Source organism: Pongo abelii, chromosome 19 (genome assembly GCF_028885655.2).
Source record: "Pongo abelii isolate AG06213 chromosome 19, NHGRI_mPonAbe1-v2.0_pri, whole genome shotgun sequence".
Taxonomy (NCBI): domain Eukaryota; kingdom Metazoa; phylum Chordata; class Mammalia; order Primates; family Hominidae; genus Pongo; species Pongo abelii.
In genome coordinates, this window is record NC_072004.2 from 29,570,965 (window position 1) to 29,855,735 (window position 284,771).

At 51.4% G+C, this 284,771-nt stretch overlaps 1 protein-coding gene and 1 long non-coding RNA gene across 31 annotated transcripts; one reads left to right on the forward strand and one right to left on the reverse strand.

Moving 5' to 3' along the window:
• Window positions 1–7,656: 7,656 nt before the first annotated feature.
• LOC134760536 (uncharacterized) lies at window positions 7,657–31,779 on the reverse strand. Its single transcript, XR_010138182.1, has 6 exons — window positions 31,137–31,779; window positions 24,592–24,705; window positions 24,067–24,206; window positions 19,465–19,503; window positions 13,283–13,411; window positions 7,657–8,361 (listed from the first exon to the last, which is right to left on the reverse strand). It is a non-coding gene; the product is annotated as an uncharacterized LOC134760536 (long non-coding RNA).
• On the forward strand, window positions 31,749–183,276 carry LOC129051300 (tensin-3-like). Of its 30 annotated transcripts, none has more exons than XR_010138167.1 (19): window positions 31,749–33,062; window positions 47,525–47,636; window positions 69,452–69,489; window positions 95,189–95,227; window positions 123,285–123,337; window positions 125,675–125,846; window positions 128,002–128,052; window positions 129,909–130,031; window positions 136,919–136,983; window positions 141,158–141,241; window positions 150,173–150,285; window positions 151,383–151,443; window positions 153,568–153,643; window positions 164,439–164,568; window positions 164,896–164,961; window positions 168,439–168,543; window positions 169,480–170,196; window positions 171,268–171,347; window positions 171,734–173,420. XR_010138167.1 is itself a non-coding variant. In XM_063718508.1 (18 exons), the coding sequence occupies exons 1-18, from the start codon at window positions 32,664–32,666 to the stop codon at window positions 171,279–171,281; spliced, it is 1,791 nt and encodes a 596-aa protein (XP_063574578.1). In that variant the 5' UTR covers window positions 31,749–32,663; the 3' UTR covers window positions 171,282–171,412. The 30 variants fall into 30 exon arrangements, 18 of the variants coding, with proteins under 18 accessions (XP_063574578.1, XP_063574576.1, XP_063574579.1 ...); XR_010138168.1 differs by having other exon boundaries at window positions 169,480–169,569; window positions 171,622–173,420; XR_010138169.1 differs by having other exon boundaries at window positions 169,480–169,569.
• Window positions 183,277–284,771: the final 101,495 nt, after the last annotated feature.

Sequence of the window (284,771 nt, forward strand, 5' to 3'; positions counted from 1 at the left end):
TTATTTCGGTAACTGGGGAGCTCCTGTCCAGCGCACGCCCCCGTGAAGGCCTAATGTGCGCTCTCCCGCAAAGTCTTCTTTGGTCTGAGAACCACTTGTTTCTTACATCCCTGTGCTAATCTCACCATCTGCTCCTACATACCCCAGGCATTTGCCACATGCTGGTCCTCTCTTTCCTGACAGGCGGGCCATGTGTCCAGCTTCTGTGAGGACAGTTCAAATTATGGAGGAGGGGGCAGGTGCCCGGCAGCAGTGCTGAGGGGAGTACCGGGCAGTTGGGGGAGCAGGGGCTCATTTTTCTTTGTAGCTCAGATTCCTAAGCCTGTGACTTTGAGTATCGGTGTCTTCCTTGCAATGTTTCAATCTGAGGCTCTTGGGGAGAGTGCAGAATTGGAGCCCGATGGAAGCCTGGTGGGGAGAGGGGTGGGTGGAGGGAACATGGAGAATGTGTCAGGTGGTGTCTATTCCTGGCACCTTACTTTGCCTGCTGGAGTTTCCCAGTCTGTTCCAGATGCACTCTCTCGACCCTGAAGGGATCTGAGGGGGGATGTTGGTCGCCAGTTTGTGCTCCCCTGGACTCAATTGGAATTGGTCCCACAAAGTGTTATTTATTTATTTATTTATTTGGAGGGAGTTTTGCTGTCACCCAGGCTGGAGTGCAGTGGGGCAATCTTAGCTCACTGCCACCTCTGATTCCCAGGTTCAAGTGATTCTCCTGCTTCAGCCTCCCTAGTAGCTAGGACTACAGGTGTCGACCACCACATCTTGCTAAATTTTTTATTTTTAGTAGAGACAGGGTTTCACAATGTTGGTCAGGCTGGTCTTGAACTCCTGACCAGGTGATCGACCCACCTTGGCCTCTCAAAGTGCTGGGATTACAGGCGGGAGCCATCACACCCTGCCAATCCCACAAATTTAGGCATTATGGTACATTGCTACTTTTGAATCACTTATTTTTTACTTGTGTTTTGCCACCTCCTTTTATTGATTGATTGACACAGAGTCTCGCTGTGTCACCCAGGCTGAACTGCAGTGGCACAATCTCAGTTCATTGCAACCTCTGCCTCCCGGGTTCAAGCGATTCTCCCGCCTCAACCTTCCAAGTAGCTGGGATTACAGGTGCATGCCATCATGCCTGGCTAATTTTTGTATTTTCAGTAGAGACAGGGTTTCACCATGTTGGCTAAACTGGTCTCGAACTTCTGACCCCAAGTGATCCACCTGCCATGGCTTCTCAAAGTGCTGACATAGGCATAAGCCTCCTTGCCCGGACTTCCCTCCTTTTACTTCAGGTATTTTAAACGTTTTCTTTCCTCCATCTATTTAATTATATGTGATTGCCTTGAGGATTTCAGCTTGAATTAAAATTACATATATTTACCTCTCTTTACTAATATTTAAACATATTAAAATAATGCATGTTCATAATGAAAATGAAACATTACAAATAAATACACAAGAAAGGCAGTATTCCCCCTCCAGTTCCACTCTTGAAATAACCAGTTAACAAGATGATGAGTATCTTTCCATGATGTTCTCCAAGATTCATATAAGTATTGGCCAGCAAACAACAGAATATATAGGCCAGGTGTGGTGGCTCATGCCTGTAATCCCAACACTTTGGGAGACTGGAACGGGTGGATCTTTTGAGGTTAGGAGTTCGAGACTAACCTGGCCAATATGGTGAAACCCCATCACTATAAAAAGTACAAAAATTATTTGGGCACGGTGGCGAGCACCTTAATCCCAGCTACTTGGGAGGCAGAGGCACGAGAATCTCTTGAACCCAGGAGGAGAAGGCTGCAGTGAGCCAATATCACATTACTGCACTCCAACCTGGGTGACAGACTGAGATTCCATCTCAATAAATAAGTAAATACATAAAATAAAGAGAAAAAAAGAAAGATGAAAGAAAGAAAAAGAAAGAAAGAAGAAAGAAAGAAAGAAAGAGGAAGGGAGGAAGAAAGAAAGAAAAAGAGAGAAGTCATGTGCTCAGGTTGCTAAGATCAATGGTAAGAACAAATCCTCTGACGGTGAAAATGTAAGAAAGAAAAATAAATTTCTGTTAGTATTGTTTGTTGCAACCCAAGCTCTAAAAAGTACAGCCATGTGTGTGATAAGTGCTTAGTTAAGATGAAAAAGGCATTAAATTTGTGCTTGGAAATCATAAACAGAAATGTGTTCTGATTGACAGCAATTGGGTCAATGCTACCCAAGTTTCAGGCATCCACTGCGGGTCTTAGAACACATCTCCTGCAGATAAGGGAGGGCTACTATATAACGTTTCTTTCTTTTTTCTTTAATTATAAAGCGTTCTCCTTTTTTAATATAACAATTGCCCACATATATCACTTTAGGTATAAAGATATTAGGATACCTTTATAGTAGATAAAAAGCTAACTCATTCTTTGTAAGAGTTAAAGTATCTTTCATTATATGAGCATTTTAAGATATTAAAGTACTTTTGCCACCAACAATAGCGCTTCTGTAAATATTCTTCTACTTATATCTTTATTAATTTTTACTTCTGCTGAAACAAATTGCATGAGGAAACAAGTGTATGTGTATAAAGTGTAATATAAGTATATATATTTAATATGTGTATATACAACTTAATATATACACATACATACAATAACATACAATTTTTTTGTTTTGTTTTTTTGAGATGGAGTTTTGCTCTCTCATCCAGGCTGGAGTGCAGTGGTGTGATCGGCTCACTGCAACTTCCACTGTTTGGTTCAAGTGATTCTCCTGCCTCAGCCTCCTGAGTAGCTGGGAATACAGGCATCTTCCACCATGTCCAGCTAACTTCGTTTTTTTAGTGGAGATAGGTTTTCACCATGTTGGCCAGGCTGCTCTCAAACTCCTGACCTCAAGTGATCAGCCCACCTTGGCCTCCCAAAATGCTGGAATTACAGGCATGAGCCACCGTGCCCGGCCTAACATATACAATTTAATGTATATACAAATATAGGTTGGGTGCAGTGGCTCACTCCTGTAATCCTAGCTCTTTGGGGAGCTGAGGTAGGGGATTGTTTGAACCCAGGAGTTTGAAATCAGCCTGGGCATCATGGTGAAACCCTATCTGTACAAAAAACACAAAAATTAGCTGGGTGTACTTGCAGGTGCCTGTGGTCCCAGCTACTCAGGAGACTGAGGTGGGAGGATAGCTGGAGCCTGGGAGGTCGAGGCTGCAGTGAGTTGTGATCATGCCACAGCACCCCAGTGTGGGTGACAGAGTGAGACCCTGTCTCAGACAAAAACAAAAACAAACCAAATATAATGTTTATGTGCTACACACTTGATTTCTTTCCAAAGGGTTATATAACACTGTACTTTCACCAGCAATATATGCGAGTAATCATTTCCTACATACTATCACTTGTGTGCAGTCAAGGAAACTTAGTAGGCCTGAATTGCCCAAACCTGGCACACTCCAAAGAAAGGTTTGGCTCTAATCTAGCTCCCGGGAAATAACGTCTAAGTCCTTGGAATCTTCTGCCTATCTGGGAGTTAACAACGTGATTTATGATGGAGACCTTGGACCATGCAGTGTCAGCTTGACCTTGGGAAGGGTGGAGACAGAGAAACTAAGGTCATCCAAGTGGGTGCTCTTGTCCATGTGACCAACCTCCAGTAAAATGCTCAACCCCAAGGCTCAGGTAAGCTTCTTGTTGGGGAGTATTTTCTGTACTTTTTGCCACATATCGCTGGGTGAATTAAGCACTGTCCACACGATGTCACTGGGAGAGGACAACTGGAAGCTTGTGTTTTGTCTCTCCTGGACTCTGCCTTGTGCACCTTTTTTTGCTGCTGATTTTAATCTGTATCTTTTTGTTGTAATAAACTATGAATATAACAGCTTCACTCGGTTTTGTGAGTCTTTCTAATTAATCACTAAACATTTGGGACCTCAGAACACAATGTTGTTTCTTCTTTAATTGAATTTTCCATGTTATGTAAGAAACCTATGTGCATAATTGAAAAATCACAAACTAAGAAAGAGGTTTCCATGCAGTCTACTCCACCACCCTGTTTCTCCAATGCTCCCGGGTCTACTTCCTGAATAATCAAATGTTTAAATTTCCTAAACTATTTCTAATCTATATATCTGAGTGCTTATCTCTGTATTATATAATAGGCAGATCCTCCTTCTCAATATATCAACTTGATATATTACTTGATGTCTTCCTGTTCTGACAGCTGATGACTTGGCTGACACTCACCCCTTACCCCAGTGCCTGGACCACTTTTTAAACATGGTGCTGTCACCATTTTCTTTTTCTTTTCTTTTCTTTTCTTTTTTTTTTTTTTTTTTTGAGGCAGAATATTGCTCTGTCACCCAGGCTAGAGTGCAGTGGCATCATCTGGGCTGACTGCAACCTCAACCTCCCATATTCAAGTGATTCTCCTGCCTCAGCCTCTGGAGTAGCTGGGATTACAGGGGCACACCACCACGCCTGGCTAATTTTTGCATTTTTTGTAGAGACGGGGTTTCACACTCTCAGCCAGGCTGGTCTTGAACGCCTGACCTCATGATCCACCCATCTCAGCCTCCCAAAGTGCTGGGACCGCACCCGGCCACTCTCACTATTTTCAATGGCTCTCTTGGTCACCTGTCACTCGGGAGAGTAGCTGAGGCAGGAGAATCACTTGAACCCGGGAGGTGGAGGTTGCAGTGAGCTGAGATGGTGCCATTGCACTGCAGCCTGGGCAACAAGAATGAAACTCTGTCTAAAAAATAAATAAATAAATAAATAAATAAAACAGAAAAGGAAAGAAAAGTAGCTCTTCCTCCATATACCTGTAAGGATCTTTGTCTTAATTTTCTTCATGTCTTAATATCATTCTTGTCTTGTCAGAAATCATCCTATCTGAAATTGAAACTATTTACTGCTTCCCTTTTTTTCTATAGCACTTAAATTTTTTTTTTTTTTTTTTTTTTTTTTTTGAGATGGAGTCTCGCTCTGTCACCCAGGCTGGAGTGCATTGGTGTGATCTTGGCTCACTGCAACCTCCGCCTCCCAGGTTCAAGTGATATCCTGCCTCAGCCTCCCAAGTAGCTGGGATTACAGGCATCAGCCACCATGCCTGGTTAACATTTTTTTTTTTTTGTATTTTAGTAGAGACACAGTTTCATCATGTTGGCCAGGCTGGTCTTGAACCCCTTACCTCAGGTGATCCAAACCACCTCGGACTCCCAAAGTGTTGGGATTACAGGGGTGAGCCACCACACCCAGCCCTGGCTAATTTTTGTATTTTTAGTGGAGACAGGGTTTCACCATATTGGCCAGGCTGATCTCGAACTCCTGACCTCAAGTGATCTCCCTGCCTTGGCCTCCCAAAGTGTTGGGATTACATGCATGAGCCACTGTGCCTGGACTGATTTTTGACAAATCATCTCTGTTCTTCTATTATGTCCACTAGAATGTAAACTTGATGAGAGCAGGAGATATTGTCAGTTTTGTTCAACGCTATTTGTCCCTAGAGCATAGAACTGTACCATGCACATGGTAAGGAGACAAATATTTGTTGAATGAATATATTGAGCAGCTGTTCTCAGACTTTTTGGTCTCAGAAATTCTTTACTCTCTGTTTCTTTACTCCCGACGTCAGGTGATCTGCCCACCTTGGCCTCCCAAAGTGCTAGGATTATAGGAGTGAGCCACCACGCCAAGCCGCCCAACTAATTTTTGTATGGTAGTAGGCACCGGGTTTTGCCATGTTGGGCAGGCTGATCTTGAACTCCTGACCTCAAGTGATCACCAACCTCAGCCTCCTAAAGTGCTGAGATTACAGGCATGAGCCACCGCACACGACTAAATAAACCAAAAACTTTAGATAAGTGAATTTGGAGGAAATATTTATAACAGATAAAATGGACTAACAGATAATTCTAATTTACTGTCTCTCTGACTTAATAAAATATTAGTCAATACCCTAAGAAGAAAGGAACAAAATCTAAAAATTCACCCTTCACAAACACAAATAGTCGGAAAACAAAGTCAAAACCTAAGAACTTGTTGACCACTTATCTCTCCGTTGAAAACAGCTCTTGAATGTTTTGAACTAGGATGGAATTCAGATTAGGAAATTTTTAAAATATTTTTTAAAGTTTCACTTTTTGGAATTTAAAATTAATCCAAATTATGTAATATACAACATTTGGAATTTACCAATCAGTACTCTATCATTTTATTTTTCACTCTTCAAATAATTTCTTGTTCAAGAGTTTAAAATGCTTTTAAAATTAATAGCTTCTGCAGGCTATAGTCTGTAGAGACTGTCTCTACAAAAAATAAAAATATATATACTTTTAAATATATATAAATTATATATTTATTTAAATGTATATGTTTTAAGTATATAAAATATATTTTTAAAATTTCATTTTTTTGCCAGATCGTATGGTAAGCATATGTTTAGACTGGCAGGAACTTGCAAAACTGCCTTCCACAATGGCTGTCCCACTTTGCATTCTCAGCAGAAATAGAGATGAGTTCCTGTCACTCCATATCTTCACCAGCATTTGGTGTTGGTATTTGCATTCAAGCCAGTCTAAGAGATGTGTAATGGTATCACATCGTTGTTTTAATTTGAATCCCCTTGTGATATATGGTGTTGAGCATCTTTTCAGAGGTCTAAGAAATGTGCTGGGCATGGTGGCACATGCCTGTGGTCCCAGCTACTCAAGAGGCTGAGGCGGGAGGGTTACTTGAGCCCTGGAGGTTGGGGCTGCATTGAGCCATGATTGCACCACTGCACTCCAGCCTGAGTGACAGAGATAAAACCTGTCTCAAAAAGATAAATAAGGCCAGGTGTGGTGACTTATGTCTGTAATCCAAGCACTTTGGAAGGCCAAGGTGGATGGATCACGAGGTCAGCAGATCAAGACCATCCTGGCTGACACAGTGAATCCCCATCTCAACTAAAAATACAAAAAATTAGCCAGGTATGGTGGCTGGTGCCCGTAATCCCAACTACTCAGGAGGCTGAGGCAGAAGAATCGCTTGAACCCGGGAAGCAGAGGTTGCCATGAGCCGAGATCAGGCCATTGCACTCCAGCCTGGGTGACAGAGTGAGACTCCATCTCAATAAATAAAAATAAATAAATAAATAAATGACTTAATTTTTAGAACAGTTGTAGGTGTGCAGAAAAATAGAGCAGAAGGCATATTGAGCTCTAATAGCTACCTCACACCATAGTACACACACTTCCTCTATTATCGTCTTGTTAGTGTGGTAATTTGTTATGCTTGATGAGCCAATATCGATATTATTAAGTTCATGGCCAATATTAAGATTCACTCTCTGTGTTCTACCATTTATGGGCTTTGACAAATGCTTAAGAACATATATCCACCATTATAGCATCACACAGAAAAGTTTCACTGCCCTAAAAATCTTCTGTGCTCCACCTATTCATCCTTCCCTCTGCTCAAGCCTCTGGCGACCACTGAACTTTTTATAATACCATCTGCCTGGTTTTGCCTTTTCTAGTATTCCATATAATTGGAACTCTATACTACGTGGCCTTTCTGTATTGGCTTATTTCACTTAGAAATATGTGTTTAAGATTCCTCCATGTCTTTTCATGCCTTGGTAGTTCATTTCTTTTTATTCATGAAGAATATTCCATTGTACGAACGTTTCAGAGTTAGTTTATCCATTCCTCTATTGTAGGATATCTTGGTTACTTCCAGTCTTTTTCAGTTGTGTATAAGCTGCTGTAAACATTCATGTGCAGGATTTGAGTGGATATAAGTTTTCAAATATTTGGGTATATACCAAAGAATGCAATTGCCAGATTGTATTTAAACATACAAGGATGCAGATGCCATACACACAAATATGTATGTGTATGTCATACTCATATACAATTTTAAATACATATATATGTTCTATGGATATGTAAGTATTTCTCTATTTTCACAGAAATGTCACTCTAAATCAGTACCTAGGGAGGGTCATCATTTTCTTAATCTACAAATCAAGACACAGTATGAGTGGCTGCACCCTAGTTTAATAAGTCCTCTATTATTGAGGATGTTTTCCTGTTTCCTTTGTCATTGTTGTTGTTGTTTGGTTTTGAGACAGAATTTCACTCTTTTGAGTCAAGTGGTGTGATCTCAGCTCACTGTAGCCCCCTGAGTAGCTGGGATTATAGGTGCCCACCACCACGACCAGCTAATTTTTGTATTTTTAGTAGAGACAGGGTTTTACCATGTTGGCCAGGCTGGTCTTAGCTCCTGACCACAGGTGATCCATCCACCTCAGCCTCCCAGAATGCTGAGATTACAGGCATGAGCCACCACGCTTGGCTGCTTTCACCATTTCAGACTGAGCTTGGAGAAGAACCTGAGGAAAAACATGACTTTAAAATTTTGATGAATGGAGAAATCTCTTTCCATTCACCTTCCTTTCCTCTATTTCACTCTTATTTTAAAATATACAAACAAAGATATGGATATATAGTTATTAAATAAACATCTGTGTGATACCTATCCTGGTGAAGAAATAGAGCACTATCACCACCGAGAAGTCCTCTGTATGCCCCTAACTGATCCTAAAGTCTTCCTTCCCCTTATTAGTAACAGATATAACAGATATCCACATTACCTGTGGATATCTGCCATCCTCTCCTTGGTTCTCTTTATAATTTTATTATGTATTTTATATCTTTTTTTTTTTTTTGGAAATGGAGCCTCGCTTTGTCACCCAGGCTGGAGTGTAGTGGCATGATCTTGACTCACTGCAACCTCCACCTCCCAGATTCAAGCGATTCTCATGCCTCAACCTCCCAAGTAGCTGGGATTACAGGCATGGGCCATGTGCCACCATGCCTGGATAATTTTTGTATTTGTAGTAGAGATGGGGTTTTGCATGTTGGTCAGGCTGGTTTAGAACTCCTGACCTCAGTGCCTGGCCTTATTATGCATTTTTTATATGCCTAAAGTAAAGTCTGATTTTGCCTGGTTTTTTTCTTACATAATTGGAGTTAAAGTCTGTATCCTGGTGTATCTGGCCCCTTTTACTCAATATTAAGTATTTAAGATTCACACTTAGCATTGTTTCTGCATTCTATTAAAACAGTACACCAGCCAGGCATATGGCTCATGCCTATAATCCCAGAACTTTGGGAGGCCGAGGCAGGCAGATCACTTGAGTTCAGGAGTTCCAGACCACCCTAGCCATCATGGTGAAACTCCATCTCTACTAAAACTACAAAAATTAGGCCATGTGGTGGCTAATGACTGTAATCTCAGCACTTTGGGAGGCCAAGGCACGTGGATCACAAGGTCAGGAGAAGGAGGCAATCCTGGCGAACACGGTGAAACCACATCTCTACTAAAAATACCAAAAATTAGCCAGGCGTGGTGGCACATGCCTGTAGTCTCAGCTACTCAGGAGGCTGAGGATGGAGAATCACTTGAATCTGGGATGCAGAGGTTGCAGTGAGCCAAGTTTGCACCACTACACTCCAGCCTGGGTGACAGAACAAGACTCTGTTAAAAAAAAAAAAAAAAAGATTAGACAGGTGTGGCGGTGTGTGCCTGTAATCCCAGTTATTTGAGAGGCTAAGGCAGGAGAATCAGTTGAACCTGGGAGGTGGTGGAGGTTGCAGTGAGCCAAGATGGCACCCTGTACTCCATCCTGGGCAATAGAGTGACAGTGTCAAAAAAAAAAAAAAATACCCAGGCGCAGTGCCTGCCACCTGTAATCCCAGCACTTTGGGAGTCTGAGATAGGTGGATCACCTCAGGACAGGAGTTTGAGATCGGCCTTACCAACAAGGTGAAACCCCATCTCTAGTAAAAATATAAAAATTTACCAGGAGTGGCTGCATGCACCTGTAATCCCAGCTACTGGGGAGGCTGAGACAGGAGAATTGCTTGAACCCGGGAGGCAGAGGTTGCTGTGAGCCGAGATCGCACCACTGCACTCCAACCTGGGCGACTAAGTAAGACTCTGTCCCAAAAAATATATACAAATTTATATTTGTATACATAAAATAAATATAAAAAAATAAATAAAAATAGAGTACACCAGAGTGTATCCCTTCATTGTTGGTGGACATGTGGGTTGTGTTCATTTTTGTCAGTTACAAATGATGTTGTTGTGAACATGTTTGTATTTCTATTTGGTTACCATTAGTGAGTATTTATGTACAGTATAAAGCAAGAGGTGAAACCATAGGTTACAGGGTAAACATATCTTCAGTTTTACTAGGTATTATTGGTTTCATCCCAATGTTAACACACCAACGGACAGTCTTACAATGTCTGATAATTCCCAAATCTTTGCATTCTTCTTGACACTTAATTTTGTCAAAATTTTAATTTGAGTCTTTTGGTGGGTATGTGGCAATGATTGTGATATTAATTTACTTGGCCTTTTCTTCTCTGTAACAGGCCCTGTCAAGATACATGTGTGGCGTGGCAGGGGTAGGAGCCCCTAGAGGTAGCATGGGCTCTGGAATCCTTAATCATCCTATGTGAAAAAGTTGGTGGGGCTGTGATTTTTTTTTTTTTTTTTCGAGACAGAGTTTAGCTCTTGTTGCCCAGGCTGGAGTGCAATGGCACTATCTCAGCTCACTGCAACCTCTGCCTCCCAAGTTCAAGTGATTCTCCTGCCTCAGCCTCCCAAGTAGCTGGGATTAGAAGCATGTGCCACCACACCCAGCTAATTTTTTGTATTTAGTAGAGATGGGGTTTCACCATGTTTGTCAGGCTGGTCTTGAACTCCTGACCTCAGGTGATCCACCCACCTCAGCCTTCTAAAGTGCTGTGATTACAGGCATGCATCACTGCACCCTAATATTTCCTGTGTGCAATGGTGTAGCCAGGGTACAAAGCCAGTTCTTAATGATTCTGTCATCCAAATATTATATCTTCTCGATTCCCCTTGAGATATGCTCATTCCTCCATACAATTAAACAATCTCAATTACTCTTGAAGGAGCATAAAATCCTCCCTGTCTAATCATGGGTCCTTCCAAATTATTTGTTGGCTTGTGTTTAAAATATAAAAAACAGAATGTAGATTTTGTTTTCTTCTTTCTGCTTAACCTGAACAAAATGTCATAGATACCTCTTAGCCTGTTGCTAAACCAAGAAGAGTCACTTGAATAATGAACAAGAGTGGAGGGAAACCACATGGATAATTTATCATTACACTATCATCACATACATGGAATGCATCAATGAAGCTTATGAAAAAAATTGAGTCATTTGTGGAAAAGTGTAAAGAGAATATAGGAGATGTCTCAAGTGAAGAGAAAAAAGCTGCAGAAAATAATTACAAAAAAAAGAGTGTTAAGATGTAAATACAAATTCAGAGATTCAGGAGCATGAAGGGCTAAGTTAAGGGAAAAAATAGTTATCAATATTTTCTTATTCATTATGGAGAGCAGGATGAATTCTTAAAAGGTCAAATAATTGTGAGTCTGATATATCTGATGATAATTTGTATTTTGTATTTCTAATGTTGTAAATGGTTATAAATTCACAGTCATTATTCCTATTTCCTTTAGACTAGTGACTATGGGTTTGATTGACAAAAACCCATTGGATTAGTATCATTATCTATGTGTGTTCATCATGCTGTATGTTAAAATAAGTCCATCAATTTTTGTCTTGTGTTTGCTTTCATTTCATTTTAGTTTAGTTTCTTTGGACACGGTCTCACTCTGTCACCCAGGCTGGAAGTGCAGTGGCATGACCAAAGCTCACTGCAGCCCGTATATCTCCAGGCTCAGGTGATCCTCCTACCTCAGCGTCCCACGTAGCAGGGACTACAGGCATAAGCCACCACACTTGACTAATTTTTGTATTTTTTGTAGAGATGGGGTTTTGATATGTTGATCACGCTGGTCTCAAACCCTTGGACTCAAGTGATCCCCAGCCTGTTTTTATTTTATTAATTGGCTGATTCATTCAGACACATAATTATCAAGTCAAATCTCACTCTCTCCTTAGCATTTCCCTTCAGTTTAGCTGAGAAAATCTATTCCTATTTTAAAACCTATAGGATTATTCGAGTGTGGTGGCACATGCCTGTAATCCCAGGTACTCAGGAGGCTGAGGCAGGAGTATCTCTTGAACCTGGGAGTGATATAGTGATTATATATAGTATATAACTATATAGTGATTATAGTTTATAATTTTAACTGTATCATGTCTTCTGCCTCATAAGTACCACTGGACAAGGTCCTTTTTATGTACTCAGCTTCTGTCAGAGGTAAGTGTATTTTGAATTGGAGAGCAAAGATAAGTGCAAAATTGGCATGGGGAACTAAGGTAATTATGAAAGTTCCAGATACAAAGAGAGAGGGCTCAATATGCCAGCAGTTCTCTACCAATCCATCCTAGCATTCTTCTTTTAGGATTGCCTAAATAATGCAGGAGATGGGTGCAAGACACACAAGTGTTCCAGAAACATCTAAACAAGGTACAGAGAAGAGGATAAGATAAAATAAGATGAGATAAGAATATTAGGAATGTCTTGTTCAGAAGATTGCCTACAGAGGCAAAAGGGACAGTTTCATTTTGCTGAGGGAAACAAGGTGGTAAGAACCCTCCTGGGGAAGACCCCCGCTTACCCTGATACAGAAAGAAGGTGTAAAATATCGTAATGGGAGAGCATCAGGCTGAGATAGCTCCCATGGCCTGGGTTTCTACATAGACAAAATGAAACAAGCTTAGCCCATCAACAAGTGGCCCACTGAGTATTAGCTGTGTAATGAGAGACCTACCACCAGGATAGTTCAAATAATGCAACTGCCCAAATTTTTGCCAATCAAATAATTTCTCTACTCTACTTCTATATTCACCCTATAAAAGCCTTCCTTACAAACACCTTCAGTAGATCCTCCAACCACTTTCAGTTTGGTGCTGCCTGATCCATGAATCTCTGTTTGCTCAAATAAACTCTTTAAAATTTTATAGGCTTAAGTTTATCTATTTTTTTTCTCATTTTTAAAAATTGAGATGGAATCTTCCTATGTTGTCCAGGCTGGTCTTAAACTCCTGATCTCAAGGGATACTTCTGCCTCAGCCTCCTGAGTAGCTGGAATTATAGATGTGTGCCTCCACACCCAGCTTACATTTATCTTTAAACAAGGGTTTGACCTCTTTCTGAAATATATTTCTGTGAAGACCTGTACCCTCAGTGACACAGCAGGCTCATTTTAGACCATCGAGCACTTTTGTCTCTGGACCACAATTTGCCCTTTGTGACCTGCTCTACTAAGAAATTCAAGTGTAATTCAAGTTAATTTACCCTCTGCTGATCAGGGGAGATTGCTCTGGGTGCAAGTTCAAGACAGGCACTCACATCTTCTTTGGTACCCAAATCTCAGCATCACACAATACACCCATGTAATAAACCTGCACAGATTCCCTCCGGAATCTAAAATGAAAGTGGAAATTCATTAAAATTTTAATTTCACTTTATTACAAAACAAAGATAAATTTACTTCTTTCCAATTTTGATATATATATTATACTGATGTACACTCTGTATTCTATGATGAATTATACTGATTGAATTTCACATTTTAAACTAACACTGAATTACTTTGAAAAACTCTATTGGGTCATAATGTATTATGTTTTTAATATATTTTAATACAATTTGCAAAAATTCTGTTTTAAAATTACATCTATGTTCCATAAATAAATAAATATGTAAAAAATAATAAATGTATTATTCAAGTAAAGATTATAGCAATATTTTTGAATATCTACTTAACCTCAACTAATTTTAATTCAGAAGTGGCAACTCCATAGAAATTCAACTTATTACTACCTTATTACTCATACTTGTCTCCTTGAAGAAGCTTCATTGCTATCATCCAGTTTAGACTGGGATGCCATAAATCTCTAGACTGAGTAGTATAATATTCACTGTTCAAATAAAGTCAAATTATTATTATAATGTTATGACACCTCCAAATACAAAAAGCAAGCCCATGGATGTCAGGTTAAGGTATAGAGACAAGTATTCCTACTTAATATCTTTTAGGGCAGACATATCCCAGCCAAGCTGATTGCAAAATGAAATGGACACCATATGGTGGAAGGGGACTTGGGACTCACACAGATTGGATTTTCATTCCAGCACTTACATACACAAGCTGCATGACTCTGGGTAGATTGCATATTCTCTCAGAGTTTTAATTTCCTCATTTGTGCAATGGCAGTTAATGCCTATGGGCTATGGCTGATGTGGGGATAAAAGAACCAACATGGATGCATGAGCAGGGCCTGGTCCATAGAGCAACTGGCATCAACACATGGAAGACCCTTTCCCATCTTGTCTTTGCGTGCCCTACAAAATCCAGAATATGTGGGTATAAAAAGTACCCTTAAAAGAGACAGAACTGGAAATTCTTGCAAAAAGAGATTGGAAAGGTGTCACATCTTGTGGCATGAGGAGTTGTGGGCATACACTTGAACTTTGTGCTGTAAGGTATCCACAGAACTTCAGTAGCCTCAGAGAACAGTTTAGATGTCATTTTATTCATCTACCATAGAACTTCCTCTTCTTTTTTTTATTATTATTATACTTTCAGTTTTAGGGTACATGTGCACAATGTGCAGGTTAGTTACATATGTATACATGTGCCATGCTGGTGTGCTGCACCCATTAACTTGGCATTTAGCATTAGGTATATATCCTAACGCTATCCCTCCCCCCTCCCCCCACCCCACAACAGTCCCCAGAGTGTGATGTTTCCCTTTCTGTGTCCATGTGTTCTCATTGTTCAATTCCCATCTATGAGTGAGAACATGCGCTGTTTGGTTTTTTGTCCTTGTGATAGTTTACTGAGAATGATGATTGCCAATTCCACCCATGTCCCTACAAAGGACATGAACTCATCAATTTTTATGGCTGCATAGTATTCCGTGGTGTATATGTGCCACATTTTCTTAATCCAGTCTATCATTGTTGGACATTTGGGTTTGTTCCAAGTCTTTGCTCTTGTGAATAGTGTCACAATAAACATGCGTGTGCATGTGTCTTTATAGCAGCATGATTTATAGTCCTTTGGGTATATACCGAGTAATGGGATGGCTGGGTCAAATGGTATTTCGAGTTCTAGATCTCTGAGGAATCGCCATACTGACTTCCACAATGGTTGAACTAGTTTAGAGTCCCACCAACAGTGTAAAAGTGTTCCTATTTCTCCACATCCTCTCCAGCACCTGTTGTTTCCTGACTTTTTAATGATCGCCATTCTAACTGGTGTGAGATGGTATCTCATTGTGGTTTTGATTTGCATTTCTCTGATGGCCAGTGATGATAAGCATTTTTTCATGTGTCTTTTGGCTGCATAAATGTCTTCTTTTGAGAAGTGTCTCTTCATATCCTTTGCCCACATTTTGATGGGGTTGTTTGTTTTCTTCTTGTAAATTTGTTTGAGTTCATTGTAGATTCTGGATATTAGCCCTTTGTCGGATGAGTAGGTTGAGAAAATTTTCTCCCAATTTGTGTTTAATTAGATCTCATTTGTCAATTTTGGCTTTTCTTGCCATTGCTTTTGGTGTTTTAGACATGAAGTCCTTGCCCATGCCTATGTCCTGAATGGTAATGCCTAGGTTTTCTTCTAGGGTTTTTATGGTTTTAGGTCTAACATTTAAGTCTTTAATCCATCCTGAATTAATTTTTGTATAAGGTGTAAGGAAGGGATCCAGTTTCAGCTTTCTACTTCTGGCTAGCCAGTTTTGCCAGCACCATTTATTAAATAGGGATTCCTTTCCCTATTGCTTGTTTTTCTCAGGTTTGTCAAAGATCAGATAGTTGTAGATATGTGGCATTATTTCTGAGGGCTCTGTTCTGTTCCATTGATCTATATCTCTGTTTTGGTACCAGTACCATACTGTTTTGGTTTCTGTAGCCTTGTAGTATAGTTTGAAGTCAGGTAGTGTGATGCCTCCAGCTTTGTTCTTTTGGCTTAGGATTGACTTGGTGATGCAGGCTGTTTTTTGGTTCCATATGAACTTTAAGGTAGTTTTTTTCCAATTCTGTGAAGAAAGTCATTGGTAGCTTGATGGGGATGGCATTGAATCTATAAATTACCTTGGGCAGTATGGCCATTTTCACGATACTGATTCTTCCTACCCATGAGCATGGTATGTTCCTCCATTTGTTTGTATCCTCTTTTATTTCATTGAGCAGTGGTTTGTAGTTCTCCTTGAAGAGGTCCTCCATGTCCCTTGTAAGTTGTATTCCTAGGTATTTTATTCTCTTTGAAGCAATTGTGAATAGGAGTTCACTCATGATTTGGCTCTCTGTTTGTCTGTTATTGGTGTATAAGAATGCTTGTGATTTTTGTACATTGATTTTGTATCCTGAGACTTTGCTGAAGTTGCTTATCAGCTGAAGGAGATTTTGGGCTCAGAAAATGGGGTTTTCTAGATATACAATCATGTCATCTGCAAACAGGGACAATTTGACTCCCTGTTTTTCTAATTGAATACCCTTTATTTAGACTCCCACACAATAATAATGGGAGATTTTAACACCCCACTGTCAACATTAGGCAGATCAACGAGACAGAAAGTTAACAAGGATACTCAGGAATGGAACTCAGCTCTGCACCAAGTGGACCTAATAGACATCTACAGAACTCTCCACCCCAAATCAACAGAATATATATTTTTTCAGCACCACACCACACCTATTCCAAAATTGACCACATAGTTGGAAGTAAAGCTCTCCTCAGCAAATGTAAAAGAACAGAAATTATAACAAACTGTCTCTCAGACCACAGTGCAATCAAACTAGAACTCTGGATTAAGAAACTCACTCAAAACCACTCAACTACATGGAAACTGAACAACCTGCTCCTGAATGACTACTGGGTACATAATGAAATGAAGGCAGAAATAAAGATGTTCTTTGAAACCAATGAGAACAAAGACACAACGTACCAGAATCTCTGGGACACATTCAAAGCAGTGTGTAGAGGGAAATTTATATCACTAAATGCCCACAAGAGAAAGCAGGAAAGATCCAAAATTGACACCCTAACATCACAATTAAAAGAACTAGAAAAGCAAGAGCAAACACATTCAAAAGCTAGCAGAAGGCAAGAAATAACTAAAATCAGAGCAGAACTGAAGTAAAGAGAGACACAAAAAACCCTTCAAATAATTAATCCAGGAGCTGGTTTTTTGAAAGGATCAACAAAATTGATAGACCGCTAGCAAGACTAATAAAAAAAGAAGAATCAAATAGATGCAATAAAAAATGATAAAGGGGATATCACCACTGATCCCACAGATATACAAACTACCATCAGAGAATACTACAAACACCTCTATGCAAATAAACTAGAAAATCTAGAGGAAATGGATAAATTCCTGGACACATACACTCTCCCAAGACTAAACCAGAAAGAAGTTGAATCTCTGAATAGACCAATAACAGGATCTGAAATTGAGGCAATATTCAATAGCTTACCAACCAAAAAGAGTCCAGGACCAGATGGATTCACAGCCGAATTCTACCAGAGGTACAAGGAGGAACTGCTACCATTCCTTCTGAAACTATTCCAATCAATAGAAAAAGAGGGAATCCTCCCTAACTCATTTTATGAGGCCAGCATCATCCTGATACCAAAGCCGGGCAGAGATACAACCAAAAAAGAGAATTTTAGACCAATATCCTTGATGAACATTGATGCAAAAATCCTCAATAAAATACTGGCAAACTGAATCCAGCAGCACATCAAAAAGCTTATCCACCATGATCAAGTGGGCTTCATCCCTGGGATGCAAGGCTGGTTCAATATATGCAAATCAATAAATGTAATCCAGCATATAAAGAGAACCAAAGACAAAAACCACATGATTATCTCAATAGATGCAGAAAAGGCCTTTGACAAAATTCAACAACCCTTCACCAAAGACAAAAACCACATGATTGTCACAATAGATGCAGAAAAGGCCTTTGACAAAATTCAACAACCCTTCATGCTAAAAACTCTCAATAAACTAGGTACTGATGGGACGTATCTCAAAATAATAAGAGCTATCTATGAGAAACCTGCAGCCAATATCATACTGAATGGGCAAAAACTGGAAGCCTTCCCTTTGAAAACTGGCAAACCTGCAGCCAATATCATACTGAATGGGCAAAAACTGGAAGCCTTCCCTTTGAAAACTGGCACAAGACAGGGATGCCCTCTCTCACCACTCCTATTCAACATAGTGTTGGAAGTTCTGGCCAGGGCAATTAAGCAGGAGAAGGAAATAAATAACCTCCTCTTCTTTTCTGAGATTTCCAGACAGTAACTTTTACAGCTCTAATAATGCAGTTCTTTCCCAATTGTTTGGACTATTCTAGTAGATACAAAGCAGTATTTCACCAGCAGATGCTACTGCAGTTCATATGATGATTTCAAACTGAGAATCCCTTTAAAGTTATGCAATACATTTTTTGGAAATAGGGTGAAAGTAGTTTAAGTTTAAAATCCTATAAAATAGATTTACAGTAAATAATTACTTGTTGCAATATCTATCATACTATCTTATATTCACACATGTATTGGTGTCCTAATACATATGTATGAGAGTGAAAGTTACCTGAGGTCAGAGACTGTGCCATATGTTCCCTGCACCACTGGTGCCTACCTCAGCACATGATATACAGTAGATGCTCAAAAAATACTTTCACTTAAAAAACGCACTAAGAATAAATCTTATTAGACATCAAAATACGTATGAGTACAATCTGGGGACATAGTCAGAAGCTCAAAATTCAATCTTATTTATTTTTTATTTGGAGACAGAGTCTCACTCTGTCGCCCAGGCTGGAGTTCAGTGGCATGATCTCAGCTTACTGCAACCTTCCTCTCCCAGGTTCAAGTGATTCTCCTGCCTCAGCCTCCAGAGTAGCTGGGATTACAGGTGCACACCAACAGCCCAGCTAATTTTTTTTGGATTTTTAGTAGACACAGGGTTTCACCATGTTGGCCAGGCTGGTCTCAAACTCCTGAGCTCAGGCAATCTGCCCACCTTGGTCTCCCAAAATGCTGGAATTACAGGTGTCAGCCACCACGCACAGCCACAAAATGTTTTAAAGTAGCTTCAAAACCCATTTGCAAATAGGTGTATTCATAACAAGATGAAAATAAGAAAACATTGAGCTTCATATAATAGAAGGGTTCTGCCTGGATTTGCATGTGGCCCCATCATTTGCTGTTGGGCCGTGGTCAGGTTACTTAGCTGCTCTCTGCCTCCACACAGGCTTTATGCCTCTGCATCCCTCATCTATAAAATGGGAATAATAAGAATATCTGACAATTAGAAGTGGAGAAAATATATGTAAAGGCCTTTGAAAAGAGCTTGTCAAAGCTCAATAATTGTCCTCAATAATTGCTCTCAATAAATGTCAGCTATTATTCAATAATAATCATAATCATAAAAATGTATGACTCAAAGAAAGATTCCTACCTCATATCCAGGTTCCCAAAAGAATATCAGACATTGGACCTGTGAAAGGAATGACACTGAGATGTATTTTCACATTGCTAAGTTGGTTTTTTCTCTTTGCCTTTCAATTTCTGCAGTCCCTACTCTAAGCCCATGGTCCACCTTTTTATTTTTCCTCCTAAAATGTCTTCCCTTCTTGTAAGATTTACTTTTCCTTAAAAAGGGCCCTTTTCATCTACCCACTCTTTTGCCCTTCCCAGAAGCTGGTTAATGGGCACAAAAATACAGTTAGATGGAAGGAACAGAAGAATTTCTAGTGTTCAATAGCACAGTAGGGTGATGATCATTAACAATAACTTATATATTTCAAAATGACTAGAGGAAAGATGGGGGATGTTCTCGACACAAATAAATGATAAATGTTTGAGGTGACGGATATGCAAATTATCCTGATTCGATCACTACACATTGTATGCATGTATCAAAATATCACATGTACCCTAGAAATATGTATAATTGTCATGTATCAATAAAAATAAAAAGGCCTATTTCTCTTTCCTTCCTCCCCACATTCCCTCCTGTCCCAGATATGTGTTGTTCCTGGTGCTCTCCTGCCTCATGTTCAGCCAGCACTGAGCCAGCAGGAAGGATCTCACAGGTCATATCCTGAGATCAACCCTCCACTCCTTCAAGTAACAATCCTCCTGCTTTTAGTCATTTATATCCTTTGGTTCATAGATATTTTGAGTCAAGTGCCTTCTAACTACTGACCTACGTAACATCCCTTGGTTTTTAAAGATAATACAAAGGGGATTTTAGTAACAATATTGAGTCATCACAGAATCTAATGAAGATGACAATGAAGTTTACGCATTGACTGACTCTTCTTTTCACAAAAGATTTCACTGCAGCATGCTATGCAGTTTGGTAGCACTTTACCCACAGTAGAATTTATATCAAAATTGGAATCAAGCCTCTCAAACCCTGCCACTCCTCTATCAACTAAGTTTATGGAATATTCTAAGTCTTTGTTGCTTTTTCCACAATGCTCACAACATTTTCACCAGTAGTGGATTCCATCCCAAGAAACCACTTTCTTTCCTCATTCATAATAAGCAACAATAATATATTATTTTATATGTATTATATATGTATTATTCTATAATATAAATTATATTATATATTAATTATATTAAATTATATATTGTAATCTATATTATGTTATTATATATTATAATATATTATATTACATCATTATATATTATAATATATTATATTACATTATTATATATTATAATATATTATATTACATTATAATATATAATAATAGTCTATATTATAATATAATATATAATGATAGTCTATATTATGATATAATATATAAGATTCTATATTATAATAAAATATGTAATAATATTCTATATTATAATATAATATAGAATAATATTCGATATTATAATATAATATAGAATAATATTCGATATTATAATATAATAATATATTATTATATAATATAGAATAATATTCTATATCATAACATAATATATATTATAAGAGTCTATATTATAATATTCTATATTATATTATAATATTCTATATAATATTCTATATTATAATATAATGTATAATAATATTCCATATTATATTACAACATTCTATATCATAATAGAATATACATTACAATATTCTGTATCATAGTAGAATATACATTACAATATTCTATATCATAATAGAATATATATTACAATATTCTGTATCATAATAGAATATATATTACAATATTCTGTATCATAATAGAATATATATTACAACATTCTATATCATAATAGAATATATATTACAATATTCTGTATCATAATAGAATATATATTACAACATTCTGTATCATAATAGAATATATATTACAACATTCTGTATCATAATAGAATATATATTACAATATTCTGTATCATAATAGAATATATATTACAACATTCTGTATCATAATAGAATATATATTACAATATTCTGTATCATAATAGAATATATGTTACAATATTCTGTATCATAATAGAATATATATTCTATATCATAATATAATAGATATTACAATATTCTATATCATAAGATAATAAGTATTATAATATTCTATATCATAAGATAATAAGTATTATAATATTCTATATTATAATATAATATGTATTATAATATTCTATATTATAATATAATATGTATTTTAATAGTTTATATCATAATATATGCATTATAATATTCTATATCATAATAGAATATGTATTATAATATTCTATATCATAATAGAATATGTATTATAATATTCTGTATCATAATATAATATGTATTATAATATTCTGTATCATAATATAATATGTATTATAATATTCTGTATCATAATATAATATGTATTATAATATTCTGTATCATAATATAATATGTATTATAATATTCCATATTATACAAGCAAAAATGATATCTCTTGGTTTTTAAAGATAATACAAAGTGGATTTTAGTAACAATCTTGAGTTGTCACAGAAGCTAAAGAAGTTGCAGATTCCATGAAGCCATCCAAGCATATAAAGCCCATTTCCCTGAGTCCCTTTTCCTTAGCTCAAGGCCACAAAAAATCAGAACATGAATTCCAGACCTCATTTGCAGTATGTCTAAATAATTATGAGTTACAAATAAAGCTAACAAATAGTTAAATATGTTCCATTCTCCTACTTTGATAAATATACTGCCATAATAACCCACAAGGTCAAAGTCGAGTGTAGAAATCTCTGATTCCTTGGTGCCCTGCAAGCTAATGTGGTAGTAAAGGGAGAGCTGATCCTGAGCCCCAGGCTAAACTTTTTTCCATCTAATTCCATTTATTTCCATTAAGATTGCAGCAATTTGGCCGGGTGCGGTGGGTCATGTCTGTAATCCCAGCACTTTGGGAGGCTGAGTCAGACGGATCATCTGTGGTTGGGAGTTCGAGACCATCCTAACCAACGTGGTGAAACACCGTGTCTACTAAAGATACAAAATTAGCTGAATGAGGTGGCATATGCCTATAATGCCAGCTACTCAGGAGGCTGAGGCAGGAGAATCACTTGAACCCAGGAGGCGGAGGTTGTGGTGAGCCGAGATCGTGCCATTGCACTCCAGCCTGGGCAACAAAGAAAAACTCCATCTCCAAAAAACAAACAAACAAAAAGATTGCAGCAATTCACTCACATCTTTGGGCTCCACTTATAATTCTAGTTCTCTTGCTATCTTCACCACAACTGTGGTTCCTTCCTCTGCTAAGGTCTTGAACCCCTCAATGTCATTTATGAGGGTCGGAATCAACTTCTTCCAAACTCCTATTAATGCTGCTATTTTTACCTCCTCTGGTGAATCATGAATGTTCTTAGCGGCATCTATCATAGTGAATCCTTTCCAGAAGGTTTCCAATTGACTTTGCCCAGATCCATCAAAGGAATCATGACCTATGGCAGTAACAGCCTTATAAAATACATTTCTCAAATAATAAGACTTGAAAGTCAAAATGATGCCTCAATCCATGGACGACAGAATAGATGGTGTGTTGGCAGGCATGAAACCAGCATGTGTTTCCCTGTACATCTCCATTAGAGCTCTTTAGTCACCAGGCACATTGTCAAAGAGCTGAAGTATTTGAAATGAATCTTTTTTTCTGAGCTGTAGGTCTCAACAGTGGGGTTAAAATACTCAGTAACCCATGCACTAAGCAGCTCTGATATCATCCAAGTGTTGTTGTTAAATTTTTAGAGTACGGTTAGAGTAGATTAAGCATAGTTCTTAAGAGGTGCCCTAGGATTTATGGAATAGCAAATGAGCATTGGCTTGTAATAAGAAAGTCAGCTTGTCCTTTAAATCTTTTTTTTTTCTTGATATAAGGTCTCACTCCATTACCCAGGCTGGATTGCAGTGGCATGATCTTGGCCCACTCCATACTTGACCTCCTTGGCCCCACAATCCTCCCACCTCAGCCTCCTGAGTAGCTGGCACTAGTAGCATGCACCACCATACATGGCTTATTTTTATTTATTTATTTATTTATTTATTTTTTGTTAGAGACAGGGTTTCACCATATTGCCCAGGCTGGTCTCAAGCTCCTAAGCGCAAGCCATTCTCCCACTTCAGCCTCACAGAGTGCTGAGATTACGGGCGTGATCCACCCAGTCTGTCCTCTAAATTCGTGTTATGGAGACTCATTTTCATGGTTAAAATGTCCTGAATTGACTGTGGCCTGTTGAGAGGTGGGATGGAGGAAACTACTTATGGAAAATGAAGAAGAAAGGGAAGCACACCAGAAGCAAGAAAGTGTCATCAATTTTTACATCAAGGACTCCATGATAAAGAGAAAGTACAGGTGGCCTGTTATCATGGGTGACCATTGGACTGTGGACTGCAACTGCATGTACCAGGTTCTTCTGGATAGTCCCATTTTTAAATTTTTGACCTGATATTCATGAACACAGTGCTACTGGTCAGACCTTTGTCCAGGTTTAAGCTTCAGAACATAATGCCTTCATGCAGTGGGAGGCCCGGTTAGGGTTATGATTCTGCCCTAGGGCATCTGCCCCTTCTGACCTGGAGGTAAACTTGGCATCTACCACTTACCTCCACACTTGAACAGGCAAGGATGGGCTGAGCACAGAGGCTCACATCTGTAACTCCAGCACTTTGGGGGGCCAAGGCAGGAGGATCACTTATGGCCAGGAGTTCAAGACCAGCCTGGGCAATATAGTGAGACCTCTTCTCTGTAAAAACAAACAAACAAAACTGAGGATGGGTGGGTGACAGGGAACAGTTCAACATGGGAAACCATTAATCTGAGAGCTGGAAGGACCCTTAGACCAGCCCCCCCATTAACAGAGGAGACTCTGCCCTGAGACTATAGCCTAAGGTAATGCATTGAGCTTTTCTAGAGATTTGAAAATAATCAATCCTAAAACCCCCAAGCATACTGCTACTGTTTGCTATTGAATAATGTTTTCTAGTCTGGGTGTGGTGGCTCCTGCCTGTAATCCCAACACTTTAGAAGGTTGAGGCAAGTGGATCACCTGAGGTCAGGAGTTCAAGACCAGCCTGGCCAACATGGTGAATCCCCGTCTCTACAAAAATACAAGAAATTAGCAGGCCAACCTGTTGCGCGCCGGTAATCCAAGCTGCTTGGGAGGGTGACACAGGAGAATCCTTTGATCCTGGGAGGCAGAGGTTACGGTGAGCCGAGATCACACCATCACACTCCAGCCTGTGCTGCAAGAGTCAAATTCCATCTCAAAAATAATGATAATAATAGTGTTTTCTACAAGCAAGGAGTTACTTTGTACTGTGAACTAGTGTGAAATGATCCGCCATGTGTAAGCTTTTGGATTGATGACAGTTATTTCTAGATCACAGAGGTGGGAATGCTTGTTGATCATCTTCTATGTTGTTTGTTATATTGATTGATTTTTTTAAATTAGCATTTTTATAACAATAAGGTCATAAAAATAAGTAATTAAAATAAAGTAAAGTAACCTAAAAAGGTCAAGCGTGGTGGCTCACACCTGTAATCCCAGCACTTTGGCAGGCCGAGGTGGGTGGATCCCTTGAGGTCAGGAGTTCAGGACCAGCCTGGCCAACGTGGTGAAACCCCATCTCTACTGAAAATACAAAAATTAGTCGGGTGTGGTGGCAGGCACCTGTAATCCCAGCTACTCGGGAGGTTGAGGCAGGAGAATCGCTTGAACCCAGGAGAAGGTGCTTGCAGTGAGCTGAGATTGTGCCATTGCACTCCAGCCTGGGTGACAAGAGCTAAACTCTGTCTCAAAACAAAACAAAATGAAAATCTAAATGTAATTGAGTTGAATATTTACACTTTTAATCGACATTTCAAATTAGATTCTAATTCCATTTAAAAAAGCATGTTATAGAAGCAAATGTACTCAATTATGTTAACTCTGTGGTTTCATTTAAGCAATTTGTTTTATGAAGGGACACAAATCCAACCAGATTTTAACAGTGTATAAATATGTGTTTATTAATTTAATTACAACGACAATACTCTCAACTCCCCATTTGAATAAAGGAGAGCATCTTATCTGTGTTCTGGGACAGTGTGCACTATAGGTGTGTGGAAATACCGATGCCCTCAGCTGTGTGGCAGGCTCAGGGGGACCTGGAGTGCAGGAGCCCCTGGGCCATTCACCTCTGGCCACAAAAGTCATTGTTCATTTACCCCCACCTGCTATAGAAATACTATTTTCAGTGGTTGTTATGATGCAAAAGAAAAGAAGCAGGGAGATTTATTAAACGTTTACATAAAAGATATGTTGGTAAATAAAGTCTACTTTCTTCTGGCTTGACTAAAAATCTATACTAGTATTTATGCCTTTTGGAAATTAGAGATGCCAATTTAAATATTATGAAGCAAAGCAACTGAGTATTAGGTAAGACAGCCAAGTACAACTGCAGAATTGTAGAGGTTATGGGTTACATGTATAAGAATATTTCATAGCAATAATCTTTTAGAACTCTGTGAAGACACTCCACAGTGAAGCAGAAATTAGAACAGAATTAATAATACTGTGTATGCTCTCAGTTCACCAATTTATCAAAACTAGCTTCATGATTCAGGAGGGTGTCTGCTCTTTTGCAATTGGAAGAAAAGAAAGAATATTTTATTTTTTGACTCTTTAGATTTTCTTCACTAACACTATTTCCAAGGCTAAGTAAGGGGGTTGCAAGTAACACCAAGAGAAAAAACCAGTCTTGAGCAGCTTTTTAAAAATGGTCTTTAAATATGGAAAACGAAGCCAGGTGTGGTGGCTCACTATCGTGATCCCAGCACTTTGGGAGCCTGAGGTGGGAGGATTGCTTGAGGCCAAATGTTTGAGACCAGCCTGGGCAGCATAGCAAGATCCCCACCATTGCAAAAAATAATAATTTTTTAAAAAATTAGCTGGATGTGGTGGTGCATGCCTTAGAGTCCCAGTTACTTGGGAGGCTGAGGTAGGAGGAGCTCTTGATCCCAGGAGTTCAAGTCTGAAGTAAGCTGTGATTGCACCACTGGCCTCAAGCCTGGGCAACAAAGTGAGACCTCTCTCTTTCTCTCTCTCTCTCTCTCTCTCTCTAAATATACATATATATATATATATATATATATATATATATATATATATATAAACACACATATGGAAAAGGGAAGGGCCAAGAATATCAAAGACATTGAAGAAGAGGAAAGATTTGTCCTGCCAAATATCAGAACTTTTATAAAGCTACAGCAATTAAGACAGGGTGGTCCTCACTGATAAACTGACTAATGAAACAGAATAGAGAGCTCCCAGGCAAATCTACACAAATTTAATCTTCGATATGTGATGTAGGTGACATGGCAGATCAGCAAGGAAAGAAAGGACTTTTCAATAAATAGAATAGAAAAATAATGGTTATTGATATAAGAAACAAAGTGAAATTATATTCCTACTTCACTCTATATACAAACATTAAATTCCAAATGGACAAAGACTTACATGTCGGAAACAAAACTTTAAAACTTTTAGTAGAAAATGTAAGTGAATGAGACACAAAAAGCCCCTTAACCATTAAAAAAGATTAGACATTTTGACTATCACAAAATTAAGAATTTTTTACATCAAAAAGTGGAAAGATAGGCTGGGCACCATGTCTCAAGCCTGTAATCCCAACAGTACATCACCTGAGGTCAGGAGTTTGAGACCAGGCTGGCCAACATGGTGAAACCCCATCTCTACTAAAAATACAAGAAATTAGACTGGCATTAGTGGCAGACACCTGTAATCCCAGCTACTTGGGAAGCTGAGGCACGAGAATGGTCTGAACCCGGGAGATGGAGGTTGCAGTGAGCCACTGCACTCCAGCCTGAATGACAGAGTGAGACTCTGTCTCAAAAACAAAAAATAGAAATTAAAAAATAAAAGTAAAAAAGTCAAAAGATAAACTATAAATTATAGAAGATATTTGCAGTACCTATAAGCTACAAAAATTAATATCATATCAACTAAGTATAAGGAGCTCCTGTGAATTAATTTTAAAAATAGTAACCCAACACAAAATTGGGAAAAGACATTAATACGGATTTCACGAAAGAGAAAGCCTGCAAAACATAAAAATTTTCTCAACCTCATTAGTAATCAGGGAAATGCACAAGATACTACCATCTATTCTCTCCAAAAATATTAAAAAGATTGACAATACCAAATGTATTAGTCCACATTCACACTGCTGATAAAGACATACCCGAGACAGGGAAGAAAAAGAGGCTTAATTGGATTAAGGGATCCACATGGCTGAGGAGGCCTCAGAGTTATGGCGGTGGATGAACAGCAATTCTTACATGGCAGTGGCAAGAGAATATGAGAAGGAGGAAAAAGAAGCAAAAGACAAAGCCACTAACCCATCAGATCTTGTGAGATTTATTCACTATCACAAGAATAGCATGGGGAAGACCAGCCCCAAAGATTCAACTACCTCTCCTGGTTCCCTCCCTGAACATATGGGAATCCTGATCAATACAACTCAAGTTGAGATGTGGGTAGGGGCATAGACAAACCATGTTATTCTGCTCCTGGCCCCTCCAAATCTGATGTCCTCACATTTCAAAACCAATCATGCCTTCCCAACAGTCCCCCAAAGTCTTAACTCATTTCAGCATTAACCCAAATGCCCGCTGTCCAAAGTCTCATCTGAGACAAGGCAAGTCTCTTCTGCTTATGACCCTGTAAAATCCAAATCAAGCTAGTTACTTCCTAGATACAATGGGGGTACAGGTAATTGAGTAAATACAGCTGTTCCAAATGGGAGTAATTGGCCAAAACAAAGGGGTTACAGGCCCCATGCAAGTCCAAAATCCAGCAAGGTAGTCCAATTTTAAAGCTCCAAAATGATCTCCTTTGACTCCATGTTTCACATCAAGGTCATGCTGATGCAAGACGTCAGCTCCCACAGCCTTGGGTAGTTCTGCCCCTGTGGTTTTAGAGGGTATAGCCCACCTCGTGGCTGTTTACATGGGCTGATGTTGAGTGTCCACAGCTTTTCCAGGCTCATGGTGCAAGCTGTAAGTCAATCTACCATTCTGGGGTCTGGAGGAGAGTGGCCCTCTCCTCACAGCTCCACTAGGAAGTGCCCCAGTAGGGACTCTGTGTAGGGGCTCTGACCCCACATTTCCCTTCTGCACAGCCCTAGCAGAGGTTCTCCATCAGAGCACCACCCCTGCAGCAAACTTCTGCTTGGATATCCAGGTGTTTTCAAACATCCTCTGAAATCTAGGTGGAGGTTTCCAAACCTCAATTCTTGACTTCTATGCATGTGCAGGCTGAACACAACTTGGAAGCTGCCAAGGCTTGGTGCTTGCAATCTCAAGGTCATGGCCTGAGTTCTATGTTGTCCCCTTTCAGCCATGGCTGGAGGGGCTGAAATGCAGAGAAACCAGGCCCTAGACTACACACAGCACAGTGAACCTGGCCCAGCCCAGAAATCCATTTTATCCTCCTAGGCCCCGGGCTTGTGATGGGAGGGGCTGCTGTGATGACCTATGACATGTCCTGTAGACATATTCCCCATTGTTTTTGGGATTCACATTCAGCTTCTTGTTACTTATGCAAATTTCTGCAGACAGCTTGGATTTATCCTCAGAAAATGGGATTTTCTTCTCTACCACATTGTCAGGCTGCAAATTTTCCAAAACTGTATGCTCTGCTTCCTTTATAAAACTGAAGACCTTTAACATCACCCAAGTCACCTCTTGAATGCTTTACTGCTTAGAAATTTCTTCCAGCAGATACCCTAAATTATCACTCTCAAGTTCAAAGTTCCACAAATCTCTAGGACAGGGGCAAAATGCTGCCATTCTCTTTGCTAAAACGAGAGTTACATTTGCTCCAGTTCACTACAAGTTCCTCATCTCCATCTGAGACCACCTCAGCCTGGACCTTATTGTTCAAAACACTATCAGCATTTTTGTCAAAGTCATTCAGCAAGTCTCTAGGAGGTTCCAAATTTTCCCACCTTTTCCAGTGTCCTTCTGAGCCCTCCAAACTATTCCAACCTCTGCATGTTGCCAAGTTTCAAAGTCGCTTGCACATTTTTGGGTATCTTTTCAGGAGCACCCCACACCACTGGCATCAATTTACTATGTTAGTCTGTTTTCACACTGCTGATAAAGACACTCAATTCTGAGAAGAAAAAGAGCTGTAAAGAAAAAGAACTGTAATTGGATTTACAGTCCCACATGGTGGGGGAGGCCTCTGAGTCATGGCAGGAGGTAAAAGGGACTTCTTACATGGCAGCAGCAAGAGAAAATGAGGAGGAAGCCAAAGCAGAATCCCCTGATAAACCCATCAGATCTCATAAGGCTTATTCACTATCATGAGAATAGCACAGGAAAGACTGGCCTCTGTGATTCAGTTACCTCACCCTGGGTCCCTCCCATAACATGTGGGAATTCTGGGAGATAGAATTCAAGCTGAGATTTGGGTGTGGACACAGCCAGACCATATCACCAAATATGGAGAGACTGAATCAACAAGATCATCTCAAACTAATACAGGAGGTGAGAGTTTAAATTAGAACAACCACTTTGGAAAGCAATTTGGATTATCTTATAAATTTGAGCATTCTCATATGTTATGACAAAGTAATTCCTCTACCATAGGCCCTGGAGAAACTCTTGACAATATGTACCAGAAGTAGTTAAAAAAAAATGCTCATGTAATGCCATTCATAACAGCAAATATCTGCAAATAAGCCAAATGTTCATTAAGAGGAGAATGGGTAAATTAATAGGAGAATGGGTAAATAAATTATACCCTTAAAAACTAAATAATATGTCATTTAGGGTAATCATATGTATGCAATAAAACAATGTTTTCTTTAAAGGAAGAGAATCCTAAACATAAATTCAGGGTAGTAGTTACCCTCGGGCTGAAGGGTGAAAATCAGGAAAAAGGACAGAGGAGGAGCAGATGTTAGGGTCAGAACCCTAGTTCTTTGGTTGTGTTGTGGGTTCACAAATGATTACCATATTGTTCAAATACATTTACACAGAGGCCCAGGCACAGACAAGGATGAAATAGGAGCCAAGGTGTGCTATGAGCCAAGGATTATGATTAATCCAATTTTGTGCACTTTAAGCCATTTGAAAAACAGAAAAGCAAAACAACAAAATAATTTTTAAGAAATTGAATATAGGGTGCTATGCTCTGAATGTGTCCCCCTAAAATTAATCACCAATGTCATAGGATTAGGAAGTAGGGCTTTTAGGTAGTGATTCAGTCATGAAGGGAGAGTCTTCACGAATGAGTTTAGGATCCTTACACAAGGACTGGAGGGAGTGGGCTTCCCCTGTTTTGCCCTTCCACCTTCTGCCATGTGAGGACACAGTGCATCTCCTCCTGAAGACACAGTGCACAAGATACCATCTTGGACGCAGAGACCAGGCCCTCACCAGACACCAGTCCTGCTGGCACCCTGATCTTGGACTTCTAGCCTATGGAACTGTGAGAAATACATTTCTGTTCTTCAGAAATTACCCAGCCTAGTGTATTTTCTTATATAGTAGCAGAAACTCATTAAGGCATAATGCCTCTTATCATTTTCTTCTACCATTTTCTTTGTTGCCTCTTTAGCACTGGGTCATTTTATATTTGATCCTTCATAATATCTCTTACTTTTGGTTTTTCACATTTCTGTTCCAAGTGTATTCTTAGATATATATTTTCCACGATTAGTATCCAGGTCAGAAAGTCCAGAATATGTTCTTTTAAGGGTTCCATTTCTGCAACAATAAAGTATTAATGCCTCCTGTAAACTAGGTATTTCCTTTCCAATTGTAACTGCCATCTGGAAGCAAAGTAGAATTACAGTCCATGAGTGTGGAGGTGATTTTTCAAGTATCTAGAGTATGGTTAAATGCTGGTTTTTAATGACACAGATACATTGATTGCTTGGCACACTAGGGTATCAGTTGCTAGTTATCTCTGTATTTATCCATATTGTTACAGAGGGAAAGTACAGACCGTGAAGTTGGACCAGCTGTCATACCCACAACATTTGGGGAGCTTTGATTTTTTTTTAACCTTTAGCTGCTTAACTGTAACACATAGCAGCTCAGGTGAAAAGCATCTTTATTGTGGGGACTTTCCCTTAGTGCTCTGTGGCACAAAAGTGCAGACCTATGTAGAAGCATTTAAGTATTTTGTGCATCAACAGGAAAATTAAAGGAACAAATTCTTATTGTATCCTTTAGTCCCTGAAGACAAAACCACAGTGACAGTAACTGGGTCATGGCATTGTATTCCGAGAGGGTCAGCCTTGGTCTTTGAGAGAGAAACCCCTTTACCCCACCATCAAGACTCACTGAGCAGATGGGAAAGTTCAGGTGGAACATGCAGTGAATAGCAAACATGGTGACAGGGGCTCACTGCCATGCACTGCCATGCCTGCCATGGTCAGCAGACCTGTCTTCTACTTGACAACAGGCAAGTGAGAAACATTTTCTTGGAGATTTTCTTGATTCTTCCCAGTTGTGGCAGGATGGACTGACTTAGAGGAGCTCAGGAAGGTTGTTAAACAACACAGAAACACAAGACGAATTGTACTCCTCATCACGCCTATGTTAGAGCAGCAGGTCCTTGAAGCCTCAGCCACTCCTGGACACAGCATAATGCCCCTAATGATTTGAAATTTGGCTGCTAATCCCTGTATCCAGGGACAAAAAGAGACATAAACAACAAAAAGTTATAAAATAAGTGTGCCTAACATCTGCTTATTGTGGGAGGTAGGGATTTAAGATATAAGAATTTAGCTGCATGTGGAAGCTCACACCTGTAATCTCAGCACTTTGGGAGGCCAACGCAGGAGGACGGCTTGAGCCCAGGTGTTTGACATGAGCCAGGCAACATAGTAAGTCCCCATTCGTACAAAAATATTTTTGAAGAAAAGTAGTTGAGTGTGCGGGCACATATCTGTAGTCCCAGGTACGTGGGACGCTGAGGCAAGAAAACTGCTTAAGCCTGGGAGATTGAGGCTGTAGTGAGCTATGATCACAACAATGCACGCCAGCCTGTGAGTCCGGAGACCCGAAACGGCACCCTCAAGCAGGGTCCACCTCCACCAGTAGAAATCGGCTCAAGGAGGTCCTGAGGACAGGACTCCCGGGGTCTTGCCCTGGGGGGCCGGAAGCCCCCACTCCCACAATGCCCCCTACTACATCCCCGCTCCAGCCACCACCGCGACTGCCACAGAAACCCCCGTCCACGCATCACAGAACCTGTTTAAAAGGGCCGCAGCCAGACCTTGAAGAGCAAACCAGGCGTTGCCCTGGGAAATGCGCATGCGCGAGGCGCGAGCCCATTATCCTGTCACAGTTACTCCAACGGTTGGCTGAGGACGACTCCCTGAACCTTATCAAAGCAGGAGCCCTTCGTGGCAGTGAGTTGGTGTTGAGGCTCCAGCCTGACCAATCCTGTGGGTCGACAAAACAGTTTCAGGACACCAGAATACACGGAGAGTCGACCACGATGCAGAAAGAGCAGAGGGAGTCCAGGGAAAACAGCTCAGCCTCACAGCCTCAGGCCTGCACGGACAGTGTTCAGGTGAGTGCCCCCAAAACAGCTGCCCCCGCGATGTCGAGGACAGGTCAGCCTATGTGCCTGTGGGCTGCACTCCATCCTAGGGTCGTACTCCTGAAGAGCAGAACCCCGCAGCCTCAGGGATTGCCTGGGCGTGTGCGTTTCTCGGCCACTGCTCTATGTCTGTGGACCTGTGTCTCCCACTCTCTCTTCTATGTCTCTCACTCTCTGTCTGTGTCTCTTGCTTTCTCTGTCTCTGTGTGTGTGCCCGTGTGTGTGTGTGTGTGTGTGTGTGTGTTGGGAACAATGTGCCCAGTGAGCTACGAAGAGGTTTCTTGCATGTCAGCGTGTCTTCATGCAGCCTCTTTCTGCATTTCTGTTTGGCTCATGTTGTCAGTTGTCCATCGTTTCCGGGGCGGTTCCACATTGGTTTCTGAAGGCCTCGACGATGTGAGGAGATGCGTCTTCCACAAAGACATTGAAATTTCATACCGATCCTGAGCTACCTCTTTTCTACGATCAACATGACCACACTATAGGAAAAAAACAACAACAACAAAAGCCTCACTGGAGCTACTTGTCTTGCAGGAGGGGAGCAGACCGACTTGAAAGGAGACAGTGCTATCTCCTTGTGGCTCTTCTCTGAGAAAAGAAGCCCCACACCGAAATCTTACAGAAGTTGAGAACGGGACATGGCAGGATTCCGGTCAACGGAATCCTGGCCTCTAAGGACAAGTAACCCCTTTGGCACTCCTCCCCTTATGCGCGTGGCGGTGGTTTCCAGGTGTTCTTTGTCTTTCCCGGGGATTGATGGAAAGGTCACCTTTACCCCCCTTCCAAGGGGCACATGCGTGGACACCATTGTTGGTTTCGCCATCGCACCATATGCCCCGGTGACACACATTCACACCATCTGCTCTGGGATACACTAGTGCCACGCGTGATCGCATTGTCTCCACCTCGGATTCGCCCCGTCCCTGTTTGAACCTGTCCTGAAAGCGGTGTCGGCTTGCAGGAGCACCAGGGCTTTTAGAAGTGGGGCACGCCACTGCTCTTTCAAAGGAGGAGGGAGGCAGAGGGATCACGGTTCAGTGAACTTTCAGCTGACGCCATGCCTTGAGGGCCATGGGATCATTCTGTGATGCAGGGAGGCCCTGTCTGCCTCACCAGATATGCTGAGCCCATTCTTTCTCACACGGAGGGGTCCAAACTCGGGTCTGAAGAGGAGTTCTCAGAACCCAGCAGCCGCCCTGAAGCTCCCCTTCCATCGGTGGAAGTCGGCTCAAGGAGTACCTGAAGAAGGGACTCCTTGGGGCTTGGCCCTGGGACATCCGCGGCCCCCTCTCCAACGCCTCCCGAAACTGGACCCCGGATCCAGCCCCAGCCACAGCTGCAGCAGGAGCCCGCCTGCCGCCGCGCAGCCGCCATTGTTTAAAGGGGAGGCAGCCTGACTGCCAGGAGCTGAGCGCGAGTCGGCCCAGGCAGTGCGCATGCGCGAGGCGCGAGCGGCTTCTCCCGTCACAGTGCTTCCCACGGTTGTCTTAGAAACCAGTCCCTGAGGCTTGGCAAAGCAGGAGCCCTCCGTGGCAGTGCTTGGGTGTCGGGGCTCTGAGGCTCCGGCCTGACCTCTCTACGGGGTCGACGGGAACGTCTCCCAATGGCAGGAGTCGCAAAGGGCCGAACAGGATGAGGAAAACCCAGGCAGAGTCCGTGGGAAGCAGCACGGCATCTCAGCCTCAGGCCTGCCCTGACGGTGTTGTGGTGAGTCTCCCCAAAAGTCCTGCCGCCGTGATCTCGAGGACAGGTCGGCCTGCGTGACCCTGGGCTGCTCTCTCACCGGAGGGTCGTTCTGGTCGAGAGCAGAATCACGCAGCCTCAGGGGTTGCCTGCGGGTGTGTGTTTCAATGGCTCTGCTCTATGACTCTGTGTGAGTGTCTGTGTGTGTGTGTGTCTGTGTGTGTGTGTCTGTGTGTGTGTGTGTCGTTTGTGTGTGTGTCTCCCATTCTTTCTTCTCTCTGTGTCTCTCAGTCTCTGTGTGTTTCTTTCCCTCTCTCTGTCGGTTTGTGTGTGTGTGCGCCCGTGTGCGTGTGTGTCTTTGGCCGAAAGTACCCTGTGCGCCACAAACCGATTTCCACCATGTCGGCCTGTCTTTGGTGAGCCTCTTTGTGCGTCTCTGCCTGGGTCATGGAGCCGATTGTCAATCGTCTTCACCGCCGCGGATCCGCTTTGGGTGTGTGAAGACCTGGTCCACGTGAGGAGATACGTCGGTCCCGGAGCAATGGAAATCTCATCCCCGTCCTGAGCGGCCTCTTTTCTGGGATCAAGATGAACACACTGCAGCCAAGGACAAGATCCCCACAGGAGCTCTGAGAAATGAAGTCACACCACCATACAGTCTGGAAGAGGAAGCCAGGAATGGGAGATGGCAACTATCCCTGTCACTGGAACGCTGGCTTCTCTGGACAAGCCACCCTTTTGGGACCCCTCCCCTTATGCCCGTGGCGGTGGCACGGTTCTGTATCCTGCCTGGGCTCTGGGCTCTGGCCTCTGTTCTGTCCTCCCTCTTGCTCTGCCTCCCCTGTTTCTCAGGGGCCCGGATGCCTCTCGCTCTGGCCACATGTCTTCAACAAAGATGACTTCCCAGTCCGTCAGTGAGACACTTCCTGGGGATCCCTGTCATGATTCTTTCTCTCTCCAGACGTGTTTCTGCTTCATTGGTCAGGTCTCATGACCCTGAAGCTCTTGGCTTCCATACGTGTCTCAGACGGGGAAGCTTCCTTCTTCTCCACGATTCCCCTCATGGGTGGGTGGATTGCCTAGACTGAGCGCTAGGCGACCGTGACTGGCCTTGACTTCTAGGACAGGTGGTGTCGCATTTCCTCTGCACTTCCTGTCTCATTCTTGAGGGACATCCTCTCCTCTGCTCCTGGGTGGACTGACTTCCTTGATGTTCGGGCCGAAACGAATGTCAGGGAACCAAAGGGACTAGGCTGGGGCTGGGGCTGGGGCTGGGTGCAGGGGAGGTTTCGTCGGGGCTACCAGGACGGTGGAGGGTTGGGGATGGGGCGAATTTTGCAGAAACCTCTTTGCTCCTCTGGTAGGCATTTGAAAACGCGGCTTGGGTCAGGCACAGGCACCCCCACCCTCGCGGTTCCCAGGCGTTCTTTGATTTTCCTCGGCATTGATGGAAAGTCCCTTGTTCCCCCCTTCCACCGGACCATGCCTGGACTCTACAGTTTGTTTCGCCGTCGCCCCGCCCCATATGCCTCCGGTGACACACGTTCACACCGTCTGCTGTGGGATCCGCCAGTGCCACGCGTGGTCACATGGTCTCCACCTCGGAATCGCTCCTGTTCCTGTTTGCACGTGTCCCGTAAGGCGCGGTCGGCTCTCCGGAGCCCCAGGGCTTTTAGAAGCGGGGCAGGCCACTGCTCTTTCAGAGGAGGAGGGAGGCAGATGGATCAGTGAATTTTCAGCTGACACTACGCCTTGAGACCTATGGGATCATTCTGTGCGGCGGCGAGGCCCTGCCTGCCTCACCAGGTGTGGTGAGCCCATCCTATTTCACTCGGAGGGGGCCGAAATCGGATCTGAAGGGGAGTCCCGGGGACACAGCAGGCGTCCTCAAGCTCCCCCTCCCTCGGTGGAAGTCGGCTCAAGGAGATCCTGAGGACAGGACTCCTGGGGTTTGGCCCTGGGACAGGACACCCGCGGCCCCCTCTCCCACGCCGCCCCAAACTGGACCCCGGATCCAGCCGCCTCCGCGGCTGCAGCAGGAGCCTCGCTGCTGCCGCCGCCGCGCAGCGGTGGCCTAATTTAAAGGGGACGCAGCCTGACTGCCAGGAGCGGAGCGCGAGTCGGCCCAGCCAGTGCGCATGCGCGAGGCGCGAGCGGCTTCTCCCGTCACAGTGCTTCCCACGGTTGTCTTAGAAACCAGTCCCTGAGGCTTGGCAAAGCAGGAGCCCTCCGTGGCAGTGCTTTGGTGTCGGGGCTCTGAGGCTCCGGCCTGACCTCTCCACGGGGTCGACGGGAACGTCTCTGGATGGCAGGAGTCGCAAAGGGCCGACCAGGATGAGGAAACCCCGGGCGGAGTCCGCGGAAAGCATCACGGCATCCCAGCCTCAGGCCTGCCCTGACGGTGTCGGGGTGAGTCTCCCTAAAAGTCCTGCCGCCGTGATCTCGAGGACAGGTCGGCCTGCGTGCCCCTGGGCTGTTCTCTCACCCGAGGGTCGTTCTGGTCGAGAGCAGAACCCCGCAGCCTCAGGGGTTGCCTGCGGGTGTGTGTTTCAATGCCTCTGCTGTATGACTATGTGTGTGTGTGTGTGTCTGTGTGTGTGTGTGTGTGTCTCCCATTCTCTCTTCTCTCTCTTTCTTTCAGTCTGTGTGTCTTTCCTTCCCTCTCTCTGTCGGTTAGTGTGTGTGTGCCCTTGTGCGTGTGTGTCTTTGGCCGAATGTGCCCTGTGCACCACAAAGCGATTTCTGGCATGTCGGCATGTCTTTGCTGAGCCTCTTTCTGCGTCTCTGCCTGGGTCATGAGGCCGGTTGTCAATCGTTTTCGCCGCCGCGGATCCGCTTTGGGTGTGTGAAGGCGTGGCCCACGTGAAGAGATGCATCGGCCCCGGAGCATTTGAAATCTCATCCCCATCATGAGCTGCCTCTTTTCTAAGATCAAGATGACCACACAGCTACCAAGGAAAAGAGCCCCAAAGGAGATCTTTGTCCTGCAGTAGGGGAGCAGAAGCACATCAGAGAAGATGGTTGTATCTTTTCACGGCTCTTCGCTGAGAAATGAAGCCACACCACGATACCGTGTAGAAGAAGAAGCCGGGAATGGGAGATGGCCACAATCCCTGTCACTGGAACGCTGGCCTCTCTGGACAAGCCACCCTTTTGGAACCCCTCCCCTTATGCCCGTGGCGGTGGCACGGCGCTGTATCCTGCCGGGGCACTGGCCTCTGCTCTATCCTCCCTCTTGCTCTGCCTCACCTGTTTCTCAGGGGCCTGGATGCCTCTCACTCTGGCCAAATGTCTTCAACAAAGATGACTTCCCAGTGCGTGAGGGACACACTTCATGCAGATCCGTGTCATGACTGTATCTCTCTCCAAACGTCTTTCTGCTTCATTGGGCAGGTCTCATGACCCTGGATTTCTTGGCTTCCATACGTGTCTCAGACAGGGAAGCTTCCTTGTTCTCCATGTTTCCCCTCATGGGTGGGTGGGTTGCCTAGAATGAGCGCTAGGCGAGCGTGACTGGCCTTGTCTTCTAGGACAGGTGGTGTCGCATTTCCTCTGCACTTCCTGTCTCATTCTTGAGGGACATCCTCTCCTCTGCTCCTGGGTGCACTGACTCCCTTGATCTTGTGGCCGAAACGAATGTCAGGGAACCAGAGGGACTGGTCTGGCGCTGCCACAAACCTTCAGTTTGTTAAAAAAAAGTCTCAGTATCTGCAAAGTTCAATAAAGCAAAGCACAATAAAACAAGGTATGTCTGCCTGTTTGTGTCTTGTTGATTTCTGCAACGGAGGCAGAGAGTGATTTTTTGTTGTTATTTTTCTTCTTCTTTCTCCAGGCAAATTGTTTCTCGCCTTCACTCATGTGCCATGCTCTAAACGGCTTCCTGGCTTGGCAAGATTACTTTTAACGCATCTCTAAGCATCCCTTTTATTTGTCAAATCCCTGTTATTCTCTTAGAATCTATCTTGCAGCCAAAATAGCCTCAGGAAAAAAATAATGAAAAAAAGAAATGAATTAGGTGTGCCAGAAGAATGTGATGGTCGCGGGGAGGTTTATGCAGATAAATATGGTGGGTAAGAATGTCGCTCCTTTTCAATGTCTATTTAAATGTTTCCATTTTCCTTGTAAAGGCACTCTAACAGAAGAAGTGCATTTGCAGAGAGGCCAAGGATTGGTCCCCGTGGACACATGATTTTGTAGCCTCCTTCCCCACCCCACCCCTGCCCCGCTCCAGTTGTGCCTTAGCAGACGTCATTCCCTGTTATTTCAGTCTCTGCAAGCGCAAGAATTTAGGGTGATAACAACCATACTTCCATTCCACGAATTTGCACACTTCTCACTCTCCACTCATCTAACACACATGTGCACAGTGTGAACCTTGGTCTGTTGACTTAACTTTGCCTGTGTGGGATGTTGTTTCTCTCCTGTATGTGGACACTTATCGAGTTTAGATTCACAGGTGTGGAAAGAGCGAGGTCTGCAGTGCAAATGTTTTCATAGTTCTCATTGTAGACTGTCCAATGACTTTTCAAAGTGCTCCTCAAGGCATGAATTATTCCACTGGGGGTCTCCTTGCCTGTAGTTTTGAACCCTGGCCTAGCCAAAGGCTCCCCTGCTCTTGGTGGCTATGCTGGAACTCTAGTTCCTTCCCTTTGGCCTGAGGTGGCCACACCCAGGGCTCCAGCCACATGACGTTTTGTGCCCTCACCCACCTCCTCCATGGTCTCCCCATTTGCTTAAGGAAACACCTGGATCGAGACAGAACCATCCAGTCCATGGCTTGGCCCCACTGGGCCTCCACCTTCAGGACGTGCCCAGGGTCTAGCCACCTGCTCGTGCTCTGTTCCCGAGTCCAGCGGCAGGAAGTGGACACCAGGCCAGCCTTCTGCCCGGGAGCTCAGGTGCTAAAGCTTGTCTGCCCTCTGTGTGGCAGTGAGCCCAGCTTGCCCATTTGAGAAAGAAGCAGGGGCACTCCGAGGAAACGCTTCCTGAAGGAACCGGGTGTTTTAGGAAGATCTTCCTGGCGCTTCCCGCAGGTCTGGTGAATGGTATTCACCCAGGCTCCCAAGAGGCTGAGCCCCTCCTCACCTCTTTTCTGAGTGAGCTCATCTTCCTTGGCTGGGTGCAGACTTGGGAGATGTGCTCAGTCACTCCACAGCAAAATTCTGTCTCTTTGGGGTGGCGTGAATCCTCAGGAGTGGGATAAGACTGTTTAGGAATGACCAAAACTTAGGTTTGTTTTGTTTTGTAACTTTGTTAATATCCCATGGGTGTTTTCCGTATAAGTGAATATGGATGTGATTATTATTTTTAGTGACTTCATAGTATTTGAATCCAATTCTATGTTAGTACCATAAAATGACCAGAACCCAGTTGCTGGCTATTAAAACTGCTTCCAGCTTTTTTTGTTGTGCATAATTCTGTAGCCTGCCCTTCCACGTAGATCTTTCCAGGCATGGTCATTGCCTTAGAACACATTCCTTGAAGGAGAATTGACCATTGTGATAAGTGTTTTAAATGAGATCATAGAGATTTTGTTTGCATGTGCCTTGCCCATTGAGACCCTGCTGCAAATGTGTCTTTGTGCTTCTGTCTCCTGGTCCTAGCTGTCTTGCTGTGGGACAACTAGGGACAGCATAGTTGGGAAGGTGAAGGTCAGAGGGGCAGCAAGTCAAGGTTACTGCCTTCCAGGACAGATCCTATGGTCTGGTTGCTCACCCATTTGTTCTACAAGTTTATCTTTTGCAAAGGGCTGTGCAGTTCACCAAGCCCTCTCCATACATCCAGGCTTACTGTGGACATTGCTGGCCATGGAACCATGGGGCTGTGTTTCTATTCCTATTTCCCTTCTTCCTTCCTTTATTAATTCAGCAAACAGGCATGGGCCCCTTCTCATGTCCGGGCCTTGGATAGATGAAGGGCAGGGTGAGGGTGCAGGGTTTCTCTGTGATGTAAGAACTTTTGTGGGGCCCTGAGGCCTGGGGCCAGAAGACCTTGCCTGATCCTCCCTGAGAAGGCCTTGCAAGGGAGACCTCAGCGTTGCATTTGGGGACCAATGCTCAGCTGAGTGGGGATGGGTGGGAGGGATGGAAGAGGGGAAAGGAGACCAAGGCATGGGTCTGGCACCCCTGTCAAGAGCCAGACAAAGTAACTAGGTTGTGGGGATGGGGGTGGGAGGGCAGGGACGTGGGTAGAGTTGATACGGCAGTGTTCTGGTCAGAGCATGAAAAACCTGGAATGGCCCAGTAGGCGGTCTGTGTGCCAGGGACCATCAGGAGTATCACTCATTCATTCAGCAAATCCTTAGCTGTGTTCTAGGCAGGGGGATCTCTGTGAACTGGGTGGACAGATGGACTAGAGTTTATGCCCTCTTAGAGGTGAGTTTTTCATACCCGATGACTATAAGACCAAGGTGGATGGACTTTTCCCTAGGGCCTCATGCAGGAGTGGCATAAACTGAGCAGGGATCTGGGGGAAGTGAGTCCCGTGTGCAAGGAACAGCAAGTGCTAATGTCCTGAGGCAGCACCTGGCTGAGGAAGTTGGAGAGCAGGCCAGAGATTGGCAGGGGCTAGATCGCGTTGGTCTGTGGGCTCATGAAAAGAACTTTTTTTTTTTGAGACGGAGTTTCCCTCTGTCGCCAGGCTGGAGTGCAATGGCGTGATCTCAGCTCACTGCAACCTCCGCCTCCTGGGTATTTGTAAGGAATAAAAGGTCACAGTATCTTTCCTTGGCCCACAGACTGTGGCTAATTCATTTGGTCAACACGTATTAATTGAGGGTCCATGGTCCACTGTCTGCCAGGCGCTGGGCAGGGCCCTAAGAGGACAAAGGGGAAAGAGCCTGGTGTCCTGCATCTAGGAAACTGCAATCTAGCACAGGAGAGAAGGCATATAAACAAATAACTGCAATACGAGTGAAAAGTAAGTACCAGCTGCTGCATTGCAATAGAGAGATGTGTTTGTTAGGTGTTTGAATGCTACTCTTGTCTGAGCGTGAGACTGGGGCTTGAGGCATATGGGGCCTGAGTCCCATATGCCTCATCCATTGGCTGTGTGGTGCTGCATCTCGGTTTTGCATCTCACCATCACGGTTTGTAGACTAGTGGTGATTACAGTAATGACACAGAAGCACTTGGCTAGTGTTACCAACTGCATAATTAGCAGCATCATTATCCTTCTTTTGCAGAGCATTGAACACACAATCTCTGTTATCAGAAAGGATGCAATCTCTTTGAAAAAACCAGATACCGACATAGGAACAACTACATAACAACAGTGCCTTAAATGTATATAGATACTTATAGTATAGTCTGTTATATACAGTGGTGATTCTGTCTTGGCCGCAAATTGGAATCACGGGATGGAGTTGGGGTGGGGGGTTTGACAACAGTCCAGTGTTCTGATTCAGCCTCCAGGTAATCTGATTTAATTGGTCTGGGGTGGAGCCTGGGTCAGCTGTTTTAAAAGCTGCCCCAGTGATTCTTATGAACTGATAGATGGTATAGCGTTTGGTCATTTACAATAGCTGTTAAGAGACAAGAGGGGGAGGATATCTTTTCTATTTAAGAGAGGTTGTGACTTGTCCTGGGCCACAGAGCTTGTAGTGTAGGTATCAGAACTTACATGAAGGCTTCTGCTTGGTTCAGGACCCTTTCCCTTAGTTTATTTATTTTTTCTTTTTTTTTGAGATGGAGTCTCACTCTGTCAACTCAGGCTGGAGTGCAGTGCCATGATCTCAGCCTACTGCAGCCTCCGACTCCTGGGTTCAAGCGATTCTCCTGCCTCAGCCTCCCGAGTAGCTAGGATTACAGGTGCCCACCACCACACCCAGCTAATTTTTGTATTTTTAGTACAGGCGGGGTTTCACCATGTTGGCCAGGCTGGTCTTGAACTCCTGAGCTCAAGTGATCCACCCACCTTGGCCTCCTAAAGTGCTGGGATTACAGGCATGAGCCACTGTGCCTGGCCATGAAGTTTTTTATTAGGTGATTGTATTAGTATATTTTCATGCTGCTGATGAAGACATCCCCAAAACTGGGCAATTTATACAGGAAAAAGGGCTTAATGGACTCACAGTTGCAAGTGCTGGGGAGGCCTCACAATCATTTTGGAAGGTGAAAGGCACATTTCACATGGCAGCAGGCAAAGAGAGAGAGCTTGTGCAGAGGAACTCCCTCTTATAAAACCATCAGATCTCATGATAATTATTCATTATCACGAGAACAGCACAGGAAAGACCTGCCCCCATGATTCGGTTACCTCCCACTGGATCCCTCTCACAACAGGTGGGAATTCAAGATGAGATTTGGATGGGGACACAGTCAAACCATATCAGTGATTAAATGTTTAGGATTGTTTTGTGTTCTTGATGAATCAGTCCTTTTATTGTTATGAGAGGACTTTCTATATCCTTGTTAATGTTCTTTGATCTGTAGCCTACTTTGTCTGATATAGCCACTCCAACTTCCTTTTGATTAACATCAGCAAGGTACCTCTTTTTTTTAGCCTTTGTCTTTAAAAAAAAAAAAAAAAAGACCAGGTGTGGTGGCTCACACCTGTAATCCCAGCGCTTTGGGAGGCCAAAGCGGATGGATCACGAGGTCAGGAGTTTGAGACCAGCCTGACCAATATGGTGAAACCCTGTCTCTACTAAAAATACAAAGATTAGCGAGGCGTGGTGGTGGTTGCCTGTAATCCCAGCTACTTGGGAGGCTGAGGCAGAGAATTGCTCGAACTCGGGAGGCAGAGGTTGCAGTGAGCCAAGATTGCGCCACTGCACTCCAGTGTGGGTGACAGGGTGAGACTCCATCTCAAAAGAAAATATACTTATATAATCTGATGACTTTTGTTGCCTTATAATTGAGATATTTAGACTATTTACATAAATATGATTATTAATATGGCAAGGTTTGACTCTGTCATCCTGCTACTTGTTTTCTATTTCTCCTACCTATTATTTGTTCTGCTTTTCTTTTATTTCCTTTTGCCATTTAGATTAATTGAATAATTTTTATTATTTCATTTTATCTCTCTTGTTTGTTTATTACCTATAATTCATGATTTTAGTGGTTGCTCTAGGGTTTATACTATACCTCTGTAACATCACAGGCTACCTTCAAGTGATATTATATCCACTTCATGAATACTATGAGAGCCTTATAATAGTCTTATGGAATCTTTGGGGTGTCCAATTTCTGACTGGAAACCTCTGTGGCCAGTGGCACCTTTGCCTGAGTTCTTGTCCTGTGTCCAGGAAGAATGAGATACGCAGACAGGGGAAGGGTGAAGAAGATGAAGATAAGCTTTATTAAGTGTTAAACAGCTCAGAGGAGACCCACAGTGTCCTCTCTGTAGGCAGGTCATCCCGAACTCTGCTGCTCTCAGCAGAGAGGAGGCCCTGGAGAGGGTGGTTCTGCTCTGCAGCTGGAAGTCCCAACATCTCTGCAGGTCTCTGAAGCTCTCGGCAGAGAGGGTAGGTCCTCTGTGCAGCTGGTCTCTTGTGGGCTCTCCATTCTCTCTGTCCTCTCTCTTGCTCTGGCTGAACATGGAAAAGCCCTTGGAGGGGAGGAAGTGCCTGCTGATTGGTCCATGGGCAGCCATGGGTGGGCTGGAAGAGGCACCATGAGTCCCCACTCCAGTCTGTGGGACTGGCAGCCCGTCCCCAGCCTACAGGCCCTCCCTGGCCTGAAGGTGGGGCCTTACTGAGGACCCACCCCGTTCTGTCCAGGACTTTGCCTACTGCTGCCATTCAAGGCCCTGGAACTTGTCCCCAGTCCCGCTCTGAGATCAGAGGTGGGGGGCCGGGAGAGGAGACAGGCCAGGCAGCCAGAACAGACACTCCTGAGCCAGCAGGGATGGTGGGGTGGGGGGGGGCTTCCATGCCCCCGAGGGTGCAGGCCGCAGAGATGCCTGGGTCCTGTGCCTGGGAGGGTGGCTGCAGCTGCCTGCACTCAGGGAGCTCCTGCTTTTCCCCAGCTCCCGCCTGCTTGGAGTAGGAGGCCCGGGTCTGCAGCCGTGGATGGTGGCTGCAGCTGCACCCCGGGGGACAGATCCTGGCCCTACTCAAGAACACAGGGAGGCTTGGATCTACAGCTGCGGTTTGGGCAGCTGCAGTGGCACCCAGGGAGTTCCCACCCCAACTCAGAAGAGGCGGCGCTCCCACCGGCTCCATGGAGAGTGCAGCCCCAGCCGCACCTCCCTGCTGCAGCCAGTGTGATGTAGCAACCACTGTCATCAATAGTATATTTCCTTTTCTTCTTTCCTGAACTTTGTGCTATTTTATCAGAAAATTTACTTTTAGATATGTCATATGTCACATTACACTATTGTTTAAACAGTTAATTATCTTTTGGTGAGCTTTAAATAATAAGAAAAACTCGTAAATTTACCTGTGTAATTAGCATTTCTGGTGCTCTTCATTTGTTGGTGTAAAGCCGTAATTCCATCTGCCATGTCCTTTTTGCCCAAGCACTGTCTTTAATATGTCATATGTGTCAGCTGGTGATGATTTTTTTTGGGCTTTAATTGTATATCTTTTTTTTGCATATTTTAAGAAGTTTTTGGTTCACTTTTATTTTTAAGAGCTATTTTTATTGGATACAGGATTCTAGATTGACACATTTTCTTTCAGTTTTTTGTTTTATTTTATTTTGTTTATTTTTTTAACTTTTAGGTTCAGGGTACATGTGCGGGTTTATTATATAGGTAAATTTTGTGTCATGGGGGTTTGGTGTACAGATTATTTCCTCCCCCAGGTAATAAGCATAGTACTCGATAGGTAGTTTTTCAATTTTCACCCTCCTTCCACCCTCCACCCTCAAGTAGGCCCTGGTGTCTGTTCCCTTCTTTGTGTCCATCTTTCAGTATTTTCTATTATACTGCTGTCTTCTCACTTATATTTTTTAAAACAATGAGAAACCTGTTATCCTAATGGTTGGTTCCCTGCCTGTAATGTGTCTTTTGGCCCTGTGGTTGTTTTTAAGGTCTTTCTCTTTGTTACTGGGTTTAAGCAATTTGATTATTGTATGCCTTGGGGGTAGTTCCTGTCACATTTCTTGTGCTAGAAATACATATATATATAGATGGAGTTTCACTCTTGTTGCCCAGGCTGGAGTGCAATGGCACGATCTCGGCTCACTGCAACCTCCACCTCCTGGGTTCAAGCGATTTCCTGCCTTAGCCTCCCAAGTAGCTGGGATTACAGGCACCACCGCCATGCCCAGCTAATTTTTTGTATTTTTAGTTGACACGGGGTTTCACCGTGTTGTCCAGGCTGGTCTGGAACTCCTGACCTCAGGTGATCCACCCGCCTCTGCCTCCCAAAGTGCTTGGATTACAGGTTTGAGCCACCGTGCCTGGCCAAGAAATTTCTTGAGTTTCTTGGATCTGTGGGTTTATAGTTTTCCTCCTGGTTTGAAAAAGTTTCAGCCATTATTTTTTCAAATATCCCCCCTTCCCTGCCCTTCTCCGTCAGTCTCCATTACACACATGTTATGTTGTTTAAAGTTCTCCCGCAGCTTACTGACGCTTGTTTATTTATTTATTTAGGTTGTCTCATCTCTGTGTGCTTTGTGTTGGGAGGTTTGTACTGTGATGTCTTCAAGTTCATTCACCTGTGCTTCTGGCAGGCTCTAACCTGCCCGTAATCTCATCCAGTGTATCTTGCATCTCATATTCTTACATTTTCCTCAATGAATGTTTGATTTGGATCTTTTTATGTTTTTCAGGTCTCTACTTAACCTTCCAGCATATAGAATAGTTATTATGATGGACATTTGGGTTATATAAAGCTGTTATGACCATTCTTTCTCTTGTGGACATAGGTTTTTATTTCTCTTTAGTGTAAATAAGAATGGAATTGCTGAGTCATAGGACAGGTGTGTGTTTAAGTTTATAAGAAATTGTCAAACCATTTTCTAAAGAAGTTGTACCATTTATTCCACATTCTAAATACCATTTCATCTTTTCAAATAAATTTAATTATTCCAGTGGGTGAGTAATGGCCTCAATGAATCCATATAGATATTAAGTACTGATGGAATACACGGTCACATATCAGCAAATAGATATGATTAGTGCTTGACTCTAAAAGCAAATTGAATTCTTACAAGGTTATCATATAGCTGGGAGCCTTGGCTCTACAAACATGAATAGGTAGCCGAGTGGTTAGTTTTTCCAAGTGCTAATGCTTGTAATTGTGTTTGAAGAAGAACCACATGTGTGTCACAGGCTGGACTGTCTCTTCTTCTGCAGGAGAGCTCAGAGAGGCTCAAGAGCTTAGTGGTGATTCTGGAACACCTTTGAACCAGGAAAGCCAGTTGACTTCCTCATAACATAATTGTGCTGTTTAGCTAATTACTTTTTCCAGAAGAAAAAGGGTTGAGAGTCTAGAAGTGTATGTGGATTACTTTGTCACAGAAGTAGGTGGCTCTACGGCTCAAGTCTGGAAGGGAGTGCATTTTCACATAATGATGTTGGTTGATGTAATGTTTCTAGGCACCCCATGTGGTGATTGATGAGTTGGGTGAAAGTGAACGTCCGTCTAGGACTCTGGAATTGGGAATGCTAACAGGGTATCCGTGGGTCATCTTGGGAATTTTAGCATCACCAAGATGGTTTCTTGTTCTGTGTTTGCTTGGTAATATTCCTGTTTTTGCTCTTTACAAATTCCACTAGATTTATTATCTCCCAAAAAGGAAAAAGAAACAAACTATGAGATGAAACGTTGACAATTTCTTCCTTTACTTTTTCAGCCAGAAGAATTAACCTCGAGTCTGCACACTTTTAAGAACAAGGCCTTTAAAAAATCCAAAGTGTGTGGAGTTTGCAAACAAATTATTGACGGTCAAGGTATTTTATGCCGAGGTAAGTCTGTGTTTATGATTCTCTCGCCGATTAATCCAAGGCAAAACAAACAAAAAACAAAACGAAAACTTTTTTTCGGGAGTTTCCGAAAGTTAAATCATGGAATTCCCCTTCTTAGTTTATATGTCCCCCAACCCCCCACCCCCTTACTTAGCAGGGGCCGACCGTATTTACACAGATAAGTGCTCTTGAGGACATTTTTACAGAAAGAGCAGAGTTCCCCGATGGGAGAGGAGGCAGCAATTTGTAAATTAATCATTTATTCTCGAGTCTGCTCTGAAGTGTCAGTAACTCAGGTAATTTAGTTTGACTTTCAGATCTCTTACTCAAGTTTGCGAATGAAATGTTTCTATCTTTAGAATTCAGGTTCATTTTGGTATGGCCCCTTTCAGATCCTGTCACTAAACTAAGCCACCAGCTTGGGTACTAGATATTTAGACGTCAAGTAATGAACGGAACTTGCCAATTCTTTTGTGACTGCACATTAATAAATCTAGTAAGAGATGTGTGACTGTAATGAATGTGGGAATGGTCGGGGGGCAGGGACTGCTGGGCGGACCAGTGGGGTAACCACACAGAGGGAGTCACTAGGAGGACCAGGCCCTTGGAGAGTGCGGGGGCTGCTCTTTGGCATCATTTCATCTGCGGGGTTGGGGATTTCCTCTAGAAAATGTGCAGAGTCTCAGCCTGTGGGCTTCTGTGGTGTTAGGACCTCCCCCCTCAGTGCCTCCTTCCCTGCAGACCCCCAGCAGGTGGTCCCTGATGGCCACTTTAGACTAGGGTGCCTATGATGGAAAGATGCATGCAGTCAAACCTTAATGGGTTGAGGATGTGACCAGGGGCCTCTAAGGGGCTCTTGGGATTCTTTTACAGTTCAAAGGCCTGAGTGTGGGTGAGAAGACTGGGGTGCCCCTCCTCTGATTCGGCCCCTTGGAGAAGTCAGTGCTAAAGAATGTGTTGGATGAGTGGTGGGTACCGGCCACCCTGGTCGCTAAGTAGAAGCCAGAGACCAGGGAGCCATTTGTGTAATTCATCTAGATCTGCATCCAAGGCAGAGAACATGGGCTATAGTGTACTCTGAGCCAACTGATAGGACATCCTGTGATTCAAAACTTTTTTTTTTTTGAGACAGGATGTCGCCCTGTCATCCAGGTAGGAGTGCGGTGGGATGATCAGGGCTCACTGCAGCCTTGACCTCCTGGGCCCAAGCCATCCTCCCACCTCAGCCTCTCCAGTAGCTGGACTATAGGCATGGGCCACAGGCCCAGCTAATTTTCTTACTTTTTTGGAGACAAAGTCTCATTCTGTTGTCCAGGCTGGTCTGGAACTCTTGGCCCCAAGTGATTTTCCTGCCTTAGCCTCCCAAAGTGCTGGGATTACAGGTGTGAGCCATTGTTATAAGCCCATATTTGCAAATGGCACTGCACTGGGTGATGTCTTGGTCATCTGTGAATGCTGTGGCCTGTCACTGGCCATTCCCCTGCATAGCTTGTCCAGTTCAGGAGGGCCATGTCAGCCAAATGTGGTGGCCCTTTGTGTTTGGGGCCTGCAGGTGTAAAGTGATGAGAAATTGCACTGATGCTCTTGGACAGGCGTCCTCCATCAAGCTTGCTCTAAAATGTCTGTGGGCAAACATAGCAGCCCCTCTGTGTCCCACATACCCTACAGGGTCCAGTAGGGGCTTTGTGCCTTTCCAGGAACATGGCAAAAATAGAAGCCCAAGGAGTCTCCCCATCTTTGAATGTCATTCTCATAGAAATGCTCATATTTTATTTATTTATTTATTTATTTTTGAGATGGAATCTTGCTCTGTCACCCAGGCTGCAGTGCAGTGGCACGATCTCGGCTCACTGCAAGCTCTGCCTCCCAGGTTCACGCCATTCTCCTGCCTCAGCCTCCCCAGCAGCTGGGACTACAGGTGCCTGCCACCATGCCAGGCTAATTTTTTTTTTTTTTTTGTATTTTTAGTAGAGATGGGGTTTCACCATGTTAACCAGGATGGTCTCCATCTCCTGAACTTGTGATCCGCCCGCCTCGGCTTCCCAAAGTGCTGGGATTACAGGCGTGAGCCACGGCGCCCGGCCAGAAATGCTCATATTTTAAAATTTTGGTCTCTAACTTTGACTCTCAAGTGTGAAAAGAAGGAAAAGGAAAGTCGTGGTTGAATTGGAACCATGAAACCAGCAGCCCAGAGAGCCTGGGAATCAGAGCTATAAGGGCCTGGTGTTGATCCTAGAGCCCTGGTCCTGTGCCAGTGGAGCCACTGGGCGATACTGGGAGAGCTGTCATGAGCAGCATGGCACCAGCAGGGACACCCTGGGCTTGTTCTCGGCTTCCTCATCCTGTGATGACATCTCAGGCAAAGCTGCAAACCAAAGGTTCCCCATGAACTGACTTCTGCCTGTCAGGTGCTATGTGGGGACAGGTCTGATTTGGGAGCAAAGGCGGAGGTCAGACAGAGCTGGGTCCTGGCCCTGCCCCTGACATGGGCAAAGTCTCCTCACTCTGGGTCTAGGACTTCGGGCTGTTCCAAGGGCAGAAGTCAGGCTTAAAGTGCACAGCCAGCGTTGTGGCACTTAGTTTTGTTATTGGTGTTAGGATTGCTCTGAAGGGAACCCACTGTGGGTAGCTCCATATGGCTGATGCCGCATGTGTGTTTGGTTAGCCTCTGCACCACACATCCTTGAGCTGTAATCCAGTGGGGGAGCTGCTTAGACACAGAGGCCTTTTGCACAACTTACCACAGTGGCTTGGGCTGCACTAGGTTGGTTATACTGCTTGAGGAGTAATTTTTCCTTCTTTGTATAAATGAAAACTGAGTTTACTGAAGAGTTATCTCAGACATCCTTTTTAGTACTTCAGTATTCTGTTCCTGCCATTCAAGTAGCATTGACTATTTTCAAAGTAAATGTAACCAATGAAAGAGAAGAGCTTGAAGAAAGCACGGCCTCCAGCTGTGAAACACGCAAGCGCGTCTTGGACGGCGGGGAGCTGTCTTCTTTCTTTATCTGGAGGATCATCATCTTAGTGCCTTCCCTGGGTTGGGACTTGTGTCTCTTCCTCTGTCCTGCAGTTGCACACACTCAAAAGGGCCAGGGAAGGACCCCAGATTGATCATCTGGTTCCAAATGAACTCTGTTTTGTGGCATTTTAAATATGTGGTGTGTGAAATATTAGGGAGGGGTGAGGAGGCCTGCCAGAGTGGTGTGTATGTGCCTGAGTGTGTGGGTGCACATATGCATGGCTATGTGTGCGGTGCATGCATGCATGATTGAGTTCATGCATATGAGGACAAGCAGTGCACACACCTGTGATTGCATGTGTGTGCATGCGTGCATGCGTCTGAGTGAATGCATTTGCTTGAGCACACAGATATTCCACATTGTGAGGGAACATGTGAGAGCATCCCTTCTGTTCAGACCACTTTGTAGAGTTCAGCTGCTCTACGACGTCCATTATCTTATCTTGAGGGAGACAGAAACAGAAAATGTGCATGCGCACAGGAGCAGCTTTTGTTCTTGAAAGAGAAGAGAGGGAATAAATAGTGCCCTATCTGGACAAGATGTTCAACAGGCTTATCTTGCTGTGTGTCATCTGGTTGTTAAGGAAGATGAAGTAAGGCATGCTATCTCCAGATAATGGTTTAAATTTCACATGCTTCTGGCAACATCCAGGCACTCATGAGAACAAGGCCCAGTGTGGTGGCCCCACAGCCCATCTACTGGTTTCTGTTGGTATTGATGCTTTCCCACCTCCTCTTGGAACTCTCTGGAGTTCTGCTTCGGTGTGAGGCAGCGAGACACCTAGAGCATCACCTCTGAGGATTCAAGGCCCACTTTGGCCTGGAGGACCCCACACATACCCAACATGGACAAGCAATGGGGCTGCCAGCTCTGTCCTAGTGCAGCATTATCTTCTGTCCTGTTTGGCTAATGCTCCTCTACTCCAGGGAACCCAGTATAGCACTGGTTTTTCTCACTGGTGAAATAGATTCTTGGTCAGTGGAGGTAACAAGGGGAAAAAAAGCCATATACATTTTTTTATCCCTTGAAGAAAATCACTCATGGACAGGTATGATGTTAGGTGACTTCACCCCTCTTCTCATGCCTGGTTTATCCCTTTCTTCTTTACCTCCTCCTCCCCCACAGCTTACTTTCCACCGCAGGGACACATTGCTGCTCTCATTGCCTTTTTAGGCTGGTTCCTTTCCAGGGGCAGCCAGGATGCAGGTATTATGGGCACACAGGCACCTGCTCCCGCTGTGTCCCTGTCTGTGACTCTGGGCCCCTCAGCTAGGATAGGATATCTTGTCTAGAGGCAGTAGAAAGAGATCAGGATGTGGGGTCAAGTTCTGGCTGTGCCACTCTCACTCTGGGCAGTTTTAGACAGTAGGCTTTTATGAAGCCCATTTTCTCAACCCTAAAATGGGCATGAAAATGCAGATCCAGTGGTGCAGAGCTGGGACTCAGGGAGGGGTGTACGTGAAAGGGCCTGGTCTGCCAGGCCAGTGAGGTGCAGGGCAGGACCACCGCCTTCCCAGGGGACGGCTGCTTCGTGCTGGCAGGCAGTGCTGCACTGCACCCTGGATGTGATGCCTTTCAGAGGGCGCTGGTTCAGCCTCTCCCCAAAGAGTTGCCATGAGCTTGGTGGCTGTGAATCCTGGGGATGGTGTGTTGAGTTGTGCACACCTTTCCAGCCTGGGTGCCTGCAGTGCATGCATGTGTGTTCTTGTGTGTGTGTGTGTGTCTGAATTCCTCCCTCACTCCTTGCTCTCCTCTTAGCGGTCCCATATGGTGAAGCTCTTCTGCCTTGAGCCCTCTGGGCTGGTGGGCTTCAGTAGGGTCTGTCCCCATGGTCCCTGGGTCCTTTCTTTGTGGTGGGTGATGGCAAGCACACAGCTGCTTTTTGCAGAGAGAACTGGCAGAAGCTGAGGATGTGGTAGGCTCGGGAAGCTGCATGTCCTGTTGAGTTCATGGCAGGAGGCCCATTATCAGGAGAAGGAACCAGGAACTGGCCCAGATGAAGGAAAACCTTTGCCTTCTGGAGAAAGGAGGGCCACTGCCCTTCAGGGAGCACTTGCAGGCTCCATCCCCGAGGAGGGACCCCCACTCAAGGCGCTTGGTGGAGGCATTGGGAGGAAAGAGCAGCCATGGGCACCGTTGGAGGCAGAGGCATTCTGACTCAAGGGACGGGCCCACCTCTGGTTTCTGGTGCTGTTGACTTAAGCACGTGGTGAGTGTTGTGCCCTTGGGCATGTGTGCACTGAGATCTTGAGGACTTCCGTTAGAGAAGTGTCTGTCTTCTTTCTGTGGGATAGTTTTTTGGAACTGCCTCATGTGTGCCCTGTGTTACGGTCAGAACGTTTGTGTCTCCCCAAAATTCCTATGTTGACATTCTAACGCTCCATGGGATGGTGGCATTATGAGGTGGGGCCTTGGGGAGGTGATTATGTTTTGTGAGTGGAGCCTCACGGGTGGGATTAGGGCCCTTATGAAGGGGACCCTAGAAAGCTCTCTCACCCCTTTGGCTAGGTGAGGATGCAGTAAGGAGGCGCCATCTATGAACCAGGAAGTGGGTCCTCCCCAGACACCGCATCTGTGGTGCCTTGACCTTGGACTTGCAGCCTCCAGAGCTGTGAGAAATAAGCAACTGTTTATAAGCCACCTAGTTTAGGGTAATTTTTAAATAGCCCAAACTGGAGGAGACATTATGTTTTTATGCACATAGCTCTAGGAATTATGTTAATAAACAATAGAAACTCTTTTTTTTTTTTTGAGATGGAGTCTCACTCTGTCACCCAGGCTGGAGTGCAGTGGTGGGATCTCAGCTCACTGCAAGCTCCACCTCCCGGGTTCACACCATTCTCCTGCCTCAGCCTCCCGAGTAGCTGGGACTACAGGCTCCTGCCACCACACCCGGCTAATTTTTTTGTATTTTTAGTAGAGACGGGGTTTCACTGTGTTAGCCAGGGTTGTCTCAATCTCCTGACCTTGTGATCCACCCACTTCGGCCTCTCAAAGTGCTGGGATTACAGGCGTGAGCCACCGCGCCCGGCCTAGAAACTCTTTTTAAAAAACATACAGGATTCCATGTTTCAGAAGTCTTTTAGACATGATTGTTTTCATTAGCTTTTTCAGTTATGTTAAGTTAATGTGTGTGCTAGAGACCAGGAGGTGTTCGGGGATGCTCCCAAGCCTGAGGTGACAGGGGTGCTCCCAAGCCTGAGGTGCCATGGTCTGTTGAGGCCAAGACGCCCTGTGGACAGGAGGTGTCATGGTGTAGGCTGAGGCGGCTGAGATAAGCCCCCATCATCAGAGCAGGAGTACTGGGGGATGGGAAGTTACGTGGAGGCCATGAGGCTGGCCTGGGGGTGTGGATGGGACTACCTTCCAGTGCAGAGGCTTGGGGCTTAGAGGTGGGCAGATCTGAAATGCCTTAGGGAGACACACCAGGGAATGTCACCCGTTGAGAGCCCTTGGCCTGCAAAAGCTGCTGCTGCACAGAGGCTTTAGTTTTCTAACTTAACGCAAGCAATAAATCTATGATCCTGCTTGCCTCTGAGGAGGCAGGGGGATACGGTGTCCCCACTTTTGAGGGGCAGGCATCCCATCCCTGCTGATACCTGGGACCCAGATCCACTGAATGGGAGAGCCCCGGCCAGGCTCTGGCCCCCAGCCCTGCCTGCTGCTCCACCCTTGCTGGCCTTCTTCCTGGAGGCTGGGCCCCGGTCTCCATCACCCTGCAGACCTCCCATTCCTCCTTCCTAACCCGGCTTCCCTGGATCTGGCCCTTTGTCTGCCCAGGCTGGGATGCCCTTGAGATTCACTCTCCTGTTTGCCTCTCCGCTCCTCTCCTGTTTGTACTCAGAGAACAGCTCTGCGAAACTGTAAACCATCCAGCGGGAAGAACGTGTGCGTGCATCCTCATGGTGGCCCTTTGAGGCTGTGCCTGCCTTGTTTGGTCTCTCCTGAATCCCCCAGGTGCTTTGAGAGGCTGGCTGCACAGGGCTCATTTTTGACCTTTTGCTGGACTGTGCTGCTCTGCCTGCTGACCCTCATCCTTTAGGTTTCCGCTCAGCACCAGGTCCTCAGGAAGCTGCCTCCCTGCCCTGCCACTGTGTCCCCTAGCATCTGCCCTTTTCCCTCCAGAACTATCCATGGCCAGTGACTAGCCAGCCATCTGGATGTTCACTGGGGCAGTGATTCTCTGCCCTCAGCTGGAGCCCAGGAGGCATGAAGGGCTGGCTCTGTGTTGTTCACCAGGTGCCTGTGCACAGGGCAGACACCTCCGTCCCAAAGTGGAGTGCTGTCTTGTCTTGCAGGGTGAACCCTCACCAGCACACTTTTACTGAGCAGGTGCGGCGTCTGGTGCATTGCGATGCCCACGGTGACCAAGGCTTCGAAGGGCTCGGGGTCTAGTGGGCTGGAGCAGTGAGCACGAACAGGATCCCGTGTGAGGAGTGCTTTATCAGAGGTATTTGCAGCCGCCCTGGGAGCACAGAGGAGGGACAGGCAATTCTGGGGAGGTGGGTGGGCAGGGAGTGTGGGCATTGTCAGGACGATGGAGGAACTGCTGTATTCTGATCATTTGTTTATGAATGTATCTGCTCCCCTGGGCCGACTGCTCCCACTATGATGTGATGCACTGCTGTTACTTGGGTATCCTGAGTCTCAGCAAAGGGCCTAGAGCCCAGTAGGTGCACAGACAATGTAAGTTGCATGACAATCCAGATGAATTTGTGCAGATAAACACCTGGCTCATTGATCTGCTCTTGTCTGGCAAATCCATGTGAAATGGCTCCAGATGTTATTTCCAAAGTTCTTTCCAGAACAATTGGAGGTGGTGAGTCTCCCACCCTGAGGCCAAGCCCAGCCCCACCGTGGGGTTGACTCCCACCGGGGAACTGAGCTCAGCCCTCCCATCAGACTTGCCCCATCCAGAGAAGTGGCAACACGACAGAATCTTCCAGAAGCTCCCAAAGGGGAAGGAGGCACCCAGGTCAAATTTCATCTGAGTAATTTCTGGTCGGTGGTGGTTATCCCATGGGAAGCAGCACTTCCCTGCCTCTAAATTCTGCTCCTCTGTGGCAATACAAAGCCTTTCTCAGCCGCCTCCACACTGACTTTACTCTTGGATTTTGACTGAAATCCTTCCTGTTTTCTAACTCTGTGGCTGGGAAGAAGGCCTGGACCCCTCCCAGATGTTTCTCAACGGTCTGGGTTGTCAGGATTTGGGGTTTCTGCATGCCAGGGACGTCTGGGATGTGTTAGTTGATTGTGCTGGTGGATTTTGATTCTTAAAACTCACTGAGTAATGTAGACAAGCTCATAAATCCAAGTATTTGTTTTGCAGTAACTGGATTCCAGTAACTGGAATTTTATGTTAAGTTGTGGGGTTGTTTTCTGTCGGTTTATTCAGATGGATATAATGCTGCTCTCTGGGTGTGCAAGGTCTGCCTAGGTGTGGCAGGGGGACAAGGCCAAGTGGCAACTTCTGATTCCACATCCTCCAAGCCAGGGAAGAGGCAGTGCTGTGCTTCAAGGAGCGCACGTGGGTATCGGCTACCCTGGGACACTAGCAGGCCTGAAGTGTTAAGAAATGTGAGGAGTGGCCGGGCGCGGTGGCTCACGCCTGTAATCCCAGCACTTTGGGAGGCTGAGGTGGGCGGATCACTAGGTCGAGAGATCGAGACCATCCTGGATAACATGGTGAAACCCCATCTCTACTAAAAAAAAATACAAAAAATTAGCGGATGTGGTGGCAGGCGCCTGTAGTCCCAGCTACTCGGGAGGCTGAGGCAGGAGAATGGCATGAACCCGGGAGGCAGAGCTTGCAGTGAGCCGAGATTGCGCCACTGCACTCCAGCCTGGGCAACAGAGTGAGACACTGTCTCAAAAAAAAAAAAAAAAAGAAATGTGAGGAGCTCTTTTCCAGAGGATGGGGTCAAAGCCTGGCCTCTGCATGAGTCAGCCAGATGGCCCCTAACCTAGGGTGAGCATGGACAGGCAGGCTCCCCTATCACCCTCACCCCTCCAACCAGCTCACTGTGGCTAGCATGGGTCTAGGAGGTGCCTACTGTGTCAGGTGCTGGCCACCCACATACAGGTGGACATCTGCCACCAGGCTGCTGGGCTATTGAGGGACAAAGAAGTCCTGGACAGTCACACCCATGTGTGTGGGGGACTGGGGTTCTTGGGAGGGTGCTCTTGGTTTACATGGTGATGAGTGGCCCCACCACTTGGGTCTGCTCACACACAGAGTGAGGTGGGGGACTTGTTTCCTTCCAAACGTGTATTTGAAGTAGACAATTACTAAGAGGGTTTCCTGAGTTAGACTTAAGATGTTTTTGAGGGATTGGTACCATCTTCTCTCTTTCCTTTCATTTTGCAATATTCTATATTATGATCCCTTTGAATATCTGATGGAGATGCAGAGACATTCTCCTTTGCACCTGTGCCTTGTGTTGGGGGGGATATCTTAAATGGGGGGCAGGTTGACAACAAGGTAAAGAGACAACAAGGTACGTCCTATACATAGATTATGTAAGTAATGTTAGGGATGGGAGCTGGCGCCCCGAGACGAAGCAGCAGGTGGGGCCCCAGCGGGTCTCACTGACTCTGGGCTTGATTCTCTGGACTGTGAAGTGGGCAGTAAGGCCTGGCTGGCCCTACTCACAGGCTGTTCGGAGGAACATGTGAGTCAAGGGACGTAAAAGGACTCTGTCAGCTCCTGAGTGCTTCATCAACATTAGTCAGTGCCGCAGCTGATTCAGTGTCCTATTTGTGAAGATTAAGTCCACCTTGATTGATTTCTGAGAGGCTCAAAAGTTAAACCTGTGATCTCCAGAGCCAGGCTGATGTGAATTCAGACCTCAGCTCCACTGCCTCTCTGTGCTTCAGTTTCCTGGTCTGCCACATGAGGACAATAACTGAAACTCATCAAGGGGTTGTGTGAGGATCAGATTCATATCTGAGCACGTGAATCATGCCCATACGATAAGAATCCCTTGAGGGAGATAATGATTTATTTATTTATTTATTTATTTATTTATTTATTTATTTACTTACTTACTTATTTATATTCTTTCTTGTAGAGATAGGGGTCTTACTGTTGCCCAGGCTGTTTTCCAACTCACAACCTCAAATAAGCCTGCCAACTTCGCCTCCCAAAGTGCTGGGAATTCAGGCGTCGGCCGCTGTGCCTGGCCCCAACGATAATTTTTCGAGAAAAGAAAATCATTACATGGAAAGAATGAGAGAGAAAGAGTAAAACTGAATATCTGGGGATGAAAACTTCAAGAGTTTTTAGGGGCTGTTGTCTTGAAGTGTGGTTCAGTGTTCTTGGGCAGATCTGGCGTGGGGAGGTGAGGATCTGTGAAGAGAGTGAGAACAGCAAATAGATAAGAGCATGGACATGGCCGCCCTCTGACATCAGCGGAGGGACCATGCAGCGACATCGAATCCTACCTGTGCCACACGGGCACACAGAGACGGCTGCTCTGGCTTGAATGGGAGCATCTTGAGCCTTATCCCCATTCCTGAGTTCATGTTCAACAGAGGATGGTCTGGAGGGTTTAACTTCCCTTTTAGGAGGCACCTGGCTGAGGAAATGGTGCTGTGGGAGGCAGTCTGGGTGCAGCCAAGAGCCTTGGGGTCTCCGCAACCCCAGTCGACCTGCCACAAAGGCCTGTGCAAATACTGGAGTTTGTGAGAGTGACTATCTTGGTTGACTGATTCTTGATTGATTGATTATTGATTGTTGACTGATTCTTGATTGATTGATTATTGATTGGTTGATGCCCTCAACAATTAATTTTATAGCGCCTTTTGGGTGCTGGCCTCCCTGAGGCTGTTTGACCCAGCTCCCTGTCACCTTCTCACCCATTTGCTGCTATTTTTCTTCTTGTCTCTTCAGACTTTTCTTGACCCCTGATACAGAAATGAGTGTGGAACCCTCCCTCTGCCTTTAGGCTCCCTCTGCACCTTCCTGGAGTTACTTTCCTGTACCTCATGTCATCCTGATTGGATCTATGGTTCCTGTTGATTTTCCTTTCCTCTTGCACTGCAGTGTACATTCATGAATGTTTTCTGTGTTCCCAATTGTATCCAGGGCCAGATCAGTTTCTGCCCTGTTGTAGGTTTCCAGGACATATTTATAGGCTTACAAAATGTTTCAGCTCTGGGTATTAATGAATACCGGTGGAACTAATGAGGGAATAAAAGGCAGAAGTATTTAGTTTGGTGAGTATTAACTTGTGGTTAACTTTGCATCTTTACAAACATCTGGTTTGTTGGAGGTGGTGAAGGTCCCTGCGGGTGAGCTCTTCCCCTTCCCTTTCCCGATGAGACTTATCTGAGGCTTGCCCTGTGGGTGGCTTTTGCGGGTAAAGATTGGTAATGACACCTTTCCTCTAGGTTTCTTTTGTCAAGCATGGGGCTGCAGGATGCTGTGGCTGGTAGCCCTGGTAAGATGAGTGTGATTTGAAACGGGGCTTGTGGAGACCATCCAGGAAAACAGCACAGCAGGATTTCTATTGCAAGGTTGGACGTTCTTGTCTTCAGTCAACATTGGCCAGGCTCCAGTAGGACCATAGAATTGGCACGCCCCATGACACTGTGAAGGAAAAAGAGCCTGTGTAAGTACACCAGGCTGAACTGGGATACAATACATGAGCTAGATTTTTGTTTGTTTGTTTGTTTTTGAGATGGAGTTTTGCTCTTGTTGCCCAGGCTAGAGTGCAATGCTGTGGTCTCGGCTCACTGCAACCTCCGCCTCCCAGGTTCAAGTGATTCTCCTGCCTCAGCTTCCCAAGTAGCTGGGATTACAGGTGCCCACCACCACGCCCGGCTAATTTTTATAGTTTTAGTGGAGGTGGGGTTTCACCATGTTGGCCAGGCTGGTCTTGAACTCCTGACCTCAGATGATCCACCCACCTCGGCCTCCTAAAGTGCTGGGATTATAGCCGTGAGCCACTGCACCTGACCCACATGAGCTAGATTTTTATTTGTGTGTGTTTGTGTATCTTCACAGGAAATCATTTTAGCCCTTGCTCTTGTCAGTGTAGTAGGAGGAGGATGGACCTGGCCCATCTCCTTAGGTGCTGCCGCATGTGTAGATGGGGCATTAGCAGGGTAGGGGATGCTGTTTACTGAGTTGGAGCCAGGAGCCGGGCACAGTCACTGTGGGTGTAGATGGGGTAGAGGCAGGATGTGGGGATGCTGCAGCTCACTGAGTTGAGATGGGGTCCTGATAGTCACTGCAGGTGCAGATAAGGCAGAGGCAGGATGGGAAGATGCTGCTCACTGAGTTGAGATGGGGTCCTGGCAGTCACTGCAAGTTTAGACGGGACAGAGGTAGGATGTGAGGACTCTGCTCACTGAGTTGAGATGGGGTCCTGGCAGTCACTGCAAGTGTAGATGGGAGCCTGGCAGAGTCAGGGATGGGCTGCTCCACAGGAAGCTGTGGCCCTGGACAGTTGCACCCTATTTCTGTTCCTCAGTGCCGTGATCTTTACAATTTGTACATTAGAGTAGTTAATCTCTAGGATTTTCTCTTTCTTAATAGACTATATAGAGACCACTCCACAAATAGACAATTTCATAGTGTTCTCTAGTAATAATTCACATATGTCATACACTTTTGCATTTTGATCCCTTTGTGTACATGCTACCTGGAGACAACAAGGTATTCCCTTTACATAGATTATGTAAGTAATCATGCATCACAGTGATGTGACGTTTTGGTAGAGGTGTTCTTTCTTTGGCTTATTTCTGGGGAAGCAGTAGAGCATGGTGGAGCTGAGGTGGATGGTGGAGACAGCCTGCCAGCATTCCTGCTCTGCCTCTTTCTGCTTAGAGTCATTGTGAGGAATAGCAGGGTAAATACACATGAAACACAAACACTGAGGAGCTCCAGAAAGTGTTCAATGGTGTCAGTAATGACGACGATGATGATGATGTTGTTAGTGATGGTGATGAGGGTGACAATGGTATGCCGATAATGATGTTGTAATTGATGGTGATGACGGTAACGATGATGGTGATGGTGGATGGTGGTGTAATTGATGATGATGGTATATTAGTGATGATGGTGTTGATGGGGATGGTGATGATGATGGTATGATGTTGGTGAAGATGGTGATGGTGAAGATGATCATGATGGTGATGGTGAGTGGTGATGGTGTAATTGATGGAGATGATGATGGTGATGGTGTGGTTGATGGTGACAGCGGCACTAGTGATTATGTAGACATGATGATGGTGATGGTGATGATGTTGATGAATGGTGACAATGATGGTGATGATGATGGTGATGACAGTAATGATAGTGCTGTGACTGGTGATGGTGATAGTGGTAGTGTAGTTGATGGTGATAGTAACAATGGCAATGGTAACGATTGTGATGATGATGCTGATCGTAATGATACTGATGGTGATGATAGATGGAGAAGGGTTAGGGGCATATTCTGTGATGCAGGCCAGTATTTCTACCATTCCTTTTCTGGCTCATCCTTGGACTTTCAGGTCCCTGACTTTCACATTTTAACCTCCTATTTACATGCAAATTTCATGTGTGGTTAAGTTGAAAGAAAACATTTCATGTTTTAAAAACTGTTATGTTAACATGTAAGGGCCCTGTTATCTCTACTCTTGGAACTTTAAGTAAGGGAAAGAAAAGATAGAAATGACATTGAGCAATGGGGTTAAGTGTCCAGTTGTGGTTTTTCTTACACTGCTCAAAACCTTGCTGGTGTGCTCATACCATCAGTTAGGACTCTGAGGCAATCCGTTCTCACTACATGTCACTGAGTTCCCTTGGGTGGCCTAACATGGTCCAATTGCCACTGATATCCCCAACTGGTTGTATTTCACAGAGGACAGAGGAAGGTGCTGTTATGGGTGAGTCTCGGCATTCTGGAGTTGAGTAGATTCGGCCCCAAAAGTTACAAGTTTTGTGGGACTTGGTCCCTGGAAGAAGGAAGATCCAGGGAGGATCCAGGGTCAGACCACGCATAAATGCTCCCCATTTGAGAGATGGTTTTCTGGGATCTAATAGTGGAATCAGCGAGACTATCATGGAATTAGACAGGATGGCACAGAATAAAGAAGTGCTGCAACAAGAGAGACAGCTGTAGGGAAGGCCTAAAGGAGATGAGAGTTGAGAAAGGAAGCAAGGAGAAAGGAGAAAAGAAGCAAGGAGAAAGCTGAGAAAGGAGAAAAGAAGCAAGGAGAAAGCTGAGAAAGGAGACCAGAGGGAAAATGGGATGAAGGGAGTTTTGTAAGAAAGATTTGGTAATGGGTTATTCCACACGGTTAACCCAACATTATTAAGCACCTGCTAGGAGAGAAAGATGAGAGTTTTGTGTCCTGTCTTTGAGTCTGACAGAGTCAGCAATACACTAAGTGATTACAGAAAAAAGTTTGGAGATAGACGGGCAGGTCGGTAGGTGTGTGTTTTTTGCTTTGGGCCAGATGCAGTATTAGGACTCCAGGAGAACATGGTAGTTATTTAAAACTAACAAGGCAACAATGGGATCATGGGGTCGAGCAGTGAATGTGACTGCCTTGTCTGGCGGTCCCCCGCTGTGGGTCAGTCACTCCCCTCCTGCCTTGTGGAGCCTGTTACTGGGACACAGAGAGGCTGGCAAACTTGACAGTTGATGCTAGGAGAAGCAGAGGGTGACTCACAGGCTTGTTTATAACTTGGTCAATATGTGTCAAGTGTATAAAAGATTCTGACAACCCTGTAAGACAGTGGCCTGGATTCCCAAGGCTCGTGGAGACGTGAAGAATAGCAGTTCCAAGACAACATATAAAAATGTTGGGCGTTTGCAAGCCAGACAGCTCTGTGCTGTAACTGCTGTAGCGGGAGCCAGGATTCTTAAACATGAGTCTGGAAACCTCGTCTGACAAGGGAACTGATGGTGTGGTTTGCAGACTGTCAGCTGTGGAGCTGAGTGTTCAGGCAAAGCCATGAGAAGGGGCCTGCCACACACCAGCTCAGATGCCAGAGGGTAAGCTGGGCTGGAGGAGGGACAGGCTCCTTACAGGAAAATGCTTTTGGTGGCGCCTACTTGCATGGAATGTCATTGACTCTCACTTGAGATTTTTCAGCTTTTCAGTTTTGCAAGTTGATGGATGAAAAGTGATGTCTCCTTTTTATTATGTTTTTCATTCATCTGGTGATTACATGAGGTTGAACATCTAAAAAGATACAGAAAAGCTGCCTGCAGCATTTCTGTTTACTTAGCAAAGCAGCCTTTCAAATCCTTTGCTCATTGCTTATTTAATAATTAGATTATTTTAGGGCGTGGTGAGGTGGCTTATGCTTGTAATCCCAGCATTTTGGGACGCTGAGGCAGGAGAATCGATTGAAACCGGGAGTTCGAGACCAGCCTAGGCATCAAAACAAGACCCCATTTCTACAAAAAATTTAAAAATCGGCCTGCACAGTGGCACGCGCCAGTGGTCCCAGCTACTCTAGAGGCTGAGGCAGGAGGATTGCTTGCACCTGGAAATTTGAGGCTGCAGTGAGCTGTGATCATGCCACTGCACTCCAGCCCGGGTGACAGAGTGAGACCTCATCTCTAAAAAGAAAAAAAATAAATAAATAACATTTTGAAAATTAATAAATTTAAAAATCATTTTTTTAAATTTCTAAGACTTCACTATATTACGAATACTAAATCTTATCTGTGATATTAGGCAGAACTTTTGCCAATTTCTGATGACATTTGTCCTCAGAAAAGGTCAGTTTCTTATCTTTCCACTTTGTACATTGCAAACATTCCAGTCAGTTGCTTGTCTAAGTTTGTTTGTGGCCTGTTTGTCACACAAAAGTTGTAATGTTTGGTTTGTTCAGATCTACTCATCTTTTCATTTAGTTCATACTCTTGTTCCTTGTTTTAGAATGCCTGCCCTTCTCCAAGGTCACAAAGATGTTCTCTGGTATTTATTCTAATATTCATTTCAGCTTTTCCAATTCCGAATCAGTTCCATGATTGATGCATCTAAAATTCATGGTATTTCTGTTATTATTATGATGATGTTTTTCATGGAGTAACCAGTGTTCCCAGTTTTATTGTCTGGCTCCTCCTTTCTTTCTGAGTTGTGATGTGTCTCTCCAGTGTCATTTTCTTTCCTATGGCTGAGGACACCGCATATGTCCGTCTGTCACAAAGTTTATTTCATACAATACAGAGTGCTGTATATCTGTTAGTCTTGCCTTTTATAAGAACTCTCACATGTGAAATAGTTTAAGATCATAATTTTTCAATAGCTACCTAATATTTTGTTTGTATATATATGTTATTTTATCTTTTTATTGCTTAGGTAAACTTTTCTTTTCATGGCAGAGAGGAATCTTGGCTATCACCCTGTTCTACTCCTAATTACAGAAGGGGAAATGGGTGCCAGAGGGGACATGACTGGCATGGATCCTTGGAGAGGGGCTGGAGTGAGCATGTGAGTTCAGACTCCTGAGGTCCCTGGACACCTGCTCCTGGTCCTGGTGTGTAGCTCATGGTGGATGTTTGCTTTAGTGGGCTCATGCATGTGGAGCCCCAGTTTTTGCACCAGGCACAGAAGAGCCTTTGCACACCAGCTCACTGGCTGTTCCAGTCCAGCTCTGGGAGGTGGGCTCTGCCCACGTAGAGCTGGGCTGGCAGCTGGTGTCACTGCTTAACCTGCTCTGTCACCCAGGGCAGGCAGCTTCTGCTCTGTGCTGCAGTTTGCTATTCGTACAACGGAGTGAGAATGTGCCTTTCTCCTGGTCCCCATGGGAACAGGTGGAACAAGGCGTCTAAAGTACATGGAGCTTCGTGGAAGGCACCGTAGCAGCCAATAACGGGGCTGCATGGGTGGAGCCTCTCCCAGCCAGCAGGGCATGTGTCTTCTGCAGGGGGAGGTGCGGCGGCCGGCGGGCTCCAGGCAGTGTGCCTGGGCCCCGGTTCTGCAGCCCGAGTTCTCCAGGTTCTTCCTGTGGGTCCAGCTCCATGCTCAGAGGAGGAGGTTCCAGAGGCTGAGGCATTTTCCTTCTCTTGCTTCGTTCACAGGAGTGGGAAGGTCTGCGCCAGAAGCCCCTGGGAGAATTCACTTACCTTTCTGTTGGTCAAAATTGGGTCCTTACCCCATTCTGAGAGCCTCAGGCAAGGAGAATGAACAGGGTTGCCCTCGTGCTGCGGGTCTCGGGCACCCACTGCTAGGGTCCTAGAAGACCCTAAAGGGCTCCTGTCAGTGTGGTTTGTATTCATCACGATTTACCCTATTAGAAATGAGAAACTGATGAGTATTTAAAATATTTAAGCCAGTTAAAAGCAATGGTAATGAACCAATTATATGTTAAAATGAACATATGCTTAATAAAAAATAACTGTATGTTTCAAAACAACAAAATGAGAGGAGGGGCATTTTTTTGTGATTCTGTTACGCAGCCTTAATCAAGAGGCTGGTTCCCCCTGCATGCAGTCTTCTGCAATGTTTGGTTTGAAGCATTGAAAACAATCTAGCACCATAAACATATCTACTTGGAAAAGGAAGCATTTTAATAGGCTTTTCAGGCCATTGTAGATAATCCATTTTGATTCTACACCAGAACTCAAGTGACAGTTGCTTGAAGTTCAATTTCACTGTGGAATCTGAAATTGTATCAGTAGAGTTTTTCCTACTCTGTTTTATTAAAATCCACTGGCCTGTCTTGCACACCAAGTGTATCTTTTACCCGGTGTGGAACACCATGCACTGGACATTTGGAAATTATTGGTTCACTGACAATTTCGCAGAACTTCTAATTGTTGACATATTTGTTATACAATCTCAGGAAAATCCCCACATTTGTTAATATTATTGTTGATTTTAACAGAAATATCCTAGGAGTTGTTAGGCCCTGGTGACAGGTACAAGTCTTTTTTTTTTTTTTTTTTTTAAGACAGAGTCTTACTCTGTCACCCAGGGCATGATCTCGGCTCACTGCAACCTCTGCCTCCTGGGTTCAGGAGATTCATGTGCCTCAGCCTCCCAAGTAGCTGGGATTACAGACATGCATGATCATGCCCAGCTAATTTTTTGTATTTTTAGTAGAGATGGGGTTTGACTATGTTGGCCAGGCTAGTCTCAAACTCCTGACCTCAAGTGATCTGCCCACCTCAGCCTCCCAAAGTGTTGAGATTACACGCGTGAGCCACCGCATCTGGCCTGGGTACTAGTCTTCTAAAATTCTAATTTTCACTTGAAATCTCAAATTTTGACATTGGTTTATGATGACAGACTCACTTCATTTTTGAGAAAATGACAAGCACTTGAGTCTGAATAACCGCATTTTGTCTGCTAGGAGTTCTTTGAAATAAAAATGACATTCCCTGAGAAGGTGGCTGGTTTAGCTGCCAGCTCACACAAGTGCTATTCCAAAAAGGAGGCAGGTCTGCGTGGCTGAGGGTCAAAGTGACCTGTGGCCTCTTCTGGGCCTGTGTGCTTCAGAGATGGATTTTGGTGTGAAGTTCTTCTGCTGTTTTGGAGCCTCCCTTGTGGCCAGCACCTTCACAGCCCCAAATCCCTAAGTGGTGATCAGGTAATGAGGTCTCCACAGCCTGTGGGCCTGTTGGCTATGGGCTTCTGAAAGCAGACCTGGAACAGGTCAGGATTGGGACACAGTTGTCCAGCACATGAATCCTCAGTCTCATCCACAAACCCCAGTCTCACATTAGTAAAACAGGTGAAGATAGGTAGCTTCTTTCCAGGGTGTGGTGGAAATTTGGTAATACCCATGCAGAGCAAGCTTTTAGGTGCTGAGTGTATCAGCTGCCTGTCACTCCTGTTAGTGCTGCTATTGTGAGACCCTGGTCATGCACCACAGAGACGCTGTCGCTTGATGAGCTTGCAGCCCATCGGGAGAGATGGACACAGGGAGATCATCATGATATGACAAGCCATGATGACCTGCCATGATGGGTCAGTGGCACAGAAGGGTGTGAATTCAGGAATGGAGGCAGCTGAGCTGGGCCCAGGAGGTGGGTGCAGGATGGCGTGAATGAGGAGCTGAGGTTGGTATGGGCAGGGTTAGGGCAGGCAGGGGTAGGGCAGGCAGGGAGCTGTCTCCTGTGGGTGGCAGGATAGGAAGCTGGGCCTGGGCACTGTTAGATTCATATTTTGTAATATGTCAGAAAGGCAGGGAGAGTATGGGTGGATGAAAACACTGAATTTGATGCGCAGACGGGCTGGAGTCCCACCTTCATGGACCACGGCTGCCCCCTTGGCTGAGTCACCCTTACAGTTTCTCCCCGAGAGGTGCTTACGAGGAGCAAGTGCAGTAACATACGGGAAAGTATCTTGTATACTGCCTGCTGCGGTGCTGACCAGAGCTGGGCCACAGATAGATTGACGGTGGACTTGCTACTCTGAGGATTACCCATACTGCTGGCAATTGAGTGTGAAGTCCTAGTCCAAACACATGTAAAACTTTGAGGGTCACTTGTCTACGTACCAGCAACAATGGCCCTGCCTCTCAGGATTGTAGTCTTGGCTCATGGGCAGTTTATATGATTTCACTATGATAATTGAATTTAATGATTTTGCCCTACGGTGCCGATGGCTGTCTGGTGGCCGAGTAGGCCACCCACCATGGATGTATCATACCAGTGCCACCCTTGCACTGACCAGGGCCATTTTTTTGTGTTGAGTTGGAATGTTGCATGACAAATGATTCCCAAAGTTAGTACCTTAGCATAACAGTAAGCATCTGTTATCTCCCACTGTGTCAATGATCAGAAATTTGGGACATAGGTGACTGAGCAGTTCTGGCTCAGGGTCTCTGGAGAGGCTGCACCATCTGAAGGCTTGGTTGGGGTTGGAGACCAGCTTCTGAGGTGGTGCACTTCTGTGGCTGGGAAGCTGGGGCCAGCTGTTGGTGGGAAGCCTCAGCTCCTCTCCATGGGGGCCTCTCCATAGGGCTGCTTGAGTGTCCTCACAACATGGCGTCTGGCTGTCCTCAGAATGAGTGATCCTGGAGACCAGGACAGAAGCCATGATGCCTTTTAGCCACAAAAGTCACACACCGTCCCCTCTGCCAGGTTGCACTGTCACACAGCCCAGCTGATTCACTGTGGGAGGGGGCTATACACCAGCATGGGGGCCAAGAGATGAGGTCACCCAGGCCATCTGGAAGGCTAATTGCTGCATGATGTCGTGGTCTTGTGACATGCTGCTAAACGTGTGTGGGCAGAATTCTTTGCCTGACTCTAACTCAGCCAGAGGCCAGAAGCCTGCCCACCGCCCTTCTCCTTATCTCAGTCCTTTGTGCTGGCCTCTGCCAGGGATGGTTTCTGTCTGAACTTTTAATCTTGTGTGGAAGCCCCTTGTTTCCCAATGGCAAGTCTCTCTTGATTTGAAAATCACTGATCACCTTTGTGTGTTTTGCCCATTAGAAGGTGTAGGATAAATACATGTCTTTGTGAATAATCTTACAAACCTCAAGGTATAGAACGACAATTCAGCAATTCAAAAACATAGATCATACAAAGATAACAACCTAGCTGTAACTACTGGAGTTCTAATAATTGCCATGCATGGGCAAGTGACCTTATCTGTTTCATCCTCATTCAACCCTACTCAAACCTTTTTGACTTTGATACGTCATTGAAAACAGAGTGCAGGAGGGGGAGTCACATGGTGTCGACACGCAGAGCTGGGATGTGGGGCCCCTCTCCCTGCCTTCCGAGGCCTTGGTCTTCAGGTCCCACACACTTCTGCATGTGGACATTGCTTTCTAGTTTCAAAACAGGGTCCTTTGAAGGATTCCATTTGACCCATGATAGCTCCGTGGGAGGAAACAAAGACCCAGCTAGAGGGGCAGAGCCTGGATAGGAGGCTTTGGTCACTGTTCCCCAACCCAAGTCTCTTTCCTTCCTCCCACAGCTGTCCCTGTGGGCTGGCAAACATGGGGGAAGGGAGGGCATGTACCCGACGCTCCCTTGGAACTGGTACAGGAGGCTGTGTTGGGATTATTAGGTGTGCTGCTTCATTTCTCTTTCCCTATCCTGCAAGGCCTGCCTGCAGCATGCTCGTGGTGCTCGTGGGGAGGTTTATGCCTCATCATCACAGCTGCAGCCTCTGGGCAGAAGGGCCTGTGAAATCCACATTAGTTCCAGCTCCGCATTGCATTGTTAGGGCCTCCAAAGGGACACAGGACTCGAAGGGACACAGGACTCAAAGGGACACAGGACTTGCTCCGTTCTCACAGTGGCCCCTCTGGAAGGATTCTCCTATAGGAATTTAGACATGAATTTATTCTGACAGTCAGTTCTCAGGTTGGCAGGAAGTGGGAGCACTTCCGAAATCCAGATGCACGACTTTCTCACAAATTTAAAGACTCCAATCCGGTCTTTCATGGACACTTTAAATTCTGATTCTTAAGGGGCATTTTCCAGTTTCTCTTCTTTTTTCAGGGATCAGCTATAATTTCTGGGCATACATGAATGCTTTCTGCTGCTGAAATTCTTCTTTAGGGATCCAGTTTGGCTGGACGTACATACCCCTTGAAAAACCAATCTGCTCGTGACCCTGCTCCCAAGACATTCCTACCTGAGCCACCTGAGCTGTTGCTAACAGACAACAGTTGTAACTCTGCTCTTGCACACCACATCCTCACTGCCTTCTGTCCACACTGCCGTGTGTCATAAGTAAAAATCTCCCTCGTGCCAGAGAGAGACCACCTATGGGATCTTCAAGCCAGAGAGTTTGAAGGATTGAGAGGGTTTGAAGATGTAAGAATTCTTGCTAGAGAGACTGCTCGACACACATTCTTTCTCTCTTTTTTCTTTCCAGCCTGCAAGTATTCCTGCCACAAGAAATGTGAAGCCAAGGTAAGCATTCCGTTGCTTTCCCGTGGGACTTTTTATAGCTGACTTGGCCTTCATTGAATGATACGTGTGGGGGGGCCTCTTTGGACTGCAGCCACGGAAAGAAAACTCTTTAGGAAAGCCAGGGCTGGGATACGGTGTATACCTTTCATCTCAAGGATAAACCAAAGAGCTTTGAAATCCACGGTTTTAATTATGGAAAATAATTCTTAAGAATTTGATTTCAGATAAGAATTCAACAGTTGTCCCCTGGCCACATCAACGGCTCCTTCTCAGTGGCGCACAGTCCCTGGTTTCTCACTGCCTTGTCATACTGCCTCTCAGCGGAGAGAGGGCAGGAGCAGGGATGTCCAGGGCATTCCCCTGGCCTGGGGACTTTTCTGCCTCATTTTGGAGATAGTTGTGCATAGATGGATTGGGGTTTTCAGCTGCCACGGAAACCTGGGAACCCTGGAGTAAGGTTTAGTGATGTTCACTGAGGTTTGTGAGTCTCTGGAGAGGTTAAATTGCCCGAAGACCTCTATGACCAAAGGAGGCCTGGCTATGTCCTGTTGGGCTTAGGGTTTTGGTGAGTGGGGAAGTGAGGTGGCCTGGAAGTGCCATGTGGGAAGTGACAGACACCCCAAGGAAGAAGCACATGGTTTTCTACCTTGTCTTGGTGCTCGCACCTTCAGATCTCCTGGGGATGGTGGCTGTATTTACGGAATCCCCAGGTATGATTTGGGTTTGCAGTCGGGGTGTCAGCAGTGTTTTGCCCTATCTACTGTTTGGCCCTGCCTATGGGGGCTCCGTAGGTGTCCTGACAGGTTGTCCCCATGGCTGTAGGTCCAGGGAAGAGGAGTTTTAGAGTCTTGGGATTTTGCTACTGTTACAGACCTTATGGGTCAGCTGTTTTGATCATTTCCAGCCCTGCCTTGGGCTCCGAGTGGAAGGCTGTGCTGGAAGCTGATTTCATGTTACCATGAACTCACTGCGTGTGGGTCTGCTTTCCATGTGAGGACTAGGGGGGTTGGTTTCCCCGACACTCCCGATCTCAGGCATACACAAACACACACATGCATAAGTACGCACATGTGTGTGCACATAAATACACACGCACACAAACACATTTGTGCTCACACACACACATTTGTGCTCACACACACACATGCATATGTGTGCACACAAATACACACACACACACAAAGTTGGAAGAACTAGACTAGTATAGCTCTATTTCTTTTCTCCCAAGAGACTTTTTAAAGTTTTCATTATGGAGAATGCTGAGCACGTGCAGGAGCAGAGAGGATGGCACAGGGCCTTGCTGCCCGCTTCCTGAACCCCAGACCAGCAGCCCCTGTGACCTGGCCACACCTCCTTGCTGGCTGTCTCCTCCAGATGTCACGTGGGGTGCACTTCTCGGGCCTCCTGGGGGCTGTGTGGAGTGCTTCTCCTCTTGCTTTCCACCCTGCTCTGGAGAGGGCTTCCCCTTTTCCAGAGGAGTAGGCGTTTCTTGTTCACACACTCTTAGGTGTAGCTGATTTCTGACCATGGTTTATTTGAGGTTTTTTGTCCACAGATAGGCTCCTTTCCTGGGGTGCTGTGCACCTTCAGTGGTGTGGGAGCAGTGCTTCTGAATGCAGTGGTGAGTGGGAAGATTGTACCTTTGGGGGAGCATTTCAGACTTGGAGAGCTTCCCCCTTCTCTAGGAGGACTGGGATGTGTTGTCCCTTAACCCTGTTGTGTGGTGCCTTTGTCCTCATTGCTTGCATCTCGGGTCAGCTGCAGAGTAGGAGGAGGGGGTGGGCTGCTTGTCCTGACCCTGTTGTGGGCCCAGCCACCTCTGAGCTGCAGCCGCAGAGATGAGCCTGCTGTTGTTCCTTCCATTTCTTAAATGAAGCCTGTCGCCGGCTGCTTAAGGGTTTGAATTCTTTCATTCAAAGTGTATTCCAAAATCCTTAACTATCACTGAATATGGAATTTCTAACGGCAACCATTGGCAGTTTGCTGAGGGATGGATAAGCTCCTATTCCTATCAGATCACAGTGCGGGGAAATATATCCATGTTCTTTTTTTTTTATAATACAGCTTTGAACCGCAGGGGAGAAAGCCACTGGCAATAACAAAGCAACTTCTCATTTCAAAAATATAATGCCATCGTTGTTGGGGACATGAGGGCCATAACTCCCCAGCTGCTCCTGCAGGGTACTCGGCTAAGGGAGCGGCTCGGTCTTCCAGGAACTGAATATGGCTGTGGCTTCTCCCACATTATTGCACTCGGCTTTTGAGTCCTTGATTACTGTGTTTACATATATCGCCCAGTGGGCTCCTTAGACGCTGCACTCAGATTGCTCAGGCAAGTATGAAGCCTTGGTTCAGCTTATAGGCTTTGTCTGGCATCAGACCCGAGACTGGGTGGTAGTGTGTGCTGTGTTAAACCCCCTCGATGGTGTTCCCCTCTGTGTGGGAGCACTTGCGCCTGTGTCTACAGGCTCCACACATGCCCTGGAGCATGTGGCTGGTGTGTGGTGGTGCTAAAGGCCACAGCTGTTGATCTGCTGCTGTCAGTGACATTGTCACAGGCTCCTCCTGTCCAGGCCCTCAGAGCCCCTTCTGTGGCACTGACGATGTGGAGGAACCATCCTGCAGAAATGGGGACCGAGACAGCAGTTGGGGGCTCAGGCAGGGAGGCAGAGCCATTGTTGGGACATTTTGAGAAGCCCCAAAAGACTGCTGTCACTCTCTTCTTGAGCCATTGGACAGTATGTCCTCTCAGGCCAGGCCATGCAGCTCAGTGGGTAGATGGAGGCAGACACCTGGACTTGGATCCCAGTGGGGCTTTTTGTCTCCCAAAGCCTTTCTAGTTCCCCTTGCTATGGTCTTGATGTTTGTGTCTCCCCCAGAGTCCTGTGTTGAAACCTGATCCCCAAGGTGATGGTAGCTGGAAATGGAGGCCTTTGGGGAGATGATTAGGTCGTGAGGGTGGAATGTCTATGAATGGGATTAGTGCCTTTATAAAAGGGACCCCAGAGAGATCCCTTACCTCTTCTGCTATGTGCATACATGGCAAGAAGGCATCCTCTATGAACCCTGAAAAGGGCCCACATCAGACACTGAATCTGCTGGTGCCTTGATCTTGTACTTCCCAACCCTAGAACCTTGGGAAGTATATTTCTGTGTTTATAAGCCTTCCAATATTTTGTTATAGCAGCCCATGTGGACTTAGATAGGCCCTGAGCCTCACTTTCTTCCTGCATAAAAAAAGTGAATAATAGTTTTCTATAATAAACAGAAAAATAGCTTTCTCTTAGCTGTTGGTTATGATAATACTTAAGTTTCAGGAAAGTCAAATAATGTATGTACAATCACTTGAAAGTTTGGGATTTCAACTATTTTGCTTCCTGGAATGCAGTGCTTATTCATGTGAGCCACATGAGCTGTGTGGGCATCATGACTTGCTTTTTTCCTGGCTGTCACTTGACTTACCGGCAAGAGTGAAAAAAGAAGTACGAGAAATGAAGCAGTTGTAGGAAAGCAGATGTTGGGGAGGGGAGAAGAGGGAGGAAAGGGTGGCAGGTGGTGCCCCACTAAAGGAAATGAAAGGGAGGTTCTGTGGAGCTTAGGCAAGCAGATGGAGGCACGGGAATCCTATCCTTGAAACCTGCAGCCTGGCATCATGGTGAGATGCCTCTTCCGCCTCTGCCCACTTGCAGACACATTTGCTCCTTAGAGTTGCACTTTGTGTAGGGTATTGAGTATCATCTTGAATCATCAGACGAGAATGTGTAGGGCATTGAGTATCATCTTGAATCATCAGAGGAGAAATAGACCTGCAGGTAATTTTTTTGTAAACTTAAGACCCCATGTAGGGACCACATGCAGGAGTTAGTGAGGGGAACATGTGCAGGAGTAATGTTGGGGAGACGCCCTGCAGAGGGTCCCGATGCGCAGCTCCCCCTTTAATCCAGGAAAAACACAGAACCTCCTGCCACCTGGGCTCCAATGCTCTCAGACCCCCTGGCTCATCCTCAGCCTTTGCAGCCTGGCTGCGAAGGTCCAGCTTGCTGTTTCTCTCTCTGCACGTGCCTCGGTTTGCACCCTTCTTGGATATAAAATACAGGAGTGCTGGTGTTGCCTCCTTGCTGAGTCTGTAGAAGGAGAATGCAGCAAGAGGAGAGAGGTCCCAGGCTCTGTCCAGCCTCTTGGCTCCTGCAGGTGGCCTCAGCGTCTTCTTCCACTGTCCTGGTGCTCCATCTGGGCAGTTGCCAAGCCAGGAGCCTTTCCCCGCTCTCCAGCTGGCTGCTTGAGGGAGAGAACTTTGTGATAGGCTTGCTGCTCTTTTTAAACTGAGGCTACAGGAGGTCCTGGGGAAGTCAGCGGAACCTCCTGCTGCCCTCATTGCCTGCTGCCCTGGGGGCCTTTGCTGGGCTCTCCTATCAGGGATCCCCATGTCCTGGCTGCGGCTGATGCAGGAGCTTTGTCACTTCCACCAGACAGGCCCAGGGCAAAGACTTGATCCTCTGCCATGGAAAACACGGGACCTAGAGTTTATGGCTTCTTCAGAAACTGTCCCTAAACATTCATCCTGGGCGTCAACAGACGCTCAGTGGCCTAACTGATAAGTTTCAACCATTAACTTCTGTCTGGCAGTTAACTTTCATCTTCAGATCACTCCTTTTCTCTGCATGCTAAGAGCCGCAGCTGCCGTGCAGTAGGATACGGGCCTGCTGGGTCCCAGGGATTGACCTGTCCAGCCCCCTCTCCCCATTGTCTGATGAAAAACCTCAAGACCCCAGGGAGGTGAAACAACTTACCTGTTGTCACCTAGCTTCTGAGGCCCAGAATTCATGGGTGTTGCATTTCAAAGCTCTGATTTTTGCTGTTGCATGTGTTCTTTTTGGTGCTTTGCCATCTTCATGTATCAGAAATGGAGCTGAGGTTTGTGTGGGTGACTTTAGCCTACCTTGCTCGTATGCCTACAGAACCTACTATGCCTCTTGTGAACTCCAGCTCCAGGGCCAACTTCTCTAAAACACAAGATGAGCATCTCTCCCGCTTGGCTTGGGGCTCACTCCTCCTGGGCTGCATTTCTATTTCTCTCTCATGAAATGATGCCTGAGAATTCTCTGACTCCCGCATGGCTCAGGGCTCTTCTTCCCCGTGAAGGCTCTGCTCATACATCCGTGGCATCTTGTCCGAGACTCCCAGTCCTCCCACAAGACAGTGAGCAGGGGCAGTATCTCTCCCCAATTCCCATAGCTCTTTGCAACCCTGCAGGGGCCTCAGCTGTCGCAGCTGTGTGTTTCTGTTTTGGACCTTCTCACCCGTGCACAAGGAGGGAGGCTGTGGGAGCTGCTGTTTTGCTGACCCTGAGCTCTCGGTTACTGCATTCTCTGAGCCTGTCTCACCTTCCATGTCCAGACCTTACCCTGTCTATGGCCCCAGAGCCTCCACTCTCCAGCATCCCACCAGCCAGCTCTGCTCTGCTTAGGGCAGGGGCCTGTCTTTCCTGCCAGGACACAGGGCACGGAGGCTGCAGACTCTCGTCCCCACCTTCAGCAGGGTTGGTGCTCCCTGGGCTCTTGGTGGAGGACGGAATCTGGTTGAAGCTCATTGCCACAGATTTTAAGGTTGGGGTGTCAGCTTTGACCTCCCCAAAAGTTGTAAGTAGTGGCCTTTTTTCATATGGTCTTCACTAGGAACGAATGATCTGAATTTGTTAGTAACAAGGCCTAATAAATTCTTTCTTTCTCTCTTTCTCTCTTCCTTTCTCCTTTCCTTCCTTCTTTCCTTCCTTCCTTTCCTCTTTTCCTCCCTTTCTTTCCTTCCTCCCTTCCTCCCTTCCTCTCTTCCTCCCTTTCTCCTCTTCTTTCTTTCTCCCTTTCTCTCTTTCTCTCTTTCTGTCTTTGTTTCTTCCCTCCATCACACGGGCTGAAATGCAGTGGTGCGATCTTTCACAGCAACATCCACCTCTTGGATTCAAGGGATTCTTCTGCCTCAGCCTCCCAAGTAGCTGGGGTTATAGGCGTGTGCCACCACGCCTGGCTATTTTTTTTAGTTTTTATTTTTAGTAGAGACGGGGTTTCACCATATTGGCCAGGCTGGTCTCAAACTCCTAACCTCAAGTGATCCACCCACCTTGGCCTCCCAGAGTGCTGGGATTCTAGTGTGAGCCATTGAGCCCAGGCAGGACCAATACGTTTTTCATAACCAAAAGGAAAATCCCCGGCCCTGCGTGTAAAAGCTCTTTTGTTGTTTGTGAGTTCATCTCTTTCCTGCCCCTATTTGTACCCTTTACAATAGCTTCAGGAAGATGGCTACTCCCTCTGAACTCAGCTTCTTCATTTGAGCATAGGATTTTTAGGGATGTCATGAGATACATCTCTCCATGTCCAGCCTGTGCAGAAGGAATGCCATTCAGTCAGCATTGTTGAGGGATCTGCAGGACCCTGCTGAGCGCTTTAGATATGCTCTGTCATTTACTCCTCACACTTCTCTCTGAGGAGGCTTGTTCTGCTCCCTCTTACAGGTGACAGGGCTGGGACCGAGCAGTTGCACCTCTTGCTAAAGCCTGCAATGGTCCTGCCCCAACTCACACGGCCAGCACCGGCTCTTCCTCTCTCTGCCGTCTCAGTAAATGTTTACACGGGCGTCCCTTCTCCTCCCTCCCCACTTCTTGCTCTAAGGGTGGAGGCAGTTAATTTTTAAGCCAGCCAGCTCAGCAGACATTTCCTGAGTGTAGCTCTCGGCTGTGCACAGAGCTGGACCCAGATGCAGCATGCTGTCCACAGGGAGCTTCTGTCTGCAGCCCCACAGGGTGAAGTGAGAGTCCGATTCTGCCAGATGATTGCAGGTCTCCACCTATGTTTGCCAAGTGTGTGTGTGTGTGTGTGTGTGTGTGTGTGTTTTAATGTTTGACAGCTTTTAAAATGGTTTTTAAAATTAGAAGATGTTATTTTTAGAGCAGTTTCAGATTTGCCACAAAATTGAGGGGAAACAACCGAGGGCTCACACACACATGCTTACATGTTCACACGCATGCATATTCACGCACAGAGACACACACTCTCCTGCCGTCAGCATCGCCGCACCAGAACAGCACGTTTGTTAGAATTGATGAACCAGTATTGATGAGTCCACAGTCTACGTTAGGGCTCACTCTGGGTGTTGTACATTCCATGGGTTTGGACAGGTGCATCCCAAGTCACATCCACCATGACAGTACCGTATGGAGTAGTTTCGCTGCCCTAGAAATTCTCTGTGCTGCGCTTCTCTCTCCTGCACCCCAGCAGCCGCTGACCTTTTCACTGTCTTCATAGTGTTGCCTTTTCCAGAATGCAATAGGGTTGGAATCATACATGTGTAGCCTTTTCAGATGGGCTTCCTTCACTTGATAATATGCATTTAAATTTCTTCCCTGTCATTTCTTGGCTTGATAGCTCATTTCTTTTCAGCTGAATAACACTCTGTCGTCTGGATGTGCCACAGTTTACCCTCTATTCACCTACTGAAGGTGGGTACTGATCGGTGGCTTCCATATCTTTCTTTTTTGCTAGTTGTCACTACTGTCAGAAGAACCATGAAGCATCCTTAAATTCTGCTCTTTTTGAGGACACTTTTATTCCTTTTCCTGTAAGATCCCTTTTCTGGTAGGCTGTCCTCACCAATCTTTTTTGACTCATTTTAATTAGAAAGTCACTTTACACATTAATACCTTACTAGAGGCATGTTTATACCTGTGTCTCTTTTTCTACTGGGAACTATTATTCCTGACTCCCAGAGTCTGGGAAGTGGCCCCACTGTGTGAATCCCGCCAGCCAAAGCCACGGTGTGGGCTCAAGGCTCACTCTCAAAGTCAGCAAGTCATGTTTGGCTTTTCATGTCAGCACGGTTATACTTTGTACAAAAGAATTAAGGTTTCTAAATCCCTAATAATCTAAGCCTCAATCAGAGGCATTGATTGTGGACTTCTAGGCCTTTCTTGGACTCGAAGGCGGCCAGCAGGACCAAGCCACTGTCAACTAAGGAAGTGCGTCAGCCGGGCGACACCAGCTGCCAGCAGCTCGGGGCCTTGCCCTGCGGGGCTCTGCTCCTTGCACCGTCTCGGCATCTGCGGGGCTTTATGGTGACCCTGCTGGCATCCACAGGCTGGGAAGTCACTGGGTTCACCATTTTACACCAGAGGAAACAGATCTTTGAAACTGGTGGTGACCTTTGGCCGGGCTGACGGGACCATGTTGACTGTCTGGTTATGAGTGTAGTTCTCGCCCTGCGATGGCAGGTTTGTTTTTTAGTGTGGCATAAGTGTAAGCTATATTTGTGTAGGAAGTCCTAGCTCTGCCCCAAAAAGAGGCCAAAAGAGAATTATAATCTTTTGAAACAAGATATTTGTTTTAAATAAATAATATAATTTTAAAATGTATCCTGTGTTTTCTCTGAATCATCAGTTTTCATTCCATATTGTGTTGTAACAGATGAAACAACACACACCTGGAATGAATCTGCACCTATTTGCCACATCATTTTAACTACATGGCCAGTAACCTAATTAGCAGACCTGCAGCCAGCATCTGTATCTGTCTCCTGGGCAGGAGGCTAGAAGGTGCAGCCGGAGGGAGAATGTGGGTCCCTGCATCCTGCACGTGGCTCAGGCCAGGCCTGTCTGTCTTGACTCTCGGCATCTGTTAAATGAGGGTAACTTTCCATGGCACTGTGGTTACATGAGAGCGTAAGAGGCTGTTGGCAAGGGCACCCCGTGGCTGCAAGTGTGTTTTATTGATTAAACTAGGGCTTTTGAGGTGCCCTGGAAATCTTCTTCTGAACCCCACCTCTGTGTCTTTTGACCAGTTCTAACCTGAGAAAGAAGCGCTCCCTGCAGACCCTCCATTACTTGAGAAATAATTTGGGCAAGTGTGCTGTTGGTTAAGGTTCACTCCCCACCTCCACTCTGTGGGATGTTGTTGGGTGTCTGTTTACCAGGGGTGTCATGGAGGAGAGAAGGGCCAGCTGACCTCATGCAGCCAGGCTCTGATGACAGAGTGGGACACCCAGAGAAGATGAGGCCCCTGAATTCAAAACAGATGCCACTTTCATGGTGACAATAATGAATGTTTGAGTGACTGCCCTGACTCGGTCAGACAGACCACAGTGGGGAACCCGGTCCTGGAGGGAGCCCCATATAGCTCGAGGGGCAGGGGACAGAGCAGCAAGGCCAGGCATCCATGGGCACACGTCGCTCCAATGTAAACAAAAACAAAAGAAAAGAGCACGCGGTGAACATTTCCTGCTCTGTGTGTGTGTGTGTGCGCTCCATACGTGAAACTCTGTACTAGGTGATTACTTATTTTCTCTTGCCTGGCCTCTTTGGGAGAGCAGAAGTACAAAATGGAAATTTGCATGTGTAGCTCTCAGAAGCAGCTTCTGAAACTGTGAGGACTCATAAAAGAGAAGAATGAATAACAGACCTGGGTCTGGATCCTGACTCTACTTTGTCTTACCCCTGTGACCTTGGGCTTCAGTTTCTTCCTCTGTAAAACAGGAATTAACCCCTACTAAGAGGACTGCTGAGAATTGAATTCAACAGCTCCCCAAGCACAGGGCCTGGTGGCTTCTGCAGGAGTGCTCTTTTCCCTTTTTAATACCTTAATCTGCATCATTGTATTAGGAATCACTGTAGATGTCTACAGTGTCAGTTGCTGGAAACTACTCTTTCTGCGGTTGTGGTACTGACGCTAGTAGATTTATTTCATGAAATGTTGCCTACCGCTAGCATAAATCACTATGCATTTTATTTATTAACTGTTAAACGACAAGAAAGTATATATATTTCCTAAATTTTCTTCTGAGAATGGGATCTGCTCTTTTAAGCAAACAAATTCCATTTAGTAGGCTTAATTAGTGCCTCAGACTTAGCCTGGGCCCACCTGAAAGTGGTTCCATATGGCTAATGGCAGAGCCGTGGGCTTAATATTTTCTGACACGGGAATCCAAGTGCCTCTTGCTCAATGCTGCCTTGGTTCTGGCCAGCTCTGTGACCTTTCCCCTAACTGGCTGCCCTTCTTTCTACTCCCCCCAGCCTCCTGCATTTGCACAGGCTCACCCTGCCTTGGCTCACCCCACGGAGGACTTCTGTAGTCCTGGCCCAGATCGCTGCAGCCACGGTGTCTGGGCCTAGGGCAGAGCTGGGTGCTGCAGGTGTCCCTGCCTGCTTGGTCTTGGGCTTCTGATGTGATTTCCCACAAGCCCCTGACGAGCAGGTACAGATGCATCCCCAGCCCTCCGCCTCTCTCACCTGTGTCTGGCGTTCTGTACTGCGTGTGCGTGGACTCTCCCACTCAGCCTCTGTTTGCGTTGGCCACCATCGCTTTTACTCTCACTTCTCTTGAAACAGGTTCTGGCCGGTGGTGTGCAGATGAGGGTTTATACCCTGCTGGGGGTGCAGCGGGCTGATTGGCAGCCTCTGCTGATTCCCCTGGTGGAAATACACCCCCTCCCCCCGCCTGCTTCCAAGCTACCAGCCTGACATTAATCAGCTTGAAACACTCCTGCAAATGCCCTGTTCGGCTCCAGCACCTCCTGCCCATCAGCTCTGGTCACAGGCGAAACGTCCCTCCTTCCACACATGTGGCCCCAGGCGCTCTTTCTGCTGACTCTGGCTGCCATCTGCAGGAGCCCTTGGCCCCTTTCTAGAAGACCCCAAACTCTGTATTCCCCTGTGTGAGCTCACATCCTGTTCAGTGATGTCCTTTTTCTGACGTGCTTTTCTTACTACCCCTTTTTTCAGACCACCATTCAGTTTGTGAACTGCTCAGAGTCTATAATGTATGCTTCCTCCCATTATCCTGTCACCCCGCCTCCAGGCTCACTGGGGTCCTCTGCGCTCCTCAATCCAGGGCCTCTTCACCTCTGGGCTTCTGGGCTGGGTGGCATCGGGGCCTCTCCCCAGCCCTGTGGCACCGTGTGCTCCTTTTGAATCACAGCTCTTCCTCTCTGACCCTGACTCTGGCTCTGTCCAGGTTAGAAATCCACTTGTCATAATGTGTGTGGTTTGGTCCACTGCTCTCCTGAGTGGTCTGTCCTTACCCTTCCCTCTGCTGAGAAGGAGGAGGAAGGTGTGCTGCAGTTGGGGAGCTGCAGAACAGCCTGTTCTCTTTTAATGTTTAGACACCATATGCAGTGCATCTTTTTAAAATTTCTACTACGGTCATTCTTCCACATGGATGCCACCCACCCTGGCATCTAGCAATGTCATCTCTGCAGAAGCTTATCTCCGGGACTTTCTGGCAGTCCTGGGCCCTGGCTCTGGCTGGGAGACTGCATTCTGGCTCTGAGTGTAGGTTCTGGCTTTGAGTGTAGGTTCCCAGTGGGATCTTGTTCCTGAGGCCTCTCTATGGCCCGTTCAGACTCAGGTCTTCCAGAGCCTGAGTTCAGGCTGGGAGAGGTGCTGGAAGCCCGCCCCTGTTGGGACATAACCATCCCTGTCAGGCTAGGAGAGACCTCTGCAGGCCTCGTCCTCAGGGCGGGGGCTGTGGCCCTGTGCCCACCATACTTCCAGACACCCCACTCTGTCTTGTGCAGCCCCTGCCCCAGACACTGCCCTCTCATGTTGTCAGCATGTGTGTCCGTGAGTCTCAGCCCCCTAGACCACAGGACAGGCACTTAGTTGATGTGCGGCACTGAAGCCTGTGCTCTCTGGCGACCGCACCAGTGTTGCTGTGCATGTGCCTTCACGCCTCTCGTTGAGACATGGCTTCATGTTCCATGGGGAGGAGAACGTTTCTCATCAAATCTCTGGCTTTATTTTCGTGGGGCTACTTCTGAAGGATAGGTTTCCTAGTAAAGCCCCCATTTCTTCTCTTTTTCAGCCACATTTTTATCAGCGGGGCCAAAACCCATAACGAAGCATTCAAATCCCCACCTCCAGATTTTGAATTGTACAATAAAACTTGTTTCACCATGGGTTTCCCCTTCCCCCCTTTTGTAAAGCAGTTAATTTTAGGCAGGGATTCAGGAAGTGCCTGCTCCCATTTTCTGCCAGGCACAGAAATAGCTCGCGGGGCGCCCTCTCTCCGCCTCCCGGGAGCAGCTGGCGGAGTTCAGTTTTGTGTGTTTCTAGGCATTTCAACGCCTGCCTTTCTGCGCACTGTGTGTGTGTCCGTGCACCCTCAACTCCAAATTACCCTGGAACTTTCCGAAGCCCGCAGGCTTCCCTTCTGTTCTTAATAAAGCGGTGTGCAAGGATCTAGCTGTTAACCCTCCTTTATCACTGGAAACTGCCCCCTGTTCAGAAGGTCTTTAGAATAATAAACTCACAACTGCGTCTTTCAGGGGAGGTGGAGTGGATAGAATGGCTGAATGGTTGCAATACTGTGATGTGAGAAATTCTGCTTTCAGAATCTTTATCTAAAACCTTTTGATTTTTCAGAGGTTTCTTTACTTCTAAAAAGCATTTGGAGGGGAGTTGATTGAACCTTGGGAGGTTGGTTAGAAAGCTTAGCGCTGCCCAGCAAGAGCTGGGGTGGCCCAACCTTGAACAATAGGTGGGGTCAGTAGGAAGTAGACTTGTGGGCATTTTAAAGGTAGACCTGTTAGGATTGGCGTACCCACCCGGTGGGTCAGAGGCACGGCTCGTGAGTAATCCTTAGGTTTTGAATTTGAGACACCGGGCAGAGAGGAATGCCATTGGCAGGATTTTGTTAACATGGGTGGAAGTTTAGCTTTAGACCTGCAAGAACCAGTTTAGTTTTCATGGAATATGTTTATGTGGACATTAGAGTTAAATGGAATGCCATTATCAAGATTTTGTGAACAGGGGTGGCAGTTTAGCTTCAGACCAGCAGGAACTAATTTGGGTTTCATGGAATATGTTTATGTGGACATTAGAGTTGGCCAGTTGGCCATTTGCAGCCCAGTGCTTAATTTTAAAAGATTCGCTAAGTTGTGAACTCTTAGGGTTTCTCACGTTTTCTTTTCTTGTCAGCTTTCTTTTTTTTTTTTTTTTTTTTTTTGTTTTGAGATGGAGTCTCCCTCTGTTGCCCAGGCTGGAGTGCAGTGGCTCGATCTCGGCCCACTGCAAGCTCTGCCTCCTGGGTTCACGCCATTCTCCTGCCTCAGCCTCCCAATTAGCTGGGACTACAGGCGCCCACCACCATGCCCGGCTATTTTTTTTTTTTTTTTTTTTTGTATTTTTAGTAGAGACAGGGTTTCAGCGTGTTAGCCAGGATGGTCTCGATCTCCTGACCTCGTGATCCACCCGCCTTGGCCTCCCAAAGTGCTGGGATTACAGGTGTGAGCCACCACGCCCGGCCTCTTGTCAGCCTTCTTTAGATCAAAGGACAGTTGGTTAAACCCAAACTGTTCATCATGTGATTCTTAAACACTCTTGCCAAAATATATTTCAGGGAAAATTTCTCTGGTGCCTACCTTTGTGGAATTTACCATTTTCTTCCCTGAATAACTGTTGTATGTTTGTACCTTTTCTTTCATTTTAAACTGAATTTCGAAGACAACTACTAATTCTTTCTCATCTCTGAGTGCCCTGAAGTGTGATATTTGATATGCCATTCTGCAATGAATGAATGAATAAGAGGTTGAGACAACTGACCCAAAGTTTGGAGAAGTGACCAGCTCATTTATTTGTGCTATTCCTTTTCTTTACGGATGACCACTGAACATTGACTGTCAGAGCTCTGCGCTTCACTCTGGAGGGTGGTTTTATTCGAGATCCTGCGATCCCCTCCCTAGGGGTGACCACTTCCTCTGCCTTGTCATTAGCAACAGGTCAGTGGAAGCCAGGGCTTGATGTGAAGAGCCTGCTATTGATTTCATATGGAAACCTCAGATGCTGCAGACCCCCAAGAAGTAGGAGCTGGGGGTGGCATTAGCTGATGTCATCGCCTGAGTCTCTGCTCCCTGTGAGCTCAGTGCCGTTCTGATGAACGGGCCTCGGCTCTCAGGGGCAGTGGGAGCTCCTCCTGCTCCAGAGCTCCGTGACCGGAACCCCGCCTTTCTCAGCATGAGGCTGGTGTGGTTGAAAATACAAACACCTGCTTGCCTGCTCCCTGGTGGATGTGGGGCCCACCCCTCATTTTAAAAGCCTCTGAAAACTGTGCTTTGTTTTAGTGTTACTGCCTCCTTGGACCTTTTCCTTTGAAATAAGAAGAGGGTATTACAAAATCACAGGAGGGAGGGTCATAACATTTCTGTGCTCGTCTCTTGAAGCAGAAATAAAAGCACATCTTACTTGTGTGTCTCCTGAAGAAGGGGCCTTGCCACTGGGCCTTGAAGCACAGGCACCTGCCCAGTAGGAGGTGGGCAGGTGGTTTTCCAGGCAGAGGGAGCAGCCTGGGCTGAGGCTAACAGGTGGGAGGTGGGGTTAGGCAAGGGAGTTGAGCCTGGACTATGTTGTCTGCAGGTGAGGACAGAGGAGAAGAAGAGATCAGGTGTGGGGAGCTGACAGTGCCAGGCCCTGGAATCTACCATGCGGCAAGTGGGGCGGCCTGCCGACGTGCGGCTGTGTCCTCCATGAAGGCCTGCACACCAGGCACATGGGCCCCAAACCCAGCCTTCCTGCTGCTGGCCAAACAGAGAGCTGTGGTGAGGGGCTGCCCCCACTATGGGGTGGCCAGAGCCACGACAGAAAGCCAGCGTAGGGTGGACATGAGATGATGACTCCCTGTCATTCGTGAGTGGGATTAGGAGTCACTGGCACACAGTTGGAAAGGGAGCCAGTTCTGGTGCCAATAATTAAGGTCCCCATTCAGTAGGCTCATACAGCTTCTTCAGAGTCAGGTATTTTAACTTGTATGTTAAACATGAATAAATCAAAGCAAAATCAAAAAGCGTTCCTTCATTTGCTTAGACTACCATTTGAGCGTTTTAGAATGTTCATGGTGTCAGGCATGGCATCCGGACCCGTCCTTCCAGGAGCCTGTAGGATCGCTCTCAGAACTGGCTGTGATTGATGGGGCCATGCACACATCAACATGAACCCGGGGCCATCTCTGTAGGACATGACTCTCGGGTTTCACCGTCCCAGTCAGGCCTATGGTCTTGGGCACTGGTTCCTTCCTGCCTTCCTTCAGGTGAACAGGGTGGGGCGAGGGACATGTCTGTTTCGCCCCTGGTTAAGTATTATCATGAATCAGTATCATTGCTGCAGCTTCATCATCAGAAAATTGTCCAGGAAATGCCTAGTCTGAACAATATGGAGTTTGTGTGTCAGGAGAGAGGCAAAGTCTGTATGGCCGAGATGGCCTTCGGTCACTATGTGTGGTCTGAGATGGCCTTCAGTCACTATGCTGCTGTCTTTGAAAGGCCGTGGGGTCCCTTTCACCCTCACTCCAATCTGACAGTGTATATTTGATATAGTCCCACTGTCAAGACTTTGCTAGGAGCTTGAGGTTCACATCCACCCCACGACGTCGTATTATCCCTATTTCACAGATGAGGAGGAAAATTGAGTTCACAGAGGACAGTCTCCGTAAATTCATCAGAGCCAGCTGGGAGAAGCGGAAGTCGTGCCCTAATTTCAGTCTCTGGATGCAAAGACAGAGCTTTTTCAGCTCTGTCCAGTCACTCTGGGGCTTGAAACAGTATATATATGGTTTAAAATACATGTTTGTTTAAACCCGAAGCTTACATTCAAGAACACCACATACCGCGCATGTTCAGCCTGATGCGTTTTTTGGTGAATCACAGTGTAGATGGACGAGAGGCTGCCCCTCTGCCTCTCCGCCCACTGGCTGGTGTCCTGGGTCATGTCTGCCCGCCTCGTGCTGAAGCCACAGCCGCGCTCTGTCAGCCTCTTGCTCCCACCATCGGTGGCTGAAATCTCCTCATCTGTGACAGCTCATGGCCTCATTGCTGCTGTTGGCTTTTTCAAGTGCTGATTTTGAGCCCCTTTCCTCCACTTCCTGACACACAGCACTGAAGGATGGCATTCTGGTGCCCAACACACTCATCTGGGCATGCTGGGGATGTGCGCATTGCTGGGCACACTAATTCTGTTCCCTGTTGTTGCCTAACAAATCCCCTGTACACTCAGTGGCTGAAACCAACAAACTGTGATGGATTTGTGAGCTGGCTGGACAGTGCTTGCTTCATGTGGTGCTGACAGGGGGACAGGGGTGGCCAGAAGGTCACAAACGCCCTCATGCCCATTTCCAACGATTGGCACTGGACACCTCGGTGCCCCCTTGTAGGTGTCTCCGTGCGGCTCTTCAGGCTTCCCTTCATTATGGGGGCTGGGCCCAAGAATGGGATGCTCCGGGCGAAGGCGGCAACTGCAGCTGTCTAATGCCAGGCTTCAGAGTTCTGCCATATTCCACCACTCACAGCAGGCCACAGGGCAAACCCAGGACGAGCCCAGACTCAAGAGGAACAGGGACAGACTCTACCTCTTGATGGGGGAATGGCAGAGTTCCTTTACAGAAGACCCTGTGTGATGCCACCATCTTTGAAAACACAACCTACTAAACTTACTCAGGCAATAGCATGCAGGGATGTTATTGTAGAGTAATCATCAATCTCTTCTGATGAATTAAAATGTAAATTACTCACAAATGTCAGTGTCAGTACTTTATTACTTTATTATTAATTATAGGTGGCCAGTGAGAATTATAGGCTGATCAGATGTAGCTGGTGAGGAGTACATGAGTTGGGACCTGGATTTTCCTTGTGGAAATGGATCCAGTAATGTTGATGCAGTTAAATCTTGGTCCTTGGCATTATAATGCTCTAATAAAAAGACCATTCAACAACTCAATACTGCCTTTTAATCTTTCTGCAATTAGGTTGGATTTATGATTTATGAGTTTTTCTTCTTGTTTTTTTTGCAAGCCATTAGCATTTTATCAATCACCAGATGTCCTCTTTCTCTTTTTAAAAAGTTAAGGTGTAGGACTGTGGTAAGTGTTGGCCTTCAGGGGTCTGTGGACCCCGATTCTGCTTCTGCAGACCTCAGCTGCACCATGAGATGCTTGGCCTCCCTGCTCAGCCCTGGTCTTGTAAGACAGACTCACTGCAGGCAGGTGTTTGGGCCCTCGAGCGATCCTGTCCTGTGCCCTTTGCTGGGACTCGTGTATACAGCACGCAAGGGATCCTGAAAGTGCTTTTCAGCCACTTCGAGAATCCTCTGGACATTGTTCCAACAAGAGGTTCACATTTGATTTCTGATCTGAGACAAATAATGGTGACATAATGGATACAGGATACTATGCTTTTGCTTTAAATCTATTATATTCCCTACCAGTGGTAACTTGTTTGCCTGAGGCCAGGGAAGGCCTGGCCCTGCGTTGTGGGCCATAGGCCTCAACTGGGTAAAGGTAGCCAATGTCAAACAGCTACACAGCCTAAGTAAAGAATGAAAAAGAAGGTTCCAATAGGTTCAGCTAAGCCCATCTGGGATAGGGGCACAACTCTTTTGTCTAAAAATTATTAGATTCCATAGAGTTGGATTGAAAGGGGAAACTGAGGCCCCCAGAGGTGAGGAGAGCCGAGACCAAGCCAAGATCAAGGACTGGGAAAGCCTGAGCCTTTCTTTTTTTGTTTTACTATGCCACAGACATGATCTTCACTAGCTGCTTGTTAACTGTAAGGAAAAATATAATGACCTGATTCTGGGAATTTTCCTTCTCTTTCTCTTCTGCTCCTGTCCCATTCTCGGCCCACAGGCTGAGAAGGTTTAATTGCGTCTGCCGGGCGGGTGTTTTCTCATGGGGATTAGAGCAGACTAAATTGGGCTTTTACGCTTAGTGGGATAACAGAGCTTCCTGAGGAATGTGAACCTAATTAGGGATTCCAGGGTCAAGCCTGACAAAGGAGACACAGAAGCAAAGTTAGGGCGAGCTCTTGAAGGCAGCAAAGAAAGTTAATAAAGTCTCAAATGTCCTCATTTTGTACTGCCATTCTTTGTATAGATCTGCTGTTGTTTGCAGGCTTGTGTTGAAAGTCTGACCCTGGGCCTCTCTTCAACCCTCTACGTAGCCCCCTGTCCCCAGGTACCATTGGAAGAGCAGGCTTGAATGATGAGTAAGGCCACCTTTGGCATGTCAGGAGCCCCCGGCCTCACCTGGGGGACCCAGCTCCTATTGGTGTGCCCAGAACGTTCTGTGTCGACCTGACGTCTCCACCCGTCCTATCAGACCTTTGTTAGTGCTGGGGGGTTGCATTTTGTTCCCGCAAATTCAAATGTTGAAGTCCAAATCCCCAGGACCCCAGAATGTGGCAGGATTTGGAGATAAGGTCTTTAAAGAGGTAATTAGTTTAAAATAGGGTCATTAGGGTGGGCCTAATCCAGTATGACTGGTGTCCTTAGAAAGACTGGGACACAGACACACACAAGGAATGGCCACGTGAGGACACGGGGAGAAGGTGGCCATCTGCAGGCCCGGGAGAGAGGCCTCAGGAGGAACCACCCTGCCCACATCTTCATCTCAGCCTCCTAGCCTCCAGGACTATGGGAGGATAAACGGCTGTGGTGTCAGCTGCCCATTCTGTGGTATGTTGTTACGGCAGCCGCCCCTCACTCAAGCTAAGACTGTTGGTTATTTAAGCAGATAAATACTTTGGTCAGTGTCAGCACTGGGAATGAGGGGACTTTCCTTCTGTGATTATTCTCCTTACCCTGCCCTTATAATAAATGATAATAATGGTAATACAAACACATGAACAGTGTATCCTTTTTCAATCTTAACTAATGGGTGAATTACAGATCTTGCTATTTTATTGATCAGTAACATACAATGTAAGAAGTCAAAGCTGTGGTATAATAGAAGTGGTCCTTCGTAAAAGCTCCACCCTCCTTGCAACCAGGCTGCTACTCCGTGTAGAGATTAGAGAAGAGTCCCAACCCCCAATTGTATCGTAAGGTCCTGGTGGTCAGCAAATATTTGGCGTCCGTATCTGTTTTTCCCTGGCTAGTTCAGGGCCTCAGAGGTAGGTTACCTCTGACTGTTTTCATGACTTAGGAAAGAAAGTACTGCAATCTTGGCGTCATCATGAAGTTTCTTTAAAAAGAATTGTTTTTGTAAAGATAAAATAAAAGTAAACTTCATTTCTGAGTCTTTGCAACTTATCTTAGCGTTAAAACTATTATGATTAAAGTAATTTTATGTATGATAGAACTTGTGCATAAGGTGATGTCTCTGTACTTGGCTTAACTCAGTGAATTGCTTTCTCCCTTGTCTGCAAGGTTTGGCAAGGTCAGTGGCTGGCCCGTTTGTCTCTACTCAGTTTCCACTTGTTTTGCACCTGAATGCTGGCCCAAGGATTGGCATTCGGTGGTGTGTGGTGTGTGTGCATTTGTGGAACGCATTTCATTGCTGTGAGTTGGTAGTGTTGGGCTGATTCTCCCCTCCAGAATCCTGACATCAACAAGGTTTGTCCAGGCCTGCTTGTTACCAGAGTAGAGTAGAGACTTCACCTGTGGGCAGAATGATCTGGAGAACTAGCAGGAAGAAACGATTAGAGGAGCCAAGCATCCGGGCTTTCCCTGTAGCTGCCGGATGTGTAAAAGCATGCTTGATACTTGAGGGTGCTCGCTTCGGTTCTTTTTTTTTTTTTTCTTTTGAGACAGAATCTTGCTCTGTTGCCCAGGCTGGTGTGCAGTGGCACGATCCCAGCTCACTGCAACCTCCCAGGTTCAAGTAATTCTCCTGCCTCAGCCTCCCGAGTAGCTGGGATTACAGGCACGCGCCACCATGCCCTGCTAAGTTTTGTATTTTTAGTAGAGACGGGGTTTTGCCTTTTTGACTAGGCTGGTCTCGAGCTCCTGACCTCAGGTGATCTGCCCATCTGGGCTTCCCAAAGTGCTGGGATTACAGGCTTGAGCCACTGTGCCCAGCCTCTCTTCAGTCCTTACTTCATGTTTCTGTGAGGTTCTAGGAAGCTGATTCACGTGACCCACCATGACTGGAATTTTCGATGATTTGGAAAAGATAGAATTGAAATTTACATTTATTCTCTTTATACAGAATATGCATGTTTATAGAATATGTAGTGCATCAGTTATACCCACAGGATTTTAGAGAAACTGATGGAAAAATGTCACTTTCCATATGGCTGTTTACAAAGCGAAATTTAATAAGAAACAATAATAAAAGCTGAGTTTGGAGTTTTATTGTGTTCATCAAAAGGAAAGCAATGTCTGTCAAGCACGAGGAGAACTGAGTTGTCCTTTATTTCTCCCAGGACTTGGATCTCCCAGAAGTAAGCAGAGAGGGATTGGTTCAGGTTTGAAGAGTTGATCTCACTCCTTACTGAGGAAGATCTGCACCCAAGCCCTGTGTCTCTCAGCACTGGGGGTAATGGTGGCCGGGCCGGTACACCTTGGGTGAAAGCACTTTCTAAGGCAGAATGTGCTTGTTAGCTGAAGTGCTTTCATTCACCTTGGGGGATGGAACTGCAGGGCTAAGCTTTGTTGTGTGTGCACACACACAAACACACAGGGACACATACAGGTATATACACTCACACACGGAGACACACAGACACGCTCTCACATCGATACACTCACATGAGGCAGGGTATACATAGAAACACACGCAGACACACTTAACAAAACTCAGTTTCAAACATGCACATTCATACATTCTCACAAGCACACACACTCATACTCCCCCTTTTCTCACAAGCACACACGCTCACACCCCCACTTTTACACTCCCATGCACATAACCACTGACTCACCCACTCATATGCAAACTCACAACACTCTCAAACTTAAACACATTCACACAAAAGAATACATTTGCAGATATCCACAGCAAAATATACCTAGTCAAACACAGACACCACCACATATAGTCGCTCTCACACACACAGTCACCCACACTCACCAACACACCCACACTCACACACCCACACTCACCCACACTCACACACCCACACTCACACACCCACACTCACCCACACTCACACACCCACACTCACACTCACCCACATTCACACATATGCTCACTCACACACTCACATTCCCAAGGACACAGTCATGACTTGGTGGCAAGCCCTTGTCCCTCTGCCCCTCTCTCCTGTGGACCTGCTGGCTTGGAGACAAGGTTATTGATGCCAGCGTACCCAGGCACCCACGTAGCCAGGTGTGGGGCAGGCAAAGCAGTGTGTGTTTGTGGTTTCCTTAGGAACAGTAGATTAGGATCCCAGGATAGCTGAAAGAAGGCAATAAAGAGGCTCCCAAACAGGCTTCTCAGAGGGGCCCTCACCTCCACCAGGGGAGGGACGGATCCCGGGGATGCCACAGCCCATGGCTTTTGGCCCACAGCCCATGACCCACTGCCTTCTCTCCAGCCTTCTGTAGCTGCTAACAGGAGCTGCTCTGCCCCCTTCCTTTTCTCACTGTTGTCACCTCTTGTCACCCTAACCCCTGAGGGAGCTGCTCATTATGAGAGAGGGTGCAGCTCCTATCAGGAGAGGAGCCTGGAGCTGGGGCACCAGTTGGCGTCGTCTCTGTGAGAGTTCCCATGGCTGGCCTGGCCCTCTCTGAGATGCAGCTTCTCATACACAGAGTGGGGGCTTGCTGGCCTTATTGTGAGGGCTACAGAGAAAGACCTGCAGACAGGGCACTGTTCCTTTTTTATCCAGCTGATTCGAGTCCACACATTGGATGAGCCGTGGGCCTCCCCAGGAGTGTGCCTTGATACAGGGAACGCTGCCTGGTTTTTGTCTCATCCTCTCACACCCCTGCAGCTCACTTAGCATCATGTTACAGAGCAGGCAAAGCGCAAGGCCAGTGGGTGCCCATCTAGACTCCTGGCCATGCCACCGCACACATCCCAGCCATGTTGGCTGTGCACTGATGGGGCCAGGCGCAGCTCAGAGGCTTCTGGTTGGTGTCTGCAGGACAGTCTCAGGGGATGCAGTGCACCGGGACCCTCCCAGCCCTGCAGCGTTGGGTGGCTGCTCTCTCTGTAAGTCAGACTGGCATGTGAAGAACATAAGTGCTAAAGAAGTGTCAGCTTCTTCGTGCCGAGGAAGGCCAAGCCCACCTGGAGTTGGCCCCAACCCACAGTGCTTCCCTCTGTCCAGTGAAAACAGTGAAAGAACCCCACAGTGCCGGGGAATATGTGATCAGAGCTGGAGTTTGAGGTGAGGAGAGCAAGCAGGTGTGCCTCACTCCCTTACCTGGCTCCATCCACAGGAGATACCCTCCTGATGCATGGGAGGCAGAGCAGCCTGTAGATCAGTGGAGAGCTGTGTGCGCTCTGGCAGGGATGCAGCTCTGTGCACGGAAGCACTGTGCTTCTGCTTCTGCTAAGGCCAAAGAACTGCAAGTGATACCTGACTGTCCAGCAAATGCAGCTGATTGCACCATCGCACAGTCCCCATAGGTTCCTTGGTGCTGAGCAGGCCGGTGTGAGCATCCCTAGCCTGGCCGCCTCGTCCTGTGGTTCTGTCTGTGGTCAGCTTACCTGCCTTAGTATAAGGGAGGAAAAGTGTGACAGAAATACAGTCTCTTTTCAGGGACTTCCTGTCCTGGAATCTGGTTTTAGCCACATTGAAGGAACAAGTGCCCTCTGTGTTCACTTGGTCATGGTTTTTACTAAATAAGATGTTTGTACTTATATAAATGATGAGTTTTCTCTTTATCAACAAGTGACTCTTTGCCTCTAGAATGTCCCTTTTTCTCTGGTTGGTGCTGCATGTGCATTTTTATTTGCAAATCCACTCCCACAAAAGGTCTTTCCTGAGACATTTTTGTCTGCATTTTCAGACAGTAGGGCCTGTGACCGGTTCTCTTGGAAGAGAGAAGCCAGTTGAGTAGGATGTGAATGTGGAGGCTCAGGGCCAGGCTGCCTGCCATTTGCTCTGCAGAACCTGGGAGCTGCTCACTCCCCACTGTTCCCCAGCTCGCTTTCTTAAAAATGATTCATTTTATGCAGTTTCTATTACGTGAGCCATAAGCTCTGTGGGGTTGGGGACCAGTCTGCTTCATTTCCAAGTGAAGTCCTGGCAGGAGAAGGCTGTCAGTGAAAATGTGCGGGACAAGTGATGGATGGAGTTCGACAAGATTGGGCGTGCCAACTTATCGGGCGAGCCCGTTAGCCATATAAGCCGTGGATGATCTGGGGCGAGATGGGATTCGGGCAGTCACGGCTTACAGAGCTCACCTCTCCTTTTCTGTAGGACACCCTGGGGCCAAGCCAGGTGGTGGGCAGTTATTGCACCCCATCTGGCCACAGAGGGATGTGGGAACACACAGACCTGGCTTCTGGACCAAATCCTTAAGTGGCTGCCATCTTTAAAACTCAGGTTTCTGACATTGCACAGGGCTTTTCTTTTCATTGTCTCAACAAATGTGTGCTTCCAGACAGTGAATTTAAAAAATGTATTATAGACTCTATTTTCAAGACAGTTTTAGATTTATACAAAAATTGGACACACTCAGGCCCGGGGTGGTGGCTCACACCTGTAATCCTAGTACTTTGGGAGGCCAAGGCGGGTGGATCATGAGGTCAGGAGATCGAGACCATCCTGGCTCACACAGTGAAACCCCATCTCTACTAAAAATACAAAAAATTAGCCAGGCGTGGTGGCGGGCGCCTGTAGTCCCAGCTACTCGAGAGGCTGAGGCGGGAGAATGGCATAAACCCGGGAGGCGGAGCTTGCAGTGAGCCAAGATGGCGCGACTACACTCTAGCCTGGGTGACAGAGTGAGACTTCGTCTCAAAAAAAAAAAAATTGGACACACTCTTCTTCCTCTTCATATATAAACATTTTCCATTCCTGCGGTACATTTGTTGCACTTGATTAGCCAATATTGATACAGTCTTAGTAACCAGAGCCCTTGGTTTACATTAGGATTCTCTCCTGGTGTTGTACATTCTGTGGGTTTAGACAAATGCAGAATGACATGCGTCCATCCTTATAGTATCAAGCAGAATAGCTTCATGACCCTAAAGAGTCTCTGTGCTCTGCCTGTTCCTCTCTCCCTCCTAATCCCTGGCTTTCACTAACCTTTTCACTGTCCCATAGTTTTGCCTTTTCCAGAATGTCACAGAGTTGAAATCATACAGTATGTGACCTTTTCAGAGTGGCTTCTTTCACTTAGTAATATGCATTTAAGTTTCCTCTTTTTGTTTTCCTGCCTTCATAGCTCATTTTTTTTTTTTCGTCATGGTTGACATGCCATTGCAGGAATGCTGGTAGTGAGTTTGAAAGGCAGGGGCCCTGATTCTTCGCACATTTCTTGCCTGCATGTCACATGTGGAGTGAGGCAACAAGATGCATGTGTGCATTGAGTAGATACCATGCTCGGGTGGAGATAAGTCACACCGCTCTGTTAACCATGGGGTCTCCTTGTCCGGCTGTTTCCACCATCCTGTAAGGTTTTGTCTGTGACTCCTTCTGTTTCCAAAGCCGTTTTTGTTTTGTTTTGCTTTACATTTATTTGTTTACTTATTCTCTCATCCATTCATCAAACTTTAAAGGGGCCCTGAGAGAGGATCCCTGCCCCAGACATCCGTCTGAGTCAGAGCCATGGTGGAGTAACGATGTGTCCCAGACACAGGAACGGCCATGTGTCACATACTCCCTGAGGACTGGACTGCGTAAGATAAGCAAGAGGCTATAAATAGTTGTCCTGGTAAGGGCCAAGGTAACGCCGCCGCCCACCCCAAACCACAAGTACAATTAGTCAGATCTCTGAGATTCTCTACGATTCTCCTTCCTTTGCACATTTTCAGACAACTCTTTGAGAAGGCAGGTGCCAGGGATCTGGAGGGGGTAGTGCCAGAAGAAAGCTAAGGAGTGAGGTCACTCACCAGGAACTGAATCCTGTTTGCTGGCGCCTGGCTCCTGAGCGGCCCCCCAGAGCAGCGCAATGCCTGTCTGGCTCCCTTAGCCCTTGACCTGTGCCACTCTTCTGAGCTCCTCACGTGCCATCTCTTAATTCTCACCGTGACCCTGCCTGGAAGGCACTGTTGTTACCTGCAGTTTTCAGATGTGGAAACTGAGGCACAGAGAGATTAAAGGCCAAGGTCTTGTGGCTAGTAAGTGGTGGAGATCCTGCCCAAGGTGAGGTCTTTGCCCTGCAGGACTGGTGGCTCCCTGTGCCTGTTACTAACTGCCTCTCCTGACTGTGTTTGAACCGCCTCACCTTCGTTACTTTCTTTGTCTTTCCCAGGGAGCTCTCGGTCTTCAGAGACTATGGTGGAGTCAAAGTCTCCTCTCCCCGTCTCTTGTGCGGAATGGAATAACCACGTTGACATTGCCACATTCAGACTCTTCAGTTCTACTTGTAGAAATAGTTCTAGAAAAGGTGGCCCCTTGTGTAGAGAATGCATGCCCCTGGGTGAGGATGGGAGGAGTGGGGGCTTGAAGACCACCAGGCAGAGCCTTCCACCTCCTTCTCTGGGCCCTGCTCCCAAGCTCCTCAAGCACAGACCGACTCAGAGGTTTCCATCCTTGAGGTCTACCAGTTCTTTGTGAAAGTGGGGGCTAAATTTTGTATCTATGCGTGATTTGCATTTTTCTGGAAGGGAAGGCCCCATGGTTTCCATGATATTAGCAAAAAGGACAGGGACTTTCCAAAAGTGAACAAAACTCTGGACTCTCTTAACCCTAAATCTTGTCAGTCTTGATCTGCTACAGCTTTGTGGCCAGAGTGAGGTTAGAGACAGTTTCATGCCTTTGGGAGCCTGGCTTGATTATTATGCTAATTTTTTCCTGGAGAATCCATTTGCTTATCTGTTTCTTCTCTCTTTGAAAGGTGGTGATTCCCTGCGGTGTGCAAGTCCGACTGGAACAGGTAAGCCCTTTGCATTTCTTTGGCTCCATTGTTCCATCCTGTGGGACTAAGTCCTTTCTTGAAGCTGCGCCCTCTTTGGGGATCTTTTAGCTTCCTCTAAGATCCATGCCCTCCCTTTGACCCGTAGCTTGCATTCACAAGGCTCTCTCTGAGGACCTTTGACCATGCTGCACTGGCCATTTGCATGTTTTTTTAGAGAAGAGGATCCGCTGCGCCTTTGCGGGAGCTGCCTTTCTATCAGTAATAGTTACCTTCGGGGCGAATCTCCCTGAGCCGAGTTTCCTTGGCTATAAAGTGAAGACAGCACAAGTCTGTTGTCTTAGTGATAAAAACCTGGACAGTGAGGGTGCCTGGGTCGCCAGGTGGCTGTGGACAATGTAGTGCAGTGGTTTGTAGACTGACATCCAGCTCTGACAAATACTGGGTGTGTGTGTGTGTGTTCAAATCAGATTGAAGGTAAACACAATAGCACTTTCTCTTTGGCTTGTGATTAGGCAAATTTAAATTGCTGTCTGCTTTTCAAATGCAGCTCCTTGGAAGGTCGTGGTACCTCCTGGTGTTTTCTTTGCTTCCACCCTTTGGAGCTGAGTGGGTGAAGCTTTGTTTCTGAGGGCTTATTAGCAGCTTGCAGGATAACTGAAAGGCTCACTGTGCCTAGACAGTAGGACACAGGACCCTCTTCTCTCACTGCAAGTCAGAAGCGACTCCCTAGGAGGCAAATGGGAAGCTGCCTCTTGCTGCTGGGGAAGTGTGTGCAGGTCTGGGCCTCCCCGGTGGGGTAAGGAAACAGGTGCACCCTGTGGTTACTCCTGGGCATCTGTCAGGTGTGTTGTTCCCTGTACTTCTCAAGTAGGGCAGGGCTTTCTGCCCTTGACTCCCCCTAGCTTCACCATACACAGAATCTGGGGTGTTCTGCCGGAGATTTGGCAGTCTTTCTGGGTTGTGAGCCTGGTGGCCTCCAGACATGGAACTGGCTAACTGGCTCTATCTTGTGGTGCAGTAGGACATCCTTCCCTAGGCTTGGCCAGCGGCGCCCGTGTGGCAGCTTCCCTGCTTTGATGAAGTCAAGATCAGATCCTGGCTCCAGTGGCTGGGCCTTGCCCTTGCCCCCTGCCCACCTGAGCCTTGGTTTCCTCCTTTACCCAGTGGGTGTGGGGGTGGCTCTCTAACCTCATCACTTGAGTGGCCGGGCCATGCCCTCGCCCCTGCCCAGCTGAGCCTCGGTTTTCTCCTTTATGCGATGGCCATAGAGGTGCTCTCTAACCTAGCTGCGGATGAGAGAAGAGGGACTACGGGGTCAGGCCTGTCACAGAAGCCTGGCCACAGGTGGGGTGCCCTTATTATGCTCCTTTTAATGCTGTCATGTGGTGTGGTCTCTTTGCTTATGGAAGAGCAAAGTATGCATTTGAGGTCATAGGAACTTTAAAAAAAAATCTCACCCAGAAACCTAAAATATTGACAAACTGTGAGAAACATGTTGCAGCATCAAGAGCTGAGGCCATCCGGGGCGGGCGCCTGCCCGGCCGTCCTTGCTGGCCTCAGCTGTGTCCCCAGGCCTGTGGTCCACTCTCACTCCATTCCTTCTGTGGCACTCACCGCCGACGAGGGGGTGGAGGAGTAGGGGGCGTGGGGGGACTTGGGGGCATGTGTTTGTAGTTGGTTTTGACAGGCTGTGGTTTGTGACTGATTTCCTCAGGCTTGTCATAGGCCCCAGGAGCCAGGGGCTGAGTAACTGGGATTATATGCATGTGCCACCACACCTGGATGATTTTTGTATTTTTAGTAGAGACGGGGTTTCATCATGTTGGCCAGGCTGGTCTCGAACTCCTGACCTCAGGTAATTCTGCCTGCCTCCTAAAGTGCTGGGATTACAAGTGTGAGCCACCATGCCCGGCCTAATTTTTGTATTTTTAGTAAAGATGGGGTTTCACTGTGTTAGCCAGGCTGGTCTTGAACTCCTGATCTCAAGTGATCTGCCTGCCTCAGCCTCTCAAAGTGCTGATTTTTTTTTTTTAAATGTCTGCAGTTGGAGAGAAGTTGGCATGTGACAAGGAGGCGTTACAGATTCCAGGTCAGAGGAGGCATTTGATTGGTGCATTATTTATATTACCTGAGTGTATTTTACCTGCAAAAGGGATACTCATGTAGAAAACCACACACAACAACATCTCCAACCTACATCCACTTGCGGGACAGCCAGCGTGCTGTGGGAGGGAGCTGACTTGGTCCAGGAGCCAAGGTCTAGGCTCAGGCCCCTCCCGTTATATATGGCCTTGTTTTCTAACCTGTTTTCTTATCTTCAAATATGGGGGTTGCTTGGCTATTAATCTGTGGTCTCCTGTGGCTCAATTGTCCTGTTTTAGAGAAGCAGGTGCCATGGCGGTTTCCTCAGGTCACTGAAGGCATCTTGAGCTTTTTGGGCAGAAACTTGACTCATACTGTGTGTTGCTGGGGACTCAAGTCTGGGTGTCAGTCTGCCAGCATCAGGGCAACTGTTGGCTTCAAAATCTGAAACTTCATGGGCTCCTGGTCCTCATAGCTGCTGTGATAATTGTCTCATTCTCATAACAAGAAACTCATAACAAGTTTCTTTTGTGCACTTTCCCGAGAGTATCAGGAAACAATTTTTGTTAAAAAATTAAAAAAAAGTCCTCCTGGAAACCTTGTCATATTTGGAGGCTCAATTGTAAAGAAAGAATAAGGAGAAACATGTTTAATTGGATGAGTATTTTCTGCTTTAGTGGGAAGTTTTTCTCTACTTAACTAACACTTCGTTTCCCAGCATGATGACCACTAGCACTCCCCATCCCGTCCTCTCTGGCCCTCTGGCCCTCAGGCCCCGGGGTAGCCCTGTGGCCTGTCTTTCCAGAAATTATAGAATTTGAAGAGAACCTGGGGTCATGGAAGATGAGGGACTTCACAGGGGCAGGCTGTGCTTTCATCCAGGTTGTAATAGCTGTTAGCTTTGTACTTTGGACACATATGTAATTTTCTAACGTATGCAACAGACTTTCAAAAGTACTACTTACACCATCACCACCACCATCATCACCACCATTACCACCGTCATCACCACAGCACTCACTAGTTAGTTACCTTTGGGGGATGCTAGGGAACCAACTCATTCTGATTTGGTAAATAAAGAGAAGCAATAGAGCATTTAACCTTTGGGAACTGTTCTTTGGAGTTTCCAAATAAAGGAAGAGGGAAAGTTGTATTGAAAGAGGAATTCCGGCTAATAAACCTTGAAAATGTGATAGGGTTAACATAGTGCCCTTTCCAAACTCCTAATAAATGACTGTCTGGCTCTAGGCTCTGGTCCTCTGTAACCTGCACTATCACAAAAGGGGAGTTAGACCACGGGTCATAGGGTTGTAAGCCTCCTTGCAGGAAGTACACAGCTGAGTCCTCACCCTAGCCAAGTCCTCACCAGAATCAAACCAGAATCAGACCCAGCCTCAGATCCATCTGCAACTGACAGGAAGTCCAGGGGCCAGGACATCTGTGAAGCCGTACTGCAGGGCTCAGCGAAATCCAGGGCAGAGGGAATTCTACTGTGTAGAAACAACCCCAGTCTTTTTCAAATACATTGCAAAAAGAGGAGAAAGAAAAAGGAACTGGGTCGGGTGCTGTGGCTCACGCCTGTAATCCCAGCACTTTGGGAGGCCGAGGCAGGCGGATCATTTGAGGTCAGGAGACCAGCCTGGCCAACATGGTGAAACCCCGTCTCTACTAAAAATACAAAAATTAGCTGGTCTTGGTGGTGCGCGTCTGTGATCCCAGCTACTTGGGAGACTGAGGCAGGAGAATGGCTTGAACCCAGGAGGCAGAGATTGCAGTGAGCTGAGATTGTACCACTGCACTCCAGCCTGGGCGACAGAGACTCCGTATCAAAAAAAAAAAAGAAAGGAATTGAAGTGACATATTAAATAAACATCGTAAGACTTTATTCAGACTATAACTTAGACTATAAAAATAAATCCAGACAACCCCAAAACACTTATGGCAGAGAAATTTGAACATGAATTAGATATTTTAAGGAATTATTCTTCACAATTCTGGCAGTTTGTTCTACGTTTTAAAATGTTCTTGACTTTCATTTTTTTAAAATTATTATTTATTTATTTATTTATTTTTAGGTGGAGTTTCGCTCTTGTTGCCCAGGCTGGAGGGCAATGGTGTGATCTCGGCTCACAGCAACCTCCGCCTCTTGGGTTCAAGCGATTCTCCTGCCTCAGCCTCCTGAGTAGCTGGGATTACAGGCATGCACCACCACACCCAGCTAATTTTGTCTTTTTAGTAGAGATGGGGTTTCTCCATGTTGGCCAGGCTTGTCTCGAACTTCTGACCTCAGGTGATCCTCCCACCTCAGCCTCCCAAAGTGCTGGGATTACAGACGTGAGCCATTGTGCCCGGCTTGACTTTTAAAGATATGTACTGAGATATTTATGGATGAAGTGATGTGATATCTAGGGTTGGCTTTAAGTGGCACAGTTGGGGGGGGGGTGTCGGTGTATGGATGCAGTTCATCTGGGGACAAGTTGGTGACTGGAAACAAAGTGGTGGGACCTGGGGCTCCTGATCCATATGTCTCTACTTCACAGGAGCATTGTGCAGGGCGCAGATGATGTGTTCAGGCACAGAGCTCAGGCTGGCTGGTCACTGTTTTTATCACATGACACACCAATGTTTTCCAAGCCAGCGTCCTTTCCCCGTCTTGCAGTTAACTTCCATGACCTAATGGCTTATGACTTTCCCACAAGTCTCGTGTGTGGCATTGAGCCGTTGACATCTGGATGATATCCCCTCAGCAGTGCTACAATGTGTCTTATTTGATGAAATGTTTCACTGAAAACCCACTGGGTTTGTCGACACATGGTGCAGAGTTCACAGGCTGCTTTGTAAAATAGTAACACTTGCTTTGTAAAGCCTCTAAATAAATCATTCTGAATAAAGGGTTGTTTCACACTAGCCAGGTACATTTTTACTTTTTTTCCCCTGGGAAAATCGTACAACTCACTCACCGGGGAGATCAGCCTTGATAGGTTTTGTGCATGGAAGGAAATAGGGCCAAGGCGCAGGCATCCAGTGAGCACAGATTGTGATTCAAGAGAGCGAAGCACTTTGGAAAATTAGGGGAGTTAAACATGGACTTGGACTTGTATGAGGTCCTGAGCTCCCCATCATTGGTGCCATTTAAGAAGTGGCTGGAAGTTATGTTGCCGTATTCCTTCTTAGGGTGATTGGGAGACTGAGTGCGAATGATGGCAGAGGATGCAGTAATGTAGCCCGCATTGTACGTGGTGACAAGGTCGTTAGTATAAACCACACTGATGTACAAATATTTTAGGTCAGTGGATCACAGAGTGTCATCTAAGACCAGCAGCATCAACATAAACCTGGGAATTTAGAAATACAAACTCTTTGTGCCCACTCAGACCTGTTGAATCAGAAATTCTGGGATAGGATCCCTAAATCTCTCTCCTAATATGCCCTCCTGCTGGTTCTGATGCAAGCTGAAGTTTGTTCAGCCTGTTCTAGGAGATGACTTGCTGGGGTGGGGCTGCCACCCGGGACCACCTTGAGCAATCCTGGAGGTGTTGAGGGTGCTTGGGGCATAGGGTTACTGAGAACTCGGAAGCCTCTGGGGTTTGGGTGACCTGACGTTTATGATTTCCTTCCATCTGAGAAACTTGCGTTCTCTGATGCCTTTCTCCTTTCCATCCCGGGCAGATGACTATTGGCTTCTGTCATACGTGCTCCAGAAAATATTCTGATGCCAGATTCCTCAATGTGTTTGCCTAGAAAATACTTTAAGCTTCTCAAGGCAAGGCATTGCCAAATCAATAGAGGTCCTCAGGTAGGGAACATAAATCTGGAAGAGAAGTGCATGTCTTTAGAAGGCATCCGCAGCATGAACTTGCCACCCTGGAGCTTCCTTGTCAGGAGGAAGGATTCCTCGAAGGCTTTGCTTTCTGTAGCAGCATGAGGCATCCTAGGAATAAAGAAGTAGAGTCAGGTAGATAAAAATTATGGGTGGACTAGGCTGTGATTATGGCCCTTTTAATAATGTTAGAGTAACAGGTGTATTAAGTAGGGGCATTAGAATTAGAAACTGGCAAGTTTCTAGCAATTTTAAATCTACAAATTTAAAGATTAAATTATAGTTGATTTTCATTGCTTGTGGATTCCATATTTGCAAATTAGCCTCCTGGATACAATTTATTTGTAACCTCAAAATCAATACCAAGGACAATTTTGTGATCATTTGAAGACATGAGCAAAAAGACTCAAAATTCGGGTTGTCCACCTGCATGTTCCCGTCTGACACTGAAAAAGCAAAACTCTTCCTTGTTTCAACTCATACTGCAGACAGGCGTCCTTTCCACAGTCTATTTAGTGCCACATTTCCCCCTTTTTTGTGCTTCTGTTGTTGATTATGCTGTTTAAAATGCAAGTGCATTGCTGATGTGATGTCCATTGTCCCTAAGCACAAGAGGACTGTCCTGTGCCTGCTGGAGAAAGCACATGTGTTAGACAGTCCTTCCTTCAGGTGTGAGTTACAGCACCTATGGCTGAGAGTTTCATGTTAATGAATCCACAGTATTTATTAAATTAGGGTCTCTCTTTGTCACTCAGGCCAGAGTGCTGTGGCATGATCTCTGTTCACTGCAACCTCTGCCTCCCAGGTTCAAGCAATTCTCATGCCCCAGCTTCCCGAGTAACTGGGATTACAGGCATGCACGACCACTCCCGACAATTTTTCCATTTTTAGTAGAGACGGGGTTTCACCACATTGGCCAGGCTGGTCTGGAACTCCTGACCTCAGGTGATCCACCCACCTAGGCCTCTCAAAGTGCTGAGATTACAGGTGTGAGCCACTGCACCCGGCCAAGGTTATGCGTTGAATCGGTTGGTGAAAATGCTGTGACTAGAGCTCGAAGGACCCTAACCCTGTATTTCTCCTAGAGACAGAAGCTCAGTGTTGGTCAAATCAGTGTTTGCAACGACTTTATAGAACACGACTACCTGCAATAACGAAAACCAACTGTAATTGATTAGGGTCCATAGTAGACAGCCCCACTGTCAGGTTTTCACTTAATGGTTCTTTCCCTGAGCTTACTATCTGAGAGAACAGATCCAAGCCCACTTTCTGGCCGCCTTCTGTGAACCTATGATAGGCAATTTGCTTACAAACTGGAGAGGCAGGGAGAAGAGAGGCACAGCGGGGAGGAATCAGGGCAGAGGGCTAACTAGTCTTGGCTGTGGAGTTCTAGGGAGGTAGGAAAGTCGGTGGTCTCTCGTGGTGGAGTGAAAGCTAAGACAGACCTGGCCTGTGTCCTAGCACTCCCCTCGCTGCAAATGGCCTCAGGTGGCCAAGCCTGGTCCTGGGTTTGAACTAGATGAAGTGACAACCTGACAATGGGGCTGTCTTACTATGGACCCCTAGTCAATACCTAATCAATTACAGTAGATTCTCATTATTGGTGGTAGTCGTGTTCGATAAAGTTGCTGCAAACACTGATTTAGCCAACACTGAGCTTCTGTCTCCAGGAGAAATAAAGGGTAGGGTCCTGCGAGCTCTAGTCACAGTGTTTTCACCAACTGATCAACACATAACCTCGGCCAGGCGCAGTGGCTTATGCCTGTTTGAAAGTGGGGATGATAAGAGTTCCTTGCTCAGCAGGCTGCTACAAGGATGGAGAGAGAATACAAGCAAATCATGTTGCATTATGTCAGGAATAGAGTGGATGTGGAATAACTTGCTGTGACAATGATCGTTACTGGTATTAATACAGGGGCAAAGAGGAGGGTAATTGCTGCTTGCATGTCACTTACTATGCATTTGGCTTCACATCCAGGCAGAACCTCTCATTTAAAGGGATCAGAATTTATAAGTGATTATTGAACTGAAATATCAGTTAACTTGCAGAATCCTGAACTTTTCACTTTAGCATTCCATTGTGTCTGAAAACCGGTAAAAGTAGCCACCAGTCTTTGACGTACCATCCCACCCTGTCTTTGAGTTCTCTCCAGGGTCTGGGGTTCCCTGTCCTGTTTTTACATAGTGTACATCTACAATGAGCCATTGAAATTTCCCATTTGGGTTTCCTCAGAGTGTAAGAAAGCTTAAAGATACTTAGGAATAATCGGAGCATAGAAATCCTCTGGACTCTGCCCCAGCTGCCTTACAGAAACTTGATGAGTTTTACTGACTGCCTCACGCCAGGCTCTCAAAAACCTCAGCGTTTGCAGCAGTAACAAATCCTTTTTTGCTCACATTTCATTGATTTCTGCAGTATTTTATTAAACTCTGCAATTACAATAACTGGTACAACCGGCATTTGTAGGGTTGGGAGCAGACGCAGTGGTCATTTGGTCAGCTTTTGAGTTGACAGAAGAAACACAGTGCGGGACTGCAGAGCCCAGCCTGCTGGCTCCAGGCATGCAGTGGGCATGCAGTGCCCGGCTCCTCAGTAGTAATAATGATGTTCCTGGACAGGGGTGATGAGGAAGGCCCTGGGCCCCTTCGGTCTTCATCTAGTTCCTACTTCTGCACTGCTAGAGTCTTGGCTGACTGAGCCCCTCAGTGGGAGCGGGGACAGCCAATTCTCTAGTGCTCCATTGTGGAGCCCAGCCAGCTGGCTCAGGCCATGCATTCCATATTGTCTCACAGAACAAACAGGGAGACAGCAGATCCATGGTTGGTGGGAAGCCTGTAGAGGTGGTTTTGGAGTGACCTCATTTATGTGGTTCTTGGAGGGCAACATGCAGTTTCATTCTAAGCAGTAAGCAGAAAAGACTCACACGTGAATGTGGCTTTGCTCAGCCTGGTTCAGCTTCCAATGTACTCATTTCTCAACATACAGCACTTAATGCAGGGCTCACTGTCTTATGTTTACACCTGCCTGTGTCCCCTCATCTCACCGTAAGCTTCCCAAAGGCGGGAATATTCTCTTTCCCGTTTTTTTTCAACTCCAGCATTTTCAGTGAGGCTGGACACATTCTAACAGCTGGAAAATAAATTTTGAAGTTAATTGCTCAATAAACTTATTTTCTCATGGCGGGATCTATAGATCTGTAATATTAAGTTATATGATGCACATAAAACCTCTCTGGTTTAGAGCACGTCCTCCTTCAGCTTTATTGGAAGTTACTAGGTAGAGGAAGCGCCGAAAGTAGTTGGATATCTTGTGTCTTGATGCTCCTGCTGTTCCTCCTCCTTCAATATTTTGGCACGTCCATCAAATTGTCCAATCTTCCTAGTTACGTTAACCAGTTTAACTTACTGGATTGTTTTCCCCACTGCCTCTCCCTTTTATTTAACACATTCAGAAGGAGGAGGCAATGTTTCCACGTGTGGCTAGGGGCCATTCCGGCCCCACACCTTACGCCACTCCTTGCTTTATTGCTGCTGTTCACAGTCAGCCTGGCTTCCTGCCGAGACAGCGTGAAGTGAGGGGAGCGCAGGGTGGCAGGTGAGCATCTCCAGGCCACCTGCCCATCCTGGGAGCTGAAGGTTGCTCCTGTCAGCAGCATTTCCCAAACACCCACCAGGCATCTCAGAGCTTTCAGATGGCGTCTTAGTCAGCTTAGGCTGCCAAGACAAAGCACCACCGTGTGGGGTGGCTGCAGCAATGGGCGGTTATCACCCTCAGTCCTGGAGGCTGGAAGGCTGAAATGAAGGTGTCTGCAGGGTTGGATTCTCCTGAGAGCTTTCTCATTGGCTTGTAGGTGGCTATTTTCTCCCTGTGCCCTCACATGGCTGCCCCTCTATGTGTGTCTGTGTCCTAATCTCCTCTTCTTTTTTTTTTTTTTTGAGACGGAGTCTCGTTCTGTCACCCGGGCTGGAGTGCAATGGTGCGATCTTGGCTCACTGCAAGCTCCACCTCCCAGGTTCACACCATTCTCCTGCCTCAGCCTCCCGAGTAGCTGGGACTACAGGCGCCCACCACCATGCGCGGCTAATTTTTTGTATTTTTAGTAGAGACGGGGTTTCACCGTGTTAGCCAGGATAATCTCTTCTTTTTATAAAGACACCACTCATACTGGATTAGGGCCACCCTAATGGTGTCATTTTAACTTAATCGTTTCTTTAAAGATCCTGTTTCCAAACTGTCACCCTCTGAGGTCCTGGGCGCTAGGACTTCAACATATGGATGTTTGTGGGAATGCATTTCATTCATTAACAGATGACACTAGGCATTTTTGTCAGTCTCCAATGGGGAGGAGGATGGTGCTACCTTTGCCAGATATGGTGGGTAATAAATCATAAACTTGAAGTTATGGTCTTGATTATGGAACAGATGAGTCCTCTCTTCCACTGCCCTGCCCCTCCTTCATTAATCAATCAGTTTATAAATATTTATGTCCTGGGGAACCTCTGATGCACCAGGCACTGGGCCCTGTGTGGGGATATGGAGGCCTGCCGTGGTTCTCTTGTGGGGGAATTTACATTCTAGGACACTCCAGTGGCATAGTCCACTTGGGGCCTGAGACTGACCTGGGAGGGGATGAAGGTGCTTGCTGAGAGGGTTGGAGGTGCCGTTTTCTGCTCTGCTCTGTTCTGTGGGACACTGGTTTCATAACTATCCAGACACTTCAAGTCCCTTTACCTTTGACAAGATAGTTTCTTTTTTGGAAAGGGGATAAAATATGCTTAAATAGAAAAAGATGGAATGGGTTTCATGTTTTGTATGTTTCCTCTTCTCTAGGATGATGCATGTGGTCCTGGAAGTCACAGCACTTTCTAGAGGAAGTCCTAGCGATGTGGACCCCAAGGCACATGGCATCTCTGGGTGTTTATTCCGAGGCAGCCACTAAGGATGTTAACATTTTAAACTATAGAATGTTTCTCATAGCCTCATTCATAAGAGTGGGAAATTGGAGACCAAAAAACATGCTGTTAAAGGGGGATTCGGTTCCATCTGGACAATTGAGTACTATGCCGCTGTTAAAAATTGCAGTGCAGAAGAAAATATAGTGATATGGACATAAAGCACCATTTGGCTTTTAAATAAGTATGGGCGGAAGAAAGTCGCCCATACTTATTTAGGGGTCCATCCCATTTGGCTAAAGTTGGTTATCTTGGGGTATGGGAGGGAGGGAGAGGCTGATTCTGTCTGCTTCTTTTTGTATATGTCTACTTTCTGAATTTTCTGTAACAAAGTAACTTTTATCATAAGAATGAAAGTAGGTGGTACTTGTTATTTAAAAAGCTGGTTCTCAGAGCTAGCCTCTCAAGGGCAGTGAGGCCCTGCCCTTCAGCCACAGGGGTCTACACAGGCTCCTCAGATGGCCTGGGGCCTGCATGCCTGGGGTCTGACTCCCAAGCTGCAAGCTTGAATCTGCGGGAAGGGACTGCTTGTTCCTCACGCAGAAGGCTTCGTCTGCGGTTGGCTTCTGCTCACAGGAGGTGGCTGGAGCAGCCCCATTTTTCACAGGTCATCCCAGCGCAGCCTGATTTTATTTCATCTTGTTTTATATTACATTTTATTATATTATCATTTTCAGATCCAATTTGTACAGGACATCTAATCTCTCTGAGATAGAAATGAGGGGGAAAAAAGCCTGGGGCATCCAGGAGGCACAGCCGTTCTAAACGTGAGCCACTGACTCATGAGGCACTTCCAGATGGAAGCCTCAGAGGTTAGAGGACACATCTGTCCCCGTCTTTAAAAGGGAAATGGATGCCCTGTGCTCAGCTAGTGAAGCTGCCCTTTGGCAGAGCCCCAGGTGACTGTCCCATGGCCTGTGTGTGGGAGTTGGGAGGAGCCATGGGCCTTGGCCTAGAACACTGATCCTGGGCAGATGTGGCCTCAGCTGACTAACCAGATGACCTTGGACGGGCCAGTTAGATACCAAGGACATTATTTCCTCACCTGTAAGAAATTGAGTAAGATGACCCATGTTTCTGTGCAGTGTAAACTTCATGTATGTGGCATATTGACATTATTTTGGCATGAGACATATTGTCTCAATAGATTTTAGAATTGACCTGAGCAGATATACTTCCTTTTTGGTGCCTCAGACTATGTCCTCTTCCCAGAGTCTCCTGATAGACTCAAGCTTCTGCTTGTGAGCTGCTAGGAGCAAGTGCAAGGTGCACCTCAGGATAGTGCTGGGTCCCTGTCATTGTCCCCCTTTTTACAGATGAGGACACTGAGGCGACAGGGCTCACTGACTACCCGGAGTACCCTGTCTGTAGGGCAGAGCTAGGATTTGAGTCGGGCTCCCTGCCTCCAAGTCCTTTCCCATGGTCCTTCAACTGTAATACGCTCTGCGGATGGCGGAGGATGGATGGAGGGCACCATAGTGTGTAGTGGTTGGAGGGGACTGATTTGGAGCTCTATAGAAATAGGGAGCATTCTAGGTGCTTGAGTGGCAGGAAACCATGGTCGTGATGGGTTTTTGATAGCTTGGGTTTCAGAAGTGGTAACGAAGTTAATTTAGTGGAGAAAGTGGGAAGATGAAAGGGAGAGTGATTAGGAGGAGTGGCCTCTTGGAGGCTGTTGAAGCTATTTGGAGTGAGAAGGGCCTGTCTCTGAGATAGGTTGCCTATCCATGACATGTGTGTGGAAGTGGGGAGGAGCTGTAGGCCCTGGCCAAGAGCACTGATCCTGGCCATATGTGGCTTCTGCTGACTAACCAGATGACCTTGGACAGGTCAATTAGATATCAAGGACATCATTTCCACACCTGTAAAAAGAGAACATTTTAGTGAGGAATTGAGTAAGATCACTCACACATCCCCACTCCATCTTCAGTGGAATTACCCAGCTAGCTTAGAATGAATCACGGTGGGAGTGTTTATACCACAGGAATGGACAGAGGATACATCGAGGTGGTTGCCTCTCCCCTCCCCTCCCCTCCCCTCCCTTCCCCTCCCCTTTACCAGCACACCTCCAGGGAGAATGATATGGGAAGAATTGAGCCCACATTGAATATTTTAAAAGACATTTATAAAGAGAGGTTATCATTTTCTTAAAAGAAAGGGGTAAGGTAGGGAGGAAGTTACTATGATACTGAGTTGTCCTACACAATGAGAGTCCTTGGAAGACAGTCTTGTTAATGTCATTCACTAATACTCATAACCTTCAAAAGGGCTGAGAAACACTCGAGGAAGAAGAGCTGAAAGCATCCTTAAGGAATGGGGACCTGTTGTTGCCCAGTTGGTTCTCACTCTTGGAGCTCCAGATGTGGAGGGGGTTGGCTGAGGTGAGCAGCAGGTGTGGGGCAGTGAATGTCTCATGGGCTGTGTTTTGTGTGTGCTTGCCGGGCCTGCACCTGTACGTGCTGGTCCTTGCACGTTCCCTGTTGCTGTCTCAGCATCATTTACCTCCTCAGCTTCAGGGGACCTGGTTCTGTTGGCCTTGTCTTCCTTCTCCTCACATCCTGAATGGATGCCCTCCTGGCCTCCATTGACTGCCCCAATAGTAATGATGTAACATAGTAGTAAAAGCTGGCACGTGTCGAGCATGTGTGGTGTTCCAGGCACAGTATTAAGCACTTTGCATGCTCACCTTGCTTGATCTTCCTAGAACTCTGCATTATGTGCCATTTCCACCCCCATTCCCCAGGTAGGGAATCTGAGGCTTCTAGAGGATGAATATCAGGGGGTTGCTGGTGAATGTTTAATAGAGGCTTTCCAGGTAAAAGCTCGGTCGGCAGTGTTTGCTGATTTCTTTGGTATAAATACTCCCCCCATTGCGGATTTCAACCTCCGACCTGATGTCTGGGAAGTGCACCCTGGGCTCCTGGAGCCTGCTGGAGCCACTCCTGATGCCACTAACAGATGAGGTCCAGGTCAGCAGCTGTCTGCTCTTGGGCCTGACATTTCCACCTATCTCATCACTGCCCAGTGTTCCCCTTATATTAATCTTGCTGCTGCTACCACTAAACCTTGTTAAAAACATTGGGATTGTGTCACTCCCCTATGCAGAAACTTCTGACACCTTTCATCGTCATGGATTCATCACCTGGCATTTGGGCTCCTTGAGCCCGGACTTGAGCCTCTTTCTCATGCATCCTGTGAGCATGGCGTGTGTCACTCCTGGCTGCCCCCACCCACCACATGCAGTGTGTCTCCATTTCTCTGCCCAGACTCTGTCCTCTGAAGGAATTTGCTCCTCCTGCCCCACCTCTGCCACAGGCACCCACTTTGTATCAGTTGCTTTCTAGCCATCCTGGCCTATCCCAAGAGCTGCCCTGATGGATCTGCAAAGTGGCCGTGGTTTCTAGAGCTGGAGACGAGCTCTTCCTCTCCCAGGTGCCCATCACCGCCACCTCTGGCACTGCCTTCTCTCTCCTTTATGGGGTCTTAAATGTGTACTTATCCAGCACCTCCAGGACAGGATTCTCATCCATTCAGTTTTCAGTCCATCCTGGTCTTTCCCTTCTGTCACACCTGCATTCTCCCTGCAGTGCCTGAAATGGGCTGGCCCTCCTGCAAATACTTGTTTGCATTCGTGGATATGAAAGGGAAGCAGGGCTGCTCAGAACCCTCTCTGCTTGTTCTTTCCCGGGTTATCCATGTGAATCTGATTATTGCAGGATAAACTCCAGGTTAAGGCTGCTCTGTCAGTGTCAGTGCAATTCATTAGCTCTTCATTCTAAAGCAAAAGCCCTACTGTGCCCTTCTGGGTGTGGAGGCAGGTATGGTCCTGGCCTGAGTTGGGGTGATCCTCTCAGCATTCTCTGGGCAGCCCCTTTGCCCATCAGAGTTTGCCAGGCTGGGGTGGGTGAATTAGGCCGTTCCCTCAGCCTTGCAAACATTGAGCTATTGTATAGAACCAGCTGGCTGCAGGGCCAGGGACCTCTCTCTGTGGCCCATGGTGGCCAGCATCTGTGGGTCTTGCCCCCCTCAGCACCGCCGACGTCCCATGTGGACAGGACCAGGTGTCTGTATGCTGGGGGTTTGGTGGGGCTGTCCATGGGATGCCTGTGCTGTGCCCTGAGGGGCTGGTTTCCAGGCTCTCTGCAGGGGGATCTGTGTGAGTTTGGGTGGGACATCTAACAGGACAGAACACAGCTCTGCAGGGCACTCTCCAGAGTGGACTCAGCATACATAACCCCTCCCACCTGCTGCAGGGCACTTTCAGACTCCCAAGATGACTGACATTAACACGGGCTCATTAACAATGTTGTCACCTTCTAGAGAAGGCACTTCCCTCCCAGGCCGCCCTTGCTGACTTTCTCACCTATGGATGGGAGCCCCCTGCCTGGCTCTGCCTGGCTGGCCGCTGCCTGCGGTTGAGGACACTCCCATTGGGGGTACTTTGGGAGAGCTGGCTCTCTAGGGCTCGGCCTGTTTTCTGTCACCATGAAGTAAGGAATAAACTGGCCTGTCCTCAGGGTGCCACACCCTGCCCAGCTGTTGCCCCCCAGAGCAGCCCCTCCCCATGACCTTTCCTCCATTGTAAAATGCGGGAGTTGGACTGGAAACAACACATGCAACCCTCCTCTCTCCCCCAGGGCTGGTGATGAGTGCTGCTGGCTTGGGCTTGGTGCCTTGAGGCATCTTCTTAGTCCCCACAGAGATCCTGGGAGGCTGGTGGTGCTGTCAACTCGTTTGCTCGGAGGAGTTAAAGTCCTGTTTAGTGTCTCCGGGCCTGAGGACTGTGGCCAGTAAAGGGACAGGTGGTCCTATTTTGACCCCCTGCTGTCACTGCTCTGTCTGCCCCTGCCAAATGGTGGGCAGGTGGCAGGAAGCGCAGGCTGCCCTGTGGAGCTGAGCCTGGTCTGAGCAGTGCACCCCTGGCTAGTTATAAACTGGGGCCCCCCATTTGTGTTCAGCCTGGAAGGAGACACCACGTGGTTTCCAGTGGAACGGGCGCCCCCAGAACACCCTGCTCACTGATAGGGTTATGCTGGGGGCCCAATGAGGCCCTCCCCACCTCCCCTCCCTTGGTCCACTTTTCTATGTGAAGAAATGTTTTCGTTATGAAATAACTGATAAAAATAAAAGAATGTAAGTGCATATAAGATGTTACAAAAAAGCACACACAAATCTCCCTGTCAGTTAAAGGGACGTGACTGACCATGTAGTCATGAGATCAGTGAGATCAGTTTAAACAGCTGCCTGGGTGAGTCTAACAGCTGAGGACACGACGTGGCCTGGGCTGGCCACCCTTCCTCTTAGCTCTGAGTGCTAAGTGAGGTAATAAGCCCTCCTCAGGCAGGTCCGGGACTCTATGTCACCAAGATCTGCCGTGTATCCAGCCTCCATCTCCCGTTTTGTAACTCAGAACCTGTCTGGTGCCTCATTCTCATAACTGAGGTTTCGCTGCATACCTTTCCTTCTCCCTGGCCCGGCCACTCTGTCTTTAACCCTGTTTTTGTGCTTGTTTATTGGTTTGGTTTTTATTTTAAAAACTATTTAATTATGTTCAATTCATTCAATGAGTCATCTCAAATTCTATTTGGAATGAAGTGGAGCAAAAACGAACTAAGGAAGAAAGTGGTAAAGGAGAGAATGGGGTTGGGGGAGAGGAAGGAAAGAGGGAGGGAGGAAGGCCAGTGGGCATCAGGCATCTCTTACCTGGGATACAGAGGTGAGTAACCCGCCCTCCCAGCAACTCGAAGTAGGTTTTGTTTTTCCTGGGGGAACTTTTGAGAGGCGGTTCTCCCTAGTGGCTAGTCCCCAGGAAGGCACAGCCACTCAGCTTCCTGGTCAGAGGGCTCTCCCGGAGAGTGCTGTTCTTGTTCCTGTCCCTCAGGCCCTTGGCAGGCTGGCCCTCAGCCCTGGGCGGACATTGTCCTGTGAGCTCCGTGCCTGCGTGCCCACCGTGGGGCCGGGCACACCTGCCAGCTGCTCCTGGCTGTGGTCCTGGGGACTTCCACACTCACCAGGCTCTCCCACCTGGTGGGCTATTCCAGCTGCCTCCTTTACACCCAGAGCTGCCGAGACATTAACATGAAGAGGGGTGTGCTTGACTAAAGCAGGGGAAGGAGCGAAACGTAGGAGGAGCTGTTTCTGGAAGGGAAAAGCAGCCCTGGCCGGTGGTCCCTGCCCAGGCCTAGCACAGTAAGTTCCCAACTCCCCACGTGCCACCTCTTGGCTGGGCTGGCACTGGGCACTTTGTCTGTCCCTGGCCACCCTCCTCTGTGGCCTCCGGTACTGGCTGCTTTGCAGTGAAGGGGCATTTCCAAGTCATTTTTCCCCTTTCACTTCAATGCTGCAGATGTTCGGTGGGATCTTGTGTCCTAAGAACCGTCTGCCCCATCTGCCCCTTCTTGGGAAACTTATCTGTGAGAAGAGCAAAGGGGAGCTTCCGACTTCTTTGGAAATGCTGACATCTCTGTGTCCTCCCCGAGCATTGCTTACCTCTCCCTGATGCCAGTCTTCCTGAGCTGCCTCTTTCCATATGGTTCCAAACCAGCCTGAGCTCCTGGCCAGGGAGGCAGGATCCTGTGACTATTTGGTTACAAATAAATAGAGACACAATCTTAGTCTGTTGTTTCTCATAGTTGAATGTGAAGGTAAAATGACAAGATTACTTTATTTTAGTTTCCCACCCTCCATGGGGTGTACTTTCTCTGGCAGTTCTTAATGATTGCTGCTTATGTTTAAAAGCATTAAGCAGAAAATCAAGTTGGGCAATCCTGATAATTAATTGGTTCCTGGTATTCTTGTTCTGGAAGGGAAAAAATGTCTTATTAACCCTGTGGCTTTGGGAAAATCACTTACCCTCTCTGAGCGTTGTTTCTCCTACTGTTAAATGGGCATTGTGGTCACAGTTAGTTTTGTGATCTAAGGGGGATCCCAATAACTTGTGGATAAAGTGCATTTCCAGGGCCTCACACAGGCCTGACACAGAAATAAGATAATGGAATAAGTAGCTAATATTTCTTTGGCACTTATTACTGGCCGGGCACTGTTCTAAGCCCTATGTTTATGTTTCCTTATTTAATCCTTCCAAGAATGCTGTTTCTGTCTCCCTTTTCCAGATGAGGAAACTGAGTCACACAGAGGGTAAGTAAATTCCCAAGATCAGACGGCTTACTCGAGCAGTAGAGCTGGCTGCCTACCCAGGCATTAGTATTCCAAAGAGTGTGCGCTGAACCCCCAAATCGTATGTGCTGGGTGGTGGAGGAATCAATGAAGGATGAACAAATAAATGCCTTGAAATTTGCCAGCTGAATGTTGTTCAGGTTGTTGCCTTTGAAAAAGATTTTACATGTATTTATTCTCCATTTGCTTGGTGAAACAAAAACAGAATGTGCAGAGGTGTCTCAGAACAACCTGTTTAATTGTCCCCACCTCACACATAGCCCGGCAGCTGTGATCTGTGTCTCTCGTCACCGTGCCCTTCATAGTCCTGCTTCCTTGCGGATTTGTCCGTGGCTTTTGTTTCTTTTGGTTTATTTATTTGTTGGAGATGGAGTCTCGCTCTGTTGCCCAGGCTGGAGTGCAGTGGCACCATCTCGGCTCACTGCAATCTCCACCTCCTGGGTTTGAGCAATTTTCCTGCCTTAGCCTCCGGAGTAACTGGGACTACAGCCACATACCACCACGCCTGGCTAATTTTTTGTATTTTTAGGAGAGACAGGATTTCGCCATGTTGGCCAGGTTGGTCTTGAACTCCTGGCCTCAAGTGATCCACTTGCCTCCACCTCCCAAAGTGCTGGGATTACAGACGTGAGCCACTGTGCCTGGCCTTTTGTTTCTTTTTACAGAGCTGTTTACACTGCTAGTTTTCAGGGCGGGTGAGGCTGCTAGGAGCAGCGCACAGGCCCTGGAGACAACCAGGGGAGCTGATATTCTCACTGCAGGCTTAGGCCTTGCTGGGATTCCTAACATGACATCCATAAAAGGGCTTCTTTTTCTTTTTTTTCAGACAGCGTCTCAGGCTGGAGTGCAATGGCACGATCTCAGCTCATTGCAACCTCCGCCTCCCGGGTTCAAACAATCCTCCTGCCTCAGTCTCCCAAGTAGCTGGGTTTACAGGCGCCTACCACCACACCTGGCTAATTTTTGTATTTTTAGTAGAGACTGGGTTTCACCACGTTGGCCAGGCTGGTCTTGAACTCCTGACCTTGTGATCCCCTGCCTTGGCCTCCCAAAGTGCTGGGATTACAGGTGTGAGCCACCATGCCCTGCCAAGGGCTTCTTTTCTTTCCTCTTCACCAAAAGCCAGTGAGGACAAGGAAAGGCAGGGAACGGGGTGCCATGTTTAACCTACCCTGGCTCAAGGATCCTGGCACTGCCCTGCACCCATATTGGCCCCTGGGTAAGCAGGAGCGAGGGCCAGTGCTAGTCACTGCTTCTTTGGCCAGCCTGGGCTGTAGCTAGAGGCCTGGCAGATAGTGGAGACCTGCTTTCTGCCAGTGGTCAGAGCCCCCCTGGGAAGAGGGATGGTCACCTCCACTCCAGGGTCTTGGGTCTTAGGGAGGCAGAGATGCTAAGGGGACTGCTTCTTAAAGGGTAGTCTTGGGGAATTACATGAGAAAGCACTTAAAAAATATGTATTACTGTTTTCAGTACTTGAGTAGGCACAGGATACTGAGTTCAGCTCAGTGGGTGAGAAAAATCCATTGTTTATAGTCATGTGTATCCAAGTCACAATATTAGCTTTTACCCAGCTGTCAAGCTGATACTTAACCACATTGCTATTCTGTGGGCACTGTCTTCCTAAATAGGCCCCAGTTATTCCATGTTATAACCTTGGGAAGGAGCAGATGTCACTGCTTTTCATCCTACTCTTCTTTTAGATAAGCCTGTTAAAGTCAGTGGGTACATTTATTTTTGTTAACCCAAAACTAAAGCTAACTAGCTGTCTGTTATTGAAATCTAACAACAGCATCCTCATGCCTCTTCAGATGGCCAGATGACTCCACAGCCACTTTGGGATTAGTGGTTCGTTTCTTCCTTTCTTCATTCTACAGACTGCTGTGCTGGGTGGTTATTGCGTGCAGAGTGCCGCCCGAGAGGCTAGAGATACCTCTGGGAGCTAGACTGCTAGTGCCTCTGCTGGATCCACATGGGAGGGGGCTGTAGAGCTCAGACGACAATTCACAGTTAGTTGTTTTCTTGTAGTTGTGGTCGACACAATAAAGTAGACCAGGGCTGGGCGTGGTGGCTCACGCCTGTAATCCCAACACTTTGGGAAGACGAGGCGGGCAGATCACCTGAGGTCAGGAGTTCAAGACCAGCCTGGCCAACATGGTGAAACCCCATCTCTACTAAAAATACAAAAATTAGCCGGGTGTGGTGGCGGGCGCCTGTAATCCCAACTACTGGAGGCTGAGGCAGGAGAATCACTTGAACCCGGCAGATGGAGGTTGCAGTGAGCCAAGATCACCCCACTGCACTCCAGCCTGGGCAACAGAGTGAGACCCTGTCTCAAACAAACAAACAAACAAAAAAACAAACAAAAAAACAAAACAAAAAGGAGACCAAAGTAGAAAGAATATATTAATGGCATCCCGACTCAGGTCGGGTAGGGAGATCAGATTATGCTTTGCTGGAAGTTGCCATCTGAGCCAAGTGCTTGAGAAATCACAGAAGTTAACCAGGTAAAACTGGGATACATGAATGAGGAGCATTCTAAACTGTGTGTGGTATGTGCAAAGAACCTGGGGCAGGAGGAAGCAGAGCGGGTAAGGTAGGGACAGGGAGTGAGGGAGGCACACGAGGAGGCAGGGGCTGGCTCACCCAGGGCTCTGAGGACCAGGCTGAGCACCTGCCTTTCACCCCATGGCAATGGGACGTCAGTGAAGGATACTCCATTTGAAATGCCGCACTAGCATTAATTGCATGACACAGGCTTGGTTTGCTGCAGCTGAGCTCTACTCTTCAGACTGCCTTCCACCTGCACTGGCCCTCGCTCCTGCTTACCCAGGGGCCAATATGGGTGCAGGGCAGTGCCAGGATCCTTGAGCCAGGGTAGGTTAAACATGGCACCCCGTTCCCTGCCTCTCCTTGTCCTCACTGGCTTTTGGTGAAGAGGAAAGAAAAGATACGCACCCATGCCAGGCGCACAGTGCTGAACGTCGAGCAGTGACTTCCCTGGGCAATGGAGATTCTGTACAGTTTAACTGGATGCATCGGCAACATACAGTGCAAGGCTCAGGGACAATCTGCAGTGAGCAAGGCTGGCTTGTTAGTCTCAGGCAGGCATTGGACTTTTTTGTCTTTATTCTATGAACAGCCTGACAAGGGAGACATCATTATCCCGCTCCACAGATGGGGTCACTGAGGCTCATGCGTGCCCTGGCCCAAGATTCTGTAGCTGGCAGGTGGTGTGGGACTCACACCCAGGTCTGTCTGATGCCAGATTTCATTACTATACTGTGAGGTTTTGGAAACATTTGATTTGTTCAAACAAGCAGTCGAAGGACATAGGTTCAAAAAGAACCAAATTCTGGCTGGGCACGGTGGCTCACGCCTGTAATCCCAGCATTGGAAGCCGAGGTGGGTGGATTGCCTGAGGTCAGGACTTCGAGAGCAGCCTGGCCAACATGGTGAAACCCTGTCTCTACTAAAAATACAAAAATTGGCCAGGTGTGATGGTGGGTGCTTATAATCCTAACTACTAGGGAGGCTGAAGCAGGACAATCGCTTGAACCCAGGAGGCGGAGGTTGCAGTGAGCCGAGATTGTGCCACTCCATTCCAGCCTGGGTGGCAGAGTGAGACTCTGTCTCAAAAAAAAAATAAAAAATAAAAATAAAATCCCCACCAGAGTTGGGCTCTCATTGATTACAAGCTTGTCTCGAAATTAACCTTCCTGTCAGGTGGGGGCTCCCAGATCCTCACCTGTGGAGACAAACATCAAACCAACTGGAACCCCACCCTGCCTGGGGAGGATCCCATGTCTCCCCGGGACGTCGTGGACTTCAAGGAAGCTTTGCTGCAGAGGGAATGGGGCCTGTGTCTTTCACTCTTCCCTCCTCCCTGTGCTCCCCCTCTGCATGCCCCACATGGGTGAGTGCAGAGGAGGCTGCTGGCTTTCTGGTGAGTGTGCTTACTCCTGCCCGGGTGGTGGCCATGGTGTTGATGTGACAGCCAAGGGAGCAGCTCCAGGGTTGGCTGCTCTGGAAATGTGCTTTGGCAGTGGCCTTGGGGAATCTCCAGTGGCCCTTTCAGTCCCAGCAGTCCACGGCCTCGCCTCCTTCCGCCAGGGCCCCCGGCCTCCTGCTGTCTTCTCTGCCTTCGTTAGGTGGATTTGCTTGGCTCTTCCCTCGGTCTGCTCCCAGATGTGCAGAAAGACTCTTTGAAGCTCAGGTCTTCCTTCTGATCAGGACTGTCCTCCTGAGCAAGAAGCCACAGTTCACAGTGGAAAGCATGGTTCTCATAGAGATACTAGAGCGAGCATCACCACATGTTCTAGAGTTGTCCGCTGGTCTTGGCAAATGGCACGTGGTGGGGTGGGGCGCTGTGGGATGAGATGAGGCTTTAGGGTAGGGTCTTTAGGGTGAAGCCTAGGGTGTGCTAGGATAGCGCACTGCAGGATGTCGCCCTGCAGGAGGGCACAGCGGGACCGAGAACTGTAGGGTCACTGCAGGACCATGTGCCATAGGGCCACTGTGAAAAGCAGGTTTGCCCTAGTGTGCCATGCATGGATTGCTAACTCCAAGGTGAGGTCGGGACATGAGCACACAGTCCTGGCAAGAGGAGGGAGATGAGGCTGAGGCGAGTGGAGGACCTTTCCTAAGGCTGCAGGTGCCAAGCGGTGGACCCTTAACTTGGACCCAGACTGCCTGATGTGGAGCCTGTGTGCTTTGCCATGAGGCTAGGCTGCTTTCTCCCAAAAGAGGTGTTTTTACCTTCCTGCCGCTTAGTCTGCTCTCACCCACTGCGTGTGACACACTAGGAAGTGCTCTGTCCTGGGCAACAGAGCGAGACTCCATCTCAAAACAAACAAACAAACATATGTGGAACCAGAATGACCCTCCAGGCAGTGCATCTAATTCTTTATCTGAGGAATGCCTCTCCTCACTTTTCACTCACTGACTCAGGGAGTCCAGGGCTGGGATGACCTCCAAGTGTTTGATCCACAGCTGTCATTTTACCAGAAGAGAAAGGGAGTTTAGTGACCTCATTGAGTCCATGGGGCCAGTTTGTCACATGGCCAGGATGAGCTCCAGGACCTGTAGAAGGAAAATGCTTCTAAAGAGCAGTCTGGCCGGGCACGGAAGCTCACGCCTGTGATCCCAGCACTCTGGGAGACTGAGGCCAGTGGATTGCTTGAGCGTCAGAGCAGCCTGGACAACATGGCGAGACCCCCATCTCTACAAAAAAAAAATACAAAAATTAGCCGTATTTGGTGATACATGCATGTAGTTCCAGCTTCTTGGGAGGATGAGGTGGGAGGATCACCTGAGCCCGAGAAGTCACTGAGAGGCTGCAGTCAGCCGTGATCATGCCACTGCACTCCAGCCTGGGCGACAGTGAGAGCTTGACTCAAAAAAAAAAAAAGGAAAAAAAAAGCGGCCTGGAACAGGGCGGTCTTTGCAGGCTTACCTTCTGCAGGTTTAACCTTAACCACAGATTCTACCTGGGCCCCCCTTTTCCCTTTCTCTTATTTGGGTGTTGAAGGCTGTGGTAAGAGCATGCCAACAGGGACACAGGTGACGGAGGCATGGGCTGGGCAGAGGCTGGGTGGGAGGCTTTGCTGTCTGGGTTTTTTCACCCTGGAAAACAAGAGAACAAAAGAAGCAACTTGTGTTTCTGTCTCATGGGAACTCTAATCACGAAGGGCTTGGATTTGATCGCCATCGGCACTAGGGTCCAGAAGGAAACCACAGCTCGGGAAGGCTTCTGAGGACGTGAGCGGGCAGCTCTCTTTTCAAAACACCTAGAGAGTAGAACCCTATCTCTACTAAAATTACAAAAAAATTAGCTGGGCGTGGTAGCAGGCACCTGTAGTCCCAGCTACTTGGGAGGCTGAGGCAGGAGAATGGCAGGAACCTGGGAGGTGGAGCTTGCAGTGAGCTGAGATCGTGCCACTGCACTCCAACCTGGGCGACAGTAAGACTCTGTCTCAAAAAAAAACAAAAAAAAAAACACCTAGAGAGAGTGAGTTTGCAACACAGATTTGCAGGACTGGTGCCTACAAGTAGAGAGAGTTTTTTAAACCTTGTATGAGGTTAGGATTTCGGGTTTCTCAGGAGCCAGGTTTAATAAACCTATAGCAAGTTAGTTTCTCAGTCATCCTACAGTCATGAAATGCATTATTGTGCACACACAGGGTTTAGATTTGTGCAACCCAAGTGTAGGTATATTGTTTACTTTCAAATAAAGACTCAAAGGGACATCGTATCCCTGAGTCTCCTCTTGACAAGCACAGTATTTTGGAAACTCTTGGCAGTAGTTCCAGTTCAGTATGGGGCTTGGTTCTCATTTTAGTCCAAGTCAAAGCAGCTGAGGGTGTTCTACCCCAGTGTGTCAGGGGGACCTGTCATAGGCATGTCCTCTACTTGATTCCAGATTTAACCCCTGAATGATTCAGGGGGATTTTAGTGCACATCAGATCTCAGATGCTGACTTGGAAGTGACGGAAGGGCCATAGTTTCTCTCCCCTTTTTGGCACAGGGCTAGAACAGCTCCCCCAAGCAAGAGTCTTTTATCCTCACTGATGTTCATGTGATTCAGGGGCAGCCTGTGCAGGAGAGGATGTGGACCACCCAAAAGCCAGGAGATGGAAGGAGAACAGAGTTTCGGCGTCAGAAGGTGCTACTGCAGCTTAACTGTGGGATTCCAACACGCCCGCCCACCAAATCCTCGTTTCCTCATCACCATCCGTATGTTACCATCCTGTAACATGTAACATAGGGATGGTGATGTCTGCTTACTGGGGTTTCTGCTGGGCTCTGTGCAATGCTCTTCAGGGTTGTGCTATGGAAGCTGCTGAGCACCACATGCCTTGGAGGTGGCCAGGCCTGGGTTTGCACATCTGGAGGCATGAGGTGGACAGATGCGGGTCTGGGGCTGGGGATTCGAGTGGGTGTTGAACTCTCTGTGTTCTTGGAGGGTGGCCCTGAGATGTGCTGGGTCTCGCCTCGATTTTAGGTGGATGTAGACTTACATAGAAAATTGGGCATGTTGGGGGACGGGCTGAGTTCCTCCTTCCTGCCCCTCTTCCCAATACAGAGGTTAAGGAAGGAGTGTCTCTGGGCAATGCTGGGACACTTCACAGGAACCCTGCATTTCTGAACGCTTCATGGAAGCAACTTTGTGCAATTCAACACTTTTTCTGACTTTTCACCAGCTCAGGTGCTGGGGCCTCCCTGTGGTGATAGCACAGATTACAGTTTCCTCCATTGGCCTTGACCTTAGAAATTATGTAACTATTGATTTAAAAGGTTTTTTTTGTTTCTTTTTTTGGCAGTGGTTGCAATTTGTATGGTTTCCGGGTTTGAACATTGGAGTTACTGTATCAAGGCGTATAATGCTGAATTGGATTCAGAGATTATTGGGTTGAGAAGATTCCGTGGGTCTGTCTGACCTGCCCTTCTCACTCTGCAGCTGAGGAAATGGGCCCTGGGTCCCGTCAGGGACAGCAGAGTCCTCATGCCTTCTGGGACCCTTCCCTCCTTCCCTCCTGCCGTCAGGGCCCTGCCTGAGGGACAGTGACACTCCTACCCCATCACGTTGGTGCCGGCAGTGAGCAGTCACGTATTTGTGTGGTTGTCATCTTGGAATGATGTGCCATGTGGGAGTTGAATAGCTTTGCCCAGTGAGTTATATAATGCTGTTTATATGTTAAGTTGCATGCCAGGCTTGCACGGTCAAATGATAAGCGTGACATAGGGTCTGAAGCGACAGCCCACTTGTAGGAACTGGGCCAGGGTACTCCAGCATGGCATTGCAATGGGAGTCACTGTATTTTGGATGTGTGGTCTGGTCAAGATGTGGGACACATATAGTCAGATCCTGGTGGGTTCATATAAGACCCAGGACCATGGTCGGTCAAACTCCTTGCTGTTCTCCTCTGAGATGTTGGCTTATTGAACACTTTTTTGAAGTAAATGGGACCCTGGTTAAGCTGAATTTCCCCTTGATGGGATTGGTTCTATTAGGATTGCATCTGAGCTGCTTGAATTTGAGTCTTACATGTACAGGTTGTATGAATTAACCTAAACGGGTTTTTGATGTATCATTTCCTTACTTTTCGGAGACTTCATTTTAGTGCATTCAGTTTGCTTCTGGGATTGCATTCTAAATACTTTTTTTTTTTGTTTATTTGTTTGGGACAGAGTCTTGCTCTGTTGCCCAGGCTAGAGTGCGGTGGCACGATCTCGGCTCACTGCAACCTCCTCCTCCCAGGTTCAAGTGATTCTTGTGCCTCAGCCTCCTGAGTAGCTGGGATTACAGGTGTGCTCCACCACACAGGCTAATTTTTGTATTTTTAGTAGAGACGTGGTTTCACCATGTTGGCCAGGGTGGTCTTGAACTCCTGGCTTCAAGTGATCTGCCCACCTCGGCCTCTCAAAGTGCTGGGATTACAGGTGTGAGCCACTGTGCCTGGCCGTATTCTAAATACTTTTTATACACACTGACGAGTTGTCCTCTGAAATCTTGCGTCTGTTTATATTTCACCAAAACTTTAAAAAATGTTTTCAAGATTTTTATTTTTGCTGCTCTACTAGGCAAAACAGTAGTCTCCTGTTTTGTAGCTGTCTAGTCTGAGCTGTGAAAGGCTTTGGGTTAGGGCTTTGAGAAGATCAGAGGAACATGTTTAGAGCCTCCTGCAGCTTTGTGGGCACAGGGGATGAGCAGGGGGTGCACCTCAGAAGTCGGGGTGGGCGGGGTCTGGAGACCACGGGACTTCGCTTGACCAGGTCTGCCCAGCACGGGCAGTGGCCATGCAGTGCCAGGCTGGGTTCCAAGCCATTGACAGAATTACCTCAGTGAATCCCTGGACAGCTCCATGAGACTGGCCCTGTCTGTTACTATTCTCACTTCAAAAGGCAGGAGACAAAGAAGTGGAGTGACCAAGGGGCTTGCCCAGGGAAAGCAATGAGGAGGTGGACCCAGGGCTGAGCTCACCAGCACCTTGGTGTAGAACTCAAGAGCACACCCCTAGATCCTGCCCCTGTCTTGGGAGGCTGAGACGATGATCTCTGCTGTTTTGGAATTGGTACTAGGCTTTGCATTGCTATGATTTCAGGAAAACATCTGTATTGTTGGTCTCCGAAATATACATAGAATTTGTTTTCTGTTCATTTCTTGCCAAAGGAGTCCAGGTGAGCTGCACCTGCCTGAGTGGGATCCCAGGTGTGATCGGGGGTGTTGATACCTCTGATGGTGGTGTCTGTGGGCCTGCTTTGATCGGGGAGCAGGAGGAGTGCTGGAGGCACTGTGTCCCCCCAACTCGGGGGTCTCTGGGCTCATGTGTGCAGCATTACCTGGCTTGGGCCAGAAAGAGACTTCGAGGGAGCCCTGTAGGGGGTGTCTGGGTTTCCCCATTCACCACTGCCATCTGACAAGATCGCTTCCCTCTTTGAGCCCGAATTTCCTCACTTCTGAAATATTGGAGAGCCTTCTTACTCATACAGTTGCTGGGCATTTTTCCTGAAATAGTAGATCTCTGTCACCATAGTATATAACAACCCTTATGCACAAGGAAGGGTTATATAACTGTAAAGTAATTATAACCCGAGTCTTTTCTCTCTGTTGAATAGGCTCTTTAAAAAAGAGTAGGTATGATTGACAATTCCTGAAAGTCACTCATTAATTGGTTCTTTCAAGTAAATAATAGCAGCCATGATAGTCATAGTGCTGGTGTCATCTGGCACCTCCCATGTTGGAGGGCAGGGCACTGTTTGCAGGCCAAGTGATGCCTACCTTGCCCTGACTGGAGGGTGGCCTCACTGGCTCCTGTGGAAGCCCGTCCTGATGCTGGTTAGTGGCATTGCATCCTCTGGTGAGCTGAAGCACACAGCATGGTGTAGACCCTTCTGAGGTGATAAGGTGAGCTAGCAGTTATGATTGACTTGCAGTTTACAATTAAACTATGGGACAGCTGTCATTGTTCCCTCTCAGTGGTGTCTGTGTCATGTAGACTGGCAGGAAAGGAAACTTCAAAATGACCCTTGTTTTGTTATTTGCAGGCTCCAGGGAGTTCCACACTGTCCAGTTCTCTCTGCTATGATAAACCTCTGTGGTGAGTGTCTGTGTGGGTCATGCATTCCTGTGTCTCTGGCTGTAGGTCAGCTCTCCACAGAGGAAACTTGGGCATGGCATCATTTTATTCTGTAGAAATCATAATTTCTGTTTTGGTTGTAAACATTGCCAATCAAAGGTGATACAGGCCACGTTTTCTATCCGTTTCTAAATGCTGTGTCAGGGTCAGAAGCCCAGCTGGTAGAAACACCTGTGATTGTCTTTGAATAAATAATTGCACTGCTGAGGCCTGATTGTGCAAGTGTCACTTTTCGGGGAGACTCCAGGGTGTGCTGGCAAGAGCCCCTTTAGAGCAGATGATGGGGGCCCTGAGCCAGCATTTTCTGGAGAGGCACTCACTGTGGATCCTCATGACCGTAGGAAGCGCTTCATTTCTGTTCTAACAGTGTTCAATTTGACTTGGAATTAAATCCATGTCTGATAAATAAGGTAGAGAAAACAAAATCCTTGGGAATTGTTTGGATGCTGATTTGAACAAATCAACCTTAAAAAATAAATGTATGGGCCGGGCGCAGTAGCTCACGCTTGTAATCCCAGCACTTTGGGAGGCTGAGGTGAGGAGACCATAAGGTCAAGAGATCGAGACCATCCTGGCCAACATAGTGAAAACCCATCTCTACTAAAAATACAAAATTAGCTGGGTGTGGTAGTGCATGCCTGTAATCCCAGCTATTCGGGAGGCTGAGGCAGGAGAATCCCTTTAACCCGGGAGGCAGAGATTGCAGCAAGCCGAGATTGTGCCACTGCATTCCAGCCTGGCGACAGAGTGAGACTCTGTCTCGAAAAAATAAAAATAAATAAAAATAAAAATAAATGTATGGTATTGGATGATTGATGTTATTATTTCTTTTCAAGGTGTGATAATGGCATTGTAGACATTTTAATCAAAAAGTGCCCTTATCTTTTAGAAATCAATACTGCAAGATTTATAAATGAAATTACATAGTATCTGGGATTGCTTTAAAGCAATCAAAGTGGTGGAGGAGATTGCTGGGGGTACTGATGGACAAAGGTTAGCTGTGTGTCGGTAATTTTGAAGGTAGGTGATGTGGGTACATGGAGGTTTGTAAAACCATTTTATATGGTTTTGAATTTTTCTAAAATTAAAAGAAAGAGAGGAACACATAGGAGTAGTAAAAATGAAAACCCCAAAGCTGGTGGCAGCACTTTGGAGGGACTTAAGGACACGTCCTGTGGACCCATGCCTCTGGCTTTACCTCATGGGGGCACCGATTGGGTTTGACCCCATCCCCTCTCCCTGGAACCTTTTCCACCTCCTCCTGGATACCACCCTCAGCCCTAATGTTAGGAGCCCTCCTGGGAGGGGCTCAGGCCTCCCTGGGAACCACAGGGCTGGTGGAGAATCTGTGGTCTGTGGGAGGCCCTTGTCTCCAGTCACATTGGGTGCCTGGCTCCCACACTGCCAGTCCTGCCCACGTCCTCAGGCTGCTGGCCATGACATGACCATTTCTACCCTCTTCCCTCTTCCCTCCTCCACAGTCTTCATCTCACACTTGGGGACCTGCCCTGGCCACCTGGGCCCCTGGCTGGGTGGCCAGCCCCACATTCTACTCTGCATCCACCTGGCCTGTGGTTAGCTGGGTGGCGTCCCAGCGGGGCCCCATGGAGCTCTTAGCCTTCTGATAGGAGTCTGCTGAGTTGCTGCTCAGTAGATGAAAGGCCGCTTTGATTATGCCCCAGCTGGTCCTCTCTCCACGTGAGGTCCTGCCTCCTTCTTGGGCCTGCAGGGTCCTCCACGACCATAGCTGGCCACCTCACCAGCCTCATCCTTGGCCGCACCTGCCCCAGGATGCCACATACGGACACGAGGAGCTGCTTGCTGATGTTTGGCTTCTGCTCACACCATCTCCGCTTCCTCCCGGCCCCCTCCCGGTGCCCCTTCGTGCCGACCTTGATACCTCGGAGCAGGGTTGAGGCTCCCACTCCAGGAGTCCCACCTGGAACCCTGTTCCTGCTCCCAGTGAAACCACAAAAAGTCCTTCCCGCCTTCGTGCTTTTGCATCTGAGCCCATGTGTCACTGCTCTGAGTTGCTTTCTCTTTGTGCGTTCCCTGGCTGCAGCTTGCGGTACCCTGTCATGCCCTGCTAGGAAAATTCAATCTTATGCCCCTCCCCACACTGCCCGCCGTTATGGGAACACAGCGCAGAGGCTGTGCACACTGTAAATTCCCGTAGCTGGCCGCCCAGGTGCTGGTGTGAACACCCAGGGGATGAGTGTCCGTCGTCTTCACCTTTTTCCTAGGGGATGTCTGTTGTCTCCTTACCCTGCTTCTGATCTGCCCACTGCTCTCTCACAGGCTCGTCATCCTGAGTCCCACCATGGAGGAGGGCCATGGGCTGGACCTCACTTACATCACGGAGCGCATCATCGCCGTGTCCTTCCCCGCCGGCTGCTCCGAGGAATCCTACCTGCACAACCTGCAGGAGGTCACGCGCATGCTCAAGTCCAAGCATGGGGACAACTACCTGGTGAGAGGTGGGCAGCTCCGGGAGCCTTTGGGCAGGCTCTGCAACAGGCACTGTGTAGGGATGGGCACTCACAGAACACTGGTTTACACATGAGGGAGAAGCTCAAGGGCCTGGACTCACACAGCTGTCCATGTCGCCCTCGTCCTCTGTCTCTCTGCTGCCACGCCTGGGGAGGAGCCTTATGTGTCTCTGTAGGTAGCTTTCAGGGACACACAACTGCTGACTGCAGGGATGGCTGTTGCCTCATCCTGCACTCATCAGTGAGGCTGGCTCCCCAGTGCCTTGGGACATGTACCCGGCCAGCCACCCCTGCACTCCCATGCTGCATCCCTGGTATCAAAAGACAAACTTGTGACTCTCCTCCTGAGCCAGAAATTAGGAAGACAAATTAGGTGGGCACCCAAGAAACCAGGGGCTGCCCTGGAGACAAGGAGACAGCTTGATTTTCAAAACACACGTGTCGAGTTGATGGTGGAGCCACATCTGAGGAATAATACAGAACAGCTTCTCACCATCTCTCACCCTCTGATTGGCCCCTTGTTTTCTGTTCCCATGGTTGGTAGCCCAGGTGGAGGCTGACTTCCTTCTGCTGTCAACAGTCACTAATGGGATTGAATGACAGCTCCCTGGCACCCTCTCTCTACCTGCCTTCTTATCTCTAGTAAGGAGGCCTCCTTATCTGTGGTAAAGCTAATCTGCCCCGCAAGCCTACAAGGTGGTCATTGTCTTCCTTGTTGGTCTGCTCCAATGACTGGGGCACCAGTGGCTGGGAGAGGTGGACCCAAGTGGCAGAGTAGGATGTGGCCTCTGTCTGATGCCAGAGCAGCCCTGGCCCGGGTGCTTCCTGTGTCCTGACCCCTCCCCAATCCTTGATTCACTCAGGCTCCTGCCTCTTTCTCGTCTTGAAGCCCATCTTGTCTGTGACCTGGCAGTGGACAGGAAGTGGTGGCCAAGCCCCATCTGATGGTGGTGCCTCTCACCAGGGGCCCTCTCCTCCCCAGGGCTTCCTCCTTCATCACTGAGGCAGTGTGCTCTGCAGGACCATGGCTCCTTCCTTTGGAAGCCACTCCCAGGCTGGTCAGCACATCCCGAGTCTCCTCTCTGGCCATCCTTCCCCTCTTCCCCAGTCCACCTTCCCCAAAGAGACCATGCAGAGGGCCTGGAGCCCTGGCCAGCACCTGTCTGTGGGGCCTTGTCGGGGCCAGAGCTCTCCCTGCAAAATGGCTATGGCAGGGATCTTTTTCTTGTGCAGGGTTAAGAAATGAACTGTGGGTCTCAAAGCAGCGCTCCCCCCTTGTCATAAACAGGGCTTGCTGGGTGACCAGGACAAGCCCCCACCCTTCACTTTCCTCACATCTCTGACTCTGAAGTGAGAGGGATGTTTAGTTAATTTTTAAGGCTCCTTGTTGCTGGAACATTATTGTTATTATTTTTTTCATTTTGAACTACTGGAGTATTTAGCAAGGTTCCACAAATGGCTGTGATTTTTTCAGTGAACTTAGGCCGTGGCTCTTGGCTGGGCATGAACTCAGCCCTTTCCAGGCCTGGGGCCACCAGGCCATAGAGGAGGGACTGCCTTCCCCACCATGTGCCACCTCTCTATTGGGTCAGTTTGTGTTGTCAGGAGCAAGACCATGGAATTTATTTTATATATATATGTATATATATTTTATATTATATATTTTATATGTGTGTGTGTGTGTGTATATATGTGTACATATATATATCCTGTATGTTGGGATATTTTGTAGCCATGAGAATTAAAAAAAATAGTAACACGGTAAATTGCCTGGTTTAATACTAGTTAACGAAGTAGAATATAGACTTTATGTGTAAGGGTTCTGTATGCCATCCTTATCTTATTTATTTTATTTGTTTTGTATTCTGTGACCACACACGTCTATATTTTTCAATCTTTTCTGATCCTCAGTACCTGGAAGGGAAACATCATGTAAAAATTCAGTGTGTTTTCTCCTTTCATCTCTGATGTCAAGGATTTGTCTAAAAGCTTTTTATCCCCCAATTTGTGAGTGTGAAGATTTTAGATTTTTTTTTAAAAAATTAGTATTAATTAAAATTAAATAAAAATTAAAGTATTAATTTTTTAAAATACTAAAATCTATTTTACACAAGGCATTTTTTCTCTCTTTTATAGGTATTGAATCTTTCAGAAAAGAGATATGACCTTACAAAGCTTAACCCAAAGGTATGGAGTTCATCCCTTTATATTCTGCATTTTTGAAAAATGTAAACAATGCTTATTTTGTGCAAAAATAATTTGCTACTAGTCTTTGTGGAATGTGACTTGATAAGGAGTATTAGGAATTGTTCATATCAATTGTTTTAATTACTTTTTTTTTCAGTTTGAAATAGAGATTCATAGGAAGTTGTGAAAATAATACAGAGATCTCCTGTAGTTCTCACCCAGTCTTTCCAGTGGGAGACTCTTACAACACTAATAGTAAAATATCTAGGTCAGGAAGTTGGCATTGGTATAGTCCACGGACCTCACTCACATTTCCCTGGTTTTGCGTACATGTGTGTTTCTCGGCATCGTGTGTATAGATGATAAATACTACATATATATGTATAGAACAAATCTATACACGTGATTCTTCCTCCTCCCGCCTCCTGGGATCTTTCATATATACTGCATATATATATGCATGGAACAAATCTATAACAAATATATGTATAGAACAAATCTAAACTGCATCATGTGTATAGATTTGTTAAGCCACCACAAACAAGAGACAAAACATTTCCATCAGCATGGGGCTCTCTTCTCCTAGTATCTCTTTATGGTCATAGTAATCCACTCCTTTCATGATAATTTTCATTTTTTAAAAAATTGTTAAAATTTTTTCAAATTTTACTTTAAGTTCTGGGATACAGGTGCAGAACGTGCAGGTTTGTTATATAGATATACATGTGTCATGGTGATTTGCTGCACCTATCAACCTGTCATCTAGGTTTTAAGCTCCTCACGCATTAGGTATTTATCCTAATGCTCTCATTCCCCTTGCCCCTCACTCTTCATGACCATTTTCAATAGCAAAGCTTGGGATAATTTTAAGACTCAGTCAACATAAGTTGTGGTAATATATGTATGTATATTCTATATGTTGAAATATTTTGCAGCCATTAGAGTAACAGAGCGGAAACATGATAAGTTGCCTATTTTAATACTAGTTATCAATAGTAGAGTATAGAATTTATGTATAATGGTATCTCAATTATGCTAAATGTATATGGAAAAGAGACTAAGGGATTCATGAAAACATTGCAGTGGTTATCTTTGAGTGGTGGCAGCGGTAGTGACTTTTCCTACTTCCTGGCAGTTTTCTGAAATTTCCAACAATCTTACACTATTTCTACGACTTTCATCGTAAGATAGAGCCCCTTGTCCTCGCCCTACTGACAAAAGGAAATCAAAGGAAAAGCAACACCCCCGTGTGGCCACAGGCCACTGTGGACTTCTGTGTGCCTCAGGATGCTCAGAGCTGCAGTTCTGTACCGAGTCACTGTGTCTTTAGCACATGGTGGTGATTTTCTTTGTCCAAGCACCAAACTTAATCAGGGTTTTGAAGGTTCTTCCTCCTTAAGTCCTGCCTTTCCAGGAGATTGTCTCTGAGGTGTTGTCTGCACAGTGTGGGAGATGGCTGGCTGCACTCTCCAAACTGGGATTTTAACCCGAGTGGGGAGATTTTGGCAGCAGCTTGGGCCTAGGAGGACTGCTGTTTGAGATCTCACTGGACTGCAGCCCTCTTCACACAACCTGCACCATCGGCAACTCAAAGACCTTTCTAGAATTGTCACCCCAGCTGCAGAAGAGCAGATGAGCCCCTAGAGGAAGAGGCATCACGTGGGCAGTATAATGCTTTATTTTTTCTTCCCAGTGAAGGAAGTTGGTCCTCGTGCTCACTGAGTTTTAGGAAAGGGTCACCCAGCATGTTCTTTACTCCCAAATGAAATGTATCGATGATGAAAGAAGTCATTGTGAGATGGCCTCAGAAGGTTTCAGGAAATGGAAACTGAGGGAGCTCCCCTCTCTTGTTGCAGATCATGGATGTGGGCTGGCCGGAGCACCACGCACTGCCCCTGGATAAGATGTGTACCATATGCAAGGCACAGGAGTCCTGGCTGAACAGCAACCCCCAGCATGTGGTCGTCATTCACTGCAGGGTGAGCGCACCCCCTCTCACATTTGGGGGTCTGGCTAGGCTTTAGCCTTTGGAGTTGAGATGGAGAAAACTGCTGCATATGAGCACATTTCCGCTTTGAGCTGGTGGATGCGCTCCTTATGGGTTTGTCTTTAGGTTTTCCTACTTGCTCTTAAAGAAGGAAACAAAGAGTTATCACACCTCCCCAAGTTTGGCCTTAGAATTTATAGGATTGTGGTTCCTGAATGTGTAGCTGGACATTTGAAACTATTGACCCCAAATTGACCACAGTTATGAGAGCAAATCGTTTCGTTTTTATTAAATTTTATTTTTCATGGAAAGCCCTCCTTTTCAAAACAGCTATGCCTTTTTCAGATGGACTGTGTCAGACTTTCCATGCCGTCTTGAGTTATGGTAATCAGTTGATGGACTAGATGATGGCATGATGCCATTGCAGTAAACATGTCGTCCTTTCCACGTGGAGCCATTGCAGTGCAGATGTGGCCTGTGCATCTTCACAGAGTGGCTGGGACTGTCTGTGTGTCAGCCCCAGCAGGCTTGGTGGATGCCGGCAGCCCGGGTGCATAGCTGGTGGGCACTCCTCCTCCTGGCTGCATCGGGTTCCTTCCATGCTTCCTCCTCCTACCTCCTGGGATCTTTCCTCTTAATTCCCAGTTTTCTCAGCTGCTTTGCACTGCTCCTCAAATGTGATTGGTGTTGAAAGGGGTTGGACTGAAAGCAAACTCACTGAGGGGTAAGCGTGTGAAGCTTAACCCTCCTGCCAGAAAATTACTATTAGAGAAAAGCTCTTATCCCAGTCACACCTTGAGTCAGGGAGGAATCCTTTGGGAAAGGATGTAGCCAGTGGGCTGGGGTCGCTGTTCATTAATGGGCAGCTCCCTGTTTTGTGTGTTTGACAAAGCATTCTTAGGACCATCAAAGTATCTAGGAAGTGTTGACGGTTCAAGATAGAAGTGTTTTTTTTTTTTTCCCGGACTCTTTCACACTAAAAAACTGCACAGAAATCCATTGTATTATGGAATTTAGTTTGAAAGAAGCTTCCATTTGAGTTATGTTAGACTCTCAGTATATCTTTCCCGCAAAGGCACTAGGTAGGCTGGCCTGTGGATGCTGTTTACAGCTGTAAGGCATTTGATGACCATTCGATGTGCAGAAAACTTCCATCAGGGACACACAGATGTTATTTGCTTCTCTCTGGTATTGTCTCTTTCCTCACATCTAACTTGATCATATTTTCCCCCCAAATGGACAGGCACACCCATTAGGACCACCAAATTGTCTATGATGACCTGATCTTTTCAAGCATTATGTTAAATTATGGATCCTCCACCCAAATTTTGTTTTGGTGCAAACTAAGAGAGAGAAAAAGAGAGAGACAGAGAGAGAGAGTCAGACAGACTTTTAAATCAATGTAATTCTTGTTAATTAAAACAACCTATGCTTTTCAGGCTTGGTGTGGTGATCTTGACACAGTGAGCCTGATATTGATGGATCATCATTGCCCAGGATCACGTAGCAAGCTGTTCTAAGCAGCATTCCTGAGCTGTGAGCCTGGGCCCAGCAGCAGCACCTGTGGAAAGTGCAGGTTCTAGGGCGCACCCAGACCTGCTGCCAGCTGCATTGTCAGAAGACTCTTGGAGTTGCTGGACTTGAAAAGTGCCATCCTTGGCCATTTATTCCATTTTAGTTGTTGTTCACTTCAATTTTTTAGATGAAATTGAAAGAAATGATGAGATTATTTAAAACATATGGGTCCTAGTGGGGACCACCTAGAGCTTTCTAAAATTCATCATTTTGCTAAGCAACTTTAGGCTTTCTGGACAGCTCTTGTTAGTGGAATTCATGGGAACATGTTGAAACTTCTCAGAAGTGATTTGCTAATCGCTTGCCCTCTTCTGGTGCCATGTAAACCATTTTTGAAAAGCTTAGAAATTGTGCCCTGAGAGATAAGCCCTCTTTTAATTTGAAATTGCTGATGTCGATGTTAACAGAAGTTCATCATCATCACTGCAGGGGTGAAATCGCTGACATTTGGCGAAATCCGCCTGCTTTGCAGAATGCGCGTATCCTTCCACACATGCCAGGAATTTCTAGCATAGCTGGGCGTGTCTCAGCCTGGGCGGGAACAGAGTGAGGGTCAGTCCTGCTATGCTTCCCATTCTGCTGGGTGATGCAGAGGCTTGTGTTTGTGTGGGTGTGTGCAGTCTCCTCCTCACCCCTCCACATCCTGGTTATTGACTGACCAGAAATGGCCTGCAGTTCTTTTGGGAGATTTCATCCACACCATGCCTTTTGTTTCTGAGTCCATGGTGAAGAATACCCATGGAAAATTGTGCAATTAGTGATTCTGTGATTTTTGTTAAGAACAGTTCCAAGTCCAAAAGAATGCAGCTTGCACTAAAACGTAACAGTCCATGAGCCTATCGTGCCCTCTTGTGTTTTCTACATCCTGTGAGCTAAGAGCTTTATTTACATGAACATTATATGAAGATGTCCTACTTCAGTTCCATACGTAGTTTGAGTGGAACATGGCCACCTCCATCTGTTCACGTACATCCATGGCTGCTTCCACCCACAATGCAGGGGTAGGTTTGAATGGTTGAAACAAAACTTTGCAGCCTGCAAAACCTTAAAAACTTACTATTGCATTAAGAAAGACCTCATATCAGGGTACTGCTGGCCTTGTAAAATGAGTTTGAAAGTGTTTGCATTTCTTCAGCTTTCTGGCAGAGTTTGCAGTAGTCTGTTTTCTGTTACTTATAACAGAATATGTGAAACTGGGTAATTTGTAAAGAAAAGGAATTTATTTCTTATATTAAAATTTATAGGAGCTGAGATGTCCAAGCTCAAGGGGCTGCGTCTGGTGAGCGCCTTCTTGCTCTTGGGGACTCTGCAGAGGTCCTGAGGCTGCACGGGGCATCACATGGCGAGGGGGCTGAGGGTGCTAGCTCAGGTCTCTCTTCCTCTTCTTAGAAAGCCACCAGTTCCGCTCCTGTGATAACTCGTTAACCCATTAGTTAATTAATCCGCAGATGTATTAACCCATTCATGAAGGCAAGGTTCCCCATGACCCAGTCATCTCTTAAAGGCCTCACCACTCAATACTGCCACATTGGAGATTAAATTTCAACATGAGTTTTGGAAGGGGCTAATATTTAAACCATAGCAAAGTTTTCTCTTTTTTACGATGATGGAATTCATCAGTTAAGTGATCAGGTCCTGGGCTTTTCTTTGTCGGAGAGTTTATATTACTGATTCAATCTCCTTACTTGTTATTGTTTTGTTCAGATTCTCTGTTTCTTCATGATTCAGTCTTAGTAGGTGGTATGTGTCTAGGAATTTATGAGTTTGTTCCAGGTTATCCAATTTATTGCTATGTAATTGTTCATAGTTTTTTGTGTTTCTTTGTGTCTAAATGGCATCAGTTATGATGACTGCTCTTTCATTTCTGATTTTGAGTTTTCTCTTTTTATGTTAGTCTAGGTAAAGATTTGTCAATTTTGTTAGTCTTCAGGAAACCCAACCCTTAGTTTTGTTGATCTTTTCTATTGTTTTTCTAGTCTCTCCTTTATTTGTTTCTGCTCCAACCTTTGTTTTTTCCTTCCTTTGCTAATTTGGGGTTTAGTTTGTTCTTTCTTCCTTCAGGTGCAACATTAGGTTTTTTGTTTTGTTTTGTTTTTTGAGACAGAGTCTCACTCTGTCACCAGGCTGGAGTGCAGTGGCGTGATCTCGGCTCACTGCAACCTCCAACTCCCTGGTTCAAGTGATTCTCCTGCCTCAGCCTCCCTAGTAGCTGGGATTACAGGCACGTGCCACCACAATGAGCTAATTTTTGTATTTTTAATAGAGACGGGGTTTCACCATGTTGGCCAGGATGATCTTGATCTCCTGACCTCATGATCCACCCACGTCGGCCTCCCAAAGTGCTGGGATTACAGGCGTGAGCCACCGCTCCCGGCCTAACATTAGGTTTTTTTATTTGAGAGTTTTTTCTTTTAACACAGGCATTTATTGCCATAAACTTTCCTCTTACAACTGCTTTTGCTGCATCCCATAAGTTTTGGTGTGTTGTGTCTCAATTTTTGTTTCTCCCAAGATATTTCTAAACCTCTCTTCTGACTTTTTTCTTTGACCCAGTAGTTATTTAGGAGTATGTTGTTTAATTTCCATAAACTTGTGAATTTTCCAAGATTCCTCCTGTTATTGATTTCTGGTTTCATACCACTGTGGTCAGAAATGATACTTGAGGCCAGGCGCGGTGGCTCATGCCTGTAATCCCAGCACTTTGGGAGGCCAAGGCGGGTAGATCACCTGAGGTCAGGAGTTCGAGACCAGCCTGGCCAACATGGTAAAACCCCGTCTCTACTAAAAATGCAAAAAAATTAGCTGGGCGTGGTGGCATGCACCTGTATTCCCGGATACTCGGGAGGCTGAGGCACGAGAATCGCTTGAACCCAGGCGGTGGAGGTTGTAGTGAGCTGAGATCATGCCACTGCACTCTAGGCTGGACGACAGAGGGAGACTCCATTAAAAAAAAAAAAAAGAAAAAAAGAAAAGATACTGGATATGATTTCAGTCTCCTTAAATTCGTTAAGGTTTGTTTTGTGGCCTAACGTGCCATCTATCCTGGAGAACCTTCTGTGTGCACTTCAGAAGAATGCATATTCTGATGCAGTGTTCTGTATATGTCTGTAAGGTCTGTTTGGTCTAAAGTGCAGGTTGAGTACCCTGTTTTCTTATTGGTTTAGGTGATCTGTCCATTGTTGAAAATGCGGTACTGAAGTCCCCTATGGTTGTGGTATTTCTATCTGTCCCTTCAGATCTTTTAATATTTGCTTTATAGGCCGGGCGCAGTGGCTCATGCCTGTAATCCCAGCACTTTGGGAGGCCGAGGCGGGGGGATCATCTGACATCGGGAGTTTGAGATCAGCCTGATCAACATGGAGCAACCCTGTCTCTATTAAAAATACAAAAAATTAGCCGGGCATGGTGATGCATGCCTGTAATTCCAGCTACTTGGGAGGCCGAGGCAGGATAATCACTTGAACTTGGGAGGCGGAGGTTGCCGTGAGTCGAGATTGTTCCATTGCACTCCAGCCTGGGCAACAAAAGCGAAACTCTGTCTCAAAAAAAAAAAAAAAGAAAAAAATAATACTTGCTTTATATATCCATAAATAGTGCCACAAAAGCGATTGGTAATGGGGTGAATGTTACCACCATGTGTGCCTGTTTTGGCTGAAGTGTTGTTTCTTTGTAGGTGAATTGCTGTCAAATACAGTTTTATGCAAGAGGCATACTAGTAGCCAAACTGTTAATAATTTGCACGTGCCAGGATTCAGCTGCAAAGAGTGTATCAAGTGCCCGCATTGAGTACCTATAAGGCATGCTCTTGACTTTCACTGACAGAGAGGATGCTCCTGGGTGACATTCATGTGTGACTGGGCTTATCAGAATTGTGACTTGAATTTGATCAGTAGTTTCTTCTCAAGAAGTTAGGGAGCTACATATTAGAGGCCCTGCCTTTTTGGCTTTATATGATTCCAGATAAGGGGTTGGCAAATATTTTTAAAAACAGCCAGATTAGGCCGGGCGCGGTGGCTCACGCCTGTAATCCCAGCACTTTGGGAGGCTGAGGCGGGTGGATCACGAGGTCAGGAGATCGAGACCATCCTGGCTAACATGGTGAAACCCCGTCTCTACTAAAAACACAAAAAATTAGCCGGGCGTGGTGGTGGGCGCCTGTAGTCTCAGCTACCTGGGAAGCTGAGGCAGGAGAATGGCGTGAACCTGGGAGGCGGAGCTTACAGTGAGCCGAGATTGTGCCACTGCACTCCAGCCTAGGCGACAAAGCGTGAGACTCCGTCTCCAAAAAAAAAAAAAAAAAAAAGAGCCAGATTGTATTTTACACTTTTCAGTCCCCGTGGTCTTGCTGCAAATACTCAAACCTACCCCTGCAGTGAGAGTGAAAGCAGCCCTGGATGTAGGTGAACAGATGGGAATGGCCATGTTCTAGTCAAACTTTGTATATGGACAACTGAAATCTGAACTTCAACACATTTTCACATGGCATGGAATCTTCTCTTTTCAAAATTTTTTCTTAATAGTTAGAAAATGTAAAACTACTCTTAGCTCACAAGTTGTGGGAAAGTAGGTAATGGGCAGAAGTAGCTCCTGGGCTGTGGTTTGCAATCTGCTGTTGTAGGTTGTAAGAGTATGGTCTAGAAGGTGGCACTCTGTGGCCCTGGGTGAGGGTGGCCTGTCCAATACTTTCTGCTTCTCCTGCTGGTGTTGCTGGTCTGTGGGCTGGGCTGTTGGTGTCTGTGGTTATGGTTTGAGTGGGTCCTTTTCCAGAACTTCTGCCTGGGACAATGGTTCCTCTATGTGTAGTGAGGGCGGGCTATGGGGGTGTACGTGGAGCTCAGGTGCTGGCAGTGCTGCCAGTGAGCTGGAATCTGTGTCCCATCATGCTGAGCTGTGTTTGCAGCCCTGATCGTTGTCAGCCCGTTAGCAGGCAGGCGTTCACTTCTGTCTGACCTGGATAATTAAGTCATGCTAATTGCTGCAGCTCCTGGCACAGTTTCTTCCAGCCTAATTGGGTAAAATGACAGGCAGCTGCTGTGTTGGTCTGCCCTCCTGGGCTTCTACGGCTGCTCCAGTTAGCACCCGCTCTTACTGTTTGCACCCAGCGTGCAGGTTCGGTTCCCTGTTGCAGAGACTCCAGTTGCACTGGGTACTGACTTTCCCAGACAGGAAGGCTGTGGGTAATGCTGGCCTTACCTCCAAAGCAGGCTCTCTATTATTTTGTCCACTAGTGAGTCTTTTCCTGTTCTAATTACATCTCTGCTGTGGGATTTCAGAGAAAATCAGCTGATCTTTTGTCTCCTGCAGGGCGGGAAAGGATGCATAGGAGTGGTCATATCATCCTACATGCATTTCACCAACATCTCAGCCAGGTAGGATGATGTCAGCTCGCTGTCTTCAGGTGCTAAAAGCTGAGCCTGCATGGGGCTGAAGGCTGTCTGCGCAGGAGCTGTTCTGGATACCAAGGGCTTGGCTGACCTGTGTTTCCCATCCCCCAGTGCTGGGGTGGTCAGTGCCTGGAAACCCAGTTTCCAGTTAAGCGTTTACACTTGTGAAAGTGGCATTTTCCAGGTTGGGTGACTATGTATGATTGATTCTAAGTACTTCCATGGAGGCATTAAAAAAAAAGTGGCCCCACTGTCCCTTGTTCTTTAATAGAGAATTCTCTAATAAAAAATAACAGAGATAAAAGTCACGATTATGAAAAGAACAGAGTGGTCTCACTAAATCAGCTCATACCTTGTATATAATGATGGTGACAGCCACCTCTTTTGCAGGCACTGGGCCTCTGGGAAGTATACTGAATATTTTCCTTTTCTCCCTGAATTCTCCTAACTAACCCATGAGGCAGTTAGTATCATTCCCATTGCATGGATGAGGGAGGTGAGGCTCAGAGGAGCCAGGCAGCTTGCTCACGATCCCACAGCCTAGGAGTGGAGAGCCAGGTCTGGGCTGGTTTCCATAAGATGGAACTGTAATCATGGAGACTTTGGAGGTGCCACTTGGGTCCCCTTAGCCAGACATGACACAAACACGGCAGGGCCACAAGGACCTCAGCCCTATGCCCATCCTCCTGGCCTTGGGCAGCTGTGGTGTACACCTGGACCCTTCCCAGAGTGCAGATCTTCACTCTCGCTGAAATGCAATGCAGAAAATATCATTATTTATGGGGTCTGCATTTGCATCTGCCCTGTCTTCTCAATGGCCTCTTTGTAAAGCCTGAGCTTTCCATTCTGAGGAAATAGAAGCCTATTCATATCAGCCGATAAACCTTTTCCTTTCTAGCACCAAGGAGTGAAATTTGACTTTCTGAATGTTTTCTCTGGAAACCAACTGGGGAGTTGGTGTCTGCCAGGGAGGAAACCAACCCCCAAGTGAAAATCAGATACCCTCTTGGTGAGAATAATCATCGGTGTGTGTGTGTGCCAGGAAAATCGAGATTCCTGGGCACATCCATCCCTCAATGATGCCAAAGACATTTGGTTGGTAACTAAACATAGCCTGGCTGGTTCTGGACAGAGAGCACCTGAGCACTTCTGTTTTTTTTTTTTTTTTTTTTTTTTGACAGACTCTTGCTCCGTTGCCCAGGTTGGAGTGCAGTGGTGCAATCTTGGCTCACTGCAACCTCTGCTTCCCGGGTTCAAGTGATTCTCCTGCCTCAGCCTCCTGAGTAGCTGGGATTATAGGTGTGTGCCACCATGCCCAGCTAATTTTTTGTATTTTTAGTAGAGTCAGAGTTTCACCATGTTGGCCAGGCTGGTCTTGAACTCCTGACCTCAGGTGATTATTCGCCTCGGCCTGCCAAAGTGCTGGGATTACAGGTGTGAGCCATCACGCCCAGCTGCAACTGAGCATTTCTATCCCCAGCAAAGTAGTACTGCCTGAACCGAAGTTCCATGCACTGTGGGTAGTCCTGGATTTTTTGGGAAGGGTAGATGTCTTAGGGCTAAAAACACCCCTTTGACCTCTTGCTACAAATTCTGTTTTCTCTCAGTAGTCAATATGTATTTCATCTGCATGTGTCAGGCAATTTACATGAATCTCTCTAAGCCTCAGCATCCTTACCTGGAAAATGATGGTAGTCCTACTTCCCGGAATGTTGTGACAGTTCAACATATGTTACACAAAAAGCACTTAGAACAGCATCAGTACTCAGGTATTGGCTACCATTAACGCTGCTGTGATTAGTAGGAGTAATAGTATTAAGTGCCTTTCAATTAAATGGGCTGATACCACATGCTCTTTGTGACTTGCTTTTCTACATTAATATCATTTTATACGCATCGTTTCCCGACATCATTTCAGTGGCAGCATAGCACTTTATTCAACGGATATGTTATGTATTTAAGCATTTGTTGATTTTGCCTATCCAAGTTGCTTCCAGTTTTGTCAGTTTTGTGTGTGTGTGTGTGTGTGTGTGTGTGTGTGTTTAAGACGAAGTCTCACTCTGTCACCGGGGCTGGAGTGCAATGGCGTGATCTTGGCTCGCTGTAACCTCCACCTCCCAGGTTCAAGTGATTCTCCTGCCTCAGCCTCTCAAGTAGCTGGGATTACTGGCACCCGCCACTATGCCCAGCTAATTTTTTGTATTTTTAGTAGAGACGTAGTTTCACCATGTTGGCCAGGCTGGTCTTGAACTCCTGACCTTGCGATTTGCCCACCTTGGCCTCCCAAGTGTTTTTTTTTTTTTTTTTTTTTTTTTTTTTTTTTTTGGTAATTAAGGTTGCTTCCAGTTGTTTTCTACTGCAAAGCTTGCCATGATGAACACATTCTTATACATACATCTTTGATCATTTCTACAATGTTCCCTCTTAGATTATATTTCAGAAGTAGAGTAATCCCAGATAGCACAAGCACATGTTTGAGATCTTTATCACAAACTGCAAACAGAAGGAAACAGAAACTTCAAGTCACCAGAGAAGAAGAACATTCTTGTATCAACACCATAAAAATAAGAGTTATAAAGACAAAACCAGTACTAATATTATTACTACTACTAATATTACTATGGAAAATAAACGTTGGTCAAAATGTATTCTCAGCATTTCATAAAACAAGTAAATTTCAGAAAAAGGAATGCTTAAAAGTCACTGGGAGGCTATGGAGCTGCATTCTCCTGCTCAGTATGTGATGGACTCGGTGCTAAAGTGGGCCCTTCTGTTTGTAACTGCGCCACCAGCACAGCCCCTTGCCTAGTAAATGCACGTAGCAAGTTGTCCATTTTATAGCATTCTGTGAAAGTCAAATCACACTCAACTTACTTTTGAGTATGTTTCTTTCTCCTCCTGCCTGTCTCTCTACCGGTATTTTTATGAAGTCCACAGTGCTTATGTACATCATTTTTCTAGAGGGGCACAGACACGTTTTTCTAAGTAAGGGGCCCACTTTATCAGGTGTTGTTGTTGTTGTTGTTGTTTTGAGATGGAATCTCACTCTGTCACCCAGGCTGGAGTGCAATGGTGTGATCTCTGCTCACTACAACCTCCGCCTCCCGGGTTCAAGTGATTCTCCCACCTCAGCCTCCCAAGTAGCTGGGATTATAGGCACCCACCATCATGCCCCAGTAATTTTTATTTTCGGTAGAGCCAGGATTTCACCCTGTTGACCAGGCTGGTCTTGAACTCCTGACCTCAGGTGATCTGCCTGCCTTGGCCTCCCAAAGTGCTGGGATTACAGATGTGACCCACCACACCCGGCCTATCAGGGTTTTAAGGAAGCATTTGGCCCAAATGAGTTGGAATTGTTAAGACACTGCACTCATATTCCAGGATTTGTGCTGAAGTCATATCAAGAAATCCCACGAATGCCCTGCTGTGAGATTTCTGGAAGTTTCTGTCAGACACTAACTGTGAGCACTGTGGACCTGGCATTGAAGGTCAACTATATTGTTGAAAAGCAGGGTTACTTTCAATCACTTCAAAAACAATGCTGCAGCCCCGAGGCCTCAGATACATTTCCAACCCCGGTGCCCTGCAGTGTTCTCAAGCTCAGTCCTGGGAGTGACATACTGGTGGGGCACAGGCTGGCCCACTTGTGTCTTGAGGGTGCCTCTTGGGACTTCATGGGGGGGTCCGTTGACTCTCCTGCCCTGGGTTGCTCCCTGCATCCTTGTGGTCCTGAGACTTGAGTCTGCCTGCTTGTCTTGCACAGAACCCACTTAAAATGGTCTTTATTTAGGACGTAGGGTGGCCAAGGGACAGTTTTGGACACCAGCCCTACCACTTGCCTGCTGAGATGCCTCAGTTGGTTCTTCTGCAAGCTGGGTATTCAGCACTCTTAAGAATCATATCTTTAGATAAGGAGCTGTTATTTCAGATGAGAATTCTGACCCTGCACTATGGCTCCACTTTGAGCACAGTATATTCCTGCAGGGGAAATGAAGTCTAACAGGAGACAGGTGGATTGGGTATGCACAGGTGCAGCAAAGGGTGAAGCCCCCTGTGGGAGCTGGTCGCTTTCAACAGCCATGAGACACATCCCCCATCACGCACCCACGTGGTGTGAGCTCCATTGAGTTATCTCTCTCTCTCTCTCTTTCCCCTCCAGCGCCGACCAGGCCCTTGACAGGATTGCAATGAAGAAGTTTTATGATGACAAAGTTTCAGCTTTAATGCAGCCTTCCCAAAAACGGTATGTATACATCCCCAAAGCCAGAGTGAAGAGGTGAATGAAATTTTACATATAAAAATGTGAAAACAGAAGAGGCATCTCTTCTGTCCCAATGCCTAAATGGTATTCTTGGGTCATGCCAAAGACTGTGAAGGTGGTGGGGAGGCTTGTCCCTCCCAGAGGTTAAGGACCTAGCCATCCTGTGTGTCTGTGGTGAGAGAGAGCCCCCTATGCTGCTGGCTTGCACTGACAGGTAGAGGGAGGACTTGCTCCAGTTGGCATTTTCCTCTCTTGCAGTGAGTGTGTTTTGATTTCCATTATTATGTTGGAACTTGGTTCTATTGGCTAGACCAGGGGTCAGTGAACTCTCTCTGCAACAGACTAGAGAGTGGATATTTTAGGCTTTGCAGGCTACAGGATCTTTATCGCAACTGTTCTAACATGAAAGCAGCCCTGGGCAATATGGAAATCAGGGAATGTGGCTATATTCCAATAAAACTTTACTTACACAAACACATTAGCAGTTGTACTTGGCCAATTCTTGTAGCTCATCAGTTCCCTGAGGCCACGGAGTATTTTTCTGTCATGCTGCCCATCTCTCCCTTCTCTACTTCTGGGCATGGCCCCTGGAATGTGCTCAGTAAGTGGTGGGGAATAGCCATGGTGGGGTGCAGAACTTTCTCCTTTTGCTACCAGCCCCAGCAGGCTGAGGTCAAGAACCTGAGCAGGGCTGGCTGAGAGGCAGTGAGAAGGACCCACAGCTGGCTCCCCATCCAGGTGCACTTCCTCCACAGATGGTGACACCTAGAGCCAACCAGGTAGCTCCATGGCATATTTCAAAGCCCACAGCAGGGAATTTGTAGGAGAATTGCCAAGGTGATTGCCAAATGGTGTTCCGTTTTGGAGACAGGTAGTTGCACACCCGACCTTGTGTATGCAAGTTTTGATGCCTTGTATGTTTTCTCCAGTGCAACTGAGGGCTATAACAGCAGACATGGGGGTAGACGGGCAGAAAGGGATTTCAAGCATCACCAGAGGCACCTTTTCCTTTTGTCTTGCTATTTCCAATGGCATGGCTCTGTTTCTCTTGAAACCGGGTGTGTTGGAGGAACATGGGCTAGGGTGTGGGACCGTGGTCAGCAACAGGGCCCACATGCAATGCAAGTTGCGTGCAGAAAACCTAGCATATTTTTTTTCAGAAAACCTAGCATTTTATAAAATATTTTAGTTAAACAGTCACTTGTGGGTTTTTTTTGGAACCATTAAATGTTATTTCTTTGTTGAACAGTTTCCAAAATTGTGACATTCATATGACCTCCTGCATGGAAAATGAGGTGTAAATAGGGAGTAACTCATGCAGAATGCTTGGCACACAGGAAGTCCAGCTGTCGTCTTTCCTTTTTTTTTGTTCTTATTTCTTACGGCACCAGCAGCTTGTTTATAACATTAAAAGAATATGGGTAAAGGGAGAAAATATCTCCTCATTTTCTTTTTTTTCTTTTTTTGAAACAGAGCCTTGCTCTGTCACCCAGGCTGTAGTGCAGTGGTGCAATCTTGGCTCACAGCAGCCTCAACCTCCTGGGCTCAAGCAATCCTCCCACCTCAGCCTCTTGAGTAGCTGAGACTATAGGCACACATCACCATGCTCAGCTAATTTAAAAATTTTTGTGGAGACAGTGTCTCACTGTGTTGCCCAGGCTGGTCTTGAACCCCTGAGCTTGAATAATCCTTCTGCTGTGGCTTCCCAAAATGCTGGGATTGCAGGTGTGAGCCACCGTGCCCTGCTCTTCTCACGTTCCCATGCCCAGGGATTTCATGCATCCTTCCCGTCGTTACACATTTGAAGCCAGAGCATTTGCATTGTTTAATGTTTGTTGGATTCAATTTTACATACCATGGTTAATCCCTCTGCTCCTGAGATTAGGGAAATGCCCCTTATTCCTTGCTCTTTTCTTTTTATCTTGACCAGAGCCTCCATGAAAAGATGCTCACCAAATGGTAATCGAGCATGTAAACGAATGAATGCATAAGATAGATCTGGAGGAAAGTTTGAGACCAGAAGAACGTGTGAGGACAGCTTGTATGGGAATAGGCTCTGTGATGGGAGGTTTCTCTGTTGTCCTGAATGGCCTGGGAAGTGGGATGGGTGCGCTGCAGGCTGTTTTAGGACTGAGCTCAAGAAATCATTTTAAAGTCAAACTCGTAATAATCACTCTTGAGAATAATTAATTAGCAAGGAATTTGTGACTGGGAAGCTCAGAAGTCTCAACAGCAACTCTGATGGGAGGTCAATCTTTGTTACCTTGTTTGTTACACTAAAACACCATGGAGCAGTTGGCCCATGGGGCTGACCCATAAAACTTACACGTGCCCATGTAAGTTTTCTGTTTTTATACCTTCCTTGTCTTCAGCAAATCATGAGAAGCAGCTTGTTGACACCCCGGTGTGGCCTCCTGTTGGTGCTCATGACCACCATTGTGTTACTGAGGCACCCCTGAACTTCCTTCCCTAAACTTGGAAGCCTTCCTCTTTGAGAAGTAGTTAAAAAGAAATACTGGGTGTGGCACAGTGACTCTAGCCTGTAATCCCGATTCTTTGGGAGGCTGAGACAGGACAATCCCTTGAGCCTAGGAGTTTGAGACCTGCCTTAGCAACACAGGAAGACCCCATCTCTATCAGAAAAAAAAAAAATTAGCTGGATATGATGGCACACACCTGTAGTCCCAGCTACTCTGGAAGCTGAGGTGGGAGGATCCCTTGAGCCCAGGAGTTGGAGGTTACAGTGAGCTGTAATTGCCCCACTGCATGCCAGCCTGGATGACAGAGCTAGACCCTGTCTCCTCCTACCCCCCAAAAATCCGGGTATAGTTTTGGTTTATTATCAGCATCATGGAAAAATATTAAAATTATTAACGTTTCTGACATCTCTTTTCTTTTCCGCCTTTCCTTTCTTTCTGAGAGAGTTGAGACAGCAGCACACGTTTCTTGGCCCCATCACTGAGTTAATGGGGAAAATCACAGGTAGCCAGTTGTTTCTTTGGGGAGCTGATCTCTCCCGCGTGTTGTCTACCAAGGTGACCCTGGGAGGCCCCACATGGGAGTCAGACCTAAGGCCATCAGTCATGTTGTCTATGCACATTTGGGTGTCCCTTTGAGGTAAAGGGAAGACAGACCAAACAAATGTCTTGGCATGCAGAAATCAGGATGTCCTAGAAATTATCCTATATAGTGTTACTGGTGGAAGGTATCCGAGTTACCAGCAGTGAATCCATAATTGAGGTCTGCAGCAACCTCAATTCTTGCCTGCTCAGAAGAAAGAATTTGACTGAGGGGCATAAGGCAGAAAAAGGGACAGAGACAAGTTTCAGAGCTGGAGTGGAAGTTTATTTTATAAGGCTTTAGAACAACAAAGAAAGGAAAGTACGCTTAGAAGAGACCCAAGTGGGCACATGAAGGTCAAGTGTGGTGTTTACCCTTGGTCTAGACTTCATAGGCTGGCCCACTTCCCATGTCTTGTGCCCCTTTCCCATGATTCTTCCCTTAGAGGGGGTTGCCCGCATGCATAGTGCCCTCCTTTTGCTTGGGAAGTGAGCACATGCAGTATGTTTAGGAAGTTGTATGCATGCCTATCTGAGGGTTTCTTCCCTTTTCTGGTGGTGTACCCTGAGAAGGTCATACTCTGCCATTTTTTTCTGTTAATGCATGTGCCTGAGAAGTTGTGTCTCCCTGGGGCCTGCATTCAATTAACAGTGCAATAGGCGTGGACCATCAGGAAATGGCCTCCTCCTGACACCGGCTGCCAGTGTATCACTTTCAGAGAGGCAATGTGATAATTGCCGAACCATTACCCGACATTCTCCTAGTGGGTGCGGAAAGAGCCCACTGCTGCCCTGCTCATGCCTGTCTAACTACATGTAAAAATGGCATTATTTGATTTTTGATATTTCTGTCATTTTTGACACACTACCTCAGGTGCCTGAAAGAATACTTTAAAGATACAAAGGGAGTAGTTTTCCACATTCTCTAAAGGATGAGGCTCCTCAGGTAGTCTCTGTAACCGACAAATGGGTTCGTTATTCAGTGCCCAGATAGAACCGATTTACCAAGACGGGAATTGCAGTAGAGAAAGAGTTTAATTCATGCAGAGCTGGCTGAACAGGAGACCAGAGTTTTATTACTACCCAAATCAGCCCCCTGGAAAATTTGGAGGCTAGGGTTTTTCAAAGGTATTTTGGGGAGAAGAGGGTGGCTAGGGAATGGGTGCTGCTAAGTGGTTGGGGGTGCAATCATAGGGGAAAATGGCCCTCTTGCCTCTGAGTCCGCTTCTGGGTGGGTTGCCAGAGAACAGTTGGCAGGTCAGGTAGAGCTGTCAGTTGTCAGAAATGCAAAAGCCTGAATAGACATCTCAAAAGGCCAATCTTAGGTTCTACAATGGTGATGTTCTCTCTAGCAGTAATTGAGGAAGCTGCAAATCTTGTGATCCCCAGAGTAATCTTTTAAGTCTATACCTGGGCAGAATTCAAGCTGCGTTCATCCTCCCAATGTGGTAGTCTTGCATTAGTTTTACAAAGGTGGTTTAGTTCTGGGCTATTATCACTTAAACTATAAACTTCACTTTCTCCTAAAGTTAGTTTGGTCCAAGCCCAGGAATAGCCAAGGGCAGCTAGGAGGTTAAAGGCAAGATGGGAGTTGGTTACATTAGATCTCTTTCACTGTCATATTCTCTCACTGTTAAAATTTTTGCAAAGACTATTTTACTTCATGCCCCTGTGGCCCTTCCCTGCACGTCCTCCTTGCTGCCCACAGCCTGCGGAAAAAGGGTGACCATTCCTCAGGGAGCCACACACTTTGCCTGGGCCCGGACATCCCCTCTGAGTCACCAACTCTGTGGGCCAAGCCACCTACACTCTGGCAGCATACCTCAGGAGAGCAGAGGCTGTGGCAGATGTGTTGTGGTCTACTCTGACCCTTATGTCCATGCAACTGACTCATCTTTGCAGCAATTCCAATGTGTAGGTCTCATTATTCTCCCCATTATATGAGAGGGAAGGGAATGCTCAGCAGAATGTTAAGAAACAGCCCAGTCTTGGCTGACACCAACAGGTGGCCCAGCTCACCTTTCCTGGCCGGTTGGTGCTGCCCCTGCAGCCATGGCTGACTCTGTGAGTGCTAGGAATGTAGAATGAGTAAGCTGTTGGGAAAGATGTCCTGTGATGATGGTTCCTGTTGCTTGGAAAAGTAACATTTGAATGCTGATTTTTATGCACCCACTTTTCAGACAGATTTAAGCTTACGTCTACTGCAACTCAAATGTTTAGGGAGATTTATGGAGATTCCAAATGGAAGTTTTTGCTGTTAGAAGTGACTGTGAATAATGCAAGGGACAACTGAAAATTTCAAGCTGCTTTTATGTTTGTTTGCTTACAAGTTAAAAACAATCCTTTAGTTTTTAAAATGTGCTCACTGGTTTGAGAAGAAGCATGGAAAACATCATCTCCAGGGAGTTATTGCCTAAAAAGAAAGAAAAGATAGCAATGGGAAAATAATGGAGCTGTTTTTATAAAGTAACTGGTTTCTACTCTTTCCAGCTCTGAAAACTGTGTTGACTAAGTAGGAACATTTTATTTTGGATAAGGCTGTTGGGATGGTCTTCAGAGAGCATCTGATACCCTACAATTGATTCATTTATATCTACCTTTAATGCCACAGATAAATACCATGTATACGAAGTTAAAGTTGATCCTTTCCATAGTCAGCTGGATGAACTAATTGTGCAATTCTGTCCTGTCATGTTCGTTTCCCCTTCTTTTCTTTTTTTACTTTGAGACAGGGTCTTGCTCTGTCACTCAGGCTGGAGTGCAGTGGTGCATTCTAGGCTCACTGCAACCTCTACCTCCTGGGTTCAAGCGATTCTCATGCCTCAGCTTCCTGTGTAGCTGGGATTACAGGCGCATGCCACCATGCCCAGCTAATTTTTAAAATTAATTAATTAATTAATTAATTAATTTTTTTGGTAGAGACAGGATTTCAGCACGTTGGCTAGGCTGGTCTCAAACTCCTGACCTCAGGTGATCCGCCCACCTCAGCCTCCCAGAGTGCTGGGATTATAGGCGTGAGCCACCGTGCCTGGCCTCCCTTATTTTCATCCATACCTGAATGTTCTTTTCTTTGATACTGATGGTGGTTCTCTAGGAAGTCACTCACAAACTCAGTGCTATCACCTATGCTTGGCTATCTTTCTGCAATCTCATAGCATTCACTACAGCTTATATTTGCAGTGAACTTCGTTGTTTTTATAAGGCATTGCTATTTTTTAAATGTTTTTTAAAGGCATGCTTTTATTTGGGATTTTGAACAATATGTTGGGTTTTTTGTTGTTGTTGTTGTTAATCTTATCTTATTAAGAAAGCATGTGAAGGAAGAAAAAAAATTACATTTACCTTAGCATTTTATGTCTTTAATTTACCTGAAAATATGATGCATAAAAAGTTGTTTTCTATAAAGGACAGATGAGAATTATATTCCAAGGGGTTACCTTTTGATTGGTTAAGCTATCACCTGAGCAGCCCTTTGTAGACTGACCTGGGAGGTGATGACTGTTGAGAACTGGTTTTGGGGAGAGGACTCTGGAGTCCTGGGTCCCAGGCAGTGACAGCCTCCTTCCCTTCCCCTCTGACCACCCCTGGGCTTGTGGCCCTGGACTTTGGCCTTCTTTGGGAGCCCGTGGCAAAACAAAGTTCTTCTGCTGTCAGCTTGGCCCTCCTCATCTGAAGGAAATACTTCTTGTGCTTTGTCTGGTGTCAGGGGCAACAATTCCAGCGAGGCCACATCAGCAGAAATGAAGCTCTGTGACCACAGTATGGTACAAGACCTGGGTCAGGGAGAGGCTGTGGTTTCCCGGAGGATGGCTGTTTGCCCCTCATAGGACCTTGGCGCTAACTCTGGGCTTAGCTACTTGGACCCCTTATGCAGCCATGAACAGGAGCCCCTCAGGCCCAGTGCTCCAGAGCCTTCCATGTTTGCATGAAGTCATAAAACAAACATCGACTTCATCTAGATGCCTGGTCCGGGTGCACATGGGGCACTGAGAACACCCCCAGGGAACAGGGCCATCTCAGCCACATGGTCACTACAGAACCGCCCAAGCACATGGCCAGACGGTGTAGGACTCAGTGTACCACTGACAAACCGGACAAGCTGAGCTGATTTCCCAGTGACCAGAGCTGCCCCGTGCTGGAGGAAGGGCGGAACTGCCCCAGAGGAGGTGACTCAGGCCTCTCAATCCGGGCATTTGTGGTTCCTCACTTTTACTCAAAACCAGGGAGCCAAAGGACCCATGAAATCCACAATGCATAAAATTTACATGATTAAAATTACACAATTCATGCATTCCTCTGCGTACATACAACGGAGGGTGAGAAGTCTTGTTGCCAGGGTAGAAAGTACCCTGCAGGGGAGGCGTGTGGGAGCTGCCTGGAGGTCCACTGAAGTCTGATCATTGGCCTCACAGGGTCCCCATGTCTCCAGGCTGAGCGTCTCTGTCCTCTGAGACTCTTGTGAGGTTTTGCCCTGTTCTGAGAGAGCAGAAGAGAAGTTTGCTGCCAGGAAGATGAAAATACTGACATGCCCTGTTTCTCACTATGAATTGTAACTGAACTAAAAGCAAACTCGCTTTTCAAACATTTTCCTAGTGGGTGGACTATAAGTAGGGTTTTCCTTTTTTTGATAATGTTTAACAGAAATCTCTTGTTTAGTTTGTTTGTATACAAATTTAACTGCTTGAATAAGGGACTGGGTGTGAATTGCCAGTGTAAGTGAGAGATTTTTTTCTTAACACAAGATCCGTGATGGCCGTTTCTGGCTTGGGGTAGTATGGTTGTAGGTGCTGGCAACACAGTCACCTGCCACTTCCTGCCTCAGTCTGCTGTGGCAATAGAGAGATGCACAGATTGTTAAATATTGCAGGGTTTTTGATTGTTTGGGTTTTTCTTGCAAAGAGTACAGTACTTTGGTGGAGACAGATATGGAAACACAGATTCCATGAGAGGTGTTGAGGCTAAAGTGGAGGTTGTGTGGGTGCAGTGGCCACGGTGAGGGACCTCAGGGCAGGAGCCACGCCAGGCAGGGCACCAACAGGCAGGACGGGCCAGGGAAGCATCAGAGAGCTTGGCAAGCCTCCGGCTTGTCTTGTGGTCACTGCTGCCATGTCATGCCTCATGAGGACCCCAGCAGTCAGATGCTCCTAGTGTAGGAGCTTCCCTCTTGACCACCAAATGCTCATGGAAGTTGTGTGTGGTCGGTGTTGGAAGCATGAGGCTGATGCCTAGAATTCAGAAAGGCTGACGGCCCACATGGCCTTCACCTTTGGAGCTGGGCCCTGAAGAGAGAGGGACAGCAGGAAGGAGAGCCTCTTATCAGATGTGGCGTGGCAGGCTGCAAGACACGAGGGGAGTATGGACTCCAGCCTTTTCTTAGGGCTCTCGAGTATGAGCAGAAAGCAGCAGGTGCAGTGAGTGGTTCTGGGCCTGGGTCACGTGACCCTGCCATAGGTACAATGCTAGTGACAGAGCACACACCCACCGGTGTGCCAGGCCTCTGCTTCCTGCTGCTCACCAATGGGGATTGTGATGGCCTGTGGCCTGTGGCCTGGCTTTGCCTGGCGATAGGTTCAGTGGACAGGCACAGAGGCCTTTCAGGTGTGGGATGCTCAAGCCGAGAGGCCGGTTATGCCTTGGTGTCTCTGGTGCCTGGTGCCTGGTGCCTGGTGCGCTGGTGGGAAGCCCTCAGACCTGTGAGCGCAGCACCATGCTGAGAACCAACCCCAGGCTGTGAGCAGTGGACCGGTTCTCTCCCAGAGCCCCAGACCTAGCCAGGATGTTTCTCCTTGAGTTCCCTTCTCAGCAGGGGCTGAAGATACTTCTGGGAAGTCTAACCCAGCTGTCCGTTTTGCAGGTACATTCAGTTCCTCAGTGGGCTCCCATCCGGATCAGTGAAAATGAATGCCTCTCCCCTGTTCCTGCATTTCGTCATCCTCCACGGCACCCCCAACTTCGACACAGGTGGAGGTGAGTGTCCTTCATGATATGGCACCTGCAATTGGCTGGCCCAGACTTGGAGCTGGTCCTGGGCCCCTCAGTTTAGATAAGCCTCTGCTTTCCTTCCGAGAGGGCCCAGGGTCTGCTCCTCTGCCTCCCTGGCGATTGACTGTGTCCCCCTTCAGTGGTCAGAGCCCCATGTTTATGTGGTTGGGCCAAGTTATTTAATCAGGGGAGGGACTGGCAGCCAGCAAGGGGGATCAGAAATACCCCTGTGTATATGCACAGTGACTCGGGCAGACAAGCATTTTCTGGGCTGCAGCCCTGGTGGGTCAGCTGTGCAGTTGGCCTTGAGGTCACAAGCTATGGAAGAAGCCCAGTAAGAGAGGCATGAATGTGACCCAGTCTCCCCTGATGCATCTCACGAGCCCGTCTCCTCCTTCTCCTTTAAAATGACCCCACAGGAAAGCACACAGCATGTAGCTGAGGGTGAGGGCCCTGAGCCCTCCTCCCTGTCCCACTTAGATGAGCACAGCACATGACTGGGGATCAGGGCCCTGTCCCCACATCCCCAGTTCCCCAACGGTGCACAGAGCATATGGCCGAGGGTCAGCAGGGCCCTATCCCTCCTCCCTTGTCCCATGCAGGAGCACATGGCACATGGCTGAGGGTCAGGGCCCTGTCCTCTCCTTCCCAATCCTGTGCAGGCACACACAGCACATGGCTGGGATTCAGGACCCTTGCCCCTCCTCGCCAGTCCCATGCAGGTACTTGCTCAGAGGTTTCTATTGTCTCTGAAGTACATCTATACCTTCAGGTCCCCCGGGTCATCATGGCCAGAGTGACCTTGCCAAGCTGCTAGTTGGTTTTGAAGCAGCCTGGCTTCAATTCAGGAGCCTTTGGCACCCTTTGGATAAAGGTCAAACTGTGTTGCTCTGCAGGCTTCTAGGACCGGGTCCGGCCTTTTCCTGCAGCAACCCTGTGGCTCCATGCACTGCCTTCCCAAACGTCAAAGGCCGCAGGTGCAGTCTTCTGGTCTCCTCGTCCCTTTCTGTCTTTCTGATTGCCAAATTCCTGTTCGTTCTGTACCGGTCATGCCTCTACAGACAGTTGTGCCTTTCTTTCAGTGTGCCGTCCCTTTCTGAAGCTCTACCAAGCCATGCAGCCTGTGTACACCTCCGGGATCTAGTGAGTGCTGCTGCTGCTGCTGCTGCTGCTGTGGGATCTGGATGGCTCAGGGAATTGCAGCTGAGCCTCAGGTGCCTGTCTAGTAGGAAGAGGGTGGGAGGGTTCAGGTCAAAGAATGCCAAGAAGCCAAAGAAGAGTCCAGTGGGGAAAACCCTCTTATGGCATGTGCTCCAGCATCATGCCTCAGCCCTCCCTCCTGCCCTGCACAAGTGTCTTTGGGCTGTCATACCAGTTGGCTCCATTAAAGGACACGGGGGCTGGAATTTTGAGGGGAGAGAGGGCCATTTGCTTTTTGGAGTATGGTGGCACCTCGGTTTTCAAGGGGGATTGATTCCAGGAACCCCTTTGATTACCCAAATCCAAGGATGTTCAAGTGTGTTTTATAAAACAGCATTGTCTTGAACTCCTGACCTCAAGTGATCCACCTGTCTTGGCCTCCCAAAGTGCCAGGATTACAGGTGTGAGCCACCGAACCCCTGGCCATCATGGTGAAACCCCGTCTCTACTAAAAATACAGAAATTAGCCAATTGTGGGGTCATGCACCTGTAAACCCAGCTACTCGAGGTGGAGCCAGGAGAATCACTTGTACCTGGGAGGCAGAGGTTGCAGTGAGCCGAGATCGCACCATTGCACTCCAGGCTAGGGGACAGAGCAAGAATAAAAAAAAAAAAAAAAAGGCCAGGCTTGGTGGCTCACGCCTATAATCCCATCACTTTGGGAGGCCAAGGTGGGTGGATCACGAGGTCAAGAGATTGAGACCATCCTGGCCAACATGGTGAAATCCCATCTCTACTAAAAATACAAAAATTAGCTGGGCGTGGTGGCATGTGCCTGTAGTCCCAGCTACTTGGGAGGCTGAGACAGGAGAATTGCTTGAACCTGAGACACAGAGGTTGCAGTGAGCTGAGATCGTGCCACGGCACTCTAGCCTGGCGACAGAGCGAGATTTTGTCTCAAAAAAAATAAAACAACAACAACAAAAAAAAACTGGCATTGTATTTACATATAACCCATGAGCATTCTCCTGTATACTTTAAATCATCTCTAGATTACATAACAATACCTAATTCAATGTAAAGGCTGTGAAAATAGTTGTTACAATGTATTGTTTTTTAACTTCTATTATTTTTTATGGTTGCATTTTTGTTTTTTATTTATTTCCCACAATATTTTCTATCCCCAGTCAGTTGAGTCCATGAATGTGGAACCCAAGAATAGGGAAGGTTAACTGTGAGCATATTGGAGAGAGTCCTACGATAGGCTCTCACTACTGTGGTTTTTCTTTCTCGCTCCTTTCCATTTTGTTTTTTATTTTTATTTATTTATTTTTTTTGAGACAGCATCTCGCTCTGGCACGATCTCCGCTCACTGCAACCTCCACTTCCCAGATTCAAGCGATTCTCCTGCCTCAGCCTCCTGAGTAGCTGGGATTACAGGCAGCTGCCATCATGCCCAGCTAAATTTTGTATTTTTGTAGAGATGGGGTTTCACTATGTTAGCCAGGCTGGTCTCAAATTCCTGACCTCAAGTGATCCGCCTGCCTTGGCTTCCCAAATTGCTGGGATTACAGGCATGAGCCATGTCCGGCCTCCTTTGCATTTTAAACAAAAGGTAGCCACACATCCCCCAAATTTGTATATATTTCTGAGCTTTCTTTGTCTTTTTGGATGTGGACAGGCATTTTATGAAAAGTCAGTAAAGGTAACAAATCTCACTACTCACAAAGAGCTGTTGTCACATTTCTGGGTTTGCTGTGGGCCCTGTGTGCACTGATGTCACTCTGGAATTGCACCCGCAGTTTGTAACTGAAACTGTGGCTGTGCCTACCCTGGGCCCCTTCGTCTAAGGCTGTATGGTCGTCTCCAAGCTTGGGCCTCTGGAGTTGGACCTTAGTCACTTCTAGTCAGTCACTGACCGTGATGATGCTATGAGGACCCTCCATGGCCTGGGAGCTTTCTTTACCTTTTTAGATTCATTTAGATTCTCAGGAATTAGATTCTGGGCTGATTGGGCATTCTGTGTAATTTCTGAGTTTTTGGTTGTAGGGTTGCTTTTCTCTACATGTATTCTTCCCACGAAATTATGAAGTTGCATAATGATCTGCCTTCTTCTTCATCCCAAAGCAACGTTGGCCCAGAAAACCCCAGCAGGATCTGCATCATCATCGAGCCGGCCCAGCTTCTGAAGGGAGATGTCATGGTGAGTGCCCGCCGTGGCCGCAGATGTGTCTGTGTCCCCACTCTCCCAGTGGTGATGACTTGAAATCATGATTCTGTGTTAAAAAAGTAACCCCCACCCCCCAAAAAAAGTACCCTGTAGGAAGAATGAAAAGTAGCTTTTATCTTAACACTGGGGTCCCCCACCCCCGGGCCGTGGACCTTATCGGTCCGTGGCCTGTTAGGAACTGGGCCTAGTGAGCGAGCAGGACCACCTGAGCCTCCCGTCAGATCAGCGGTGCCATGAGATTCTCATAGGAGTGCGAACCCTATTGTGAACTGTGTGTGCGAGCGATCTAGGTTGCACACTCCTTAGGAGAATGATGATCTGAGGTGGGTAAAAATATTGAGGTGCCGTTAGCATGGAGATGCGGATAATTCAGCCATAGTTTACATCTCAAGTGATGTGGGCGATTGATGAGAAGGCGGTTGAAGTGTCTGGTGAGTAGAGCATGGTTAGGAATAGCCCTGTAATAATTTGAGCAGGCGCCAAGAAGTGAGCAGAACAGTTTGATCCTGAAACCATCCTCCACCAGTCCATGGAAAAATTGTCTTCTGTGAAACCAGTCCCTGGTGCCAAAAAGATTGGTGACCACTGCCTTAAGGCATTTAGTTAACTTTCTGAATAAAACTATTTTAATTAAAGGGACAGAACAAATCTTCATTCTTGATTCTCTTTCATTCCAGAGCCCCTTGAGATATATAACCTGGAAATTAATGTCCTAACTTGGCCACTCACTTCGGAGAACCCCTGTATTCTGACTATAATTTGCATTCTTCACATGATCACAGGCCTCCCAGAGTGTGGGTGCAGAAATAGAATATTTATGTATCATTAATAGCTGAAGTGTGAAATACAGCTGGTGCAATTACAGCTTGATTAATGGTCAAAACAATGATTTCTCCAGATAATTTTGACTCTTGGGTGTGTTGGTTCTTGGAGGAGATTAGCCATTACATCATTACATTTTTGCCTTTTATCTTTCTTGAATACAGACAATTCATACATTTAAAATAATTTTACGAAAGTTTTTTATCTGAAATAAGGTAAGCTTTTAAGGCATATATATGACTTTCAGCATGCACAGAATCATAGAATGTAAAGATTTCATGGCCTTGGAAGACCCACTTCTATAAGGCAGTAGGGTGAATTGAGAATTAGCTTTTCATTGTATTATAAATGCCCTGTACAATGTTTTTGAGGATATTCATTAATTTCCCCGTAACCCCTAGATTTTAAAATCTTAGCTTAGTGGGTGGTGAACTCCCTACCTTGCTGGTCCTGAATTCTTACAAAAATCAAATCAGCGAGGATCAAAAGTGGAGAGGATTGAAGGTGGAGACCGTCTAAACCCATCCATGCCAGCGGGGTCCCTCTGGGGCCTCCAGTTCTGTCCTGTTTCACATGCTCACCACCTAATTGAGGGGTTCTTCAGGCCTGGAAGGCAGATCTGGAACAACAGCCGGGCCCAGCCCTTTTCAAGGCATCGAGTAAGCACTTTATAAACATCTTGCCTCCCATTTCATAGGCAAGAAAGCTGAGGTTTGGGGTGCATCATACGTTTTTATAGACACGTTTCCTTAGCTCTCTGTTCTACTGTCCTAAGGAGGAGGACCTGGGCTGGAAGTCTGTCCTCAGCGGTGCTGTGCTGCAGCGATGGTGCAGCATCCCTGTGGTTGGAAGTGAGAGGGAGGACCAGGAGGGGAGAGAGACATCCGCTCTGGTGTTCTCTCACATCCTGTGGTCCAGAAGGCAGCCCTGGGCTTGTTTCCTAGGAGACTTCACCCTGGAGGCTACTTCTCCCAGGACACTTCCTGGAATTGCTGGACAAAGGGCCTGAGTCTTTATTGAGCACCGGCTATGTTCAGCACTTTACTCCTCCACCCACTCTGGAACTGGGTCCAGTGTTCCAGCTTTAAAGAGGAGGCCGGGCTGGGTGCAGTGGCTCATGCCTGTAATTCCAGCACTTTGGGAGGCTGAGGTGGGTGGATCACGAGGTCAGGAGATCGAGACCATCCTGGCTGACACGGTGAAACCCCATGTCTACTAAAAATACAAAAAATTAGCCGGGCATGGTGGCGCGCGCCTGTAGTCCCAGCTACTCAGGAGGCTGAGGCAGGAGAATGGCATGAACCCAGGAGGCGGAGCTTGCAGTGAGCCAAAATTGCACCACTGCACTCCAGCCTGGGCGACAGAGCGAGACTCCGTCTCAGAAAAAAAAAAAAAAAATAGTAGGCCAAGAGAGGCTGGGGGAGATGCTGGTAGGATTTGCACCCGCCCTCATCTTGTTTGCATAGTGTTCTACCTGCCCTGGGAGGCAGCATCTCAAGGGCGGGTGCTCCCCGAACCAGATCTTCAGTGATGAGTAGTTATGGCCCCATGACCCAGTCCCTTTAAGATGACTCATGGGAGGCAGCTGAACAACTCAGTCATGGAGGGTGACCCTGAGGCTAAGATGTGGCTTCCCCCCTACCCTCCACCAAGAGCATGGGACAGCCCTCTCCCCTGGGCTGTTTATGGGCTGGTAACTGCAGGGTCTTCCTGAGACCAGGCGGATGGGGCAGTCTCCTGGGAAGTGCCTGGCTCCTCTCCTCTCTTCCAGCTACCTCCTCCTCCACCTGCCTCCTCCTCCTCCTTTCTCCCCTTTCTTTTCTCCCACCCCACCTTTACAAATTTCTCTCTCCTCCTCTTGCCCTTCTTCCTTTTCCTCCTCCCTGCTCCCTCCCTCCTTCCTCCTCATTATTTTCTGTGGCCCCTTCTTCCTACTGTCATTCATCCAGTAGTCTTTTTTTTGAATGTTTTGTGCTTTTTGAGTCCCTGTGCTTGGCTCTAGGCCCATGAGTGAAGTTTTTGCCCTAGGGATCCTGTTGGGGACATGGGCTTTCTGGCAGGAGGGAACCTGCTGCTACTGTGTAGCCCACAGAGGCCTTGATGAGACGGGGTGGGAGATGTCACAGGAGGACTCAGATGGAAGTGTCCTGTGAGTTGGCTCCAGGTTGGAAGGGGTGTTATTATACAAACAGAGATGCAGCATCCCAGTCTTGAGGCACCCACAGAGGCTGATGCTGTTGTTAGGATGTCTGTCTTGCAAGGAAAGTCGTTGTCTTGGAAGGTTGAAACGAGATTTTGTAGGGCTTACATATTTGCATATTTTGTTTTGGGAAATGTTAGACCTCTGCCCAGTGAAGACCATACTTAGGGTTTGTGAGGATTAAATGTACTCAGTCGCATAAGTCTCCCAGGACAGCACCTGGCGGAGGATGAAACGGCATCGATGTGACCCTGCGGCATCACCAGGTCACTTTCCTCTATCAGACCAGACTGTGGCTTAGTCTTTGGGGCAGCCACTGCCTCTTCCCTCTGGAAGAACCCCCAGCACCCCACCCACCCCACAGGCCCTCTCCCTATGGTGCTGCGTCCTATCCTGTCCCACCCTGTAGTGGGCACCGCAGTCCAAGCGTGTGGTCTGAGTAGACATTACATGCATCTCTGTTGTAGCAGTTGGAATGAGGCTTTGCGTGGGTGGCATGGGTGGGACTTGGAAGGTGTGTGGTGGAGGTGTGGGTTTGGCACTTGATAACTGAGGCAGGCCCAGGAACAGGGTGGGGCGGGGTGGAGAGGGGCCGTGAGTGGGTGAAGGAGGCAGTGGCCTCCTTTCCTCAGCGTCCCACCTGCAGCCCTTGGGAGTCTTCCCACTGGCCTCCAGGCCACCATGGGCTGGCGTTCTCCAGCCTGACATCTCCTCCTGGTCCTCTACCTGTTGCTGGCTCTAACCTGCTTGGCATTCAGACTGTGTGTCCCTCAGGCCACTAGAACCCGCCAGCCGCCTCATGCTGCCCCAGCTGATCCCGCCATTCTGTCCCCAAGCCCTGCTGATCCAGCACTGTCCACCCACCCTGGCCCTGATCGCTCAACTCAGGCTTCACCGTTTGGTCTCAGCTTAAACAGCAGAGGTGATTCTCCCACAGTCCTGGAGGCTGGGAGCCTGAGATCCAGGTGTGGGCAGGGTGGTTTCTCCTGAGGCCTCTCTCCTTGACCTGGAGGTGGCTGTCTTCTCCCTGTGTCCTCACCTGGGCTTCCCTCTGTGTGTCTATGTCCTCATCTCTTCTTCTTACAAGGACACCAGTTATCATTCATTCGGGCCCAGCCTAACGACCTCATGTTAATTTACCTTTGTGAAGACCCCATCTCCAAACACAGCCCTATGCTGAAGTGCTGAGACCTTCAACCTATGGATTTTAGAGGGACACCATTCAGCCTGTGACAACTCTGTTTATTAAATAAACCTCTCTTAGAAAGTTTAGTAAGATTACTAGTGCAGTCAGGTGCCATTGACAGCCCGGTCCATGTGGCTGTGGTTTGTCAACAGCCTTTATCCTGAGCACGTTCAGCGTGCGGCCTGCATGAGAGGATGTGGTGGACATGAGAGTGGGCAGTGCAGGGCTCCTGCTCCCAGGAGTCTGGGTCCCCCAGGGAGATGAGCATGCAGATAGCTAGGGCAGGTGGAACTGAGCATGACAGAAGGTGTGCCGTGGCAAGAACTGAAGGTTAGGTGGGAGAGACGATTTCCAGCGTGTCAGAGAAGGCGTGGCTTCACAGCAGAGCTCACATCTGTGGTCGACCTGGAGAGTAGAAGCCCAGGGTGTCACTGCCAGCGCTCCCATCAGAGTCGGGAGTGCATCTTTTGCCAAAGCCCAGAAATCTCAGTGCTGTTGACTCCCTCTGAAAACGATCTAAGGGAACAACACAGGAAGAAAAAAATGTGGTTGCACGTTTCTCATTATTGGCAAAGCATCCCTAGAGAGGAGCGGGAGCCATCCTCTCCTCCTGTTCACGCTTCTTCTGGGTGTTCTGAGGGTGTGCAGTGCAGGAGTAGCGCCGGATTCATCCTCTCTAGCCTCTTCCCACCTTCCAGTGACCCACTCTGCCATGCTCAGCACAGGATGCCCACGCCGCCTTCACTTTGCCCTTCAGTTTTTCCCTGTGACTGCTTGACGTGCCCTGCTGCAGATTCACTGAGCACACCTTAAGTTGAGAAGGCTGCAGTGGGGGAAGAAGTTACAGGGCCTTTTCTGTGTAAAGTTCAGATATGCAGGTGGTTTTATTTCTTTTGGCAACAGTCATGGCTTGGAGAGGATCCTAAGGAGCAGAAAGCATGTGCATAGATTTACACCCTGAAGACTGCAGATGTCTTGGTGCTCTCAGTCTGGGTGTTTTCTGAGGCTGTCTGTGTACTTTTGAAGGCGGAAAGTGGCTTCCCAGGCGGGCTAGCCATCCTTCATCCTCCTCCTTCGAAAGGCCTCTTGTCCTCTTTGAGTTTTCCCCTCCGTGGTTCTGGTGTCTGCCTTGCCTGCGGGGACATCTGCCTGGCTTTCCTCATGAGGGCCTCTGCACTGGGACTTACTGGCAAAGATCACAGTCATCAAGTTCACAGAGAAGGAAGGGCCAGAGTCAAGTCTAACTGCAGAAAGTGACTTGGGAAAACAGAGCCCCACTTGCCACTCCCTGGACTCAGTTACTAGCAGGTGGAGCTGCTGCAGGCAACAGCAAAGCTGACCGTGACTCGCCGTCTGCCTTCGCCTCCACACAGCCAGCCCATCCCTGCTCAGCCCCTCCCAGTTGCACACCTGACCCGTCCCATCTTTGCAACGTGCTTTTCGCCAAAAGTCAGATTCTTAAGCCTGCTCCTTTCAAAAGGGCAGAACCTCAAGAGGTTTAGTAAATATGGCATTGTCGGGCAGTGCCATGGAGAGGGCAGCCGAGGCCTTGTGTAACCCTGTTCAGGAATTCATGCGGGCCCATCAGGAGTCTGGCAGGGCTCCAGGGGCCTGATCCGGCTTGCTCCCTCCCTGATCTCGGCTCTCAGGTCCAGAGTTTGTAAACACATGCTTCGTCTTGCTCCCCCTGCTTGGGCAAATCCACGGCCACTTGAATTTTGTGTTCATGGTTGCTGGCTCTAGAACCTTGCTCCGGTGACCCGACTTGTAAACAAAGGTGTTGCCTGCTCAAGAAGTTTTCACAAACAAACAGTGCTGTTGCTGGTTGTTTCTTACCAAGGGCACTTACATAAGGCCAGGGAAAATGAAAGTGTTCTCCTGAGACTCTGCCCCAGGAGAGGTTTCTACAGATCTCTGTTGGACACATCACAGCATTATTTTGTGATTGTCTTTTCCTCTCGCTTTTAGACTGGGCTGCGTCTTAATCCATGCTGTCGTCTCAGCATAGTGGACTTGGTTGTGTTTTCACTTGCAGCCAGTATTTACCCACCTTTCAATTGCTTTAGGTCATGAATTACAATATTGCGAACATCTGAAATCATTTTCGGCTCCAAGCGAAGAAATCATGGTTTAGTTTTGGCCCTGCCTGACTTAAGTCTTTGACCTATGGGGCTTAGCTATCTAACTTTCTACCCTCCAAATATGTGGTTGTAACTCATTCTCTGAGTTCACAGATTCCTTGAGGCCTACGTAGACAGTTGCCTGGGCCACCAGTGGAGTGTTGAGTGAGATTGCTACTCTTTTCTGTTAGGGATGCTTTGAGGGTTCTGCTCTTTTGCTTAGTAAATTTAGGGGAAGCAGATCTGAATAGGAGCTGCCCAGCAACGACTGGCATTGGGGGAGTATAGGAACCTGAGGGCTGACTTCTGAATTGGGGACTGGCATTCCTGGGGCTGATACCTTAAGCCTTGACCCTCTTGGTACAAGGTGCTTTTTCTCTTGTTGATGGAGAGTTTGAAATAAAAATACACTTATGTGGCCTAAAGTTAAGCAAGTCATCAGCGTCTTTAAACACTGGATTGATGGATAACTTCTTTGAGAATTCCACGTGTCTGCCTTCGACTTGGTGTACTCCAGGAGCAAATGAGGTCCAGGCAGGGCTCTGTTCCTGGTCACCAGCAACTTGTCCAGTCCAGTCAAGGGCACAGGCATATTTTTATTTTTATTTTTATTTTTTGAGACGGAGTCTCGCTCTGTCGCCCAGGCTGGAGTGCAGTGGTGCAATCTTGGCTCACTGCAAGCTCCACCTCCCGGGTTCATGCCATTCTTCTGCCTCAGCCTCCCGAGTAGCTGGGACTACAGGTGAATTTTTGCGATGGTTTCTGAATTGCCTCATCAGACTAAAAGAAAGCAAGAGTGCTTACAGGCCTTCCCACTGAGATCATCATTCACCCTATATGTTTTTGAGTACCAAGTGCCCTCTCTCTAGAAGCTTATGCCCTTTAAATAATATATTCATATAAATATAGCATATCATTATTGGATTTATGAATTATATTAATATGTAGTGCTAATTTAATCTTTATAACAACATAGCCAGGTCAATATCATAATACTCATTTTGCAGTCAGAGAATTTAAAGTCTAAAGAGGCTACAACTTTCTGAAGATCTGAGTGCTCCCAGTGATTTGTGATGTTGGCATCACACCCACGTACTTTTGTGGTTGGCTCTATGATAGCATGGTGACAGGCCATGCGCAGCCTTTGTTGCAGTGCTTGCTATTTCTTATTTCGTTTTTCTATGCTACAAAATTGTGACTGCACATCTTTGAGTTATTATTTTAAATGCAGATATTCTAAAATCTGAAGGCAAAGGATCAACATATTCTAGAAACACTCTGGGGAGACCCAGGTAAATAAAGTTAAAGCCGGAGGGATGAAGAGAAAATTATAGACTTGAATCACTCTAATCTTTACGAAATGTTTGCATTACTATTATATCTTAAAGGGAGGCATTTGGGGGCCCTCGTACCAAGTACCATGTTGATTGTTCTTTCTGTTAAGTATTACAAGCATAATTCTGAGCTCTTGCCATCGGTCCTAAAAAGATTTGTTGGTGTAGATAACGCATAATTATTGCACACTATGGAGGGCTCCTGGTTGGTGAGTGGATTTTGTCTCAAGATCTGACCTGCTGTGTTGATGGTGGTTGCTGGGAGCCCCGAGTTAGGGAAAATCCTGTGATTTTCCGTGTCTTTCAGAAGAAGCTGGAGTCAGTTCATGATTTGGTCAGGGGGACTGGAGGGGGTGGTATTTACCTCCCTTAATCAAGAGGAAAGAGATTTAATATGAAACAGGGAGTGTGTATGATGAGGCCGTTAGGATCTCAAGCCAGCAAACAAAGTTAGCATTAAAATACACAGAGAAACCCCTGAAGGGAGGGCCACATGATTTCAGGCAGCAGTTGTTCTCTGCCAGTGGGATAGACCGCTGTTTCTTTCACTGTGGAGCCTTAGGAGTATTTGAAAGCTTGTGCTGTGAAAAATAGGAATCTTACAGGAGAATCATATGGGGCCTGGAGAGGAACCTGTTTGGGACAGGCCGATTCCCATCTCCTGCCGCTCTGTACCTCCTGGGCACCATGGCCTGCCTTCTCCTCCCTTCTGGTATGTGGAGGGAGCTGGGATTGCTGCGGGAGGTGCAGTGTGTTTGTGTGTAGCTGCTATGAGGAGCAGTGGGGGGACCTGGGGGAGCATCCTGGATTCCTGAAGAGGGAGGGCAGGACCTGGCCTGGAAGGAGGCCCTGCGCTGGGCGGGGCGGTACTGATGGGAGGGGCACAGTGAGCTGCGGTTGGGGAGATTCTACTGTGCCCCTTATGCGGCCTGTACTGGAGCCCACAGCTCCCTCTGTTTTCACCCAGGACACTCCCTGCCTGCCAGGACCGAGCCCACAGCTGCCTCCTGAGGAATTTCCTGACTCCTGTGGGCAGATGTTGGTGCCCATGTCAGCACAGGCTGCGTGAGCTATCAGCTGACATCGTGTTGTTGTTTTTATTTTTTTAAATCTCTGGTTCCCTTAAATATTTATAAAATTTGAGAGCAAGACTGGCTTGAATTGGGGCCTCTCTTTTCCTTTTCCCTTCCCTAACCACTTTTCACTCCCCGTTTGCAAGGCACCAGTGGGAAGAAGGCAGACAGGGAGAGGTGGGTGCTATCATCTCTAGCAGTGGGGACGCATGTGTGGATTTACCCTTGGCCAGAAGGACCTCCCTCTGGGGATCTCTACAATATGCCCCAGGTTGAAGCATTTGAGGGGTGGTCAGTGTACTGAGTGTGGGGCATGTGGAGCTCAAAGGAGGGACCCAGATACTCTCAGAACATCCTGGAAGGATCCCTGCAAGGGCAGCCTTTGATTGAGTCTTGCTGAGAAGTCAGACAGTCTCAGACAGAGGTGGTAGATTTGTGGCCAACGTGCCATTGGCTGTTGGAAAGCAAATTGAGGCAACATTTCTTCACAATGCCAGTTCTCTCTACTTGCAAACACCCTGGATCCTGGGCCCCTGGAGGCCAGGCCTGAGTCTGAGCCCCATGTTTACGGCACCCCTGGCCAGCGCCAGGCCGTACAAGGGAGACCCAGTCATGTTTGTCAACAGGGAACATCCTTCTACGGTCTTAATTATATTTTTTGGTTTCTTTACCCGTCCCTTTCCTTGTAGATAGCACAAGGGTAAACATCTTCTGGGTCTGCCTGGAGTCACAGCTCCCTGCCTCCTTGGCTGGGCTTCTGGGTCTTTTGTTCCTCTGGTGGACGTTCATCTGGTTAGGGAAGACAGAGCCCTCCCTGCCACGTTCTCCTGCGTGCTGGTCTGGATCATATCTGCTGCGGTGGCTTCTCATTTACTGTTGTGAGGCATGTGATATTTTAAAGCCATCTCTCTCCAAGAAAAGTCTCTTTTACGGGAACGTGGCTGTCTCTGCTAGTCACTACCCCTCAGCCTCGGGGTGGGGAAGGTGCCCGCCTGTGCACGGTTTGGTCTGAGAGCAGAATCTAGCCTGTCCAGGGCCTTCAACCTTCTGGGGATTTGGGAAAGTGCCACTACCTGGTGGTCCTGCCCCTGATCTCTGAGTGAGGGGTGTCCCTGTCCCTGCAGCTCTCCCAGCTGTGGCCTGAGAACCCTCCCAATGATGCCAGTGCTGCGCATGGTCACAAGAAGCAGGGGGGCCCCAGTTATAAAGGCAGGTCGGGACACTCAGGCGCCTGCTCTGCCCACCGTTCCCCACATGCCAGGCATCTGCAAGGAGGGGCTCTACCCTTTGGCTCATTGGCACAATCATTTAGGGTACTTGAGCTGCACCCTGGGGACCTCATGAACCCTAGCTTGAGTTCAAATCACATCAGGGTGATTCTGAACACTTGTCTCACACGACCCCTGACAGGACCTCTGGACAGTCAGGCATGGGAAGCTAAATGCCAACACCCTCTCTGTCTCCCTCTCTCCCTTCCTCCTTCTTTGTGTCTCTGTCTCTAAATTACAGCATGCACATAATCATTTAGGATAGTACACACAGTAATGACCAGCTGCTTCTTTTTGGAAAACAAAAAGCTTTAAGTTGCAACATGGAGCGTTGAGATCAAAGAAAAGCTATCACAATCAGTTGTTAAAGTCTAGAAAAAAGAGACCATGGAATTCCATTTTTCAGATGTGTTCCAAAACAGGGCACATTCACGTGGTCTGAAAGGGTTTAGGTGTGGCCTCTCTGAGGACTAGCGATAGTGGTGTTCAGAGCTGTGGTTCCACAGGAGCAGCACAGGGAACACATTGAAGCCTCCAGTGGAGCCCCGCACCCAGCAGCAGCAGTGTGGTGCCTCTGCCTGCACCCCAGCTGTCTGCAGGCGCCTGTCCCCCAGGGCTGAAGTTCCACTCCAAAGCGTGAACTCCCAGCCAGAGTCCAGAGAGGAAGCCCTGATGTGCTGGCCTCCGCAGAGTGTGTTCCTTGCCGGGAGCATGTGTCCCCGCTGCAGCTGCTTTGTTTTGTTTTGTTTTGTCTCTCTAACCCAGGTGAAATGCTACCACAAGAAATACCGCTCGGCCACCCGTGATGTCATTTTCCACCTGCAGTTTCACACTGGGGCTGTGCAGGGCTACGGGCTGGTGTTTGGGAAGGAGGATCTGGACAATGCCAGCAAAGGTGAGGCGCAGAGCTGGCAGCCCTGTGCTGGTGGGCAGCTGTGGTTGAATCTCCTTGGTTGATTCTTTCACTATCCTCTCTACCCGCTTTCCGAAATTCAGCCTACTGACAAAATTGTTCCCAAATCAGGAGAAAGTGATCACTGATCTTTGGGGGGAAAAAATTATGGATAACCAATGAAACTGCCTATACTTTCTGTATCATGGGGCGTCTTTATTGCAGATTTGCGAGTGGTGCTGCACTGGTTGGAATAAAGGACAAAGTCAGTCCATCCTTTTCCAGTTAATCATCTCCACAAATGTGTTAAAACACATTGTTTTTTTTCAGATGACCGTTTTCCTGACTATGGGAAGGTTGAATTAGTCTTCTCTGCCACGCCTGAGAAGATTCAAGGTGTGTAGCTTGGTGGAATACGGGGAGGTCCTTGTTGACACTGGTGAAAGGTGCATGATGGCTACACTGGGGCTGTAGTACTAGTCTCCTGCCTTTGTGCATATTTGGAGATTTCTGTGATTAATTTTATTTAAATTCAGGATATTGGATAGTGGAACAAGAAGGCCCACTTGTGTCAGTAAGCCCCAGAAGTGGCGTGACTTGCTCACAGCCACTCAGCCAGGAGAGCCTTGGGCATGACTGGCCGTTCTTGTAGGAGTAAGGTGGTATTGCATTGTGGTTTTAATTTGCATTTCCCTGGTGGTTAGTGATGTTTAGCATTTTTTCGTGTGTTTTGTTGGTCATTTGTATATCTTTTGAAAAATGTCTGTTCATATCATTTGCCCACTTTTTGATGAGATTATTTATTTTTGTTGAGGATTTGTTCGAGTTCCTTGCAGATTTTGGATATTAGCTCTTTGTCAGATGCATAGTTTGCAAATATTCTCTCTCACTCCGTGGGTTCTGTTTACTCTGATGATTATTTCTTTTGTGGTACAGAAGATTTTTAGTTTAATTAGGTCCCATTTACTTATTTTTGTTCTGTTGCATTTGCTTTTGGGGTCTTAGTCATGGATTATTTGCCTAAGCAAATGCCCAGAAGAGTTTTTCCTAGGTTGTCTTCTAGACTTTTTATGGTTTCAGGTCTTAGATTTAAATCTTGGATCCATCTTGAGTTGATTTTTATAATATAAGGTGAGAAATGGGGATCCAGTCTTATTCTTCTACATGTGGCTAGCCAGTTTTCCCAGCACCGTTTGTTAAATAGGGTATTCTTTCCCCAGTTTATGTTTTTGTATGCTTTGTTGAAGATCAATCGGTTGTAGTCAGTTGTATTTCTGGATTCTCTATTCTGTTCCATTGATCTGTGTGTCTACTTTTATACCATGATGTTTTGGTAACTATAGCCTTTTAGTATAGTTTGAAATCCAATAATATGATGCCTCCAGATTTTTGTTTTGTTTTGTTTTTAGGATTGCTTTGGCCATTTGGGCCCCTTTTTGGTTCCATATGAATTTTAGGATTTTTTTTTTCTAGTTTTGTGAAAAGTGATGTTAGTATTTTGATAGGAATTGCATTGAATCTGTAGATTGCTTTGGACAGTATGGTCATTTTCAGTATATTGATCCTTCCAATCCATGAGCATGGGATGTGTTTCCACTTGTTTGTGCCATTTCTGATTTCTTTCAGCAGTGTTTTGTAGTTCTCCTTGTATGGATCTTTCACCTTTTGATTAAGTATATTTCTAGTTTTTTTTTTTTTAGCTGTCTTAAATAGAATTGAGTTCTTAATTTGATTGTCAGTTTGGTCATTGTTGGTGTATAGCAGTGCTACTGATATGTGTACATTGATTTTGAAACCTGATACTTTACTGAATTCGTTTATCAAATCTAGAAGTCTTTTGGAGGAGTCTTTAGTGTTTTCTAGGTATATGATCATATCATTGGCAAATAGCAACAGTTTTAATTCCTCTTTTCCAATTTAGGTGCGCTTTATTTCTTTCTCTTAGCTGATTGCTCTGGCAGTACTATTCCAGTACTATGTTGAATAGAAGTGGTGAAAGTAGGCATCCTTGTCTTGTTCCACTTCTCAGGGGGAATGCTTTCCACCTTTCCCCATTCAGCATGACATTGGCTGTGGGTTTGTCATACATGGCTTTTATTATTTTGAGGTAAGTCCCTTCTCTGCCTAGTTTGTTGAGTGTTTTTATCATAAAGGGATGCTAGATTTTATCGAATGCCTTTTTCGCATCTACTGAAATGACATATGGTTTTTGTTTTTAATTCTGTTTGTATGGTGTATCACATTTATTGACTTCTATATGTTAAATCATCCCTGCTTTCCTGGGATGAAATCCACTTGATCATGGTGTATTATCTTTTTAATGTGCTGTTAGATTCAGTTAGCTAGTATTTTGTTGAAGATTTTTGCATCTATGTTCATCAGGGATATTTGTCTGTGATTTCTTTTTGTGTTTGTGTGTGTGTTTTATATTCTTTCCCAGTTTTGGTATCAGGCTGATACTGGCTTCATAGAATGAGTTAGTTAGGGACAATTCCTCTTTCTCAGTCTTTGGAATTGTTCAGTAGGGTTGGCACCAATTCTTCTTTGAATGGATGGTAGAATTCAGCTGTGAACCCATCTGGCCCTGGGCTCTTTTTTATTGGCATTAAAAAAAATTATTGATTCATTTTCACTGCTTGTTACTAGTCTGTTCAGGGTTTCCGTTTCTTCCTGATTTAATCGAGGAGGGTTGTCTGTGTCCAGGAATTGACCAATTTTCTCTCAGTTTTCTAGTTCATATACATAAAGGTGTTCATAGTAGTCTTGAATGATCTTTTGTGCTGGTTGTAATGTTTCAAGTTTTATTTCTAATTGAATTTATTTGAATCTTCTCTCTTCTTGGTTAATCTAGCTAATGGTCTATCAATTTTGTTTATCTTTTAAAAATACCAGCTTTTTGTTTCATTGATCTTTTGTATTTTGTTTGAATTTCATTTAGTTCTGCACTGATTTTTGTTTTTTATTTTCTTCTACTAGCTTTGTGTTTAGTTTATTCTTACTTCTCTAGTTCCTTGAGGTTTGACGTTAGGTTGTCAATATGTAATCTTTCAGACTTTTTGATGTAGGCATTTAGTGCTATAAACTTTTCTCTTAGCACTGGCTTTGCTGTATCCCAGAGGTTTTGATAACTTGTGTCACTATTATCATTCATTTCAAGGAATTTTTAAATTTCCATCATGATTTCTTCATTAAGTAACCAGCATTTTAAAAAGAGAATTAGAAGTATAGTAGGCTGCAAGTATTATGTGCAAAACAAATTTTTTCCCTAAAAAATATATTTCAAAAGAAACCAGTCCCTTTATCATCAAGGTGAATTGTCCAGATCCATCACCAAGATCCACATCCATGGGAGTTTTGTTTCCCTTTTTAATAGCTATGTAAATAATCATGCTTTTTCTATGTTCATTGTCATAGATTTAGGCAAAAACCTTTAAATATATGGCTTGTGTGTTAAAAATCCCCTTGGTGTTCCTAAAAAGACTTGAAGGGAGGAGTGTGGATCTGAGAGCCTGGAGCCTGGATTCAAATCTGTGGGCTCTGAGGCTCAGAGACAGCTTATCGGGCCTCTGTGTCCTCATCAGTGAGGTGGTCTGAAGACTCCTGTTTTGCAGAAGTGTCCAAGCCTGGGACACAGTGGGCAAAAAATCAGTGCTTACTTATCCCTTTCCCCTCGTGGTTTTAACTATGGTTCTATCTGTGGAAAATCCTCCACAGTCTCTGATTAGTGTCATGGCTCCTGGCAGGAGGGTGGAGGATGGAGTGGCTTCTCTCTCCTGCTCAAGTCAGGCTGCTCACCTGTCCTTATGGTGGAGTCCGGTGGATGGAGGTGATGGGTTTCACTGGGACTAATGTTGCTGCCTGTGCCCTGTGCAGGGTCCGAACACTTGTACAACGACCACAGTGTGATTGTGGACTACAACACAACAGACCCACTGATATGCTGGGACTCGTACGAGAACCTCAGTGCAGATGGAGAAGGTGCGTGTGGTCATCTTGTGTGCAGTTATGGAGGTTAAGGGTGCAGGGAAGACAGCCCACTCAAAGATCTGAAGTGTTTTGCAGTCTGCTAAGAAGAAAAAAATCCCTGTTTTCTCAGAGGTCCAGAATCACACCTTTGTGTGACACTGTTGTGAGTTTTGAGGGTCTTCATGAGAATAAGTCATGGTGAGTTTGGGTCAGGGCTTTTCGTGAAGCTGTAACGGGTGGATGAGCTGTCCGTGAAGTTATATCGAGGAGCTCCTTGGCCTGAACTTGTGTGTATGTATAATGCCAGGGACCATTCCCCCTTCTTCCCTCCCTTCCTCTTTGCATATGGGGATGCCAAGCACTGGCCACAGCCAGCCTAGCTACTGTTATATGGCCCCAAATGCAACAGACATCTTGTTTTAATTTCTGTTTGCTTGTTAGTCTAGTGTTCCTGATTTATGGCTATATCATTTAAATCTCTGTTTTCATGAAACCATCTCACCCAAACATGTCCTCTGTTCACCTGTGGAATACGCACATTGGGTCATAGCTAGGAGCGTGATGGAGGAAAGGAAGGAAGGGGCAGCTGTGTGCTGGAATCTCCACAAGACACAACTGGAGGCTGATTTCAAAGGAGGGGAATTGAGGCTTTTCCTGGCATGTCATGCTGATCTCTTGTCTTTTTCAACCACCGACTGAGAATCAGACTTGCTTTGGGAAAGAAATTAAAACACTTTTTGTCAGATTAGTTACATCCAGATGTAAAATAGCTAAAAGCAAGTGTTGTGGAAAGAACTGCAGTAGCGCCCCATCTTTGTGGCTCGCTGAGCTTCCCATGACTCCAGGAAGGTGGTGTCTGTGGTTAGTGAGAAAGGACACCAATTGTGTGTCCCAGGGCAGCACACGGCTCCTCTCTGTTGCCCTGGGGAAAAGCTTGCTCCTTCGTAGGCCTTGTGGGATGGAATTTCAACTCAAGGAATTGTTGCAATGCAAATACACCTGGACCAGAGGTGGAGACCCACAGACGGAATGCTGATGGTAAGGACATTAAAACACAGATGAAATCTGGGGCTAGTGGGCAAGTTGTTGTGGATGGGGAGAGCCTTTCTCTGGCCTGTAAAGTAAACAGAGTATTCTTTGCTGGTGTGAATTATTCAGCACACCAGTCCTTCCAGATAACCAGCACGTTAAAAGAAATGTAGCTGAAAACTCTTGGAAAATGATACATTGTCTCTCAAAAGATCACAGTGCACACTGGAATCTTAAAGCTGTGAGAATAATTTCATAAGATTTATCAAACAACAATTATCAAACTTTTTGATCACAGAGCCCTTTTTCCAGTAACGTCTGTTTGCGTCTGCATAGCTATACTCTGTCTATCACATGGTGATGTTTTCCACTGCAGGAGAGAAGGGTGAAGCGGTGGCTGGTGAAGTGTGTAAATAATCAGCGCAAGGCAAGATGGGGAAAGGGGCTAATTTGGAGAGCTGGATGGGGACTCTGAGGACAGCTGACTTAGCATCCTAAATTCCAGACTGAGGCGAGTAGATTTTACCAGAGAGGTCCCTTGCTGCATGGGAGCCAGTGAACAGCGCTCTGTCCTGAGGTGAAGATTTGGTGGCTGTGCCGAGTCTCCTGGAGAACAGGGAAGCGAGTTGTGGAAAGGTCATTCTCGTGATGCTGGGAGGTTCCTTGCTTGCCAAGGGAGGGGCGAGCCTGGAGGGTTATTGACCATGTGGGAGGCAGGGGTTCTAAAACACAGGTGGGTGTTCTCTGTGCCAATGCCATAAGAGGGGAGCAGTGAAGTCCAGTGGACAGTGTGGAGGAGCCCCAGCTCCTGTGAGGAGCATGCTGTGGAGGGCGGCTCTGTGCTTAGTCCCGCTGTGGGTGCCCCGCTGTTGTCCCCAAGCTGGCTCCCAGCTGAGCCTGTGACCTGCCTGCGGGGCAGACTTTATCCTTCCCATGTCACAACCAGGGAACTGAAAGCTGGGCTCCTGCAGCACGTCACTCACAGGTGGTGAAGGACCTACGTTGATTTTATGTAGAAAACATATAGACAGAAAATCAGTTGAGTGTTCACCATCCTTTAGGGGTTACATGAAACTTTACAGAGAATCTGTGGAATTACGTGTGTGAACGTGTGTGTATAGATCCATATGTTGTAGAGGACTTGCCGTTATCACTGGGTGAAATAGACAGAATTCAGTCTTAAAGACTCAGCCACCTCAGCGTCTCCTGAAGATGCAGAGGGAGATACTTCTTTACTTAGAGGCCCTCTCAGCCCATTCATGCTGCCTTAACAGATGACCATAACCTGGGTGTCTTAAACAACAAACATGTATTTCTCCTACTTTGAGAGGCTGGGAAGTCCAAGATCAGGCAGCCAGCCTGGCGGATTCTGGTGAGAGCTGTCATCTGGTTGCCAACTCCTGCCTTCTTGTGTCTCCACGTGGTGGTGAGGAGAGGAAGCTCCTTGGGGCCTCCTTTCTGAGGGCATCAATCCCACTTATAGGGGCTCCACCCTTATGCTCTGAGCACTGCCAAAGGTCCTGCCTCCTAATACCATCACACTGGGGATTAGGTTTTGATGTATGAATCTTAGGGGACACAGATATTCAGTCCACAGCAGATACTCAATGCGTGTTTCTTGAATGAATGATTAGAGAAGCAATTTGAACTTTAAATATCTAAGGCCCTGAAATTACAAATCACAATTCTCATTGGTGTATTTTTCAGGCAGCATCTTCTGAGCCAGTGGTGTGAGCAGGCGGGAGACTGCTGTGGACTGTGTGGTTGGAGGTGGTGGAGCCATGCAGGTGATGGTCTGGGCATCCACTTGGGACTCTGTGTCACCAAGAGTTGGGTCTAGGGGCGAGTAGAGAAGGTCTGGCATTGCCATGCAAAGGGTGGAGCCAGTCGGGAGTGGGTGCATAGGAGTTCTGGAAAGAAACTGAGAAAGACAGGGCAGAGTGGGAAGGACACCCTGGAGAGAGTGGTTCCCAGACAGGAGGGTGAGGAGTCGGATAGGGCGCCAAGGCAGCCAGGTACACTTTGCAGCCAGATTCACAGCTTTGTCATCACTGCTTCCAGGCTTCATAAAGCAGCAGAGACCCCCTTTATGGGCAGAGTCACGCCCAGACTCCTCAGGGATATAGTGGGTGAGAGTGCAGCCTCCTCCCAGCGCCTGGTTCATCCCTTGCAGCCTCGATGATATCTGAAGCCCATGAGCACCCCCAGGGAGATGGAGGGACAGGGGAGGACTCAGAGCGAGCTCAGGACTGGTATCCGGATGCTTAGCCCAGAACCCACCACACGGAATCTGAGTCGTCTCCCAAAACTGGATCTCAGCAACCTTCCCTTGAACCACTGCCTGAGCATTCTTGAGAATTCCAGCTCCTGAGTTACAGACAAGCACGGAGCCTTTCCTCAAATCTGCATCCCCTCCTCCTGAATCCCCTCCATCCCCATGTGCTGTCTGGCGTGTCTGGGGTACCTGATTCAATGGAGTGAGTTTTATGCTTTTCTTTCTTTCTTTTACATACATTTAAGATTGTATCAATACTTTCTGAAGATGTAAATTATCAAAAAGAAGGAATAATTACCCCCATCTTACCGTCTAAAGATGAAGCACTCGTCACTGGTGTATTTTCGGCATGATTTCTAAATATCATGTGATTTGTCATAATAGGATCAGCCTGTGCATTGTTTTATAGCCTGAATTTTTCACTTAACCCACCTCCTTGAGCATCTTTGCACATCTTTAAACTTTTCTTCCCATGTCCTTCTCACTGAGCACACTGGATTCCCTTAGAGGGGCTTCCAAAGTGCGTTTGATGTTATTGCTGCACTCCTGCAGGGTTTCCAAGTTCTGCCTGGGAGACACGAGGCTGCCATCACCACCTCTGCCATCAAAGCTCTGCAGAATCCCCAGGCTTGGGTCCTTTTGAGAAGGTGTTCCTCAGAAAGAGTAGTCACCTGTGGATAGAAAACTCATCCTTGCTGAATTTCCCTCCTCTCTTCCACTCTGCAGCCCTCCTCAGCCTCTCTTTGGCGTGGAGGCCGGTATGCTGCATTGGTGAGCTGTTACTCCAGGCAGCCTTCGCTCTTGCCTGTGGTCAGCAGTGCCTGGCTCGGGTCCCTGGACTGGACGCCACCTGGCGGGTGAAAGGCGGAGTCCCAGCCGCATTCCCACCAGGGCTTTAGTCTTCAGAGCTGTCCAATGCTTTGAGGAGTTAAGGAAGGTTTGGCAGCCTCTGAAACATTCTCTTTTAGCTGGGAAAATGATGTATTGCGGCACTCTCTTTTCCACCCCTGCCCCTGCATTTTCTATCCCCGCCCCTGCCTGGTTAAAAACCCCAAAAGTGTTGACTTAAGCCGCATTTATCTCTAGCAGTGGTTGCCGTCCTGGAATGGAGCCCTCTGCAGCTGCCTTCAATTTGGGCCTGTGTTAGGGGAGTGCCTGCTTTGATGTGTGAGCGTAACATTCTGCTTCTATACTCAGAAAAGAGCCAGCCTTGAATCCGTTCCAGTGTGGGCAAGTGATTACAAACGCCCCGTCTTCAGCACAGAGAGGAGCACATGGCCCTGGTCTCCCCGTGGGTCTGTGGTCCTGGCAGATGATGGCTGTGGGGGATGGCAGTCGTGTCAGTGTTCCCTGGGGTGGTTGCTGTCCCTGAGGAGAAGGAAAAATGTCTCACCGCACACAGTGTGGCAGCCTGCCGGAAGCCTCACTATGGTATTTTAATCCTCGAGAGAACTTGTGAGCCCATTTTAGAGATAAAGAGAGCAGATCCAAAGAGAAATCAGAAGCTAGGCCAGGGACCCTGGTAGCCTTCTGGAGTTGTACACTGTCGGCGATGGCAGCTGTGACTCAGAGTGTGTCTTGTGCTGGAGACCATGCAGGACAGGGCTCATACCCTTGACTTTCCTCTTTGAGACTTTGAGACTCAGTGAGACTGGGCTGAGTCTCACTGGGTGCCCCACCTCCTTGTCACACAAGAGGGCTGTGGGTGGGGGAATTTCTTACCCTAGTAGGATGTACCAGCTTTTTCAGTATCAGACTTGCTGTGATGGTCTAAGGGAATGCCCACAGCAACATATGTGTCCCTGGATTTGTAATGTCACCACCAAGAACGCAGCGTGTAGACAGATCCCACTGCTCCCTCCTCTCCATGGCTGAGAGTGATGAAAGATGGCCTCACTTCCTTTTTCTCCCCACCATTGGGCCTCAGCCCCTCCAGACAGGATTCTCCCCACAGTACCCTTCAGGGAGGCTCTGCAAAGCCCTGGACCCCCCTGTTGCTGAGCCCCATGGAGAACATCTCATTTTCCTCGCTGGACGTCTCTGGAGCATCCGTGTCAGTGGCCACACTCCCCATCGGGATGCTTTCTACTTGCTCTCATAAGCCACATTCTCTTTGACTTTCCCAGTCTGTAAAGTGGACTGTTGTAATTGGATGACTCTAAAGATACCTCCCTCCAACTCTGAGATTTTTGTTATCATACACACCATTTGTCATATTCACACATCTCGTATTTTCTCGGGAATTGCCATGGCTCTGATGTTGGGGTGGGCGCAGGAAGAAACACAGCAGACCCTCTAATTGGGAAGACACAGATATACATTAGTTGTTGCCACAGGGTGCACCGTGTACCATAATTGGGGTATACCAGGAATTAGGAAAGAATTGAAGAGAAACAACCACTTTGCCTGTACAATCCAAGGAGATTCACGAAGAGGACGGCCCTTGCAGGTAGGGAATGCAGACAGGGTATGCCTAGCCCTGGGCATGGGGCATAAGTGAGCAGCACATATTCATGGGGTGGAAGTGTGTTCCGCCTGGCTGGTGTGTGCAGGAGGAAGTAAGAGGTGCTGTGTGTGATGGATCATGAGATCGGGGAACGTCAGCTTCCTTTCCTGAGCCTGGCTCCTTTGCCGGGTGACAGTGAGGATCCCAGGAGCCACATGACTGGAGGATACAGAAAGATAACAAAGGGGCTGGAGGACTCCCTGGGGGAGGCAGAGTCTGGAGAGGAAGGAGAGTAGAGAATGGGCTTCTGGACTCCCCAGCTAAGAACTGACGGAGGCCTGGACTTGGGTGTGGCTCTGGCGATGGAGAGTAGGGGCCTTTAGATATTTAGGAGGTAGATGAGTAAGACTCTATGACAGATTTAGAGGAAGGGTTGAGCAGCAGGGAAGCTTCAAGAATGGCTGAGGGTTGGAGATGAAGGCCTGCTCTGTCACTCTTGTCCTTGGTTTCTTGCCTTGACCTAGGACTTTTTGAGTGCAGCTCAAACTCTTACCAATCCAAGAGTATGCAGGACGAGGGCTGTGGCATTGCCAGGCCTGGGCTCTGCCACTTTAAGTGGATACCTTGATGAACATTCCCAGAGTCCAGGCTTTGGGGCTCCCATGGGGCTGCTAAAGCAGGCAGACAGAGGAGATTCACATTTGTCTGCAGCCTTCGCAATAAGACACAGTCCTGAAGTGGCCATACCGTGTTCTCAGAATACTGTTCCGAGCTCCAGGAATGGGCTACGATGAGGACATGTTGTGTCAGGAAGCGCTGGCTGCAGTGTGCAGAGCTGGCTGGGAAGTGCCGGATCAAGCTGAGACCATTCAAGTGTTGCCACTTTGAAAATGGATTTGAAAACTTTCCTCCCCAGACGTTGTTGGGTTTTAAGATTTGGAAATTGAAGTAAACTTTGACAATTTTAGTGGAGGAGGGGGCCGATGGCACCTGACAGATCCTTCAGTCCTGGCTCTGCTCTTTGCTGAGTGCTTGGGTATACACAGTGCCTTGTGTCTGCAGCCTGGTCCTTGTTGGCAAGATGCGGTGCTGCCCCCCAGCATCCAGAGCTGCTCCAGGGCACTTTGCATGGTGTTCAGCCACCCTGTGACATTTGACTCTGCACCAGGCAGAAGAATATTTCTTTGGGTCTTGCCCCCAAACCAGGCTTTTCTAGGCATTGCTTGCTTGGATAGCTCTAGTGAAAAGCAGCTGTCATCAGGCAACTGAAGTTGTATGAGACAGAAACGGGCCAGATGGGCGTGTAGTCCTGTTCTGAGCCTGAGATTTCCTCCCTCTGCATCTCTTGATTGTGAATTGAGGCTGCAAGCCTCCAACCCACAAACACCAAAGGACCCCCTTGCAGGTGTGATCGCAGACCAAACAGCAAATCTTCCTGAATCTCACCTGAGAGAGTGGCCTGGGGGTGCCGGCTTCCTCCTGTCTCAAGTGTGAGAGGCCTACCCTCTGTTAAAACCAGGATCAAGTCGTGTGGGTGTTACTTTCAAAAAATTGATACACTCCATCAGAAGAGTGAGGGTGGCATTGGGGGCAGTCAAAAGAGTTGTTCGAGTCCCTGAGCCGCCATCTCATTAAGTGTTCTTACTTTTCGGATCCGACAGTAATCAGAGGAATTGGCTCAAGTTCTATGTTGTCCTGTACAAGTTTGCAGAAATCAGTCCACGAGAGTGGCCTTAATAGTTAAGTAGCATCACCCCCTGGGACAGTGAAAGAGGTGCTGAGAGTTGGCTGGATTTGTCCTGGGTCCTCAGGGGCCCCCCAACCCCCAGTCAGCACACAAACCTTGGGCCTCCTCTGCTTCCTGGGAGGAAGGGTACCCCCGATATCCCACTGGATGGGGTGCCCTGTGCATGCATACAGGGGTCTACAAGGTGGATGGCTTGTTTGTATTTCTGCAGTTACTGTGTCTTCTCCTTCTTCTTCTTCTCCTTCTTCTTCCTCTCCTTCTCCTTCTCCTTCTCCTTCTCCTCCTCCTCCTCCTCCTTCTCCTCCTCCTTCTCCTTCTTTCTTTCTTCTTTCTTCTTTCTTCTTTCCTCTTCCTCCTCTTCCTCCTCTTCTTCTTCCTCTTCTTCCTCTGCTGCTGCTGCTGCTTCTGCTGCTGCTGCTGCTGCTGCTGCTGCTGTTGCTGCTTCTGCTGCTGCTTCTGCTGCTGTTTCTTCTGCTTCTTCTGCTTCTGCTTCTGCTTCTGCTTCTTCTGCTTCTTCTTCTTATCTTCTCCTCCCTCTCTCTCCCCTTCTTCTTCTTCTTTTTCTTTTTTTTCTTTCTTTGAGAGAGAATCTCACTCTGTCATCCAGGCTGGAGTGCAGCGGCCCAATCTTGGCTCACTGCAACCTCCACCTCCTGGGTTCAAGCAGTTGTCCCTGCCTCAGCCTCCCAAGTAGCTGGGACCACAGGTGCCTGCCACCATGCCCAGCTAATTTTTGTATTCTCAGTAGAGATGGGGTTTTCACTATGTTGGCCAGGCTAGTCTTGATCTCCTCACCTCAGGTGACCTGCCCACCTGGCCCTCCCAAAGTGCTGGGATTACAGGTGTGAGCTACCGCGCCTCGCCTACTATGTCTTCTTAGAGTCCAGAGGAGCTGTGCTTCTTAATCTCTTTTCACTTTCCTCTGCTATTTGTGGTCAGTATCTCCATTGCTCTTTGGTGACCCTGCCCACTTAACCAACATGCATGCAATGATTCATGCCCCTGTCCTGCATTCCTTCCCCAAAGCTGCAGATCTTTGGACTCTAATTCCCACCTATGGGGACTACAACCTTGACTGTTCTTCTGTTGGTGGATTCCCTGAGACGTGAACCTGGAAGAGGGCTCCATCCCCACAGTCTTCCTGGGACCCTGAGCCACAAAGCTTCCCACACCCAGCGTGAGCAGCAGTGTGTGTGTGTGTTTGTGTGTGTGTGTGTAGACCCTGGTGTAATGAGGGTTTGGTCCTTATTCTTCTTACAAGGCCCTTGCTGCCACCTCTTTCCAAGTCACATCTCAGTCAAGCCCCTCTTCCCAGATGTGCTCTTCTGCCCATCTCCTGGTAGGAGTAGGGGGCCAGAATGGCACTCGATCAAACCTGCTGAGTTTCCATCTGTGTCTTCCTTGGGTAAAACCTTTCTCTCCATTGCCTGGAAGAGTCAGGGCTGCAACTTCATTTTGCCTCTCTGTAAGAGCCTGCAATTGCACTTGTGCCAAGTCGGGGAAAGAGAGCACCTGCTGACTTTAAGTATTTGATAAACAGAACCAAAATGTGAGAGAGAACGAGGCTGGGACTGAAGAAAAGCAGAGTCTCTTCCTCACATGCACACGCTTCTGTGTGCCCGGCCCACAGGGTCATCCTCACCATCTTCCTCAGCCCTTGGCTGGAAGAGTAGAACTTGTGCGTGTTCTGGCTCTTCTCTTTCAGGCTTAAAGGAATGTCTGGGGAGGCCTTTTAGATTATGCATGCAAGACTGTCTCATCTACTCCTTTCTTTGGAAAGTTCTGCAAGACAGAGCTGCCAGTGCTTCCTAGGGGAGGGAAAGGTTGTGGATGACTTAGGGGAAAAGGGAGGTGTTCATACAAAAGAGGCAGCTGGGACAATCTCTTTGACTTGGGTTTTTTGTCCTTGTGGGGCCAGGGACCCTTACATGGAGGTGCACCCTCACGGCCTGCATCTCTGACCCCATTCGGCCATCTGGGCTAAGAGACCACCATCCACATGCACGCTCCCTTTAAGCAAATGATTCTCCTGCCTTTTACGGTGATGTTCTTGGTGCTGGCATTGACCTTAGGAGTAACAATATTCTTGGGGTCAACAGCTTTCAAACTCTATGCCTGTGGCTCCAGGATTCCAAGTTGGTTATTAAGGAGCAGCCCCAGCCTCTCTCCATCCACTCCTGTCAGAACCCTCCGCAGCCCCAGCCCCACCTTGATCTTTTTCTGTTTTTATATTGGGTTTCTGCATAAAGATTTGTTTGAAGATCAAGTTCTGCTATTGAAAGTTGGGAACTCTGGCCTTGTACTGTTGATTCTGGGACTTTAGATAGTTAAAGTTGTGTTTAAGTGTTGACAAACAAGCTACTTGATGTTAAACACGCATTCAGTTGCATGTAAATTGTCACTTAATCTCTCTGGAAGTCCAAGGACAGAGGGGATGCAGTTGTTGTATTCCATTACTATTATCTAAGATGCCATGGAGGGCAGGGCATGTGAGGTAGAAGGCATAGGTGTCAGAGACTAGTGGGTGTGTTCCTTACTTAAATTTTTTAACATAGCACAGACTGCAGAGGATATTTTATGTAAAACATCCAGCTATTTCTTGAAAAACAGGGTTGACATAATGGCAGCTTGTGCTGTTATGTAAGAAAAGCGAGCTTTAATGGATCTTCAGACTTGCTCAGTTTATCTTGCTGATAGGAGCAATTCTGACCTACTTTGGGGATGAAAGCTGGTTTCCACAGCACTCCTTTCCCCCTGCAGACGCTGTGCTGGGTGGGGACGCATGCCAGGCCGAGCAAAGCTGAGACTGCCTCAGCTTGTTGCCTCAGCACAGCCATATACCTAGAGCTTGGCTGTCTGTCGGGGAGACCTGGCATGGAGGTCCATGGATCAGGGTAAGAGACAGGGTAACCTCTTTGCTATGTGAGCCAGGAGTGTGATTAGAGCATGTCACAGAGAGGGAGCCAAGGTCAAGGCCTGTCAAGGGTGGACACCCAGTGACAGTTTCTCTGGCTGGAACTGGGAGCCCAGATTTAAATCCCTAGGGCCTGAGAGACTGACGCAAAGTGCAGGGAAAGCCATTGACCCCAGGAGCTGGGAAAACAGGTTTCTGTGGACAGGAGGAGGGCATCCCCAGCAAATGTCCTGTGTGTGCTCTGCCTGCACCTACCTGTTGTGGATGTGGGGGGACACCCTCCAGTTGATAGGGCCTAGGCGGAGAGTACAACTGTCCCCAGGAAGTTTTCTTCCACATAGCAAGAGCCAGAGATGTGTTTAGTGTTTCTTTATAAGTGCATAGTGGTGATTTCTTAACGAGGAAAATATACCCTTTGACATTGTGTTCTTTCAGACTTCACCATGTAAAGTTGAATTAATTTACGATTCATGATGGTGACAGTCTATGGAAAATTATACTATGAAAATTCAATAGTATTTGTTTTTGTCAGTGTGAATGTGAGCTAATTTGTGACCTGGGATATATTCTCACTGAAATTAGGCCAAATGGTTAGAGCAATAGCAAGATTTGGTGTTGATTGATTGAGGGAATTCTGCCAAGATCTCAACAGCTGTCCTTTGGTGGCAGCAGTAGCCGTACATTGCCCCTGAACTCATAGCAGTGAGTCTGGGATGCTGCTGGGACCCTGACTAGGATGAGGCAGAAGGAAAAGCAGCGGGGGAGCCACTGAGTGATGGGCACTATCGGTGCTTTCCCAAGGGTGGGCAGAGGCTGCGAGGAAACCATCTTTCTCGTAGTATTGGGAGTTCATTCTTTATTCCTGTACACGTAAGATATTGCTCTCTTGTTAATCATAAGTCGGAGGATTCCAATAGGTCACCTGGGAAGTGAAGACAGAGTGTCACCTTCTGGGAAGCTCATGAAAGAAAACCAGAGGCCACGTGTGCTTGTCAGGCAGGCTCTGTAGGATCCAGGATGCAGTCTCCATCTCCTCCCTGCCTCTCTGAACATCGGCAGTGCTGGATACTGCAGATACAGAGCTGAATTGGATGGCACAGCTCCGTGCAGAAGCCAGGATAGGGCTGGAATGGCTAATGGTTGTTGTTGTCAGAGCTCACCCTTGCTGAGTGCTGCTTATGAGCTGCACAACCTTCTGAGCATGCAGCCTGCATTAACATATCAAATCTTTACCACACTGAGGGGTCAGAGGGCTAGTTGGTGAAGCCAGGAGTGGGGGCTTGGTCGCCGGCTGTGAATCTCCTTCTGCTGATGTGCCGAGCTCATTTCAGTCAGGGACTGGATTGACAGAGGCAGGAGGCTGAGAGCACCATGAGTGTGTCCAAGGCAGGGTGCCTGGTGCAGAAGCCAGGATGCAGAGAAGGGTAGAGAGCAGACTGGGAATGAGTTCACTGGCTGTGGCATCACTTGACCTGTGCAAGGCAGGCGAGGTTGTCTGCTGGGAATGGACAACAGTCTGGGGAGTGGAGGTGTTGAGAGCTGGGACAGCTTGGAGGAGCTTTCCCTGGCAACAGGTGATTGTTGGGTGAGCAGTGTGGTGTGCTCAGTGATGTGTGGACACCACACTGGTATGGCCTCTGTGATTTCAGAGGCATGCACATCAGCAGGGGCATGGACATGGGCCACAGGTGAGGGAGACAGCAGGCCTTGTGGGTCTAGATGGGCTAGGAGAGGAAGCACCATGGATCTGTGTTGCCCTCAATGTCTTAAATTTGGTGCTGGAGTTAAACATACATTGGCTCTGACTCCACTGTGCTGAGGGAAGGGCTGGATACATGCAGAGAAGAGCAGGAGCCAGGGAGCTGTAGCAGCTGCTAGAGAAAGGAGAGGCCTGGCCACCACTCCTGAAGAGCTCAAGGCTTTCAACGTTTGGTGGAAGTTGAGGGTATGTCATGAGAAATTCTAAAGTCAAACCAAAGAAAGTTATCTAAAGTCCAAAGAGTCAAGGCCGGGGCCCCAATAAAATGTTGATGGTTTCCCAGGAGAAGCCACAGAAATGCCTGTGATGAGAGTGTTTGAACCTGGACCAAGGGAGGCATGGACGTTTGGGGGATGAGCTGGGAAGTGAGGGGCAATGGTAGCCCACAGGGCTGGAGAACGCTGTAGCCAGGGGTACCAGTTTCCAGAGAGAAATGAGTTTTGGGTGAAAGTGTTCTGAAGTGGAGTGCAGGAGGCACAGGCTGCCCCTTCCCGGCCTCTGGGCACACAGCTGCCCCTCCAGAGATCCCCTGGGACAGGCCTGTCTGCCTAGGTGGGTGGGGAGGGGCCTGACATTGGAGCAGGATCACACAGGCTCAGTGTGGTGGACAGGTAGGGATGTCAGCTCGGGAGGACGAGTCCTTGGAAAGAAAGTTGGGAGAGGAGCAAACGGTAGAGACAGTGAGGAGAGAATGGGTGGTCAAGGGCTGGAGGGACCTGCATTTGTTGAAAGTTGGTGGTGTCATGTTTTCAAATCAGAAATTTCTACCAGAAGCTATGTGAATTTAGATGTCACTTTCATGTGTCTCTCCTCATGAGGAGGAACTTCACGGGAGGCCCTGCGTGTCACTTTCTGACCTGCAGTCCAGGTAATGGCCTCCTCAGAAGCCACACACTGATCTGTCTAGGTGGGCAGCTTTCTTTCGGCCTGGAACCCTGCACTAGAGGGTGCAGTGTGTGATCACAGCATCGGTTTCATTCCAGTGACCAGCGCACAGAAGAGTGTCTTCTGTCTCCTTGAATGTTGTGTGCTCCAGGCTCTGTTGCAGAAATCCCCTGTCTACCTGGGGTCAGAGCCTGCCTCTGTCCCCAGACGCTTTGTATAAAACCTGAGTGCATGTGCGAGCCTCGGGCTGGTTGCCGTTGCTTTCTAAATATGCTCTTTTTACCATGTGGTTTCTAGCCTGAGAATGTTCTTACTTTTATTTATTGAGATCAGATTCATAGCACGTAAATTTACCATTCTAATCATTTTAAAGTATACGATGCATTGATTTTTAGTATGTTCACAAGGTTGTGGAACTGTCGCCATTATCTAATTCCGGAACATCTTCATCACCCCAAAAGAAGCCCTGTACTCATTAGCAGTCACTCCCAGTTCCTCCTTTCCTCAGCCCCTGGCAACCGCGAAGCTACTTTCCTTCTCTCTGTTTCCCATTCCAGACGTCTCACTCAGTGGAGTCGTGCAATGAGTGGCCTTCTGTGATTCGCTTCTTTCACTTAGCCTGTGTTCCAGCTTCATCCTTGTTATGCTCCATCCTTTCATGGCTGTGGTGTGCCGCTGTGTGGACACACCATGCTCTGCCTATTCATTTGTCAGCTGGTGTGCATTTGGGCTCTTAACACTTTTTGTCTAGTATGAATAACGCTGCCTGTGAACATTCTTGTCTGTGTTTTGGCCCTAGGATATTCTTATACCTCTAATCTTTCCCACTACTTTTTGAAATTTCCATGTGTTTTCTCATCCTTCTAATTGGTTTCCCATTCTGGAATTTTCTTCTGCCTTTAGGGAGTCCCAAACAGGAGTGGCACTAAACATACTGCCAACCTTCTGTCCCACTTGCTATTTTCAGAGATATTCGGGAAACTCAACAAGTCTTTTCTTCATTAGCTACACAGTGGTCCCTTGAATAATAATTGAACTGTGTGAGTCCACTTATATGCAGATTTTTTCAGCCAACACACAGATGGAAAATACGGTGTATTTAGGATGAGAATTCTGTGTATATGGAGAGCCTACTTTTCCTATACTCAGGTTCCTCGAGGTCGACTGCAGGATTTGAGTATGTACAGATTTGGTATACTCACGGGGGGTGGTGGGGGACTGGGGGGTGCTGGTGTCTTGGAACCAATCCCCCGCATATACTAAGGGTTGACTGGCCAGCCTTCTGCACAAAATTACAACCCTTCAGGGTGAAAAGGCTTGGGGCCTTTCAAAACACTCTGAGCCACAGAACTGCCTTCTGGCCAAACATCAGCAAAGCTTCAAAAGACCGCGTTGTTTCAAGAAAAGTTAATACTAACAGCCTGAACAGGCTCCATGTAATCAAGACCCATTAGCAGGGAACGTGTAGAAAATGAGAGCGTTCTGAGCCTGCCTGCTCAGTGGCCGCCAGCTACATAAACAAGATCTGAAGACCAGTGGGTGCCTGTTGCCATTTATTCACAAAGGCTTATGGCAGCCCGTTTACAAAGCTGTCATCCACATGAAGAAAATTTGCCCTCAGCCACCGAAAAACAAAACAACAAAAACCCCAGCCCCACCAAAATCAAGCCCAACCCAGAACAACATGAAAGGAGACACTCCTTTTGAACATACAACTAATCCTGCCACCTCTTTCCATTAGAAATGGATAAAGGTACCTTGGCCGTTGCTTTTCTTGCACAATTTTGTGATGCAATGGTCTGATTTTAAGATTTGTATCCTGTAGGAGGCTGGGACCCCCTAGCCATATCTAGACATACAGTTCGCTACAGTTTGGCAAGACCCCGGTGCTCAGGAGAGACTCGGACATACATTGCGTTGTATTCACTACTTCTAATCTCTTTTCTTTTGATGTGTATTCATTAAAGCAAACTATTTTGTGATAAATTAGTCACTGCCTTTATTGCAGCGATCACGTCATTTGCAGAATGGTAACAATAATTTCTGTTCTCTTGATAGGAAGGTGGGTTAGCCAATACCCTTTAAAGAATACAAAATTTAATAGAACTTTTTGCACAATAAGTGCATTATGTCTCATCATAAAAGAGATTGTTTCTCCCAAGGGTGCGCTGAGTTTTACCTTAACCTCCTGTAAGCGACATATGCCAATGTGGCCATCTCAGGTGATTTAAAAGACTTGTTACCCTCTGCGTGCACTTACAGCCCGGGTATGTCCTGTCTCCCCCGGATGGCTGATTGGTGATTTTTAAAAGGGTTTCCATTGTGCTGTGGGAACCTGAAGGCATCAGAATGGGCTTTTGCTTGTTTGCTGTGTCATATTCTGTTTATTTAAAGAGTAAAAGTGTGTGGTTGGTGTTGTGGCCCATGTTGAGCCAAAGCAAAGAGTAAGCCACTGGCTGAAGCCCACCTACACTGAATGTAAAGAGGCTGAGATGAAAAGGATCTGCTACACTGAACACAGAACGTGGAGGTCTGGGCTAACCACACAAAATATGCTGTGTGCAGTGAACATTCACACTGTACTCTTAGCCACATCCCACACAAAAGACAGAGAGACAGCTCCCGGGAGATGGAGCGTGTGTGGCAAAGATTTTCCACCTGGTTGCCTTGAAGAAAGAAAAAGGAGGCGGAAACTGTGCTTTGTAAGCTGCGTGGGTTGGTGCTGGCTCCTGGACATCAGTTCAGAATGCTCAGGAGTGAACACAGAAACCTGGTGAGGGACTCCCAGGAGGAGCTCCTTTCTCCACCTCCTCAGCCTCCGGAGTTCAAATTTCACTCAACCTGAGTGCACCAAACCCCACCCTCGTGTTTACATTGCCCTGGCCTTTTTGGTGGAATCAAAGTCCCCACATAGCCAAGGAGATCTTTTACCTTCTATGCTAGTGGGAGGCCAGGTGCCTGGGAGGGAGGTGGCATGCCCCCGCCCTCCCCTGGCATGCCACTGTCCTGCTGTGAAAGGCTGTGTCAAGGAAAACTGGGCTCAGAGGTGTAGACTGAGAGAGCTGCTGGGCTGTTTTGAAGGAAGGTAAGCAGAGAGCTTTTGTGTGTGCGTGTGTGTGTGCGTGCGTATGTGTGCATGTGTCTGTGCCTGTGTGGTGAGTGTGTGTGTGCATGTGTGCATGTGTATGGCTTCTGTAATGCTACAAAAACCTGAAACTGAGCTGTGTGCCTGCTGAGATTTACCAACTCGCCAAGATTTCCAGAGGGAAAGAGCTGGTGCTAGCCAGGAGGAGAGGGCGTAATGGAGTGGAATAATCAGCAGAACGGATGCTTTAACCCGGCAAGGAATGTCGCTCAGGATTTGTCCAGGAATGCCTTTATTGGTTTGCAAGCTGGAGGAGTCTTAACTTACCGACCTCTTTTTGGGGAAGAGCTCAGTGATGGTCTGACATGTTGTTAGCAAGCTCTCTGGCCGCCTCTGTGGCCAGCTGGCTTGGGTGGCCTCAGATAACGTCAACAGGACCTCCTCTTTTCCTCTGAGTTTGGGCCCCCGTGTTTTCAGTTAGAAGTGCCCAAAAGGGAACTGAGCTGCCCAGTCAGAGGCCTGAGATTGCCGACTGCTGAATGCTGAGCCTGCACCGGCGTGCTAGTGTGAGAGGTCTGCCCAGGGAGATGCCCTGGCCTGCCCTGCTGTCAGTGTGGATGTGGGGGCACGTTGGAGGCGTCTGGGACACGCCTGCCACAGCCCCACTCAGAGCAGAGGGCTCCTTTCTCGCCACATTCCAGAGCCTCACCCAGGAGACCACGGGAGCGCTTGGAATCTGGCCCAGCTCCTGAGTCGTTCCTGTTCTGCAGTGGGATGACTTCCCTTCCCAGAGAGGAAGTTTGTGGCTAGGCAGGCGTTTCCGGATGCCAGGAGTCGCAAAGGGCTGACCAGGATGAGGAAACCCCAGGTGGAGTCCGGGGAAAGCAGCACGGCATCCCACCTTCAGGCCTACAAGGACGCTGTTGGGGTGAGTCTCCCCAAAAGTCGTGCCGCCGTCATCTCGAGGACAGGTCGGCCTGCGTGCCCCTGGGCTGTTCTCTCACCAGAGGGTCGTTCTCGTCGAGAGCAGAACCCCGCAGCCTCAGGGGTTGCCTGGAGGGGTGTGTTTCAATGCCTTTGCTGGATGACTCTGTGTGTGTGTGTGTGTGTGTGTGTGTGTGTGTGTGTGTCTCCCATTCTCTCTTCTCTCTCTGTTTCTGTGTCCCTGTGTCTTTCTTTCCCTCTCTCTGTCAGTTACTGTGTGTGTGCCCTTGTGCGTGTGTGACTTTGGTCGAATGTGCCCTATGCACCACAAAGCGATTTCTGGCATGTCGGCCTGTCTTTGCTGAGCCTCTTTCTGCGTCTCTGCCTGGGTCATGAGGCCGGTTGTCAATCGTTTTCGCGGCCGCGGATCCGCTTTCGGTTTGTGAAGGCCTGGACCACGTGAGGAGATGCATCGGTCCCGGAGCAATTGAAATCTCATCCCCATCATGAGCTGCCTCTTTTCTAAGATCAAGATGACCACACAGCAACCAAGGAAAAGAGCCCCACAGGAGCTCTTTGTCCTGCAGTAGGGGAGCAGAATCACATCAGAGAAGATGGTTGTATCTTTTCACGGCTCTTCTCTGAGGAATGAAGCCACACCACGATACCATGTAGAAGAAGAAGCCGGGAATGGGAGATGGCGACAATCCCTGTCACTGGAACGCTGGCCTCTCTGGACAAGCCACCCTTTTGGAACCCCTCCCCTTATGCCCGTGGCGGTGGCACTGCGCTGTATCCTGCTGGGGCTCTGGCCTCTGCTCTATCCTCCCTCTTGCTCTGCCTCACGTGTTTCTCAGGGGCCTGGATGCCTTTCGCTCTGGCCAAATGTCTTCAACAAAGATGACTTCCCAGTGCGTCAGGGACACACTTCCTGCAGATCCGTGTCATGATTGTATCTCTCTCCAAGCGTCTTTCTGCTTCATTGGGCAGGTTTCATGACCCTGGATTTCTTGGCTTCCATACGTGTCTCAGACAGGGAAGCTTCCTTGTTCTCCAGGTTTCTCCTCATGGGTGGGTGGATTGAATAGAATGAGCGCTAGGCGACCGTGACTGGCCTTGTCTTCTAGAATAGGTGGTGTCGCATTTCCTCTGCACCTCCTGTCTCATTGTTGAGGGACATCCTCTCCTCTGCTCCTGTGCGGACTGACTCCCTTGATCTTGTGGCGGAAACGAATGTCAGGGAACCAGAGGGACTGGGCTGGGGCTGGGGCTGGGGCTGGGGCTGGGGCTGGGGCTGGGTGCAGGGGAAGTTGTGTCAGGGCTACCAGGGAGGAGGAGGGTTGCGGGTGGGGCGAATTCTGCAGAAACTTCTTTGCTCCTCTGATAGGCATTTGAAAACCTGGCTTGGGTCAGGCACAGGGCCCCCACCCACCGAATCCCAGGTGTTTTTTGATTTCCCTTGGCACTGACCGAATGGTCACTTGTTCCCCCCTTCCACTGGCACATACCTGGACACCACCGTTTGTTTCGTCGTCTCCCGATATGCCCCCGGTGACACACATTCACACCATGTGCTGTGGGATACGCCAGTGCCACGCGTGGTCACATGGTCTCCACCTCGGATTCGCCCCTGTTCCTGCCCGCACGTGTCCTGTAAAGCGCGGTCGGCTTTCCGGAGCCCCAGGGCTTATAGAAGCGGGGCAGGCCATTGCTCTTTCGAAGGAGGGAGGCAGGCAGAGGGCTGATGGATCAGTGAAGTTTCAGCTGACGCTGCGCCTTGAGACCTATGGGATCATTCTGTGCTGCAGCGGGGCCCTGCCTGCCTCACCAGATGTGATGAGCCCATCCTATCTCACTGGGAGGGGGCCAAAATCGGATCTGAACGGGAGTCCCCAGAACACAGCAGGCGTCCTGAAGCTCCCCTTCCCTCGGTGGAAGTCGGCTCAAGGGGATCCTGAGGGCGGGACTGCTGGGGGTTTGGCCCTGGGACAGGGAACCGGCGGCCCCCTCTCCCACGGCGTCCCAAGCTGGACCCCGTATCCACACGCCGCCGCGGCTGCAGCGGGAGCCTCGCTGCAGCCCTGCAGAGGGTTCATTATTTAAAGGGGACGCAGCCTGACTGGCAGGAGCGGAGCGCGATTCGATCCAGCCAATGCGCATGCGCGAGGCGCGAGCGGCTCCTGCCGTCACAGTGCTTCCCACGGTTGTCTTAGAAACCGGTCCCTGAGGCTCGGCAAAGCAGGAGCCCTCCGCGGCAGTGCTTGGGTGGCGGGGCTCTGAGGCTCCGGCCTGACATCTCTACGGGGTCCACGGGAACGTCTCCGGATACCAGGAGTCGCAAAGGGCCGACCAGGATGTGGAAACCCCAGGCGGAGTCCGGGGGAAGCAGCACGGCATCACAGCCTCAGGCCTGCCCGGACGCTGTTGGGGTGAGTCACCCCAAAAGTCGTGCCGCCGTCATCTCGAGGACAGGTCGGCCTGCGTGCCCCTGGGCTGTTCTCTCACCCGAGGGTCGTTCTCGTCGAGAGCAGAACCCCGCAGCCTCAGGGGTTGCCTGGAGGGGTGTGTTTCAATGCCTTTGCTGGATGACTCTGTGTGTGTGTGTGTGTGTGTGTGTGTGTGTGTGTATGTCCCATTCTCTCTTCTCTCTCTGTCTCTCAGTCTCTGTGTCTTTCTTTCCCTCTCTCTGTCGGTTAGTGTGTGTGTGCCCTTGTGCGTGTGTGTCTTTGGACGAATGTGCCCTGTGCACCACAAAGCGATTTCTGGCATGTCGGCCTGTCTTTGCTGAGCCTCTTTCTGCGTCTCTGCCTGGGTCATGAGGCCGGTTGTCAATCGTTTTCGCCGCCGCGGATCCGCTTTGTGTGTGTGAAGGCCTGGCCCACGTGAGGAGATGCATCGGTCCCGGAGCAATTGAAATCTCATGCCCATCATGAGCTGCCTCTTTTCTAAGATCAAGATGACCACACAGCAACCAAGGAAAAGAGCCCCACAGGAGCTCTTTGTCCTGCAGTAGGGGAGCAGAACCACATCAGAGAAGATGGTTGTATCTTTTCACGGCTCTTCTCTGAGGAATGAAGCCACACCACGATACCGTGTAGAAGAAGAAGCCGGGAATGGGAGATGGCAACAATCCCTGTCCCTGGAATGCTGGCCTCTCTGGACAAGCCACCCTTTTGGAACCCCTCCCCTTATGCCCCTGGCGGTGGCACGGCGCTGTATCCTGCCGGGGCTCTGGCCTCTGCTCTATCCTTCCTCTTGCTCTGCCTCACGTGTTTCTCAGGGGCCTGGATGCCTCTCGCTCTGGCCAAATGTCTTCAACAAAGATGACTTCCCAGTGCGTCAGGGACACACTTCCTGCAGATCCGTGTCATGATTGTATCTCTCTCCAAACGTCTTTCTTCTTCATTGGGCAGGTCTCATGACCCTGGATTTCTTGGCTTCCATACGTGTCTCAGACCGGGAAGCTTCCTTGTTCTCCAGGTTTCTCCCCATGGGTGGGTGGATTGCCTAGAATGAGCGCTAGGCGAGCGTGACTGGCCTTGTCTTCTAGGACAGGTGGTGTCGCATTTCCTCTGCACTTCCTGTCTCATTCTTGAGGGACCTCCTGTCCTCTGCTCCTGGGTGGACTGACTCCCTTGATCTTGTGGCCGAAACGAATGTCAGGGAACCAGAGGGACTGGGCTGGGGCTGGGGCTGGGGCTGGGGCTGGGGCTGGGGCTGGGGCTGGGTGCAGGGGAAGTTGCGTCAGGGCTACCAGGGAGGAGGAGGGTTGGGTGTGGGGCGAATTCTGCAGAAACTTCTTTGCTCCTGATAGGCATTTGAAAACCTGGCTTGGGTCAGGCACAGGACCCCCACCCACCGAATCCCAGGTGTTCTTTGATTTCCCTTGGCATTGACCGAAGGGTCACTTGTTCCCGCCTTCCACTGGCCCATACCTGGACACCACCGTTTGTTTCGCCGTCTCCCGATATGCCTCCGGTGACACACATTCACACCATGTGCTGTGGGATACGCCAGTGCCACGCGTGGTCTCATGGTCTCCACCTCGGATTCGCCCCTGTTCCTGCCCGCACGTGTCCTGTAAAGCGCGGTCGGCTTTCCGGAGCCCCAGGGCTTTTAGAAGCGGGGCAGGCCCCTGCTCTTTCGAAGGAGGAGGGAGGCAGAGGGCTGTTGGATCAGTGAAGGTTCAGTTGACGCTGCGCCTTGAGACCTATGGGATCATTCTGTGCTGCAGCGAGGCCCTGCCTGCCTCACCAGATGTGGTGAGCCCATCCTATCTCACTGGGAGGGGGCCAAAATCGGATCTGAACGGGAGTCCCCAGAACACAGCAGGCGTCCTGAAGCTCCCCTTCCCTCGGTGGAAGTCGGCTCAAGGGGATATTGAGGGCGGACTGCTGGGGGGTTTTTCCCTGGGACAGTGAACCGGCGGCCCCCTCTGCCACGGCGTCCCAAGCTGGACCCCGTATCCACACGCCGCCACGGCTGCAGCGGGAGCCTCGCTGCAGCCGCGCAGAGGGGTCATTATTTAAAGGGGATGCAGCCTGACTGCCAGGAGCGGAGCGCTAGTCGGTCCAGCCAATGCGCATGCGCGAGGCGCGAGCGGCTTCTGCCGTCACAGTGCTTCCCACGGTTGTCTTAGAAACCGGTCCCTGAGGCTCGGCAAAGCAGGAGCCCTCCGCGGCAGTGCTTGGGTGGCGGGGCTCTGAGGCTCCGGCCTGACATCTCTACGGGGTCGATGGGAACGTCTCTGGTTGGCAGGATTCGCAAAGGGCCGACGAGGATGAGGAAACCCCAGGCGGAGTCCGGGGGAAGCAGCACGGCATTCCAGCCTCAGGCCTGCCCGGACGCTGTTGGGGTGAGTCTCCCCAAAAGTCGTGCCGCCGTCATCTCGAGGACAGGTCGGCCTGCGTGCCCCTGGGCTGTTCTCTCACCCGAGGGTCGTTCTCGTCGACAGCAGAACCCCGCAGCCTCAGAGGTTGCCTGGAGGGGTGTGTTTCAATGCCTCTGCTGTATGACTCTGTGTGTGTGTGTGTGTGTGTGTGTGTGTGTGTGTGTGTGTGTGTGTCTCCCATTCTCTCTTCTCTCTCTGTCTCTCAGTCTCTGTGTCTTTCTTTCCCTCTCTCTGTCGGTTAGTGTGTGTGTGCCCTTGTGCAAAGATGACTTCCCAGTGCGTCAGGGACACACTTCCTGCAGATCCGTGTCATGATTGTATCTCTCTACAAGCGTCTTTCTGCTTCATTGGGCAGGTCTCATGACCCTCGATTCCTTGGCTTCCATACGTGTCTCAGACAGGGAAGCTTCTTTGTTCTCCAGGTTTCTCCTCATGGGTGGGTGGATTGCCTAGAATGAGCGCTAGGCGACCGTGACTGGCGTTGTCTTCTAGGATAGGTGGTGTCGCATTTCCTCCGCACTTTCTGTCTCATTGGTGAGGGACATCCTCTCCTCTGCTCCTGTTCGGACTGACTCCCTTGATCTTGTGGCCGAAACGAATGTCAGGGAACCAGAGGGACTGGGCTGGGGCTGGGGCTGGGGCTGGGGCTGGGGCTGGGGCTGCTGCTGGGGCTGGGGCTGGGTGCAGGGGAAGTTGTGTCAGGGCTACCAGGGAGGAGGAGGGTTGCGGGTGGGGCGAATTCTGCAGAAACTTCTTTGCTCCTCTGATAGGCATTTGAAAACCTGTCTTGGGTCAGGCACAGGGCCCCCACCCACCGAATCCCAGGTGTTTTTTGATTTCCCTTGGCACTGACCGAATGGTCACTTGTTCCCCCCTTCCACTGGCACATACCTGGACACCACCGTTTGTTTCGCCGTCTCCCGATATGCCCCCGGTGACACACATTCACACCATGTGCTGTGGGATAGGCCAGTGCCACGCGTGGTCACATGGTCTCCACCTCGGATTCGCCCCTGTTCCTGCCCGCACGTGTCCTGTAAAGCGCGGTCGGCTTTCCGGAGCCCCAGGGCTTATAGAAGCGGGGCAGGCCATTGCTCTTTCGAAGGAGGGAGGCAGGCAGAGGGCTGATGGATCAGTGAAGTTTCAGCTGACGCTGCGCCTTGAGACCTATGGGATCATTCTGTGCTGCAGCGGGGCCCTGCCTGCCTCACCAGATGTGATGAGCCCATCCTATCTCACTGGGAGGGGGCCAAAATCGGATCTGAACGGGAGTCCCCAGAACACAGCAGGCGTCCTGAAGCTCCCCTTCCCTCGGTGGAAGTCGGCTCAAGGGGATCCTGAGGGCGGGACTGCTGGGGGTTTGGCCCTGGGACAGGGAACCGGCGGCCCCCTCTCCCACGGCGTCCCAAGCTGGACCCCGTATCCACACGCCGCCGCGGCTGCAGCGGGAGCCTCGCTGCAGCCCTGCAGAGGGTTCATTATTTAAAGGGGACGCAGCCTGACTGGCAGGAGCGGAGCGCGATTCGATCCAGCCAATGCGCATGCGCGAGGCGCGAGCGGCTCCTGCCGTCACAGTGCTTCCCACGGTTGTCTTAGAAACCGGTCCCTGAGGCTCGGCAAAGCAGGAGCCCTCCGCGGCAGTGCTTGGGTGGCGGGGCTCTGAGGCTCCGGCCTGACATCTCTACGGGGTCCACGGGAACGTCTCCGGATACCAGGAGTCGCAAAGGGCCGACCAGGATGTGGAAACCCCAGGCGGAGTCCGGGGGAAGCAGCACGGCATCACAGCCTCAGGCCTGCCCGGACGCTGTTGGGGTGAGTCTCCCCAAAAGTCGTGCCGCCGTCATCTCGAGGACAGGTCGGCCTGCGTGCCCCTGGGCTGTTCTCTCACCCGAGGGTCGTTCTCTTCGAGAGCAGAACCCCGCAGCCTCAGGGGTTGCCTGGAGGGGTGTGTTTCAATGCCTTTGCTGGATGACTCTGTGTGTGTGTGTGTGTGTGTGTGTGTGTGTGTGTGTGTGTGTGTGTGTGTATGTCCCATTCTCTCTTCTCTCTCTGTCTCTCAGTCTCTGTGTCTTTCTTTCCCTCTCTCTGTCGGTTAGTGTGTGTGTGCCCTTGTGCGTGTGTGTCTTTGGACGAATGTGCCCTGTGCACCACAAAGCGATTTCTGGCATGTCGGCCTGTCTTTGCTGAGCCTCTTTCTGCGTCTCTGCCTGGGTCATGAGGCCGGTTGTCAATCGTTTTCGCCGCCGCGGATCCGCTTTGTGTGTGTGAAGGCCTGGCCCACGTGAGGAGATGCATCGGTCCCGGAGCAATTGAAATCTCATGCCCATCATGAGCTGCCTCTTTTCTAAGATCAAGATGACCACACAGCAACCAAGGAAAAGAGCCCCACAGGAGCTCTTTGTCCTGCAGTAGGGGAGCAGAACCACATCAGAGAAGATGGTTGTATCTTTTCACGGCTCTTCTCTGAGGAATGAAGCCACACCACGATACCGTGTAGAAGAAGAAGCCGGGAATGGGAGATGGCAACAATCCCTGTCCCTGGAATGCTGGCCTCTCTGGACAAGCCACCCTTTTGGAACCCCTCCCCTTATGCCCCTGGCGGTGGCACGGCGCTGTATCCTGCCGGGGCTCTGGCCTCTGCTCTATCCTTCCTCTTGCTCTGCCTCACGTGTTTCTCAGGGGCCTGGATGCCTCTCGCTCTGGCCAAATGTCTTCAACAAAGATGACTTCCCAGTGCGTCAGGGACACACTTCCTGCAGATCCGTGTCATGATTGTATCTCTCTCCAAACGTCTTTCTGCTTCATTGGGCAGGTCTCATGACCCTGGATTTCTTGGCTTCCATACGTGTCTCAGACCGGGAAGCTTCCTTGTTCTCCAGGTTTCTCCTCATGGGTGGGTGGATTGCCTAGAATGAGCGCTAGGCGAGCGTGACTGGCCTTGTCTTCTAGGACAGGTGGTGTCGCATTTCCTCTGCACTTCCTGTCTCATTCTTGAGGGACCTCCTGTCCTCTGCTCCTGGGTGGACTGACTCCCTTGATCTTGTGGCCGAAACGAATGTCAGGGAACCAGAGGGACTGGGCTGGGGCTGGGGCTGGGGCTGGGGCTGGGGCTGGGGCTGGGGCTGGGGCTGGGTGCAGGGGAAGTTGCGTCAGGGCTACCAGGGAGGAGGAGGGTTGGGTGTGGGGCGAATTCTGCAGAAACTTCTTTGCTCCTCTGATAGGCATTTGAAAACCTGGCTTGGGTCAGGCACAGGACCCCCACCCACCGAATCCCAGGTGTTATTTGATTTCCCTTGGCATTGACCGAAGGGTCACTTGTTCCCGCCTTCCACTGGCCCATACCTGGACACCACCGTTTGTTTCGCCGTCTCCCGATATGCCTCCGGTGACACACATTCACACCATGTGCTGTGGGATACGCCAGTGCCACGCGTGGTCTCATGGTCTCCACCTCGGATTCGCCCCTGTTCCTGCCCGCACGTGTCCTGTAAAGCGCGGTCGGCTTTCCGGAGCCCCAGGGCTTTTAGAAGCGGGGCAGGCCCCTGCTCTTTCAAAGGAGGAGGGAGGCAGAGGGCTGTTGGATCAGTGAAGGTTCAGTTGACGCTGCGCCTTGAGACCTATGGGGTCATTCTGTGCTGCAGCGAGGCCCTGCCTGCCTCACCAGATGTGGTGAGCCCATCCTATCTCACTGGGAGGGGGCCAAAATCGGATCTGAACGGGAGTCCCCAGAACACAGCACGCGTCCTGAAGCTCCCCTTCCCTCGGTGGAAGTCGGCTCAAGGGGATCCTGAGGGCGGACTGCTGGGGGGTTTGTCCCTGGGACAGTGAACCGGCGGCCCCCTCTGCCACGGCGTCCCAAGCTGGACCCCGTATCCACACGCCGCCACGGCTGCAGCGAGAGCCTCGCTGCAGCCGCGCAGAGGGGGCATTATTTAAAGGGGACGCAGCCTGACTGCCAGGAGCGGAGCGCTAGTCGGTCCAGCCAATGCGCATGCGCGAGGCGCGAGCGGCTTCTGCCGTCACAGTGCTTCCCACGGTTGTCTTAGAAACCGGTCCCTGAGGCTCGGCAAAGCAGGAGCCCTCCGCGGCAGTGCTTGGGTGGCGGGGCTCTGAGGCTCCGGCCTGACATCTCTACGGGGTCGACGGGAACGTCTCCGGTTGGCAGGATTCGCAAAGGGCCGACCAGGATGAGGAAACCCCAGGCGGAGTCCGGGGGAAGCAGCCCGGCATTCCAGCCTCAGGCCTGCCCGGACGCTGTTTGGGTGAGTCTCCCCAAAAGTCGTGCCGCCGTCATCTCGAGGACAGGTCGGCCTGCGTGCCCCTGGGCTGTTCTCTCACCCGAGGGTCGTTCTCGTCGACAGCAGAACCCCGCAGCCTCAGAGGTTACCTGGAGGGGTGTGTTTCAATGCCTCTGTTGTATGACTCTGTGTGTGTGTGTGTGTGTGTGTGTGTGTGTGTGTGTGTGTGTGTGTCTCCCATTCTCTCTTCTCTCTCTGTCTCTCAGTCTCTGTGTCTTTCTTTCCCTCTCTCTGTCGGTTAGTGTGTGTGTGCCCTTGTGCAAAGATGACTTCCCAGTGCGTCAGGGACACACTTCCTGCAGATCCGTGTCATGATTGTATCTCTCTACAAGCGTCTTTCTGCTTCATTGGGCAGGTCTCATGACCCTCGATTCCTTGGCTTCCATACGTGTCTCAGACAGGGAAGCTTCCTTGTTCTCCAGGTTTCTCCTCATGGGTGGGTGGATTGCCTAGAATGAGCGCTAGGCGACCGTGACTGGCGTTGTCTTCTAGGATAGGTGGTGTCGCATTTCCTCTGCACTTTCTGTCTCATTGGTGAGGGACATCCTCTCCTCTGCTCCTGTTCGGACTGACTCCCTTGATCTTGTGGCCGAAACGAATGTCAGGGAACCAGAGGGACTGGGCTGGGGCTGGGGCTGGGGCTGGGGCTGGGGCTGGGGCTGGGGCTGGGGCTGGGGCTGGGTGCAGGGGAAGTTGTGTCAGGGCTACCAGGGAGGAGGAGGGTTGCGGGTGGGGCGAATTCTGCAGAAACTTCTTTGCTCCTCTGATAGGCATTTGAAAACCTGTCTTGGGTCAGGCACAGGGCCCCCACCCACCGAATCCCAGGTGTTTTTTGATTTCCCTTGGCACTGACCGAATGGTCACTGGTTCCCCCCTTCCACTGGCACATACCTGGACACCACCGTTTGTTTCGCCGTCTCCCGATATGCCCCCGGTGACACACATTCACACCATCTGCTGTGGGATACGCCAGTGCCACGCGTGGTCACATGGTCTCCACCTCGGATTCGCCCCTGTTCCTGCCCGCACGTGTCCTGTAAAGCGCGGTCGGCTTTCCGGAGCCCCAGGGCTTATAGAAGCGGGGCAGGCCATTGCTCTTTCGAAGGAGGGAGGCAGGCAGAGGGCTGATGGATCAGTGAAGTTTCAGCTGACGCTGCGCCTTGAGACCTATGGGATCATTCTGTGCTGCAGCGGGGCCCTGCCTGCCTCACCAGATGTGATGAGCCCATCCTATCTCACTGGGAGGGGGACAAAATCGGATCTGAACGGGAGTCCCCAGAACACAGCAGGCGTCCTGAAGCTCCCCTTCCCTCGGTGGAAGTCGGCTCAAGGGGATCCTGAGGGCGGGACTGCTGGGGGTTTGGCCCTGGGACAGGGAACCGGCGGCCCCCTCTCCCACGGCGTCCCAAGCTGGACCCCGTATCCACACGCCGCCGCGGCTGCAGCGGGAGCCTCGCTGCAGCCCTGCAGAGGGTTCATTATTTAAAGGGGACGCAGCCTGACTGGCAGGAGCGGAGCGCGATTCGATCCAGCCAATGCGCATGCGCGAGGCGCGAGCGGCTCCTGCCGTCACAGTGCTTCCCACGGTTGTCTTAGAAACCGGTCCCTGAGGCTCGGCAAAGCAGGAGCCCTCCGCGGCAGTGCTTGGGTGGCGGGGCTCTGAGGCTCCGGCCTGACATCTCTACGGGGTCCACGGGAACGTCTCCGGATACCAGGAGTCGCAAAGGGCCGACCAGGATGTGGAAACCCCAGGCGGAGTCCGGGGGAAGCAGCACGGCATCACAGCCTCAGGCCTGCCCGGACGCTGTTGGGGTGAGTCTCCCCAAAAGTCGTGCCGCCGTCATCTCGAGGACAGGTCGGCCTGCGTGCCCCTGGGCTGTTCTCTCACCCGAGGGTCGTTCTCGTCGAGAGCAGAACCCCGCAGCCTCAGGGGTTGCCTGGAGGGGTGTGTTTCAATGCCTTTGCTGGATGACTCTGTGTGTGTGTGTGTGTGTGTGTGTGTATGTCCCATTCTCTCTTCTCTCTCTGTCTCTCAGTCTCTGTGTCTTTCTTTCCCTCTCTCTGTCGGTTAGTGTGTGTGTGCCCTTGTGCGTGTGTGTCTTTGGACGAATGTGCCCTGTGCACCACAAAGCGATTTCTGGCATTTCGGCCTGTCTTTGCTGAGCCTCTTTCTGCGTCTCTGCCTGGGTCATGAGGCCGGTTGTCAATCGTTTTCGCCGCCGCGGATCCGCTTTGGGTGTGTGAAGGCCTGGCCCACGTGAGGAGATGCATCGGTCCCGGAGCAATTGAAATCTCATGCCCATCATGAGCTGCCTCTTTTCTAAGATCAAGATGACCACACAGCAACCAAGGAAAAGAGCCCCACAGGAGCTCTTTGTCCTGCAGTAGGGGAGCAGAACCACATCAGAGAAGATGGTTGTATCTTTTCACGGCTCTTCTCTGAGGAATGAAGCCACACCACGATACCGTGTAGAAGAAGAAGCCGGGAATGAGAGATGGCAACAATCCCTGTCCCTGGAATGCTGGCCTCTCTGGACAAGCCACCCTTTTGGAACCCCTCCCCTTATGCCCCTGGCGGTGGCACGGCGCTGTATCCTGCCGGGGCTCTGGCCTCTGCTCTATCCTTCCTCTTGCTCTGCCTCACGTGTTTCTCAGGGGCCTGGATGCCTCTCGCTCTGGCCAAATGTCTTCAACAAAGATGACTTCCCAGTGCGTCAGGGACACACTTCCTGCAGATCCGTGTCATGATTGTATCTCTCTCCAAACGTCTTTCTGCTTCATTGGGCAGGTCTCATGACCCTGGATTTCTTGGCTTCCATACGTGTCTCAGACCGGGAAGCTTCCTTGTTCTCCAGGTTTCTCCTCATGGGTGGGTGGATTGCCTAGAATGAGCGCTAGGCGAGCGTGACTGGCCTTGTCTTCTAGGACAGGTGGTGTCGCATTTCCTCTGCACTTCCTGTCTCATTCTTGAGGGACCTCCTGTCCTCTGCTCCTGGGTGGACTGACTCCCTTGATCTTGTGGCCGAAACGAATGTCAGGGAACCAGAGGTACTGGGCTGGGGCTGGGGCTGGGGCTGGGGCTGGGGCTGGGGCTGGGGCTGGGGCTGGGTGCAGGGGAAGTTGCGTCAGGGCTACCAGGGAGGAGGAGGGTTGGGTGTGGGGCGAATTCTGCAGAAACTTCTTTGCTCCTCTGATAGGCATTTGAAAACCTGGCTTGGGTCAGGCACAGGACCCCCACCCACCGAATCCCAGGTGTTCTTTGATTTCCCTTGGCATTGACCGAAGGGTCACTTGTTCCCGCCTTCCACTGGCCCATACCTGGACACCACCGTTTGTTTCGCCGTCTCCCGATATGCCTCCGGTGACACACATTCACACCATGTGCTGTGGGATACGCCAGTGCCACGCGTGGTCTCATGGTCTCCACCTCGGATTCGCCCCTGTTCCTGCCCGCACGTGTCCTGTAAAGCGCGGTCGGCTTTCCGGAGCCCCAGGGCTTTTAGAAGCGGGGCAGGCCCCTGCTCTTTCGAAGGAGGAGGGAGGCAGAGGGCTGTTGGATCAGTGAAGGTTCAGTTGACGCTGCGCCTTGAGACCTATGGGATCATTCTGTGCTGCAGCGAGGCCCTGCCTGCCTCACCAGATGTGGTGAGCCCATCCTATCTCACTGGGAGGGGGCCAAAATCGGATCTGAACGGGAGTCCCCAGAACACAGCAGGCGTCCTGAAGCTCCCCTTCCCTCGGTGGAAGTCGGCTCAAGGGGATATTGAGGGCGGACTGCTGGGGGGTTTCTCCCTGGGACAGTGAACCGGCGGCCCCCTCTGCCACGGCGTCCCAAGCTGGACCCCGTATCCACACGCCGCCACGGCTGCAGCGGGAGCCTCGCTGCAGCCGCGCAGAGGGGTCATTATTTAAAGGGGATGCAGCCTGACTGCCAGGAGCGGAGCGCTAGTCGGTCCAGCCAATGCGCATGCGCGAGGCGCGAGCGGCTTCTGCCGTCACAGTGCTTCCCACGGTTGTCTTAGAAACCGGTCCCTGAGGCTCGGCAAAGCAGGAGCCCTCCGCGGCAGTGCTTGGGTGGCGGGGCTCTGAGGCTCCGGCCTGACATCTCTACGGGGTCGATGGGAACGTCTCCGGTTGGCAGGATTCGCAAAGGGCCGACCAGGATGAGGAAACCCCAGGCGGAGTCCGGGGGAAGCAGCACGGCATTCCAGCCTCAGGCCTGCCCGGACGCTGTTGGGGTGAGTCTCCCCAAAAGTGCCGCCGTCATCTCGAGGACAGGTCGGCCTGCGTACCCCTGGGCTGTTCTCTCACCCGAGGGTCGTTCTCGTCGACAGCAGAACCCCGCAGCCTCAGAGGTTGCCTGGAGGGGTGTGTTTCAATGCCTCTGCTGTATGACTCTGTGTGTGTGTGAGTGTGTGTGTGTGTGTGTGTGTGTGTGTGTCTCCCATTCTCTCTTCTCTCTCTGTCTCTCAGTCTCTGTGTCTTTCTTTCCCTCTCTCTGTCGGTTAGTGTGTGTGTGCCCTTGTGCAAAGATGACTTCCCAGTGCGTCAGGGACACACTTCCTGCAGATCCGTGTCATGATTGTATCTCTCTACAAGCGTCTTTCTGCTTCATTGGGCAGGTCTCATGACCCTCGATTCCTTGGCTTCCATACGTGTCTCAGACAGGGAAGCTTCTTTGTTCTCCAGGTTTCTCCTCATGGGTGGGTGGATTGCCTAGAATGAGCGCTAGGCGACCGTGACTGGCGTTGTCTTCTAGGATAGGTGGTGTCGCATTTCCTCTGCACTTTCTGTCTCATTGGTGAGGGACATCCTCTCCTCTGCTCCTGTTCGGACTGACTCCCTTGATCTTGTGGCCGAAACGAATGTCAGGGAACCAGAGGGACTGGGCTGGGGCTGGGGCTGGGGCTGGGGCTGGGGCTGGGGCTGGGGCTGGGGCTGGGGCTGGGTGCAGGGGAAGTTGTGTCAGGGCTACCAGGGAGGAGGAGGGTTGCGGGTGGGGCGAATTCTGCAGAAACTTCTTTGCTCCTCTGATAGGCATTTGAAAACCTGTCTTGGGTCAGGCACAGGGCCACCACCCACCGAATCCCAGGTGTTTTTTGATTTCCCTTGGCACTGACCGAATGGTCACTTGTTCCCACTTCCACTGGCACATACCTGGACACCACCGTTTGTTTCGCCGTCTCCCGATATGCCCCCGGTGACACACATTCACACCATGTGCTGTGGGATACGCCAGTGCCACGCGTGGTCACATGGTCTCCACCTCGGATTCGCCCCTGTTCCTGCCCGCACGTGTCCTGTAAAGCGCGGTCGGCTTTCCGGAGCCCCACGGCTTATAGAAGCGGGGCAGGCCATTGCTCTTTCGAAGGAGGGAGGCAGGCAGAGGGCTGATGGATCAGTGAAGTTTCAGCTGACGCTGCGCCTTGAGACCTATGGGATCATTCTGTGCTGCAGCGGGGCCCTGCCTGCCTCACCAGATGTGATGAGCCCATCCTATCTCACTGGGAGGGGGCCAAAATCGGATCTGAACGAGAGTCCCCAGAACACAGCAGGCGTCCTGAAGCTCCCCTTCCCTCGGTGGAAGTCGGCTCAAGGGGATCCTGAGGGCGGGACTGCTGGGGGTTTGGCCCTGGGACAGGGAACCGGCGGCCCCCTCTCCCACGGCGTCCCAAGCTGGACCCCGTATCCACACGCCGCCGCGGCTGCAGCGGGAGCCTCGCTGCAGCCCTGCAGAGGGTTCATTATTTAAAGGGGACGCAGCCTGACTGGCAGGAGGGGAGCGCGATTCGATCCAGCCAATGCGCATGCGCGAGGCGCGAGCGGCTCCTGCCGTCACAGTGCTTCCCACGGTTGTCTTAGAAACCGGTCCCTGAGGCTCGGCAAAGCAGGAGCCCTCCGCGGCAGTGCTTGGGTGGCGGGGCTCTGAGGCTCCGGCCTGACATCTCTACGGGGTCCACGGGAACGTCTCCGGATACCAGGAGTCGCAAAGGGCCGACCAGGATGTGGAAACCCCAGGCGGAGTCCGGGGGAAGCAGCACGGCATCACAGCCTCAGGCCTGCCCGGACGCTGTTGGGGTGAGTCTCCCCAAAAGTCGTGCCGCCGTCATCTCGAGGACAGGTCGGCCTGCGTGCCCCTGGGCTGTTCTCTCACCCGAGGGTCGTTCTCGTCGAGAGCAGAACCCCGCAGCCTCAGGGGTTGCCTGGAGGGGTGTGTTTCAATGCCTTTGCTGGATGACTCTGTGTGTGTGTGTGTGTGTGTGTGTGTGTGTGTGTTTGTGTGTGTGTATGTCCCATTCTCTCTTCTCTCTCTGTCTCTCAGTCTCTGTGTCTTTCTTTCCCTCTCTCTGTCGGTTAGTGTGTGTGTGCCCTTGTGCGTGTGTGTCTTTGGACGAATGTGCCCTGTGCACCACAAAGCGATTTCTGGCATGTCGGCCTGTCTTTGCTGAGCCTCTTTCTGCGTCTCTGCCTGGGTCATGAGGCCGGTTGTCAATCGTTTTCGCCGCCGCGGATCCGCTTTGGGTGTGTGAAGGCCTGGCCCACGTGAGGAGATGCATCGGTCCCGGAGCAATTGAAATCTCATGCCCATCATGAGCTGCCTCTTTTCTAAGATCAAGATGACCACACAGCAACCAAGGAAAAGAGCCCCACAGGAGCTCTTTGTCCTGCAGTAGGGGAGCAGAACCACATCAGAGAAGATGGTTGTATCTTTTCACGGCTCTTCTCTGAGGAATGAAGCCACACCACGATACCATGTAGAATAAGAAGCCGGGAATGGGAGATGGCAACAATCCCTGTCCCTGGAATGCTGGCCTCTCTGGACAAGCCACCCTTTTGGAACCCCTCCCTTTATGCCCCTGGCGGTGGCACGGCGCTGTATCCTGCCGGGGCTCTGGCCTCTGCTCTATCCTTCCTCTTGCTCTGCCTCACGTGTTTCTCAGGGGCCTGGATGCCTCTCGCTCTGGCCAAATGTCTTCAACAAAGATGACTTCCCAGTGCGTCAGGGACACACTTCCTGCAGATCCGTGTCATGATTGTATCTCTCTCCAAACGTCTTTCTGCTTCATTGGGCAGGTCTCATGACCCTGGATTTCTTGGCTTCCATACGTGTCTCAGACCGGGAAGCTTCCTTGTTCTCCAGGTTTCTCCTCATGGGTGGGTGGATTGCCTAGAATGAGCGCTAGGCGAGCGTGACTGGCCTTGTCTTCTAGGACAGGTGGTGTCGCATTTCCTCTGCACTTCCTGTCTCATTCTTGAGGGACCTCCTGTCCTCTGCTCCTGGGTGGACTGACTCCCTTGATCTTGTGGCCGAAACGAATGTCAGGGAACCAGAGGGACTGGGCTGGGGCTGGGGCTGGGGCTGGGGCTGGGGCTGGGGCTGGGGCTGGGGCTGGGTGCAGGGGAAGTTGCGTCAGGGCTACCAGGGAGGAGGAGGGTTGGGTGTGGGGCGAATTCTGCAGAAACTTCTTTGCTCCTCTGATAGGCATTTGAAAACCTGGCTTGGGTCAGGCACAGGACCCCCACCCACCGAATCCCAGGTGTTCTTTGATTTCCCTTGGCATTGACCGAAGGGTCACTTGTTCCCGCCTTCCACTGGCCCATACCTGGACACCACCGTTTGTTTCGCCGTCTCCCGATATGCCTCCGGTGACACACATTCACACCATGTGCTGTGGGATACGCCAGTGCCACGCGTGGTCTCATGGTCTCCACCTCGGATTCGCCCCTGTTCCTGCCCGCACGTGTCCTGTAAAGCGCGGTCGGCTTTCCGGAGCCCCACGGCTTATAGAAGCGGGGCAGGCCATTGCTCTTTCGAAGGAGGGAGGCAGGCAGAGGGCTGATGGATCAGTGAAGTTTCAGCTGACGCTGCGCCTTGAGACCTATGGGATCATTCTGTGCTGCAGCGGGGCCCTGCCTGCCTCACCAGATGTGATGAGCCCATCCTATCTCACTGGGAGGGGGCCAAAATCGGATCTGAACGAGAGTCCCCAGAACACAGCAGGCGTCCTGAAGCTCCCCTTCCCTCGGTGGAAGTCGGCTCAAGGGGATCCTGAGGGCGGGACTGCTGGGGGTTTGGCCCTGGGACAGGGAACCGGCGGCCCCCTCTCCCACGGCGTCCCAAGCTGGACCCCGTATCCACACGCCGCCGCGGCTGCAGCGGGAGCCTCGCTGCAGCCCTGCAGAGGGTTCATTATTTAAAGGGGACGCAGCCTGACTGGCAGGAGGGGAGCGCGATTCGATCCAGCCAATGCGCATGCGCGAGGCGCGAGCGGCTCCTGCCGTCACAGTGCTTCCCACGGTTGTCTTAGAAACCCGTCCCTGAGGCTCGGCAAAGCAGGAGCCCTCCGCGGCAGTGCTTGGGTGGCGGGGCTCTGAGGCTCCGGCCTGACATCTCTACGGGGTCCACGGGAACGTCTCCGGATACCAGGAGTCGCAAAGGGCCGACCAGGATGTGGAAACCCCAGGCGGAGTCCGGGGGAAGCAGCACGGCATCACAGCCTCAGGCCTGCCCGGACGCTGTTGGGGTGAGTCTCCCCAAAAGTCGTGCCGCCGTCATCTCGAGGACAGGTCGGCCTGCGTGCCCCTGGGCTGTTCTCTCACCCGAGGGTCGTTCTCGTCGAGAGCAGAACCCCGCAGCCTCAGGGGTTGCCTGGAGGGGTGTGTTTCAATGCCTTTGCTGGATGACTCTGTGTGTGTGTGTGTGTGTGTGTGTGTGTGTGTGTTTGTGTGTGTGTATGTCCCATTCTCTCTTCTCTCTCTGTCTCTCAGTCTCTGTGTCTTTCTTTCCCTCTCTCTGTCGGTTAGTGTGTGTGTGCCCTTGTGCGTGTGTGTCTTTGGACGAATGTGCCCTGTGCACCACAAAGCGATTTCTGGCATGTCGGCCTGTCTTTGCTGAGCCTCTTTCTGCGTCTCTGCCTGGGTCATGAGGCCGGTTGTCAATCGTTTTCGCCGCCGCGGATCCGCTTTGGGTGTGTGAAGGCCTGGCCCACGTGAGGAGATGCATCGGTCCCGGAGCAATTGAAATCTCATGCCCATCATGAGCTGCCTCTTTTCTAAGATCAAGATGACCACACAGCAACCAAGGAAAAGAGCCCCACAGGAGCTCTTTGTCCTGCAGTAGGGGAGCAGAACCACATCAGAGAAGATGGTTGTATCTTTTCACGGCTCTTCTCTGAGGAATGAAGCCACACCACGATACCATGTAGAAGAAGAAGCCGGGAATGGGAGATGGCAACAATCCCTGTCCCTGGAATGCTGGCCTCTCTGGACAAGCCACCCTTTTGGAACCCCTCCCTTTATGCCCCTGGCGGTGGCACGGCGCTGTATCCTGCCGGGGCTCTGGCCTCTGCTCTATCCTTCCTCTTGCTCTGCCTCACGTGTTTCTCAGGGGCCTGGATGCCTCTCGCTCTGGCCAAATGTCTTCAACAAAGATGACTTCCCAGTGCGTCAGGGACACACTTCCTGCAGATCCGTGTCATGATTGTATCTCTCTCCAAACGTCTTTCTGCTTCATTGGGCAGGTCTCATGACCCTGGATTTCTTGGCTTCCATACGTGTCTCAGACCGGGAAGCTTCCTTGTTCTCCAGGTTTCTCCTCATGGGTGGGTGGATTGCCTAGAATGAGCGCTAGGCGAGCGTGACTGGCCTTGTCTTCTAGGACAGGTGGTGTCGCATTTCCTCTGCACTTCCTGTCTCATTCTTGAGGGACCTCCTGTCCTCTGCTCCTGGGTGGACTGACTCCCTTGATCTTGTGGCCGAAACGAATGTCAGGGAACCAGAGGGACTGGGCTGGGGCTGGGGCTGGGGCTGGGGCTGGGGCTGGGGCTGGGGCTGGGGCTGGGTGCAGGGGAAGTTGCGTCAGGGCTACCAGGGAGGAGGAGGGTTGGGTGTGGGGCGAATTCTGCAGAAACTTCTTTGCTCCTCTGATAGGCATTTGAAAACCTGGCTTGGGTCAGGCACAGGACCCCCACCCACCGAATCCCAGGTGTTCTTTGATTTCCCTTGGCATTGACCGAAGGGTCACTTGTTCCCGCCTTCCACTGGCCCATACCTGGACACCACCGTTTGTTTCGCCGTCTCCCGATATGCCTCCGGTGACACACATTCACACCATGTGCTGTGGGATACGCCAGTGCCACGCGTGGTCTCATGGTCTCCACCTCGGATTCGCCCCTGTTCCTGCCCGCACGTGTCCTGTAAAGCGCGGTCGGCTTTCCGGAGCCCCAGGGCTTTTAGAAGCGGGGCAGGCCCCTGCTCTTTCGAAGGAGGAGGGAGGCAGAGGGCTGTTGGATCAGTGAAGGTTCAGTTGACGCTGCGCCTTGAGACCTATGGGATCATTCTGTGCTGCAGCGAGGCCCTGCCTGCCTCACCAGATGTGGTGAGCCCATCCTATCTCACTGGGAGGGGGCCAAAATCGGATCTGAACGGGAGTCCCCAGAACACAGCAGGCGTCCTGAAGCTCCCCTTCCCTCGGTGGAAGTCGGCTCAAGGGGATATTGAGGGCGGACTGCTGGGGGGTTTGTCCCTGGGACAGTGAACCGGCGGCCCCCTCTGCCACGGCGTCCCAAGCTGGACCCCGTATCCACACGCCGCCACGGCTGCAGCGGGAGCCTCGCTGCAGCCGCGCAGAGGGGTCATTATTTAAAGGGGATGCAGCCTGACTGCCAGGAGCGGAGCGCTAGTCGGTCCAGCCAATGCGCATGCGCGAGGCGCGAGCGGCTTCTGCCGTCACAGTGCTTCCCACGGTTGTCTTAGAAACCGGTCCCTGAGGCTCGGCAAAGCAGGAGCCCTCCGCGGCAGTGCTTGGGTGGCGGGGCTCTGAGGCTCCGGCCTGACATCTCTACGGGGTCGATGGGAACGTCTCCGGTTGGCAGGATTCGCAAAGGGCCGACCAGGATGAGGAAACCCCAGGCGGAGTCCGGGGGAAGCAGCACGGCATTCCAGCCTCAGGCCTGCCCTGACGCTGTTGGGGTGAGTCTCCCCAAAAGTCGTGCCGCCGTCATCTCGAGGACAGGTCGGCCTGCGTGCCCCTGGGCTGTTCTCTCACCCGAGGGTCGTTCTCGTCGACAGCAGAACCCCGCAGCCTCAGAGGTTGCCTGGAGGGGTGTGTTTCAATGCCTCTGCTGTATGACTCTGTGTGTGTGTGTGTGTGTGTGTGTGTGTGTCTCCCATTCTCTCTTCTCTCTCTGTCTCTCAGTCTCTGTGTCTTTCTTTCCCTCTCTCTGTCGGTTAGTGTGTGTGTGCCCTTGTGCAAAGATGACTTCCCAGTGCGTCAGGGACACACTTCCTGCAGATCCGTGTCATGATTGTATCTCTCTACAAGCGTCTTTCTGCTTCATTGAGCAGGTCTCATGACCCTCGATTCCTTGGCTTCCATACGTGTCTCAGACAGGGAAGCTTCTTTGTTCTCCAGGTTTCTCCTCATGGGTGGGTGGATTGCCTAGAATGAGCGCTAGGCGACCGTGACTGGCGTTGTCTTCTAGGATAGGTGGTGTCGCATTTCCTCTGCACTTTCTGTCTCATTGGTGAGGGACATCCTCTCCTCTGCTCCTGTTCGGACTGACTCCCTTGATCTTGTGGCCGAAACGAATGTCAGGGAACCAGAGGGACTGGGCTGGGGCTGGGGCTGGGGCTGGGGCTGGGGCTGGGGCTGGGGCTGGGGCTGGGGCTGGGTGCAGGGGAAGTTGTGTCAGGGCTACCAGGGAGGAGGAGGGTTGCGGGTGGGGCGAATTCTGCAGAAACTTCTTTGCTCCTCTGATAGGCATTTGAAAACCTGTCTTGGGTCAGGCACAGGGCCCCCACCCACCGAATCCCAGGTGTTTTTTGATTTCCCTTGGCACTGACCGAATGGTCACTTGTTCCCCCCTTCCACTGGCACATACCTGGACACCACCGTTTGTTTCGCCGTCTCCCGATATGCCCCCGGTGACACACATTCACACCATGTGCTGTGGGATACGCCAGTGCCACGCGTGGTCACATGGTCTCCACCTCGGATTCGCCCCTGTTCCTGCCCGCACGTGTCCTGTAAAGCGCGGTCGGCTTTCCGGAGCCCCAGGGCTTATAGAAGCGGGGCAGGCCATTGCTCTTTCGAAGGAGGGAGGCAGGCAGAGGGCTGATGGATCAGTGAAGTTTCAGCTGACGCTGCGCCTTGAGACCTATGGGATCATTCTGTGCTGCAGCGGGGCCCTGCCTGCCTCAACAGATGTGATGAGCCCATCCTATCTCACTGGGAGGGGGCCAAAATCGGATCTGAACGAGAGTCCCCAGAACACAGCAGGCGTCCTGAAGCTCCCCTTCCCTCGGTGGAAGTCGGCTCAAGGGGATCCTGAGGGCGGGACTGCTGGGGGTTTGGCCCTGGGACAGGGAACCGGCGGCCCCCTCTCCCACGGCGTCCCAAGCTGGACCCCGTATCCACACGCCGCCGCGGCTGCAGCGGGAGCCTCGCTGCAGCCCTGCAGAGGGTTCATTATTTAAAGGGGACGCAGCCTGACTGGCAGGAGCGGAGCGCGATTCGATCCAGCCAATGCGCATGCGCGAGGCGCGAGCGGCTCCTGCCGTCACAGTGCTTCCCACGGTTGTCTTAGAAACCGGTCCCTGAGGCTCGGCAAAGCAGGAGCCCTCCGCGGCAGTGCTTGGGTGGCGGGGCTCTGAGGCTCCGGCCTGACATCTCTACGGGGTCCACGGGAACGTCTCCGGATACCAGGAGTCGCAAAGGGCCGACCAGGATGTGGAAACCCCAGGCGGAGTCCGGGGGAAGCAGCACGGCATCACAGCCTCAGGCCTGCCCGGACGCTGTTGGGGTGAGTCTCCCCAAAAGTCGTGCCGCCGTCATCTCGAGGACAGGTCGGCCTGCGTGCCCCTGGGCTGTTCTCTCACCCGAGGGTCGTTCTCGTCGAGAGCAGAACCCCGCAGCCTCAGGGGTTGCCTGGAGGGGTGTGTTTCAATGCCTTTGCTGGATGACTCTGTGTGTGTGTGTGTGTGTGTGTGTGTGTGTGTGTGTGTGTATGTCCCATTCTCTCTTCTCTCTCTGTCTCTCAGTCTCTGTGTCTTTCTTTCCCTCTCTCTGTCGGTTAGTGTGTGTGTGCCCTTGTGCGTGTGTGTCTTTGGACGAATGTGCCCTGTGCACCACAAAGCGATTTCTGGCATGTCGGCCTGTCTTTGCTGAGCCTCTTTCTGCGTCTCTGCCTGGGTCATGAGGCCGGTTGTCAATCGTTTTCGCCGCCGCGGATCCGCTTTCGGTGTGTGAAGGCCTGGCCCACGTGAGGAGATGCATCGGTCCCGGAGCAATTGAAATCTCATGCCCATCATGAGCTGCCTCTTTTCTAAGATCAAGATGACCACACAGCAACCAAGGAAAAGAGCCCCACAGGAGCTCTTTGTCCTGCAGTAGGGGAGCAGAACCACATCAGAGAAGATGGTTGTATCTTTTCACGGCTCTTCTCTGAGGAATGAAGCCACACCACGATACCATGTAGAAGAAGAAGCCGGGAATGGGAGATGGCAACAATCCCTGTCCCTGGAATGCTGGCCTCTCTGGACAAGCCACCCTTTTGGAACCCCTCCCCTTATGCCCCTGGCGGTGGCACGGCGCTGTATCCTGCCGGGGCTCTGGCCTCTGCTCTATCCTTCCTCTTGCTCTGCCTCACGTGTTTCTCAGGGGCCTGGATGCCTCTCGCTCTGGCCAAATGTCTTCAACAAAGATGACTTCCCAGTGCGTCAGGGACACACTTCCTGCAGATCCGTGTCATGATTGTATCTCTCTCCAAACGTCTTTCTGCTTCATTGGGCAGGTCTCATGACCCTGGATTTCTTGGCTTCCATACGTGTCTCAGACCGGGAAGCTTCCTTGTTCTCCAGGTTTCTCCTCATGGGTGGGTGGATTGCCTAGAATGAGCGCTAGGCGAGCGTGACTGGCCTTGTCTTCTAGGACAGGTGGTGTCGCATTTCCTCTGCACTTCCTGTCTCATTCTTGAGGGACCTCCTGTCCTCTGCTCCTGGGTGGACTGACTCCCTTGATCTTGTGGCCGAAACGAATGTCAGGGAACCAGAGGGACTGGGCTGGGGCTGGGGCTGGGGCTGGGGCTGGGGCTGGGGCTGGGGCTGGGGCTGGGTGCAGGGGAAGTTGCGTCAGGGCTACCAGGGAGGAGGAGGGTTGGGTGTGGGGCGAATTCTGCAGAAACTTCTTTGCTCCTCTGATAGGCATTTGAAAACCTGGCTTGGGTCAGGCACAGGACCCCCACCCACCGAATCCCAGGTGTTCTTTGATTTCCCTTGGCATTGACCGAAGGGTCACTTGTTCCCGCCTTCCACTGGCCCATACCTGGACACCACCGTTTGTTTCGCCGTCTCCCGATATGCCTCCGGTGACACACATTCACACCATGTGCTGTGGGATACGCCAGTGCCACGCGTGGTCTCATGGTCTCCACCTCGGATTCGCCCCTGTTCCTGCCCGCACGTGTCCTGTAAAGCGCGGTCGGCTTTCCGGAGCCCCAGGGCTTTTAGAAGCAGGGCAGGCCCCTGCTCTTTCGAAGGAGGAGGGAGGCAGAGGGCTGTTGGATCAGTGAAGGTTCAGTTGACGCTGCGCCTTGAGACCTATGGGATCATTCTGTGCTGCAGCGAGGCCCTGCCTGCCTCACCAGATGTGGTGAGCCCATCCTATCTCACTGGGAGGGGGCCAAAATCGGATCTGAACGGGAGTCCCCAGAACACAGCAGGCGTCCTGAAGCTCCCCTTCCCTCGGTGGAAGTCGGCTCAAGGGGATATTGAGGGCGGACTGCTGGGGGGTTTGTCCCTGGGACAGTGAACCGGCGGCCCCCTCTGCCACGGCGTCCCAAGCTGGACCCCGTATCCACACGCCGCCACGGCTGCAGCGGGAGCCTCGCTGCAGCCGCGCAGAGGGGTCATTATTTAAAGGGGATGCAGCCTGACTGCCAGGAGCGGAGCGCTAGTCGGTCCAGCCAATGCGCATGCGCGAGGCGCGAGCGGCTTCTGCCGTCACAGTGCTTCCCACGGTTGTCTTAGAAACCGGTCCCTGAGGCTCGGCAAAGCAGGAGCCCTCCGCGGCAGTGCTTGGGTGGCGGGGCTCTGAGGCTCCGGCCTGACATCTCTACGGGGTCGATGGGAACGTCTCCGGTTGGCAGGATTCGCAAAGGGCCGACCAGGATGAGGAAACCCCAGGCGGAGTCCGGGGGAAGCAGCACGGCATTCCAGCCTCAGGCCTGCCCGGACGCTGTTGGGGTGAGTCTCCCCAAAAGTCGTGCCGCCGTCATCTCGAGGACAGGTCGGCCTGCGTGCCCCTGGGCTGTTCTCTCACCCGAGGGTCGTTCTCGTCGACAGCAGAACCCCGCAGCCTCAGAGGTTGCCTGGAGGGGTGTGTTTCAATGCCTCTGCTGTATGACTCTGTGTGTGTGTGTGTGTGTGTGTGTGTGTGTCTCCCATTCTCTCTTCTCTCTCTGTCTCTCAGTCTCTGTGTCTTTCTTTCCCTCTCTCTGTCGGTTAGTGTGTGTGTGCCCTTGTGCAAAGATGACTTCCCAGTGCGTCAGGGACACACTTCCTGCAGATCCGTGTCATGATTGTATCTCTCTACAAGCGTCTTTCTGCTTCATTGGGCAGGTCTCATGACCCTCGATTCCTTGGCTTCCATACGTGTCTCAGACAGGGAAGCTTCTTTGTTCTCCAGGTTTCTCCTCATGGGTGGGTGGATTGCCTAGAATGAGCGCTAGGCGACCGTGACTGGCGTTGTCTTCTAGGATAGGTGGTGTCGCATTTCCTCTGCACTTTCTGTCTCATTGGTGAGGGACATCCTCTCCTCTGCTCCTGTTCGGACTGACTCCCTTGATCTTGTGGCCGAAACGAATGTCAGGGAACCAGAGGGACTGGGCTGGGGCTGGGGCTGGGGCTGGGGCTGGGGCTGGGGCTGGGGCTGGGGCTGGGTGCAGGGGAAGTTGTGTCAGGGCTACCAGGGAGGAGGAGGGTTGCGGGTGGGGCGAATTCTGCAGAAACTTCTTTGCTCCTCTGATAGGCATTTGAAAACCTGTCTTGGGTCAGGCACAGGGCCCCCACCCACCGAATCCCAGGTGTTTTTTGATTTCCCTTGGCACTGACCGAATGGTCACTTGTTCCCCCCTTCCACTGGCACATACCTGGACACCACCGTTTGTTTCGCCGTCTCCCGATATGCCCCCGGTGACACACATTCACACCATGTGCTGTGGGAAACGCCAGTGCCACGCGTGGTCACATGGTCTCCACCTCGGATTCGCCCCTGTTCCTGCCCGCACGTGTCCTGTAAAGCGCGGTCGGCTTTCCGGAGCCCCACGGCTTATAGAAGCGGGGCAGGCCATTGCTCTTTCGAAGGAGGGAGGCAGGCAGAGGGCTGATGGATCAGTGAAGTTTCAGCTGACGCTGCGCCTTGAGACCTATGGGATCATTCTGTGCTGCAGCGGGGCCCTGCCTGCCTCACCAGATGTGATGAGCCCATCCTATCTCACTGGGAGGGGGCCAAAATCGGATCTGAACGAGAGTCCCCAGAACACAGCAGGCGTCCTGAAGCTCCCCTTCCCTCGGTGGAAGTCGGCTCAAGGGGATCCTGAGGGCGGGACTGCTGGGGGTTTGGCCCTGGGACAGGGAACCGGCGGCCCCCTCTCCCACGGCGTCCCAAGCTGGACCCCGTATCCACACGCCGCCGCGGCTGCAGCGGGAGCCTCGCTGCAGCCCTGCAGAGGGTTCATTATTTAAAGGGGACGCAGCCTGACTGGCAGGAGCGGAGCGCGATTCGATCCAGCCAATGCGCATGCGCGAGGCGCGAGCGGCTCCTGCCGTCACAGTGCTTCCCACGGTTGTCTTAGAAACCGGTCCCTGAGGCTCGGCAAAGCAGGAGCCCTCCGCGGCAGTGCTTGGGTGGCGGGGCTCTGAGGCTCCGGCCTGACATCTCTACGGGGTCCACGGGAACGTCTCCGGATACCAGGAGTCGCAAAGGGCCGACCAGGATGTGGAAACCCCAGGCGGAGTCCGGGGGAAGCAGCACGGCATCACAGCCTCAGGCCTGCCCGGACGCTGTTGGGGTGAGTCTCCCCAAAAGTCGTGCCGCCGTCATCTCGAGGACAGGTCGGCCTGCGTGCCCCTGGGCTGTTCTCTCACCCGAGGGTCGTTCTCGTCGAGAGCAGAACCCCGCAGCCTCAGGGGTTGCCTGGAGGGGTGTGTTTCAATGCCTTTGCTGGATGACTCTGTGTGTGTGTGTGTGTGTGTGTGTGTGTGTTTGTGTGTGTGTGTGTGTGTGTGTATTTCCCATTCTCTCTTCTCTCTCTGTCTCTCAGTCTCTGTGTCTTTCTTTCCCTCTCTCTGTCGGTTAGTGTGTGTGTGCCCTTGTGCGTGTGTGTCTTTGGACGAATGTGCCCTGTGCACCACAAAGCGATTTCTGGCATGTCGGCCTGTCTTTGCTGAGCCTCTTTCTGCGTCTCTGCCTGGGTCATGAGGCCGGTTGTCAATCGTTTTCGCCGCCGCGGATCCGCTTTGGGTGTGTGAAGGCCTGGCCCACGTGAGGAGATGCATCGGTCCCGGAGCAATTGAAATCTCATGCCCATCATGAGCTGCCTCTTTTCTAAGATCAAGATGACCACACAGCAACCAAGGAAAAGAGCCCCACAGGAGCTCTTTGTCCTGCAGTAGGGGAGCAGAACCACATCAGAGAAGATGGTTGTATCTTTTCACGGCTCTTCTCTGAGGAATGAAGCCACACCACGATACCGTGTAGAAGAAGAAGCCGGGAATGGGAGATGGCAACAATCCCTGTCCCTGGAATGCTGGCCTCTCTGGACAAGCCACCCTTTTGGAACCCCTCCCCTTATGCCCCTGGCGGTGGCACGGCGCTGTATCCTGCCGGGGCTCTGGCCTCTGCTCTATCCTTCCTCTTGCTCTGCCTCACGTGTTTCTCAGGGGCCTGGATGCCTCTCGCTCTGGCCAAATGTCTTCAACAAAGATGACTTCCCAGTGCGTCAGGGACACACTTCCTGCAGATCCGTGTCATGATTGTATCTCTCTCCAAACGTCTTTCTGCTTCATTGGGCAGGTCTCATGACCCTGGATTTCTTGGCTTCCATACGTGTCTCAGACCGGGAAGCTTCCTTGTTCTCCAGGTTTCTCCTCATGGGTGGGTGGATTGCCTAGAATGAGCGCTAGGCGAGCGTGACTGGCCTTGTCTTCTAGGACAGGTGGTGTCGCATTTCCTCTGCACTTCCTGTCTCATTCTTGAGGGACCTCCTGTCCTCTGCTCCTGGGTGGACTGACTCCCTTGATCTTGTGGCCGAAACGAATGTCAGGGAACCAGAGGGACTGGGCTGGGGCTGGGGCTGGGGCTGGGGCTGGGGCTGGGGCTGGGGCTGGGTGCAGGGGAAGTTGCGTCAGGGCTACCAGGGAGGAGGAGGGTTGGGTGTGGGGCGAATTCTGCAGAAACTTCTTTGCTCCTCTGATAGGCATTTGAAAACCTGGCTTGGGTCAGGCACAGGACCCCCACCCACCGAATCCCAGGTGTTCTTTGATTTCCCTTGGCATTGACCGAAGGGTCACTTGTTCCCGCCTTCCACTGGCCCATACCTGGACACCACCGTTTGTTTCGCCGTCTCCCGATATGCCTCCGGTGACACACATTCACACCATGTGCTGTGGGATACGCCAGTGCCACGCGTGGTCTCATGGTCTCCACCTCGGATTCGCCCCTGTTCCTGCCCGCACGTGTCCTGTAAAGCGCGGTCGGCTTTCCGGAGCCCCAGGGCTTTTAGAAGCAGGGCAGGCCCCTGCTCTTTCGAAGGAGGAGGGAGGCAGAGGGCTGTTGGATCAGTGAAGGTTCAGTTGACGCTGCGCCTTGAGACCTATGGGATCATTCTGTGCTGCAGCGAGGCCCTGCCTGCCTCACCAGATGTGGTGAGCCCATCCTATCTCACTGGGAGGGGGCCAAAATCGGATCTGAACGGGAGTCCCCAGAACACAGCAGGCGTCCTGAAGCTCCCCTTCCCTCGGTGGAAGTCGGCTCAAGGGGATATTGAGGGCGGACTGCTGGGGGGTTTGTCCCTGGGACAGTGAACCGGCGGCCCCCTCTGCCACGGCGTCCCAAGCTGGACCCCGTATCCACACGCCGCCACGGCTGCAGCGGGAGCCTCGCTGCAGCCGCGCAGAGGGGTCATTATTTAAAGGGGATGCAGCCTGACTGCCAGGAGCGGAGCGCTAGTCGGTCCAGCCAATGCGCATGCGCGAGGCGCGAGCGGCTTCTGCCGTCACAGTGCTTCCCACGGTTGTCTTAGAAACCGGTCCCTGAGGCTCGGCAAAGCAGGAGCCCTCCGCGGCAGTGCTTGGGTGGCGGGGCTCTGAGGCTCCGGCCTGACATCTCTACGGGGTCGATGGGAACGTCTCCGGTTGGCAGGATTCGCAAAGGGCCGACCAGGATGAGGAAACCCCAGGAGGAGTCCGGGGGAAGCAGCACGGCATTCCAGCCTCAGGCCTGCCCGGACGCTGTTGGGGTGAGTCTCCCCAAAAGTCGTGCCGCCGTCATCTCGAGGACAGGTCGGCCTGCGTGCCCCTGGGCTGTTCTCTCACCCGAGGGTCGTTCTCGTCGACAGCAGAACCCCGCAGCCTCAGAGGTTGCCTGGAGGGGTGTGTTTCAATGCCTCTGCTGTATGACTCTGTGTGTGTGTGTGTGTGTGTGTGTGTGTGTGTGTGTGTGTGTGTGTGTGTGTGTGTGTCTCCCATTCTCTCTTCTCTCTCTGTCTCTCAGTCTCTGTGTCTTTCTTTCCCTCTCTCTGTCGGTTAGTGTGTGTGTGCCCTTGTGCAAAGATGACTTCCCAGTGCGTCAGGGACACACTTCCTGCAGATCCGTGTCATGATTGTATCTCTCTACAAGCGTCTTTCTGCTTCATTGGGCAGGTCTCATGACCCTCGATTCCTTGGCTTCCATACGTGTCTCAGACAGGGAAGCTTCTTTGTTCTCCAGGTTTCTCCTCATGGGTGGGTGGATTGCCTAGAATGAGCGCTAGGCGACCGTGACTGGCGTTGTCTTCTAGGATAGGTGGTGTCGCATTTCCTCTGCACTTTCTGTCTCATTGGTGAGGGACATCCTCTCCTCTGCTCCTGTTCGGACTGACTCCCTTGATCTTGTGGCCGAAACGAATGTCAGGGAACCAGAGGGACTGGGCTGGGGCTGGGGCTGGGGCTGGGGCTGGGGCTGGGGCTGGGGCTGGGGCTGGGGCTGGGTGCAGGGGAAGTTGTGTCAGGGCTACCAGGGAGGAGGAGGGTTGCGGGTGGGGCGAATTCTGCAGAAACTTCTTTGCTCCTCTGATAGGCATTTGAAAACCTGTCTTGGGTCAGGCACAGGGCCCCCACCCACCGAATCCCAGGTGTTCTTTGATTTCCCTTGGCACTGACCGAATGGTCACTTGTTCCCCCCTTCCACTGGCACATACCTGGACACCACCGTTTGTTTCGCCGTCTCCCGATATGCCCCCGGTGACACACATTCACACCATGTGCTGTGGGAAACGCCAGTGCCACGCGTGGTCACATGGTCTCCACCTCGGATTCGCCCCTGTTCCTGCCCGCACGTGTCCTGTAAAGCGCGGTCGGCTTTCCGGAGCCCCAGGGCTTATAGAAGCGGGGCAGGCCATTGCTCTTTCGAAGGAGGGAGGCAGGCAGAGGGCTGATGGATCAGTGAAGTTTCAGCTGACGCTGCGCCTTGAGACCTATGGGATCATTCTGTGCTGCAGCGGGGCCCTGCCTGCCTCACCAGATGTGATGAGCCCATCCTATCTCACTGGGAGGGGGCCAAAATCGGATCTGAACGAGAGTCCCCAGAACACAGCAGGCGTCCTGAAGCTCCCCTTCCCTCGGTGGAAGTCGGCTCAAGGGGATCCTGAGGGCGGGACTGCTGGGGGTTTGGCCCTGGGACAGGGAACCGGCGGCCCCCTCTCCCACGGCGTCCCAAGCTGGACCCCGTATCCACACGCCGCCGCGGCTGCAGCGGGAGCCTCGCTGCAGCCCTGCAGAGGGTTCATTATTTAAAGGGGACGCAGCCTGACTGGCAGGAGCGGAGCGCGATTCGATCCAGCCAATGCGCATGCGCGAGGCGCGAGCGGCTCCTGCCGTCACAGTGCTTCCCACGGTTGTCTTAGAAACCGGTCCCTGAGGCTCGGCAAAGCAGGAGCCCTCCGCGGCAGTGCTTGGGTGGCGGGGCTCTGAGGCTCCGGCCTGACATCTCTACGGGGTCCACGGGAACGTCTCCGGATACCAGGAGTCGCAAAGGGCCGACCAGGATGTGGAAACCCCAGGCGGAGTCCGGGGGAAGCAGCACGGCATCACAGCCTCAGGCCTGCCCGGACGCTGTTGGGGTGAGTCTCCCCAAAAGTCGTGCCGCCGTCATCTCGAGGACAGGTCGGCCTGCGTGCCCCTGGGCTGTTCTCTCACCCGAGGGTCGTTCTCGTCGAGAGCAGAACCCCGCAGCCTCAGGGGTTGCCTGGAGGGGTGTGTTTCAATGCCTTTGCTGGATGACTCTGTGTGTGTGTGTGTGTGTGTGTGTGTGTGTGTGTATGTCCCATTCTCTCTTCTCTCTCTGTCTCTCAGTCTCTGTGTCTTTCTTTCCCTCTCTCCGTCGGTTAGTGTGTGTGTGCCCTTGTGCGTGTGTGTCTTTGGACGAATGTGCCCTGTGCACCACAAAGCGATTTCTGGCATGTCGGCCTGTCTTTGCTGAGCCTCTTTCTGCGTCTCTGCCTGGGTCATGAGGCCGGTTGTCAATCGTTTTCGCCGCCGCGGATCCGCTTTGGGTGTGTGAAGGCCTGGCCCACGTGAGGAGATGCATCGGTCCCGGAGCAATTGAAATCTCATGCCCATCATGAGCTGCCTCTTTTCTAAGATCAAGATGACCACACAGCAACCAAGGAAAAGAGCCCCACAGGAGCTCTTTGTCCTGCAGTAGGGGAGCAGAACCACATCAGAGAAGATGGTTGTATCTTTTCACGGCTCTTCTCTGAGGAATGAAGCCACACCACGATACCGTGTAGAAGAAGAAGCCGGGAATGGGAGATGGCAACAATCCCTGTCCCTGGAATGCTGGCCTCTCTGGACAAGCCACCCTTTTGGAACCCCTCCCCTTATGCCCCTGGCGGTGGCACGGCGCTGTATCCTGCCGGGGCTCTGGCCTCTGCTCTATCCTTCCTCTTGCTCTGCCTCACGTGTTTCTCAGGGGCCTGGATGCCTCTCGCTCTGGCCAAATGTCTTCAACAAAGATGACTTCCCAGTGCGTCAGGGACACACTTCCTGCAGATCCGTGTCATGATTGTATCTCTCTCCAAACGTCTTTCTGCTTCATTGGGCAGGTCTCATGACCCTGGATTTCTTGGCTTCCATACGTGTCTCAGACCGGGAAGCTTCCTTGTTCTCCAGGTTTCTCCTCATGGGTGGGTGGATTGCCTAGAATGAGCGCTAGGCGAGCGTGACTGGCCTTGTCTTCTAGGACAGGTGGTGTCGCATTTCCTCTGCACTTCCTGTCTCATTCTTGAGGGACCTCCTGTCCTCTGCTCCTGGGTGGACTGACTCCCTTGATCTTGTGGCCGAAACGAATGTCAGGGAACCAGAGGGACTGGGCTGGGGCTGGGGCTGGGGCTGGGGCTGGGGCTGGGGCTGGGGCTGGGGCTGGGGCTGGGGCTGGGTGCAGGGGAAGTTGCGTCAGGGCTACCAGGGAGGAGGAGGGTTGGGTGTGGGGCGAATTCTGCAGAAACTTCTTTGCTCCTCTGATAGGCATTTGAAAACCTGGCTTGGGTCAGGCACAGGACCCCCACCCACCGAATCCCAGGTGTTCTTTGATTTCCCTTGGCATTGACCGAAGGGTCACTTGTTCCCGCCTTCCACTGGCCCATACCTGGACACCACCGTTTGTTTCGCCGTCTCCCGATATGCCTCCGGTGACACACATTCACACCATGTGCTGTGGGATACGCCAGTGCCACGCGTGGTCTCATGGTCTCCACCTCGGATTCGCCCCTGTTCCTGCCCGCACGTGTCCTGTAAAGCGCGGTCGGCTTTCCGGAGCCCCAGGGCTTTTAGAAGCGGGGCAGGCCCCTGCTCTTTCGAAGGAGGAGGGAGGCAGAGGGCTGTTGGATCAGTGAAGGTTCAGTTGACGCTGCGCCTTGAGACCTATGGGATCATTCTGTGCTGCAGCGAGGCCCTACCTGCCTCACCAGATGTGGTGAGCCCAACCTATCTCACTGGGAGGGGGCCAAAATCGGATCTGAACGGGAGTCCCCAGAACACAGCAGGCGTCCTGAAGCTCCCCTTCCCTCGGTGGAAGTCGGCTCAAGGGGATCCTGAGGGCGGACTGCTGGGGGGTTTGTCCCTGGGACAGTGAACCGGCGGCCCCCTCTGCCACGGCGTCCCAAGCTGGACCCCGTATCCACACGCCGCCACGGCTGCAGCGGGAGCCTCGCTGCAGCCGCGCAGAGGGGGCATTATTTAAAGGGGACGCAGCCTGACTGCCAGGAGCGGAGCGCTAGTCGGTCCAGCCAATGCGCATGCGCGAGGCGCGAGCGGCTTCTGCCGTCACAGTGCTTCCCACGGTTGTCTTAGAAACCGGTCCCTGAGGCTCGGCAAAGCAGGAGCCCTCCGCGGCAGTGCTTGGGTGGCGGGGCTCTGAGGCTCCGGCCTGACATCTCTACGGGGTCGACGGGAACGTCTCCGGTTGGCAGGATTCGCAAAGGGCCGACCAGGATGAGGAAACCCCAGGCGGAGTCCGGGGGAAGCAGCACGGCATTCCAGCCTCAGGCCTGCCCGGACGCTGTTGGGGTGAGTCTCCCCAAAAGTCGTGCCGCCGTCATCTCGAGGACAGGTCGGCCTGCGTGCCCCTGGGCTGTTCTCTCACCCGAGGGTCGTTCTCGTCGACAGCAGAACCCCGCAGCCTCAGAGGTTGCCTGGAGGGGTGTGTTTCAATGCCTCTGCTGTATGACTCTGTGTGTGTGTGTGTGTGTGTGTGTGTGTGTGTGTGTGTGTCTCCCATTCTCTCTTCTCTCTCTGTCTCTCAGTCTCTGTGTCTTTCTTTCCCTCTCTCTGTCGGTTAGTGTGTGTGTGCCCTTGTGCAAAGATGACTTCCCAGTGCGTCAGGGACACACTTCCTGCAGATCCGTGTCATGATTGTATCTCTCTACAAGCGTCTTTCTGCTTCATTGGGCAGGTCTCATGACCCTCGATTCCTTGGCTTCCATACGTGTCTCAGACAGGGAAGCTTCCTTGTTCTCCAGGTTTCTCCTCATGGGTGGGTGGATTGCCTAGAATGAGCGCTAGGCGACCGTGACTGGCGTTGTCTTCTAGGATAGGTGGTGTCGCATTTCCTCTGCACTTTCTGTCTCATTGGTGAGGGACATCCTCTCCTCTGCTCCTGTTCGGACTGACTCCCTTGATCTTGTGGCCGAAACGAATGTCAGGGAACCAGAGGGACTGGGCTGGGGCTGGGGCTGGGGCTGGGGCTGGGGCTGGGGCTGGGGCTGGGGCTGGGGCTGGGTGCAGGGGAAGTTGTGTCAGGGCTACCAGGGAGGAGGAGGGTTGCGGGTGGGGCGAATTCTGCAGAAACTTCTTTGCTCCTCTGATAGGCATTTGAAAACCTGTCTTGGGTCAGGCACAGGGCCCCCACCCACCGAATCCCAGGTGTTTTTTGATTTCCCTTGGCACTGACCGAATGGTCACTGTTTCCCCCCTTCCACTGGCACATACCTGGACACCACCGTTTGTTTCGCCGTCTCCCGATATGCCCCCGGTGACACACATTCACACCATGTGCTGTGCAATACGCCAGTGCCACGCGTGGTCACATGGTCTCCACCTCGGATTCGCCCCTGTTCCTGCCCGCACGTGTCCTGTAAAGCGCGGTCGGCTTTCCGGAGCCCCAGGGCTTATAGAAGCGGGGCAGGCCATTGCTCTTTCGAAGGAGGGAGGCAGGCAGAGGGCTGATGGATCAGTGAAGTTTCAGCTGACGCTGCGCCTTGAGACCTATGGGATCATTCTGTGCTGCAGCGGGGCCCTGCCTGCCTCACCAGATGTGATGAGCCCATCCTATCTCACTGGCAGGGGGACAAAATCGGATCTGAACGGGAGTCCCCAGAACACAGCAGGCGTCCTGAAGCTCCCCTTCCCTCGGTGGAAGTCGGCTCAAGGGGATCCTGAGGGCGGGACTGCTGGGGGTTTGGCCCTGGGACAGGGAACCGGCGGCCCCCTCTCCCACGGCGTCCCAAGCTGGACCCCGTATCCACACGCCGCCGCGGCTGCAGCGGGAGCCTCGCTGCAGCCCTGCAGAGGGTTCATTATTTAAAGGGGACGCAGCCTGACTGGCAGGAGCGGAGCGCGATTCGATCCAGCCAATGCGCATGCGCGAGGCGCGAGCGGCTCCTGCCGTCACAGTGCTTCCCACGGTTGTCTTAGAAACCGGTCCCTGAGGCTCGGCAAAGCAGGAGCCCTCCGCGGCAGTGCTTGGGTGGCGGGGCTCTGAGGCTCCGGCCTGACATCTCTACGGGGTCCACGGGAACGTCTCCGGATACCAGGAGTCGCAAAGGGCCGACCAGGATGTGGAAACCCCAGGCGGAGTCCGGGGGAAGCAGCACGGCATCACAGCCTCAGGCCTGCCCGGACGCTGTTGGGGTGAGTCTCCCCAAAAGTCGTGCCGCCGTCATCTCGAGGACAGGTCGGCCTGCGTGCCCCTGGGCTGTTCTCTCACCCGAGGGTCGTTCTCGTCGAGAGCAGAACTCCGCAGCCTCAGGGGTTGCCTGGAGGGGTGTGTTTCAATGCCTTTGCTGGATGACTCTGTGTGTGTGTGTGTGTGTGTGTGTGTGTGTGTGTGTGTGTGTGTATGTCCCATTCTCTCTTCTCTCTCTGTCTCTCAGTCTCTGTGTCTTTCTTTCCCTCTCTCTGTCGGTTAGAGTGTGTGTGCCCTTGTGCGTGTGTGTCTTTGGGCGAATGTGCCCTGTGCACCACAAAGCGATTTCTGGCATGTCGGCCTGTCTTTGCTGAGCCTCTTTCTGCGTCTCTGCCTGGGTCATGAGGCCGGTTGTCAATCGTTTTCGCCGCCGCGGATCCGCTTTGGGTGTGTGAAGGCCCGGCCCACGTGAGGAGATGCATCGGTCCCGGAGCAATTGAAATCTCATGCCCATCATGAGCTGCCTCTTTTCTAAGATCAAGATGACCACACAGCAACCAAGGAAAAGAGCCCCACAGGAGCTCTTTGTCCTGCAGTAGGGGAGCAGAACCACATCAGAGAAGATGGTTGTATCTTTTCACGGCTCTTCTCTGAGGAATGAAGCCACACCACGATACCGTGTAGAAGAAGAAGCCGGGAATGGGAGATGGCAACAATCCCTGTCCCTGGAATGCTGTCCTCTCTGGACAAGCCACCCTTTTGGAACCCCTCCCCTTATGCCCCTGGCGGTGGCACGGCGCTGTATCCTGCCGGGGCTCTGGCCTCTGCTCTATCCTTCCTCTTGCTCTGCCTCACGTGTTTCTCAGGGGCCTGGATGCCTCTCGCTCTGGCCAAATGTCTTCAACAAAGATGACTTCCCAGTGCGTCAGGGACACACTTCCTGCAGATCCGTGTCATGATTGTATCTCTCTCCAAACGTCTTTCTGCTTCATTGGGCAGGTCTCATGACCCTGGATTTCTTGGCTTCCATACGTGTCTCAGACCGGGAAGCTTCCTTGTTCTCCAGGTTTCTCCTCATGGGTGGGTGGATTGCCTAGAATGAGCGCTAGGCGAGCGTGACTGGCCTTGTCTTCTAGGACAGGTGGTGTCGCATTTCCTCTGCACTTCCTGTCTCATTCTTGAGGGACCTCCTGTCCTCTGCTCCTGGGTGGACTGACTCCCTTGATCTTGTGGCCGAAACGAATGTCAGGGAACCAGAGGGACTGGGCTGGGGCTGGGGCTGGGGCTGGGGCTGGGGCTGGGGCTGGGGCTGGGGCTGGGTGCAGGGGAAGTTGCGTCAGGGCTACCAGGGAGGAGGAGGGTTGGGTGTGGGGCGAATTCTGCAGAAACTTCTTTGCTCCTCTGATAGGCATTTGAAAACCTGGCTTGGGTCAGGCACAGGACCCCCACCCACCGAATCCCAGGTGTTCTTTGATTTCCCTTGGCATTGACCGAAGGGTCACTTGTTCCCGCCTTCCACTGGCCCATACCTGGACACCACCGTTTGTTTCGCCGTCTCCCGATATGCCTCCGGTGACCCACATTCACACCATGTGCTGTGGGATACGCCAGTGCCACGCGTGGTCTCATGGTCTCCACCTCGGATTCGCCCCTGTTCCTGCCCGCACGTGTCCTGTAAAGCGCGGTCGGCTTTCCGGAGCCCCAGGGCTTTTAGAAGCGGGGCAGGCCCCTGCTCTTTCGAAGGAGGAGGGAGGCAGAGGGCTGTTGGATCAGTGAAGGTTCAGTTGACGCTGCGCCTTGAGACCTATGGGATCATTCTGTGCTGCAGCGAGGCCCTGCCTGCCTCACCAGATGTGGTGAGCCCATCCTATCTCACTGGGAGGGGGCCAAAATCGGATCTGAACGGGAGTCCCCAGAACACAGCAGGCGTCCTGAAGCTCCCCTTCCCTCGGTGGAAGTCGGCTCAAGGGGATCCTGAGGGCGGACTGCTGGGGGGTTTGTCCCTGGGACAGTGAACCGGCGGCCCCCTCTGCCACGGCGTCCCAAGCTGGACCCCGTATCCACACGCCGCCACGGCTGCAGCGGGAGCCTCGCTGCAGCCGCGCAGAGGGGGCATTATTTAAAGGGGACGCAGCCTGACTGCCAGGAGCGGAGCGCTAGTCGGTCCAGCCAATGCGCATGCGCGAGGCGCGAGCGGCTTCTGCCGTCACAGTGCTTCCCACGGTTGTCTTAGAAACCGGTCCCTGAGGCTCGGCAAAGCAGGAGCCCTCCGCGGCAGTGCTTGGGTGGCGGGGCTCTGAGGCTCCGGCCTGACATCTCTACGGGGTCGACGGGAACGTCTCCGGTTGGCAGGATTCGCAAAGGGCCGACCAGGATGAGGAAACCCCAGGCGGAGTCCGGGGGAAGCAGCACGGCATTCCAGCCTCAGGCCTGCCCGGACGCTGTTGGGGTGAGTCTCCCCAAAAGTCGTGCCGCCGTCATCTCGAGGACAGGTCGGCCTGCGTGCCCCTGGGCTGTTCTCTCACCCGAGGGTCGTTCTCGTCGACAGCAGAACCCCGCAGCCTCAGAGGTTGCCTGGAGGGGTGTGTTTCAATGCCTCTGCGGTATGACTCTGTGTGTGTGTGTGTGTGTGTGTGTGTGTGTGTGTGTGTGTGTCTCCCATTCTCTCTTCTCTCTCTGTCTCTCAGTCTCTGTGTCTTTCTTTCCCTCTCTCTGTCGGTTAGTGTGTGTGTGCCCTTGTGCAAAGATGACTTCCCAGTGCGTCAGGGACACACTTCCTGCAGATCCGTGTCATGATTGTATCTCTCTACAAGCGTCTTTCTGCTTCATTGGGCAGGTCTCATGACCCTCGATTCCTTGGCTTCCATACGTGTCTCAGACACGGAAGCTTCCTTGTTCTCCAGGTTTCTCCTCATGGGTGGGTGGATTGCCTAGAATGAGCGCTAGGCGACCGTGACTGGCGTTGTCTTCTAGGATAGGTGGTGTCGCATTTCCTCTGCACTTTCTGTCTCATTGGTGAGGGACATCCTCTCCTCTGCTCCTGTTCGGACTGACTCCCTTGATCTTGTGGCCAAAACGAATGTCAGGGAACCAGAGGGACTGGGCTGGGGCTGGGGCTGGGGCTGGGGCTGGGGCTGGGGCTGGGGCTGGGGCTGGGGCTGGGGCTGGGTGCAGGGGAAGTTGTGTCAGGGCTACCAGGGAGGAGGAGGGTTGCGGGTGGGGCGAATTCTGCAGAAACATCTTTGCTCCTCTGATAGGCATTTGAAAACCTGTCTTGGGTCAGGCACAGGGCCCCCACCCACCGAATCCCAGGTGTTCTTTGATTTCCCTTGGCACTGACCGAATGGTCACTTGTTCCCTCCTTCCACTGGCACATACCTGGACACCACCGTTTGTTTCGCCGTCTCCCGATATGCCCCCGGTGACACACATTCACACCATGTGCTGTGGGATACGCCAGTGCCACGCGTGGTCACATGGTCTCCACCTCGGATTCGCCCCTGTTCCTGCCCGCACGTGTCCTGTAAAGCGCGGTCGGCTTTCCGGAGCCCCAGGGCTTATAGAAGCGGGGCAGGCCATTGCTCTTTCGAAGGAGGGAGGCAGGCAGAGGGCTGATGGATCAGTGAAGTTTCAGCTGACGCTGCGCCTTGAGACCTATGGGATCATTCTGTGCTGCAGCGGGGCCCTGCCTGCCTCACCAGATGTGATGAGCCCATCCTATCTCACTGGGAGGGGGACAAAATCGGATATGAACGGGAGTCCCCAGAACACAGCAGGCGTCCTGAAGCTCCCCTTCCCTCGGTGGAAGTCGGCTCAAGGGGATCCTGAGGGCGGGACTGCTGGGGGTTTGGCCCTGGGACAGGGAACCGGCGGCCCCCTCTCCCACGGCGTCCCAAGCTGGACCCCGTATCCACACGCCGCCGCGGCTGCAGCGGGAGCCTCGCTGCAGCCCTGCAGAGGGTTCATTATTTAAAGGGGACGCAGCCTGACTGGCAGGAGCGGAGCGCGATTCGATCCAGCCAATGCGCATGCGCGAGGCGCGAGCGGCTCCTGCCGTCACAGTGCTTCCCACGGTTGTCTTAGAAACCGGTCCCTGAGGCTCGGCAAAGCAGGAGCCCTCCGCGGCAGTGCTTGGGTGGCGGGGCTCTGAGGCTCCGGCCTGACATCTCTACGGGGTCCACGGGAACGTCTCCGGATACCAGGAGTCGCAAAGGGCCGACCTGGATGTGGAAACCCCAGGCGGAGTCCGGGGGAAGCAGCACGGCATCACAGCCTCAGGCCTGCCCGGACGCTGTTGGGGTGAGTCTCCCCAAAAGTCGTGCCGCCGTCATCTCGAGGACAGGTCGGCCTGCGTGCCCCTGGGCTGTTCTCTCACCCGAGGGTCGTTCTCGTCGAGAGCAGAACCCCGCAGCCTCAGGGGTTGCCTGGAGGGGTGTGTTTCAATGCCTTTGCTGGATGACTCTGTGTGTGTGTGTGTGTGTGTGTGTGTGTGTGTGTGTGTGTGTATGTCCCATTCTCTCTTCTCTCTCTGTCTCTCAGTCTCTGTGTCTTTCTTTCCCTCTCTCTGTCGGTTAGTGTGTGTGTGCCCTTGTGCGTGTGTGTCTTTGGACGAATGTGCCCTGTGCACCACAAAGCGATTTCTGGCATGTCGGCCTGTCTTTGCTGAGCCTCTTTCTGCGTCTCTGCCTGGGTCATGAGGCCGGTTGTCAATCGTTTTCGCCGCCGCGGATCCGCTTTGGGTGTGTGAAGGCCTGGCCCACGTGAGGAGATGCATCGGTCCCGGAGCAATTGAAATCTCATGCCCATCATGAGCTGCCTCTTTTCTAAGATCAAGATGACCACACAGCAACCAAGGAAAAGAGCCCCACAGGAGCTCTTTGTCCTGCAGTAGGGGAGCAGAACCACATCAGAGAAGATGGTTGTATCTTTTCACGGCTCTTCTCTGAGGAATGAAGCCACACCACGATACCGTGTAGAAGAAGAAGCCGGGAATGGGAGATGGCAACAATCCCTGTCCCTGGAATGCTGGCCTCTCTGGACAAGCCACCCTTTTGGAACCCCTCCCCTTATGCCCCTGGCGGTGGCACGGCGCTGTATCCTGCCGGGGCTCTGGCCTCTGCTCTATCCTTCCTCTTGCTCTGCCTCACGTGTTTCTCAGGGGCCTGGATGCCTCTCGCTCTGGCCAAATGTCTTCAACAAAGATGACTTCCCAGTGCGTCAGGGACACACTTCCTGCAGATCCGTGTCATGATTGTATCTCTCTCCAAACGTCTTTCTGCTTCATTGGGCAGGTCTCATGACCCTGGATTTCTTGGCTTCCATACGTGTCTCAGACCGGGAAGCTTCCTTGTTCTCCAGGTTTCTCCTCATGGGTGGGTGGATTGCCTAGAATGAGCGCTAGGCGAGCGTGACTGGCCTTGTCTTCTAGGACAGGTGGTGTCGCATTTCCTCTGCACTTCCTGTCTCATTCTTGAGGGACCTCCTGTCCTCTGCTCCTGGGTGGACTGACTCCCTTGATCTTGTGGCCGAAACGAATGTCAGGGAACCAGAGGGACTGGGCTGGGGCTGGGGCTGGGGCTGGGGCTGGGGCTGGGGCTGGGGCTGGGGCTGGGTGCAGGGGAAGTTGCGTCAGGGCTACCAGGGAGGAGGAGGGTTGGGTGTGGGGCGAATTCTGCAGAAACTTCTTTGCTCCTCTGATAGGCATTTGAAAACCTGGCTTGGGTCAGGCACAGGACCCCCACCCACCGAATCCCAGGTGTTCTTTGATTTCCCTTGGCATTGACCGAAGGGTCACTTGTTCCCGCCTTCCACTGGCCCATACCTGGACACCACCGTTTGTTTCGCCGTCTCCCGATATGCCTCCGGTGACACACATTCACACCATGTGCTGTGGGATACGCCAGTGCCACGCGTGGTCTCATGGTCTCCACCTCGGATTCGCCCCTGTTCCTGCCCGCACGTGTCCTGTAAAGCGCGGTCGGCTTTCCGGAGCCCCAGGGCTTTTAGAAGCGGGGCAGGCCCCTGCTCTTTCGAAGGAGGAGGGAGGCAGAGGGCTGTTGGATCAGTGAAGGTTCAGTTGACGCTGCGCCTTGAGACCTATGGGATCATTCTGTGCTGCAGCGAGGCCCTGCCTGCCTCACCAGATGTGGTGAGCCCATCCTATCTCACTGGGAGGGGGCCAAAATCGGATCTGAACGGGAGTCCCCAGAACACAGCAGGCGTCCTGAAGCTCCCCTTCCCTCGGTGGAAGTCGGCTCAAGGGGATCCTGAGGGCGGACTGCTGGGGGGTTTGTCCCTGGGACAGTGAACCGGCGGCCCCCTCTGCCACGGCGTCCCAAGCTGGACCCCGTATCCACACGCCGCCACGGCTGCAGCGGGAGCCTCGCTGCAGCCGCGCAGAGGGGGCATTATTTAAAGGGGACGCAGCCTGACTGCCAGGAGCGGAGCGCTAGTCGGTCCAGCCAATGCGCATGCGCGAGGCGCGAGCGGCTTCTGCCGTCACAGTGCTTCCCACGGTTGTCTTAGAAACCGGTCCCTGAGGCTCGGCAAAGCAGGAGCCCTCCGCGGCAGTGCTTGGGTGGCGGGGCTCTGAGGCTCCGGCCTGACATCTCTACGGGGTCGACGGGAACGTCTCCGGTTGGCAGGATTCGCAAAGGGCCGACCAGGATGAGGAAACCCCAGGCGGAGTCCGGGGGAAGCAGCACGGCATTCCAGCCTCAGGCCTGCCCGGACGCTGTTGGGGTGAGTCTCCCCAAAAGTCGTGCCGCCGTCATCTCGAGGACAGGTCGGCCTGCGTGCCCCTGGGCTGTTCTCTCACCCGAGGGTCGTTCTCGTCGACAGCAGAACCCCGCAGCCTCAGAGGTTGCCTGGAGGGGTGTGTTTCAATGCCTCTGCTGTATGACTCTGTGTGTGTGTGTGTGTGTGTGTGTGTGTGTGTGTGTCTCCCATTCTCTCTTCTCTCTCTGTCTCTCAGTCTCTGTGTCTTTCTTTCCCTCTCTCTGTCGGTTAGTGTGTGTGTGCCCTTGTGCAAAGATGACTTCCCAGTGCGTCAGGGACACACTTCCTGCAGATCCGTGTCATGATTGTATCTCTCTACAAGCGTCTTTCTGCTTCATTGGGCAGGTCTCATGACCCTCGATTCCTTGGCTTCCATACGTGTCTCAGACAGGGAAGCTTCCTTGTTCTCCAGGTTTCTCCTCATGGGTGGGTGGATTGCCTAGAATGAGCGCTAGGCGACCGTGACTGGCGTTGTCTTCTAGGATAGGTGGTGTCGCATTTCCTCTGCACTTTCTGTCTCATTGGTGAGGGACATCCTCTCCTCTGCTCCTGTTCGGACTGACTCCCTTGATCTTGTGGCCGAAACGAATGTCAGGGAACCAGAGGGACTGGGCTGGGGCTGGGGCTGGGGCTGGGGCTGGGGCTGGGGCTGGGGCTGTGGCTGGGGCTGGGTGCAAGGGAAGTTGTGTCAGGGCTACCAGGGAGGAGGAGGGTTGCGGGTGGGGCGAATTCTGCAGAAACTTCTTTGCTCCTCTGATAGGCATTTGAAAACCTGTCTTGGGTCAGGCACAGGGCCCCCACCCACCGAATCCCAGGTGTTTTTTGATTTCCCTTGGCACTGACCGAATGGTCACTGGTTCCCCCCTTCCACTGGCACATACCTGGACACCACCGTTTGTTTCGCCGTCTCCCGATATGCCCCCGGTGACACACATTCACACCATGTGCTGTGGGATACGCCAGTGCCACGCGTGGTCACATGGTCTCCACCTCGGATTCGCCCCTGTTCCTGCCCGCACGTGTCCTGTAAAGCGCGGTCGGCTTTCCGGAGCCCCAGGGCTTATAGAAGCGGGGCAGGCCATTGCTCTTTCGAAGGAGGGAGGCAGGCAGAGGGCTGATGGATCAGTGAAGTTTCAGCTGACGCTGCGCCTTGAGACCTATGGGATCATTCTGTGCTGCAGCGGGGCCCTGCCTGCCTCACCAGATGTGATGAGCCCATCCTATCTCACTGGGAGGGGGACAAAATCGGATCTGAACGGGAGTCCCCAGAACACAGCAGGCGTCCTGAAGCTCCCCTTCCCTCGGTGGAAGTCGGCTCAAGGGGATCCTGAGGGCGGGACTGCTGGGGGTTTGGCCCTGGGACAGGGAACCGGCGGCCCCCTCTCCCACGGCGTCCCAAGCTGGACCCCGTATCCACACGCCGCCGCGGCTGCAGCGGGAGCCTCGCTGCAGCCCTGCAGAGGGTTCATTATTTAAAGGGGACGCAGCCTGACTGGCAGGAGCGGAGCGCGATTCGATCCAGCCAATGCGCATGCGCGAGGCGCGAGCGGCTCCTGCCGTCACAGTGCTTCCCACGGTTGTCTTAGAAACCGGTCCCTGAGGCTCGGCAAAGCAGGAGCCCTCCGCGGCAGTGCTTGGGTGGCGGGGCTCTGAGGCTCCGGCCTGACATCTCTACGGGGTCCACGGGAACGTCTCCGGATACCAGGAGTCGCAAAGGGCCGACCAGGATGTGGAAACCCCAGGCGGAGTCCGGGGGAAGCAGCACGGCATCACAGCCTCAGGCCTGCCCAGACGCTGTTGGGGTGAGTCTCCCCAAAAGTCGTGCCGCCGTCATCTCGAGGACAGGTCGGCCTGCGTGCCCCTGGGCTGTTCTCTCACCCGAGGGTCGTTCTCGTCGAGAGCAGAACCCCGCAGCCTCAGGGGTTGCCTGGAGGGGTGTGTTTCAATGCCTTTGCTGGATGACTCTGTGTGTGTGTGTGTGTGTGTGTGTGTGTGTGTGTATGTCCCATTCTCTCTTCTCTCTCTGTCTCTCAGTCTCTGTGTCTTTCTTTCCCTCTCTCTGTCGGTTAGTGTGTGTGTGCCCTTGTGCGTGTGTGTCTTTGGACGAATGTGCCCTGTGCACCACAAAGCGATTTCTGGCATGTCGGCCTGTCTTTGCTGAGCCTCTTTCTGCGTCTCTGCCTGGGTCATGAGGCCGGTTGTCAATCGTTTTCGCCGCCGCGGATCCGCTTTGGGTGTGTGAAGGCCTGGCCCACGTGAGGAGATGCATCGGTCCCGGAGCAATTGAAATCTCATGCCCATCATGAGCTGCCTCTTTTCTAAGATCAAGATGACCACACAGCAACCAAGGAAAAGAGCCCCACAGGAGCTCTTTGTCCTGCAGTAGGGGAGCAGAACCACATCAGAGAAGATGGTTGTATCTTTTCACGGCTCTTCTCTGAGGAATGAAGCCACACCACGATACCGTGTAGAAGAAGAAGCCGGGAATGGGAGATGGCAACAATCCCTGTCCCTGGAATGCTGGCCTCTCTGGACAAGCCACCCTTTTGGAACCCCTCCCCTTATGCCCCTGGCGGTGGCACGGCGCTGTATCCTGCCGGGGCTCTGGCCTCTGCTCTATCCTTCCTCTTGCTCTGCCTCACGTGTTTCTCAGGGGCCTGGATGCCTCTCGCTCTGGCCAAATGTCTTCAACAAAGATGACTTCCCAGTGCGTCAGGGACACACTTCCTGCAGATCCGTGTCATGATTGTATCTCTCTCCAAACGTCTTTCTGCTTCATTGGGCAGGTCTCATGACCCTGGATTTCTTGGCTTCCATACGTGTCTCAGACCGGGAAGCTTCCTTGTTCTCCAGGTTTCTCCTCATGGGTGGGTGGATTGCCTAGAATGAGCGCTAGGCGAGCGTGACTGGCCTTGTCTTCTAGGACAGGTGGTGTCGCATTTCCTCTGCACTTCCTGTCTCATTCTTGAGGGACCTCCTGTCCTCTGCTCCTGGGTGGACTGACTCCCTTGATCTTGTGGCCGAAACGAATGTCAGGGAACCAGAGGGACTGGGCTGGGGCTGGGGCTGGGGCTGGGGCTGGGGCTGGGGCTGGGGCTGGGGCTGGGTGCAGGGGAAGTTGCGTCAGGGCTACCAGGGAGGAGGAGGGTTGGGTGTGGGGCGAATTCTGCAGAAACTTCTTTGCTCCTCTGATAGGCATTTGAAAACCTGGCTTGGGTCAGGCACAGGACCCCCACCCACCGAATCCCAGGTGTTCTTTGATTTCCCTTGGCATTGACCGAAGGGTCACTTGTTCCCGCCTTCCACTGGCCCATACCTGGACACCACCGTTTGTTTCGCCGTCTCCCGATATGCCTCCGGTGACACACATTCACACCATGTGCTGTGGGATACGCCAGTGCCACGCGTGGTCTCATGGTCTCCACCTCGGATTCGCCCCTGTTCCTGCCCGCACGTGTCCTGTAAAGCGCGGTCGGCTTTCCGGAGCCCCAGGGCTTTTAGAAGCGGGGCAGGCCCCTGCTCTTTCGAAGGAGGAGGGAGGCAGAGGGCTGTTGGATCAGTGAAGGTTCAGTTGACGCTGCGCCTTGAGACCTATGGGATCATTCTGTGCTGCAGCGAGGCCCTACCTGCCTCACCAGATGTGGTGAGCCCATCCTATCTCACTGGGAGGGGGCCAAAATCGGATCTGAACGGGAGTCCCCAGAACACAGCAGGCGTCCTGAAGCTCCCCTTCCCTCGGTGGAAGTCGGCTCAAGGGGATCCTGAGGGCGGACTGCTGGGGGGTTTGTCCCTGGGACAGTGAACCGGCGGCCCCCTCTGCCACGGCGTCCCAAGCTGGACCCCGTATCCACACGCCGCCACGGCTGCAGCGGGAGCCTCGCTGCAGCCGCGCAGAGGGGGCATTATTTAAAGGGGACGCAGCCTGACTGCCAGGAGCGGAGCGCTAGTCGGTCCAGCCAATGCGCATGCGCGAGGCGCGAGCGGCTTCTGCCGTCACAGTGCTTCCCACGGTTGTCTTAGAAACCGGTCCCTGAGGCTCGGCAAAGCAGGAGCCCTCCGCGGCAGTGCTTGGGTGGCGGGGCTCTGAGGCTCCGGCCTGACATCTCTACGGGGTCGACGGGAACGTCTCCGGTTGGCAGGATTCGCAAAGGGCCGACCAGGATGAGGAAACCCCAGGCGGAGTCCGGGGGAAGCAGCACGGCATTCCAGCCTCAGGCCTGCCCGGACGCTGTTGGGGTGAGTCTCCCCAAAAGTCGTGCCGCCGTCATCTCGAGGACAGGTCGGCCTGCGTGCCCCTGGGCTGTTCTCTCACCCGAGGGTCGTTCTCGTCGACAGCAGAACCCCGCAGCCTCAGAGGTTGCCTGGAGGGGTGTGTTTCAATGCCTCTGCTGTATGACTCTGTGTGTGTGTGTGTGTGTGTGTGTGTGTGTGTGTGTGTGTCTCCCATTCTCTCTTCTCTCTCTGTCTCTCAGTCTCTGTGTCTTTCTTTCCCTCTCTCTGTCGGTTAGTGTGTGTGTGCCCTTGTGCAAAGATGACTTCCCAGTGCGTCAGGGACACACTTCCTGCAGATCCGTGTCATGATTGTATCTCTCTACAAGCGTCTTTCTGCTTCATTGGGCAGGTCTCATGACCCTCGATTCCTTGGCTTCCATACGTGTCTCAGACAGGGAAGCTTCCTTGTTCTCCAGGTTTCTCCTCATGGGTGGGTGGATTGCCTAGAATGAGCGCTAGGCGACCGTGACTGGCGTTGTCTTCTAGGATAGGTGGTGTCGCATTTCCTCTGCACTTTCTGTCTCATTGGTGAGGGACATCCTCTCCTCTGCTCCTGTTCGGACTGACTCCCTTGATCTTGTGGCCGAAACGAATGTCAGGGAACCAGAGGGACTGGGCTGGGGCTGGGGCTGGGGCTGGGGCTGGGGCTGGGGCTGGGTGCAGGGGAAGTTGTGTCAGGGCTACCAGGGAGGAGGAGGGTTGCGGGTGGGGCGAATTCTGCAGAAACTTCTTTGCTCCTCTGATAGGCATTTGAAAACCTGTCTTGGGTCAGGCACAGGGCCCCCACCCACCGAATCCCAGGTGTTTTTTGATTTCCCTTGGCACTGACCGAATGGTCACTGTTTCCCCCCTTCCACTGGCACATACCTGGACACCACCGTTTGTTTCGCCGTCTCCCGATATGCCCCCGGTGACACACATTCACACCATGTGCTGTGCAATACGCCAGTGCCACGCGTGGTCACATGGTCTCCACCTCGGATTCGCCCCTGTTCCTGCCCGCACGTGTCCTGTAAAGCGCGGTCGGCTTTCCGGAGCCCCAGGGCTTATAGAAGCGGGGCAGGCCATTGCTCTTTCGAAGGAGGGAGGCAGGCAGAGGGCTGATGGATCAGTGAAGTTTCAGCTGACGCTGCGCCTTGAGACCTATGGGATCATTCTGTGCTGCAGCGGGGCCCTGCCTGCCTCACCAGATGTGATGAGCCCATCCTATCTCACTGGCAGGGGGACAAAATCGGATCTGAACGGGAGTCCCCAGAACACAGCAGGCGTCCTGAAGCTCCCCTTCCCTCGGTGGAAGTCGGCTCAAGGGGATCCTGAGGGCGGGACTGCTGGGGGTTTGGCCCTGGGACAGGGAACCGGCGGCCCCCTCTCCCACGGCGTCCCAAGCTGGACCCCGTATCCACACGCCGCCGCGGCTGCAGCGGGAGCCTCGCTGCAGCCCTGCAGAGGGTTCATTATTTAAAGGGGACGCAGCCTGACTGGCAGGAGCGGAGCGCGATTCGATCCAGCCAATGCGCATGCGCGAGGCGCGAGCGGCTCCTGCCGTCACAGTGCTTCCCACGGTTGTCTTAGAAACCGGTCCCTGAGGCTCGGCAAAGCAGGAGCCCTCCGCGGCAGTGCTTGGGTGGCGGGGCTCTGAGGCTCCGGCCTGACGTCTCTACGGGGTCCACGGGAACGTCTCCGGATACCAGGAGTCGCAAAGGGCCGACCAGGATGTGGAAACCCCAGGCGGAGTCCGGGGGAAGCAGCACGGCATCACAGCCTCAGGCCTGCCCGGACGCTGTTGGGGTGAGTCTCCCCAAAAGTCGTGCCGCCGTCATCTCGAGGACAGGTCGGCCTGCGTGCCCCTGGGCTGTTCTCTCACCCGAGGGTCGTTCTCGTCGAGAGCAGAACTCCGCAGCCTCAGGGGTTGCCTGGAGGGGTGTGTTTCAATGCCTTTGCTGGATGACTCTGTGTGTGTGTGTGTGTGTGTGTGTGTGTGTGTGTGTGTGTATGTCCCATTCTCTCTTCTCTCTCTGTCTCTCAGTCTCTGTGTCTTTCTTTCCCTCTCTCTGTCGGTTAGAGTGTGTGTGCCCTTGTGCGTGTGTGTCTTTGGGCGAATGTGCCCTGTGCACCACAAAGCGATTTCTGGCATGTCGGCCTGTCTTTGCTGAGCCTCTTTCTGCGTCTCTGCCTGGGTCATGAGGCCGGTTGTCAATCGTTTTCGCCGCCGCGGATCCGCTTTGGGTGTGTGAAGGCCCGGCCCACGTGAGGAGATGCATCGGTCCCGGAGCAATTGAAATCTCATGCCCATCATGAGCTGCCTCTTTTCTAAGATCAAGATGACCACACAGCAACCAAGGAAAAGAGCCCCACAGGAGCTCTTTGTCCTGCAGTAGGGGAGCAGAACCACATCAGAGAAGATGGTTGTATCTTTTCACGGCTCTTCTCTGAGGAATGAAGCCACACCACGATACCGTGTAGAAGAAGAAGCCGGGAATGGGAGATGGCAACAATCCCTGTCCCTGGAATGCTGGCCTCTCTGGACAAGCCACCCTTTTGGAACCCCTCCCCTTATGCCCCTGGCGGTGGCACGGCGCTGTATCCTGCCGGGGCTCTGGCCTCTGCTCTATCCTTCCTCTTGCTCTGCCTCACGTGTTTCTCAGGGGCCTGGATGCCTCTCGCTCTGGCCAAATGTCTTCAACAAAGATGACTTCCCAGTGCGTCAGGGACACACTTCCTGCAGATCCGTGTCATGATTGTATCTCTCTCCAAACGTCTTTCTGCTTCATTGGGCAGGTCTCATGACCCTGGATTTCTTGGCTTCCATACGTGTCTCAGACCGGGAAGCTTCCTTGTTCTCCAGGTTTCTCCTCATGGGTGGGTGGATTGCCTAGAATGAGCGCTAGGCGAGCGTGACTGGCCTTGTCTTCTAGGACAGGTGGTGTCGCATTTCCTCTGCACTTCCTGTCTCATTCTTGAGGGACCTCCTGTCCTCTGCTCCTGGGTGGACTGACTCCCTTGATCTTGTGGCCGAAACGAATGTCAGGGAACCAGAGGGACTGGGCTGGGGCTGGGGCTGGGGCTGGGGCTGGGGCTGGGGCTGGGGCTGGGGCTGGGTGCAGGGGAAGTTGCGTCAGGGCTACCAGGGAGGAGGAGGGTTGGGTGTGGGGCGAATTCTGCAGAAACTTCTTTGCTCCTCTGATAGGCATTTGAAAACCTGGCTTGGGTCAGGCACAGGACCCCCACCCACCGAATCCCAGGTGTTCTTTGATTTCCCTTGGCATTGACCGAAGGGTCACTTGTTCCCGCCTTCCACTGGCCCATACCTGGACACCACCGTTTGTTTCGCCGTCTCCCGATATGCCTCCGGTGACCCACATTCACACCATGTGCTGTGGGATACGCCAGTGCCACGCGTGGTCTCATGGTCTCCACCTCGGATTCGCCCCTGTTCCTGCCCGCACGTGTCCTGTAAAGCGCGGTCGGCTTTCCGGAGCCCCAGGGCTTTTAGAAGCGGGGCAGGCCCCTGCTCTTTCGAAGGAGGAGGGAGGCAGAGGGCTGTTGGATCAGTGAAGGTTCAGTTGACGCTGCGCCTTGAGACCTATGGGATCATTCTGTGCTGCAGCGAGGCCCTGCCTGCCTCACCAGATGTGGTGAGCCCATCCTATCTCACTGGGAGGGGGCCAAAATCGGATCTGAACGGGAGTCCCCAGAACACAGCAGGCGTCCTGAAGCTCCCCTTCCCTCGGTGGAAGTCGGCTCAAGGGGATCCTGAGGGCGGACTGCTGGGGGGTTTGTCCCTGGGACAGTGAACCGGCGGCCCCCTCTGCCACGGCGTCCCAAGCTGGACCCCGTATCCACACGCCGCCACGGCTGCAGCGGGAGCCTCGCTGCAGCCGCGCAGAGGGGGCATTATTTAAAGGGGACGCAGCCTGACTGCCAGGAGCGGAGCGCTAGTCGGTCCAGCCAATGCGCATGCGCGAGGCGCGAGCGGCTTCTGCCGTCACAGTGCTTCCCACGGTTGTCTTAGAAACCGGTCCCTGAGGCTCGGCAAAGCAGGAGCCCTCCGCGGCAGTGCTTGGGTGGCGGGGCTCTGAGGCTCCGGCCTGACATCTCTACGGGGTCGACGGGAACGTCTCCGGTTGGCAGGATTCGCAAAGGGCCGACCAGGATGAGGAAACCCCAGGCGGAGTCCGGGGGAAGCAGCACGGCATTCCAGCCTCAGGCCTGCCCGGACGCTGTTGGGGTGAGTCTCCCCAAAAGTCGTGCCGCCGTCATCTCGAGGACAGGTCGGCCTGCGTGCCCCTGGGCTGTTCTCTCACCCGAGGGTCGTTCTCGTCGACAGCAGAACCCCGCAGCCTCAGAGGTTGCCTGGAGGGGTGTGTTTCAATGCCTCTGCGGTATGACTCTGTGTGTGTGTGTGTGTGTGTGTGTGTGTGTGTGTGTGTGTGTCTCCCATTCTCTCTTCTCTCTCTGTCTCTCAGTCTCTGTGTCTTTCTTTCCCTCTCTCTGTCGGTTAGTGTGTGTGTGCCCTTGTGCAAAGATGACTTCCCAGTGCGTCAGGGACACACTTCCTGCAGATCCGTGTCATGATTGTATCTCTCTACAAGCGTCTTTCTGCTTCATTGGGCAGGTCTCATGACCCTCGATTCCTTGGCTTCCATACGTGTCTCAGACACGGAAGCTTCCTTGTTCTCCAGGTTTCTCCTCATGGGTGGGTGGATTGCCTAGAATGAGCGCTAGGCGACCGTGACTGGCGTTGTCTTCTAGGATAGGTGGTGTCGCATTTCCTCTGCACTTTCTGTCTCATTGGTGAGGGACATCCTCTCCTCTGCTCCTGTTCGGACTGACTCCCTTGATCTTGTGGCCAAAACGAATGTCAGGGAACCAGAGGGACTGGGCTGGGGCTGGGGCTGGGGCTGGGGCTGGGGCTGGGGCTGGGGCTGGGGCTGGGGCTGGGGCTGGGTGCAGGGGAAGTTGTGTCAGGGCTACCAGGGAGGAGGAGGGTTGCGGGTGGGGCGAATTCTGCAGAAACATCTTTGCTCCTCTGATAGGCATTTGAAAACCTGTCTTGGGTCAGGCACAGGGCCCCCACCCACCGAATCCCAGGTGTTCTTTGATTTCCCTTGGCACTGACCGAATGGTCACTTGTTCCCTCCTTCCACTGGCACATACCTGGACACCACCGTTTGTTTCGCCGTCTCCCGATATGCCCCCGGTGACACACATTCACACCATGTGCTGTGGGATACGCCAGTGCCACGCGTGGTCACATGGTCTCCACCTCGGATTCGCCCCTGTTCCTGCCCGCACGTGTCCTGTAAAGCGCGGTCGGCTTTCCGGAGCCCCAGGGCTTATAGAAGCGGGGCAGGCCATTGCTCTTTCGAAGGAGGGAGGCAGGCAGAGGGCTGATGGATCAGTGAAGTTTCAGCTGACGCTGCGCCTTGAGACCTATGGGATCATTCTGTGCTGCAGCGGGGCCCTGCCTGCCTCACCAGATGTGATGAGCCCATCCTATCTCACTGGGAGGGGGACAAAATCGGATATGAACGGGAGTCCCCAGAACACAGCAGGCGTCCTGAAGCTCCCCTTCCCTCGGTGGAAGTCGGCTCAAGGGGATCCTGAGGGCGGGACTGCTGGGGGTTTGGCCCTGGGACAGGGAACCGGCGGCCCCCTCTCCCACGGCGTCCCAAGCTGGACCCCGTATCCACACGCCGCCGCGGCTGCAGCGGGAGCCTCGCTGCAGCCCTGCAGAGGGTTCATTATTTAAAGGGGACGCAGCCTGACTGGCAGGAGCGGAGCGCGATTCGATCCAGCCAATGCGCATGCGCGAGGCGCGAGCGGCTCCTGCCGTCACAGTGCTTCCCACGGTTGTCTTAGAAACCGGTCCCTGAGGCTCGGCAAAGCAGGAGCCCTCCGCGGCAGTGCTTGGGTGGCGGGGCTCTGAGGCTCCGGCCTGACATCTCTACGGGGTCCACGGGAACGTCTCCGGATACCAGGAGTCGCAAAGGGCCGACCTGGATGTGGAAACCCCAGGCGGAGTCCGGGGGAAGCAGCACGGCATCACAGCCTCAGGCCTGCCCGGACGCTGTTGGGGTGAGTCTCCCCAAAAGTCGTGCCGCCGTCATCTCGAGGACAGGTCGGCCTGCGTGCCCCTGGGCTGTTCTCTCACCCGAGGGTCGTTCTCGTCGAGAGCAGAACCCCGCAGCCTCAGGGGTTGCCTGGAGGGGTGTGTTTCAATGCCTTTGCTGGATGACTCTGTGTGTGTGTGTGTGTGTGTGTGTGTGTGTGTGTGTGTGTGTATGTCCCATTCTCTCTTCTCTCTCTGTCTCTCAGTCTCTGTGTCTTTCTTTCCCTCTCTCTGTCGGTTAGTGTGTGTGTGCCCTTGTGCGTGTGTGTCTTTGGACGAATGTGCCCTGTGCACCACAAAGCGATTTCTGGCATGTCGGCCTGTCTTTGCTGAGCCTCTTTCTGCGTCTCTGCCTGGGTCATGAGGCCGGTTGTCAATCGTTTTCGCCGCCGCGGATCCGCTTTGGGTGTGTGAAGGCCTGGCCCACGTGAGGAGATGCATCGGTCCCGGAGCAATTGAAATCTCATGCCCATCATGAGCTGCCTCTTTTCTAAGATCAAGATGACCACACAGCAACCAAGGAAAAGAGCCCCACAGGAGCTCTTTGTCCTGCAGTAGGGGAGCAGAACCACATCAGAGAAGATGGTTGTATCTTTTCACGGCTCTTCTCTGAGGAATGAAGCCACACCACGATACCGTGTAGAAGAAGAAGCCGGGAATGGGAGATGGCAACAATCCCTGTCCCTGGAATGCTGGCCTCTCTGGACAAGCCACCCTTTTGGAACCCCTCCCCTTATGCCCCTGGCGGTGGCACGGCGCTGTATCCTGCCGGGGCTCTGGCCTCTGCTCTATCCTTCCTCTTGCTCTGCCTCACGTGTTTCTCAGGGGCCTGGATGCCTCTCGCTCTGGCCAAATGTCTTCAACAAAGATGACTTCCCAGTGCGTCAGGGACACACTTCCTGCAGATCCGTGTCATGATTGTATCTCTCTCCAAACGTCTTTCTGCTTCATTGGGCAGGTCTCATGACCCTGGATTTCTTGGCTTCCATACGTGTCTCAGACCGGGAAGCTTCCTTGTTCTCCAGGTTTCTCCTCATGGGTGGGTGGATTGCCTAGAATGAGCGCTAGGCGAGCGTGACTGGCCTTGTCTTCTAGGACAGGTGGTGTCGCATTTCCTCTGCACTTCCTGTCTCATTCTTGAGGGACCTCCTGTCCTCTGCTCCTGGGTGGACTGACTCCCTTGATCTTGTGGCCGAAACGAATGTCAGGGAACCAGAGGGACTGGGCTGGGGCTGGGGCTGGGGCGGGGGCTGGGGCTGGGGCTGGGGCTGGGGCTGGGTGCAGGGGAAGTTGCGTCAGGGCTACCAGGGAGGAGGAGGGTTGGGTGTGGGGCGAATTCTGCAGAAACTTCTTTGCTCCTCTGATAGGCATTTGAAAACCTGGCTTGGGTCAGGCACAGGACCCCCACCCACCGAATCCCAGGTGTTCTTTGATTTCCCTTGGCATTGACCGAAGGGTCACTTGTTCCCGCCTTCCACTGGCCCATACCTGGACACCACCGTTTGTTTCGCCGTCTCCCGATATGCCTCCGGTGACACACATTCACACCATGTGCTGTGGGATACGCCAGTGCCACGCGTGGTCTCATGGTCTCCACCTCGGATTCGCCCCTGTTCCTGCCCGCACGTGTCCTGTAAAGCGCGGTCGGCTTTCCGGAGCCCCAGGGCTTTTAGAAGCGGGGCAGGCCCCTGCTCTTTCGAAGGAGGAGGGAGGCAGAGGGCTGTTGGATCAGTGAAGGTTCAGTTGACGCTGCGCCTTGAGACCTATGGGATCATTCTGTGCTGCAGCGAGGCCCTGCCTGCCTCACCAGATGTGGTGAGCCCATCCTATCTCACTGGGAGGGGGCCAAAATCGGATCTGAACGGGAGTCCCCAGAACACAGCAGGCGTCCTGAAGCTCCCCTTCCCTCGGTGGAAGTCGGCTCAAGGGGATCCTGAGGGCGGACTGCTGGGGGGTTTGTCCCTGGGACAGTGAACCGGCGGCCCCCTCTGCCACGGCGTCCCAAGCTGGACCCCGTATCCACACGCCGCCACGGCTGCAGCGGGAGCCTCGCTGCAGCCGCGCAGAGGGGGCATTATTTAAAGGGGACGCAGCCTGACTGCCAGGAGCGGAGCGCTAGTCGGTCCAGCCAATGCGCATGCGCGAGGCGCGAGCGGCTTCTGCCGTCACAGTGCTTCCCACGGTTGTCTTAGAAACCGGTCCCTGAGGCTCGGCAAAGCAGGAGCCCTCCGCGGCAGTGCTTGGGTGGCGGGGCTCTGAGGCTCCGGCCTGACATCTCTACGGGGTCGACGGGAACGTCTCCGGTTGGCAGGATTCGCAAAGGGCCGACCAGGATGAGGAAACCCCAGGCGGAGTCCGGGGGAAGCAGCACGGCATTCCAGCCTCAGGCCTGCCCGGACGCTGTTGGGGTGAGTCTCCCCAAAAGTCGTGCCGCCGTCATCTCGAGGACAGGTCGGCCTGCGTGCCCCTGGGCTGTTCTCTCACCCGAGGGTCGTTCTCGTCGACAGCAGAACCCCGCAGCCTCAGAGGTTGCCTGGAGGGGTGTGTTTCAATGCCTCTGCTGTATGACTCTGTGTGTGTGTGTGTGTGTGTGTGTGTGTGTGTGTGTCTCCCATTCTCTCTTCTCTCTCTGTCTCTCAGTCTCTGTGTCTTTCTTTCCCTCTCTCTGTCGGTTAGTGTGTGTGTGCCCTTGTGCAAAGATGACTTCCCAGTGCGTCAGGGACACACTTCCTGCAGATCCGTGTCATGATTGTATCTCTCTACAAGCGTCTTTCTGCTTCATTGGGCAGGTCTCATGACCCTCGATTCCTTGGCTTCCATACGTGTCTCAGACAGGGAAGCTTCCTTGTTCTCCAGGTTTCTCCTCATGGGTGGGTGGATTGCCTAGAATGAGCGCTAGGCGACCGTGACTGGCGTTGTCTTCTAGGATAGGTGGTGTCGCATTTCCTCTGCACTTTCTGTCTCATTGGTGAGGGACATCCTCTCCTCTGCTCCTGTTCGGACTGACTCCCTTGATCTTGTGGCCGAAACGAATGTCAGGGAACCAGAGGGACTGGGCTGGGGCTGGGGCTGGGGCTGGGGCTGGGGCTGGGGCTGGGGCTGTGGCTGGGGCTGGGTGCAAGGGAAGTTGTGTCAGGGCTACCAGGGAGGAGGAGGGTTGCGGGTGGGGCGAATTCTGCAGAAACTTCTTTGCTCCTCTGATAGGCATTTGAAAACCTGTCTTGGGTCAGGCACAGGGCCCCCACCCACCGAATCCCAGGTGTTTTTTGATTTCCCTTGGCACTGACCGAATGGTCACTGGTTCCCCCCTTCCACTGGCACATACCTGGACACCACCGTTTGTTTCGCCGTCTCCCGATATGCCCCCGGTGACACACATTCACACCATGTGCTGTGGGATACGCCAGTGCCACGCGTGGTCACATGGTCTCCACCTCGGATTCGCCCCTGTTCCTGCCCGCACGTGTCCTGTAAAGCGCGGTCGGCTTTCCGGAGCCCCAGGGCTTATAGAAGCGGGGCAGGCCATTGCTCTTTCGAAGGAGGGAGGCAGGCAGAGGGCTGATGGATCAGTGAAGTTTCAGCTGACGCTGCGCCTTGAGACCTATGGGATCATTCTGTGCTGCAGCGGGGCCCTGCCTGCCTCACCAGATGTGATGAGCCCATCCTATCTCACTGGGAGGGGGACAAAATCGGATCTGAACGGGAGTCCCCAGAACACAGCAGGCGTCCTGAAGCTCCCCTTCCCTCGGTGGAAGTCGGCTCAAGGGGATCCTGAGGGCGGGACTGCTGGGGGTTTGGCCCTGGGACAGGGAACCGGCGGCCCCCTCTCCCACGGCGTCCCAAGCTGGACCCCGTATCCACACGCCGCCGCGGCTGCAGCGGGAGCCTCGCTGCAGCCCTGCAGAGGGTTCATTATTTAAAGGGGACGCAGCCTGACTGGCAGGAGCGGAGCGCGATTCGATCCAGCCAATGCGCATGCGCGAGGCGCGAGCGGCTCCTGCCGTCACAGTGCTTCCCACGGTTGTCTTAGAAACCGGTCCCTGAGGCTCGGCAAAGCAGGAGCCCTCCGCGGCAGTGCTTGGGTGGCGGGGCTCTGAGGCTCCGGCCTGACATCTCTACGGGGTCCACGGGAACGTCTCCGGATACCAGGAGTCGCAAAGGGCCGACCAGGATGTGGAAACCCCAGGCGGAGTCCGGGGGAAGCAGCACGGCATCACAGCCTCAGGCCTGCCCAGACGCTGTTGGGGTGAGTCTCCCCAAAAGTCGTGCCGCCGTCATCTCGAGGACAGGTCGGCCTGCGTGCCCCTGGGCTGTTCTCTCACCCGAGGGTCGTTCTCGTCGAGAGCAGAACCCCGCAGCCTCAGGGGTTGCCTGGAGGGGTGTGTTTCAATGCCTTTGCTGGATGACTCTGTGTGTGTGTGTGTGTGTGTGTGTGTGTGTGTGTATGTCCCATTCTCTCTTCTCTCTCTGTCTCTCAGTCTCTGTGTCTTTCTTTCCCTCTCTCTGTCGGTTAGTGTTTGTGTGCCCTTGTGCGTGTGTGTCTTTGGACGAATGTGCCCTGTGCACCACAAAGCGATTTCTGGCATGTCGGCCTGTCTTTGCTGAGCCTCTTTCTGCGTCTCTGCCTGGGTCATGAGGCCGGTTGTCAATCGTTTTCGCCACCGCGGATCCGCTTTGGGTGTGTGAAGGCCTGGCCCACGTGAGGAGATGCATCGGTCCCGGAGCAATTGAAATCTCATGCCCATCATGAGCTGCCTCTTTTCTAAGATCAAGATGACCACACAGCAACCAAGGAAAAGAGCCCCACAGGAGCTCTTTGTCCTGCAGTAGGGGAGCAGAACCACATCAGAGAAGATGGTTGTATCTTTTCACGGCTCTTCTCTGAGGAATGAAGCCACACCACGATACCGTGTAGAAGAAGAAGCCGGGAATGGGAGATGGCAACAATCCCTGTCCCTGGAATGCTGGCCTCTCTGGACAAGCCACCCTTTTGGAACCCCTCCCCTTATGCCCCTGGCGGTGGCACGGCGCTGTATCCTGCCGGGGCTCTGGCCTCTGCTCTATCCTTCCTCTTGCTCTGCCTCACGTGTTTCTCAGGGGCCTGGATGCCTCTCGCTCTGGCCAAATGTCTTCAACAAAGATGACTTCCCAGTGCGTCAGGGACACACTTCCTGCAGATCCGTGTCATGATTGTATCTCTCTCCAAACGTCTTTCTGCTTCATTGGGCAGGTCTCATGACCCTGGATTTCTTGGCTTCCATACGTGTCTCAGACCGGGAAGCTTCCTTGTTCTCCAGGTTTCTCCTCATGGGTGGGTGGATTGCCTAGAATGAGCGCTAGGCGAGCGTGACTGGCCTTGTCTTCTAGGACAGGTGGTGTCGCATTTCCTCTGCACTTCCTGTCTCATTCTTGAGGGACCTCCTGTCCTCTGCTCCTGGGTGGACTGACTCCCTTGATCTTGTGGCCGAAACGAATGTCAGGGAACCAGAGGGACTGGGCTGGGGCTGGGGCTGGGGCTGGGGCTGGGGCTGGGGCTGGGGCTGGGTGCAGGGGAAGTTGCGTCAGGGCTACCAGGGAGGAGGAGGGTTGGGTGTGGGGCGAATTCTGCAGAAACTTCTTTGCTCCTCTGATAGGCATTTGAAAACCTGGCTTGGGTCAGGCACAGGACCCCCACCCACCGAATCCCAGGTGTTCTTTGATTTCCCTTGGCATTGACCGAAGGGTCACTTGTTCCCGCCTTCCACTGGCCCATACCTGGACACCACCGTTTGTTTCGCCGTCTCCCGATATGCCTCCGGTGACACACATTCACACCATGTGCTGTGGGATACGCCAGTGCCACGCGTGGTCTCATGGTCTCCACCTCGGATTCGCCCCTGTTCCTGCCCGCACGTGTCCTGTAAAGCGCGGTCGGCTTTCCGGAGCCCCAGGGCTTTTAGAAGCGGGGCAGGCCCCTGCTCTTTCGAAGGAGGAGGGAGGCAGAGGGCTGTTGGATCAGTGAAGGTTCAGTTGACGCTGCGCCTTGAGACCTATGGGATCATTCTGTGCTGCAGCGAGGCCCTACCTGCCTCACCAGATGTGGTGAGCCCATCCTATCTCACTGGGAGGGGGCCAAAATCGGATCTGAACGGGAGTCCCCAGAACACAGCAGGCGTCCTGAAGCTCCCCTTCCCTCGGTGGAAGTCGGCTCAAGGGGATCCTGAGGGCGGACTGCTGGGGGGTTTGTCCCTGGGACAGTGAACCGGCGGCCCCCTCTGCCACGGCGTCCCAAGCTGGACCCCGTATCCACACGCCGCCACGGCTGCAGCGGGAGCCTCGCTGCAGCCGCGCAGAGGGGGCATTATTTAAAGGGGACGCAGCCTGACTGCCAGGAGCGGAGCGCTAGTCGGTCCAGCCAATGCGCATGCGCGAGGCGCGAGCGGCTTCTGCCGTCACAGTGCTTCCCACGGTTGTCTTAGAAACCGGTCCCTGAGGCTCGGCAAAGCAGGAGCCCTCCGCGGCAGTGCTTGGGTGGCGGGGCTCTGAGGCTCCGGCCTGACATCTCTACGGGGTCGACGGGAACGTCTCCGGTTGGCAGGATTCGCAAAGGGCCGACCAGGATGAGGAAACCCCAGGCGGAGTCCGGGGGAAGCAGCACGGCATTCCAGCCTCAGGCCTGCCCGGACGCTGTTGGGGTGAGTCTCCCCAAAAGTCGTGCCGCCGTCATCTCGAGGACAGGTCGGCCTGCGTGCCCCTGGGCTGTTCTCTCACCCGAGGGTCGTTCTCGTCGACAGCAGAACCCCGCAGCCTCAGAGGTTGCCTGGAGGGGTGTGTTTCAATGCCTCTGCTGTATGACTCTGTGTGTGTGTGTGTGTGTGTGTGTGTGTGTGTGTGTGTGTCTCCCATTCTCTCTTCTCTCTCTGTCTCTCAGTCTCTGTGTCTTTCTTTCCCTCTCTCTGTCGGTTAGTGTGTGTGTGCCCTTGTGCAAAGATGACTTCCCAGTGCGTCAGGGACACACTTCCTGCAGATCCGTGTCATGATTGTATCTCTCTACAAGCGTCTTTCTGCTTCATTGGGCAGGTCTCATGACCCTCGATTCCTTGGCTTCCATACGTGTCTCAGACAGGGAAGCTTCCTTGTTCTCCAGGTTTCTCCTCATGGGTGGGTGGATTGCCTAGAATGAGCGCTAGGCGACCGTGACTGGCGTTGTCTTCTAGGATAGGTGGTGTCGCATTTCCTCTGCACTTTCTGTCTCATTGGTGAGGGACATCCTCTCCTCTGCTCCTGTTCGGACTGACTCCCTTGATCTTGTGGCCGAAACGAATGTCAGGGAACCAGAGGGACTGGGCTGGGGCTGGGGCTGGGGCTGGGGCTGGGGCTGGGGCTGGGGCTGGGGCTGGGGCTGGGTGCAGGGGAAGTTGTGTCAGGGCTACCAGGGAGGAGGAGGGTTGCGGGTGGGGCGAATTCTGCAGAAACTTCTTTGCTCCTCTGATAGGCATTTGAAAACCTGTCTTGGGTCAGGCACAGGGCCCCCACCCACCGAATCCCAGGTGTTTTTTGATTTCCCTTGGCACTGACCGAATGGTCACTGTTTCCCCCCTTCCACTGGCACATACCTGGACACCACCGTTTGTTTCGCCGTCTCCCGATATGCCCCCGGTGACACACATTCACACCATGTGCTGTGCAATACGCCAGTGCCACGCGTGGTCACATGGTCTCCACCTCGGATTCGCCCCTGTTCCTGCCCGCACGTGTCCTGTAAAGCGCGGTCGGCTTTCCGGAGCCCCAGGGCTTATAGAAGCGGGGCAGGCCATTGCTCTTTCGAAGGAGGGAGGCAGGCAGAGGGCTGATGGATCAGTGAAGTTTCAGCTGACGCTGCGCCTTGAGACCTATGGGATCATTCTGTGCTGCAGCGGGGCCCTGCCTGCCTCACCAGATGTGATGAGCCCATCCTATCTCACTGGCAGGGGGACAAAATCGGATCTGAACGGGAGTCCCCAGAACACAGCAGGCGTCCTGAAGCTCCCCTTCCCTCGGTGGAAGTCGGCTCAAGGGGATCCTGAGGGCGGGACTGCTGGGGGTTTGGCCCTGGGACAGGGAACCGGCGGCCCCCTCTCCCACGGCGTCCCAAGCTGGACCCCGTATCCACACGCCGCCGCGGCTGCAGCGGGAGCCTCGCTGCAGCCCTGCAGAGGGTTCATTATTTAAAGGGGACGCAGCCTGACTGGCAGGAGCGGAGCGCGATTCGATCCAGCCAATGCGCATGCGCGAGGCGCGAGCGGCTCCTGCCGTCACAGTGCTTCCCACGGTTGTCTTAGAAACCGGTCCCTGAGGCTCGGCAAAGCAGGAGCCCTCCGCGGCAGTGCTTGGGTGGCGGGGCTCTGAGGCTCCGGCCTGACATCTCTACGGGGTCCACGGGAACGTCTCCGGATACCAGGAGTCGCAAAGGGCCGACCAGGATGTGGAAACCCCAGGCGGAGTCCGGGGGAAGCAGCACGGCATCACAGCCTCAGGCCTGCCCGGACGCTGTTGGGGTGAGTCTCCCCAAAAGTCGTGCCGCCGTCATCTCGAGGACAGGTCGGCCTGCGTGCCCCTGGGCTGTTCTCTCACCCGAGGGTCGTTCTCGTCGAGAGCAGAACTCCGCAGCCTCAGGGGTTGCCTGGAGGGGTGTGTTTCAATGCCTTTGCTGGATGACTCTGTGTGTGTGTGTGTGTGTGTGTGTGTGTGTGTGTGTGTGTATGTCCCATTCTCTCTTCTCTCTCTGTCTCTCAGTCTCTGTGTCTTTCTTTCCCTCTCTCTGTCGGTTAGAGTGTGTGTGCCCTTGTGCGTGTGTGTCTTTGGGCGAATGTGCCCTGTGCACCACAAAGCGATTTCTGGCATGTCGGCCTGTCTTTGCTGAGCCTCTTTCTGCGTCTCTGCCTGGGTCATGAGGCCGGTTGTCAATCGTTTTCGCCGCCGCGGATCCGCTTTGGGTGTGTGAAGGCCCGGCCCACGTGAGGAGATGCATCGGTCCCGGAGCAATTGAAATCTCATGCCCATCATGAGCTGCCTCTTTTCTAAGATCAAGATGACCACACAGCAACCAAGGAAAAGAGCCCCACAGGAGCTCTTTGTCCTGCAGTAGGGGAGCAGAACCACATCAGAGAAGATGGTTGTATCTTTTCACGGCTCTTCTCTGAGGAATGAAGCCACACCACGATACCGTGTAGAAGAAGAAGCCGGGAATGGGAGATGGCAACAATCCCTGTCCCTGGAATGCTGGCCTCTCTGGACAAGCCACCCTTTTGGAACCCCTCCCCTTATGCCCCTGGCGGTGGCACGGCGCTGTATCCTGCCGGGGCTCTGGCCTCTGCTCTATCCTTCCTCTTGCTCTGCCTCACGTGTTTCTCAGGAGCCTGGATGCCTCTCGCTCTGGCCAAATGTCTTCAACAAAGATGACTTCCCAGTGCGTCAGGGACACACTTCCTGCAGATCCGTGTCATGATTGTATCTCTCTCCAAACGTCTTTCTGCTTCATTGGGCAGGTCTCATGACCCTGGATTTCTTGGCTTCCATACGTGTCTCAGACCGGGAAGCTTCCTTGTTCTCCAGGTTTCTCCTCATGGGTGGGTGGATTGCCTAGAATGAGCGCTAGGCGAGCGTGACTGGCCTTGTCTTCTAGGACAGGTGGTGTCGCATTTCCTCTGCACTTCCTGTCTCATTCTTGAGGGACCTCCTGTCCTCTGCTCCTGGGTGGACTGACTCCCTTGATCTTGTGGCCGAAACGAATGTCAGGGAACCAGAGGGACTGGGCTGGGGCTGGGGCTGGGGCTGGGGCTGGGGCTGGGGCTGGGGCTGGGGCTGGGTGCAGGGGAAGTTGCGTCAGGGCTACCAGGGAGGAGGAGGGTTGGGTGTGGGGCGAATTCTGCAGAAACTTCTTTGCTCCTCTGATAGGCATTTGAAAACCTGGCTTGGGTCAGGCACAGGACCCCCACCCACCGAATCCCAGGTGTTCTTTGATTTCCCTTGGCATTGACCGAAGGGTCACTTGTTCCCGCCTTCCACTGGCCCATACCTGGACACCACCGTTTGTTTCGCCGTCTCCCGATATGCCTCCGGTGACCCACATTCACACCATGTGCTGTGGGATACGCCAGTGCCACGCGTGGTCTCATGGTCTCCACCTCGGATTCGCCCCTGTTCCTGCCCGCACGTGTCCTGTAAAGCGCGGTCGGCTTTCCGGAGCCCCAGGGCTTTTAGAAGCGGGGCAGGCCCCTGCTCTTTCGAAGGAGGAGGGAGGCAGAGGGCTGTTGGATCAGTGAAGGTTCAGTTGACGCTGCGCCTTGAGACCTATGGGATCATTCTGTGCTGCAGCGAGGCCCTGCCTGCCTCACCAGATGTGGTGAGCCCATCCTATCTCACTGGGAGGGGGCCAAAATCGGATCTGAACGGGAGTCCCCAGAACACAGCAGGCGTCCTGAAGCTCCCCTTCCCTCGGTGGAAGTCGGCTCAAGGGGATCCTGAGGGCGGACTGCTGGGGGGTTTGTCCCTGGGACAGTGAACCGGCGGCCCCCTCTGCCACGGCGTCCCAAGCTGGACCCCGTATCCACACGCCGCCACGGCTGCAGCGGGAGCCTCGCTGCAGCCGCGCAGAGGGGGCATTATTTAAAGGGGACGCAGCCTGACTGCCAGGAGCGGAGCGCTAGTCGGTCCAGCCAATGCGCATGCGCGAGGCGCGAGCGGCTTCTGCCGTCACAGTGCTTCCCACGGTTGTCTTAGAAACCGGTCCCTGAGGCTCGGCAAAGCAGGAGCCCTCCGCGGCAGTGCTTGGGTGGCGGGGCTCTGAGGCTCCGGCCTGACATCTCTACGGGGTCGACGGGAACGTCTCCGGTTGGCAGGATTCGCAAAGGGCCGACCAGGATGAGGAAACCCCAGGCGGAGTCCGGGGGAAGCAGCACGGCATTCCAGCCTCAGGCCTGCCCGGACGCTGTTGGGGTGAGTCTCCCCAAAAGTCGTGCCGCCGTCATCTCGAGGACAGGTCGGCCTGCGTGCCCCTGGGCTGTTCTCTCACCCGAGGGTCGTTCTCGTCGACAGCAGAACCCCGCAGCCTCAGAGGTTGCCTGGAGGGGTGTGTTTCAATGCCTCTGCGGTATGACTCTGTGTGTGTGTGTGTGTGTGTGTGTGTGTGTGTGTGTGTGTGTCTCCCATTCTCTCTTCTCTCTCTGTCTCTCAGTCTCTGTGTCTTTCTTTCCCTCTCTCTGTCGGTTAGTGTGTGTGTGCCCTTGTGCAAAGATGACTTCCCAGTGCGTCAGGGACACACTTCCTGCAGATCCGTGTCATGATTGTATCTCTCTACAAGCGTCTTTCTGCTTCATTGGGCAGGTCTCATGACCCTCGATTCCTTGGCTTCCATACGTGTCTCAGACACGGAAGCTTCCTTGTTCTACAGGTTTCTCCTCATGGGTGGGTGGATTGCCTAGAATGAGCGCTAGGCGACCGTGACTGGCGTTGTCTTCTAGGACAGGTGGTGTCGCATTTCCTCTGCACTTTCTGTCTCATTGGTGAGGGACATCCTCTCCTCTGCTCCTGTTCGGACTGACTCCCTTGATCTTGTGGCCAAAACGAATGTCAGGGAACCAGAGGGACTGGGCTGGGGCTGGGGCTGGGGCTGGGGCTGGGGCTGGGGCTGGGGCTGGGGCTGGGGCTGGGGCTGGGTGCAGGGGAAGTTGTGTCAGGGCTACCAGGGAGGAGGAGGGTTGCGGGTGGGGCGAATTCTGCAGAAACATCTTTGCTCCTCTGATAGGCATTTGAAAACCTGTCTTGGGTCAGGCACAGGGCCCCCACCCACCGAATCCCAGGTGTTCTTTGATTTCCCTTGGCACTGACCGAATGGTCACTTGTTCCCTCCTTCCACTGGCACATACCTGGACACCACCGTTTGTTTCGCCGTCTCCCGATATGCCCCCGGTGACACACATTCACACCATGTGCTGTGGGATACGCCAGTGCCACGCGTGGTCACATGGTCTCCACCTCGGATTCGCCCCTGTTCCTGCCCGCACGTGTCCTGTAAAGCGCGGTCGGCTTTCCGGAGCCCCAGGGCTTATAGAAGCGGGGCAGGCCATTGCTCTTTCGAAGGAGGGAGGCAGGCAGAGGGCTGATGGATCAGTGAAGTTTCAGCTGACGCTGCGCCTTGAGACCTATGGGATCATTCTGTGCTGCAGCGGGGCCCTGCCTGCCTCACCAGATGTGATGAGCCCATCCTATCTCACTGGGAGGGGGACAAAATCGGATATGAACGGGAGTCCCCAGAACACAGCAGGCGTCCTGAAGCTCCCCTTCCCTCGGTGGAAGTCGGCTCAAGGGGATCCTGAGGGCGGGACTGCTGGGGGTTTGGCCCTGGGACAGGGAACCGGCGGCCCCCTCTCCCACGGCGTCCCAAGCTGGACCCCGTATCCACACGCCGCCGCGGCTGCAGCGGGAGCCTCGCTGCAGCCCTGCAGAGGGTTCATTATTTAAAGGGGACGCAGCCTGACTGGCAGGAGCGGAGCGCGATTCGATCCAGCCAATGCGCATGCGCGAGGCGCGAGCGGCTCCTGCCGTCACAGTGCTTCCCACGGTTGTCTTAGAAACCGGTCCCTGAGGCTCGGCAAAGCAGGAGCCCTCCGCGGCAGTGCTTGGGTGGCGGGGCTCTGAGGCTCCGGCCTGACATCTCTACGGGGTCCACGGGAACGTCTCCGGATACCAGGAGTCGCAAAGGGCCGACCTGGATGTGGAAACCCCAGGCGGAGTCCGGGGGAAGCAGCACGGCATCACAGCCTCAGGCCTGCCCGGACGCTGTTGGGGTGAGTCTCCCCAAAAGTCGTGCCGCCGTCATCTCGAGGACAGGTCGGCCTGCGTGCCCCTGGGCTGTTCTCTCACCCGAGGGTCGTTCTCGTCGAGAGCAGAACCCCGCAGCCTCAGGGGTTGCCTGGAGGGGTGTGTTTCAATGCCTTTGCTGGATGACTCTGTGTGTGTGTGTGTGTGTGTGTGTGTGTGTGTGTGTGTGTGTATGTCCCATTCTCTCTTCTCTCTCTGTCTCTCAGTCTCTGTGTCTTTCTTTCCCTCTCTCTGTCGGTTAGTGTGTGTGTGCCCTTGTGCGTGTGTGTCTTTGGACGAATGTGCCCTGTGCACCACAAAGCGATTTCTGGCATGTCGGCCTGTCTTTGCTGAGCCTCTTTCTGCGTCTCTGCCTGGGTCATGAGGCCGGTTGTCAATCGTTTTCGCCGCCGCGGATCCGCTTTGGGTGTGTGAAGGCCTGGCCCACGTGAGGAGATGCATCGGTCCCGGAGCAATTGAAATCTCATGCCCATCATGAGCTGCCTCTTTTCTAAGATCAAGATGACCACACAGCAACCAAGGAAAAGAGCCCCACAGGAGCTCTTTGTCCTGCAGTAGGGGAGCAGAACCACATCAGAGAAGATGGTTGTATCTTTTCACGGCTCTTCTCTGAGGAATGAAGCCACACCACGATACCGTGTAGAAGAAGAAGCCGGGAATGGGAGATGGCAACAATCCCTGTCCCTGGAATGCTGGCCTCTCTGGACAAGCCACCCTTTTGGAACCCCTCCCCTTATGCCCCTGGCGGTGGCACGGCGCTGTATCCTGCCGGGGCTCTGGCCTCTGCTCTATCCTTCCTCTTGCTCTGCCTCACGTGTTTCTCAGGGGCCTGGATGCCTCTCGCTCTGGCCAAATGTCTTCAACAAAGATGACTTCCCAGTGCGTCAGGGACACACTTCCTGCAGATCCGTGTCATGATTGTATCTCTCTCCAAACGTCTTTCTGCTTCATTGGGCAGGTCTCATGACCCTGGATTTCTTGGCTTCCATACGTGTCTCAGACCGGGAAGCTTCCTTGTTCTCCAGGTTTCTCCTCATGGGTGGGTGGATTGCCTAGAATGAGCGCTAGGCGAGCGTGACTGGCCTTGTCTTCTAGGACAGGTGGTGTCGCATTTCCTCTGCACTTCCTGTCTCATTCTTGAGGGACCTCCTGTCCTCTGCTCCTGGGTGGACTGACTCCCTTGATCTTGTGGCCGAAACGAATGTCAGGGAACCAGAGGGACTGGGCTGGGGCTGGGGCTGGGGCTGGGGCTGGGGCTGGGGCTGGGGCTGGGGCTGGGTGCAGGGGAAGTTGCGTCAGGGCTACCAGGGAGGAGGAGGGTTGGGTGTGGGGCGAATTCTGCAGAAACTTCTTTGCTCCTCTGATAGGCATTTGAAAACCTGGCTTGGGTCAGGCACAGGACCCCCACCCACCGAATCCCAGGTGTTCTTTGATTTCCCTTGGCATTGACCGAAGGGTCACTTGTTCCCGCCTTCCACTGGCCCATACCTGGACACCACCGTTTGTTTCGCCGTCTCCCGATATGCCTCCGGTGACACACATTCACACCATGTGCTGTGGGATACGCCAGTGCCACGCGTGGTCTCATGGTCTCCACCTCGGATTCGCCCCTGTTCCTGCCCGCACGTGTCCTGTAAAGCGCGGTCGGCTTTCCGGAGCCCCAGGGCTTTTAGAAGCGGGGCAGGCCCCTGCTCTTTCGAAGGAGGAGGGAGGCAGAGGGCTGTTGGATCAGTGAAGGTTCAGTTGACGCTGCGCCTTGAGACCTATGGGATCATTCTGTGCTGCAGCGAGGCCCTGCCTGCCTCACCAGATGTGGTGAGCCCATCCTATCTCACTGGGAGGGGGCCAAAATCGGATCTGAACGGGAGTCCCCAGAACACAGCAGGCGTCCTGAAGCTCCCCTTCCCTCGGTGGAAGTCGGCTCAAGGGGATCCTGAGGGCGGACTGCTGGGGGGTTTGTCCCTGGGACAGTGAACCGGCGGCCCCCTCTGCCACGGCGTCCCAAGCTGGACCCCGTATCCACACGCCGCCACGGCTGCAGCGGGAGCCTCGCTGCAGCCGCGCAGAGGGGGCATTATTTAAAGGGGACGCAGCCTGACTGCCAGGAGCGGAGCGCTAGTCGGTCCAGCCAATGCGCATGCGCGAGGCGCGAGCGGCTTCTGCCGTCACAGTGCTTCCCACGGTTGTCTTAGAAACCGGTCCCTGAGGCTCGGCAAAGCAGGAGCCCTCCGCGGCAGTGCTTGGGTGGCGGGGCTCTGAGGCTCCGGCCTGACATCTCTACGGGGTCGACGGGAACGTCTCCGGTTGGCAGGATTCGCAAAGGGCCGACCAGGATGAGGAAACCCCAGGCGGAGTCCGGGGGAAGCAGCACGGCATTCCAGCCTCAGGCCTGCCCGGACGCTGTTGGGGTGAGTCTCCCCAAAAGTCGTGCCGCCGTCATCTCGAGGACAGGTCGGCCTGCGTGCCCCTGGGCTGTTCTCTCACCCGAGGGTCGTTCTCGTCGACAGCAGAACCCCGCAGCCTCAGAGGTTGCCTGGAGGGGTGTGTTTCAATGCCTCTGCTGTATGACTCTGTGTGTGTGTGTGTGTGTGTGTGTGTGTGTGTCTCCCATTCTCTCTTCTCTCTCTGTCTCTCAGTCTCTGTGTCTTTCTTTCCCTCTCTCTGTCGGTTAGTGTGTGTGTGCCCTTGTGCAAAGATGACTTCCCAGTGCGTCAGGGACACACTTCCTGCAGATCCGTGTCATGATTGTATCTCTCTACAAGCGTCTTTCTGCTTCATTGGGCAGGTCTCATGACCCTCGATTCCTTGGCTTCCATACGTGTCTCAGACAGGGAAGCTTCCTTGTTCTCCAGGTTTCTCCTCATGGGTGGGTGGATTGCCTAGAATGAGCGCTAGGCGACCGTGACTGGCGTTGTCTTCTAGGATAGGTGGTGTCGCATTTCCTCTGCACTTTCTGTCTCATTGGTGAGGGACATCCTCTCCTCTGCTCCTGTTCGGACTGACTCCCTTGATCTTGTGGCCGAAACGAATGTCAGGGAACCAGAGGGACTGGGCTGGGGCTGGGGCTGGGGCTGGGGCTGGGGCTGGGGCTGGGGCTGTGGCTGGGGCTGGGTGCAAGGGAAGTTGTGTCAGGGCTACCAGGGAGGAGGAGGGTTGCGGGTGGGGCGAATTCTGCAGAAACTTCTTTGCTCCTCTGATAGGCATTTGAAAACCTGTCTTGGGTCAGGCACAGGGCCCCCACCCACCGAATCCCAGGTGTTTTTTGATTTCCCTTGGCACTGACCGAATGGTCACTGGTTCCCCCCTTCCACTGGCACATACCTGGACACCACCGTTTGTTTCGCCGTCTCCCGATATGCCCCCGGTGACACACATTCACACCATGTGCTGTGGGATACGCCAGTGCCACGCGTGGTCACATGGTCTCCACCTCGGATTCGCCCCTGTTCCTGCCCGCACGTGTCCTGTAAAGCGCGGTCGGCTTTCCGGAGCCCCAGGGCTTATAGAAGCGGGGCAGGCCATTGCTCTTTCGAAGGAGGGAGGCAGGCAGAGGGCTGATGGATCAGTGAAGTTTCAGCTGACGCTGCGCCTTGAGACCTATGGGATCATTCTGTGCTGCAGCGGGGCCCTGCCTGCCTCACCAGATGTGATGAGCCCATCCTATCTCACTGGGAGGGGGACAAAATCGGATCTGAACGGGAGTCCCCAGAACACAGCAGGCGTCCTGAAGCTCCCCTTCCCTCGGTGGAAGTCGGCTCAAGGGGATCCTGAGGGCGGGACTGCTGGGGGTTTGGCCCTGGGACAGGGAACCGGCGGCCCCCTCTCCCACGGCGTCCCAAGCTGGACCCCGTATCCACACGCCGCCGCGGCTGCAGCGGGAGCCTCGCTGCAGCCCTGCAGAGGGTTCATTATTTAAAGGGGACGCAGCCTGACTGGCAGGAGCGGAGCGCGATTCGATCCAGCCAATGCGCATGCGCGAGGCGCGAGCGGCTCCTGCCGTCACAGTGCTTCCCACGGTTGTCTTAGAAAACGGTCCCTGAGGCTCGGCAAAGCAGGAGCCCTCCGCGGCAGTGCTTGGGTGGCGGGGCTCTGAGGCTCCGGCCTGACATCTCTACGGGGTCCACGGGAACGTCTCCGGATACCAGGAGTCGCAAAGGGCCGACCAGGATGTGGAAACCCCAGGCGGAGTCCGGGGGAAGCAGCACGGCATCACAGCCTCAGGCCTGCCCAGACGCTGTTGGGGTGAGTCTCCCCAAAAGTCGTGCCGCCGTCATCTCGAGGACAGGTCGGCCTGCGTGCCCCTGGGCTGTTCTCTCACCCGAGGGTCGTTCTCGTCGAGAGCAGAACCCCGCAGCCTCAGGGGTTGCCTGGAGGGGTGTGTTTCAATGCCTTTGCTGGATGACTCTGTGTGTGTGTGTGTGTGTGTGTGTGTGTGTGTGTATGTCCCATTCTCTCTTCTCTCTCTGTCTCTCAGTCTCTGTGTCTTTCTTTCCCTCTCTCTGTCGGTTAGTGTGTGTGTGCCCTTGTGCGTGTGTGTCTTTGGACGAATGTGCCCTGTGCACCACAAAGCGATTTCTGGCATGTCGGCCTGTCTTTGCTGAGCCTCTTTCTGCGTCTCTGCCTGGGTCATGAGGCCGGTTGTCAATCGTTTTCGCCGCCGCGGATCCGCTTTGGGTGTGTGAAGGCCTGGCCCACGTGAGGAGATGCATCGGTCCCGGAGCAATTGAAATCTCATGCCCATCATGAGCTGCCTCTTTTCTAAGATCAAGATGACCACACAGCAACCAAGGAAAAGAGCCCCACAGGAGCTCTTTGTCCTGCAGTAGGGGAGCAGAACCACATCAGAGAAGATGGTTGTATCTTTTCACGGCTCTTCTCTGAGGAATGAAGCCACACCACGATACCGTGTAGAAGAAGAAGCCGGGAATGGGAGATGGCAACAATCCCTGTCCCTGGAATGCTGGCCTCTCTGGACAAGCCACCCTTTTGGAACCCCTCCCCTTATGCCCCTGGCGGTGGCACGGCGCTGTATCCTGCCGGGGCTCTGGCCTCTGCTCTATCCTTCCTCTTGCTCTGCCTCACGTGTTTCTCAGGGGCCTGGATGCCTCTCGCTCTGGCCAAATGTCTTCAACAAAGGTGACTTCCCAGTGCGTCAGGGACACACTTCCTGCAGATCCGTGTCATGATTGTATCTCTCTCCAAACGTCTTTCTGCTTCATTGGGCAGGTCTCATGACCCTGGATTTCTTGGCTTCCATACGTGTCTCAGACCGGGAAGCTTCCTTGTTCTCCAGGTTTCTCCTCATGGGTGGGTGGATTGCCTAGAATGAGCGCTAGGCGAGCGTGACTGGCCTTGTCTTCTAGGACAGGTGGTGTCGCATTTCCTCTGCACTTCCTGTCTCATTCTTGAGGGACCTCCTGTCCTCTGCTCCTGGGTGGACTGACTCCCTTGATCTTGTGGCCGAAACGAATGTCAGGGAACCAGAGGGACTGGGCTGGGGCTGGGGCTGGGGCTGGGGCTGGGGCTGGGGCTGGGGCTGGGTGCAGGGGAAGTTGCGTCAGGGCTACCAGGGAGGAGGAGGGTTGGGTGTGGGGTGAATTCTGCAGAAACTTCTTTGCTCCTCTGATAGGCATTTGAAAACCTGGCTTGGGTCAGGCACAGGACCCCCACCCACCGAATCCCAGGTGTTCTTTGATTTCCCTTGGCATTGACCGAAGGGTCACTTGTTCCCGCCTTCCACTGGCCCATACCTGGACACCACCGTTTGTTTCGCCGTCTCCCGATATGCCTCCGGTGACCCACATTCACACCATGTGCTGTGGGATACGCCAGTGCCACGCGTGGTCTCATGGTCTCCACCTCGGATTCGCCCCTGTTCCTGCCCGCACGTGTCCTGTAAAGCGCGGTCGGCTTTCCGGAGCCCCAGGGCTTTTAGAAGCGGGGCAGGCCCCTGCTCTTTCGAAGGAGGAGGGAGGCAGAGGGCTGTTGGATCAGTGAAGGTTCAGTTGACGCTGCGCCTTGAGACCTATGGGATCATTCTGTGCTGCAGCGAGGCCCTGCCTGCCTCACCAGATGTGGTGAGCCCATCCTATCTCACTGGGAGGGGGCCAAAATCGGATCTGAACGGGAGTCCCCAGAACACAGCAGGCGTCCTGAAGCTCCCCTTCCCTCGGTGGAAGTCGGCTCAAGGGGATCCTGAGGGCGGACTGCTGGGGGGTTTGTCCCTGGGACAGTGAACCGGCTGCCCCCTCTGCCACGGCGTCCCAAGCTGGACCCCGTATCCACACGCCGCCACGGCTGCAGCGGGAGCCTCGCTGCAGCCGCGCAGAGGGGGCATTATTTAAAGGGGATGCAGCCTGACTGCCAGGAGCGGAGCGCTAGTCGGTCCAGCCAATGCGCATGCGCGAGGCGCGAGCGGCTTCTGCCGTCACAGTGCTTCCCACGGTTGTCTTAGAAACCGGTCCCTGAGGCTCGGCAAAGCAGGAGCCCTCCGCGGCAGTGCTTGGGTGGCGGGGCTCTGAGGCTCCGGCCTGACATCTCTACGGGGTCGACGGGAACGTCTCCGGTTGGCAGGATTCGCAAAGGGCCGACCAGGATGAGGAAACCCCAGGCGGAGTCCGGGGGAAGCAGCACGGCATTCCAGCCTCAGGCCTGCCCGGACGCTGTTGGGGTGAGTCTCCCCAAAAGTCGTGCCGCCGTCATCTCGAGGACAGGTCGGCCTGCGTGCCCCTGGGCTGTTCTCTCACCCGAGGGTCGTTCTCGTCGACAGCAGAACCCCGCAGCCCCAGAGGTTGCCTGGAGGGGTGTGTTTCAATGCCTCTGCTGTATGACTCTGTGTGTGTGTGTGTGTGTGTGTGTGTGTGTGTGTCTCCCATTCTCTCTTCTCTCTCTGTCTCTCAGTCTCTGTGTCTTTCTTTCCCTCTCTCTGTCGGTTAGTGTGTGTGTGCCCTTGTGCAAAGATGACTTCCCAGTGCGTCAGGGACACACTTCCTGCAGATCCGTGTCATGATTGTATCTCTCTACAAGCGTCTTTCTGCTTCATTGGGCAGGTCTCATGACCCTCGATTCCTTGGCTTCCATACGTGTCTCAGACAGGGAAGCTTCCTTGTTCTCCAGGTTTCTCCTCATGGGTGGGTGGATTGCCTAGAATGAGCGCTAGGCGACCGTGACTGGCGTTGTCTTCTAGGATAGGTGGTGTCGCATTTCCTCTGCACTTTCTGTCTCATTGGTGAGGGACATCCTCTCCTCTGCTCCTGTTCGGACTGACTCCCTTGATCTTGTGGCCGAAACGAATGTCAGGGAATCAGAGGGACTGGGCTGGGGCTGGGGCTGGGGCTGGGGCTGGGGCTGGGGCTGGGGCTGGGGCTGGGGCTGGGTGCAAGGGAAGTTGTGTCAGGGCTACCAGGGAGGAGGAGGGTTGCGGGTGGGGCGAATTCTGCAGAAACTTCTTTGCTCCTCTGATAGGCATTTGAAAACCTGTCTTGGGTCAGGCACAGGGCCCCCACCCACCGAATCCCAGGTGTTTTTTGATTTCCCTTGGCACTGACCGAATGGTCACTGGTTCCCCCCTTCCACTGGCACATACCTGGACACCACCGTTTGTTTCGCCGTCTCCCGATATGCCCCCGGTGACACACATTCACACCATGTGCTGTGGGATACGCCAGTGCCACGCGTGGTCACATGGTCTCCACCTCGGATTCGCCCCTGTTCCTGCCCGCACGTGTCCTGTAAAGCGCGGTCGGCTTTCCGGAGCCCCAGGGCTTATAGAAGCGGGGCAGGCCATTGCTCTTTCGAAGGAGGGAGGCAGGCAGAGGGCTGATGGATCAGTGAAGTTTCAGCTGACGCTGCGTCTTGAGACCTATGGGATCATTCTGTGCTGCAGCGGGGCCCTGCCTGCCTCACCAGATGTGATGAGCCCATCCTATCTCACTGGGAGGGGGACAAAATCGGATCTGAACGGGAGTCCCCAGAACACAGCAGGCGTCCTGAAGCTCCCCTTCCCTCGGTGGAAGTCGGCTCAAGGGGATCCTGAGGGCAGGACTGCTGGGGGTTTGGCCCTGGGACAGGGAACCGGCGGCCCCCTCTCACACGGCGTCCCAAGCTGGACCCCGTATCCACACGCCGCCGCGGCTGCAGCGGGAGCCTCGCTGCAGCCCTGCAGAGGGTTCATTATTTAAAGGGGACGCAGCCTGACTGGCAGGAGCGGAGCGCGATTCGATCCAGCCAATGCGCATGCGCGAGGCGCGAGCGGCTCCTGCCGTCACAGTGCTTCCCACGGTTGTCTTAGAAACCGGTCCCTGAGGCTCGGCAAAGCAGGAGCCCTCCGCGGCAGTGCTTGGGTGGCGGGGCTCTGAGGCTCCGGCCTGACATCTCTACGGGGTCCACGGGAACGTCTCCGGATACCAGGAGTCGCAAAGGGCCGACCAGGATGTGGAAACCCCAGGCGGAGTCCGGGGGAAGCAGCACGGCATCACAGCCTCAGGCCTGCCCGGACGCTGTTGGGGTGAGTCTCCCCAAAAGTCGTGCCGCCGTCATCTCGAGGACAGGTCGGCCTGCGTGCCCCTGGGCTGTTCTCTCACCCGAGGGTCGTTCTCGTCGAGAGCAGAACCCCGCAGCCTCAGGGGTTGCCTGGAGGGGTGTGTTTCAATGCCTTTGCTGGATGACTCTGTGTGTGTGTGTGTGTGTGTGTGTGTGTGTGTGTGTGTGTGTGTGTATGTCCCATTCTCTCTTCTCTCTCTGTCTCTCAGTCTCTGTGTCTTTCTTTCCCTCTCTCTGTCGGTTAGTGTGTGTGTGCCCTTGTGCGTGTGTGTCTTTGGACGAATGTGCCCTGTGCACCACAAAGCGATTTCTGGCATGTCGGCCTGTCTTTGCTGAGCCTCTTTCTGCGTCTCTGCCTGGGTCATGAGGCCGGTTGTCAATCGTTTTCGCCGCCGCGGATCCGCTTTGGGTGTGTGAAGGCCTGGCCCACGTGAGGAGATGCATCGGTCCCGGAGCAATTGAAATCTCATGCCCATCATGAGCTGCCTCTTTTCTAAGATCAAGATGACCACACAGCAACCAAGGAAAAGAGCCCCACAGGAGCTCTTTGTCCTGCAGTAGGGGAGCAGAACCACATCAGAGAAGATGGTTGTATCTTTTCACGGCTCTTCTCTGAGGAATGAAGCCACACCACGATACCGTGTAGAAGAAGAAGCCGGGAATGGGAGATGGCAACAATCCCTGTCCCTGGAATGCTGGCCTCTCTGGACAAGCCACCCTTTTGGAACCCCTCCCCTTATGCCCCTGGCGGTGGCACGGCGCTGTATCCTGCCGGGGCTCTGGCCTCTGCTCTATCCTTCCTCTTGCTCTGCCTCACGTGTTTCTCAGGGGCCTGGATGCCTCTCGCTCTGGCCAAATGTCTTCAACAAAGATGACTTCCCAGTGCGTCAGGGACACACTTCCTGCAGATCCGTGTCATGATTGTATCTCTCTCCAAACGTCTTTCTGCTTCATTGGGCAGGTCTCATGACCCTGGATTTCTTGGCTTCCATACGTGTCTCAGACCGGGAAGCTTCCTTGTTCTCCAGGTTTCTCCTCATGGGTGGGTGGATTGCCTAGAATGAGCGCTAGGCGAGCGTGACTGGCCTTGTCTTCTAGGACAGGTGGTGTCGCATTTCCTCTGCACTTCCTGTCTCATTCTTGAGGGACCTCCTGTCCTCTGCTCCTGGGTGGACTGACTCCCTTGATCTTGTGGCCGAAACGAATGTCAGGGAACCAGAGGGACTGGGCTGGGGCTGGGGCTGGGGCTGGGGCTGGGGCTGGGGCTGGGGCTGGGGCTGGGGCTGGGGCTGGGTGCAGGGGAAGTTGCGTCAGGGCTACCAGGGAGGAGGAGGGTTGGGTGTGGGGCGAATTCTGCAGAAACTTCTTTGCTCCTCTGATAGGCATTTGAAAACCTGGCTTGGGTCAGGCACAGGACCCCCACCCACCGAATCCCAGGTGTTCTTTGATTTCCCTTGGCATTGACCGAAGGGTCACTTGTTCCCGCCTTCCACTGGCCCATACCTGGACACCACCGTTTGTTTCGCCGTCTCCCGATATGCCTCCGGTGACACACATTCACACCATGTGCTGTGGGATACGCCAGTGCCACGCGTGGTCTCATGGTCTCCACCTCGGATTCGCCCCTGTTCCTGCCCGCACGTGTCCTGTAAAGCGCGGTCGGCTTTCCGGAGCCCCAGGGCTTTTAGAAGCGGGGCAGGCCCCTGCTCTTTCGAAGGAGGAGGGAGGCAGAGGGCTGTTGGATCAGTGAAGGTTCAGTTGACGCTGCGCCTTGAGACCTATGGGATCATTCTGTGCTGCAGCGAGGCCCTGCCTGCCTCACCAGATGTGGTGAGCCCATCCTATCTCACTGGGAGGGGGCCAAAATCGGATCTGAACGGGAGTCCCCAGAACACAGCAGGCGTCCTGAAGCTCCCCTTCCCTCGGTGGAAGTCGGCTCAAGGGGATCCTGAGGGCGGACTGCTGGGGGGTTTGTCCCTGGGACAGTGAACCGGCGGCCCCCTCTGCCACGGCGTCCCAAGCTGGACCCCGTATCCACACGCTGCCACGGCTGCAGCGGGAGCCTCGCTGCAGCCGCGCAGAGGGGGCATTATTTAAAAGGGACGCAGCCTGACTGCCAGGAGCGGAGCGCTAGTCGGTCCAGCCAATGCGCATGCGCGAGGCGCGAGCGGCTTCTGCCGTCACAGTGCTTCCCACGGTTGTCTTAGAAACCGGTCCCTGAGGCTCGGCAAAGCAGGAGCCCTCCGCGGCAGTGCTTGGGTGGCGGGGCTCTGAGGCTCCGGCCTGACATCTCTACGGGGTCGACGGGAACGTCTCCGGTTGGCAGGATTCGCAAAGGGCCGACCAGGATGAGGAAACCCCAGGCGGAGTCCGGGGGAAGCAGCACGGCATTCCAGCCTCAGGCCTGCCCGGACGCTGTTGGGGTGAGTCTCCCCAAAAGTCGTGCCGCCGTCATCTCGAGGACAGGTCGGCCTGCGTGCCCCTGGGCTGTTCTCTCACCCGAGGGTCGTTCTCGTCGACAGCAGAACCCCGCAGCCTCAGAGGTTGCCTGGAGGGGTGTGTTTCAATGCCTCTGCTGTATGACTCTGTGTGTGTGTGTGTGTGTGTGTGTGTGTGTGTGTGTGTGTGTGTGTGTGTGTCTCCCATTCTCTCTTCTCTCTCTGTCTCTCAGTCTCTGTGTCTTTCTTTCCCTCTCTCTGTCGGTTAGTGTGTGTGTGCCCTTGTGCAAAGATGACTTCCCAGTGCGTCAGGGACACACTTCCTGCAGATCCGTGTCATGATTGTATCTCTCTACAAGCGTCTTTCTGCTTCATTGGGCAGGTCTCATGACCCTCGATTCCTTGGCTTCCATACGTGTCTCAGACACGGAAGCTTCCTTGTTCTCCAGGTTTCTCCTCATGGGTGGGTGGATTGCCTAGAATGAGCGCTAGGCGACCGTGACTGGCGTTGTCTTCTAGGATAGGTGGTGTCGCATTTCCTCTGCACTTTCTGTCTCATTGGTGAGGGACATCCTCTCCTCTGCTCCTGTTCGGACTGACTCCCTTGATCTTGTGGCCGAAACGAATGTCAGGGAACCAGAGGGACTGGGCTGGGGCTGGGGCTGGGGCTGGGGCTGGGGCTGGGGCTGGGGCTGGGGCTGGGGCTGGGTGCAGGGGAAGTTGTGTCAGGGCTACCAGGGAGGAGGAGGGTTGCGGGTGGGGCGAATTCTGCAGAAACTTCTTTGCTCCTCTGATAGGCATTTGAAAACCTGTCTTGGGTCAGGCACAGGGCCCCCACCCACCGAATCCCAGGTGTTCTTTGATTTCCCTTGGCACTGACCGAATGGTCACTTGTTCCCCCCTTCCACTGGCACATACCTGGACACCACCGTTTGTTTCGCCGTCTCCCGATATGCCCCCGGTGACACACATTCACACCATGTGCTGTGGGATACGCCAGTGCCACGCGTGGTCACATGGTCTCCACCTCGGATTCGCCCCTGTTCCTGCCCGCACGTGTCCTGTAAAGCGCGGTCGGCTTTCCGGAGCCCCAGGGCTTATAGAAGCGGGGCAGGCCATTGCTCTTTCGAAGGAGGGAGGCAGGCAGAGGGCTGATGGATCAGTGAAGTTTCAGCTGACGCTGCGCCTTGAGACCTATGGGATCATTCTGTGCTGCAGCGGGGCCCTGCCTGCCTCACCAGATGTGATGAGCCCATCCTATCTCACTGGGAGGGGGACAAAATCGGATATGAACGGGAGTCCCCAGAACACAGCAGGCGTCCTGAAGCTCCCCTTCCCTCGGTGGAAGTCGGCTCAAGGGGATCCTGAGGGCGGGACTGCTGGGGGTTTGGCCCTGGGACAGGGAACCGGCGGCCCCCTCTCCCACGGCGTCCCAAGCTGGACCCCGTATCCACACGCCGCCGCGGCTGCAGCGGGAGCCTCGCTGCAGCCCTGCAGAGGGTTCATTATTTAAAGGGGACGCAGCCTGACTGGCAGGAGCGGAGCGCGATTCGATCCAGCCAATGCGCATGCGCGAGGCGCGAGCGGCTCCTGCCGTCACAGTGCTTCCCACGGTTGTCTTAGAAACCGGTCCCTGAGGCTCGGCAAAGCAGGAGCCCTCCGCGGCAGTGCTTGGGTGGCGGGGCTCTGAGGCTCCGGCCTGACATCTCTACGGGGTCCACGGGAACGTCTCCGGATACCAGGAGTCGCAAAGGGCCGACCAGGATGTGGAAACCCCAGGCGGAGTCCGGGGGAAGCAGCACGGCATCACAGCCTCAGGCCTGCCCGGACGCTGTTGGGGTGAGTCTCCCCAAAAGTCGTGCCGCCGTCATCTCGAGGACAGGTCGGCCTGCGTGCCCCTGGGCTGTTCTCTCACCCGAGGGTCGTTCTCGTCGAGAGCAGAACCCCGCAGCCTCAGGGGTTGCCTGGAGGGGTGTGTTTCAATGCCTTTGCTGGATGACTCTGTGTGTGTGTGTGTGTGTGTGTGTGTGTGTGTGTGTGTGTATGTCCCATTCTCTCTTCTCTCTCTGTCTCTCAGTCTCTGTGTCTTTATTTCCCTCTCTCTGTCGGTTAGTGTGTGTGTGCCCTTGTGCGTGTGTGTCTTTGGACGAATGTGCCCTGTGCACCACAAAGCGATTTCTGGCATGTCGGCCTGTCTTTGCTGAGCCTCTTTCTGCGTCTCTGCCTGGGTCATGAGGCCGGTTGTCAATCGTTTTTGCCGCCGCGGATCCGCTTTGGGTGTGTGAAGGCCTGGCCCACGTGAGGAGATGCATCGGTCCCGGAGCAATTGAAATCTCATGCCCATCATGAGCTGCCTCTTTTCTAAGATCAAGATGACCACACAGCAACCAAGGAAAAGAGCCCCACAGGAGCTCTTTGTCCTGCAGTAGGGGAGCAGAACCACATCAGAGAAGATGGTTGTATCTTTTCACGGCTCTTCTCTGAGGAATGAAGCCACACCACGATACCGTGTAGAAGAAGAAGCCGGGAATGGGAGATGGCAACAATCCCTGTCCCTGGAATGCTGGCCTCTCTGGACAAGCCACCCTTTTGGAACCCCTCCCCTTATGCCCCTGGCGGTGGCACGGCGCTGTATCCTGCCGGGGCTCTGGCCTCTGCTCTATCCTTCCTCTTGCTCTGCCTCACGTGTTTCTCAGGGGCCTGGATGCCTCTCGCTCTGGCCAAATGTCTTCAACAAAGATGACTTCCCAGTGCGTCAGGGACACACTTCCTGCAGATCCGTGTCATGATTGTATCTCTCTCCAAACGTCTTTCTGCTTCATTGGGCAGGTCTCATGACCCTGGATTTCTTGGCTTCCATACGTGTCTCAGACCGGGAAGCTTCCTTGTTCTCCAGGTTTCTCCTCATGGGTGGGTGGATTGCCTAGAATGAGCGCTAGGCGAGCGTGACTGGCCTTGTCTTCTAGGACAGGTGGTGTCGCATTTCCTCTGCACTTCCTGTCTCATTCTTGAGGGACCTCCTGTCCTCTGCTCCTGGGTGGACTGACTCCCTTGATCTTGTGGCCGAAACGAATGTCAGGGAACCAGAGGGACTGGGCTGGGGCTGGGGCTGGGGCTGGGGCTGGGGCTGGGGCTGGGGCTGGGTGCAGGGGAAGTTGCGTCAGGGCTACCAGGGAGGAGGAGGGTTGGGTGTGGGGCGAATTCTGCAGAAACTTCTTTGCTCCTCTGATAGGCATTTGAAAACCTGGCTTGGGTCAGGCACAGGACCCCCACCCACCGAATCCCAGGTGTTCTTTGATTTCCCTTGGCATTGACCGAAGGGTCACTTGTTCCCGCCTTCCACTGGCCCATACCTGGACACCACCGTTTGTTTCGCCGTCTCCCGATATGCCTCCGGTGACCCACATTCACACCATGTGCTGTGGGATACGCCAGTGCCACGCGTGGTCTCATGGTCTCCACCTCGGATTCGCCCCTGTTCCTGCCCGCACGTGTCCTGTAAAGCGCGGTCGGCTTTCCGGAGCCCCAGGGCTTTTAGAAGCGGGGCAGGCCCCTGCTCTTTCGAAGGAGGAGGGAGGCAGAGGGCTGTTGGATCAGTGAAGGTTCAGTTGACGCTGCGCCTTGAGACCTATGGGATCATTCTGTGCTGCAGCGAGGCCCTGCCTGCCTCACCAGATGTGGTGAGCCCATCCTATCTCACTGGGAGGGGGCCAAAATCGGATCTGAACGGGAGTCCCCAGAACACAGCAGGCGTCCTGAAGCTCCCCTTCCCTCGGTGGAAGTCGGCTCAAGGGGATCCTGAGGGCGGACTGCTGGGGGGTTTGTCCCTGGGACAGTGAACCGGCGGCCCCCTCTGCCACGGCGTCCCAAGCTGGACCCCGTATCCACACGCCGCCACGGCTGCAGCGGGAGCCTCGCTGCAGCCGCGCAGAGGGGGCATTATTTAAAGGGGACGCAGCCTGACTGCCAGGAGCGGAGCGCTAGTCGGTCCAGCCAATGCGCATGCGCGAGGCGCGAGCGGCTTCTGCCGTCACAGTGCTTCCCACGGTTGTCTTAGAAACCGGTCCCTGAGGCTCGGCAAAGCAGGAGCCCTCCGCGGCAGTGCTTGGGTGGCGGGGCTCTGAGGCTCCGGCCTGACATCTCTACGGGGTCGACGGGAACGTCTCCGGTTGGCAGGATTCGCAAAGGGCCGACCAGGATGAGGAAACCCCAGGCGGAGTCCGGGGGAAGCAGCACGGCATTCCAGCCTCAGGCCTGCCCGGACGCTGTTGGGGTGAGTCTCCCCAAAAGTCGTGCCGCCGTCATCTCGAGGACAGGTCGGCCTGCGTGCCCCTGGGCTGTTCTCTCACCCGAGGGTCGTTCTCGTCGACAGCAGAACCCCGCAGCCTCAGAGGTTGCCTGGAGGGGTGTGTTTCAATGCCTCTGCTGTATGACTCTGTGTGTGTGTGTGTGTGTGTGTGTGTGTGTGTGTGTGTGTGTGTGTGTGTGTCTCCCATTCTCTCTTCTCTCTCTGTCTCTCAGTCTCTGTGTCTTTCTTTCCCTCTCTCTGTCGGTTAGTGTGTGTGTGCCCTTGTGCAAAGATGACTTCCCAGTGCGTCAGGGACACACTTCCTGCAGATCCGTGTCATGATTGTATCTCTCTACAAGCGTCTTTCTGCTTCATTGGGCAGGTCTCATGACCCTCGATTCCTTGGCTTCCATACGTGTCTCAGACAAGGAAGCTTCCTTGTTCTCCAGGTTTCTCCTCATGGGTGGGTGGATTGCCTAGAATGAGCGCTAGGCGACCGTGACTGGCGTTGTCTTCTAGGATAGGTGGTGTCGCATTTCCTCTGCACTTTCTGTCTCATTGGTGAGGGACATCCTCTCCTCTGCTCCTGTTCGGACTGACTCCCTTGATCTTGTGGCCGAAACGAATGTCAGGGAACCAGAGGGACTGGGCTGGGGCTGGGGCTGGGGCTGGGGCTGGGGCTGGGGCTGGGGCTGGGGCTGGGGCTGGGTGCAGGGGAAGTTGTGTCAGGGCTACCAGGGAGGAGGATGGTTGCGGGTGGGGCGAATTCTGCAGAAACTTCTTTGCTCCTCTGATAGGCATTTGAAAATCTGTCTTGGGTCAGGCACAGGGCCGCCACCCACCGAATCCCAGGTGTTTTTTGATTTCCCTTGGCACTGACCGAATGGTCACTTGTTCCCCCCTTCCACTGGCACATACCTGGACACCACCGTTTGTTTCGCCGTCTCCCGATATGCCCCCGGTGACACACATTCACACCATGTGCTGTGGGATACGCCAGTGCCACCCGTGGTCACATGGTCTCCACCTCGGATTCGCCCCTGTTCCTGCCCGCACGTGTCCTGTAAAGCGCGGTCGGCTTTCCGGAGCCCCAGGGCTTATAGAAGCGGGGCAGGCCATTGCTCTTTCGAAGGAGGGAGGCAGAGGGCTGTTGGATCAGTGAAGGTTCAGTTGACGCTGCGCCTTGAGACCTATGGGATCATTCTGTGCTGCAGCGAGGCCCTGCCTGCCTCACCAGATGTGGTGAGCCCATCCTATCTCACTGGGAGGGGGCCAAAATCGGATCTGAACGGGAGTCCCCAGAACACAGCAGGCGTCCTGAAGCTCCCCTTCCCTCGGTGGAAGTCGGCTCAAGGGGATCCTGAGGGCGGACTGCTGGGGGGTTTGTCCCTGGGACAGTGAACCGGCGGCCCCCTCTGCCACGGCGTCCCAAGCTGGACCCCGTATCCACACGCTGCCACGGCTGCAGCGGGAGCCTCGCTGCAGCCGCGCAGAGGGGGCATTATTTAAAGGGGACGCAGCCTGACTGCCAGGAGCGGAGCGCTAGTCGGTCCAGCCAATGCGCATGCGCGAGGCGCGAGCGGCTTCTGCCGTCACAGTGCTTCCCACGGTTGTCTTAGAAACCGGTCCCTGAGGCTCGGCAAAGCAGGAGCCCTCCGCGGCAGTGCTTGGGTGGCGGGGCTCTGAGGCTCCGGCCTGACATCTCTACGGGGTCGACGGGAACGTCTCCGGTTGGCAGGATTCGCAAAGGGCCGACCAGGATGAGGAAACCCCAGGCGGAGTCCGGGGGAAGCAGCACGGCATTCCAGCCTCAGGCCTGCCCGGACGCTGTTGGGGTGAGTCTCCCCAAAAGTCGTGCCGCCGTCATCTCGAGGACAGGTCGGCCTGCGTGCCCCTGGGCTGTTCTCTCACCCGAGGGTCGTTCTCGTCGACAGCAGAACCCCGCAGCCTCAGAGGTTGCCTGGAGGGGTGTGTTTCAATGCCTCTGCTGTATGACTCTGTGTGTGTGTGTGTGTGTGTGTGTGTGTGTGTGTGTGTGTGTGTCTCCCATTCTCTCTTCTCTCTCTGTCTCTCAGTCTCTGTGTCTTTCTTTCCCTCTCTCTGTCGGTTAGTGTGTGTGTGCCCTTGTGCAAAGATGACTTCCCAGTGCGTCAGGGACACACTTCCTGCAGATCCGTGTCATGATTGTATCTCTCTACAAGCGTCTTTCTGCTTCATTGGGCAGGTCTCATGACCCTCGATTCCTTGGCTTCCATACGTGTCTCAGACACGGAAGCTTCCTTGTTCTCCAGGTTTCTCCTCATGGGTGGGTGGATTGCCTAGAATGAGCGCTAGGCGACCGTGACTGGCGTTGTCTTCTAGGATAGGTGGTGTCGCATTTCCTCTGCACTTTCTGTCTCATTGGTGAGGGACATCCTCTCCTCTGCTCCTGTTCGGACTGACTCCCTTGATCTTGTGGCCGAAACGAATGTCAGGGAACCAGAGGGACTGGGCTGGGGCTGGGGCTGGGGCTGGGGCTGGGGCTGGGGCTGGGGCTGGGGCTGGGGCTGGGTGCAGGGGAAGTTGTGTCAGGGCTACCAGGGAGGAGGAGGGTTGCGGGTGGGGCGAATTCTGCAGAAACTTCTTTGCTCCTCTGATAGGCATTTGAAAACCTGTCTTGGGTCAGGCACAGGGCCCCCACCCACCGAATCCCAGGTGTTCTTTGATTTCCCTTGGCACTGACCGAATGGTCACTTGTTCCCCCCTTCCACTGGCACATACCTGGACACCACCGTTTGTTTCGCCGTCTCCCGATATGCCCCCGGTGACACACATTCACACCATGTGCTGTGGGATACGCCAGTGCCACGCGTGGTCACATGGTCTCCACCTCGGATTCGCCCCTGTTCCTGCCCGCACGTGTCCTGTAAAGCGCGGTCGGCTTTCCGGAGCCCCAGGGCTTATAGAAGCGGGGCAGGCCATTGCTCTTTCGAAGGAGGGAGGCAGGCAGAGGGCTGATGGATCAGTGAAGTTTCAGCTGACGCTGCGCCTTGAGACCTATGGGATCATTCTGTGCTGCAGCGGGGCCCTGCCTGCCTCACCAGATGTGATGAGCCCATCCTATCTCACTGGGAGGGGGACAAAATCGGATATGAACGGGAGTCCCCAGAACACAGCCGGCGTCCTGAAGCTCCCCTTCCCTCGGTGGAAGTCGGCTCAAGGGGATCCTGAGGGCGGGACTGCTGGGGGTTTGGCCCTGGGACAGGGAACCGGCGGCCGCCTCTCCCACGGCGTCCCAAGCTGGACCCCGTATCCACACGCCGCCGCGGCTGCAGCGGGAGCCTCGCTGCAGCCCTGCAGAGGGTTCATTATTTAAAGGGGACGCAGCCTGACTGGCAGGAGCGGAGCGCGATTCGATCCAGCCAATGCGCATGCGCGAGGCGCGAGCGGCTCCTGCCGTCACAGTGCTTCCCACGGTTGTCTTAGAAACCGGTCCCTGAGGCTCGGCAAAGCAGGAGCCCTCCGCGGCAGTGCTTGGGTGGCGGGGCTCTGAGGCTCCGGCCTGACATCTCTACGGGGTCCACGGGAACGTCTCCGGATACCAGGAGTCGCAAAGGGCCGACCAGGATGTGGAAACCCCAGGCGGAGTCCGGGGGAAGCAGCACGGCATCACAGCCTCAGGCCTGCCCGGACGCTGTTGGGGTGAGTCTCCCCAAAAGTCGTGCCGCCGTCATCTCGAGGACAGGTCGGCCTGCGTGCCCCTGGGCTGTTCTCTCACCCGAGGGTCGTTCTCGTCGAGAGCAGAACCCCGCAGCCTCAGGGGTTGCCTGGAGGGGTGTGTTTCAATGCCTTTGCTGGATGACTCTGTGTGTGTGTGTGTGTGTGTGTGTGTGTGTGTGTGTGTGTGTATGTCCCATTCTCTCTTCTCTCTCTGTCTCTCAGTCTCTGTGTCTTTATTTCCCTCTCTCTGTCGGTTAGTGTGTGTGTGCCCTTGTGCGTGTGTGTCTTTGGACGAATGTGCCCTGTGCACCACAAAGCGATTTCTGGCATGTCGGCCTGTCTTTGCTGAGCCTCTTTCTGCGTCTCTGCCTGGGTCATGAGGCCGGTTGTCAATCGTTTTTGCCGCCGCGGATCCGCTTTGGGTGTGTGAAGGCCTGGCCCACGTGAGGAGATGCATCGGTCCCGGAGCAATTGAAATCTCATGCCCATCATGAGCTGCCTCTTTTCTAAGATCAAGATGACCACACAGCAACCAAGGAAAAGAGCCCCACAGGAGCTCTTTGTCCTGCAGTAGGGGAGCAGAACCACATCAGAGAAGATGGTTGTATCTTTTCACGGCTCTTCTCTGAGGAATGAAGCCACACCACGATACCGTGTAGAAGAAGAAGCCGGGAATGGGAGATGGCAACAATCCCTGTCCCTGGAATGCTGGCCTCTCTGGACAAGCCACCCTTTTGGAACCCCTCCCCTTATGCCCCTGGCGGTGGCACGGCGCTGTATCCTGCCGGGGCTCTGGCCTCTGCTCTATCCTTCCTCTTGCTCTGCCTCACGTGTTTCTCAGGGGCCTGGATGCCTCTCGCTCTGGCCAAATGTCTTCAACAAAGATGACTTCCCAGTGCGTCAGGGACACACTTCCTGCAGATCCGTGTCATGATTGTATCTCTCTCCAAACGTCTTTCTGCTTCATTGGGCAGGTCTCATGACCCTGGATTTCTTGGCTTCCATACGTGTCTCAGACCGGGAAGCTTCCTTGTTCTCCAGGTTTCTCCTCATGGGTGGGTGGATTGCCTAGAATGAGCGCTAGGCGAGCGTGACTGGCCTTGTCTTCTAGGACAGGTGGTGTCGCATTTCCTCTGCACTTCCTGTCTCATTCTTGAGGGACCTCCTGTCCTCTGCTCCTGGGTGGACTGACTCCCTTGATCTTGTGGCCGAAACGAATGTCAGGGAACCAGAGGGACTGGGCTGGGGCTGGGGCTGGGGCTGGGGCTGGGGCTGGGGCTGGGGCTGGGTGCAGGGGAAGTTGCGTCAGGGCTACCAGGGAGGAGGAGGGTTGGGTGTGGGGCGAATTCTGCAGAAACTTCTTTGCTCCTCTGATAGGCATTTGAAAACCTGGCTTGGGTCAGGCACAGGACCCCCACCCACCGAATCCCAGGTGTTCTTTGATTTCCCTTGGCATTGACCGAAGGGTCACTTGTTCCCGCCTTCCACTGGCCCATACCTGGACACCACCGTTTGTTTCGCCGTCTCCCGATATGCCTCCGGTGACACACATTCACACCATGTGCTGTGGGATACGCCAGTGCCACGCGTGGTCTCATGGTCTCCACCTCGGATTCGCCCCTGTTCCTGCCCGCACGTGTCCTGTAAAGCGCGGTCGGCTTTCCGGAGCCCCAGGGCTTTTAGAAGCGGGGCAGGCCCCTGCTCTTTCGAAGGAGGAGGGAGGCAGAGGGCTGTTGGATCAGTGAAGGTTCAGTTGACGCTGCGCCTTGAGACCTATGGGATCATTCTGTGCTGCAGCGAGGCCCTGCCTGCCTCACCAGATGTGGTGAGCCCATCCTATCTCACTGGGAGGGGGCCAAAATCGGATCTGAACGGGAGTCCCCAGAACACAGCAGGCGTCCTGAAGCTCCCCTTCCCTCGGTGGAAGTCGGCTCAAGGGGATCCTGAGGGCGGACTGCTGGGGGGTTTGTCCCTGGGACAGTGAACCGGCGGCCCCCTCTGCCACGGCGTCCCAAGCTGGACCCCGTATCCACACGCCGCCACGGCTGCAGCGGGAGCCTCGCTGCAGCCGCGCAGAGGGGGCATTATTTAAAGGGGACGCAGCCTGACTGCCAGGAGCGGAGCGCTAGTCGGTCCAGCCAATGCGCATGCGCGAGGCGCGAGCGGCTTCTGCCGTCACAGTGCTTCCCACGGTTGTCTTAGAAACCGGTCCCTGAGGCTCGGCAAAGCAGGAGCCCTCCGCGGCAGTGCTTGGGTGGCGGGGCTCTGAGGCTCCGGCCTGACATCTCTACGGGGTCGACGGGAACGTCTCCGGTTGGCAGGATTCGCAAAGGGCCGACCAGGATGAGGAAACCCCAGGCGGAGTCCGGGGGAAGCAGCACGGCATTCCAGCCTCAGGCCTGCCCGGACGCTGTTGGGGTGAGTCTCCCCAAAAGTCGTGCCGCCGTCATCTCGAGGACAGGTCGGCCTGCGTGCCCCTGGGCTGTTCTCTCACCCGAGGGTCGTTCTCGTCGACAGCAGAACCCCGCAGCCTCAGAGGTTGCCTGGAGGGGTGTGTTTCAATGCCTCTGCTGTATGACTCTGTGTGTGTGTGTGTGTGTGTGTGTGTGTGTGTGTCTCCCATTCTCTCTTCTCTCTCTGTCTCTCAGTCTCTGTGTCTTTCTTTCCCTCTCTCTGTCGGTTAGTGTGTGTGTGCCCTTGTGCAAAGATGACTTCCCAGTGCGTCAGGGACACACTTCCTGCAGATCCGTGTCATGATTGTATCTCTCTACAAGCGTCTTTCTGCTTCATTGGGCAGGTCTCATGACCCTCGATTCCTTGGCTTCCATACGTGTCTCAGACAGGGAAGCTTCCTTGTTCTCCAGGTTTCTCCTCATGGGTGGGTGGATTGCCTAGAATGAGCGCTAGGCGACCGTGACTGGCGTTGTCTTCTAGGATAGGTGGTGTCGCATTTCCTCTGCACTTTCTGTCTCATTGGTGAGGGACATCCTCTCCTCTGCTCCTGTTCGGACTGACTCCCTTGATCTTGTGGCCGAAACGAATGTCAGGGAACCAGAGGGACTGGGCTGGGGCTGGGGCTGGGGCTGGGGCTGTGGCTGGGGCTGGGTGCAAGGGAAGTTGTGTCAGGGCTACCAGGGAGGAGGAGGGTTGCGGGTGGGGCGAATTCTGCAGAAACTTCTTTGCTCCTCTGATAGGCATTTGAAAACCTGTCTTGGGTCAGGCACAGGGCCCCCACCCACCGAATCCCAGGTGTTTTTTGATTTCCCTTGGCACTGACCGAATGGTCACTGGTTCCCCCCTTCCACTGGCACATACCTGGACACCACCGTTTGTTTCGCCGTCTCCCGATATGCCCCCGGTGACACACATTCACACCATGTGCTGTGGGATACGCCAGTGCCACGCGTGGTCACATGGTCTCCACCTCGGATTCGCCCCTGTTCCTGCCCGCACGTGTCCTGTAAAGCGCGGTCGGCTTTCCGGAGCCCCAGGGCTTATAGAAGCGGGGCAGGCCATTGCTCTTTCGAAGGAGGGAGGCAGGCAGAGGGCTGATGGATCAGTGAAGTTTCAGCTGACGCTGCGCCTTGAGACCTATGGGATCATTCTGTGCTGCAGCGGGGCCCTGCCTGCCTCACCAGATGTGATGAGCCCATCCTATCTCACTGGGAGGGGGACAAAATCGGATCTGAACGGGAGTCCCCAGAACACAGCAGGCGTCCTGAAGCTCCCCTTCCCTCGGTGGAAGTCGGCTCAAGGGGATCCTGAGGGCGGGACTGCTGGGGGTTTGGCCCTGGGACAGGGAACCGGCGGCCCCCTCTCCCACGGCGTCCCAAGCTGGACCCCGTATCCACACGCCGCCGCGGCTGCAGCGGGAGCCTCGCTGCAGCCCTGCAGAGGGTTCATTATTTAAAGGGGACGCAGCCTGACTGGCAGGAGCGGAGCGCGATTCGATCCAGCCAATGCGCATGCGCGAGGCGCGAGCGGCTCCTGCCGTCACAGTGCTTCCCACGGTTGTCTTAGAAACCGGTCCCTGAGGCTCGGCAAAGCAGGAGCCCTCCGCGGCAGTGCTTGGGTGGCGGGGCTCTGAGGCTCCGGCCTGACATCTCTACGGGGTCCACGGGAACGTCTCCGGATACCAGGAGTCGCAAAGGGCCGACCAGGATGTGGAAACCCCAGGCGGAGTCCGGGGGAAGCAGCACGGCATCACAGCCTCAGGCCTGCCCGGACGCTGTTGGGGTGAGTCTCCCCAAAAGTCGTGCCGCCGTCATCTCGAGGACAGGTCGGCCTGCGTGCCCCTGGGCTGTTCTCTCACCCGAGGGTCGTTCTCGTCGAGAGCAGAACCCCGCAGCCTCAGGGGTTGCCTGGAGGGGTGTGTTTCAATGCCTTTGCTGGATGACTCTGTGTGTGTGTGTGTGTGTGTGTGTGTGTGTGTGTATGTCCCATTCTCTCTTCTCTCTCTGTCTCTCAGTCTCTGTGTCTTTCTTTCCCTCTCTCTGTCGGTTAGTGTGTGTGTGCCCTTGTGCGTGTGTGTCTTTGGACGAATGTGCCCTGTGCACCACAAAGCGATTTCTGGCATGTCGGCCTGTCTTTGCTGAGCCTCTTTCTGCGTCTCTGCCTGGGTCATGAGGCCGGTTGTCAATCGTTTTCGCCGCCGCGGATCCGCTTTGGGTGTGTGAAGGCCTGGCCCACGTGAGGAGATGCATCGGTCCCGGAGCAATTGAAATCTCATGCCCATCATGAGCTGCCTCTTTTCTAAGATCAAGATGACCACACAGCAACCAAGGAAAAGAGCCCCACAGGAGCTCTTTGTCCTGTAGTAGGGGAGCAGAACCACATCAGAGAAGATGGTTGTATCTTTTCACGGCTCTTCTCTGAGGAATGAAGCCACACCACGATACCGTGTAGAAGAAGAAGCCGGGAATGGGAGATGGCAACAATCCCTGTCCCTGGAATGCTGGCCTCTCTGGACAAGCCACCCTTTTGGAACCCCTCCCCTTATGCCCCTGGCGGTGGCACGGCGCTGTATCCTGCCGGGGCTCTGGCCTCTGCTCTATCCTTCCTCTTGCTCTGCCTCACGTGTTTCTCAGGGGCCTGGATGCCTCTCGCTCTGGCCAAATGTCTTCAACAAAGATGACTTCCCAGTGCGTCAGGGACACACTTCCTGCAGATCCGTGTCATGATTGTATCTCTCTCCAAACGTCTTTCTGCTTCATTGGGCAGGTCTCATGACCCTGGATTTCTTGGCTTCCATACGTGTCTCAGACCGGGAAGCTTCCTTGTTCTCCAGGTTTCTCCTCATGGGTGGGTGGATTGCCTAGAATGAGCGCTAGGCGAGCGTGACTGGCCTTGTCTTCTAGGACAGGTGGTGTCGCATTTCCTCTGCACTTCCTGTCTCATTCTTGAGGGACCTCCTGTCCTCTGCTCCTGGGTGGACTGACTCCCTTGATCTTGTGGCCGAAACGAATGTCAGGGAACCAGAGGGACTGGGCTGGGGCTGGGGCTGGGGCTGGGGCTGGGGCTGGGGCTGGGGCTGGGTGCAGGGGAAGTTGCGTCAGGGCTACCAGGGAGGAGGAGGGTTGGGTGTGGGGCGAATTCTGCAGAAACTTCTTTGCTCCTCTGATAGGCATTTGAAAACCTGGCTTGGGTCAGGCACAGGACCCCCACCCACCGAATCCCAGGTGTTCTTTGATTTCCCTTGGCATTGACCGAAGGGTCACTTGTTCCCGCCTTCCACTGGCCCATACCTGGACACCACCGTTTGTTTCGCCGTCTCCCGATATGCCTCCGGTGACACACATTCACACCATGTGCTGTGGGATACGCCAGTGCCACGCGTGGTCTCATGGTCTCCACCTCGGATTCGCCCCTGTTCCTGCCCGCACGTGTCCTGTAAAGCGCGGTCGGCTTTCCGGAGCCCCAGGGCTTTTAGAAGCGGGGCAGGCCCCTGCTCTTTCGAAGGAGGAGGGAGGCAGAGGGCTGTTGGATCAGTGAAGGTTCAGTTGACGCTGCGCCTTGAGACCTATGGGATCATTCTGTGCTGCAGCGAGGCCCTGCCTGCCTCACCAGATGTGGTGAGCCCATCCTATCTCACTGGGAGGGGGCCAAAATCGGATCTGAACGGGAGTCCCCAGAACACAGCAGGCGTCCTGAAGCTCCCCTTCCCTCGGTGGAAGTCGGCTCAAGGGGATCCTGAGGGCGGACTGCTGGGGGGTTTGTCCCTGGGACAGTGAACCGGCTGCCCCCTCTGCCACGGCGTCCCAAGCTGGACCCCGTATCCACACGCCGCCACGGCTGCAGCGGGAGCCTCGCTGCAGCCGCGCAGAGGGGGCATTATTTAAAGGGGACGCAGCCTGACTGCCAGGAGCGGAGCGCTAGTCGGTCCAGCCAATGCGCATGCGCGAGGCGCGAGCGGCTTCTGCCGTCACAGTGCTTCCCACGGTTGTCTTAGAAACCGGTCCCTGAGGCTCGGCAAAGCAGGAGCCCTCCGCGGCAGTGCTTGGGTGGCGGGGCTCTGAGGCTCCGGCCTGACATCTCTACGGGGTCGACGGGAACGTCTCCGGTTGGCAGGATTCGCAAAGGGCCGACCAGGATGAGGAAACCCCAGGCGGAGTCCGGGGGAAGCAGCACGGCATTCCAGCCTCAGGCCTGCCCGGACGCTGTTGGGGTGAGTCTCCCCAAAAGTCGTGCCGCCGTCATCTCGAGGACAGGTCGGCCTGCGTGCCCCTGGGCTGTTCTCTCACCCGAGGGTCGTTCTCGTCGACAGCAGAACCCCGCAGCCCCAGAGGTTGCCTGGAGGGGTGTGTTTCAATGCCTCTGCTGTATGACTCTGTGTGTGTGTGTGTGTGTGTGTGTGTGTGTGTGTCTCCCATTCTCTCTTCTCTCTCTGTCTCTCAGTCTCTGTGTCTTTCTTTCCCTCTCTCTGTCGGTTAGTGTGTGTGTGCCCTTGTGCAAAGATGACTTCCCAGTGCGTCAGGGACACACTTCCTGCAGATCCGTGTCATGATTGTATCTCTCTACAAGCGTCTTTCTGCTTCATTGGGCAGGTCTCATGACCCTCGATTCCTTGGCTTCCATACGTGTCTCAGACAGGGAAGCTTCCTTGTTCTCCAGGTTTCTCCTCATGGGTGGGTGGATTGCCTAGAATGAGCGCTAGGCGACCGTGACTGGCGTTGTCTTCTAGGATAGGTGGTGTCGCATTTCCTCTGCACTTTCTGTCTCATTGGTGAGGGACATCCTCTCCTCTGCTCCTGTTCGGACTGACTCCCTTGATCTTGTGGCCGAAACGAATGTCAGGGAATCAGAGGGACTGGGCTGGGGCTGGGGCTGGGGCTGGGGCTGGGGCTGGGGCTGGGGCTGGGGCTGGGGCTGGGTGCAAGGGAAGTTGTGTCAGGGGTACCAGGGAGGAGGAGGGTTGCGGGTGGGGCGAATTCTGCAGAAACTTCTTTGCTCCTCTGATAGGCATTTGAAAACCTGTCTTGGGTCAGGCACAGGGCCCCCACCCACCGAATCCCAGGTGTTTTTTGATTTCCCTTGGCACTGACCGAATGGTCACTGGTTCCCCCCTTCCACTGGCACATACCTGGACACCACCGTTTGTTTCGCCGTCTCCCGATATGCCCCCGGTGACACACATTCACACCATGTGCTGTGGGATACGCCAGTGCCACGCGTGGTCACATGGTCTCCACCTCGGATTCGCCCCTGTTCCTGCCCGCACGTGTCCTGTAAAGCGCGGTCGGCTTTCCGGAGCCCCAGGGCTTATAGAAGCGGGGCAGGCCATTGCTCTTTCGAAGGAGGGAGGCAGGCAGAGGGCTGATGGATCAGTGAAGTTTCAGCTGACGCTGCGCCTTGAGACCTATGGGATCATTCTGTGCTGCAGCGGGGCCCTGCCTGCCTCACCAGATGTGATGAGCCCATCCTATCTCACTGGGAGGGGGACAAAATCGGATCTGAACGGGAGTCCCCAGAACACAGCAGGCGTCCTGAAGCTCCCCTTCCCTCGGTGGAAGTCGGCTCAAGGGGATCCTGAGGGCAGGACTGCTGGGGGTTTGGCCCTGGGACAGGGAACCGGCGGCCCCCTCTCACACGGCGTCCCAAGCTGGACCCCGTATCCACACGCCGCCGCGGCTGCAGCGGGAGCCTCGCTGCAGCCCTGCAGAGGGTTCATTATTTAAAGGGGACGCAGCCTGACTGGCAGGAGCGGAGCGCGATTCGATCCAGCCAATGCGCATGCGCGAGGCGCGAGCGGCTCCTGCCGTCACAGTGCTTCCCACGGTTGTCTTAGAAACCGGTCCCTGAGGCTCGGCAAAGCAGGAGCCCTCCGCGGCAGTGCTTGGGTGGCGGGGCTCTGAGGCTCCGGCCTGACATCTCTACGGGGTCCACGGGAACGTCTCCGGATACCAGGAGTCGCAAAGGGCCGACCAGGATGTGGAAACCCCAGGCGGAGTCCGGGGGAAGCAGCACGGCATCACAGCCTCAGGCCTGCCCGGACGCTGTTGGGGTGAGTCTCCCCAAAAGTCGTGCCGCCGTCATCTCGAGGACAGGTCGGCCTGCGTGCCCCTGGGCTGTTCTCTCACCCGAGGGTCGTTCTCGTCGAGAGCAGAACCCCGCAGCCTCAGGGGTTGCCTGGAGGGGTGTGTTTCAATGCCTTTGCTGGATGACTCTGTGTGTGTGTGTGTGTGTGTGTGTGTGTGTGTGTGTGTGTGTGTATGTCCCATTCTCTCTTCTCTCTCTGTCTCTCAGTCTCTGTGTCTTTCTTTCCCTCTCTCTGTCGGTTAGTGTGTGTGTGCCCTTGTGCGTGTGTGTCTTTGGACGAATGTGCCCTGTGCACCACAAAGCGATTTCTGGCATGTCGGCCTGTCTTTGCTGAGCCTCTTTCTGCGTCTCTGCCTGGGTCATGAGGCCGGTTGTCAATCGTTTTCGCCGCCGCGGATCCGCTTTGGGTGTGTGAAGGCCTGGCCCACGTGAGGAGATGCATCGGTCCCGGAGCAATTGAAATCTCATGCCCATCATGAGCTGCCTCTTTTCTAAGATCAAGATGACCACACAGCAACCAAGGAAAAGAGCCCCACAGGAGCTCTTTGTCCTGCAGTAGGGGAGCAGAACCACATCAGAGAAGATGGTTGTATCTTTTCACGGCTCTTCTCTGAGGAATGAAGCCACACCACGATACCGTGTAGAAGAAGAAGCCGGGAATGGGAGATGGCAACAATCCCTGTCCCTGGAATGCTGGCCTCTCTGGACAAGCCACCCTTTTGGAACCCCTCCCCTTATGCCCCTGGCGGTGGCACGGCGCTGTATCCTGCCGGGGCTCTGGCCTCTGCTCTATCCTTCCTCTTGCTCTGCCTCACGTGTTTCTCAGGGGCCTGGATGCCTCTCGCTCTGGCCAAATGTCTTCAACAAAGATGACTTCCCAGTGCGTCAGGGACACACTTCCTGCAGATCCGTGTCATGATTGTATCTCTCTCCAAACGTCTTTCTGCTTCATTGGGCAGGTCTCATGACCCTGGATTTCTTGGCTTCCATACGTGTCTCAGACCGGGAAGCTTCCTTGTTCTCCAGGTTTCTCCTCATGGGTGGGTGGATTGCCTAGAATGAGCGCTAGGCGAGCGTGACTGGCCTTGTCTTCTAGGACAGGTGGTGTCGCATTTCCTCTGCACTTCCTGTCTCATTCTTGAGGGACCTCCTGTCCTCTGCTCCTGGGTGGACTGACTCCCTTGATCTTGTGGCCGAAACGAATGTCAGGGAACCAGAGGTACTGGGCTGGGGCTGGGGCTGGGGCTGGGGCTGGGGCTGGGGCTGGGGCTGGGGCTGGGTGCAGGGGAAGTTGCGTCAGGGCTACCAGGGAGGAGGAGGGTTGGGTGTGGGGCGAATTCTGCAGAAACTTCTTTGCTCCTCTGATAGGCATTTGAAAACCTGGCTTGGGTCAGGCACAGGACCCCCACCCACCGAATCCCAGGTGTTCTTTGATTTCCCTTGGCATTGACCGAAGGGTCACTTGTTCCCGCCTTCCACTGGCCCATACCTGGACACCACCGTTTGTTTCGCCGTCTCCCGATATGCCTCCGGTGACACACATTCACACCATGTGCTGTGGGATACGCCAGTGCCACGCGTGGTCTCATGGTCTCCACCTCGGATTCGCCCCTGTTCCTGCCCGCACGTGTCCTGTAAAGCGCGGTCGGCTTTCCGGAGCCCCAGGGCTTTTAGAAGCGGGGCAGGCCCCTGCTCTTTCGAAGGAGGAGGGAGGCAGAGGGCTGTTGGATCAGTGAAGGTTCAGTTGACGCTGCGCCTTGAGACCTATGGGATCATTCTGTGCTGCAGCGAGGCCCTGCCTGCCTCACCAGATGTGGTGAGCCCATCCTATCTCACTGGGAGGGGGCCAAAATCGGATCTGAACGGGAGTCCCCAGAACACAGCAGGCGTCCTGAAGCTCCCCTTCCCTCGGTGGAAGTCGGCTCAAGGGGATCCTGAGGGCGGACTGCTGGGGGGTTTGTCCCTGGGACAGTGAACCGGCGGCCCCCTCTGCCACGGCGTCCCAAGCTGGACCCCGTATCCACACGCCGCCACGGCTGCAGCGGGAGCCTCGCTGCAGCCGCGCAGAGGGGGCATTATTTAAAGGGGACGCAGCCTGACTGCCAGGAGCGGAGCGCTAGTCGGTCCAGCCAATGCGCATGCGCGAGGCGCGAGCGGCTTCTGCCGTCACAGTGCTTCCCACGGTTGTCTTAGAAACCGGTCCCTGAGGCTCGGCAAAGCAGGAGCCCTCCGCGGCAGTGCTTGGGTGGCGGGGCTCTGAGGCTCCGGCCTGACATCTCTACGGGGTCGACGGGAACGTCTCCGGTTGGCAGGATTCGCAAAGGGCCGACCAGGATGAGGAAACCCCAGGCGGAGTCCGGGGGAAGCAGCACGGCATTCCAGCCTCAGGCCTGCCCGGACGCTGTTGGGGTGAGTCTCCCCAAAAGTCGTGCCGCCGTCATCTCGAGGACAGGTCGGCCTGCGTGCCCCTGGGCTGTTCTCTCACCCGAGGGTCGTTCTCGTCGACAGCAGAACCCCGCAGCCTCAGAGGTTGCCTGGAGGGGTGTGTTTCAATGCCTCTGCTGTATGACTCTGTGTGTGTGTGTGTGTGTGTGTGTGTGTGTGTGTCTCCCATTCTCTCTTCTCTCTCTGTCTCTCAGTCTCTGTGTCTTTCTTTCCCTCTCTCTGTCGGTTAGTGTGTGTGTGCCCTTGTGCAAAGATGACTTCCCAGTGCGTCAGGGACACACTTCCTGCAGATCCGTGTCATGATTGTATCTCTCTACAAGCGTCTTTCTGCTTCATTGGGCAGGTCTCATGACCCTCGATTCCTTGGCTTCCATACGTGTCTCAGACAGGGAAGCTTCCTTGTTCTCCAGGTTTCTCCTCATGGGTGGGTGGATTGCCTAGAATGAGCGCTAGGCGACCGTGACTGGCGTTGTCTTCTAGGATAGGTGGTGTCGCATTTCCTCTGCACTTTCTGTCTCATTGGTGAGGGACATCCTCTCCTCTGCTCCTGTTCGGACTGACTCCCTTGATCTTGTGGCCGAAACGAATGTCAGGGAACCAGAGGGACTGGGCTGGGGCTGGGGCTGGGGCTGGGGCTGGGGCTGGGGCTGGGGCTGTGGCTGGGGCTGGGTGCAAGGGAAGTTGTGTCAGGGCTACCAGGGAGGAGGAGGGTTGCGGGTGGGGCGAATTCTGCAGAAACTTCTTTGCTCCTCTGATAGGCATTTGAAAACCTGTCTTGGGTCAGGCACAGGGCCCCCACCCACCGAATCCCAGGTGTTTTTTGATTTCCCTTGGCACTGACCGAATGGTCACTGGTTCCCCCCTTCCACTGGCACATACCTGGACACCACCGTTTGTTTCGCCGTCTCCCGATATGCCCCCGGTGACACACATTCACACCATGTGCTGTGGGATACGCCAGTGCCACGCGTGGTCACATGGTCTCCACCTCGGATTCGCCCCTGTTCCTGCCCGCACGTGTCCTGTAAAGCGCGGTCGGCTTTCCGGAGCCCCAGGGCTTATAGAAGCGGGGCAGGCCATTGCTCTTTCGAAGGAGGGAGGCAGGCAGAGGGCTGATGGATCAGTGAAGTTTCAGCTGACGCTGCGCCTTGAGACCTATGGGATCATTCTGTGCTGCAGCGGGGCCCTGCCTGCCTCACCAGATGTGATGAGCCCATCCTATCTCACTGGGAGGGGGACAAAATCGGATCTGAACGGGAGTCCCCAGAACACAGCAGGCGTCCTGAAGCTCCCCTTCCCTCGGTGGAAGTCGGCTCAAGGGGATCCTGAGGGCGGGACTGCTGGGGGTTTGGCCCTGGGACAGGGAACCGGCGGCCCCCTCTCCCACGGCGTCCCAAGCTGGACCCCGTATCCACACGCCGCCGCGGCTGCAGCGGGAGCCTCGCTGCAGCCCTGCAGAGGGTTCATTATTTAAAGGGGACGCAGCCTGACTGGCAGGAGCGGAGCGCGATTCGATCCAGCCAATGCGCATGCGCGAGGCGCGAGCGGCTCCTGCCGTCACAGTGCTTCCCACGGTTGTCTTAGAAACCGGTCCCTGAGGCTCGGCAAAGCAGGAGCCCTCCGCGGCAGTGCTTGGGTGGCGGGGCTCTGAGGCTCCGGCCTGACATCTCTACGGGGTCCACGGGAACGTCTCCGGATACCAGGAGTCGCAAAGGGCCGACCAGGATGTGGAAACCCCAGGCGGAGTCCGGGGGAAGCAGCACGGCATCACAGCCTCAGGCCTGCCCAGACGCTGTTGGGGTGAGTCTCCCCAAAAGTCGTGCCGCCGTCATCTCGAGGACAGGTCGGCCTGCGTGCCCCTGGGCTGTTCTCTCACCCGAGGGTCGTTCTCGTCGAGAGCAGAACCCCGCAGCCTCAGGGGTTGCCTGGAGGGGTGTGTTTCAATGCCTTTGCTGGATGACTCTGTGTGTGTGTGTGTGTGTGTGTGTGTGTGTGTGTATGTCCCATTCTCTCTTCTCTCTCTGTCTCTCAGTCTCTGTGTCTTTCTTTCCCTCTCTCTGTCGGTTAGTGTGTGTGTGCCCTTGTGCGTGTGTGTCTTTGGACGAATGTGCCCTGTGCACCACAAAGCGATTTCTGGCATGCCGGCCTGTCTTTGCTGAGCCTCTTTCTGCGTCTCTGCCTGGGTCATGAGGCCGGTTGTCAATCGTTTTCGCCGCCGCGGATCCGCTTTGGGTGTGTGAAGGCCTGGCCCACGTGAGGAGATGCATCGGTCCCGGAGCAATTGAAATCTCATGCCCATCATGAGCTGCCTCTTTTCTAAGATCAAGATGACCACACAGCAACCAAGGAAAAGAGCCCCACAGGAGCTCTTTGTCCTGCAGTAGGGGAGCAGAACCACATCAGAGAAGATGGTTGTATCTTTTCACGGCTCTTCTCTGAGGAATGAAGCCACACCACGATACCGTGTAGAAGAAGAAGCCGGGAATGGGAGATGGCAACAATCCCTGTCCCTGGAATGCTGGCCTCTCTGGACAAGCCACCCTTTTGGAACCCCTCCCCTTATGCCCCTGGCGGTGGCACGGCGCTGTATCCTGCCGGGGCTCTGGCCTCTGCTCTATCCTTCCTCTTGCTCTGCCTCACGTGTTTCTCAGGGGCCTGGATGCCTCTCGCTCTGGCCAAATGTCTTCAACAAAGATGACTTCCCAGTGCGTCAGGGACACACTTCCTGCAGATCCGTGTCATGATTGTATCTCTCTCCAAACGTCTTTCTGCTTCATTGGGCAGGTCTCATGACCCTGGATTTCTTGGCTTCCATACGTGTCTCAGACCGGGAAGCTTCCTTGTTCTCCAGGTTTCTCCTCATGGGTGGGTGGATTGCCTAGAATGAGCGCTAGGCGAGCGTGACTGGCCTTGTCTTCTAGGACAGGTGGTGTCGCATTTCCTCTGCACTTCCTGTCTCATTCTTGAGGGACCTCCTGTCCTCTGCTCCTGGGTGGACTGACTCCCTTGATCTTGTGGCCGAAACGAATGTCAGGGAACCAGAGGGACTGGGCTGGGGCTGGGGCTGGGGCTGGGGCTGGGGCTGGGGCTGGGGCTGGGTGCAGGGGAAGTTGCGTCAGGGCTACCAGGGAGGAGGAGGGTTGGGTGTGGGGCGAATTCTGCAGAAACTTCTTTGCTCCTCTGATAGGCATTTGAAAACCTGGCTTGGGTCAGGCACAGGACCCCCACCCACCGAATCCCAGGTGTTCTTTGATTTCCCTTGGCATTGACCGAAGGGTCACTTGTTCCCGCCTTCCACTGGCCCATACCTGGACACCACCGTTTGTTTCGCCGTCTCCCGATATGCCTCCGGTGACACACATTCACACCATGTGCTGTGGGATACGCCAGTGCCACGCGTGGTCTCATGGTCTCCACCTCGGATTCGCCCCTGTTCCTGCCCGCACGTGTCCTGTAAAGCGCGGTCGGCTTTCCGGAGCCCCAGGGCTTTTAGAAGCGGGGCAGGCCCCTGCTCTTTCGAAGGAGGAGGGAGGCAGAGGGCTGTTGGATCAGTGAAGGTTCAGTTGACGCTGCGCCTTGAGACCTATGGGATCATTCTGTGCTGCAGCGAGGCCCTGCCTGCCTCACCAGATGTGGTGAGCCCATCCTATCTCACTGGGAGGGGGCCAAAATCGGATCTGAACGGGAGTCCCCAGAACACAGCAGGCGTCCTGAAGCTCCCCTTCCCTCGGTGGAAGTCGGCTCAAGGGGATCCTGAGGGCGGACTGCTGGGGGGTTTGTCCCTGGGACAGTGAACCGGCTGCCCCCTCTGCCACGGCGTCCCAAGCTGGACCCCGTATCCACACGCCGCCACGGCTGCAGCGGGAGCCTCGCTGCAGCCGCGCAGAGGGGGCATTATTTAAAGGGGACGCAGCCTGACTGCCAGGAGCGGAGCGCTAGTCGGTCCAGCCAATGCGCATGCGCGAGGCGCGAGCGGCTTCTGCCGTCACAGTGCTTCCCACGGTTGTCTTAGAAACCGGTCCCTGAGGCTCGGCAAAGCAGGAGCCCTCCGCGGCAGTGCTTGGGTGGCGGGGCTCTGAGGCTCCGGCCTGACATCTCTACGGGGTCGACGGGAACGTCTCCGGTTGGCAGGATTCGCAAAGGGCCGACCAGGATGAGGAAACCCCAGGCGGAGTCCGGGGGAAGCAGCACGGCATTCCAGCCTCAGGCCTGCCCGGACGCTGTTGGGGTGAGTCTCCCCAAAAGTCGTGCCGCCGTCATCTCGAGGACAGGTCGGCCTGCGTGCCCCTGGGCTGTTCTCTCACCCGAGGGTCGTTCTCGTCGACAGCAGAACCCCGCAGCCCCAGAGGTTGCCTGGAGGGGTGTGTTTCAATGCCTCTG

Excerpts from the sequence above, each read along its gene's own strand:
- LOC129051300 (XM_063718503.1), top strand. The coding sequence starts at position 32,664 with ATGCCCCCTACTACATCCCCGCTCCAGCCACCACCGCGACTGCCACAG. Across the intron at positions 33,063-47,524 it reads CCTGCACGGACAGTGTTCAG|CCAGAAGAATTAACCTCGAG; the intron begins GTGAGTGCCCCC and ends TTACTTTTTCAG. Across the intron at positions 69,490-95,188 it reads ACAAGAAATGTGAAGCCAAG|GTGGTGATTCCCTGCGGTGT; the intron begins GTAAGCATTCCG and ends TCTCTTTGAAAG.